The sequence below is a fragment of the Diabrotica virgifera genome, chromosome 6, assembly GCF_917563875.1.
Source record: "Diabrotica virgifera virgifera chromosome 6, PGI_DIABVI_V3a".
Lineage (NCBI taxonomy): Eukaryota > Metazoa > Arthropoda > Insecta > Coleoptera > Chrysomelidae > Diabrotica > Diabrotica virgifera.
Genome location: NC_065448.1, coordinates 79895239 through 80155320, shown reverse-complemented (window position 1 = coordinate 80155320; position 260082 = coordinate 79895239). Strand labels below are relative to the sequence as shown.

The 260082-nt window shown below is 32.9% G+C and overlaps 3 protein-coding genes across 5 annotated transcripts; 2 read left to right on the top strand and 1 right to left on the bottom strand.

Moving 5' to 3' along the window:
* Window positions 1-24682: 24682 nt before the first annotated feature.
* LOC126886468 (regulator of telomere elongation helicase 1 homolog) lies at window positions 24683-140333 on the bottom strand. Of its 3 annotated transcripts, none has more exons than XM_050653419.1 (11): window positions 139476-140333; window positions 108371-108611; window positions 98829-99157; window positions 84445-84630; window positions 81401-81519; window positions 72170-72376; window positions 66026-66188; window positions 62080-62337; window positions 47858-48097; window positions 43182-43442; window positions 24683-26351 (listed from the first exon to the last, which is right to left on the bottom strand). In XM_050653419.1, the coding sequence occupies exons 1-11, from the start codon at window positions 139953-139955 to the stop codon at window positions 26127-26129; spliced, it is 2709 nt and encodes a 902-aa protein (XP_050509376.1). In that variant the 5' UTR covers window positions 139956-140333; the 3' UTR covers window positions 24683-26126. The 3 variants fall into 3 exon arrangements, with proteins under 3 accessions (XP_050509376.1, XP_050509378.1, XP_050509377.1); XM_050653421.1 differs by having other exon boundaries at window positions 26192-26351; window positions 43130-43442; XM_050653420.1 differs by lacking the exon at window positions 24683-26351 and adding an exon at window positions 30488-30802.
* Window positions 55810-59158, top strand: LOC126886469 (uncharacterized). Its single transcript, XM_050653422.1, has 2 exons — window positions 55810-55918; window positions 58715-59158. The coding sequence occupies exon 2, from the start codon at window positions 58729-58731 to the stop codon at window positions 59122-59124; it is 396 nt and encodes a 131-aa protein (XP_050509379.1). The 5' UTR covers window positions 55810-55918; window positions 58715-58728; the 3' UTR covers window positions 59125-59158.
* A 7491-nt stretch (window positions 140334-147824) lies between the features above and the next one.
* On the top strand, window positions 147825-215944 carry LOC126886467 (zinc finger protein 271-like). The gene is made up of 2 exons (XM_050653418.1): window positions 147825-148167; window positions 214028-215944. The coding sequence occupies exons 1-2, from the start codon at window positions 147936-147938 to the stop codon at window positions 215923-215925; spliced, it is 2130 nt and encodes a 709-aa protein (XP_050509375.1). The 5' UTR covers window positions 147825-147935; the 3' UTR covers window positions 215926-215944.
* The last annotated feature ends 44138 nt before the right edge of the window (window positions 215945-260082 follow it).

Here is a 260082-nt window from a genome sequence, read left to right as displayed (position 1 = left end):
AAGAGCGTTCTTTAGACGTTCGACTAGATCAGCCTTTTTCCCAGTAGTGTCCATGTCTCTCTCTTCTAACTGGTTGCGGAGCTCCTTAACGATCAATTCAGTGATTTTCTTATGTTGTGAAGACATTGTCACACACTTTATTTATTACGATTTATATTTTATTTATTTTTAAAAGTTCCACACTCTATTTAAACCGAAAATTTACGTTAAATTTATGTATTTCAAGTATCCTCACTTCTGCACCATTTTGTTACGCGATTGACTCTACTATTTTATTTATTTATATCTTTAGTCACTAAGTTTAATTTAAATAAAGGAAGACTTACTTATATTCTTTTATTTACATCACTTATTTATTTTTAATGATTACAAATAACACCAACTAACACATCTAATTTATTTACAACTCAAATTTATGATTTAATTAACTAAACATAACGATAACTAATATATACATTTCATTAAATCCGAATCGAGTACAATTATATTACGCGTCGCGGCTCATTCGTTGACTGACTGGCCTGTGCTTGAATTTCAGTCCTATATATACTTCGGCAGCGTTCGCCCCGAACGCCGTGGAAAAGGAATAGCTGTTTCGCGCGTTCTCCAGTAACGACTAGATTGTTCAGTCAGGATAGGCCAATCTGTGAGCAGACTGTTATAAATAGCGTCACAATAGTATTGTATATGTAACTCAAATTTGGGGGAAAATTTTACAATAAAGATTAAAAAAATAAATTTATTTCTCTCTTCAGTCCTGACCCCCCCGGATGGAATGTAGTGATCATCGTGGTGTCGTGTATTGTCCCTCTCCAAAGATCTACTGTCTCTGGTTAGTTCTTTTAACTCATGTATAGGTCTTTTGCATAGTACAGTAGACTCTATAACGAACACGGGTATTACGAGGTTTCGTTTATAACGAGGTACACTAGATGTCCCATGAAATTCCTATTGAACTATAACACGTCTATAACGAGGCATATTTGGTTATAACGAGGAAAAATGAAATCGAAGAATATGTTTCTGTACCTGTTTTTTGCGTGGTGATGGCCATAAATAAATACCATCTGTCTGTATACAGGAATGCCCAACATGTGTGTGCTTATTGAGCCAGTGCTGTAATAAATTCCACCGCCGGTAATAAATTCTTCCTTCTTGTTTATCTATCGACCGATATTGAATATTGTATGAAATTTACGATGGCCAAATTTCATTGTTGAGGTCGACCATCGACACCTAATAAACTACGTAAGAGGCTTCAAAACATTTTAGTGGTGGTGGTATGCACAATATTGTTGTCTGATATAACGAGATCCGCTTACAACGAGGTAATTAGTCCGCCATTTCAGTTCTCGTTATAGACGGAGTCTACTGTAATATGGTCGATCCATCTTGTTGGGAATCGTCCTCGTAATCTTTGGCCTTTGGCCTTCTACCTTTCCGTGGATAATAAGTCTTTCCATGTTTTCTGTATTTGCTCTCATAACCTGTCAAAAGTATTTTATTTGTTGGAGATGGACTTTGCTGGAGAGCTGTTTGCTGGCCTTTATTATCTCATTAAATTATTTGTCCAGTGATTGGTCCACGGAATTCATAACATTCTTCTCCAACAGAACATTTCAGTGGCGTCTGTAGTTCTTTTTTCCGTTTGTTTTAGGGTCCATGATTCACATCTGTATGTCAATATTGGAAATATTAAGCAGTTGCTCAATCTTATTTTTAGAATTCGTGAAATTTGAGGTGCCAATTGGTGGTTTTCTTTTCTGTTATTAACGTGATCAGTCTTATTATTGGGGACTTTTTACTACTGGTCAACTGATATTTTGTGGTAGGTAACTACATTCGTAGTATTGAGCATTGATTTAATCAATTTGATGATGGACAGTGCTATTATTCATTACTCTCTTACGACAATGTTAAAGACTCCAATGATATATCGTAATAGTTGAATTGATATCTACCGTATGCGGCAAAATAAACAGTACTGAACATCGTTATAGCTTTTGTGAATGTGGTGTTAATGTTAGGTGCTTCAGGATTGTTCTTAGTTTTGTAGGAAAAATTTTTATTGTGGAGTACTATTTTCGGTCATATGGAAAAGGTGGCGTAAACGGTCCAAGCTTAAGCTTACTAATGGTTTCAGCAGGATGGCGCAACTTGTCACAAGGTCAGATAGTTTCTTCGAATACTGCTCGAAATATATAAATAATCATAAACATTTAAATATTCATAAATAAAACGGGATAATTCCCGAAGGTTAGCTGTATACCATCTAGTTAAATAAAATTTAACGTGAAGTAAAACACTCCCTGGTGTAGTTGGTATATTTTAATAAAAATTTAAATTTTTTTAATCCAAAAGGATTACGTTCAAAACGTTTTCGAACTTATCAGTCCATCAGCAGTGAACTCCCTGTCCTTGCAAAATAGCCGCAATGCCAAATACTGGTTAAGTTATATGTTCCAAGTACATAGTAAAAAGTATAAAATAGTTTGGTTTAAAGTGGATGCCAATGAATTACTTCCAGCAACATGATGCTCTACTGCTTTACGTTAAAATATTTTTTTTGTTATTAGGTCTTCATTGAGCTACGTTTAGTCTGTCAACAGTTTAGTCTGCTTAGACAGACTAAACGTAGCTCAATGAAGACCTAATAACAAAAAAAATATTTTAACGTAAAGCAGTAGAGCATCATGTTGCTGGAAGTAATACATTGGCGTCCACTTTAAGCCAAACTATTTTATACTTTTTACTATGTAGTTGGAACATATAACTTAACCAGTGTTTGGCATTGTGGCTATTTTGCAAGGACAGGGAGTTCACTGATGATGGACTGATAAGCCCAAAACGTTTTGAACGTAATCCTTTTGGATTTTTAAAATTTTTATTAAAATATACCAACTACACCAGGGAGTGTTTTACTTTAAGTTAAATTTTATTTAAATATTCATTTCAGTACTGTTTATTTTGCCCCATACTGTAGTACACAACGTATATTGTCCTTTTCATGATCATTTTTCAGTGCGTAACAAATGATAGGAAAAAGGGTAAGTCCGTGATAATACACATTTATGACATTTATTCTAACATGACATTTTGGTTAAATCTGACAGTTGTCACATTTTATTTTCAATTTGGAATAAAAACAAATCAAATGTGTTTCTTGCATTTATAAAATGGTATTTTCTTTGATTTGTATAGTCTTATAAATTATACAGATTATATTTGTAATATTATTATCTAATTAAAAAAAAATTATTTTTTTAATATGGCGCCATCTATCGACAACTAGAATAACTAGAATAAATGTTATAAAAATGTCACCGACGAAATGTAATCACCGACGTGCCTTTTTTTTTCTGTCACATACAATTTAATGCGTTAGAAAGAAATCGAAAAACTGTGACGTACTGAAAGATGAACATGAGAAATACTGTAATAATGTTTTCTTGTTTTTGTATGTCGTTTGGTGTTAATTTATAGATATGCACAATCCCCTGATATGTCCCTTTCTTGTCTTATATTCGATTAAATATGTCACAATACCTGTTTGTGTAAGAAAAAAATCTACAAACCTTTTTCTCCTTATCTACTATACTTGCCTTTTTGAATTAACTGGTGCGTTCATTCTTTCAGGTTCGATAGTTAGTATGGTATAACTAGACCCAAACCCAGACATCCAAAGTGAAAGTTATCCTTTAACACCAAATTGTTCTATATGGTCCACATAATGTTCAGAAAAAAGTCACACCATTTTGAGCGTCTGGTTTGGGGGGGAGAGGGGGGAGAAATCGGTAAATTCGTAGTTTTCTAAGTTTTTCGTAAATATTTCTAAAACTATGCGATTTAGCATAAAGAACCTTCCATACAAAAATGTTCTACATTAAATTTTAAATAAAAAAGGTCCTATGCATAATCCTTCTAAAATGAATGGTTTCAAAGTTACGGAGGTAGTATAGTATAAATTGGTCCAAAAAAAGGCCTAACCTAAACATCCAAAGTAAAAGTTTTATTCCAACACCAAATTATTCTATATGGTCCACATATTGTTCAGTAAAAAGTTACACCATTTTGAGCGTCCGGTTTGGGGGGGAGATGGGGGAGAAGTCGGTAAATTAGTAGTTTTTTTTAAGTTTTTCGTCAATATTTCTAAAACTATGCTTTAGCGTAAACAATTTTCTATACAAAAATGTTCTAAATAAAATTTAAAACAAAAAAGGTCCTACACATAATTGTTATAAAATCAATGGTTCCAGAGTTACGGAGGGTGAAAAGTTTAGGTTTTCGATACTTTTTATATTTTTTGGGCAATTTCCTACTGATTTTCTTCAACAGGATTGGGTTTTATAAATCAAATTTGCTATTTCAGTAGCCGATTGTATGTTAGTGATAAGCCCTTGAAGAAACGTCAACCTCACCACCCAAAATCATCATCAATTGCCCAAAAAATATAAAAAGTATCGAAAACCTCCACTTTTCACCCTCCGTAACTCTGGAACCGTTGATTTTATAACAATTATGTATCGGACCTTTTTTGTTTTAAATTTTATGTAGAACATTTTTGTATAGAATATTGTTTACGCTAAAGCATAGTTTTAGAAATATTGACGAAAAACGTAAAAAAACTTTTAATTTACCGACTTCTCCCCATCTCCCCCCCAAACCGGACGCTCAAAATGGTGTAACTTTTTACTGAACCATATGTGGACCATATAGAACAATTTGGTTGGAGGAAAACTTTTATTTTTGATGTCTGGGTTAGGCCTTTTTTGGACCAATTATACTATACTACCTCTGTAACCGTTCATTTTAGGACCTTTTTTTATTTCAAATTTAATGTAGAACATTTTTGTGTAGAAGGTTGATCCTGCTAAACCGCATAGTTTTAGAAATATTGACGAAAAACGCAAAAAACTACGAATTTACCGATTTCTCCCCCCTCTCCCCCAAACCCGACGCTCAAAATGGTGTGACTTTTTTCTGAAGATTATGTGGACCATATAGAACAATTTGGTGTTGGAGGAGAACTTTCACTTTGGATGTCTGGGTTATGCCATCTTTTGGATCAATCTTATCATACTAAGTTAAGACATTCTGGTCTTGTGTTTTCCCTCGTTTTAATGTCTCCATGTTCTATTATTTGGCCCTCTATTTAATTTTAAAGCGAAGTGAATATTTTGATCCCACGTTTATTTTTTTTCGTTTTATTTTTTCAGACAGAACACTCCATATTAATAATAATTGTTTTTCTTTTTAGGAACAAAGTACATATATTCTTACTATCATAGAGCCTACAATATACCTCATTATCTTATTCGAGAGCAAGAAGTCTGAAAAAGATACGTATATATCAAATTTTATTTTAGATTTATGCCAGAACCTGAGATGTACAAAAGTGTTTACTTCTTTAAAAAACACAAATAAATGATATTATATTATTTTAATAAAGTGAATATATTATGTTCCATTGACATGTTTATTTATTAATAACTGGGAAAATGGAAAATATTAATAGTTCCCGGAAAAATATTCAGATCCTGAAAAGAAAATAGTCAGGTTTATTAATTTCGGTTTCGTGATAAACTCAAATTTATGAAAAATTACAAGAAGAAAAAATACCAACATTACAAAGTGTGTGAGGTGAAGTACAAGTATTCACAGCTTTGGAAGGATGAGATCTACCCATTCCGCCCCCATCGTCATAAGTAATTGGAGTTTGTTCTGTGAAACGCGTTCATTGGATATTGATAATTATGATCCCTTTGGCGCTGACACCTCAGTGGATACAGGAAGTAGCAATAGGGTGTGAAAAGGGAAAACTAGTGCAGTCACTAGTGAATGGGTGAATGCCACCCCTTTTCGGGGTGAAAATTATTTTTTTTTAATAACCCTACAATCTACACCACGAACTGAACGCAGACCGACACATACAACAAATGTTCCCCTACACTACAATGTTCCCAAGAAACTGGCAAAGATCTAGAAACAACATAGATCAACATATATACAATAGACTACGTAGACAACTTGTAGTAGCCATCAAAGCTGCAAACAACAAAACCTTCGAACATTACATTACAAACCTTACAGCAAATGATCAGACGCTATGAAAGGCGACTAAGAAACTCAAAAAACCATACACAACTATTCCTCCCCTCCATAAACCAAATGGCGAATGGGCTTGTTCCAACAAAGAAAAAGCGGACGTCTTTGCTGAACATCTTACAAGTGTATTTCAAACCGAGCCACCAGACCTTGATGAAGAAGTGGAAGAACTAATTAGCGCAGCATGTCAAATGTCCCTTCCAATCAAAAGTTTTACTCCTATAGAAGTCAAGAAAGAAATAATCAAACTCAACTCACGAAAAGCTCCAGGTTATGACTTAATCTCGGCACAAGTACTAAATCAACTTCCTCGTAAGGCCATTATTATGCTAACAGTAATATTTAATCGCATGCTAAGTTTATCATACTTTCCAAAAATATGGAAATTTGCAGAAATTATAATGATCCTTAAGCCAGGCAAAGCTCCCAATCAAGTAACATCTTATCGGCCCATCAGCCTACTCCCAATCGTTAGCAAAGTTTTTGAAAGATTGCTGCTACAAAGAATATACGCAGATCATGAATTCCTAACATTACTACCAGAACATCAGTTTGGTTTTCGGGAAAATCACTCTACTACACAACAAGTCCATCGAATAGTAAATAAAATATCAAAAACTCTCGAAGAAAAGAAATACTGCAACGCTGTATTCCTAGATATCTCACAAGCGTTTGACAAAGTTTGACACAGAGGACTGCTTTACAAAGTAAAATTAGCACTATCTAGTAACTATTTCCTCCTAATCAAATCCTACTTATCAAATAGATATTTCCCAGTAAAATTCAAAGACCAACAATCCAGCCTCTGTCCTATTATCTCCGGAGTTCCGCAAGGTAGTGTTCTCGGACCTCTGCTTTTCTCACTCTACACAGCCGATATACCAGAGTCTCCTAATACTACGATCGCTTCCTTTGCTGATGACGTAGCAATACTAGCAGTAAATGAAGATCACATACAAGCCTCACAAGACCTGCAACACCATCTGGACATACTCAGTGAATGCCAGTGAATGGTACACAAAATGGCGAACTAAAGTAAATAAAACAAAATCATCTCAAATAACGTTTACAAACCGCCACAACACATGCCCACCTGTAAGAATGGAAAATGTACGAATACCAACAGTAACAGAAGCTAAATACCTTGGTCTCCATCTTGACCAACGTCTTACTTGGAAAAAACATATTCAGACTAAATGAAGACAACTAGACTTGAAATTTCGGCAAATGTATTGGCTCCTTGGACGCAGATCAAAACTCAACATCCAAAACAAAATTCTTCTGTATAAAGCAATAATCAAACCTATTTGGTACTACGGACTACACCTCTGGGGCTGTGCAAAGTCAACATCACTGAATATCATTTAAAGATTTCAGTCGAAAGTTCTAAGATCAATAGTGGATGCACCCTGGTATGTAACTAATCAAACACTTCACGAAGACTTAAATATACCTTTCATTAGAGAAGAAATCCATCGAGCCTCGGAATCACAAAACGAGCGTACCATTCACCATGACAACGAATTAGTAAGGGAATTATTTCATAATGGCCCTGTCACAAGGAGACTAGATAGAACCTGGCCTCAGGACCTATTTTAAAACTTTAAACATAAATAGAATAAGATGAGACATCATTGGAAGTCTCTTCTTCATGACCAAAAACATGGAAAAAAATTTACTTAATACTCTTTTAATGATGTAGATTGTAAATAAACATAATTACATGAAAAAAAAAATAACCCTACAAATCGATAGATGGACAAATTTTTAACAAAATTAATTATATCAAGTTATTAAAATAAATCAATACTGTTTGAGTTAGCGAACGGCTCCACGGGCGAGAAATTGACGCTGGCAGTAGCAGTGAAGTGAACTTGAGGATCCGCGGAACGGAATGGGAATGGCCGAACTGTACCGACTACAGGACTTGTGCGTAGTCGGTTCAGTTCGGCTGTTCCCATTCCGTTCCGCGGAACCTTAAGTCCATTTTGCTGCTACTGCTAGCGTCAATTTCTCGCCCGTGGAGCCGTAGGCTTATTAAACATCAAAATTATTGTATGTTGTTAAAGTCTTATGCATGGAACGCCTCAATTATGTCGGAAACGGCTTGCACGATTTTTTTAGATTGTGGGGGATAAGGGTCTTCTAGTGCGGCCGATATTAGAGTGGCATTTACATTGTTGTCAGATCTTCCGTTTTTCTTGAAATCTAATGAACTTTCTTATTTCAAATGGAACACCCTGAATATTTTTTGCGTTTTGAAGGCCATAAGAAATACTGATTATTTTTCATGTAATATTCCCTCTACCTAAATGCCGTAATTTTGGAGTTATTATTACATTCATTTATTATGAAAAAATATAAAACAAATTATAAAAAAAAACTTTTTTCGGCCCGAGCTCTTTTATCGCTTGCAGGTGGTTTTTGATGCCAAACTTTAATTGAAATCCCGAAACTTCCCCTCTGGTTTGGTACGGGTCTAGTTTTTTATCCAATCTCGTTTTTATGATTCTTGTGAAGAGTTTGTACATATGGCTTAATCCTTGCAGGACCAACCTTTTATTAGAGACAGCGAGGACCAAAAAGGGGGGGGGGTCAATAGGGCTTTTTAACGATTCTCATTTGTTTCGAACTTCTGTCGTATGTCGTATAATTGGTGTATAATATTAATATACGACATATGACAGAAGCTCGAAACAAATGAGAATCATTGAAAAGCCCTATAAATGTCCACACATAAATGAATCAAAAACGTGCTTCTTTATTTAAACTGATTTAAAAATAACATTTTTACAAATAGAAAAATTATTCCTAGACTTTAATGGGACAGTTAAAAGATAAAAATATATTATAATTTTAAAATATTTGACTTCTTGCTGTGCTTATCGCATACATGCTTCTGGCATTTTGAACAAACTATGATTGGTTTTGCCCACATATTGGTCTTTTTTCTTTTAATAATAATAGTCTCCCGTTTTATACCGCACGCGGCTTTGGGAGTATAGCAGGGTAGTCTGCTATATCTAGGGCCTACGGTACACAATGAAGGTAACAGGGCCAGTGCTACGCTTCAACCGCCTATTATTACCCCTGGTTTTACCAAAGGTACTCATTTTATTCAGGCTGAGTCGACCTGGGGCCTATAGACATTTAAAAATGTCTAGTTGTTCTTGCCGGCGGTAGGATTTGAACTCCGGACCACCGGCATGCGAGGTAAGCACACTACCACCTGCACTACGCCGGCCCTTTTTTCTTTTAGATTTTGCTAATTTGCAACATGAATGGTATCGTCCCTTTCCATTCTGGAATGGTGTTGAAGGTATTCAAGGGGTATTATTTATAGTCCACTGTCAAGTTTTTATAAAAGTATGAGGAAATAAAGTAAATTATAGAAATGCTAATTATGGCATCTAGTACAGCAGTGCTATGCCGACAACTACTATGGTATTGGAGCAAAGTATGCTAAATGTGCAGTCACTCGAGCGCGATGGAGACCTATTGGGTTGTGAAGAGTAGGTCCTAAAACCAAAAAAAGGTTAAGTAAAGTTTTCCATTTTAGTGGGGACTTTCCATTTTTAATTTAATTTTACATTTCCAACAATCGTTTTTTTAGATTACAGCGCCATCTATCCATAATTCGAAAAAAGGTCTCGAATGTTACTTATTTTTACGTAAGTAATCCAAATCTGCAATAAAAAATTGGGGCTCCTATTTAAGATTTTAAAGTAACCCCCACCCACCTCCGTGGGAGGGTCGTGTTTGGTGACATTCGATAGATTTTTCAAAAATATCGAATAAGTGTATTTTTCAGTTTTTCGATCTGATTTCATTTCGCGAAATATCGCGGAATTCGTATTTAAAATATTAAATTTACCCCCACCCATCTCAGTGGGAAGTCGTGTTTAGTATAATTCGATAGATTTTTGAAAAATATTGAGCACGTATTTTTTAGTTTTTCGATCTGTCATTCATTTCGCGAAATATTCGCTTTTTTCTTGTGAAACTTTTTTTTTTAAAGTTTCACAATTTTTTTTTTTTGAAACTCGCCATTTCCTAGCGCCCTCTGCTCAAATCGTCATTTTTGAAATATGTATATACTCTTTTGCATGTACTTAGCTTACCTTATCTTAATCTGACAATTTCGAGTATTTTTAAGGATAGATTTTATTTTTCGGGCCTCCAAGGGGGTCTGTAAACGCCACAGTCAAAATGGTTGGTGATCATAGGAACTAAACGTTTAACAATTCTTTCAGTAGATGGCAGCACGTATATATATTCGAACATTTTAATAACGACGAATTTTAATTCTATTAACGACGGCGTTGTTGCCACGTACTAAATAGAACTTATGATCGTTACCGATCGATCGGTACTGTTCGCTTTCAATCGGACTTGTATTGTATTTACAGTGATAAGGAGGTTTAATTATTCTTTACCTGGAAATGGTAAATTCTTACTATTAATAGATAGCATTGTATAACTAGACAAATTTTTATCTTTTTTAAACAATGCTAATAGATACAAAACGTTTCATTTGGAAATATTTTATCACTTATTGTATTTAGATTATATTTGTAATAATGTGATTTGTAATTTTGTGACAATTATTAATTCGCTGTACCTGGTCAAAAATTTTTATTTTAAACTGATAAAGAAATTTGCAATTGTTTGAAATACAAGTATGTAGTAAATATATACATTAAATCACACTTTTTGCTCTAAATTTTAAATAATCGCTTGGATTAACATGAAATTTGGCATACAGATAGGTAACATGTCAACCAAGAAAAGTGATAGTGTGCCGATGTAAGATTTTGCCCTGAGGGTGAGTTTTATTCCATCTCGGGGGTGAAAAAATATACGTTCAAAATAAGTCTGAAAATGGATAAACTGATTAATTCTAAGAAACTTTTGTTCTATAGGATTTTTTCACTAAATTAATATTCGAGTTATTTGCGAGTAAAAAACACGTTTTTAGGCGGAAAAAAACATTCTTAGCAAAAATATGTAGCTTCTAAAAAAGTATAAAAAAATGGTGTATTAGACCTGGATCCCGCGTACCAAAAAAACTTGATTAATAGCAAGCTGAAAATTTGTTAATAGTTTAACGGTGTCTAGTCGGACGAACACTGGAACAGGGGAACTTCGTAACAGGGGGTTACGAAAACGTCCCAGGTATTTTGTTGGACAGAACATCCAATTGATTTGTTACCCTTTCATTAAACTCTCATGCAAACATCAGACTGCTAAACAACCGACTTGATTACTGTCATTTGACATGTTCTTCGTGTTCCACTCATTAAAATGCACAGTTGGTGATAAACACCAGTCTGATTTTTACATGAAAGTTTAATGAAATGCTAACAAATCAATGCTAACAATCAAGTTCTGTCCGACAAAATACATGGAACGTTTTCGTAGTCCCACGTAGTTTTACGTTCCAAATTTTTAAGCTGTTCCACAAATAAAACTTCCCCTGTTCCAGTGTTACCATACATCAAAGTTTGTCCGACTAGACACCGTTAAGCTATTAACAAATTTTCAGCTTGCTATTAATCAACTTTTTTTAGGTACGCGGGATCCAGGTCTATATATTATGAACTCTATGGACCCAGTTGAAATAAAGTTGTAGCTAATAAAAAATAGTTTCATATCCGCCGAATTTCAAAGTGAATATTTCAACGTGAAATAACCAAAAATGATGCACTTTTTTGGGGAAAACTCAACTTTTTTAAAGTGTTTAAAAAATATTTATTTTTGTTTTTTTTTTAGTTTGTAGCATCAATAAACTAAGCAAATGCTCAAAATATAGTTGGTCCCTTTTTTTGGTCAAAAACCTCGGGAAAATCACCCCCAATTATCATCTTAAATCAAATCAATCGTAACCACTTCACAAGTTACTTTCTATCTATCTTTGAGCCTTAGGACCAGTATTTTATGTCCTGGTTAGCTAATCGGGGTTTAATCGTGACAGAAAACTATATACCTCTTAGGGTCTCTTGCGTTGTCCTCCTCCTCCTAAGTGCCTTCTCTATTGAGGTTGGCGATCAATATGGCAAATTTCTCTCTGTTCTGGGCTTGATGAATTAAGTCATTCCCTGTTGTGTGGGTCCAATCTCTGACGTTTCGGAGCCAAGATTTTTTCTTTCTTCCTATACCCCTTTTACCTTCGATTTTGCCTTCTAATATTACCTGAAGCTACTCAAATTCCCTATGGCGCATTATGATTTCTAGATATGACGTCTTTCTAATTTTGATTGTATTGACCAGATGAGGACGTGTGTTCATTATTTCCAGTACTTCTTCATTTGTAGTTTTGGTGGTCCAGCTTATTCTTAGCATTCGGCGGTACATCCACATTTCGAATGAATTCAGTTTGTTGACATCATACTGTTTTAATGTCCAGGTCTCACAGCCATATAGTAATAGAGACCACACATAACACTTTAGTGTTTCAATCTTATTGTGACTGATAGCTTGGGGTTACAGAGCATTTTAAGCATGTTTATGAAGCCAGATCTTGCTATTTCAATGCGTCTTCTAATTTTTTTGAGTGGTCTAGCTGACTGTTTAGCTCTGTGCCCAGGTATATGAAGCTTTGGGAGCTCTGAAGGGTGATATACCATTGATTTGTATGTTGTTCTGAAGCTATTTCCTTGTGGCATTTTTATAATCAACTATTTTCAATGGGAAATAAGCCACAATTTTACTAAAAAATGAATTTATTAACGTTTCGAAGCCCAAATCGGGTTTCGTTGTCAAAATACAAAATACTATTAAAATAAAATAAACATGTTGTTGCTAAGTAAAAAAATTCTTCTAATAATTTATTTAATCTGACTCATTTATATAAAAAATTCATCGAAACGTTAATAAATTCATTTTTTAGTAAAATTGTGGCTTATTTCCCATTGAAAATAGTTGATTGATTTGTATGTTGGAATGTCAACACGGGAAGTTTTTTTCCTCGGAAAATTTTACATTTTCATCTCATTTCTAATTCTTTTTCTTCCTGTGCCTTGTCCGTTGTGGAAGTTGGCTATCATCATAGCAATTTTAATTTTGTTTACAGCGTGTCTATAACTCGATCGATGTTAGTCCAAACCATTGGCGTAAGTTTTGAAGCCATGAGTGTCTTCTTCTTCCGGGTCCACGTTTACTCTCTATTTTACCCTATATTATCAGCTGCAGTATACGATATTTATCATGTCTCATAATATATGACCGAGGTGTTCACGTTTTCGTTTTTTAATTGTGAAAGATATTTCTTTTTGTTTTCCCATTCGTCGCAATACCTATTCGTTGGTGGTGTGAGTCGTCCAGAATATTTTGAGGATACGTCGGTACACCCACATTTCGAATACATCTAGCCTTTTCGATAATGTTTCCGTTATTGTCCAGCTCTGCTCCATACAACAAGACTGGAAATACATAGCATTTTAGCAGCCATATTTTTAGAGGGACAGATATGTCGCAATTATTGAATATATGTCTCATGTTAAATGTATCTCTGGTTCTGGTTATACTCTGAATATATTTCGGTTTTTTGATCCCATTTCGAGTTGACGACTGTTGCAAGGTATACATATAATTGTACGTGTTGAATTGGTTTTTTATTTTCAATTGTCTGGCAGGTTTTTGAGTTTTGCTCACCAGTGTCTATTTTTGTTTTATTTATGTTGAAGGTTAAATTCTCTTTTTTCACTCGCTCTTTGTAGGTACCCTGTCCATAAGATGCTGAAGTTCATCAATACTGCTAGCAACCACAACTGTATCGTCTGCATATCGGTTTATCTAATTATTACTCCAGTAAATTTCAATATTTTTTTTCACTTACGGAAATTTTTGACATAAATTAATCAATGATTATACAATATTGTTTTGTCTACAATTTTTTTATTAGGATAATGCCTCAACAAATACTAATGGCCATTGGCATATGTGTAATGTGTGTAAAAATGTCGATGTCATCGTCTTTACAAAAAGCTAATTGTATCCGAACAATGCATTATTTGCGTTATTATAAAAATTAAATTTGCTAGAAAGTGAATAAAACTGAAATTGTTTTTAGATACGCCCCACATAACATACTAGAGCATAGGTTATCTATGTATTATGTCAAAACTAGTATAATCCCCCAGTAAACACTTTAAGACATTTTGAGCCTCGTTTAACTTTCAACCATTTGTATAACGTCACGGTTTCAAGCATAAAATATGTATATTTGTATTGTTAAGGCACTGAGACGTTATACAATCATGACTGAAAGTCAAACAAGGCCCAAAATGTGTACTGAGAGGGGGTGCGGCCACTTTTCTAAACAAAACCGCGTGATTCATCGTATTTCCGTGGTTACAAAACTCGTTTTCAATTGTTTGCAGATTTTCTTAAAATCCTGCAAACGCGCATCTGTCGCCATTTAATACATCACTGCTGCCATCTACTAAATGACACGTGAACTCATCTTCTCATCTATTAAGTGACAGCGGAACTAATTTATCACTAGAAAAATGCCAACTTAATGCTGTAATATGAACAAAATCCCCAGATTGCAGCTTTTAACAATAATTTTTACCTTTAGGTACAGTTAATTTAAAAATTATGGCAGTACGGACAATGCAATTTTGTTTAAAATAAAGCTTTTTGCGTAGTTAATCGTTTCTGATAGTTATTTTCTACCGAAGTTCAAAAATTATTATGCAAAACGAATTTTTACAACAAGTTACTAAGTAAGTTATGACATGGACTCCTTTAAGTACAGTTATAAAAAATATGCTACGTTCTTTGGAAATTTTAACTAGATACTATTAAAATAGTAAGTCTACAGTTCACGTACATACCCCTAAGTTGAAGATTGGTTTTGAAATAGTGACGGTAACTGTACCTAAAAACTATATAAATTTTAACATTGTGTCATACCACCTTAACGAACTCTCCTGTGTTAAGAGCCAATAAATGGTAGAGGTACATCTGCAGGGTATCAGGTTTCTCCCCATATGATAATCCGACGCGCTCGAGTAACTGCAAAAATCCCCGCTTGGGCTCCCCTACCATAATTATTTCAGGTTTTTAGGAACATAGGTATTTCGAAAATCGTATGTAATTCAATGTTGTGAATACTTTTTAACCCTCCTTGGTCCGTCTAGGGTTAATAGGCTAATGGATCAAGACAGTTTTATCTCCCCTTTTATGTACCATAATCGTTACAACTTTATTTCATTTAGACGGCATCGACTTTTCTAGTAGGCATACATGAAAAAGTTCTTGTATTTTGAGGAACAGAGTCCCGCCCTCGTTCTTGAAGGATTAGATAATTAGTCCATAATCATGAGATAATGACATATAAGGATATACAAACTCGTTGTTGGTGTGTGAGCATGTTATTATTATTATTATTATACATAAACAAGGGCAGAGGGACAAGTCCCTATTATGCCCAAAAACAAAGAAATTACATAAGTAACCTACTAGTAAATACAATAAAAAAAAAACAACAACAACAAAAAAAAAGATACAATTTGGGTTTACATAAAAAATATTTTAACTATAATAGAAAACTGTCAAGTCTGTTTTTAAATGTGTTGGTAGAGGGGGCTGAGACAATGTTATCATCCAGGTTATTCCAAATATCGAAAACTCTATTTGGTAAAAAATTCTGTCTTGGTCTCGTACAAAAGTTCTCTTTTTTCAGTTTAAATTGGTGACCTCTAAGGCGTTCATCTTGATTGATTGTAAAAATTTCGTCGAGATTTCCGAAATTAAATTTTAATATTTTAAATGTGGTTATTAAGTCGCCGCGTTGTCGGCGAAGTCCAAAAGAAGTTAGGTGGGCCATACTGAGCCTTTCTTCATAGGAAGGTCTTCTCAGTCCCAATGGAATTCGAGTGGCTTTTCTTTGGACGTTTTCCAACAAAATTTTGTCTCGAACCAAATCAGGATACCACGTTGGGCCAGCATATTCAAGAATCGGTCTTATATAAATAGTGTAAAGTTTACAGAATGACTGCATTGAAGCTCTCGAAAAACACCTCCGAATAAGATATAGTCTGGAGTTCGCACGTTTACAAATAGACTGAATATGGTCGGACCACGTTAGGCTGCTGTTTACAATAACACCGAGGTCGTTATACGAGAACACTGAATCTAATGGTTGTCCGTTAACGAAGTACGGCACAAGTGGATTGTTTTTACCAATTCTAAGCACTACACATTTTTCTGTGTTTAAGGGTAGTAACCACTGGGAACACCAAGTAAAAATAGAGTCCAAGTCTCTTTGGAGGGCTAACTGGTTTGTGATAGGATTGGCATATATTTTTGTGTCATCAGCATATAACGATATTTTACTTGAAACATAGGAAGGAACATCGCTGGTATAAACCGTAAAAAGCAGAGGTCCAAGGACGGAACCCTGCGGCACTCCACTTTCCACTAACCTGTCCTGTGAGAAAGATTCGCCAACTCTAACTTTGTAATGTCGATCTGTCAGGAAATCATCAATCCAACATAATAAAGTACCGCGAACTCCGAAATGTTCTAGCTTATGTAGAAGTCTGCGTTTAGGAACACGGTCAAAGGCTTTAGAGAAATCTAGATAAACAACGTCGACCGGCTGTGAACTGTTAATAGATGACATTAATGTTGTAGAAGAAATGAAAAAAAGGCTGAATAGAATAAATATTTTAATCCAGTAAACGAAACAAAAATTTATTAAAAGAAATTTATAATACATATTAATGTTGGTGCCAACATAGGTTCCAAAAAAATATTGTTATTTGAAAAAAGAGTATATCGCCTTTTATTGCCAATAATGCAATAATTTAAAATAGCTATGCAAAAAGTACACCATTATTATCAAAGATCCCAATTTTTACTAATAAAAATATTAACGGAATTAGGCCAGGGTAATAAGACAAAAATATACCCTGTTCGTGACACTTCAGCAGCCAGGGTGCTGAAGCGTTTTTTGGACAGGTAATACCTATAGGAACAAATTATAACTATTTCCTGCGTAGGATCTGGCGGCCATTTTTATTTATAAACAATTAACTGTCAAAAAATGGCATTTTCCCCTTTTTTTCAAATCAACGGAAAACAGTGAAACTTATGATTTTTTAGTACAAATATCTTCGAGATTATGGAAAAAGCTTTAAAATGACGTATTACAAAGTTTGATATACTCATTTATTGTTAATATAATTGCGAAAAAAGGTCGGAATTGCAAAAAAAATATTTTCTCAATAACTGTTGTAAAAATCAGTGTACAGATTTAAAATTTTTGTCAAATGAGGGTTCTTTGGTGCTTAATATGTGATAAAAATTTCAAAGCGATTCATTCAATTGTTTAAATTTTATTCAAATTGTTTATCCCAGAGAGCATTTTTTTGCAATAACATAAGTAAGAAAAAAATGACCTTAGAACCATTCCACAGGTGTCAAATGAAAGAGCATGAGCTACATTTTCAACATGGTTTAAAAAAGTAAATAAAAAATGCATTTATTAGTAATAAATAATTATGCAAAAGTATCGTTAATTTTTCTTTATAAACTTTTTGAATAACTTTTTCCAAAAAATTAACTTTTTTTACCCTGTTTGAAGTGCACAACTACCAAGTAATGTTATCTATATCATTATTGATAAAAAATTGTAATAAATATGTATAATTTCTTATATAACAAAAAAAAAGTTTATAAGGAAAGATTTACGATACTTTTGCATAATTATTTATTACTAATAAATGCATTGTTTATTCACTTTTTTTAAACCGAGCTGAAAATGTAGCTCCTGCTCTTTCATTTGACACCTGTGGAATGGTTCTAACGTCATTTTCTTCTGACTTATGTTATTGCAAAAAAATGCTCTCTGAGATAAACAATTTGAATAAAATTTAAACAATTGAATGAATCGCTTTAAAATTTTTATCACATATTAAGCTCCAAAGAAACCTTTTTGACAATAATTTCAAAGCTGTACACTAATTTATACAACAGTTATTGCAAAAATATTTTTTTTGCAATTCCGACCTTTTTTGGCAATTATATTAACAATAGATGAGTGTATCAAACTTTGTAATACGCCATTTTAAAGCTTTTTCCATAATCTCGAAGATATTTGTACTAAAAAAACCCTAAGTTGTCCTGTTTTCCATTGATTTGAAAAAAAAGTGAAAAATGCCATTTTTTGACAGTTAATTGTTTATAAATAAAAATGGCCGCCAGATCCTACGCAGGAAATAGTTACAATTTGCTCTTATAGGTATTACCTGTCGAAAAAAACGCTTCAGTACCCTGGCTGTTCAAGTGTCATGGAAAAAACCTTATTACCCTGGACTAAATAAAGTATTAATAAAAATGAAATAACATTGATATTTGAGAGTTCAGTTTTATTTAAAATATTTATTTTATTTGTATCAGTAATTAATACTTATACAATGGAGAACAAAAAAGTGTCACTTTGAGAAGTTAATAAATGTTTTAGAACCGAGAATTGTGGATATATCAAGCAGTACTACACTGGGGTGCAAAATTAACCGGACACCTTAAAAATAGGTAATTTTTGATGTCTCGAATTTCCTAAACCTGTTGTCCGATATAAGTGATTTTTTTAATATATTATAGCCTTACTCTTTAACAGTATCGCTGTTGCTAAACAGTTAAATTTTCATTGTATACCGGGTGTATCAATCAAACTGTGTCAACGATATGTCTACAAATGCTTCGTTTCCGAGATAGGGAGTGTTGAAAGTTTTCCTACAAACTGACGATTTATTTATTGCTTTAAAACCGGTTGAGGTATGCAAATGAAATTTGGTGGGTTTTAAGAAGTAGTTATTGCACATTTTTCACATACAAGTAAGAATTTAATATTCACCATTGGCGCGCATACGGGTAATATGAGGGCTTATATTACCCGTATGCTTATATTACCCGTATGCGCGCCAATGGTGAATATTAAATTCTTACTTGTATGTCAACAAATGTACAATAACTATGTCTTAACACCCACCAAATTTAATTTGCATATCTCAACTGGTTTTTAAGCAATAAATAAATCGTCAGTTTGTAAGAAAAATTTCAACACCCTCTATCTCAGAAATGAAGCATTTGCGGACATAGGTTGATAAAGCAAACTGTCATTATTTTTTTAATGTAGTTAACCCCTTAAAGTTTGTCGCACTTATTTAGAAACACCCTGTATTGATAAAGAACATGGCTAGTTGTTAAACCTAACTTTTTTATGGTCCTACTTAAGCGAATGAATCAAAAAACAGAATGTTGAGAAACATAAGGCTATAGTTGGGTTTTAATTTGAGTATTTTATAAATGCTAGAATATTCCAAAGGGTGATGCGAAGTTTAAGAAAAAAACAGTTTCATTGGTACACCCGGTATGCAATGAAAATTTACCTGCTTAGCCACAATATTATTACAGCGATATTGATAAAGAATAAGGCTATAACATTAAGAAATCACTTAAATCGGACAACAGGTTTAGGAAATTCGAGACATCAAAAATGACCCATTTTTAAGGTGTCCGGTTAATTTTGCACCCCAGTGTACTTGTTAGAAAATGGTGTGATACTAAAAATGCTCTTTTATTGAACATTGAAGAGAAATTGATTCTCTTTTTAAAAAGCCCGTATTGAAAAAGATGTGGTTCCAAAAAGGAGGTGGTCCAATGATGAGACTCATCGGCGTCGTGGAGGGTCTGGACGTTCAAGAATATTGCAAGGCCGTGATTTATTCTTCTTGCTCTTAGCAATAGACGGGACAATGTACATAAACTAACATATAGATGATTTAGTTGCGGCTTCAGGAAAGGTAGCTTCAAGAAGAACAGTTAATCAAAAATTGCTTGGAATGGGACTGAGGGCTTACCGTTCGCTTTTGGTGTTACCTTTGACACCACAGCATAAGGCTCTGAGCTTAGAGTGGTGTAGAGCTCGGCAAAACTGGAATGGCCAATGGAATTTTGTCTGCTTCAGTGATGAATATAAGTTTTGTTTGGGTGGCTCTGATGGGCGCATAAGGGTAAGGACTTGGTTGTTGAACATCATACAACAAAACAACCAGGCATTATGGTACGGATGCTATATGTTTGGGAACCAGATCACCTCTAGTTCTTAATAACGACATTCTGACAACTCGACGATATATTGGTGAAGTACTGCAACCAGTTTTACGTCCATACCTATCAACCACTCCAAATGCGATCTTTCAACAAAAGAACGCAAGACCTCACATTGTCCGTAAAACTATGGAGTTCATACAATAATCTGGTATAATAGAGACTTTGAAGTGGCCATCAAAATAGCCTGATTGGTCACTCATCGAACATGTGTGGAATAAGGTAGGTCGAAGCCTAAATCGATTACCACGTCCTCCAGCAAACTTATAAGACCTGTGGCATGCCACAGGAAGAATCTGGATGAGTATGCCACAATATATTATAGACCACTTAATTCGATCAATGCCCCATAGAGTAACTGAGCGTATAAAAAATCAAAGAATAGCCACTCGTTATCAATTTTTTTTACGAAAATGACGTTGCAAATTTGTTTATAATAGGTTTGTTCTAGCATCAGTTTCAAACGGTTTGAAACCATCAGCGAATAGTGGACCAGCGCGAGTAGAGGCGATAGCACTGGTGACTGTATTATGTTCTCTCAGTGACCAACTGTTTGCTGACGGTTTCTGACTAGTTTGACTGTTTGCTAGAACAAACCTATTGTTATCGAATTTCTTTTTCTGGCCATCAGTATATTTCGAGCTACTGTGAATAGAAGTCAATATGGTCGCCAACATCACTAGAAGAGAAGCACCTTTAGAAGAAATAAAAATACTACAATGGACTTAACTTTTTGCCCTTAAGTGTACATTCTTACTGATTTTATTAGGAGCACATTTTTTTGTAATCTTACAATAAATAATAATGGGTAAAAATACTTATTAATTGTTATTAATAAATTAATCGATGTTTAAAAACTACACAATATTCTAGTTAGGCTAGGGCTCCACAAGCGACAGATTGACCTACGATTGATCAACGATCAGTGTTATTTTCTTGTACATGTATATAGCAAATAAAGTAAAAAAATAAATAAAATAAATTCATACCGATAATATAGTATGGATAATCTATTACAGTCCGCCTAATTTACTTACGGTTGCACGTCATTATTTACGTTAGAGATCTAAGTTGACATTGTTGCCCAATTACAAAAAATTCTTGAAATCATTTTAAATCAAATACATCACACAATTTTTGCGTAAGTGGATTATACAGCAAAACAAATTAATATTCAATGTAAATAAATAAAAACTTTGGAAATAGAAAACAAGAATTAAGTTATAATATTACGTTAAAGTACATAATAAAAACAGTAAATATAATGAAACAAATACTTGTGTCATCACCGCAACTGTCAAATAAATGTTACCAATTTATGCCAAAATATCACCTTCGTTCGATTATAGTTACAGTGTATTCCGAACAAATGTGCTTCATAAAAATGCTTTATAATCCATTTATACAAATTAAATGAAACATAATTATTGTGTATTTCTTTAAGTTAACATTAATAGAAATCTTTAAATATTATTTCTAAACGTATATGATAAAATATGCCTAGTGGCTGTAACGCCCGTGTACTCGGCAAAGTGATTCTAAAAAATAACACACCTACCGCCTAAATATTTCGTGTTGGTATCATGTGACGTCTCGGGCTATGGCGTGCAACGGTAAGTAAATTAGATGGAGTATATTTCAGCAAAAAGTTGCTTTAATTGCGCACTTCAATTTTTTGACTCTGTTTTTGTAGTCCTCTGTTTTAAAATCATACAAACAGACATTATTTTGCACTTCCAATATTAACACTCCGATGCACGACCGCGACGGTGGTCTATTAGGACACATCACTCTTAAAAATTGACATAACTCTAAATAAACATTTTGTATGATTGTAACCTTTTGTGTACCTTTCAGGATTTTAAAAAGAATAGTGTTTTCGAAATGTATTTGAAAATGTCCTAATAGACCACCCTCGAGCATTGGTGTGATTATTAAAATTATAATAATACTCCAGGGTAATAAGCTGGAAATAGACCATGTTCGGGACACTCAAAGATGCCTAAAGTTCGCGTCCGTTTTTTAATTAATAACAATTTAGTGCAAAAATCTCGATTTTTTCGATTTTTTGCACCCCATTCAAAAACTAAACAGTTGACATAAAACTACAAAATTTAATTTTTTAGAACATTGAAAAACCTTCAAAATGCCGATTTTTGAAAGTTAAAAAGTTAATTTGTTGCTACGCAAACTGCAAAATAAGTGAAAATCGTTATTTGTTAATAACTTTTACTAAAACTACCTCAGAACTTTAGTGTTTCACCCAAAGTTGTGCATTTGGGTACTTAACAAACCCTCAAAATTTGAGACCGATCCATTAATTAGTTTAAAAGTTATTCTGTTTGTTTATCCCATAGACCTTTATTTTGCAATAACATAAGACAGAAAATAATGAAGATAAGGCAATTCTGCGTATGTCAAATGAAAGTAGAAAAGTGATACTATTAAAATGTACTAAAAAAAGATAAAAAAATTATCTAATATAGTCAAAAATACTAATGCCAAATTTTTGAAATTTCGTAGTTTATAAACATTTAGAACAACTTTAAAGTATTGTCCGTAGAAAAAATCATTTTACATATTCGAAAAGTTGGTATTTTACACGAATTTTTAAAAATGTTGTTCAGTTGGTGACTAGTCGTGGTAAGTGAAGGGGGAGCTGGGAGCCGACAAATGCATGAGTTCAAAAACTAAAAAAGGCAACTTAAAACTACTATCATTTTCTATATCTCGGGATCTACTGAATATATTTTGATCTGATATACTGATATAAATATTTATAAACTACAAAATTTCAAAAATTTGGCTTTAGGATTTGTGAGATTAATTTTTTTATCTTTTTTTAATAGATTTTGATACTATCAGTCTTCTACTTTCGTTTGGCGTACTCAGAATTGCCCAATGTTCATTATTTTCTGTCTTATGTTATTGCAAAATAAATGTCTCTGGGATAAACAAATAGAATAACTTTTAAACTAATTAATGGATCGGTCTCAAATTTTGAGGGTTGGTTAAGTACCAAAATAGCCAACTTTGGGTGAAACCCTAAAATTTCTAAGTTAAATTTAGTAAAAGTTATTAACAAATATCGATTTTCATTTATTTTGCAATTTGCGAAGCAACAAATTAACTTTTTAACTTTCAAAAATTGGTATTTTGAAGGTTTTTCAATGTTCTAAAAAATTAAATTTTGTAGTTTTATGTCAATTGTTTAGCTTTTGAATAGGGTGCAAAAAATCGAAAAAATTGCGATTTTTTCAATAAATTGTTAATAATTAAAAACGGACGCGAACTCTAGGCAGGAAACAGGTAGGTTTTCTTCCTATAGGTCTACAATAATAAAAAAGTAGTCGGCTACCTGGATCTTTGAGTGTCCTGAGAAAATCCTTATTACCCTGGACTATAACATTTGGAGAAAAGAGGACTCTATATTTACTTTTGTTGAGGGGCTATGGTAGTGTCGTTTTACCAAAAAAAAAAGGAAAGAAGGTTTTAATTATGTCATCTTTACATGCCCACAGTATAAAGAGGGACAGTAGAAACACTCTCCGAAAAATTGGAAGTAAAATCTGTAGTCGCGCATGGCGACCGCGCAATGTTCTTAGTCGCTTTTGCCCCACTCTCGCATTGCTAGTCGCATAGAAACGTACGGATTTTAACAGGGAAAACCCGCATCCACCACTGATGAATTACGAATTGCGTACTGCTGGAATTACTTCTTGAGATCAAAGCGCCGACAGAGGAGTGGTTTTACTGTGGAACCTCTATATACTGTGACATGACACTGATAATGTTAATGAAGAATGCTCTAAACCCGAAGTTATCTTATTTTACAATGACACAAAATGTGATGTAAATGTGGCTGATGAAATGGTTTCATCACACAATGTTGCTAGAAATACTAAGCGCTGACCATTAACTATTGTTTATGGAATTCTCAATGTAGCTAGCCTTAATGCGTTTACTATTACTAGACAAAATAATCCAGATGTGGATTTTGGCAAAAACAGAAAATTATTTGTAAAAGCTTTGAGATTAGAGTTGGTCAAGGATTATAATATGACTTCTCGAGCAACAACATCAGGGTTAAATCCACACATCCGTAATGCCATAGGTAAATATTCTGGTCGGCCAATCCAACAACAACCAGATCCATCACCAAATAAAAGAGGTCACTGTAAGTATTGCAAAAAACGAAAAACTCGTTATTTTTGAAAATTTTACAAATGTTAGCTCTGCATAGAGCATATGACAGCAACTTGCGCAGTATGTTCAGGAAATCATACCGAAATAATAATATATCTTAAATTACATATTACATTTTCTGCGCAGGGGGTTAATATTTAGTTTTGAGTTTATAAGTAACTTGTTTCACATGGTCTTGATCCAAAAACATAATTTTTGTTATGCATTTAAATTTTCTTTATAGTTTTGTAAATTAGCAATAAAAAGATTACCAAAAATTAGTGTTTTTATTTGACGTCACATATCTATACAAAAACAGCAGTAATATCATTTTTAGTAAGACATATAGTATAAACGTAAACCAATAGGTTTTACAAAAAAAGAATCTAAATTTGTATGTGCCAAACGTTAGGAAAAAAAATTACACAATTTTTGGTCCTGACAGGCCACCGTCGTGTACTCATGTAATTCTAGAAGGGGTCGTACATCGGAGTGTTAATAGTTCACTATTAAACTCAATTTTTTCTATTATGAATACAATACAAAATACCACACATGCCAAAATAAACGTACAAGAACAAAAAAGTCTGATTGAATGGCAATTACATCTACGAGCGACACAATACTGGCAGTGGAGTCTGGACCTATCCATCTGCGACATGACCTTGACGACGCGCCTTTTCCCGATCTTGAGCGACAATTTACGGCTCCGTGGAGCCGCCCAATATTATCGCTGTTGTTTTCATTGATTACGTTTCATTTTACTGCTACTGCTAGCGTTAGGCTACGGCCAGACAAGGAACAATTTACAACGTTGTAAGAGTGTACAGGATTTATATTAGCATCCAAAAAATAAGAGTAATCCATTTCGATTTAATTTTTAAAAGTCTCAAACAAATATTATTTACATATACTGTTTACATTACGTAAATGGGTGACATTGCTTCGGCTTCGGCAATGTAGGCCACTCGTTTTGAAAACAACGGAGTCAGCAATTATGTAATATTAGTAATTCACGGTCACATTCAAGTATGAAATCATAACAAACAATTGGGATTTATTTATAGATACATAGACAGTAAAGAAAGGGATTATTCATTATTCAGAAACCGACGTGGTTAGAGTAGAGACATTATCCATCCCGAAACCAACTAGTTACTGTTCTACATAGTGTTGTAAATAAATATATTTCGGTAATTAGTGTTTCAACTAAATCAACCCCATCATCGGGGGTAACAACCCCCAGTACCAAGATAAGAGCAGTAAAATAAAGCGCTAAAAATGGGTCCTATCCTATGTTGCTGCGCGATATTTTACAGCTCAGTCTGGCCATCCACTACACTCACCGTGGGACCCATTTTTCGTGCTTCATTTTACTACTCTTACAGCGCTGTAAATTGTCGCTTGTCTGGCCGTGGCCTCAATCTGTCGCTCGTGGAGCCCTAGCCTTAAGCTATTAAGTTAATATATACTTACACCGTAATGCTTTGACAAATAGTGGATTAAATAAATAATTTGGCCTTTAATTTCATCGAGAATAAAAAATGAGTACCTATAAAATGGAAAAAGATCACGATTTCTTTAAAAAAATTTCGGAAAAAACTGTCTTTGTTAACTAAATCTAGAACAAAAAAAATTTAAACTATTACTCATAATATTGTTTCGTTTTTCACTGGACGGTCCAATTTGTACAAATCAAATTAATTTTAACCTCAAATATCAAGGAAACCATTTTTTCGACAATAGTTGCTGAAATCTGACTTATGATCTACTTTAATATATGATTCTAAACCCGGAATTAGATATTTTAAGTGGCTCTTTGTCTTAAATATAGCATCTAAACTAGACGTTAAGGAACCTAATTCACTCACAGCCTTATAATTCTGTATGGCCTCTACAAATGCCTTAAATGAAGTATCATCTAGATTTTTTCTCACCTAAAAATGAATACATGTATTAAAATATGACTATTAAAACAATTTAAACATAATATACCTACGCCAAAACTAAATAAAGCAGAATTAAGAAGCGCGTCTACTGGTATTGGCGATGTTAAGTCACAATGACAACCTCTCGTGGATTTCGGCGGAACTAAAATTAAAGCCGTTTTTCTTTTTATTGTCCTGCTATAATGGCGCGTTTTTAATGTCAAATCGTTGTTAAAATCGTTGTCAGTATTTTCGAAAATCAATAAAGTGAAAAATTTAGTAGTTCCATCGATTAACCTACCAGCATCAGTAGAATTAAAAATAAAAGGGGTTCCTCCTAAATTTACTCCAAATATTCTACAACACAACATACAAATAAGAACACTTTTGATAAAAGGTTTGTAAGCTTTTAAATAAATCTTTTGTATTAAAATTTATTAATTACATTGATTTTCAAAAATACTGACAACGATTTGACATTAAAAATCCACCATTATAGCAGGGCAATAAAAAGAAAAAGGGCCTCAATTTTAGTTTCGCCGAAATCCACGAGAGGTCGTCATTGTGACTTAACATCGCTAATTGTAGATTCGTTAAATAAAATATGTATTATATTTATACAGTGTGTCGTATTTAAGATGAAGACAGCCCTATACATATTTCGGCTATCAAAATAAATACAGATTTGAAGTTTTGCATAGTCATACAGGTTAAAGGTTTACATTTTTTAAGCTACCCAATAGTAGATGATCCAATATAAGGTCGATCTGCACCGGGATAAAAATCATTGGATATGTAATTTAGTAGGTTAACAATAAAAAAAAACAAGAGGTGCCCGATATAATTTTGTTCTGAATACAATTATTACATAATTGATGATTAAAAATTGACTTTTTTATAAAGTAAAAAAAAAATCGGCTGAGGCAGATATTTTAGATTTTTTGGTTCATTATAAACAAAAAAGGTCTTTTGTAATTTTCTCTTAAGTAGATCATTTTCGAGATATAAACAATTTAAAACTGAAAAAAGAATGAAAGGTGACGATTTTCAATGCTCAAAAATACAAGTAAAAAATATTATTTTTGTGATCATCATGTACCTAAATTCAAGATAAAACCTTCTTCTATGAGGTCCTGATAAGAATTTTGGCCATGTTTCATTCTGAAATATATTCTTTTAATTATTAATGAGGAAAGTTTCTTATGGGAAGACGGGCGATCGGGCTGCTTTAACAACTAAAAAACAATGGTTTAAAATGAAATAAGTTCAAAATACTTATGAAGAACTGATAGAATAGGGTTTGAACTTGAATTTAGGTACTTCGTAATTTCAAAAATGATATTTTTTACTTATGTTTTTGAGTCTTGAAAATCGTCATCTTTTATTCTTTATCAATTTTAAATTGTTTATAACTCAAGAACGAACAACTTACGAGAAAAATTACAAAAGACCTTTTTTGTTTAGAATGATCCAAAAAATCTGAAATAATATCTGCCCAGCTCAAATTTTTTTTATTTATGAAAAAAGTCATGTTTTAATTAATTATAGTAAGAACGAAATTAGATCGACCACCCCTTGTTTATTATAATTTTTAACATACTAAATTACATATCCAATAATTTTTATCCATTAAACAGATCGGTGCAAATCGACCTTATATTGTATTTAGACGACAACTGAAATTTAAATTTTAAATGCGGCCTACTACAAATCCACAAAGAGGGTAAGTTTTCAATACTTTGCTTCGCGTTAGAGATATCGGAACAAGTTATTTGCAAAAAAATTTGCTCCAATTATTATTCAGACCCCACATACCAAATTTAATGATAAAATTCACATGTTTAGTCTTTTTCATTATTTTTGCCAACAACTACACAAAATTATTATTTTTTTATTCGGTAAACTAGTGTGCCATGGAAATAATTTGATATGCGTAAAATCATTAACGTCAGTTAGATTAAACGTTCAGTTTATTACATTGAGTGCTATTTAGTGATCACCGAATTAATGTGCCGTTGACTTTAAACGAAAAAATCGAAATAATACGATTGCTTGGAGATTTTTGGATATACTATTGTCCTATGGAAAGTAAAATCTGTACAATATAATCAATTTAATAGTGAAATTCTTCTCTTCTTCTTTCTCGAAACTCCTTATGCCCCTCAGGAGCGTCGGAGGTTTTATTCATCCTCTATCCATATCTTGCGGTCCTTTGCTAACTCTTTCATTTGTTGATGTGTTTTTCCTGTCCAATTTCTATAATCTGATCGATCCATCTCTTCCTTGGCCTCCCTTTCCTTCTTTTACCATATCTTTTTGATTCCATCACCTGCTTTGGTAGTCTTCCTTGGTCCATTCTGTTAATGTGTCCATACCATTTTAATTTTCTTTTTTGGATCTTGGTTATTATCGATTCCTGTTTCAGTCTTTGTCTAAAATCTTCATTTCTTATTCTGTCCAATTTCGTTTTTCCTGCTATTTTTCTCAGCTGCTTCATCTCCGCTGCGTTTATTGTACTGTCTATTTTTGCATTGTTTACCCATGTCTCAGTTGCATATATTAAAGTTGGTACAGATATTGCATTGTATACCTTCAGTTTTATTTCTTTATCTATTTCTTTCTTTCCAAATATTGTTTTATTTAGTGTATAGTAGATCGTATTTGCTTTTCTCGCCCTGTATGAGATTTCTTGATCTAGCTTTCCATCCTCTGATATTATTACTCCCAGGTATTCAAACGTCGAGACTGTTTCTATTATTTCGTTTTTGCACCTAAATATCGTTTGGTTTATTTCTTCCCTTTTCTTTTGGGCTACTATCATGGTCTTAGTTTTCTTTACATTTACCTTCATTTTCAAATTTTCTATTTCTTCCACCCAGATATCGATTAATTTTTGCATTTTCTCTTTATTGTCTGCTATTATTACTAGGTCATCTGCATATAGTAATCCCTCCATTCTCACTGGTACTAAATTCCTGTACCCTATTGTTGACTGTAATTGCCTTGACCTTCTTTTAGCGCTCTTCATTACTCTATCCATTAAAAATATAAACAAAACTGGGCTGAGACTGTCCCCTTGTTTTATTCCTCTCCTTAGGTTTATTATTGGTAATCTGTTTCCGTTTATTTGTACTTTACGTTAGCAAGTACGTTTCTATACGTACTTTTTACCACGCTTACTATCTTTTGCGGGATTTGCAGGTCTTCCATTACTGACCATATTACTTCTCTATAGAATCAAAAGCAGCTTTAATATCTATAAACGTAATATATAAGTCTTCTCCTATTTCGTTTTTCCTTTCAATTATATTTCTCAGTATGTATATACTATCTGTTGTTCCTCTTTCCTTCCTAAAAGCAGCTTGCTATGGTTAGTATGTCCTGTATGTTTTTTTTTCAATTCATTTCGCTCATTTCTAATTCCTCTTATTTGTTTCCTTTTTGTTCCTTTCATGCTTCTTATTTTATTCCAAAACTGTTTATTGTTATTCCCAAAACCTTCGTTCAATTCTTCACCGAATTCCTTTCAGCTCTTCTTCTTCGCATCTTTTACTAGTTCTTTCACTATATTTCTCTGTCTTCTGTATTCGTCTTTGTCTTGCTCGTCATTTGTGTTTAATAGTGAAATTCATGTAATTTAAATTCTATAGTACTCCCTCTGTAGCTCAGTAGTAAGAGAGCCAAGCTTTCGATCCACCAGACATTGATTTTCTGGGAATATTAATATTTACAATTTATAACCCAGTAGGGATTATCACTGGCACAGTATCTAGAATTTTGAGATCATACAATCCCGTTAATGGTGAATGTAGCCTCATCGGTAAATATAATCTTATTCAGAAAATGCCTGTAATTTAAAAAATTGCCTTGAGCCCAATAGCAATAATTTAATGTTATATTCTTATCATCTTATTTTAACGTATGTAAGAACTTTGGTTTACAGGGCTTGATTTGGTGACGTACGAAACATTTTCTGATTTCATCCTTACTAATATTCAGCTGAGATGATAAATCTCGAAGACACATTAAAGGGAAAGTCTTAGAGGTTGTCTGTATACCATAATTATAAAACTTACATACAAGTAAAAACTTCGGTTTGTATAATGGTACAAAATTTATTAAAACTTTAAAAAAGTCATCCAAATGAAACAAAAACACATCAGAACGTCTTCGATCTAATCAGATCATCTTCAGTTACCTAGAATGAAGTATTCCCACGTTAAAAAGAATGCAAAAGGTAAAATTGTGAGTGTTATGAAAAAACATGTGGTAAATACTTACATTCTGTGTAGTAAATGAAACTAGCCCACTAGTTGAAATAAAGTCATCATAAATACATGGTTGTTGATTACAATATACATTTGTAAAACGACACTAGGTCGATGTGAACGGATTTTAATACTCAAAGAGCAACATGGCTTCCCTGCTCGAACAAACTGAAGTGGTACTTGCCAGAACAACTGATACAGACAGAATGGAATATATAAGGAAGTGAAGACCAAAAATGTCAAGGATGACATGACAAGGTAGTCAGTTTTTGGTTACGACTGAAAATTAATGTAGTTACTGAATTTTAAATTTATAATTGTACTGTATGAATTATTATTGGTTTAATTCATTTTTAATTTAAGTAACTGTGAATTTATATATAATTTTGTAATAAATCTATATTGATAAAAGAAAAGATTATTTATTTAATAAAATTACTGAAAAATTAAGAGTAAAACCTTTGCAATCGAAGCTATGATGTCATAAATAGGAGAAAATTGATATAAATTAACAACATTTGTATAATTACTAGTTTTGATGGGAAATAAGCCACAATTTTACTTAAAAAATGATTTTATTAACGTTTCGACGTCCAAATCGGATGCCGTTGTCAAAATACAAAAAATATTAATGAATTAAACAAAAATGTTGTTGCTTAGTAAAAAATTCTTCTAATAATTTATTTAATCTGACTCATTTATATCGGCAATTCAGACATATATTATACATTTTAAAGTAGAAGACTTTAAAATGATATTGCCAATATTAACGAGTTGCGTTCCTGGGACGACTTTACTGAAAGATAGTTCATTCGATTACATGAAATCAACCCCAGCTCAAGAATATCCGTCAAAAAAAATCATAACATGTGATCTGTCTTTAAAAAGACAACCACATGCAACGGTGACAGTAAAATTCTCGCGTTAGAGATTCCATAGTAAATCACGAGGGAAAACCCAGGAAAAAACCTCGTGATACTATCCCGACATCGTGAGTATTAGATCTTACTTTTGTTTACTCTCAAAACTAATACCAAATTCTGACCCTAATATTTATGTATGTACCTACATATCTAATTTTAAATTATAAATAATATTAATAATACATATATATATATATATATATATATATATATATATATATATATATATATATATATATATATATGAAAAACAAAAAAACAAAAGATGTAAATCTTTGAAACACACTCAGTGATCAAAAGATCTAAGTTATTGGTTTACCGACCAAACGTAACTAAATCAAACAAATGAAATAGAGAATGTGGAAAAATGGTGGATGTGTGAATTGTTCGTAAGGGGATTTTTCCACATTCTCTATTTCATTTGTTTGATATATATATATATATATATATGTGCATTTGCTACCCATACACCTCCGATTGCTACATCCTTAGTTCGAGTGTGCCTCCGATTTTACGAGTTCGCCTCCGAAATCGGAGGCGAACACGTACAGTCATGTTTCTTGTGCATTTATTTGCTAACTCGTCTGTATAAGGCGTTTGCCAATTTTTTAAGTAGAGGTAAAATCGAGTCATTAACGTCTATCGATATACATTTTAGTTCGCCGTATCTGGCGTCAGAGGCGCAGCTTGTTACACGCGTATATTCTGTCGTTAGCCGAAGGTAGTGGGCGCCTCCGATATATACGCTATGTGCACCGGTTCACTTCGCCTCTTAGTAGTGGCAACATCGCAATCATTTAATCGCATAATGTAGTCGGAACCTAATACACAATGATTATGAATAGCTAGATATAAGACACTGCAACGCTAATATTTGTATTTTCTCACCGTAATAGAAAATTTTATGCAAGTTTGCATTTGACTAAATTCGTATAATTTCGGGGTAATCTTAAATTTATCAGATCCTAAGTAGGTGTCTATCTTTATCTATTTATAAAATAGGGCCCGTGATTTAAATTAGAAAGTCTAAAAGGACAAAATTTAACTTTCTTTTTGCGTACATGGCTTTCAATAGTAATAGCACTTAATAGTGATGTAATTAATATGAGTCATACTTTTCTTGTACTAAACGTACCATACAATTGTTTTATGTTTTATTAACACTGTCCTTATTCTTATTCCTTTATTTTGATGTTAATCAAACTCGATACTGAAACACAGCTTTTAATGTAAATAATATGAAAAGAAATTAAGGCCGTTCCTCGCGATTCTGGGCATAGGAAATTCCAATGTTAAAGTTTAAACAAAATGACGCAAAAACTATGGCAGATATTGAGATAATTCTTTTTTTATATGAAAGGTCCTAAAAAATTCTAGCGCACTATTTGTGTATGAATTATGAAATTGTTTAAACAATACACTTTTTAAAAATATTTTTGTTTAAAATAACATAAAAAATAGTAAAATAAATATGGCGCTATAAAATTTTTCGCACTTTCCGAATCTGTTTTTATTTTTTAAATAAAGTGTAACACAAAACAGCTATTTTGTTTAAACTTTTTAAAAAATCCAAAGTGCTGGTAAAAATTGTCTCTGTTGATCCGGCACAGGCTCTCCTTGTCGATATCTAGCCGACAGGTAGATATCGACAACGATATAGGTACGCTCTCTCGCTTTGGGGTAGAGTCATAAATATTTTGAAAAGGTTTATTCAGACTTTTGACAAACCAGTGTGATAGTTTTTACAATGGGTAGTTCTCGAAGACGTTTATGTGCGCCACGCAAAAGTCGACGTCGATTGAGGAAATTTTATGCAAGCCATCAGTAAGTACCGATTATTTAATTTAATTTTTTGTTTGAATAGAAGTATTTTCTGTTGATTTTTGGCATTTTCCTTCTAAATTTTTATACTAACTGTTTTTATAACAACATTATGGTTCCGTTTTACTTATATAATAATAATAATTGTAGATTGCAGCCAGTATATTTTTTTGTATTTCAATCAGAATTCTTTTCTTTTCTTCTTTACATGAGCTTAGAGCATATATTTTGCAGTAAAATCAATGTAAGATCAGATCCTGGAGTTTTCTTGGGATTTATGTTTTCTCGTATTTCTTTTTTAATGTAACGGGAGTAATTTCTGAGCTAACTTGAATTGTTTTCATCCCTGCTAGGTCTACTATATTTTGTTCATTTGTTAAAAATTTTGTGCTAAGTAATTTGAAACCTCTCTGAATTTGCCTGACTATTTCTTGCCCAATTTCCATTTTCTATTCTAATTGAAGGGGTGGTTGAGTGACTGGTCATTTATTGGAAAAAATTTCATCTTTATTTATAATCTAGATTTAAAAAACTCGTAAAAAATTGGATTTCGGAGCATCATTTTATTTTCTGTATATACATGAATATGAAAATATAGTTAAAAAAATCATCAGAAAGTAATATATCTATAATTTTTTAGGAAAGCAAAGCTTACTGTGTGGATGAAATTCCGAACACGGCACTTGAAAGTGAAGTTCGTCCTTCAACGAGTGCGTAAGTGAACCATTTTTTCTCATTATCTAGTAATAATTTGCAATAACAAAATTGCGTTTTTTAGATATGGCCAAGTAGATTCTGGAATTCGAACAGAGGGCGTTTCTAAAGAGTTTCAGATTCTTGAAAAATCAGGGCAAATGGAAACTTTGTAAGTAAAATATATTTCTCAGAGAGTTGGACCATAAACACTTTATTTTCAGGTCACCTTCCAAAATTTGTGGAAGAACAATTGTAGACGTCATTTTTCCAAAGCTCTGCTAAGTTTTCCACACTGTGGTCTATTTTCTTGTGATGGTAGCACAGTAGAGTTGTTGAAAGAAACTAGGAAGGGATTGGAATCGACTTTTCTATTCCAGTGTAACACCTGTAAGTCAACTGTGGAAGTTTCCACTGATGATCCATATTCGAAACAGACTCCAGTCAATACTGCTGCTGTAACTGGAGTGATATCGATTGGATTGGGATATGCCAATTTAAAAGAATGGTGTTCTACCCTAAATATGCCAGTGATGTCAAAAATCTACAAGAAAATAGAAGGAAAGCTGATGGACAATTTCTATAATACAGCCACGGAATTGATGCTAGCTGCTGGAAAAGAGGAAGAAAGTCTAGCACAAGAATGGGGTGAAGTTGATCCAGAAGATGACAAAGCTGTCATTAGTGTAATAGCTGATGGTGCATGGGCAAGAAGATCTAATAAATCTATATTTTCGGCCAATTCGGGTGTGGCTTCTATCATAGGAAAAAGAACTGGCAAACTATTGTATTTAGGTGTAAAAAACAAGTATTGTTGTGTGTGCGTCAAAAAATTCTATCACTCCACACGTATGTTACAAAAATTATAACGGTACTTCGACTGCAATGGAAAGCGCAATTGTTGTAGAAGGTTTTAAACAGAGCATACAAATGCACAACTTGAAATATAAATATTTTATTGCTGATGGCGACAGCAGCACGTACAAAAAAATATGTGAAGCCAAACCGTACGGCAATAACTTTTTTATTGAGAAAATCGAGTGTAAAAACCAAGAAAGGTGGCTATCAGTTAAGGTGTTTGGCGGCAGCAGTGTCATATAATTCCCGTGGAAATTATTTAAATAATATATTGCAAAATATAAGCAAAAATGCAACTGGTCATTACCAAAATTTATTTTCTCAAAGAAAAATTAAAAAATGGATACAAGAAAAAAAACCAAAAAAAATATTTTAAAAAACAAAGTAATAATAAACCTGATAAAGACTATGGTCTAAATGCAGAAGAGTCAGTTCAGTTGTCGGATGAAGAATTCGAAGCAAAAAAACAGGAATTTTTAAAAAATCTGGTAAAAAATATCTCAGAAAGAACAGAGATTTTTAATAATACCACTGCTCAAGGTAGTAGTGATGCTTGGTATGTAGAACGTCAACAACGGTTAACGTCCAGCAATTTCGGAAAAATATGCAAATTGCGAGAGAAAACAGACAGAACTAAAACTATTGAAGCAATATTGAATCGAACGTTTTGTTGAAATAGATTTACGGAATATGGAATTGCGAACGAACCGAAAGCAAAAGAAATGTTAGAAACAATTTTAAATATAAATATTGAACTATCAGGACTTTTCATACATGATGAATATCCCTTTCTTGCAGCTAGTCCTGATGGCTTAATAGGTGACTCAGGCGTAGTCGAAATTAAATGTCCATATAAAGCTAGAGAACTTACGCCTGAAGAAGCTATTGAACAAAAAAAACTTCAATTTTGCCAATTAATTGACGGTCAATTGCATTTGAAAAGAACTGATTCCTACTACCAAGATTGTACTACCAAGTACAAGGACAGCTATTTATTTCGAACAGCGAATACTGTTACTTTGCAGTATGGACCCCAAAAGGAATTTTATACGAAAAGATTTATAAAGATATAGAACTGTGGGAAAATATGCTACCAAAATTGCAAGATTTTTATTATAATTTTTATTTGAAACAACTTATAAAGAAGTTTAGTTTTCCATCGTAACTATATCGTTTTGTTGATAAACTTTTAAAATTGTACTTACAGTACTTTCTTAGAAGATGGTTACGACATAAAATTTTTCTCAACAAAATTATTCACATATGTATTTTCTAACATTTTTGATGAACACTACTATCTCCATCGGCTATTAAAAGTTTGTACGTAATGCCATGCGTGTACTACATTTTAATCCATCTAGAATTATTTGACTTTCCATTGCAGTCGAAGCTTTTGTCCAATTTTTGTAACATACGTGTTCATTCTTACCTTCTCCGTATAATTTACAGTAGGAACAGTATTTGTTCCTAAAACTTAATCTTTTGTGTTCTGTAACCAATAATGGCTACAGCTCCAGAATTGGGGTTATACTTTGTTTTATATCATACACTTTATTCAAAATAACCACATTATGAATTTTCGTGATCCAAAAATATTAACACAGAAAAAAAACAACCCTAACCTGCTTTCCTTGAGATCGTTCTGAAATTGATAATCACACACTTTTTAAGTTTGCATTAAATTTTGAACATAATTAAATATGTATCACTAATATTCCAGACTCACTAGTTTGCTTTTTTTAAGAAAAACAACTTACTTATTTTTTGTTACCATAGATTTTCTCAATTTCTTATGTACCCATATACGCTATACCCATAGTTACATTTAGTCTGTGTCAGCCATTTATTTGTGATTTAAAAATTTTTAATAATCAATCAAAGTACAGCTCCCGGAACGAACCATGGCCGATGTGAAACGCTGTCGACGATCGTACGCCCACTTAAACTCTACAAGTCTACACAGACAGGATTTCTCTCAACGACCATGGTTCGCTCCGGGAGCTGTATTGTCATTTAGATCATTACTTGAAAATTAACTAATCTTCTTTTAATTTTTTTATATGATGTTTTTTGAAGAAGGATGATTTGATACCTCTATGTACCTTTGATTAGTTGTAAATAAATTATTAAAGTTAAATAAATTTTACTTCTAAGGTCTGTTATTCTAATTACCCCATGATCCCACTGAATAGAAGATCGTCCACTTAATTGCTAAAGACAACATCACTGCTAAATTGTCCGTAAAAAGTGACAAAAAACAAAAGAAAATATACATTACAAAAAAAAAGGAATTCAGTAATACCGTGACCTCAAAATATCTCTCTATATTTACATTAGTTTGTTAATTTTGTTCTATTTAAAAATTTTAAATCTTAATTATTATTGTTCTCGAAAACATCACTTTGCATGATTCTAAATACTATAATTTACAATTTTATGAAAGTCTGTTATTCCAAGTAACCATAATCTTATTGAAGAGAAGAATGACAACAAGTTTATCATTGTATTGTTACTCCAGGGGTCTGTCGCTTCACTAATCGCCTCTAGTAGCATTTTTGACCTGAGATTTTAACAGATTTGGTTTATGTGCAGAAAGAAATTTTTGAAATAGGGATAGGCAACTCATTTTTACCGTTACGTTTTAAATGGTTGGGCCTTAAACAAAAAGTAATTCCAGGGGGTAACACTTATTCCAGCGCACTGTATATAATAATGTAATATTTTTTGCAATAAACATATTTCAAACGAATGACCATATTTACCGTGAGCCACTGTATAAGTTGAACAATAATATATAAGTTAAAAAATATAAAAAGAAATTTTTTTAAGTAACGCTTTTCTTTAGTTACGAGTGACTAAAATTAAAAATCCTATAAAAAAATCAACTAAAAAGCAAAAAATAAACAAAAATTGAAAAAAATCTAACACATTCGTCAAAGAAAAGCGTGGAGCGTGTTCATCGAATAAACAGTTTTCGCCCAACGCTTATCTTTAAGGAATGTGTTAAGATTTTTTCAATTTTTGTTTATTTTTTGCTTTTTAGTTGATTTTTTTTATAAGATTTTTAATTTCAGTTACTCGATTAGCTTGCTAATCACCGAAAAAAGGTTGTACAACTCGGGAAACCACCGGGCGAAAGCAATTACGCATTAATAATCTTTATCAATACCAATACCATATAAAAATAACAGAGAAGGTAAAATACAACAAAAAGTTGCGAAGATTATAAAGAGAAACCGAAGAACTGTACAGTACCTAATAAAAAGGCGGAAAGACTAAAAGAGAGGGTGCAAATAAATTCCAAACTAGAAATACGAAAAAGTTAAGTATAAGTATGAATCATATGTAGCAATCACGATAATTGAACGATAAATTTGGCAACATCTACAGAGGTGGACCCGCACTTGCAACATCATAAAAAATATGCAAATGAGGCCATAGAGTACGTTCAGTGTGTGGAGGCAAACACGAACTACACAAATAAAATAACTGTATAAAATTAGGTTAATAAATGTTTACCCCTCTTTCTTTGCCTTTATATTATACATCAAAATAAGGTTAATGATGCATTATATGTGCACATACTACCTTTAGTTTTGGTGGAGCGATGGACGTCTGTTGTATGTGCGGAGGCAAAAAGGATACAAATGCACATATATATATATATATATATATATATATATATATATATAAATAATACCATAATATAAAATCTGTACTAGCTCGATATGTTATTGACTTACTAATCCTGGTATTTTTTCTATCGAATTCCTCTTTTAGTATGGGTAACCACATCCTACTGCATTCTACCGAGGAATTTGCGACACAATTGGTTTCATTTAGCATAATTAGAGCCGCTTCTTTGATTTTTCTCTTTTTACTATCTGTTTCTTTCAGGACTATACTTGAATCTCTCCACTGAACTATGTTCATTATCCCATGCGTGTTGACATATTTGAGATCTATCAAATTCTCTATTTTTAACATAACACTGATGTTCACTTATTCTAACGTTTAATGGTCGTGATGTTTCACCTAAATAAAATTGTTCGCATTCACAAGGTGTTTTATAAATACAACTCTTTGTTCTTTCTTGTTCACTGTTAGGTTTATTGGCAATATCATTTTAAAGTCTTCTACTTTAAAATGTATATATGTCTGAATTGCCGATATAAATGAGTCAGATTAAATAAATTATTAGAAGAATTTTTTACTAAGCAACAACATTTTTGTTTAATTCATTAATATTTTTTGTATTTTGACAACGGCATCCGATTTGGACGTTGAAACGTTAATAAAATCATTTTTTTAGTAAAATTGTGGCTTATTTCCCATCAAAACTAGTAATTAAATTAACAACAATCAAAGTGATATAATGTTTACGATTAGTGTACGATTGCAGCTTAATAGGCTATTGATTATATGTTTTAGAAAGGAACTACAACGTTAACGGGATTTTATTGTTTCATGTAGTCAATGGACCTCTAGATATGAAAAAAACGCGGAGTGCTACCATCTAAAGGGGTGCGTTTTTGAGAAAGGGGTGAATTAGTCCCTAGGCACAGGGCGAATTAGGGTGAGTTCTATGCACTTTTGGTGCAAACACGTCTACAGAAAAATTGTTCCAGGTTAAATATACTATCGAAATATCACATTTTAAAGTCAAGAATACTTTTTTTTACAAAAATATATTCAAAAGAAAAACAAGAAAAAAACACGAAAGATAGCAATTTCGTTTTTTGCCCCATAACTTCTTTCCACGGGGATATAGGTATAGGCATTGCTTCACAGAAAAAAAACTTCCATCCTTCCTCTTTAAAATGGCGTTTGGTAAAGTCCCTGTAATTTATAGTTTCCAAAATATGATTTTTCAAATTTCGCCACTCTCAGCGATTTTGGGACATTTACCTTCTTACTTCGCAAACGTTGTTCTGTAACTTTTTTCTACGCATCTCTAGGTATACGCAATGGTACATTTAGTAGAAAGAGAAGTCACTTACCTTTAAAGTGGTCTATTGTATAAGGTTGTATGATTATTTTTAAGCAAGATATAGTTTTTCAAAATTTTATACTTTTAATGATTTTTGATATATTTTACGATTATTTTTAAATTTCTTATTATAACTTTTTTTATTGTATATTTAGGTATATACAGGGTGTTTCATTAATAATTGTCCATATAGTAACTGGGGAAACCTTAGCACAAAATACGAAGATTTAACCTAAAACACTTAAATAAAATGTGGTTCCTTACTGAGTTACAGGGTGTTTTATCTAAAAATTTAAAAACTATTTTTGAACAGCATTTTAAAACTATTCGACGTATCCTTCTCATATTTGGCAGGAAGTATAGGTACTGTACAAACTACTAAATTATGTTAAACAAGCGTTTTTGGGTATTACCAGAGGCGTACGACGGGGGAAAGTGAATGGTTGACCCTTTCCAAATTCTACGTCACTGGCAGAACTATGTTAGTTCAATTTTTAGATTCACCAATACTTTCTATGAACATAATATACTCTTCATTTGTAAAGAACAAGTCGTTAGTTTTCGAGATATTTGAAGTTAAAAATGAAACGGCATAGCTATTTTGATTAATGTTTTGTAACTCTCCATTTTTAACTTCAAATATCTCGCAAACTAATTATTTTATCGTTACGAATGAAGAATATATTGTTACATGGAAAGTATTTGAGAATATAAAAAATTTTCCAAAATAGCAATTCTGTCAGTGGCGTAGAATTTAGGAAGGGTCAACCAGACACCATCCCCTGTCGTAAGCCTCTGGTAGTAGCTAGAAACGTATATTTATCTTAATTTAGTAGGGTGTACAGTACCTACACTTTCTGCCTAGTATGATAGGGATACCCCAAATAGTTTTAAAGTAATGGGTACAAATAATTTTTAAATTTTAATAATATGAATCATACATAAATTAATCAAAATAACTCTGTGCCGTTTCATATTTAACTTCAAATATCTCGAAAACTAATGATTTTATCGTTACCAATGAAGAGTATATTATTTACGTAGAAAGTATTGGAGAATCTAAAAATGGCACTAAAATAGTAATTCCTCCAGTAGCGTAGAATTTAAGAAGGGTCAATCATCCACTATACCCTGTCGTACATGAAAAGGATACGTCGAATGGTTTTAAAATGGTGAGCAAAAATAGTTTTAAAATTTCTAGATAAACACCCTGTAACTCAGTAAGGAACCACATTTTATTTAAGTGTTTTAGGTAAAATCTTCGTATTTTGTGCTAAGGTTTCTCCAGTTACTATATGGACAATTATTAATGAAACACCCTGTATATTGTACAGTAAAAAAGAAAGCTTATTTTCTTTAGTTTAAAATAGTGTATTGTAAAAAATTCTAGGACTATTTTTAAACCAGATATTCTTTTTCAAAATGTTACATATACACATGCAATAGGTCACACTAAGTTGGAACCATATATGGAAAACTTTTTTAGTATTAACTTTATGAAAAATAGGTATTCTTTATAAAATTCTTTGCATAGTCTAAGACCTAAGATGCAATCATCAGATATAAAATTTTATTAATAGTGTATGAGGTATGTTAAAAAATATGAATTTCGCTCAAGAGTAAAGTACCTTTATATTTCACAATATCGAAAAGTGTTAAGAAAAGTTATTTTAAATTAAAAATTATGTTATAATATGCAATTATATTCTTCTAATTGAAAAAAATAAAAAAATTTAAAATTTTTCTCAAATTACGGATACACTTGGATATCCTACGGATATCTTATTTAAAAATAGTCCTATAATTTTTTGCAATACACCATTTTGAAGTAAAGAAAATATGCTTTTTTATTTTACAATGTATATACCTAAATCTACAAGAAAAAAAGTCATAATGAGAAATTTAAAAAAGAATCATAAAAAATATCAAAAATCATTAAAAGTATAAAACCTTGAAAAAGCTTAACTTGCTTAAAAATAGTCATACAACCTTATACAACAGACCATTTTAAAGGTAATCGACTTCTCTTTCTACTGTATATACCATTGCATATACCTAGAAATACGTAGAAAAAAGTTACAGAACAATGTTTGCGAAATAATGGGCAAAATGGCCCAAAAATGCTGTGAGCGGCAAACTTTGAAAAATCCCATTTTGGAAACTATAAATCATAGATATTTTTACTAAACGTCATTTTAAAGTGTGAGGATGGAAGTTATTTTTCGCTGAAGCAATGCCTATACCTATATCCCTGTGGAAAAAAGTTATGGGGCAGAAAACAAAATTGCTTAATTTCATGTTTTTTTCTTGCTTTTCTTTTGGATATATTTTTGTGAAAAAAAAATAATTTTGACTTTAAAATGTGATATTTCGATAGTAAATTTAACCTGGAACAATTTTCCTGTAGACGTCTTTGTACCAAAAGTGCATAGAACTCACCCTAATTCACCCTGTGCCTAGGGATTAATTCATCCCTTTCTCAAAAATGCACCCATCTAAATGGTAGCACTCCGCGGTTTTCTCAAATTTGGAGGTTCATTGACCATATGAGATAATAAAATACCATTAACGTTGTAGTTCCTTTTAGCTTTCTTATTTTGAACATAATCAATAGCCTATAACGATATTTTTTAATTTTTAAAGTAATAAAAAATTTTGTAATATACAATTATAAAAAAATTATAATTATAAAAAATATCTTTATAAAAGTAGACACCAAAATGTTCATAATTATTGACATGTTAATAAATTTAGTTTTGGCGTATAACATACAGGGTATCTCAGAATTAATGCCCATACATTTAAGTCGACTCGTTAGTTTAAGGTACGTTTTTACTGGAGCGTCGATTACATTCATCGTTGATACATCATCAATACGACTTTTACTGTTACATCCAATTATAGCACATTTAAAATATTTAAATTTTTTAGCAAGTTAATTTTTTCATTGATACTTCGTTAGAAAACTACATTCTTGACAAAAAAACGTAAGTTTTCTATATCATACAACGTAAACTGCAGCAGAATAGAACTCGACGGCAGACATGACACTTTGGCAATGTGTAGGGAGTACGAGTACGGGTTAGCCCAATCGCAATAACTGTAAATGGGAATAAGTTAACGTAATAGAGTTAAATTTTAACCACTTTTAATATGTAGTGGTCTCCTGAACGAATTCTTAAAATGGACGTCAATTTGAGACACCCTGTTTACGAGAAATCTAATAATGCTAACCAGAAAGATAATACTTGTAGTAAAAATAATAACTAATCAGTGTTATAAGTACCATAATAATATACGCTTTGGTAACGTCGCCTTGCTCTTGCTTCGCTGACTTCGAAGAGTTTGGTACAACAGTCAATTTAATTTTTTTCGCAGGGTGCTTGCGGTCTTCTTTTGATGTTCGGTTATGAATGACAACTTCTCCTGTGCTATCCAAATTATCGGACGATGATGAGGCACTCAAACCGCCAGACTTATAATTCAAGTGAGTATTAAATTCGGCTGAAGGAGGTGCTAACGATTTTGCCTCAAGCACAGATTTATACTAAAAACAAAAATAATAATTATTCTTGATAATAGCATGGAATTTAAAAATAAAACAGCGGAAGAGGACGGTATATTGGAACTATTTTCTTGTGGGATTCCATACAATATCTTTAATGGTAATAAATAGAGTTCGGATTTAAAAGCATAAAGAAACGCAAAAAAAGCTCTTAAAAAGCATAACGATTTTATGTAAAAAAGCATTTTATTATACAAAAAGCATGAAAATAGGCATATAAGATTTGACAAACCATTTTTTTACGAAAATAAGAATAAAATATTTATAATTATTCCTAAGCTTAGCTTAAGAACTAGTAAAGACCTATTATAAATTTATAAATATAATATAATAAACAAAAAAAAAATAGATAACTGAAACAAAAATGCTTTAACCTAATTTTTATCGACACGCTTTACATGATGGAAAATATTTCATTTTTGTTTAAAGCATGAAATAACTATTAAATACTTATTTAAATGTTCCATCATAAAGTTTCGGCGCCTGTCACTCAAAACAGTTTTGTATATCGAAAAGCTTCTTTCAACGTCCACAATTATTGTTATCGGTGCATACTAATAATTTACCACTACTTCTTCTTCTTCTTCAAGTGCCATCTTCGTTCCGAAGGTTGGCGATCATCAGGACTATACGTATTTTCGAAACTGCTGACCGAAACAATTCGTTGTTGCTACAGCTATACCATTCCCGTAGATTCTTTAGCCAGGAGTTTCGTCTTCTTCCTATGGACCTTTTTCCTGCTATCTTCCCCTGCATAATTATTCAAAGCAGTTCATATCTTTCGCCTCTTGTAATGTGTCCCAAGTACCTATTGCAGTTTTCGTTTTTTGATGGTAAATATGACTTCCTTTTCTTTATTCATTCTTCTCAAGATCTCGACGTTTGTGACTCTCTCCGTTTATGATATTCTCAAGATTCTGCGATACATCCACAGTTCAAATGCCTCTAATTTTTTGGTATCAATCTTTTTCAGCGTCCATGACTCCATTCCGTGGAACAGCACAGAAAGTACGTAACATCTCATCAGACGAAGTTTCATTTCAAGGCTCAAATCTCTTCCACAGAACACTCTCTTCATTTTAGTGAATATGGATCTGGCTTTTTCTATTCTTATTTTGATTTCTGCTGAGCTATCGTTGTCTTCATTCATAAAAGTGCCTAAATATTTGTATTTGCTAACTCGATCGATAAGTTCATTGTGTAAATATAAATTTTGGACATTTCGTGTTGATTTCGATATTACCATAAATTTAGTTTTTTTTTTATCTTCAAAGATAGTCCATATTCTTCGCTGCAGTCTTCTATCTTATTCACCAATGCCTGTAGCTCTTCAAGTGTTTCTGCGATCAGAACGGTGTCGTCGGCAAATCTCAGATTGTTTAATCTAACACCATTTATTTTAATACCTATGGATTGCTCAGAGAGTGTTCTATTCATTACGTCTTCGGAATAGAGATTAAACAGGGTAGGTGACAGTATATGGGCCATTCCACGAACATACGCCTGTTTTGGATTACTTCGACAACGAATATTTTACTGTGCAACATAAGAAGTACGAAAGTAAATGGCGCTAATAATTATTCCAATAAACAACAATGTAATTTGCAATTTACTTTTCGTTCTTCTTATTTTGCACAGTAAAATATTCGTTGTCGAAGTAATCCAAAACAGGCGTATGTTCGTGGAATAGGGTATACACACCCTTGTCTCACACCTCGCTTTATTTCAATTTCTTCAGTGGTATTATTCTCTACTCTAACTACTGCTTTCTGATAGTAGTACATATTTGCTATTAGTCGGATGTCTCGTTTATCTAAATTCTTTTCTGCCAGGAGTCTGATTAGGCGATCATGCCTCACACCGATTACCACTACTGCCGGATCCATATTTATATCATAAACGTGTTCTCCATTTAAAACTAGAAATATTTTCTTTATCTTTGTAAATCCTTTGTTTTTTGTTAATACACTTTTGACTTTTGTCAATACTATCTGACCAATTTTTCCAGTGATACCTTCCATCTTTTTTCAAAACTCTTTATTTTTTGGATCGCCTCAACTGACATTTGCTGTTTCTCCAAATATTTTATTGTTTCACTCACAAAACAAAAGTTGATTTTAATAAAAGCAAGATTGTTTTGTAATTCTGTTTTACCTAAAACATCCTGACAATCTTTTATTGGTTTGCTAGCACTAACATTAAATTCCAATACGAAGCTTTTAAAATTTTCGAAATATTCAGCCTCGTATAAAGCTGCATCTAACCATGTACCCCATCTAGTTGACACTAGTTCCGGTGGTAATGGTGTGTTAGGGAATCTTTCTCTAAAAAGTTGCACCCTTAAGGGAGCTTTAATGAAAACTTTTTCCCATTTTTTATCAACTCATTAGCAAGTGAAAATTGCAGCCCTATAATCTCAGCAACGCAATTCAGGCCGTGTGCTAAACACGTACAGTGAATTAGATTTGTATAAAAATGATAATAATATATAAAAAAAAGCACCAAATAAGCACGAATTTTCAAAAAAGGCATACAAATTAAAAAAAAAAAGTAAAAAAGCATAAAAAAGTTCTGTCAAAATGACTTATTTTTACAATATTTCGTTCGTATTTAAAAAGAAAATAGTCCTGCTTGTATTATTTACCATAAGCATTATGCTTAGAAATCCGGACTCTAGTAATAAACCACAATTTTAATTGAAAATACGTTTATTTTGACGTTTCAATTTCCACATCGGAAATCGTATTCTGAGAGCAAAATCGAAAAGATAAGGGGATTTTTTGGGGGGGACAATAATGGAAGGTTTTAAGAAGTCATGGTAAATTAAATTTGCGAATATACGTAGAGCTGTATATTATACTCTCATATAATCGAAGACGATAGGACCTATGAATTATTTCCAGGGCTCTCTGTTGATAAGTAGTATAATTTTGGTTTACTGTTCTCTACATTTGAGTACTGATTTATTAAAATGCGGCAAAAATTTAAATTTGCGGGATTTAAGCTTCAATTTGAGGGAATTTCAGTTTCTAAGTGGGAAATTTATAAAAAAACATCTGGCAACTCTGGTGGTAGTTGTACCAAATTTTCCCTGGCATTCTGTCTTCCTCTAGATCCTCTCTCTTGTATGTTGGCCGCAATCTCGCTTCACTGTTTGAATGGGACGGGGCCATTCCATCCGTATTGACAGTTCGATGATCTTAAAGCGTATTTTGTAGAAAATTGAACAGTGTATTTTGAAGGATAAATACTTATTATTTACATACTGTCACTGCCAAATCTTAAAATTTGCCAAGTAACTTATTCTGTTCAACCTCAAAAAATGACTCCACATGCTAGCAAAGAACTAAAAGCAGGAATTGTAACGAAATTAGAAGACGGTTGGTCACTATCTGCAGTAGGGAACCATTTTAACGTAAGCAGAATAAGAGTTTTTAATATTAATAAAAGATCTAGAGAACAAGAAACTCTCGAAAGAAAACAAAGTTCTGGAAGACCAAAAATATCTACCGCTCATGAGGATCGTACGCTTTTGGAGAGATTAGAAGAGAATACTTTTGAAGATGCGAAAACTGCAAGAATTATGTCACAGTTTCCGGGAAGAACGACAACAACTTGGCGCAGAATTAGTTTAAAACAAACCTATTTTATGTAAAAACTATCATTTATATACTCTTTATAAAATGCAGGATTTCAAAATAATATCAAAATTTAGACCTTAATAATTATTACAATTTATTAATTAACATGTAATCAGTTGTTTGTTTATTTTTTTATTTGTCTGTCATAATAAATATAATATAATGTCAGACCAATCAAATACACTGCTCAAAATGATCAAATCTTACTACGAGTCGTATCAGTTTTTTTAGGAACCAGCTGTACATGGAATGAACCGAAATGTCACAATTAAAAATTAAGCTCATGGTCCGGTAAAAACAGTATCATTCGAACTTGTGACAAGAAGTTGCGCTAGTTTCCGGTGAAAAGTATTATTTCAAAAAGCGACCATATAACTCCAATGTGTTTTAACATTTATTTCGGGAAGAAGTGTCGTAAATCAAATTTTTGGAAGGAAAATTGATGTATTTCGAATCAAAATGTCGTTTTTTAGTTGATATTTTCTTTTAACAAACTTTTTCCTATCTGACCTTTCTTATTTTTCCTAGTTGTAAAAGGTAAAATATTGATAAGAAAATTAAGTATACTAACTAAAATATAAAATATATTAGAAAATAATCAAAGAAAATACATATTTTGTTTTGCTCTTCTGAAAAAATTTTAATATTTTGAATGTTTTGTGAAAGAACAGGATGTGCGATATGGGCTGGATAAAAACTAACAAAATTTTCTCTAATGTCTAAAACTAAGTAAATTAATATAAAAATAAATATTACCTTACTGTCGGCATTTCTGAAAAACTGCCGTAAGTCTCTTACTAGTTCACCAAAATTATTAGATACTCTGATATGATTTCGAACCCATAGAGACATTTGATCCTTTATAACTTTACTGTTAAACCTTGAATCGAGCAAAAGTATGGCGCCATAATCGTCCTTATGTCGTATTACTCTGCCAATCGCCTGATTTACCGCTCTAGATGCTTCCAAATTATACCACTCTTGTCCTCTAAGATACTACAAACATTAGAATATATAATTACTGCATGAAGATTTTTTATCACTGTAAAGGTGTGTATTCACTAAAGCAAAATACCAGAAATGAGGATTCAAGAAAATCCTGGTCAAGAATAAAGACAGACCGAGACAGAAATTAAGGAAATCAAGGTTAATTTGGGCTGTAATACCGTTGGAAAAAGATGAAATCAACTAAAAGTATGCTGGTGAGAAATAAGTAAAAAACTACAACTAAACATATACACACACCCAAACTTATATGGAATCATCTCATATTTCTTACTATTTCGTGTGAATTTAAAAAACGAACACATGAAGTCAAACAATATTTATTTTAAAGCAATTTAATAACAAATACACAACAATTAAATAAAACAATAAAGTATTTAACAAACAAATTGAAAGCAGTTGTTTTAAAGTCAATAGCATACAAAATTTCAATGTAAAAAGAATAATGTTTAAATTGTTTTTTAAATTTTTTTTTGTATTTTGTGGTAGTCAGTGTTATCACCTCTAGTCCTTATGCAAGCTTCAGTTTGCGTGGGCACGCTCCTAATCAAATTATCAACATTTTGTTGTGGTAGGTTGCTCCATCCTTTAAGAGCAGCTTGTACTAGCCGTGCGGTGTTTTGTGGATTATCCCGGCGAGCTCTAATTTTTCTTTTAAGCATAATAAGAGGAATTAGAAATGAGCGAAATGAATTGAAAACAAACATACAAGACATACTAACCATATGGAATAAGCACTATAAAGAAAAATTCGAGGCAAGTAACCAACAAAATGAGGAGAGAGGACAGCAGGCAAGAGAAGTGGATAGAGACAATCGAGTAGACGAAATTCATATCAAAGATATTGAAGAAGGATTGGCAATAATAAAGATTGGAGAAGCGGGAGGTCCCAATGACATAGATCCGGAGATGATGAAGTACGTGGGAGAACGAGGCAAGCTTTGGCTACTGGAAATAATGAGGGAAGCATGGAGAACAGAAAAGATACCGGAAGACTGGGAAGAAAATTTATTGATACCAATACACAAGAAAGGAGATGAAGCGGAATCTGATAACTATAGGGCTATATGCTTATCATCACTGGCGTATAAAGTCTACACCGGGATAATAGAAAGGAAGCTCAGGAAAGAACTGGAAGGAAAACTAGAAGAAGAGCAAGCTGCTTTTAGGAAAGAAAGAGGAACAACAGATAATATATACATACTGAGAAATATAATTGAAAGGAAAAACGAAATAGGAGAAGACTTATATATTACGTTTATAGATATTAAAGCTGCTTTTGATTCTATAAATAGAAGAAGTAATATGGTCAGTAACGGAAGATCTGCAAATCCCGCAAAAGATAGTAAGCGTGGTAAAAAGTACATATAGAAACGTACTTGCTAAAGTACAAATAAACGGAAACAGATCGCCAATAATAAACCTAAGGAGAGGAATAAAACAAGGGGACAGTCTTAGCCCAGTTTTGTTTATATTAGTAATGGATAGAGTAATGAAGAGCGCTAAAAGAAGGTCAAGGCAATTACAGTCAATAATAGGGTACAGGAATTTAGTACCAGTGAGAATGGAGGGATTACTATATGCAGATGACTTAGTAATAATAGCAGACAATAAAGAGAAAATGCAAAAATTAATCGATATCTGGGTGGAGGAAATAGAAAATTTGAAAATGGAGGTAAATGTAAAGAAAACGAAGACCATGATAGTAACCCAAAAGAAAAGGGAAGAAATAAACCAAAGGATATTTAGGTGCAAAAACGAAATAATATAAACAGTCTCGACGTTTGAATACCTTGGAGTAATAATACCAGAGGATGGAAAGATAGATCAAGAAATCTCATACAGAGCGAAAAAGCAAATAAGATCTACTATGCACTAAATAAAACAATATTTGGAAAGGAAGAAATAGATAAAGAAATAAAACTGAAGGTATACAACGCAATCTCTGTACCAACTTTAATATATGCAAGTGAGACATGGGTGAACAATGCAAAAATAAACAGTACAATAAACGCAGCGGAGATGAAGCAGCTAAGAAAAATAGCAGGAAAAACGAAATTGGACAGAATAAGAAATGAAGATATTAGACAAAGACTGAAACAGTAATCGATAATAACCAAGATACAAAAAAGAAAATTAAAATGGTATGGACACATTAACAGAATGGACCAGGGAAGACTACCAAAGCAGGTGATGGAATCTCGAAAAGATATGGTAAAAGAAGGAAAGGGAGGCCAAGGAAGAGATGGATCGATCAGATTATAGAAATTGGACAGGAAAAAGGAAAAACACATCAACAAATGAAAGAGTTAGCAAAGGACCGCAAGAAATGGAAGAGATGGATAGAAGATGAATAAAACCTCCGACGCCCCTGAGGGGCATAAGGAGTTTCGAGAAAGAAGAAGCATATCCCACAAATAATCTATAGGATTAAGCTCGGGTGAGTAAGCAGGCCACTCCAAACAAGGGATACCTTCTGCTTCAATGATGTCTGTAGTCACTCTAATGGTATGTAGTCAATGATGTCTCTAGTCACTCTAATGGCATGTAGATGTCCATTATCATGCAATAAAATTAAATTTTCTCCTGTTGCACCTCTCCAGAGCCTGACTACAGGTTATCAACATACCTGTGAGCAGTTAAAGTTGATTGGATGAAAATTAAAGGAGTTTTTTTACGGATCACAATTCCTCTCCAGAACATTACACTTCCCCTTGTATATTTGTGAACAGATCTGACAGTTTTCGTTCTTGCTTGTCTTCCTCGACCTCTAAGGACACGATTTCATGGGTCATATGTTCCCAATGTTCCAGTTTTGGTGGTGAAGACACCAATTTAGGCGATCAATCTTGTGCTGCCTGGATAACTCGGGAACCCATAACTGTCTCCTGCTGTGTACTTCTTGGTACGAACTCTTCTTCTTATCGTTTCAACTGAAACAGCTACACCTGTAGCTTCCAAAAGCTGCCTTTGGAACTGCGGGCGAGAAATGGTTGGATGTCTTCTAGCTGATTGGACAATTAAACTACCTTGGACAGCCGTTATTACTTTTGACGACTTTCCCTTGCTTTATTTTTGAGCTTTCCTAGTTCCTGTTACCTAGCATAGGTTTTGGACAGAACGCCCTGTATTACGCCTAGCTCTACAGCTATGTCTCTCTGAGAACATTACTTCCCAGATAGCATGCAATATTCCTGGGACATTCTCTCAATGTCCTGAAAAGAATATAAATATTCCGAATATTCCAGGAATATCTATATATATATATATATATATATATATATATATATATATATATATATAAGATCTGGTGTTTGGATCTTTGATTCTATTCAAAAAATTTTTCCCAACCCGAAGTGGTGGATGTGTGAATTGTTCGTAAGGGGATTTTTCCACATTCTCTATTTCATCTGTTTGATTTTATATATATATATATATATATATATATATATATATATATATAAATAAAATAGATGAAATAGAGAATGTGGAAAAATCCCCTTACGAACAATTCACACATCCACCATTTCGGGCTGGGAAAAATTTTTCGAATAGAATCAAAGATCCAAACACCAGTTCTTAGAAATGTGTTTCGCCCTCTTCAACCTCTCTGGGCTCGTCGGTAAAGACAAGAGGTTGAATATCTTTAGACACATTCTAATCAAAAAACAACATTCGAGACCTAGACATAGAAGGTGCGTAAGTCTACGGCAAATCCGACAATGACAGTCTCAAGTTTTAATTCCCTAATTACTTAAAGTAAGTAAAATATATGTTTAAAAACATAAGATGTAGATCTTTGAAACACACTCAGTGAACCAAAGATCCAAGGTTATTGGTTTAACGACCACTCGTACGAAATCAAATAGATGAAATAGAGAATGTGGAAAAATCCCCTTACGAACAATTCACACATCCACCATTTCGGGCTGGGAAAAATTTTTTGAATAGAATCAAAGATCCAAACACCAGTTCTTAGAAATGTGTTTCGCCCTCTTCAACCTCTCTGGGCTCGTCGGTAAAGACAAGAGGTTGAATATCTTTAGACACATTCTAATCAAAAAACAACATTCGAGACCTAGACATAGAAGGTGCGTAAGTCTACGGCAAATCCGACAATGACAGTCTCAAGTTTTAATTCCCTAATTACTTAAAGTAAGTAAAATATATGTTTAAAAACATAAGATGTAGATCTTTGAAACACACTCAGTGAACCAAAGATCCAAGGTTATTGGTTTAACGACCACTCGTACGAAATCAAATAGATGAAATAGAGAATGTGGAAAAATCCCCTTACGAACAATTCACACATCCACCATTTCGGGCTGGGAAAAATTTTTCGAATAGAATCAAAGATCCAAACACCAGTTCTTAGAAATGTGTTTCGCCCTCTTCAACCTCTCTGGGCTCGTCGGTAAAGACAAGAGGTTGAATATCTTTAGATATTCAACTATTAAATATCTTTACCGACGAGCCCAGAGAGGTTGAAGAGGGCGAAACACATTTCTAAGAACTGGTGTTTGGATCTTTGATTCTATTCGAAAAATTTTTCCCAGCCCGAAATGGTGGATGTGTGAATTGTTCGTAAGGGGATTTTTCCACATTCTCTATTTCATCTATTTGATTTCGTACGAGTGGTCGTTAAACCAATAACCTTGGATCTTTGGTTCACTGAGTGTGTTTCAAAGATCTACATCTTATGTTTTTAAACATATATTTTACTTACTTTAAGTAATTAGGGAATTAAAACTTGAGACTGTCATTGTCGGATTTGCCGTAGACTTACGCACCTTCTATGTCTAGGTCTCGAATGTTGTTTTTTGATTAGAATGTGTCTAAAGATATTCAACCTCTTGTCTTTACCGACGAGCCCAGAGAGGTTGAAGAGGGCGAAACACATTTCTAAGAACTGGTGTTTGGATCTTTGATTCTATTCGAAAAATTTTTCCCAGCCCGAAATGGTGGATGTGTGAATTGTTCGTAAGGGGATTTTTCCACATTCTCTATTTCATCTATTTGATTTCGTACGAGTGGTCGTTAAACCAATAACCTTGGATCTTTGGTTCACTGAGTGTGTTTCAAAGATCTACATCTTATGCTTTTAAACATATATTTTACTTACTTTAAGTAATTAGGGAATTAAAACTTGAGACTGTCATTGTCGGATTTGCCGTAGACTTACGCACCTTCTATGTCTAGGTCTCGAATGTTGTTTTTTGATTAGAATGTGTCTAAAGATATTCAACCTCTTGTCTTTACCGACGAGCCCAGAGAGGTTGAAGAGGGCGAAACACATTTCTAAGAACTGGTGTTTGGATCTTTGATTCTATTCGAAAAATTTTTCCCAGCCCGAAATGGTGGATGTGTGAATTGTTCGTAAGGGGATTTTTCCACATTCTCTATTTCATCTATTTGATTTCGTACGAGTAGTCGTTAAACCAATAACCTTGGATCTTTGGTTCACTGAGTGTGTTTCAAAGATCTACATCTTATGTTTTTAAACATATATATATATATATATATATATATATATATATATATATATATATATATATATATATATATATATATATATAAATATAAATAAGCAAAATCATTGGCTAATACTCGTAAAGTGAATGTGAATTTAGTTGGAAATATATAAAATGATGAAGGGTCATCATTCCATACATTTCTGTGCAACTATATACACCGGTGTTTCGGCCTATTTGGGCTTCGTCAGTATAGCGTAGCAAGTTAAAAAAGTTGTTTGTTAACTTGTAAAAGGATTACTACAGGAGCAAGGTTACCAATTTTGGTCAGGTTGTTAGAAGACCCGCAGTCGCAAGGCTACAACTAACATTGCCAAGGAGGTAAAGCTACCTGAGGAAATGAAAAGCCATAACATTATTAAATAAAATGATGTTGGATAATCGAGTACAAATATAAAAATAAATAAGCAAAATCATTGGCTAATACTCGTAAAGTGAATGTGAATTTAGTTGGAAATATATAAAATGATGAAGGGTCATCATTCCATACATTTCTGTGTAACTATATACACCGGTGTTTCGGCCTATTTGGGCTTCGTCAGTATAGTGTAGCAAGTTAAAAAAGTTGTTTGTTAACTTGTAAAAGGATTACTACAGGAGCAAGGTTACCAATTTTGGTCAGGTTGTTAGAAGACCCGCAGTCGCAAGGCTATAACTAACATTGCCAAGGAGGTAAAGCTACCTGAGGAAATGAAAAGCCATAACATTATTAAATAAAATGATGTTGGATAATCGAGTACAAATATAAAAATAAATAAGCAAAATCATTGGCTAATACTCGTAAAGTGAATGTGAATTTAGTTGGAAATATATAAAATGATGAAGGGTCATCATTCCATACATTTCTGTGCAACTATATACACCGGTGTTTCGGCCTATTTGGGCTTCGTCAGTATAGTGTAGCAAGTTAAAAAAGTTGTTTGTTAACTTGTAAAAGGATTACTACAGGAGCAAGTTGCACAGAAATGTATGGAATGATGACCCTTCATCATTTTATATATTTCCAACTAAATTCACATTCACTTTACGAGTATTAGCCAATGATTTTGCTTATTTATTTTTATATTTGTACTCGATTATCCAACATCATTTTATTTAATAATGTTATGGCTTTTCATTTCCTCAGGTAGCTTTACCTCCTTGGCAATGTTAGTTGTAGCCTTGCGACTGCGGGTCTTCTAACAACCTGACCAAAATTGGTAACCTTGCTCCTGTAGTAATCCTTTTACAAGTTAACAAACAACTTTTTTAACTTGCTACACTATACTGACGAAGCCCAAATAGGCCGAAACACCGGTGTATATAGTTGCACAGAAATGTATGGAATGATGACCCTTCATCATTTTATATATTTCCAACTAAATTCACATTCACTTTACGAGTATTAGCCAATGATTTTGCTTATTTATTTTTATATTTGTACTCGATTATCCAACATCATTTTATTTAATAATGTTATGGCTTTTCATTTCCTCAGGTAGCTTTACCTCCTTGGCAATGTTAGTTGTAGCCTTGCGACTGCGGGTCTTCTAACAACCTGACCAAAATTGGTAACCTTGCTCCTGTAGTAATCCTTTTACAAGTTAACAAACAACTTTTTTAACTTGCTACACTATACTGACGAAGCCCAAATAGGCCGAAACACCGGTGTATATAGTTGCACAGAAATGTATGGAATGATGACCCTTCATCATTTTATATATTTCCATATATTATATATATATATATATATATATATATATATATCTTGGACGAATATTCTGTGAATATTCCCAACAGAATATCCATAGAACAATACTATGGGTAAATTCTAAGAATATTTCTCGATGAATATTCTTCAGTAGCACATCCTTAGAATATCTCTCGAGGAATATTCTTTGGGAGCAGATCCCCAGAATATTCTTTTAAGACATTTCTAAAAAGCTAAATAGTAAAGGGCCATGTGTACATAGTGAAAAACCGAAGAAGAATTGACGGTCGTGCTGTCTGCTGTCAAACTTTTGTTTTTGTTCAATGGAATAGCACAAGTGTATAATGATGTTTATGAAAAAGAAGCAAGTTTAATAGTTGTAGCTTTGTTTTAATCACGTCAAAACATAAACAAGAGAACAAATCAAGTATCTATAATCACTCCATGGTGTATTCTTTGATGTAACACGTGTAACACCATTGTTCCATGATCATTTTGGCGGCATCGGCATTCTCCATTCTCGGCAAGCAAAGCAAGTAGCAATAGGCGACTTTTTAAACAAGCATCGGCCAAAATTTTGTGGATATTAATGTAAGTACAATTTTAAGTTACTTTATAAAATGCCACGAAAGCATACTATGTTAAAACGAAACCGTAATTTTTATCTAAGAACAAATAGGGAAATAGTTCAAGTTCTAAACTATGTTAAGGAAAATGCGCGAACACGTGAAAGTAAAACCACAGTAAAAACTAACTATGATCAAGGATCTTCTAATGAGTTTATTAATGTAGCCTCACAATCTGATATTTCCGATGAATGTATGGGTGATCCAATAATTAATTTAAGTAGTGAGGAGAGTGATTTAGATACAGTAATGTCCAGTAATGAAACAATTCATAATTTAGAAACTGTTCCAAACCAGATTTTAAACTCTGATACTACATTTTTTATTAAACCAACGAATTCAACAGGGTTCAATAAATTGCGAGACTGGGCCGTTTCATATAGTGTACCCCATTCATCACTCAGAGCTTTGTTAGATATTTTAAGATCCTTTTCCTCAGAAGAAAGTAATAATCTCTCTCAATTACCTCATGATCCAAGAACCTTCTTATACACTCCAAAGTGTACTATTATGAGAAATGTAACTCCCGGTCATTACTGTCATGTTGGTATAGAACAAGGTTTAGAAAATCATTATAAAAAGTTTAATATGAAACCCACAGCTCGAGATTGTATAGAAATAGGTATAAATATTGATGGCCTACCATTGTCAAAAAGCTCAGCTAGTCAAGTTTATCCGATTTTGGGAATAAATAATAAATGTAGTTTAAACAGTCCAGTATTTTTGATAGGGATTTATCACGGATATGAAAAACCTCATGATTTTAACAATTTTTTGTCTGAATTTGTGGATGAGGCAAATAATTTAATTCAAAATGGAGTTGTGGTGTTTGGACAATCCTATGCATTTAAAATTAGTATGTTTTTATTTGATGCAGTTGCAAAGGCTTCGATACTAAAAATTAAAGGACATTCCGGCTACAGTTCATGTACAAAATGTACTCAGGAAGGGGAATATATAAGTGATAGAGTGTGTTTTACAGATTTTAATTTTATTAAAAGAACACATGATAATTTTAGTAAGCAGGATGATTCAGATCATCATACAGGGACTACCATTCTAAGTGAAATTAAAAACATAAATCTAATAACTGATATACCATTAGACTACATGCACCTAATTGCATTAGGAGTTGTAAAAAAAAATTGTTTGTGGAATTTGGTGTAACGGGCGACCTCCACACAAACTATCCAGTAGACAAATTGAAAATATATCTGCAAAGTTGGTGGAAATGTCTGGTTATATTCCATCAGAATTTTCTCGTCAACCTCGAACTTTAAAAGAATCAAAACGCTGGAAAGCTACTGAATATAGACACTTTTTAATTTACACAGGTCCAGTTGTTTTGAAAGATATAATAGAAAAGCAAAAATATCAAAATTTTTTAATGCTTTCCGTTTCAATACATTTATTATTAAGTTTGACAGATAGCAACAATGTAGATGTAATAGATTATGCAGAGGCTTTATTAAGAAAATTTGTCGAAACCGTTCAGAGGTTATATGGTAAACAAATAATGTCACACAATTTTCATAATCTGCTGCATTTAGCTGATGACTGTCGAAAATTTGGTTCATTAGAGAATTTCAGTAATTTTTCTAGTGAAAATTTTTTGCAGAGTTTACTTAAGCAGGTTAGAAAGCATGACAAACCTCTTCAGCAAATTATTCGGCGTAATTATGAACTAAACACTAATAAAATTCAATTTACTCCACAAAATAGAAATAAGGAAATTCCTTTCCAATTTTGTTTAGAAAGAGAATATGTAGGGGGTGTTTTAATAGACGATACTACAGGGCCTGAATTTAAAAAAATATGCTTTGAGAAATTTGCATTATCTCTTTCTTTAAAAGATTCTTGTTGCATCCTAAAAGATAAGTCAATTATTGAAATTAAAAATATTGTATATTGCCCTAAATTACATCAGAATGTAGTAATAGGTTCAGAATATCAGAGTAAATCTGACTTTTTTAACATTCCTTGTAATTCATCAAACTTGGATATATTTTTAGTAGAAAATTTAAGTACTTTAAAATATTGGCCAATATCAGATATAGCATTAAAATGCTGTAGAATGCCTTACAATAACAAATTTGTGGTTGCACCTCTACTGCACTGAATAGTAATATATGTAACAATTAAGATGCTTCCTGCATGGTGATTCGGTATTTATTAAGATTGATCTTACCCTACTGAGAAATGTTCCTTGACCATTTTTTAAATACTTTTTAATTTTCTTTTAAAATTACTTTTAAATAGTCCCAGTTCCAGTTATTTAAAAGAGTTCCATCATATATATTGATTCAGTATAGGCTCGTAGTTAAAATTAGAATAAATTATTATACGTAAACCTTTTACACCAACTAACTCTCAATTACATAAAAAAGAAATTACAAAAAATTGTTAAAAAATGGTGAAGAAATGTTCGTCATTATAGTAAGATCAACCTTAAAGTTGGTTTATTTTTTATTATCAAGAAAGAGTTGTTATATTTGTAGCTTCTGTATTTGTGAAATAAAAAAAGTGGAGATATGCATGCATGTTAGGCTGATATTAAAAAAATTAAAACTGCACCTATGGTTATTTTGGGTATATGCAGCCTGTATTTTATTGTTTTTATTATTTTTATTACCTTATTTATTGAAGAGCACTACTGAACTATTATCAGGAAGCAATCTTATTGCACATAAAATCATAAAATTCTACAATATTTTAATAAGTTACATATCTTTTTTTTATGGAACACTGGAAACCTACAAAGAATTTGTTGAAGAAATGCCTTGGGTTGTTTTGAGATTTCCAGAAAGTGAAACAATTGAGGCAGTACCAGCTAAGTGGTATGACAAAGCAAACAAACTTTGTAAATTTCCTCCCGTGGACGATCATACTGAGAAGGAGTTATCCAACTTTATTATTGAAGAATATGACCCCTTAGAGGAATGGCCAATACATGAGGCAGTGTTAGAAAGCCAGACAGAATTTGTACTGTTTAACAAAGCTCACATTAGAGCTAGTAAAGCGTGCAATAGCCAGAATTACAAATCAGATAAAGAAACTGTGTTACCACAAAAGAGACCTCCTAAACCAAGGAAAATAGCGAGCAGTAGTAGTGAGCAGGACTCAGATGGGTCAGATCTGGTTTTTGAACATTCATTTCCTAGTAAGTTGTAAAATTAAAAAGGTGTTATTATAAATTTTAATTTTGTAATTCTATTTCTAATTCAGGTTATGTTTTAGTCACTAAAGAATATTTGAATGGTACTAGGTCACTTTAATTTTCAGTTATTAACTTATTTATATTATTTTCGATTAGGTTAGGTTTGCTCAGGTTATGTTTTAGTCATTTTAAAGGATATTTTAAAGATAATATATCACTAAAATGTTCAGTTATTAACTTTTTTATATTATTTTCGATGACGCTAGGTTAGGTTTGGTCAGGTTATGTTTTAGTCACTAAAAATATTTAGAACTTGAGAAATATTTAAAATTAGTATTTCACATTTTTCTATATTATTACTTCAAATATATATTTTTTTACATGTTCACTCCATAAAAAGCGGTTGTAGATGTGGCAACAATGTGAATGTATATAAAATTGCATATCTTAATCCGTGCGTTTAAAATAAAATTTTGATCTGAATTTTATAGTGAAGTATTCTATTTTTTACAGTCGAATCTGGGGGCAATACTTAATCTGTTTCAACAAAATGTTTATTGCAGATACGTGCATTTATTCTCGGCACATATTTATCCCTTCTTATTGCTACAATCCACTTTTTTCTCATCAGAATATCTTTGGGAAACCTGTGTCCTGATGTTCTCGATGAGCACAAATGCACAGCACAACATTGAGGGATTTTATTTTCTCAAGTTTAATTCACACAGCGAAACAAATATGCAATATTTACTTGGAAATAGATTGATTTGAAGTATTGACGTAAGTTGACATGACCTCCAACTACACGAGCGCCACCTACGTTGAGCTTTCCAGATTAGCTGCCATTAAAGATCACTGAAAACTCAAAATTGATATGTACCCTGCATTGATATGTATGTTTCTTATGCACCCTGCATAAGAAAGTTCCAATACACTATGACCGGCTTATTTGGGTAAACTGTATCAAGTTAAAATCGGAAATAATGTATAAACTTTTATCAATTTTATGTAGTATTATGGCCCTACTACATATAAAATTGCCAAATAAAAGTTCATGGAATAGGTAGTCAAAAATAGCCTGTCATGTACTACAAAACAGCTACAGTATTTTCGATTTTGATCATAGGGTGATAAAAATCAATAATTTTAAATTCTAGGAATTTTTTGTTTTATCAGTATTTTGATTATTGTTCAAAATAGCTTACATGTTCCTATCTTAACTTTTTATTTACTATCCATTGCCATTTAATTAAAACAAATACAGGATGGTCAAAAATTCGGAATTCTCGACTACCCTGTATTTGTTTCAATTAAATGTCAATGTATAGTAAATAAAAAGTTAGGATAGGAAAATGTAATCCGTTCTGACCAATAATCAATACTTTTAAAACAAAAAATTCCTAAAATTTAAAAATATCGATTTTTAACACCCTATATCTTCGGAACTATTCACCTTTGGACTTAAATGTGATAGATCAGTGAAATCAGCTCCTAAAGGACAATCTAAAAATGCCATAAAATTCAAGATGTCCCATTAAAAAAAACAAAGTTATAACCAACTTCCGGTGTAACCGGAAGTAGCAAAAGGATGCTGATTTGTACTAAATAGTTCACCCTTGAAAATCCCTACATGCCAATTCTTAGTTTTCAGTGCCTTTTAATTCTCGAGATCTTTCTAACCAATGGTTTATCTGCCGCACCCTGTATAGATAATCCAAATATGAAAACTAAAATAAATATTTTTTTTAGAATCTATATTGAAACTACATATAGATTGTACATCTAAGGAAGTCGAAGTAGCCATAAGCAAATGGCTGACAAAAGCCAAAGAGAGGATGAAGAAAAACGAAGAACACACAATTAATTTTAATTTGGAAATAAAGAGTTAATTAATATTAGTTAATATTTTAATATTCTCATTCATATATTTCCCCAAATTGTGCAAAGGTCGCGTGCATACTGATACAGCAAACGCAATTATAGAAAATGTTCAGCGCAGTTTTTCTTTCTTGGTTAATAGAGCGAGTACACATTGGTGAAGCAATACAACCTACAACGTTTTGCTTTACCAATGTGTGTCCTATTAATCGAGAAGAAAAAACCGCTTCTAATACCATTACTCAAAAGTTTTGTTATTAATTATGTTTTTACTTTATCTGTGTGCACTCGGCCTAATTTACATAAAATATTACTGCAGTGCAAAATGTGCATGCGAATATTCTTTAAATATGTTACTTGGAAAGCCCAGAGAATATTTAAGGAATATCTAGAATATTCCCGATGGCATTGCCCCTTGAATGTGCGAGCCTGGATATTCATGGATCATTCAAGGAATATCTGCAATATTCATGGTATATTTCCTTGGAGTGCTTCCCCGAATGTACCTATTTGAATGTCTTTAGGATATCCCGGTAATATCTGAAATATGCGTGGAATATCACTTGAAGATATTCTTTGAATGCGGAACGTTTATATGATATTCATAGAATATCTGGGATATTAGTGGAATATTCTCCAGAGATATCCGTCGGATATCGCTAGGACTGAACAAAATGCTGGTCCTAGGAATATTCTATAAAGAATATATATATCTAGGGGACATTCACTGAATATTCCATTATTCTTTTAGGACATTCTATGAATGTCCTATGAATCACATTTTGCTATCTGGGTTTCTCCACAAGACCAATAATATTTCCTCGTTGTAAGTTATATAACCCCACATGAGGCATATTTTCGTTTTTGGACGCAAAAGTTAGTTTATTTATTTTCGTTTAAATTGCAACTCAAGCAAATAACCTATACCGTACCAACCTGTACTATCCACTTGTCTTATAATATTTGTTTATTTTCAATAAAAACCTTTATTCTTCGCAACAATAACAAGTTTTTTCAAAAGAAATAAATATTACTTTGAAATACATGGTGATTCAATATAAGTTTGGGTGTGTGTATTTTTTGTTACTTACTCCCTTATCATCTGCATTACATCTATCTAGGTAGAGCTTCTTTAACGATACTTTTGGATCTTTGAAAGGAGGATAAGGCAGACCAGTGATCAACACTGCTCTACCGTTGGCATCAACAAAATCTAATCCTTCAGAAACCTTTCCTCTACAAACACCCATAAATATTGCTCCCTTATATGCTGGATCTTTTACTTTTGCATAATACTCAGTCATGGCTGTGTTAAATGAATTTTTATCTCTCGGTTCTACAAAAATTGCCTAAAACAAACTAGAGTTATACTCATACTAATGTAACTACACTCCTGGTCAAAAACATCCGGACACTTGTATTTTGTATGTTTTTTTTTTAATTCCGTAGGTGTTAAGTAAGGGCTGTTACACGTGTACCAAATGCTGACATTAATATTCGTATCTATAACAAACAGATAGAACCCGTAAAAGATTCCAAATATATTCGTTGCTGAATAACAAACGATCTTGACGACGAGGTCGAAATACGTGCTCGTATAGAGTATGCTAGGCGCACAAGAATGAACAAATTCCTAATAAACTCTACTTTATCGTTGGATATCCGATACCAATTGGTAAAAATATTCATTTACTCCACATTGTTATATGGAGTGGAAACATGGACTCTCGGAGTTACAAGTATCAGGCGTATTCGCGGTGTACAAGTACTTGGAGGGGATACGAGAAATGATCGTGCGAGAATAGCGGAGAAATATTGCAACTTTCTTAAATAATTCATATTGTCAAATTGACGTATATTTCATTCCTACTGTCATTGAAGAAGAAAAATTATATATTGCTCCACAATATTGATATGATATGCAATTATTATATAAAGGTAAATTTAATTAATTGTATTTTGCTTGCAGTACTGCATTTTAATAACTAATTTTATTTACTACATACAATTGTTTACGTTTTAATAACAACCTGAATCTTATTTTTTCTTCTTATTATTTTTTTGGACTATGGCCTTGACAATTATCCAGTAACCAGGACTAATATAATTGGCCAATATAATTAAAAGTGCGAATAATGTTGCTGAGCGTAGAAACCAGGTGTCGCTTTGCAGAACTTGCACGGTCCCAATAGAAGCCGTTGAAATGTGGGTTTTTTCGAAGGATGCTGACGATCTCTTGGACAAAGCACGTGACCAACAACGAGGTGATGAGAAGAATGAGGACTAAGAGAGAACTCCTAAATATTGTAAAAAAAAACAAAAAAACGAGTTATCTAGGACATATTCACAGAGGAGAAAGATATAGCTTTCTACGACTCATAATGGAAGGGAAAGTGGAAGGAAGAAGAGGCCCAGAAAGAAGAAAATGCTCCTGACTGAAGAAAGTAAGAGACTGGACAGGCATGGACACACATTCTATACTAAGAACAGCTCAAGATAGAGAGCAATTTATTGTAGTTATAGCCAACATTCAGTAAGGGAGAAGGTACCTTAAGAAAAAATTAAGTGGTTTAAATGGAGAGGAAGTAAACATTAATAATAGAAATTGTTTAAAAACTAAAAAATGGTAATAATGGGAAAATAATTACCCCATAAGAAAGTCATAAGTAACATAAAAAAATTAAGATTGTTCGAAAAATTAAATAAAAGAAAAAATAAAATTTTAATTCCCCACAGTTGGCTATTCTTTAGGTTTAGTATCGGATATTTCCTGACCTAAGATATGGACTGCTGCAACTAATCTTGCAACGAAAAGTAGAAGACCAGGAAGGCGAAGAATTTCCTGCCATTTACAACAACCACAAATCTTTTTTGAGCAGCAGTGTGCAAAGTACAGATTGCCATGATGGTCGCGAACATCCGAAACGAATAGGCACTACAAGAAGAATTGCCTGACCTACACATACGGAGGATTTAAATACTACTAGGCATACTTGCAATAAGTTGCTAAGTCTGTTTTTGAATGTTCCCATTCTTCATTCAACGCTATTTTCAGCTCTTGAATATTTTTGGTAATGCTTGCCTCTTTTTAATCTTATTTTCTAAAATGCCCCATAAATGTTCTACTAATGGATTCATATCAGGACTACAAGCGGGCCAATCCAAAACGGGAATTCCGAGAGTATTTAATCGGTCCATACGATCCGCGCAGTTTTGGACGCGCAGTCCATAACGATCCTCATTAGTTTTGGACCAGATAACAGCGAAACTACAGGGTAAGATTCCATGGTGCTTAATGTATGCTGATGATGTCGTGTTACTAGGAAATAGTGAAAGAGACTTAAAACAAAAACTGGAACAGTGGAGACAAGCTCTGGAGGAAAAAGGTTTAAAACTTAGTAGGACAAACACAGAGTATTTGCAATGTTCGTTTAAACATGGAGTTACTACAAATAAAATGGTATCTTTGGATGGTGAACTGATTGTAAAAAGCAATAGTTTTAAGTACCTGGGATCGGTATTACAGAGTAATGGAGAAATAGATGGAGATGCATGCAGTAGAATTAGGGCTGGATGGATGAAATGGAAGGAAGCGAGTGGTGTGCTGTGTGACAGGAAAATTCCAATGAAGCTGAAAGGAAGATTCTATAAAACAGCCATACAACTGGCAATGATGAAAAGAAACTGAATGTTGGGCAGTGAAAAAGAAAGAGGAACAACGAATGCATGTGGCGGAAATGAGAATGCTTAGATGGATGAGTGGAATGACAAAAAAGGATAAAATTAAAAATGAGTATATTAGGGGAAGTCTAGGTGTGGCACCAATTGATGCCAAAATGAGAGAGCATAGGTTGAAATGGTTTGGTCATGTTCAACGTCGAGACGCTAATCACCCAATATGAAGAATAGCTGAAGTGCAGATTCCTAGAAGGATTAGGAGAGGAAGACCAAAGAAGACGTAGGGGGAGACGATTAGGCAGGACATGTTGGTAAAGGGGATTAATATTGATATGACCCAAGATAGAATTGTATGGAGAAATGCAATTAGGGAAGCCGACCCCGCATAGGGATAAGGCAAAGAGAATGATGATGATGATACGATCCGCGCAGTGTGTGGATGCGCATTATTCTGCATAAATAAGAAATTACCCCCAACGAAAGAGCCGTAGGGGACAACATTGTCCTACAGACACGGTCGTATGTATTTGTCGACTGTTACGAGTTCCATGTTCGATGAAAATTAATTCGGTGAGTCCGTTGAAAGAAATCCCCGCTAATGCCATAACACCTTCGCCGCCAAACGGCGTTCTGGGTGAATACAGCAGGGTGCAAATTGTTCTCCGGGTCTCCTCCATACACGTTCGGTGAGAGTCCATCTAGAGATTGTAAGCAAATAGTGGACTCGCCAGAAAACATTATAACACTCCATTGCTGAACAGTCCAATCTCTGTGATCATTCATAAATCTTCCTGTTAGCTCGATGAGCTGATGTTAATGTTAATGGGGCATACTACTGACTTAAGAGAACGTAAACCACTTTCATACAGGACTGACTCTTCTTACAGTTCGTGCAGAAATACGAGTTCCACAATCTTCTAATCAACGACTAGCGAAAACATTTGAAAGAACGGTTCCGTAATGCGGAAATCTTAAAAAAACGTTCATCACGCTAATCTCTGTGCCTTGTTCTGCCTGATCCTGGTCTTTTAGTGTATTCTTCTTCTAGTGTATTCTCCAATCTGACAATACTTCGTAAGAGCCTCACGGAAGGTATTTTTGACAATATTTAAATGACTTACGACTTACAATATAACATAAAATCCGACCATCTTCATGTAATGCCAAAACTTTTTCATTATTTTCAGGGAGTCATATAACACGATTTTTAAAACACTAATGAACAGTAATATGAATTAACGTGAAATTTATCGTAAACGCAATAAAAAATATCACTATACACTTGAAAATTAAAAAGAACATACAAAATGCAAGTGTCCAAATTTTTTTGGCTAGAAGTGTATTTAACGTGTTTCATACCTTTTGGTTACATATGCTGTTCCAAACTCCGCTCTGTTGCCACATCTGTTGACATTTCAACATAATAGGATATGATGGGAAAAATATCAACATACCATCGGGGACTATTCTAGCTATATTCATTATTGTCATGCCAAGCGAATTAATATACTTAGGATTGTCTCTAAAAATCAAATGTTTCAATAATAAGAAAACAAAATCTTACGAAATAGTCTTTTACGTATTTATTATTTCAATTAAAATTATTTAAAGCTATTTAAATAATATACGAGCCTCTTCCCATGTCAGTTGGCCGGCCCACTTATGGAATTTGCCTTAACACATTTAATTTAAACAAATCATAACACAGGTCAACATGAATTTTGAGTCAGTTCTGTACCTCTGATTTTGATTACTTATGCCTAACTAAATAAATAAAAATATTTTTACCGCATAAAGTTTGATTTAGTACTTACAAGAACAAAATTTCAAATTTTAAATTATATAATATTTTTGTTAATTTTACTTATAGACGGCATAAATAAAACTCAAAAATACACAAAATAATACAAAAAAATGCACAGTTTTGGTATTTCTTTTGTATAAACAAGGACTGTCTCGTATAAGCCCCTAAACGTAGTCACCCATCATGTTATGATTATATTGTCTTTTTATTATCATATCGTTGTTGAAATTCATAATTCATTACATCTTGGTGAAAGCGTTCCTCTGGCTCTTCTGAATATGCACCCAAGTTGTTTTTAAATTGATTCAAGTAAGCATATAGCATGTGTACTTTAAAACACATCCTGCAACCCATGACTTCCCATATAGCACACAACGTCCGATGGACGTCCATATAACGTACATTTAAAGTCCAAACGTCCATGGACCAAAACTGGACGTACTATGTACGTCCATTACGCGACGTCCATTGGACGTTTGATTTCAACGTACATTGGACATCCATTTGTGGTCCATGGAGATTTTACACAAAATGCGACTATTATTATGAGTAATTATATATAGCTTCTTGTTTTAATCAAAGCAATATTATTAGTAGAATACAAGAAGCTTCTAATAAATGTAGTCACATATTTTTTCATCATCGAATTAAAACACTGAACCACTAAAATTATTTTAATTAAACCTATATAATATCAGATGATGATAAAACGATGGTAAACTTTTTCAGAATAACGGAGCTACATCGCGCATCGGTAATTATAGAACTTACAATAATTAGACACTACCAATTTAAATCTTAAATGTGCATTTTGTAACTGTTAAATTTCCCGCCAAACTAAATGAGAATCTTCTTGACAACGTTGTCGCTCTTCACGCTATAGGTTGTAAAAGGTAGTACGAGGCAGGTACTTTTAGGGGATTATCGCTGTAATTGTTGTGGAATACTGAAGGAGGATTTATTTATGATAATTCACAGAATGGCAAACCCGCTTGCAATATACAACCGTACTGACTCTAAGTTCTAAGAAATAATGGGTGCGTTCGGACGACCATAGTGGCTGGCTGTCAGCAGAAATCGGCTGAGTGGTTGTATCCAGTCGTGATAGGGAAAGCTTAGTAAATCTCTCAGCGGCTGACTTCCAGCGGTGACGTCTGACAGCTACTGCTGGCTCAGCTGTCCAGCCGCTGTGGTCGTCCAAACGCACCCAATGTTTGGAAGGAACAAAACAGAAATAAACCTCTTTTAATGTGCATGCATCATAGGGCGCCATTAGCTGAATTTTGTCTTTATTAAGTTATTACATACAATATAATACATCCTGTGATATCTTTGTGTTTGCTGTTTATCGTGCAAGTGCAGTCGTGCATTAATGAAGTTCCTATAATAAAGTATACATAATAAAGTTATAACAAAGAGAAATAAAAAAAGTATTCTGTGTAATATTTTAAAGTATAAGTTTAGTATTATAGGAACTATTTGCTATACCTAAAGGCTTTTTGCTATGTATGTATTCAAAAAATTATGGACACTAGATTGCTTTCTGAAAAGTGCCCTACAAAAATGTCCATAAGACGTACATTGAATGTACATCAGATGCACATTGAATGTACATAAAATGTACACTGAAAGCTTCAACAACGTCCACTGTACGTTTGTAGCGGACGTTCTATGGACGTCCAATTTTGTGAACTCTGGACGTTCGTTGGACGTCCATCGGATGTCCATTGTACCTTAGCGGGACGTCCATTGGACGTTCCAATGTACACAGATGTACGTCCATTGGATGTCCATAAAACGTACTTGTGCTATCTGGGTTTGAAGCTGTCAAGCATATTGACGAAGAGCCTTTATGAACAGCTTCATGGAACTTAATTTTATGTGCAATGGAGGCATTAAAGCAAGATGGTGCTCCACATTTGAAACTCGCTCCGATGACACCATTAGTGCTGCTGGTAGTGAAGTGCAAAGGTAAAGCGGATATTTAGTGTATCCGCCTTACATCCCCACCAGAAAATCAACCATTTTGAAATCCCCAATCACTGGCCAGGCGTACTCTTCATATATTAAAACATGAAGCACCATTTTAACGCTCTTGTAATTTTCTTTGAGCATTACAGAATGAGCCAGAGGAAGATATTGAAATTTATTTCCATTATGAAGAACTGCTTTTAAGCTTCTTGTAGAGCTGTCAAACAAAATTTGTTTGCTCCCAGTTTAATGAATTCGCCCCAAATACAGTAAAAAGTGTCCACGTCATTTTTACACTTTTTGGAAGACATTTTTAGGCCTCGTGCCACATAAAATACGTTATTTCATTGACCATTCTAGGTCACGTGACTTTGACAGCGTCGCTGAGGGGCAAATATTGTGTTTTCAGTGTTATCTTTGCTATTTTCTCGTTTTATTATAAAAATTCGGTGGTTTTAACTACAAAAAGGTCAAATATTGGATATTACGACACCCTCACAGGGGATGCAAAAACCCGGCATAATCAGAAAATCAGTATTCTTGACTCACAACTCCCGTCGTTCTGTTGACACTGTATTCTAAAAAAAACTCACTTTATCTCTTTTACCTTTACTGGAACACTTTACAACTGAACAAAACGCTGGTATTTTAATCATATTTTTAAATTAAACAATGGTTCTCTGCACGGTTCTTAGACATTACTACGGTTGCCTAGATCGACTAACCAATTAACATTAAGGGTGCGATTACATCACGAGAGTGTACTGTCATTTGAATCGTAATATGATTTTTTTCGAATCATGAGAAAACCAAGTATTTTAGAAAAATTTAAACGCAGGATGAAAGATCACATTATTACCGAGGGCGGAAAGCCCCTTATAGAAGTTTTCAGGGACTTTCGGCCCTCGGTAATAATGTAGTCTTTCATTCTGAGTTTAAATTTTTCAAAAATATTTATTAGTTTTCTCAGGATTCGAAAAAAATGAATATAATTAAAACACATTGAGAATTTGGACATGCGTCAAAATTTTGCATTAACTCAATGTAATATTCTAAACTATTGAATTCCAGCTTCCCTAATTATTTTACATCAAAAGACATTAGAAACTATTTGTAGAGGATTGCAATCTGTATTGAAAACAACTGTTAAAATTGGTCTACGTAATTAAACATATTCCAAAATTTTGTAAAAATGTAATACATTTTAGTTTTCAGCCCAAACTTAGGCCACACACAATGCAATAATGTTCACATTTTTGAACTGTCAATATTTTTATTTTATCATCTATTGTTTAAAAACAATACAGTTGATAAGATATCCTCAGTTGCGGAGAAAGTATTAATAATAAAGATTTTTTATTCAGTCAATGGTGTGAGCACTGTCAGTTAAATAGTAACGTGTGGCCTAACTTTTACACGCATACCTATTGTGGCAAATGTATCATATTTTTCAAAATTTTGGAATGCATTTAAATCATAGAACAATTTTAACTTTTGATTTTAATACAGATTTTAATTATCTACAAGTATTCTCTTATGACTTTTGATGTAAAATAATTAGGGAAGCAGGAATTCAACAATCTAGAATTTTACATTGAGTTTCCTATGGCCCTTTTTACGATTCACCACCCGGTATAAGATAAAATGTGTACTATTTGTCTTATTATTTCATAATAACACAAATAATACACATATATACACAATAACACACATTCAATGATCGAAAATCATTTAAAAATATGGGAATGTGTACTCTTGTGACGTAAAGTCAAAAATATAAGTCTCCCCACCACCGTCGGTCAAGGCAACCGTAATAAAGTCTAATAACCGTGGGTTCTCTGCACTAAACGTATTTTGTTTATAAGATGTTTGCCCCTCAGCCGCTGTCAAATGACGTCACTCTGGAATGGTCTATTGAAATGTTCACGCTCACATAACCATGTCAGTCTGCCACTTCCTGCTGCATACACACAGGCCCTCCCCCCTCTCTAGCATCTTAAATGCAACGGCTCCTCAAAAAATCTGCCAAAACACCGTGTATTTATTTTTCATTATCTAAAGGTACAAAAGCAAACTTTATTTATTCTTTATGGAGTTTTGCTTAATTTTCGATGTATACCAACAGAAAATATTTACTAAATAACAGACTCAAAAAATTTTTGTTGATCTGTGTAATCTACATGCTTTTATAATAGTATTAATTAATATGGCATTCTTATTAATGCTTATTAAAATTGTTATGGGTTTTTATTTATTTTTAACAAATAATAAAATTATTCTTCGGATTTTTAAAAAAACATTGGATTCTTGTCGCATCAATAAATTTAATATATAATCTAAGGGCAATAACAGAAAAAGTGGGTCGCGGTGGAGGTGGAGGTCGCGGTCGATGTCGATATTCATGTAAAACAAACACATTGTACTGAATGGAAGAGAACAGAGCAGGTAAGTCGCGGTGGAGGTTTAGCGCGATGCCATCCAGGAGGTTTACATCGATGCTTTTGAAAATAAAATGAGTTTGCTTTACACGGATGTCTACTGCGCGGCCTACAAGGATGCTTCCCTCTGATTGGTCCGTTCGAAGCCAAGTTGTCATTACCTGTGCTATCTGAGTTGATACTTTTTATATAATCCCTTTTTTCTATTCAGTTTATTTTTGAATTTCTAAAGTAATTAAATACAGTAAATTTTTGAAATATGAAGGAGGATCTGATTATTTACAGCTGTCATTTCATCACTATCCTCACTTGACTGACACAACATCGCAAAAGCACAGTCTTTTTGTCATTCAAATTTCATTAAACTACATCACTTGATAGTGGTTCTAGCTCGACTGACAGCGCAGGTGACCTCCTTGCTATGTCACGCTGTCGACATCGACCGCGAATTAACTAGTAGCATCCACCGCGACCTACACCTCCACCTCGACCCACTTGTTCTGTTCTTACCCTAAGGGTTATTACACCTTACTAAGTGGCTAAGTTATTACACCATACTTAGTTTTTGGATGGTTTGATAAGACCGAAAACGTTCTGAAGCTTTTAATCTGTTTGGATAGTTTAAATTTGTTTAAAATATACATACAGTGATGAGCGCGCTAGTAAACGCAAAAGATGGAAAACATAATATATTGTGAAATAAAAAGAGATGTAACTACTAGAGGTGAAAATTATCAATATATACGTATAAATTCTTTACATTACATAGTTTCCCACCTTTAGACGTCTGTGACAGGAGTATTTTATAAAATTCTACTGTCACGGTGACAGTTGACATACTCCTCCGATACGTCTAAAGGTGGGAAACTATATAATGTAATGTTAATTTATACGTTTACATCGATAATTTCCACTTCTACTAGTTTCATCGCTTTTTACTTCACAATGTATTATGTTTTCCATCTTTTGCGTTATTTTGCCGGTTATTAGCGTGCTCATTACTGCATACCATTTTACAAACAATTATTTATGTCATAAAATTCTACTGTCACGGTGACAGTTGTCATACTCCTCCGATACGTCTAAAGGTGGGAAACTATATAATGTAATGTTAATTTATATGTTTACATCGATAATTTCCACTTCTACTAGTTTCATCGCTTTTTACTTCACAATGTATTATGTTTTCCATCTTTTGCGCTATTTTGCCGGTTATTAGCGTGCTCATTACTGCATACCATTTTACAAACAATTATTTATGTCATAAAATTATAAAAAAATGTTTCTTACCTATTTTGAAAATTACTATTTAGATTTTCGGAATCTGGACCTGATGGTATAATTTTAACACAAAACTGATCATCGGATATCACATGCGGATTTTCTAATCTCACGTTAATTTGGAGTTCTAACTCAGATATGAGCGGCCTTAATGGTGCTAAAGTTCCACTGGTTAATATCAATGTTCTTAAACCGTGTCTCATTAGCATGTTCATACTAAAACACAACAAAATATTATTACATTGTTTCCCTTTTCTAAAAATACATACCTATCATTTAACTAGGTATATAAAAGATTGTTTAAAAAATGAATGTACTAGGATTATTCAATATCAATCATCGTTTTTCATCATATTGCTGAATTTGTTTAACGTATTCTCTTGTACACGGAAAAGAACTTCATTTTAAGATTTTAGGATCTGCGAATAGTAAAGAGACGTAACAAAAAATGTAATAATGCTAATCCAGACGCATATGCAATATGAATGCATATGAAAATAATCACCAGGGTCTCGATTTTTGACCCTTCGCTTCGTTATCGAACGTATTCGCTACGTATACTAAACAGATACGAAGCGAATACGTTCGATAACGAAGCGAAAGGTCAAAAATCGATGCCCAGACGCCATATAAACAACAGAATATGTTTTATGGAGCTATGCAGGTGTATTCTTTTAATATTGAACTTTTGCTTTGTATTTTGTTTAACATTGTATAATATTCTAAATATCTAGGCCACATAACGAGAGGGGAAAGTACTCCCTGCTAAAACTCATAATCCAAGGAAAACTCTCGGGAAAGAGAAATGTGGGACGTAGGTGGTACGGGTGCAGTTCAATACAATAGGGAACTTGCATAAATTTGAAAAAAAAATGGTATAAATCACAACAGAACATAATTTAGAACCTGTATCAAAGATAAAAAAGTTTCGTTTGTCTTTTGTTTGGCCCCTAAAGACGACTAAAAATTCAACTTATACCAGCCACCCCAAAACGCGTTGTGACGTCACGGGGTTGTATGTTTACATTCTACACCAATTGTATATATAATTTTAAATTAGACATTATAAACTTCAGTACAAAATAGAGTTATGTGACGTTAAAAGTGATTTTGATCGTTTGAACTATTCATAGAAAATTTGTACTTTTACAAAATGGTTTTATTTTCAATAGTAAACCTTCTTTCCTTTCCTTCAAAAACTGTATCAAACTCCAATCTCAACAAACTGGTATATATTATTACAACGACATACGATAAATGTCATTAGAATATAAATATTTTTCCTTTATTCCCCGACGATAAACTAAAGAAGAAGAAGAATATACGTAAATATAACCATAAACGGAACCACATAGTTAAACTCTGTGATGTCACGGGTCGTTTGAACTATTTTAAGATAAAAGAGACTTTAAATTTGTACTTCTAAGTTATTATGAGTTTTTGAAGCGTGAAATTTTGGAAATCTCATTTTTATACAAAACTGAACATTATGTTATTATGTAATAAAAAAATGTGCAAGTTCCCTATTGTTCAGAGCTGCAGCCAACAAAGTTAAGATTGCTGTGATGGTAGCCAACCTCCGATAGGAGACAGTACTGAAAGAAGAATATTCTAAACTATATAATATAAGAAAATAGTGGCAGTGTATGTTTGCTTATATGTTTTTCTTTGTGAACACTGTGCGGGCATTTAAATTAAAAGGTCTATGAACGACTAAATAAAAGACGACTAAATAAAAATTAACTACACTATATTATAAGGTTTTGTTAAATTTTTGTAGAATATATTCGAGATATAGGCATATACAGTGGAACCCCAATAACTCGGCCTCCAATAACCCGGAAGTCCGGCTAACCGGGACCGATTTTCACCAGACAAAGCAAACATTTTTTCGGTTTGACAGACTGTTTTACCAAGAAATGAACAATACTGTATACAACTTCACGTAATTTTGCAATTATAATGAAGTTTACCTGTAAGTATATATTATTCCATTAATTTTTACCATATTCTCCGGCTAACTCGGATTTTCGATAACCCGGATCGGCCGCGGTCCCGATTAATCCGACTTATCGAGGTTCCACTGTAATACATAATATACAGTATGGTGTAAATGAAAGGAATAAATTCGTTATTTCGTAAACCGGCGCCTTTACGAAAAAATCCCGAAATAGGTCGATTTTTATTTTTAAATTATGATATTTTGGCATATATATCACACAAGTGACGTCATACATCTGGGCGTGATGACGTAATCGATGATTTTTTTAAATAAGAATAGGGGTCGTGTGCTAAGGTTATTTATTTAATTCTCTATTCAGTAATATAAACATTAACATCGTTATTTATACAGCGTGTCCAAAAACAATTTTTTTATATTAAATTAATTGACAAAAAAAGAAGAATGTATGTAATTTATTTAATTCAAAATACATTTACTACTGTCAGAAAACAAAAAAAAATGTTTATTCGAAAAATTAATATTGATTTTCGTTTAAATTAATTGTTTAAACTTCCAAAAAGCAGGATCCTAGCGGGAGCTTACTTAAACATTGAATTTAACCGAAAAGCAATGTTTATTTTTCAAATAAACATTTTTTTTTCTGTTTTCTGATAACAGTAAAAAGTATTTTGTATTAACTAAATTACATACATTGTTCTTTTTTTGTCAATTAGTTTAATTTAAAAAATTGTTTTCGGACACCCTGTATAAATAATTATGTTAATGTTTACATTACTGAATAGAGAATTGAATAACCTTTCAAATGAGCTAGCACACGCCCCTATTCTCATTTAAAAAAAATTATCGATTACGTTATCACGCCCAGATAGATGACGTCACGCATGTGATATATATGCTAAAATATCATAATCTAAAAATGAAAATCGACCTGTTTCGGGATTTTTCCTTATTGTCGCTGGTTTACGAAATAACGAATTTATTCCTTTCATTTGTACCATACTGTATATGAAAATGCAACTATGACAGTACAACTAGACGAATATATTATTAATTGGCATTAACATTAATGGCAACAAGTTATATCACCTCAAATTTGCGGACGACATTGTAATTATAGCGAGCCCATTCGAGGAACTGCGAATTATGATGGAGGAACTCGCAGACAGCTCCCAAGTAATACGTCGGGCTAAAAATGAATATGAGAAAAACAAAAATAATGTCAAATACAGACTACCCCAGACGCAGACGTATAACTATAAACTGCAGTGAGATAGAAAAAGTCCGGGAATATATCTACCTAGGCCAAATCCAAAAGACTCAGTGATGTGTTGAAAAACAAAAAGATACCAATAAATCGAAAGAAAAGGGTATTTAACAGTTGTATTCTACCAATTATGACCTATGGAATGGAGACGATGACACTAACAGAGGTATCAGACAATATATTGAGAACGACACAGAGGGCGATCGAGTGAGCTATGTTAGGAATATCCCTGGGGGAACATATACGAAATGAGAACGTGCGAAGCAGGACAAAGGTGGAAGAATTGCGCAAATGAAATGGAACTGGATAGGACACGTGGCACGACAAAACATCGGAAGGTGGACGAGAAACATTGTACATTGGAGACCACGCGAACACAGTCTTAAAAGTAGTATGGTATAACTAGATCCAAACCCAGACATCCAAAGTGAAAGTTATCCTCCAACACCAAATTGTTCTATATGGTCCACATAATGTTCAGAAAAAAGTCACACCATTTTGAGCGTCGGGTTTTGGGGGGAGATGGGGGAGAAATCCGTAAATTAGTAGTTTTTTTGTTTTTCGTCAATATTTCTAAAAATATGCTTTAGCGTAAACAATGTTCTATACAAAAATGTTCTACATCAAATTTAAAACAAAAAAGGTCCTATACATAATTGTTATAAAATCGACGATTCCAGAGTTACGGAGGGTGAAAAGTGGAGGTTTTCGATACTTTTTATATTATTTGGGCAATTTATAATATTTTTACTGATTGAAAAAAATTTTCTTTGACAGAATTTGCTATTTCAGTGGCCGATGGTATGTTAGTGATAAGCCCTTAAAGAAACGTCAACCTCACCACCCAAAATCATCATCAATTGCCCAAACAATATAAAAAGTATGGAAAACCTCCACATTTCACCCTCCGTAACTCTGGAACCGTTGATTTTATAACAATTATGGATAGGACCATTTTTGTTTTAAATTTTATATAGAACGTTTTTTTGATTTTATAACAATTATGGATAGGACAATTTTTGTTTTAAATTTTATATAGAACGTTTTTGTATAGAACATTGTTTACGCTTAGACATAGTTTTAGAAATATTGACGAAAAACGTAAAGAAATTACTAATTTACTGAACTGTAACTTTGTAACTTTTTACTGAACAATATGTGGACCATATAGAACAATTTGGTGTTGGAGGTAAACTTTTACATTGGATGTCTGGGTTAGGCCTTTTTTGGACCAATTATACTATACTACCTCCGTAACTTTGGAACCGTTCATTTTAGAAGGATTGTGTATAGGGCCTTTTTTATTTCAAATTTAATGTAGAACATTTTTGTATAGAAGGTTGTTCATGCTAAACCTCATAGTTTTAGAAATATTGACGAAAAACGTAAAAAACTACGAATTTACCGACTTCTCCCCCCTCTCCCCCTACCCCCAAATCCGACGCTCAAAAAGGTGTGACTTTTTTCTGAACATTATATGGACCATATAGAACAATTTGGTGTTGGAGGATAACTTTCACTTTGGATGTCTGGGTTATGTCATTTTTGAATCATACTAAAGAGGAAGACCACAAAAACGATGGTTAGACGACATCAAAGCAAAAATAAGGAGAAACTGGCACCAAACAGCACAAAACAGAGAAGAATGGAGAACTCATGGGGAGGCTTTTGTCCAGGAGTGGATGCAAACAGGCTGAAAAAGAAGAAAAAGGCCAAATTCTGACTTGACAAAGAGAATCAAAGTGTGGAAAGTACTAGAAGGGCAAGACTACCATGGGCAGGATTTGGAAAACTTAGTAGGATACTTAAGAACCGCAAAATACCCCAATACTTAAGGAACAAAGTGTTCAACCAGTGCATCCTTCCTATCATGACATATGGATGTCAAACATAGACCCTAAGCAAGGCAAATATGAATAAACTAGCCACAACAGAAAGAGGAATGGAAAGAGCAACGTAAAATATACGACTGACAGATAAAAAGAGGAACAACTGGGTAAGATCAAAAACAAAGGTCGCGGACATAGCAACAAAAGTTGCCAAACTTAAATGAAGCTTCGCAGGCCACACTGCTAGACAAAAAGGCCAACGTTGGAACGCAACAATACAACACTGGAGACCTTCCGAAAGTAAACGACCAAGAGGAAGACCACAGATGAGATGGGTTGATGATATTAAACGAGTAGCTGTAACAAATTGGAAATATGTTGCTCAGGCTAGAAACCGATGGAAGGAGTTGGGAGAAGCCTATGTCCAAACGTGAACGATAGAAGGCTAAGAACAAGAAGAAGTTAAATTTTTGTAGGGTCCAGAATTGTCATGAAACTGTTTGTACCGTTTTTATGCGTGTGTTCATTATTTGCACCGACCGGTGATGGTAATTCGAAAACCGATCCTAGTGCGCAGGTCAGCCCAACTAGTATCTGATTGCATTTATCCGTGTACTGAAATGATTGTTACGAAACTGTCACTGGAAAATCACAATTTTTGTTGGAACACTCGGAAGGACGATGCGATGGACGATCATCTGTTTGTTGGAACGTATTTTGTTTATTGCGTAGGAGAGTGATCGATACATGACGATTTTTCGTTGTGTCGGAACAAACCTATAGTTATTGGACCGTAGTAATGCATTTATCCTTGCTGGAAAGAGTACGAACAGCATAATACAGTGAAATGAAAAAAGCAAAGATGTAGTCATATTAAAACGGCGTTAGAGCTGTTCTTCGATATTAAGATTTTTTTTATTTAAACAATATAAATACACCTAATTTACAAGATTAATCAGTATTTTTTCTTTAACCTAATTTCCCTAAAAATGTTTGTAAACTAGTTGTCACCTGGTCCATCCTATTCCTAGCTTTTTTTACATGAAATGCCCACTTCTTTGTTGTGGCTACCCAGCACAGCACTGACTCTGCTTTTCACTAATTGTTCACGTCTTTGTTGTGGCTACAATACAATACACAACACTAACTAAGCCCAGCACAACTTCACACATTACACGAGCTCGAACGGTTTAGTCCTCTTGAGCCTTCGCATCTGCGGTTCGTTGACAAGAAGCTGAAGTGCTTCATGGTTGGGATGCTTATGGAGCCTCTCTTCATGTCTCCTGGCGACTTTCTTAATTTCATTTGGAATAGATTCGATTTTAAGATCTCTACGCAAATCGTCATTCCGAACATACCAAGGAGCACATACAATATTCCTTAATATTCGGTTCTGGAGCGTTTCTAAATTTCGGTAATTGCTTTTTTTGGTACAGCTCCATAATTGTAGGCCATAGGTCCACACCGGTTTCAATATCTGTTGGTAAATTAGTACTTTGTTCTGGATGGAAAGTTGAGAGTACCTACCTATTAGCCAATACATATTTTTGTACTTTATCTTCAACTATTCAGTTTTCTTTTTAACGTGCTCCTTCCATTTTAGTTTGACGTCGAGATTTAAACCCAGGTATTTTGCTGTTTTTTTTATTAGGAACAACGTTGTTGTTTAGGATAATTGGAAGATTATTGATTTTCTTGTTAGTAAAGTTAATATGAACTGACTTATGTTCATTAAACTTTATACGCCATTTTTTGGACCAGCCTGCTATGCCATTAATTGCATTTTGTAAGTTAATCGTAGATTCCTCTATAGTTGCTCCTATTGTCAGGACTGCTGTATCATCAGCAAATGTGGCCAGTTGGATGTTTTCCCTCTCCGGAATGTCAGATGTGTACAAAAGGTATAGTTTTGGTCCAAGAACGCTACCTTGCGGAACCCCTGCATTTATTTGCTTTAACTCAGAGTACTCGTTTTCCAATTTAACTCTAAATGTTCCCTGGTGTAGGTATGACTGCAATATTTCAACAAGTTGCATAGGAAATATTTTCTTTAGCTTCATTAACAGACCGTCGTGCCACACTTTGCCAAATGCTTTTGCGATATCCAGGAATACTGCTGAACAAATTTTGTCCCCTTCTAATGCTTTCTCTATTTCAGTTATTATTCGATGGATCTGGTCAATTGTGGAGTGTTTATCACGAAATCCAAATTGGTGTGTTGGAATAATATTTTTTTGTTCAATTATATGGTTCATTCTTCGTAGTAGTAATTTTTCAAACACCTTTGCGATTATGGATAGTAAGGAGATTGGCCTGTATGATGTTAATTCATGGTTATCTTGTCCTACTTTGGGTATCATTATAACCTCTGCAGTTTTCCAAAGGATGGGAACATATCTAAGCCTAAAGGATGCATTTATTAGTGTAGTAAGCTTTACTATGGCTTTTCTAGGTAATTTTTTTAGTATCTCACCATTGATCAGGTCAAACCCAGGCGCTTTTTTTGTATTGATGTTCTTGATTAATTTTTGTATGGAACGGAGGCCTGGACACTCAACACAACACTGATGAACAAGTTAGAAGCCTTTGAACTCTGGCTTTATAGAAGAATCTTGAAAATACCTTGGACAACCCACACCACCAACGAAGATGTTCTGAGGAGAATAGGTACAGATAGGGAACTGCTAAAAATCATTAAAGTCAGAAAAGTTAGCTACCTGGGACACATAATGAGAAACGAAAAGTACCGCCTCGCGCAACTGATCATCCAGGGTAAGATTGAAGGAAAACGGGGTCCCGGTAGGCGCCAGATTTCATGGCTTAGAAATATCAGAGACTGGACCGGCCTTGATTCAACATCTTTGTTTAGAGCCGCATTGGACAGAGACAGATTTGCCAGTGTAGTCGCTAACCTCCACTAAAGGAGAAAGCACCACAAGAAGAAGAAGATTAATTTTTGAACTTCTTTTGTAGTAGTCAGTTGTATGTTAACAGAATCAATAGCTATTCGTTCATCGTCTACATAAGTTTCCCCAGGGTTTGGTTGAAATATGTTTTCTAAATAATAAGCGAACGCATCCACTTTCTCTTTGGGATTTCTTGCCCATGTTCTGTTTTCTTTTCGTAAAGGAGGTATATGCTGAACTGGCTTATTTATCTTTTTGGCTGCCTTCCAGAGGGAGTAATCGGTGCATTCATCATCAGTTAGTTCTCTCAGGTACTTATTGATTGATTCGTTTTTAATTTTCGAGATTTCTCTTTGCAGCTGTTGTGTGAGCCTATTTAGCTTATTTTTATTTTCTGTAATTCGAGTTCTTTGCCATACCTTCCGAGCCTTTCTTTTTTCCTGTATCAAGTCTCTAATTTCTTTGGGGTAATTGTTTCCTACTGTTTTTCTTTGGATTATAGGTGTGTTGTTCCACGCTGCCTGCTGGATGTTTATCATAAATAGCTCGGTTTCTTGTTCCAATTGTTCTATCGTTTGAATAAATCCGCTGAACTCAATTTTCTCATTCATTTCTGACTGGAAGTTTACCCAGTCCGTAAACTTATTGGTCAACGCGGGTTTCATTTCAGTGGTAACAATTTGCTCACTAATTGTTAGTAGAATTGGAGAGTGGTCAGATATAAGCTCCTCTACATCCTCTACTTTTATAAAATTTGTTGCTACACCTCTGGATATGAAAAAATCTAGGAGGTCCGGGATTCTGTTTGCATCACTTGGCCAGTAAGTGGGTTTCCCAGTAGAGTGCCATCTACAATTGTGTCCGGTCACAACATGCTGCAATTCTTTACCCTTAGGTGTTGAGAGTCTGGAGCCCCAACAGGTATTTTTTGCAATAAAGTCTGCGCCAATTATGTATTTTTCACCCAAGGTTGACAAGAAGTTAGCATAGTCTTCCCTTTTGAGGTTATGTCTTGGAGGGAAATATGCCGCTGCAATGTTAAGTGTGTATTTCTTAGTTTTAACACTGATAGAGGCACATTGTATTTCTTCAGTTTCAATTTTTTCACGTTCGATATTAATATTTAAGTACTTATTTAACAGTATTGCGGGTATTTTACTCTGATAGCTTTAAAGACACCACTTTTGATAACATTCTCCCGAAGAATTATCTTTTTTGCAATTTTTTTGTTTAAATTTTTAAATTAATTATGTTTATTAAAAAATACTGAATATTTACCCAAAACCTGGACTAAAGCACCAATAGTTAATTATTTTTCCTCCTGCTTTGGTAGATACCATTTTTGATAGCCAATTATCTGGAGTTTTCTTCTTCACTTCCTCTGGCTGTACATACAACTAAAAATACAATTTGTTTATATACACTCCTGGCCAAAAAAATCGGGACACCTTAAAAATGCGTCATTTTTAATGTCTCGAATCTCCTAAACTTGTTGTCCGATTTTAGTGATTTTTTTAATAGTTATAGCCTTAATCTTTAAAAATATGGATGTAGTAATAGTGTTGCTGAACATGTAAATGTCATTGTATACCGGGTGTAACAATAATACTGTGTTTTTTCCTGAAAGTTCGTAACACCCTGTGGAATATTCTAGCATTTAAAAAATATTGAAATTAAAACTCAATTGTATCCTTAACCTTTCTTAACATTCTGCTTTTTGACTCATTCACTTATGTTGGATAATGAAAAAGTTAGGGACTTTGAAAACTAGCCATGTTTTTTATCAATACAGGGTGTTTCTAAATAAGTGCGACAAACTTTAAGGATTAATTCTGCATGAAAAAATAATGACAGTTTGCTTTATAAACATATGTCCGCAAATGCTTCGTTTCCGAGATACGGGATGTTGAATTATTTCTTACAAACTGACGATTTATTTATTGCTCTAAACCCGGTTGAGATATGCAAATGAAATTTGGTAGGTTTTAAGAGATAGTTAATTCACATTTTTTGGCATACAACTAAAAATTTTATATTCGCCATTGGCGTGTTTACAGGTAATATGACCGTGTAATATGACCCGTATGCACGCCAATGGTGAATATAAAATACATAATTGTATGTCAAAAAATGCCTCTTAAAACCCACCAAATTTCATTTGCATATCTCAACCGGTTTTAGAACAATAAATAAATCGTCAGTGTGTAAGAAAAAATTCAAAATCCGGTATCTCGGAAACGAAGCCTTTGTAGACATATGTTTATAAATCAAACGGTCATTATTTTTTCATGCAGAGTTACCCCTTAAAGTTTGTCGCACTTACTTAGAAACACCCTGTATTGATGAAGAACATGGCTAGTTGTCAAAATCCCTAACTTTTTCATTATCCGACATAAGTGAATAAGTCAAAAAGCAAAATGTTAAGAAAGGCTAAGGTTACAATTGAGTTTTAATTTCAATATTTTTAAATGCTAGAATATTCCACAGGGTGTTACGAACTTTCAGGAAAAAACACAGTATTATTGTTACACCCGGTATACAATGGCATTTACCTGTTCAGCAACACTATTACTACATCCATATTCTTAGAGAATAAGACTATAACATATTAAAAAAATCACTAAAATCGGACAACAGTTTTAGGAGATTCGAGACATCAAAAATGACCTATTTTTAAGGTGTCTCGATTTTTTTGTTTAAATAGCTACATTTTTGAGAAATGTTATACCAACCTAGAAATTTTAGTTTTTTGAATTTCAAGCACTAATTAATTTTTTTCGCTGTAATGCAGAGCTCCTAACTTATAGGATACAGTTTCTATGATACATTCGATTAAAACTATGTCTGAAAGAGCAAGATTAAAAATAAACTATGAGAAAACTAAACTTATGACAAATTTCATAATTAGTGGAAACATAACTATTGACAATAATACCATACAACACAGACACTTACAAATATCTGGGACACGAGATCAAAATAAGCAGAGACAACCAAACACATGAAATACAGAGGCGAATAGGCCTTACATGGGCAATATTTGGCAAAGTAAGCCATGTGTCTAAAGCCAAAGGTTTATAACCAATGTGTTTTGCCTGTACAAACTTACGGATCAGAGACTTTAACACTGGCGCAAAAATCCGCGAATAAACTCAGATTTACACAACGAGCCATGGAATGTGCAATGCTGAACGTGAGACTTCGAGATCACATAACAAACCAACAAATCAGGCAAATATCAGGAGTTCAAGACGTCATCGAAAGAGCTACGACGTTTAAGTGGAACTGGGCAGGACACTTAGCTAGAACACAAGATGAACGGTAGACAAGACGAATCATGGAATAGAGGCCCAGAAACTACAAAAGAAGCTGAGGACGACCACTAACTAGATGGACCGACGATATAAAAAGAGTATCGGGAAACTGGCTACAAGCGGCCCAGTGTAGAGAACACTGGAAAGAACTGAGAGAGGCATATATCCAGCAGTGGACGCGATTGGCTGATTGATGATAATAATGAAGCAATAAATTGGTCAACGGGGTATGGAGTGACAAAAGAATGGAACGTATATGTGGTAGAAAAAAACATGCAGCCATACCAGCACAAAGAGCCTTGTAGACAACAATTAGTTCCAACAAGTAACGAATGGTTTGGTGATGGTCGCAAGGTCGTTATGCAGGATGAAACACCTCATACGCCTAAAGTTATTTAAACGCTTTTCGATAGAGCAAGAAATTCAATGAAACGGATACTCACCAGAAATTGGCCGATGAAGTAATAACAAACAAGGTTTAATTATTAGAAAGAATTATTTTTCATTGGAACCATAACGACCAGTGAATGCCAATGCCAATTAAAAAAAAGAGGAGCAAAATAAAACTGACTCCTGTTACAGCTCATACTTCTGGAATGAAAAGAAACTTTTACCTTTTTTTCAGAAAAGTAGTAGGTATTAAGTAGTAGGTTAAGTATCTTTAGGACTAACAAGGTCCGAAGAGGTTCTAGCGGCGAGCGAAGGAAAGGTTTAAGTATCTGTTGAAACTGGTTCTCGATTCAAGATTCTCGACAGTAGGCGCTGGTTATTCGAAAGCCACAGGCATAGATTTATTGTACGCATAAAAGATCTTTAATTTTTCAGGATTTCGATATGGAAAGGTCTAAGAGGCTAAAGGTATTATCATATACAATATACGTTGGTTTTCCTCGCAACATGTAATCAACGATTCAATACTTAATAAAGTAACAAAACTACTTCATTCATTCGTAATCTTTTATTACGACTATACTAAAACTAATATCTTTACCAATATATTAAAAATACCTTGTAACATTTCTTGACTTTAGCTTTAAATTCAGTTGAAGAATCCATAAACACAACCCCTAAAATTTCTTCAAAAATTTGTAGACTGTTTCCTCGTCTAGCAAATGGTCCATCGTTTACTGTTACTAAATATTGAACGATACTGTTAATTAATTTTTGAATAATAAAGAAATTATCTGCACGAATCTGAAACGAAAATATGTACCTATTAAAATATTTAGCTTTTAATTCGACAGCATTTCACATTTATCCTTCACGTAATTAATAATCATTTTATTTGTGTAGATAAGATTATGATAGAAATTATGTTATATTGGTGGCATTATTCTCCTTCAACATGCTGACACAGAGATGTCTGGATGTTAACCGTCCTCTTTAAGTCTCACATAGGTCGATTTAATGGATTTACGCGGCCAAAATTATTTTATAGTATATTTCTACTAAAATTGGAACAAATTAAAGGAAAATATTGTTTTTTAAATACTAGCGTATATTTTTCATAAAAAAAATCAAAATCAATGAATAAACAAATCAAAAACAATGAACAGAATGAATATACAATATACAGGTTTTATTATACCTCACACATCGGTGTCTGACATATCGGATTCATCATTCAGATCACCCGGTAAAAGCATTTGCATTGTTTCAGGGCAAAATGACCCTTGTTTGGCCCTTTTCTGTGCGCGTTTCTGGCTAATTAAAATGGTTAACAATGGGTCAGAAGTTAAAAGAAGTCTGCTGAATATATCTAGGTTGCATTCCTCCCGCGAGAACTTTCTTGCATAGTTCTAGCGGCATAATCTAAAATGCTTATTCTTAGCTTCTGCTGCCTCTTCCGACAGCTGCCCTATGGGTAATAAGGCATTTTCGATCATTTCTGCACCCTGAACTAATAGTTTATGCATGGTCGGTGTCATGGGATGCCATCCATACAGATCTACATATAGTTTCGCTGTTGCTTTGGAATAGTCATCAAATTTTTGGACATCTATTTTATGACCGCTTGAAATTGTTTCTAATATAATCTTTAATCTGTATATCAATTTAAAATCAACTTTTGTTATATCGGCAGCTAATTGAGGATTTTCAAAAAATTTTCGGCTAGTATTGCCGTCATTAGTATTCCCGAAATTGGCTTTTGGCATGTCGTTAACAATCCAGTTTATTTTCTAAATCTTTCCTGAATATGTTTTTTGGTAAGGACTTCCATCTTCTTTTCATCTTCAGTTCTCTTCTCTCCATACTTTTTTATTGGTAATTTGTATGCCAAATGTAAAACGCTTTCCAGCATTCGAATTCTGGCCGAGAGACCAAATTCAACAGCTTTAGGACTCACACTTAATTTTTTATTCAGATTGTTAAAATCTTTAGATGTTGCTCCGCATATATAACACCGACTTGTAGATTTTGTATTAGTCGCAGCATTACATACCTTACCATCAATCATGGTCATCTTAAAGACATGTTCAAACGTGAATGTGTTACCATGCAAAACAACTTATGTTAGGTTACACAGTTATGTTAGGCAAAACAACTTGTGTTAAGTTCTTGGCGGATTCTTCAACATAACTGATCTCTAAGTTCGTTACATCAACTGATTCTTTCAGAAATCTAAATCGTATAGGTCTACAATATCTAGGTGAGGACGGTGTTGGGTTTTGCCAAATTACTTTTTTACCTTCTCTGCCACTTATTATTCGAAGTGGAACAAAAGAAGATAGGAATATATGCGCATCCGAATTAGCATCATCGTCAAATTTCTGTTTGTATCTGGCTTGTTGAGATCCATCACACCCCCATTTGCAAATAATTTTTAAAGAATTCCTTTCATTTTCATGTAGAGAACAAAGGATTTCTTCTAACCCCACTGAATAGCGGTGAACGGTGTTGTCTATTAAACTTTGTGAACTGCTTTCTGCGCAAGTACTTGTAACCTTAAGGCAATCCGTTGGCGGGTAGCATTGTTTTTTTTCCTTTAACAATAAGTCATAGCACGGATAAAATGATTTATTTGTATTTCCAATGATTTCATATTGTCTCTTGCTTAAATCAGCTTCAACAAACATTGCTAGGTCTTGCAAAGCTGTAAGAGCGGTAATATTTTCTTTATCTAATTTTCTGTATGCATCTCTATACTTATCTGCACGAGTTGGAGAGTTTGTAATTTCTTTCAATGTTTTTGAAGCGTTTCGTTTTCCTTGGGCCTGTAATGTTGATTGCGCTGCATGAAAGATAACCTCACCGTCAAGAGAAGAACGTATTTCTTCTGTTTTTCGGTTTTTCGTCCTTTCACTGGAGTCATTAAAGGATTTAGTAGGCCGACCTGATCGATTTTTGTCATTTTCTACCAGTTTAAATGTTTCGTCTAACCAAACTTTGTTTGTTCGGAGAAATACTGCTTTTTTTCGGTGGGCCTTTATCCATTTCTCTTTCATCGCCGTTCTAAAATGCTTAAATCGTAGCTTTAAACTGGTTAAATTATCAGGTGTGTCACCGTAACAGGCCAATAAGTCATTTTCCAAATATTTCAGTTTGTCATCTATATTAGGCAAATCTTGCAGCTTCATTTGGTCGTAAAGATATCTACGAGTCACCATTTTTATACCAGATGCACCAGATGTACCTAAAACAAAGAAAATCGTAAATTATTACAATTAAGTATTTTTCTTTTTGTGGCGTCATCAACATAGCAAAATAAACAAAAAACCATAGTTCATCATTTAAAAAAAACCCTATATTTTGGGCATCCGCAGCTATCCGCAGCTAAATTTTACTTAATTAGCCAAATATATGTACTATACTATACAATAAACAGCAATGCTCGACCGGAGGCGCTAATATAACTAAATGTCTGCTAAACATAAAAATTAAAAAAAATGTCACTACAAAACAGCTTGCCTTTGATGCTGTATAAATAATGTAAGATAACAGTAAACATTCTTTAAATAGTTCAAGAAATATGCATTCTTACCTGAATTATTAGATTCCATCACAATCACTTTAAAAATAAGATGAATATTACAAAAATATCACGATTTTTAAAAAGTTTGTTATGGAGCGTAAAGCATCAAACGTTACTGTTAGCTAACTGTCATGCGCCGGCGACTGCTCACGCGATTGGTGAAGAGTTATAGAGTTGGGACAGTTAGTTTTTGTTAATACAAACCTTTATTTATCTCTAGGATTTTTTTCGAATTTTTAACGTCACTCTTAAAATTTGACTTTTGGCCGGCTAATTATTTAAAATCGACCTGCGTCTGTTTTATAGACTACAATAAAACGTTTGATAAAGTAAAACATGATCGACTCATGGAAATTCTAAAAACTAAAAACCTAGATGAAAGAGATTTAAGACTAATAACACACCTCTATTACAATCAGCGAGCAATAGTAAGAATTTAAAAAGAAACATCTGAAGAAATGGAAATAAAGAGAGGAGTCAGGCAAGGCTGCATACTATCACCTCTATTATTTAACGCTTATTCTGAAGAGGTAATGGTAATGCGAGAAACGGTGGAAGATGAAACGGTCGGCATAAGAGTAAATGGAGTCTTAGTTAACAACATCACATATGCAGATGATGCAGTAACAATAGCCGATAGTTTATAAGACCTGCAAAGACTCATAAGTAAAATAGTAAGTTGTAGTAGGGAGTAAGAACCCTCTCTCAATATCAAAAAGTTTATGAAAATTAGTAAAAACAACCATAATACTAACGAAATCTTGATAGTAGAGGGCCAGCAGATCGAAAGAGTAAAAAAAGTACACTTACCTAGGAACACTTAGAACAGAAAAATAATGACTGCACTGCTGAAATCAAAGTTAGAATCGAAAAAGCACGTTCTAATTTTATGAAAATGAAAAAGGACATATGTAGCAAAGATTTAACATTAGCTCTTAAAGTACGCCTAACAAAGTGTTACGTATAAAGTGTAGAATACTATGGAGTGGAATCATGGAGTTTAAATGTAGAGACAATGAGACGACTTAACGCCTTAGAAATGTGGACCTATAAAAGAATTATGAGGGTTTCCTGGGTAGATAGAGTTACGAACGATGAAGTACTGAGAAGAATAGGTAAAGAGAAGGAAGTTGAACTTACAATTAAAGAAAGAAAACTACAGTATCTCGGACATGTGATGCGGGGCGAGAAGTATGGCATCCTGCGACTCATAATGCAAGAAAGATAGATGGCAGAAGCATCGGAAGAAGACAATTTCATGGCTCACGAACCTGATAGAATGGTTTGGATGCAACTCAAAACAACTATTTAGAGCTACTGCCTCAAAAATTAAAATAGCTATGATGATTGCCAACCTCCGTAGCGGAGATGGCACCTGAAGAAGAAGAAGAAGAGATTAATTTGTACTTTAAGACCTTGTAGAATGTAAAATATTTGCTTCAGTTAGTAGTGTAGGAAACAGAGGTTGAACCTTGCAAAATGGACACAAGTCCGGTTTTATTTTTTTTTTGTGGTATATCAAGGGGTGCTTATTATGAGACTAACTTTTTCTTAAAGAATTTCGTCCCGTAACGCCCTTTTTCACCCCCTTTAAAGGAGATAATTTGTGGTTTTTGCGAAACGTAGTTAATCTAGACATATTGACAGATAAATTATACGCCATAGGAATTCCAGAAGGGGTTATTGCGAACTTAATGAAGTTATACCGTGATAGAAAAGTGTATTTAAATATAAATGGAGTGATAGGTACGCCCAAATCAACATCAATTGGATTGCCTCAAGGAAGTATTTTAAGTCCATTATTGTTTATTCTGTACACTGCTGATGTTACTAGTTCTATTACCGAAGAAACTAGAATACTTCAGTACGCAGACGACTTTTGCATTTATACGGAAAAGAAGTCGATCGAAGCTTCAATCAATGCATTAGAAAACGCCACAGAAAGAATTGCCGAATGGTCACAAAGAAATGGATTCAGCATCTCTCAAGATAAATCAGTCATGTGTTCATTTACGAGAAGACGTTATCAACCACCAAACCAAATTAATATAGGACCTTTCACATTCCCATATAAAACATCTGTTAAATACCTTGGCATAATTTTAAATCAAAAGCTCTCTTGGAAAGAACATATTCATCATTTGTCAAAAAAATGTGAAAACGCAATCAATGTACTAAGAGCTTTTAGCCACACAAAGTGGGGAGCCGATCCAAATATATCACTAATCTTCTATAGAGCACTAATACGTTTAGTGATTGACTATGGTTGTATTTTATATGGAAATGCAAATTTAACTCAATTGGAGATATTGGAAAAAATAAAAAATAAGTGTTTACGACTTTGTCTTGGATGTATACAAAGCACACCAACACATATTTTAGAAATTGAAGCAGCAGAGCCTCCTTTGCATCTTAGACGGCAATTTTTGTGTGATGTTTTTAAGTCAAAACTCCTAGCACAGAAAAGATCTGAGAAAATACAAAACCTCAATTCAAAAATAGATAGTCCCTTCTGGCGACGTAAAATTCATCCCAAAGTAATAAGCAGTTATCAGCTATTAATCCAATTTAATAGCGAGGTTTACAGAAATGACATCCTTCCCTTTTATAATTGTGATTATAACCTATTAGAACTACAAATTCCTTATTATTATCTTAATATTGAACCACATGTTAATCAATTTAACATAAATACGTTTGTTGAGAAAACAATTCTGCAAAGATGGCCGGAGTCCGATTGTATTTATACAGATGGATCCAAATTCGCTGAGTCAACTGGATGCACCTTTTACCATTCAAATGAAAATCTATCCAAAAAATTTAAACTTTCAAATCAAATGTCTAGTTATACTGCTGAGCTCATCGCAATTCTTCAAGCTTTGAGGTATATTAATATCCATCACAAGAATAAGTTTGTTATATTAACAGATAGCAAAAGTTCGGTAGACACAATAGTACAAACTAAATTATCAAGCACTTCATCAGTAGTAATTATAAAAATTTTAGAAACAATCCAGTTACTTACGAATACAGGTAAACAAATTTCTTTGGTTTGGATTAAGGCTCATTATGGAATTAACGGAAATGAAATAGTGGATAGACTTGCCAAGGATGCTACTACAACAGGGGAAACGATAGAAGAACCATTAATGCCAGTCACTGATCTACGACAATGGTTTAAGAAAAAACAAATGGAGCAATGGCAACTGGAATATGATATCTCTCTTAAAGGTGTACGATTTCATGATATCCAACCAAAAATTTATAGAAAACCGTGGTTTAACGACATTACAAATCGGCACTTCATTAAAACCTTAAATAGAGCAAGGAACAAACATGGTTTATATCCAGTTCACAAAAATAAACTAGGGTTGGCCACTTCTCAAAACTGCACATGCGGGGAGTTGGGTACTTTAGAGCATGTGATTTTCGATTGCGCAAACTTCCAGATGCTGAATGAACAATTATATAAGAATCTACAAACAGTAGGAGTTACTCTCCCCACCAATTTAAATTCCATTTTATGTACACGAAATATAAATTTGTATAAAATTGTTTATAACCACTTAAAAAATATGAAAATTGATATTTAAAAAAAAAATATATAAAAAAAATTAAAAATATATATATATATATATATATATATATATATATATATATATATAAAACAAAACAAAAAAAAAGAAAAAAAAATAAATAAATATTAAAAAACAATAAAAAAAAACAAAATAAAAAAAACAAAAAAAAAACAAAAAAAATAACAAAAAATCACAAAGAAGGCCTAAACCTCCGCGAGGATGAATCGGGTTTAGGTCTTAGCGCGAAAGAAAAAAAAAAGAAGAAAAAAAAAATTAATATCAATTAGTGGTTTAGTATAAGTATTTAGTAATAGTGTTTTATTAGTATGTATTTTTAATGCAATGTATGTAATATATGTTTGTGATTATTAAAATATAATGTATATCAGTTAAAATTAGGAAACTGTGTCTATGAAAATAAAAAAAAAAAAAATTGAGCTGGCCAATTGGTTCAAACCAAGGTCATAAATCTAAACACACACACACACACACACACACACACACACACACACACACACACACACACACACACACACACACACACACAAACGTAGCCCTTCCTGTACGAAAAAATAGGACTATAGCCCTTCCTGTACTTAATAGTAAAATTAACAGGACTATATTTCCTACTATTTATTTCCTCACAGAATATGTCTATCACCCACCGTTTAGCGGATGTGGCGCCCCAAAGTTGACAAATTTTCAAAAAAGATGTTTTTAAAAAAAATTATTTTTCCCTAACTGTAATGAAAATTAAGAAGAAACCCTGCGGCAATTAATCACAAATAACTGGCTGATTTTTTGGTATAGGTTTCATTTAAGGGCAATTGCAAATTTTTTAATTACAGGGTGTTACATTAAAAAAAAACCTTTTTATACCACCTGAACCTAGCATGTAAAAAAACTTTCAGGGATTGTCCATGTTGTCGAAAAATTGCAGTCAACTCTACAAAAATGAATATTTTTGGCTAAAAATTTTTTTGAGAATACCTTAAGTACTATACTTTTACATGTTCCAACCATAAATCAAAAATAATTTTTAATTTTCGAGATACAATTTTTTTTAAATGCCACTTTTTTTTACCTGCAAGACCTATGTAACCCCTTAAATCTTCATTAAGGTACTCGCGGCACAATATTGCGGTATGGCAATGGCATTGTCATGCATTAATCTAAAGTTTTCACCAATGAACAGAACGAAAGGCGTGACATGGTCTTGGAGAACTTATTCCACGTATCTTTGAGCATTCACATTGCCTCTATCGAGCACAACAAAATCCGTACGAGCTTCGTAAGAGATACCTCACCAAATCATTATTGACCCTCCTCGGTAAGCCACTGTTTCGGTTTAGTGCATGCATGTAGCAAACCTTTCATTTTGACGCCTGAAGACAAGCTGACGTCCGTCTGGACCTCTTAGGTCTATTTTGCTCTGATCTGAGAACTGTATGCTCTTCCATTCCGCCACAGTCCAGTTAGCATATTCTCGCGCAAAACCAAGTCTAGCTCTACGGTGTTGTGGGAGCTGCTGTGAGGCTCGTGCTGGACGGAAAGCCCTTAAATTTATTTCTGTCACTCTTCTTCTAATGGTACATTCACTCACTAACATTTCTCACCTCAAAAAGACGCATACCAGCTTGCTACTTAAAAGCAATTTCTCAACAAGTTGCTGACAATGAAGCGGTCATCTCAAATTGTTGAATCGATGTCGGCCTTGACTTGGCTTAAGAGCCGGACTTAAGGCAGTGGGGGCCCCTGGGCACAATTGGTGTGGGGGCCCTACCTCCTACCATTAAAAAATGTTGATCTACTTTTATAAATATAATTTTAAATAATAAAACGTACAAGAGCTGTAACTTGTTACAGTAAAATATTAAAAATGATAGTAAGATGTATTGTTTAAAATACGGGAACTTTTCGAGATATTTTAATTGAAAATTTCTTGATTATGTGGGACATATCTAGTTGAATTACGACATCGTGGCCAATGCTCATTGTAGAGAGATCATTCAAACACTCTTGGCCCATCATAGACGGAAGTCGATTTTTAATTAACTTAAATTTTGAGAATGATCTCTAACCACTGCAGTTAGTTAGCATCACAACTATGTAAATATAAACAAAGTGTCACCTCAACATTTGGAAAAGCATCATTCATATTCCTTTCTTTTAACAGTTGGTACATTTAAAGTTCTTTGCTTATATTTGATGAGCTGATTCCCTCTTTAAATGAATTGAAGAATCTTACAAACTGTACCAGATGGACACATAAGTTTTCATCTAAATCATTTCTATAAATGTTGGTAAGTTGATGATAATGTTGGTGAGTGAGCTTCAATTTCATTGAGAGGTAAATTTTCCAATTTTCCCAAATGATGTAAAAATCCAAAATTGGAATGAATGGATTCATATGCAGAAAGCCTATGACTTAAAGAGGTAATGAAGTGACTGAAATTTTCAGTTCTAAACTTCTCTGATGTTCACGTATCTTTCGAAATTGTCACGTCTTGACTGTATAATTTATTTAAGTGATCTAAGTGCTGCCACTCCTGAATTAAGGTCAATATTTGGATCTTGAAGAATACGACTTGTGCTGTTTGTCCTTCCTAATATCCTCTCTGTTTTCAGTAAATACATTCGATTATAATAGGTACAAACCATTTGCAATGCTTCGAGTTTTAAATTGTTGCTCATAGTCTTCCGAAATTTTGGATAGTAGTATTTGCTCTTTTAGAAACAATTTTAAAGACGCAGCTTTTAAACATTCTGTTAAGTTGTATCTATATGTAGAGGATGTGAAAAATACAAGAAATTCTAAGAAATTATTCTAAGAAATTGATTGTTAATTGATTGATATGAACTGAATAATATTTTGACTTCTTAATCCTTGAAACTATTTCATTTAATACGTTTTGACCCATAGAATGTACAATTTCCTCACATATAGTTGATAAAAGATAGTTGACATGTCCGCTTCCAAGATATGAATATTTATTAATATTATGGTGCTTCAAAAATTAATCATATTCAGCTAATAGGTAACAGGAGTATTCCCAAATAATTTTCATTTTGTGATGAATTCGACAACTCATTTTCGCAGCGAAATGCTAAATCTTGTTCACAAATAAACTTTATATCACTAAAATTAGTCTTTGAGTTGCCATTTTCCAATAATTCTTTATTTCTTCGGCCTGTTTTGCTATTTCAGTATCAATACGCCCAATTCTTTCGTGTACTTTAGACATTTCTTGATCTATAATCCTACTATCTGCATGTTTCCAATCACAAAATCCTCTGTGGCTAAAATGTGTACGAACACTAGATAAGAATTTACAAACGAAGCAATACACTCACCTGGTGGAAGGTGAAAAACATAACCATGAACAATGTATTATATTATCACTCCTACGCTCCTTCATTTTATACTTGTCATACATTGTCGAGTTCCTGTATCTCCTGCCAATATCTGTTTAAATGAACCTCTTCCTGCCACCCCTTAAATCCGGCCCTGCTTGGCTTGTGTGTGTATGCAGTTGTTCTCTGAAATCGTATGATAGCTTCCCGTACCATATTTCAGCCCCTATATCCTTCGGAAAGTCCAAGACCGCTGCGGTAGAGGAGTTGCCTAATATCCCCCAATCTAGTATCCAGGATATCATGAATGGATTCCCGAATCTGCTCCAAGAAGTCCTAAGGGCAAGAGGCGGCAACGCCCATTATTAATAGGTACTCATATTTTTTTAATTACACTATAATTTTCACAATTATGTTTAGATTTTCTTCGAAAATTTTTAAACATTGGATTTTTGCTAAACAAACCTTGATAAACGACATTTTTTTCAAAAATTTTACTGTTTTGTTTTCCTCAAAGGTGGTTTTCACTGTATCTTTCATAAAACGTGGTCCAAGATTAATAATTTCTGCAAATTGAAAGAAATACAAGGTGGGCGCTTAATTTTGCCGTTGAGTGTACTTTTCAAGGTCATAGCCATTGATGTCTACGCAGAAAATGTACCAATTTTCATTTATGGGGGAAATACACATGGCAGAAAACCTATTTTAATCATTTATAAAAGTAGTTTTCAAGTTTGCTTGAACAGCTCTGCCATCTGAAAATATGTGGCTGTTCTTTCTGGGTGATTCCCCAGCCGCTCTTGATTATGGTATGTGTTAAGTGGCTCAAAGAAACTGACGTCTAGCGGTAGAAGTTTATGTATGCATGAAAATTGGCTGAAATTGGCTTTTTTCGGCATTTTTAATTGATTAGATGCATGTTCCGCTTAAAGAAAGCATTTTACGAAAAAATCCCAATAATAACTTTCGTCTTAAAATAACCCATGTTATGAAGAGTGTAGGCGCAAATATTTTACGGAGCTATCCCTACTTTTTCTTTCTGTACACGCCAAATTACGTGTAGTAAACTTATCACTGGTATGGAAACTGCAGGTGTAAACATTAGTAGTTGACAATGCCATTGTCATTAGCATTATAGAGATTTTCGTTCAATTTTTGACTGTTCTTGGATAACGGTTACTTGTGTAATCGCTTAAATTATGATTATTTTTTCACTAACTATGTATTCAGTTATTACAATAATTTATAACATATAATAAAAACTAATACTCAATCGAGAAATGTTTTGGATGCAGCTCAAAACAACTATTTAGAGCTACTGCCTCAAAAATTAAAATAGCTATGAAGATTGCCAACCTCCGTAGCGGAGATGGCACCTGAAGAAGAAGAAGGATCGAGAAAAGAGGAAAGGTGATAAAGTGATTTTTTTAATAATATATTGATACTATGGAACGCTTATATAAATTTTGAATATCTTTAACAACAAAATACTTGGATCACAGAATATATCCTGGTGTATTCTCTGCTTGGATCTAAATAATAAACAATAAATAACTTTTTATTAATTTCACGTCAATTATTTTTGTCCAGTCGGGTTAGACGAATAACAGGCCTAACCTTGCATTAGGAGCTGCCACAAATTTTATTTTTTTAATCTTTAGGGAGGGTCAATAGTAGTCTAAATTTTAAATCTCGACTGAATTCCGCCATTGCGTTAGCCGCCATCTTGATTTTAAACGAGAACGGTTTTTGCTCAATATCTCCGCTATTTTCAACTTTTTGACAAAAAGTATAACAACCAAAATTGTTGAAAATGTAATTTTCTATCATTTATATTTTTTAAATTTTTTCGTGCCATCGATATTTTCCGAGTTATCGCGGAAAATAATGACAGTTATATATAAATAGAGCATATTTATTGAATTATCTCGATTATTGTTAGTTTTACGACAAAAATGTTCCTATACAAAAATAGAGAGAATTGATTTCTACACAATTTTAGTTTCTTTCATGTTTTTGCTAAAGTTATTATTTTTAAGGTAATATGTATGCGATAATGGCGCGAGTGTAGGACCTGATTGATTTTGTAGCAATTGTTTTTGTTCAATATCTACGCCATTTTCAACTTAAATTGTTCCAAATATGATTTCCTACAATTTCTTTTTAACAATTTTTTTCATGCGGCTGATATTTTCCGAGTTAAGTGGGAAAATGGTAAAAAGTGGTGAGGGGAGCATAATTACTGAATTGAATCTTTTTTCCGAGCTGCCCCAAATTTTATAATTCTATCCTTTAGGGGAGATCAATAGTAGTGTAAATTTAAAATCTCGACTGAATTCCGCGGTTGCATTAGCCGCCATATTGATTTTAAAGGAGAACCGTTGTTGCTTAATATCTCCGCCATTTTCAACTTTTCGACAAAAACGGTAGGAACTAAAATTGTTGGAAACGCAATTTCCTACAATTTCTTTTCCGCAATTTTTTTATGCGATCAATGTTCTCCGAGTTAAGGAGGAAAATAGTGGAAGCGGAGGGGAAGCATAATTATTGAATTGTCTCATTTATTATTAACTTTACGACATAATTGTACATAAACAAAAATAAAGAGAATTATATTTTATACAATTTTTGATGGCGGCTAACGCAACGGTCAAATTCAGTCGAGATTTTAAATTTATACTACTATTGACCCCCCTAAAGATTGGAAAAATAAAATTTGGGGCAGCTCCTAATGCAAGGTTAAATGGTATCCCGACTGGGCTATTTATCAAATACGCTATCAATGTTATTTAATAAACAACTCAAAATATTCCTGAAGCCGTGTCAAATATTTAAAATTGTCACTGTCTTGTTAGCACATTATATTCGACTGAGTGCGTTGTATGACAAAGATAGCGAATGTTCGATTTGGAAAATATCACCACGGTGTTCATTTTTGTTGAATCCTGAAAAAACTAATGAATATTTTTGGACAATTTAACGCAGAATGAAAAATTACATAATTACCGAGGACCGAAAGTCCCTTAGAATAAACAAGAAGTTTCGTTTTGATGAGATATTTGAAATTAAAAATCACACTCAATTGTCTATCCTTTTTCACCCCTGTAAATTATTAAAATTTCGCGCCTATACCCTTGAAAGAAGTTGTTTTGAAGCGAAAAAAGCCAATTTTTATATTCCGTTGAAATATTGGTGTAAAAATGTTGCCATGGAAAATTTTCGGTAAAAATTTTTGAATTTTTGGTTTTAAACGTAGCATATCGGCATCATAACCTATCAATTTAAATAAGTTTCAACTTTTGTGGGTACGAAACCGACCTTTTTCGACAAAAGCCAGCCATCTATTATGATTATGGATATATAAAACGATAGGGAACTTGCACATTTTTTTATTGCATAAGAATGTTCAGTTTTGTTTAAAAATGAGATTTTCAAAATTTCACGCTTCAAAAACTCGTGCAAAGTTAAAATCTTCTGTGTTTATAAAAATAGTTCAAACGGCCCGTGACGTCACATGGTTATATTTATATTTATATCCTCCTTCTTTAGTTTATTGGTCTCCACCTACTTGGATATTTGGCCAGCTCATCGTCGCGGAATAAGGGAAAAATATTTATATTTTAATGACATTTATCGTATGTCATTGTAATAATATATACCAGTTTGTTGAGATTGGAGTTTGATACAGTTTTTGAAGAGATAGTATTTATATTTTCTTAATCTTCTATGTAGTTACAATAGTTCAAACGATCAAAAACACTTGTGACATCACATAACTGTATTTTCTACTGACGTTTGTAATGTTTAATTTAAAATTACATATATACATTTTTGTTTACTTTGTTAGTGCAGAATGTAAACATATAACCATATGACGTCACGACACGTTTTGGGCTAGCTGCTATAATTTGAATTGAGAATCGTCTTTAGGGGCCAAACGGAAAACAAACACAACTTTTTTATATTTGATACATGTTTCAAATTATGTTCTGTTGTGATTTCTAACATTTTTTTCGAATTTAAAATTTTATGCAAGTTCCGTATTATAGTTATTAAGGTACTAAGGGTATTATAAGGATAATAACGCTTGAGGTCAATGGTGTATATACCGAGGGCCTTTGGCCCGAGGGATATACGTTGACCGAAAGCGTTATTATATATAATACCCGTGGTGCCTTCAACGTTTAATGTCCGACTAAAGCATTCCAGCAATAATTTACCAGCAATAGTCGTAACGTAATTGTGGTAACCATAGTTTTACCTAGGTTGTTATTTGTCAACTTGGCAGTATTTAACTAGTTATTTAAATTTAATGCACTAGGGCGTTATTTTTCAAATTAACGCTCTAGGGCATTATATCATACTTAACTGACTTCGAAATCATGTCGTTATTTGTCAAATAATATACCAGTCGGACGTTAAATATTTTATTAATACACTATTATTAATAAAACAAGCAAACATAAAACAATTTAAAATATACTTACTCCAGCCTCTGCTAATAACTCAAATATAAATGTACCATCAAGCGTCACCTCAGAATTTTGTCCACTCGATAAATCAATTTTATCTATAGCTTGTTCAAGATTTAAGAATACTTCTTTAAGGTTACATAGATCATTAGCGTCAAAGTCTTTAGGCGTATCTTCAAATTCCACTGTTTGGTCTGATGATAACATTTTCATAATAGCTGTCACTTCGTCAATCGCTAACGCAACATCTGACGACTTTATTTGAAGAGAAGCTGATTCTTCACAAAGTCTTTCGACATTATGAGCTTCATCAAGTATCACAACTGTATTTGATAAATTAATTCCTGTGTAAAGAAAAATTATAATATAATCGACATAAGATCATAGTGGTGCAAGTACAAGAAATAAAGATAGACCAGATACATCTTGCAATGTATCAAATGTTCATACAGTTCGTACAATATAGATACATACTGTTGCATGTCATCCGCATCATAGCACATGACGTCATATAATAACAACACGAAATATTTAAGTATGTAGTAGGTGTGTTTCTTTCTAGAATCGTTTAACTGAGTCAGGGCCCTCGTAAGAGGTACTGGCGCCTGTGTGCAAAAATGGATTTTGGCGCCCCTTAAGGCATTTTGGATCATGGTTTTATTTATTTTTTGAAGGTAGGTAGGTGCTTGAAATATACCAGAAAACTGAACTTTAGAATGTGAGTTTCACCCCTTCTCGGGGGTGAAAAAACATACGTTCAAAAAAGTCCGAAATTGGATAAAATGACTAATTTTAAATAATTTTTCTTCTATAAAGATTTTTCTCTGTCAATACTTTTCAATAGTTTTCAAGTTATTTGCGAGTCAATTTATGTTCATTTTTCAACAAAAACAAAGTTTTTAGACGGATTTTCGCAAATAACTCAAAAAGTAAGTATTTTATCAAAAAAATATAGCTTATAAAAAAATAAAACAAAAAAATGGTGTAAGTACCTATGTATGAAGTCTGCAGACCCAGTAGAAGCAGAGTTGTAGCTGGTGAAATGGAGGTCCTTATTCGTCAAATTACAAATAAAATATTTCAACGTAAAATAACCAAAAAATGCACTTATCAGGGAAAACGCATTACAACTTTTTTAAAGTGTTTAAAGAAGATATATTTTTTTAATATCAAAAATAAGTAAGTTAAAAATAATGTTGGTCCCTTTTTTTGGTAAAAAAATCATGAACACCACCCCCTAATTAGCATCCCAAATGAAATTAATCGTTACCGCTTCACCACAAGTTACTTGTTGTTTATTTGATCTGAAGTTTCATCGGTTCAAAGTGCTTATTTTTGAAAAGGCTGTAGTTAAAAGGGCGAAAGGGCTGAACGACTCACTAATCATGAGTGTATGCAAAATTTGAATAGCCATATCTTCCAATTTTTGTCTTACAGGAAAACAAAACGTCCAAAATATTCAGAAAAGCAAAATCTACATTTTTTTACTGCTTGAGATTTTTGGTATCACTAATTAATTTTAAAGTTATTTGGAAAGAAATTTTTTCAAGATTGAAAAAAAATTACTTTACAAATTTTTTTCAAAAATGAGCACTTTAAAGGCAAGCGTCCACAGACCCGCATCGGACGCATCGTACGCAACGGATTTTAGTTTGTCTTGTACAGAAACTTATGTAACCGCGTCCACTGATCCGCATCGTACGGATCGCATTATTGGCAATCATTCTAAGGCAAACTAAAATCCGTTGCGTACGATGCGTACGCGATGCGGGTCTGTGGACGCTTGACTTAAACCGATGAAACTTACAGATCATATAAATAAAGCTTTTCTTAAACATTTTAAAGATGTTGTAATGAGTTTTCCCCGAAAAGTGCTTAATTTTTGGTTATTTCACGTTGAAATATTCAATTTGGAATTTGACGAATAAGAACCTACTTTTCATTAGCTACAGTAGCTCTGCTTTCTACCGGGTTTTGCAGACTTTATATTATTATATAAATTATTTTTTTCACTTTCTTGTAATCTATATTTTTGGTAAGAGTATTTTTTCGATAAAATAATTAGTTTTTAATTGCGAAAACCCCTCTAAAAACAGGGTTTTTTGTTGAAAAATGAACATACTCGCAAATAACTCGAAAAGAATTGACTTAATGAAAATCTCTATACAACAAAAGTTGCTTAGAATTAGTCAGTTTATCCAATTCTGGACTTTTGAACGAATGTTTCGGGCGTATTCCCCTGAGAATACCCGTTTTACCCCCAGAATAAAAGCACACATCGGCAAAGTAGGTATCACTTCTTTTCTTGTTTGCTATGTGTATGACAAATTGTATGTCAATATAAGCGGTTCTTTAAAATTTATAACAAAAACCGTGAGTAAATGGACTATTATTAGTAGGCTAAAATATAAAAATGAAACAAACAGAATCAACGCCATAATAAAATAAATTAAAATGCCTGACTTCTGACATGTTCTAGCAAATAGGAATCGGCAGTAGCTGGATGATATACTAATAAAATTTCGTGTGTGTTTAAACTAAATCCTATTTAATTTCTCAACTTTTATTTTAAAATTAATTTTTGTTTTTTGTTTCTTTGCTTTTTTGCCATTTTTGACCCCGGGTTTTGGCGCCCCTAAAGGATGACGCCCGTGTGCATTGCACACTTTGCACATATGGTAGCGGGGGCCCTGAACTGAGTACACTGTAATAATTACAGCCACTAGACGTATTTTATTATACAGGGTGTCTGCGTAACTTGGAACCATATGGGAAACTTTTTTAATATCAATTTTACGAAAAAAAGTCATTCTTTATAAAGTGCTCTGCATAGTCTAAAACCTAATATGCAATCATTAGATATCAAATTTTGTCAACAGTATACGATGTATGTCAAAAAATATAAAAAAAAATCTGTGCATGGTCTAAACCTCAAAATGCAACCATCAATTATGTTAATTTTATACGAGGTGTGTCAAATAATAGGAATTTAGAAATTCTTTATAAATTCATATTATTTGACACACCTCAGAATTTAGAAATTCTTTCTAAATTCATATTTGACACACCTCGTATAAAATTAACAAACTTGGATAACTGATGGTTGCATCTTGAGGTTTAGACCATGCACAGATTTTTATGAAGAATAACTTTTTTTCCTAAAATTATTAATAAAAGAGTTATTACATGTCTAATAAATAAAAAATGATGTTCGGAATCGGTAATTTAGGAAAATTTCAGAATTTTTTTTCAAGTAGAAGGCTGTTATTGCATATTTGAATATGGTTTTTAATTACAAATAACTTTTCATAATAAAATTTTTAGATATTTTGAAATATAAAGGTAGTTTGCTCTTGAGCGAAATTCATATTTTTTGACATACCTCGTATACTGTTGACAAAATTTGATATCTGATGATTGCATCTTAGGTTTTAGACTATGCAGAGCACTTTATAAAGAATGACTTTTTTTCGTAAAATTGATATTAACAAAGTTTACCATATGGTTCCAAGTTACGCAGACACCCTGTATATGCGTAGAAATAATATTGGAAGATTTCTATTAATGTAAATTTAAAGAAACATATCCTAACTTATTTCATTTAGTTTGTATAAGTGGCATATAAAGCGTTTTTATAAAACACTTGTTCGGATTACACTCTAACTGTGATCGAACAAAGGTGACATGTTGGCATATATTGGTAACATTTATTTAACAGATGTGGTATTGATACTTCAGATTTGTTTTAATTCTTTACTATAAGTATTTGTTGAAGTGAAAACTTCTTTAGTGACGTTGTGCGATTTTTGGATAGGGGAAAAAGCATTGAATTCACGACCGTCATTGCGACCGTCATTGCGACCGTCATCGCGACCGTCATCGCTTATGCTATATATTATTTGTATGTATATATAAATTGTATAGAAATATTTAAATTCAGAATAAATGTAAAACCTACTTTAGGATGGGGAAAAAAGATTTATTTCGCGACCGTCATAGCGACCGTCATCTCTTCGATGAAATACATTTTGTACGTATCTATATTATGTGTATCTATACATATTAAATTTAAAATAAATGTAAAACCTATTTTTCGATAGGGAAAATGGATTTATTTCGCGACCGTCATCGCGACCGTCATCTCTTCGGCGAAATAAATTTTGTACGTATATGTATTGAAGTGAAAACTTCTTTGTGAAAGCTTGTCTTTAGAGACGTTGTGCACTTTTTGGATGGGAAAAAGTATTAAATTGGTAACCGTCATCGCTTCGAAGAAATAAATTTTTGAAGTGAAAACTTCTTGAGGGTCGTTGTGCACTTTTTGGATGGGGAAAAAGTATTAAATTAGCGACCGTCATCGTTTCGACGAAATAAATTTTTGAAGTGAAAATTTCTTTAGGGACGTTGTGCACTTTTTAGATAGGGAAAAAATATTGAATTAGCGAACGTCATCGCTTCGGCAAAATAAATTTTTAAAGTGAAAACTTCTTTTGGTGACGTTGTGCACTTTTTAGATGGGGAAGAAGTATTGAATTAGCGACCCTCATCGCTTCGATGAAATAAATATTTGAAGTGAAACTTCTTTAGGGACGTTGTGCACTTTTTCGATGGAAAAAAGCATTAAATTAGCGACCGTCATCGCTTCGATTAAATCAATTTTTGAAGTGGAAACTTCTTGAGGGCGTTGTGACCTCAATGGCTTAATCGCTCAATCGATAAATTAGTGACCTTTATCGCTTCGACGAAATAAATTTTTGAAGTGAAAACTTCTTTAGGGACGTTGTGCACTTTTTGGATGGGGGAAAAGTATTGAATTAGGGACCGTCATCGCTTCGACGAAATAAATATTTGAAGTGAAACTTATTTATGGACGATGTGCACTTTTTCGATGTAAAAAAGTATTAAATTAGCGACCGTCATCGCTTCGATGAAATCAATTTTTGAAGTGGAAACTTCTTGAGGGACGTTGTTCACTTTTTACATGGGGAACATATTATATTAGCGAACCTTCATCGCTTCGACGAAATAAATTTTTGAAGTAAAAACTTCTTCAGAAAAAATTATTAAATTAGCGACCGTCATCGCTTCGACGAAATAAATTTTTTAAGTGAAAACTTTTATAGGGACGTTGTGCACTTTTTGTATGGAGGAAAAGTATTGAATTGGGGCCGTAATCGCTTCGATGAAATAAATATTTGACGTGAAACTTATTTAGGGACGTTGTGCACTTTTTCGATGTAAAAAAGTATTAAATTAGCGACCATGATCGCTTCGACGAAATAAATATTTGAAGTGAAAACTTCTTGAGGGACGTTGTGCACTTTTTGGATGGGGAAATAGTAGTAAATTAGCGACCGTTATCGCTTCGACGAAATAAATTTTTGAATTGAAAATTTCTTTAGGGACGTTGTGCACTTCTTGGATGGGGAAAAAGTATTGAATTTACGACCGTCATCACTTCGCTGAAATAAATTTTGTACATATATAAATTATGTGTATGTACCTATACATAAATAGCATAGGGCATACGCATCGCGTATATCGTATATGATATAGGTATAGCACTTCTTTTAGGATTGGGTAAAAGCATTGAGCCCGCAATTTATATACTATAAGAAGTTTTCACTTCTGTCGGCACTCCACGAGTGCCCTTAATTTTTTTTTATTAAATTAATTGTTTTTTATTATTTACTTTAACGGAAGATTATAACTTAATTCTTGTTTTCTTTTTGAAGTTATACTTCTTTACGGGCGTAATGACGGTGAAATTTTATATGGGAAAACCTAGCGACCGGGCGCATGCGCATTATAACTTTGTTCTGATTGGATGTTCAAATGACATGACAAAAATTATCCAATATGGCAGCTGTGGCACAGCTGTGGGACTGTGTTTGATTATAATGTATGCTTGTTGCGTTTTAAAATTTGTAGGAAGAGAAACAACAAACAAAAAGTTAGTTAATGGTTATACTGCCTTTTTAAATAGTTTTCATATTATATTTTTGGACTTATTTACATAGAAGAGATGATTGTTGCATGCCAATGTGAAAGCTCATCAAACTGTGCCTAGTATGAGTGCCGCAGATCTCGCTTATTCAAAGCTAAAGAATCTTTCACTGGTAAGTGTTTTATAAATAGTTGATCAAATTTTGTTATGATATTTGAACATAGCCACTTTGCACGACGCAAGTGATTGCGAAATTTATTAGTCGTTATACGGGCTCCGATACCTACCTTGAACCTACCAAAATACATAAGTAGTATGTAATACTTTTTTTTACATAATTTGATTACCATCAAAATTTCTATCAATATTCACCTAATATATTGTCTTCTTACCCTATGTTTTGTTGTATTTTTTCAATTCTAAATCATTTCAATTCAAAATCAAAATAATTTGATTTACATAAGTTAAAAATGTCAAAAGGTTAATCTGTTTAGTTAGACGATCTTCGCACATAATGACAAGCTGCCTCTGTGGTGCAGTTTTAATGCGGGTGAATCCCAATACAACGCAAATACCAGCCGCGTGGTAAGTTGGTTCGAATCCCAATAGAAACTTTTATTTTTTTATTTTTTTTTTATACATTTTATGATTGTAAGTATATTTATTATATAATTTTATTTTCAGAAAATACGTATTTAGTTAAAAATTTTTCCGACAATTAATGTTCAGAAATCATTTGTGGCATTTTTAATGTGTTTGTGTGTGTTTTATTTTTTTATTATTTTAATTTTTGGCACTGTTTTAATAAAAATGTTTGAGAAGTATTAAGTATAAATTAATTTAATATTTAAATAAAATATAAATAAAAAGTATATTAATTTCGTTTATAATCATATAATCATATAATCATATAATAGAAGTATAACTTCTTACGTGCGTACAAAGTACACACACATTCTTTTTTTTTTGTGTTTATTGGCATTGGGAAGAACCCGTTTTGCCACGAAAATTTTTAACATTTGAAAGTCTATACATATAACTGAACACAATTTGGTACAAATACAATTTTTACAAATCTATACATATCAATACAGTAACTGAATACAATTATTTGGTACAAATACAGTTTTTACAAATCTATACATATATATTTAATACCTAACTGAATACAATTTGGATTGGTTGATACAGAAATTATAAGCGTCTCCTCGTACGACCTAAAAAGTTATAAAAAATAGCTCTTACTTCGGAATTATGGATGCACTCCAGCATAATCGAAAGATAATTTTGAGGAAAAGGGATTTTTAGTTTAGTTAGTTCCGTAATAAGATAAGAGGTGGCATTAGAATTATGACTGCATTGAAAAATCCAGTGATTAAAGTCATCAAAACTGTCACTGCAGTCATAGTTCTTGTTTTCTATTTCTAATGTTTTTATTTATTTACATTGAATATTAATTTGTTTTGTTGTATAATCGACTTTGCAATAATTATGTAATATATTTAATTTAAAATGAATTCATTAATTTTTTTGTAAATGGGCAAAAATGTCAACTTAGATCTCTGACATAGATAATGACGTGCAACAGTATCTATATTGTACGGAGTTTCCCTCTGTTTGCATTGTTATTAAAGAGCATTCTAAAAAGAATGATCTCCCGTACAATGCATTCATTTTAAAATTAGACATTGCCAATTAAAATTGCAACGCTGGTAGCTTCAATTCCAGCTTCATTTACACTTGGCAAGCTTACTGGCTGAAAGTACTTGCGGCAACTAAACTTGCTTATTATTGTCCATCTACTCTACATAGTCAGTGTCATGTCATACATGTCAGTGGACAAAAGCAGACAAGTCCAAATATGAGTTTTTTCAGGAAGTGAAGAAAACTATTTTAAAATTAAACGCATAACTAAATGTAGTTTTTCTTAATTCAAATTATGTAAATGAGATAAAGTCAAAACCTTATGTGACGTCCGATATATAGGGTGTCCCAAAAGTAGCGTAACAGTCGAATATTTCGCGAAATAAACATCGGATCGAAAAACTGAAAAATACGTATTCAATAATTTTCAAAAATCTATCCAATGACACCAAACACCAACCCCCACTACACCCCCTGGAGGTGGGGTGGGGGTAACTTTAAAACCACAAATGGAAACCCCCAGTTTTTCTTGCAGATTTGGATTCGTTACGTAAAAGTAAGTAACGTTTATTCAAGACATTTTTTCGAACTGTGGATAGATGACGCTATAATTGGGAAAAACGATTTATCCTGATACCATAGGTAAATTATAGAAACGGTCTAATATCTCGAGAAATACACTTCCAAAGGAGAAACCAAAAAACAGGTTTTTAATATTTTTCGAAAACCTATCGATAAACACCAAACATGACCCTCCAACCCACCCCCTGGAGGTGGGGTGGGGGTAACTTTAAAATCTTAAATAACAACCCCCACTTTTTATTGCAGATTCGAATTCGTCATAAAAAATTAAGCAACATTTATTCGAAACATTTTTTTAAATTGCTGATAGATGGAGCCAATAAATCGTATTTTTCCAATTAAAGCGCCATCTGTCAACAATTTTAAAAAATGTTTCGAATAAATATTGCTTAATTTTTCATGACGAATCCGAATATGCAATAAGAAGTGGGGGTTGCTATTTAAGATTTTAAAAGTGTCATGTTTGGTGTTATTCGATAGGTTTTCGAAAAGTATTAAAAACCTTTTTTTGGTTTCTCATTTGGAAGTATATTTCTCGAGATATTAGACCGTTTCTATAATTTACCTATGGTATCAGGATAAATAGTTTTTCACAATTATAGCGTCATCTATCCACAGTTCGAAAAAATGTGTTGAATAAAAGTTGCTTACTTTTACGAAACGGATCCAAATCTGCAAGAAAAACTGGGGGTTTCCATTTAAGATTTTAAAGTTACCCCCACCCCACCTCCAAGGGGTGTAGTGGGGGTTGGTGTTTGGTGTCATTGGATAGATTTTTGAAAATGATTGAACACGTATTTTTCAGTTTTTCGATCCGATGTTTAGTTCGCGAAATATTCAACCGTTCCGCTACTTTTGGGACACCTTGTATAATTAAGAGATGATGAGTGGGAATCACTCAGTGGGGTTTTAATTTAATTCAAATAGCTTGAAAAGTAAATTATTTAATTTCCTGTAATTTATGTTCAGTAAGAATATTGAATTTTGCTCTATTAAAGGCAAATAAAAGGAATATAACATTTAGATAAGGGCGTGTTAAAAGAAGCGGACCGGTAGAATATTTCACGAAATTTACAACAGATCGAAAAACACGAGTTTAATATTTTTTAATTTATTCAATGAAACCAAACACGATGCCCAACTCCACCCCCTGGAGATGGGGCGGAGTAACTTTAAAATCTTAAATAGGAACCTCCATTTTTTATTGTAGATTTGGATTCCTTATGTAAAGTAAATAGCTTTTATTCAAGTCATTTTTTTTGAATTGTTGATGGATGGCGCTATAATCGGACAAAATATTTGCGCATACGCTCTTAAAATACCAGGTTTATAAATATTCGAAGAGTATAATATAGACAGCTTGACCATAAAAATCATTCCTTACCTAACCGTGTTCTTATTGAAGGATCTATTAAGTAGTTATATGGCATAAATATTATATCAGCTTGATCTTTTAATTCCTTTGACATATAAAATGGGCAAAAACCATTACATTTGCCAAGTTTAATGAGATCTTCAATATCCATTACATTTATATCCAGTACGTTCTTATTTTGAGAATGTGCTTCTACTTTATTAAAAAATTTGCAAGATCTTGTTTTTCTTTTTAATTGGCACATCATAATCTGGAATTAAAAGATAAATTAATTAGCTATTTACAGGAATATAACATAGACCATTAGGTCTTCTGGTCAGTGGCGGATCACCGGGAAGGGGAAAGGGGGAAATCCCCCCTAACAAGGTCCAAAATTCAGGATGGACCGTTTTATCGCGCGGCTCTCTCTAGGACGGTGTCAGGAATCCAACGGGTGGGGACGGTTGCCGTACTATAACGGCAGGCGAGAATGATGGATTTTTAGAAAAACTATTTAAAAACTTTGCTATTATACTTTACTTCTTGCTGCTTACTTATTTACTTATTCAAGATTAAAACATATTAATTACAAATGCTTTTTATTTACAACCCCAAAAATAATAAATATCGTACCTGTACGTCGGCCATACTGAGACTAATGCGTTTTCAAACAGCCGCACCCGTGCGGCAGCAGTCTTTCAAAGATAATTTTACTGACGTACATTGACGACATTTGGCTAAGTCTGATGTATAATCAGAGGCGTGCGGTCCATGGAAGCGGGGGAAGCACCGCTTCCCTATACTTCCATATAAGAAAATACATATATTATTAATTAGTATTTAATTATCAACAATGTTTCCCTAATCTAAGTAATCTATTATGTAACTAATAGGCATTGAAACATTAAAATTTGATCGCATACGAACGGTCTCAAATAAGCACACAATTCAACGATTCAGTCCGGTCCTGACGGAAGCGCATCTCAAAATCGCTGCTTGTAGCAAGCAAGCAATTTGATTAAACCCGACCTGTGGGAGATGTCCACCCTATCGAAAAAGTACATTCGGGTGTAACAATTCATTGGGGCGAGGTGTTTTGACCCGAGTGTAAAACAGGGATCACCCCACCTCGCTCCAATGCCCCAGGCCATCCCTTTCACCCCCATAGCACGCTGATGCGCGATGGGGGCACAACTATCGTAGCCAAATGCTCTTCACAATGGAACCCTGGGTAATAAGATTCCATTGTGGTGCCCTAATCGAATGCAAAAACTAGGCCCAGCGTGATGCGCTCTATGCCTTTATCCTCTTATTTACTTATCCGCGGGAACTAAAATTGCTTGGTTGCTTGGGGCCCAAGCCATTGCACCAGGCCCAACTGGGCTCGGTACAATGGCTCGGAGCCCAAGATCTTTTTGGGTTTTTTTTTGTTTTTTGTGTGATTTTTTTGTTGGCTTACGCCTTTTTTGTTATTTTTTTTTGTGTTTTTTTGTTTGGCTTGCGCCTTTTCCTCTAATTTTCTACTGGTTTACTTACCTGATCGTGATGTTAAACCTACGCTTGGGTTTCGTGTTTTCTTCGGCACTTGGAGTTTCGAGCTACGAACTGACTACTATCACTTTTACTTTATTTTTCACTTTATCGCTTTAGTTCACTATTTGTTGTTTAGGACGTCTGTGTTTCCATCGGTGGAACGCGTCATACCCTAGCATCTCTCGCAGTATGTGGCTTGGGTGGTGCTCCAGATCCGCGAATTTGACCCTTGCCTTGTCTGTCATCACTTCGGTGACTCTCACCTGTTGCAGTTCTCTAAACAGGAATCGTTCTGCTACGTATCTTGGGACTCTGGCTGCTTCTCTTAGGCTGTTGTTATGGACTGCTTGTATCTTCTTTTTGTGGGTTTTACATACTTGTCCCCATGCGAGAGATGCGTATGTTAATACCGGTAATATTATGCTGTTTATTAGTCTTAACCTTGTTTTTAGTCTTAATTTACTTTTTCTGCCTGTGAGTCCTCTTAATGTTGCTCTCGCGAAGTTGGCCTTCTGGACTGTGGCTTCTACGTGTTTTTGGAAGGTTAATCCTTTGTCCATGATAACTCCTAGGTATTTTGCTTCATTTTTCCACTCGATGGGGGTGTCCTGTACCGTTAGCTGTTCTTCTGGCTGTTGTCTTCCCTTCTTGTATAGTACCGCTTGCGTCTTTTCTGAGTTGATGGCTATCTTCCATTTTATGCTCCATTCCTCGATGTCTTCCAGCGCTGTTTGCAGGTTGGTCACTGCTATGTCTACATTTCTGTGTTTGGCCGCTATCGCTGTATCGTCGGCGTAGAGGCTCATAAGGGTTCCTGGTGTTCTAGGTACATCGGCGGTGTATATTGTGTACAGCAGAGGTGACAGGACCGCTCCCTGGGGTACTCCAGCTTCCGGGCTTCCGAGATCGGACAGGACTTGTCCTATCCGAACCCTGAAGCACCGGTCGCCTAAGTACGACGAGATTAGCCTCGTCATCGCTCCGCTGTACCCATAATCCCGCATTTTGTATAATAGCCCCTTGTGCCATACTCTGTCGAAAGCCTTGCTTACGTCCAGGAATGCTGCTCCAGTGTACTGCTTGTCGTTGAATCCAGCTGCTATGTACTCAGTTAGTCTGAGTACTTGTAGCTCGCTGGAATGCTCTGCCCTGAATCCAAATTGAGCTTCTGGGATTATATCTAATCTGGTTGTTTCCGCTTTCAGTCTGCTGAGAATGATTCTTTCCACTATCTTGCTGATCGCTGGAAGTAAGCTGATTGGCCTGTAGTTCTGCGGGAATGTGTGGTTCTTGCCAGGCTTTGGGATCATGATGACATGGGCCTCTTTCCATCTGTTTGGGAATATTTTATATCTTAATATCGCGTTCACTATATTTGTAAAGTACACTATGGCTCTCCTGGGCAAATACTTTAGGGCTCTATTTGTTATTTTGTCTAGACCAGGCGCTTTTCTCGGTGAACAGTTTCTAATATGTTCGTTAATTTCTTCCGGTGATGTTGGTGGAATGATGTCTTCTGGGTCTTCTGGTCTTTCTTCTTGTTCTTCGACTTCTTCCAGGAAGTCTGCGTCTTCGTCTTGGTGGAAATTTAACCTGCATTCTCTTTCGAGCGTGGACCTCATCACCTCTGCTTTTTCCTCAATTTTATATACCATGCCGTTTTCTCCATGGAGTGGTGGGATGGGTTTTCTGTCGCTTCTCATCATTTTCTGGAGCTTCCAAACATTTTTCATGTTTGAGTCTAGTTCTTCCATCTCTTGTACGTAGTTGTCCCATTTTTCGCTGCGGTGGTGTTGCAGAGCCGTTTTGACCTCTCTGTTTAGTGTATTTGCCCAGGTTTTGTCTACTCGGTTTCTTGTTCTTCTGGCTATTTGCTTCGCTCTATTTTTTTCCCTTATCAGGTCTTGTATTTCTTGTGGTATGTCTTTGAACCTTCCCGTGTGGATCTCGACTTCTTCCTCTGTTGTGCTGTTTCTGATTGCTTCTTGGATGATGTTTTCTAGTTCTAGGACTTTTTCTTCTATTTGTTGCGGGTCATTTATAACTGGCACTATATTTATTCCTTCACTCACTAATCTTTTATAATTTGTCCACTTTATTTTCTTTTTTATTCTTTTCGGCGGGTTTGTTTCTTCCCATGTTCCTATTTCCAGTAGAATGGGGTTGTGATCTGTTGTACCTTCGTTCAGCGTGATTAGTTCTGCTTGTAGTCCTAGGTTTTTGGCCACAACGATGTCGATATGGGTGGGAAGTCCATTTCCTGGGAAGTGTGTTGGTTCTTCTGGGCCCATTGCCAGTGTATCTTCGTTATTTTCTATGTAGCTATTTAGTAGTCGTCCGTTTCTGTTCGTAGCTCTATCGTTCCAGTTGGGGGATCTTGCATTTAGGTCTCCTATTATTATGGATGTCTCAGCGATGTTTAGGAACGCATCGAGGTCGTCGTCCATTAGTGGGTCTTGCGGTCTTACATAGGCTGATGTTATTCTGACTGCGCCTTGCCTCATTTTCACTTCTATTGTTGTTGCCTCCATGTTTACCAGTGGTGGGGTCGTGAATCTGGTGTGTTTGATTCCCTTCTTGACTAGGATGGCCGTTCCTCCTGATCTTCTTGTGAGGTCGTTCCTATATACATCGTACCCAGGGAACTTTAGACTGAAGTTATTTGTCAGTTTGGTCTCCTGGATTGCTACGATGTCCATCTCGTATCTGTTGGCGAGTTCATCCATGATGTTTTGATTTGTTGCTATGCTGCCCGGGTTCCAGGAGCCTATCCGCAAGTATCCCTTGTCTGCCAGCATTACTTCTGTGCCTCCCTGGTGCCCAGTATCACTTCTTTGACTACCTTAGTCACTATGTTGGTGACCAAGTTGACTAGGTAGTCTTCGTCGTGGGGGATCGCTATGTTGTTCTGCGTACTCTGGGTGGCTTGGGCGTAGGAGACGCCGGTTGCTTGTGGTCGTCTTTGCTGTGTTGGTTGCTGTGGCCTCTTTGGTGGTGGTCTTCCCCATGTTGGGCACCTAGGGCATCCTCTGTAGCTGGCTGGATGGCTGCCTTTGCAGTTGGCGCATGTCGCTTTGTCTTTTCTGGCACGTTGGCACTGCTTTGTGGAATGGTCTTCGCCGCATTTGACGCACCTGGGATCCTTATGGCACGCGTTCTGGGCATGGTGGAATCCTTGGCAGTTGAAGCACTGCGTGGGTCCTGTTGCCTTGCGTAGGTCCTCTACCACGACCTTCATGTGGCACAGGTTGGTTATACGCCTCGCCGCCTCGACGTCCCCCTGGCTCAGAGTCACAACAAACATCGGCAATTGTCTTCTTGGTCCGGTTCTTGAGGACATATTTTTGGCTGCTTGGCAGTCAATGTTGTATTGAGCTGCCATTTCGTTCTTTATGTCTGCCTCTGTGGTATTTGTGGGTAGCCCTCTTATTACCACTTTGGGTTTTACTTCTTCCTCAAATGGGAAGGCTATCCACTGTAATCTTCTGTCTTTCATGGACTTCGCATATTCCTCTATTATGTGGGTCATTTTGCGGTAATCTTCCGGGCTTTTCGCCTGGATGAGGGTTTCCCTACCACTCTTGGAGATCCTGTTTACCGTGACCACATTTTGCTTTTGGGCTATATTTAGGATTGCCCCTGTCTCGCTTACGCTCTGTAATTTTATTACAGGCGGCTTACGTTGGTATGTTGCCTGTTTTTCAGGCAACACGGCAGCTTCTTCTTCTTGGTTTGTTACCATCTGTTCCGACTCTGAGACACTGGGACGTCTTGGCGGAGGCGCACCTCCACCTGCGCTCGTGGCTGGATGGATTGGTGGGATTTGACCTCGGGGCAGGTTGTAGGTATCTTGTGCTGGGGGGGAAGCAGCCCTCATGGCATTTTTTGCTAGGTTTTCCCATGACGTCGCATCTTCTTTTGAAATTTGGGATTTCAATTTTGGGAAATCTTCTTTGGTTTTTGGTTTTGCACCTCGAATGTTCGTCAGTCTCTCACCTGCGGATGGTTTTGGCTTTAATGCTTCAGGGAGTGGCTGTAGCTTTGGCTTAGTGGTTTCGGGGGCTGGCGTCGGTTGTTTTGACTGCTTCATGAGCTCCATCATGGCGTCCATCTTTTTTGACATTTCCATCATTTGGTATTTTAGTCTCTCGTTTTCGATTGTGAGTCGCTCGTTTTTTTCTTCTTGATCTGCCAACATCTTTTTCAGCATCTCTATCAAGGTTGAAGTGTCTTCATTGCCATTCTTCTTTTTTATCTTCTCTTTCTTGTCTTCTTTATCTTCGCTGTCACTCTCTTTGGCACGTTTGGTAGTGCCTCTGTTTGCCTGCACTGCCTCGTCTTCTACCATGGGCTCTACTTCTGGTTTTTTACCGTCTTTCTTGGGTTCTTCGCCGCCCTTCTTAGTCTCCTCTCTCTTCTTTTTGGATTTCTCCTTTTTCCTCTCGCTCCTGGGGAGTTTGAAGCCATCTTTCTCGCTTTTCGCATCATCCACGGATGAGTATCCCTCAGTGTCAGAGCTGATTTCCTGAAAAGGGTTTGGGCCCACTTTGCGTGAGCCCTCATATATTGGCATGGAATGTGCCATAGAACGGGGCAATGATTGAGACCTAGCTCTATCAATCTTGTGGGGTTGGGGGGCGAACTGTCCTAGTTTTGACGAAGCCTTTTTTTCTGCCGACTGGCCCGACGCCAGCTCGACTTCAGGGTTGGCTCCCTGCACCACGCGCGGTTGTTCACGTACCCAGACAGAACTAGGTACGGGTTCCACTTGCTGTTCTCAACCTACTGACCTAGGGGCCGGGGCTGCAACAGTGTTGATAAATAAACAACACCTATGCAGTGTCGAGGTGCAATGTTTTAAATTGCACCCATCCCTTACGGAGGCACAGTAGGTATCCCGTAGTGGGCTCACGTCGAGCCCACTATTTCTTCTTCTGCTGACCGAACTCTAGCTGTGGCGTCTCAGAGAATCCAATAAAATCAAATTCCCTAAGTTCACCACATCCAGTAGAACGGCCTTTGCCTCTGCTTCTAGCCTAGGGCTTAGAAGTGCACGATTTCGCTACCACGCTTACATTCGTGGTTGGAATGAAAATTCCTGCTAATCGTACACTTCGTCCACCGTTTGGCTCCTCGTACTCTTCTCGCCTCAGAGAGTAAGAAGCGCTCAACTGTTTACCCTGCTTACATTCAGGGCAGAACTAATAAGTCCCCAGTCAAGCCACTCCCACTTCTTTGGCGTTGTCGCTGCTCTGCTCCGCTCCGCTCGTACGTGTTGCTCCTTCGGTGGCTAGCACCGAACTAACTTCAAAGTAAATCGCTGCTTGTCATGCATTTGTCCCGTTCAAAAATTGGTCAGGGTTTAATAACCTCACTCGCTAGTCATGTTCCTTTCACGCGAATTTTGATACGCCTGGAAGCGCTCGTCCGACCGCTTCCGATTCGAAAACGAGATGCGGAGTCTGTTACTGCTGCTATAAGGGGTAGGTATTTAGGTACAAATGGCTCGATTTCAATTTTTTGCTTAATATTTTTACTAATATTTTATTTGACATTTTGAGATTTTTCATTTTACTGATATTTTATAGTACCTACGACATTTTACAGACGAAGTCAAGTGACATTGCATTTTGTGTAAGACAATTTGATGACTTATGATGATTAAAAAAATGAGCTGTTTAAAAATATTTGGGATAAAGCTGAAAATTGGCCAGCGCAAGTACATGTAATAAATATTATTACATGTACTTGCGCTGAGCAATTTTCTTTGTGACACGCTGACAGGAAAATACAGCGTGTTTTATATGTTCGTTCATGGGTATTCTTTAATTTTTCCGACTGTAGCTAATATAAAACGTAAACAGACAACGAAACAACTAATATCTATAAATATAAACACATAAATAAAATACAATTAGGTAGGTACCATATGTTAAATTATAATAGTACCGAAAATTTTATCAATTTAGTAGACACTCCTACTATTTCCAATAACTCTTCTTTTATTAATGAAAGAGTTTTACATACATATAAGGCACCATGGGGACTGATTGACCCCATATTTTATTATTATTAATTAGGTATAAAGATTTTATGCAAAAATGATACATTAAGGGCCGAGGCACAAAATTTCGGCTCCAATGCTTTTTAAATACATTCATTTTTTTCGAATCCTGAGAAAACTAATAAATATCTTTGAAAATTTTAAATGTACAGTGAAAGATTAGGTACATTATTACTGAGAACCAAAAGTCCCTTAGAATAAACAAAAAGTTTATTTTGAATGAGATATTTGAAATTAAAAATCACACTAAAGGTTCTCTTTTTTTCCCTGTAACTTACTAAAATAAACATAATAGAAGTGTTCAGGAACTTTCAGCCCTCGGTAATAATGTAATCTTTCATTATGCGTTTAAATTTTTCAAAAATACTTATTAGTTTTCTCAGGATTAAAAAAATGCATTTAAAAAGCATTAGAGCCGAATTTTTGCACCTATTCCCTTAAACTGAATTACATTAGTAAAGTATCTATAATAACCATTTTAATATAACAGATTTTTACAAAAATAAATATTGTTTATGTGGTAAAGCAAATAAAATAACATCAATAAAAATCAAACTTAAACATTATTAGGTGGAAATGTAAACTACTTCTGGGAAATATAAAGAAATGAACAATAAGATGTCAGACAAACATTTTATTGTGCATATTTAAAACATTTTGCTGCAAATATATCGTGGGCTTACAACCAAAAGGCACCAAGTCAAAATTTTAACTTTTGAGAAATGGATTTGAAAGTTTGAACACTAATGATAATCCATATATAAGCCATTTGAAATATTAAATATTTGAACATTATTTTAATAGTATTTCAAATAGCTTATTATGTCTGCAAGAATTATCATTAGTGTTCAAACTTTCAAATCCAATTTTGACTTAGTGCCTTTTGGTTGTAAGCCCACGATATATTGCACAAAAAATGTAACACGCAAGGCACCTTGGGGTCAGACCGACCCTGAACAGGTTGATTATAAAGTAAATTTGAACAAAACGCTAAGAGTTACTGGTCAAGGACATGCTAACTAAAATTTACATTGAGGCACATGAGCACGTCTTGTTAGATTTTCAAAATATCATGAGTTATACAGTAGATAAGGGGGTTCATATGACCTCACGGTTCCCTTAAAGGGCTAATAGTTTGATATCTTTAACACCAGCAATAATTATGAGTGGGAGTTTCTTGTGATGTTTTATTTGCCTCTTCAATTTCCATTTCTTGCCTCTCTTCATTAACTAATACATTAAATTTATTTGCTGTTGGTGTGTTCAGCCAGTAGTTATCTATTTTAGTTTGTTTAAGTTTTCCACATTTGTTTTAGTTGTGTTTGGTCGTTGATATTGCTGTAATGTACTTCTTTGGTACATTGGTAATGATGGTGATCAATTTGAGAAAATTTAATTTTTATTTATATACAGCGTGTCTACTTAAGTTGGAAACATATGGGAAACTTTTTTATTGTTAATTTTACGAAAAAAAGTTAGTCTTCATAAAAAGTTCTGCATGCTCTAAAACGTAAGATTCAATCATTAGATATCAAAGGTATGTCAAAAAATAGGAATTTCGTTCAAGGGTAAAACACCTTTATTTCTCTGAATATCGAAAATTCTTATTCTGAAAAGTTGTCTGGAATTAAAAACTAAGATCAAATATGCAATTACATGCTTCTAATTAAAAAAAAAATATTTTACATTTTTTCTCAAATTTATTAATACCAACATCGTTTTTATTGATTACAAATATGATAACTCTTTTATTACTCATTTTTCGAAAAAAGTTATTGTTTATAAAACGCTCAGCATGGTCGAAATTCTAAGATGCTATCATAATATATCAATTTTTATTAATTTTATACGAGGTGTGTCAAAAATATGAATTTCGCTCATGAGTATAGTACCTTTATATTTCACAATATTTCAATTAGAAGGATGTAATTGCATATTAAAACATAGTTTTTGATTCTAAACTTTTTGTAATAACAATTTTCAATATTGTGAAAAATAAAGGTGCTTTACTCCTTAGGAAATTCAAATTTTGTGACATACCTCGTATAAAATTAATAAAATGTGATATCTGATAGTTGACGACTTGACTGAAAGATATCTGGGACGACTTGACTGAAAGATAATTCATTCGATTACATGAAATCAACCCCAGCTCAAGAATATCCGTCACAAAAAAATCATAGCATGTGATCTGTCTTTCAAAAGACAACCAAATGCGACGATGACAGTAAAATTCTCGCGTTAGAGATTCCATAGTAAACCATAAAATTATTTTTTTTCAATTTAATTGTGGCTTATTTCCCATATAAATAGTTAATCATAAAAATGCCACAAGGAAATAGCTTCAAAACAACAAATTTGAGAAAAATTTAGAAAATATTTTTTTTTTAATTAGAAGCATGTAATTGCATATTTGATCTTAGTTTTTAATCCCAAACAAAGAATACGAATTTTCGATATTGAGAGAAATAAAGGTACGAACGAAATACAGTGAACGAAATTCACTATTTTGAAATACAGTAGAGCGTCGATAATCTAAACCCTGGTAATCCGAACGAAAAAAAAATTATAAAATTAAGAAATATGATCGCGGACCGAATTTTTGGATTTAATATGACAATATGGGCAAAATATGACCGCGGATTTTTGTTTTGTTTATGCAGAAATACATACAATATATTTGTTTATTATGCAGGTGTTTTATTCCTTGTAACTAAAACGCATGTATGTATGTACTATGTTTATGAGCTTTGTATGTATTTTGAACATGTGTTCGATATTCCGAACAATTTGATAATCCGAACTACCCCTGTACCAATTAGTTCGGATTATCGACGCTCTACTGTATCTCGTATAATATTGATAAAATTAGATATCTGATGATTGAATGATAGGTTCTAGACTAGAGTATGCAGAAGTTTTTATAAAAAATAACTTTTTTTCATAAAATTAATAATAAAAAAGTTTCCCATATGTTTCCAACTTAAGTAGACACGCTGTATATTTATTTACATATATTATTTTATTTATATTAATTATTTTCATCATGTATAAAAGAAATAATTAAAAGTTAATCAGATTAACAAAAATGACTATGGATGGATCTCGAGCTAAAGTAATGACAGCAGAAAGTAGCACAAAATCAGTTACAATGGAAGCAGGAGTGTGACAAGGCGATTCCCTATCACCCATACTCTTTAACATAGGAGTCATCATCATCATTGGGTCTACAACCCATGGTGGATCTTGGCCTGTTCCAAAATCAGCTTCAATGCCTTCCTATCTTTTATCTTGGTTTTCCAATTTCATACTCTTAATACTCATAAGTCATCTTCCACCTAGTCCTTAAGAAGCCTAGAGCCCAGAGCAACTGGTTGTGCTCTGGGCCTGTCTCTTCTCACTCCATCCAGTCTTTGGTTATAAATATGTTTTGATGGTTCCATCTCATTTATTCTCTCTAAGTGGCCTAGCCACCGCAGCCTGTTTATTTTGATAGATCTACCAATACTAGGCTCACTATAAAGGCGGTAAGGCTCAAAATTATAGTGTCTATGCCATAATTTGTTTTTCTGGATGCCTTTATAAATATTTCTGAGGATTTTACGTTAAAAACAGCCTAACTGTTCTTTATAACTGTTATAGTCCAACATAACAGTATAAGGAACAATTATTAAGACCACCAAAATTAAAGGTACCATAGTCCAGGTCCGTGAAGTTAGCCCGAAAAAGTCGAGAAAAAAAAATGTGACCGATGCCATTCGATTGTCCATTGATTGTCCACAGTTTTATTTCGTTAGTCCACCCATCAATTTTTTTATAAACAAATTTTTTTTTCGGGCTAACTTCACAAATCCACAAATTTTCGAAAATTCAAAAACTCTATTGCTATATTGTTTGTCCATGTTTGTCCTCCGCATAATTTTGTTTGTCCACCCACTGATATTATTAAAATAAAATATATATATATATATATATATATATATATATATATATATATGATTGTTAATATGTAATGACTGTTGGAATGTAATAAAAATGTTTATTGGGGAATGCAGTCAATAAATTTTTGGGCTATTCAGTGAAACACTTTGAACTTATTAGTCGAGCTTTCGAAAATTTTATTTTCTTTATCAAGACTATCTACAAATAAAAATGTTTAAATTTAGATAAAACTCAAAACAAAACTTAACTTACTGCTCGTGGTTACAAATTAATAATTATACAACTTATATAAAAACATGAAAATTTCTTAAAAGTAATATGTAAACGTAAAAATTTTGATAGTATGTCAATTCGACATCACTCAAAAAAATGTCGTTGGACTACTATAATAATTCGATAGGTTGGGAAAGAAATTAATGACATAATTTGTTGTAATTTATGATAGAAGAAATAAAAAAAAAAATATTTTAGGTAGAATTATTAGTAATATTTCAACAAATTTTAATAAGACAAAATGTTATTATAAATGATACTTAATTTATCAATGTCAGATCTCTTATTAATGCAATTTGATTTTTTTATCCAAACCATTTCTTTAAATTCTCTTTTACGTAAATTAATTTCCCTTTCTAAAATTGTGGTTTCTTGAAACATGAAAACATGATCATCATTAATCACATGTTCTGCCAAGGCACAAGATGGGACATTTCTCTTAATATCACTTTTGTGTGAAGTTAATCTAAGGGATAAATTCCTTGAGGTTTGACCAACGTAACATTTACCACTAGTGATACAAGGTATAGAGTAAATAAGATTAGAACTCTCCATAATTTGTAGTGGAGTCTTCGTTTTGGTGTAAAGACTGTTTAAAGTTTTAATATTTCTAGTGGATCTTAATTTTTGGATTTTGCCTAAATAACTTAACCAACTTGGGTGTTAAAGTTGGTATATATGGTAGAGAACAATAAGAAATGGTAGGTAAACTTTCTAATTTCCTTTCTTGTTGGTCAATATTGTCTTCCTGAAGTGTTCTATTATAATTAGTGCTAAAAATTAATTTATTTAATAAACCCCTGGGATAACCATTTTCTAATAAAATTTCTCTTAATTTGTTGAGGTCATTATTTACAAAATCCCTATGTGACAGTTTACATATTCTGTTCTTTAGTCCTAAAACTAAGTTAATTTTCATTTTGAAAGGATGTTGAGAAAGATAATGAATATACCTATTACTGCAAAAAGGTTTCTTGTACCATTGAGTTCGTAGGATATTATTAGATATATATATATATATATATATATATATATATATATATATATATAAGGAAGTAATATAATATATATATATATATATATATATATATATATATAATATTATATATATATATATATATATATATATATATATATATATATATATATATATATATTGATGCACGTTAAGTTGTGACTTCCGGTATACAGAAGAGGCTGTCCGACTTCCACCTTTTCTACTAGGAATTATTTTTTAAAAATTGTGTATTTGGTAAAAGGGGGGCTTATAAAATGGGTCTACCTATTGAGGGGAAAGGATTTACCAAAATAAATTTTGTATATATATACGTATATACCGAAGCGTACAGCATACGTTATGGCTTCCATATAAAGGGTAGTTCAAGGCGCGTTGTCACTTCCAGCGGTGTTGTCATATTTTGGAAGTCACAACGACTCGTCTGCTAGATTTACCTCCTATTTTGAGCGTAATGTGTGATCTTTTGAAACTTTTACTGTGAATACAGTTGTCTGTGTTTTAAAGTTGTCTATTTAAATTAAAATATTGATATTCTTTTGATTATACAGGTTTACAAAAAAATACATTTCGGACTATTTGACGAAACCATATGACTAGGGGGGTTTTTGGGGTCGCTGGTTACGAATCCGGGGTTCGCTAACCTCTATCACGTCAGGTAAAGGTTATTTCAAGGACAAACCAAGATAAATTGCCAAGCAGACATTCCGTTAACATTTTTAGTCACAACATAATACATAATATCAATGTTAAAGTATTATTAGAGCAACGCGTTATGGTTTCACATTTCTTTTAATGACCGACACACAAAATATTTTAATGACGGATCCCACACTAGAACCAGATTTTTATTACCTACTGCTGATAAGGTAAAGAGTTATTAAATATCACTCGTTGTCATCTCTGTGTTAATTTGAAATAATAAAATATAAATATTGTAGTTTTGTATTCTAAAATATTTGGAAAAAATATCTATGTATTTTTTTTTTCATTTAGGTACACATCATTTTAAGGGATTGTCCGGAAGAGTACAGGCTCAATATATCGGCAAATGAATTTTGTTTTAAATACCGTCCGTATAGAGGAGGTGCTCGTTGGGGATAGGCGCAAAATCTTAGTCCAGTGCTAATTAAATGCATTAATTTTTTTCGAATTCTGAGAAAACTAATAAGTATTTTTGAAAAATTTAAACGCAGAATGGAAGCTTACATTATTACCGAGGGCAGAAAGTCCCTGAAAACTTATATAATGTTTATTTTAATAACTTATATACCTAATATATGTTTATTTTAATAAAGATAATGGGATGAAAAAACAAGAGAAAAGTTAGTGTGATTTTTAATTTCGAATATTTCATTCAAAAGAAACTTTTTTTTATTCTAAGGGACTTTCGGTCCCCCGTAATAATGTTATCTTTCATTCTGGGTGTATGTTTTAAAAAATATTTATTAGTTTTCTCAGGATTCGAAAAAAATAAATGTATTTAAATAGCATTGGACAGAGATTTTGCGCCTACCCCCTTAAGAGAGAGTTTACTGCATTTTATATTATTACTAGAATTTATTACTTTAAACTTTTTATCGCTCTTGATTCATTTTATCGTGTATTTAATTCCATTCAATTGTAATTGTACATTCAATTTTTTTGTAATTTTTACACGTTTTATTACTTTCGAAATAACAATAACTATAAAATCGATTTTTCAGCCTACTTGGGTCAAAAAAATACAAAATTTTCGGAAATTTCGTTAAATGAGAACATTTACCTACATTAATATTACCTACATTATTAAAATTAATAAACTTTAATATTCCAAACCATAATCTGAGAAATAATAACTTGTTCCATGTACCTCATCATTCAACTAACTATGGTCTTAACTCACCAATAGATAGAACTTTAAGTCGCCTGAATGATTTGGACATCGATTTATTCTCTTCTTCCAGTCGAGTATTTAAAAACCAACTAAAATCAGTTTTTCCGGTCAGCACTTATGTTTAATATTTAATATTTAATATTATATTTTCAGTGGATTTGTTAATTTTTGCCATGGATAATGCTTTTGTATTATGTAATTTGTTAATTTTTTTATTGTCTGTAGTTAGTTGATTAATGTCAGTTTATATTATATTATTATGTATTGTCACTGCATAACGTGGATTGTGTGTATGTTAAATTTAGTTTTATTGTAATGTACTTACTACAGTTTTATGCTGTCACACTTTCATTTAATTCATTTTATTTTATTTTTAGTTTTTTTACTGTTTTACTGGACTTTACCAATACTACTTTTACTTCTACTTATTGTTTATATATGTATATTTTTTTTTTTAAATTGGGGAGACCCGTAAATAAATAAATAAATAAATAAATTTCTTGTATTTAAGCTTTTAATAAGATTTTTAAAAATAATTTAGATTATTTAATAGATACATTCACCGGCACGAAAAACGGGCACCCCAAAAAATGGGTCATTTTTGATGGCTCGTATCTCCTAAACCTATTCTCCGATTTAAGTATTTCTTTAATATGTTATAGCCTTATTCTTTAACTATATCGCTGTAATAATATTGTTTCTAGACAGGTAAATTATCATTGTATCCTGGGCGTACCAATCAAACTGGTTTTTTTTTCAATTTTCACAACACTCTGTGGAATATTCTAGCCTTTATACAATATTGAAATTAAAACCCAACTATAGCCCCAGGTTTTCTTAATGTTCTGTTTGTTATTCATTCGCTTATGTTGGATAATAAAAAAGTTAGGGACTTTAACAATTAAACATGTTCTTTATCAATACATGGTGTTTCTAAATAAGTGCGACAAACTTTAAGGGGTAATTCTGCATGAAAAAATAATGATCGTTTACTTGATAAAGCTATGTCCGCAAATGCTTGCAAATATAAAATTATTTTGCCACACGATCATTATTTTTTCATGCAGAAATTACCCCTTAAAATTTGTCGCACTTATATTTAGAAACACCTGTATCGATAAAGAACATGGCTAGTTGTTAAAGTCCTTAACTTTTTTATTATCCAACGTAAGCGAATGAATAAAAAAACAGAATGTTAATAAAACCTGGAGCTATAGTTAGGCTTTAATTTAAATATTTTATAAAGGCTAGAATATTCCACAGGGTGTTGTGAAAATTGAGAAAAAAACCCAGTTTGATTGGTACACCCGGTATACAATGAAAATTTACCTGTCTATCAACAATGTTATCATAGCTATATTGTTAAATAATAAGGCTATAACATATTAAAAACATTACTTAAATCGGACCAAAGGTTTGGGAGATACGAGACATCAAAAATTACCCATTTTTTTAGGGTGCCCGTTTTTCGTGCCGGTGAGTGTAGATTAAATTAGAAGTTCATTGTAAAAAAGGAAGTAAACAAAAACACGAGAAAAATGAATTTATATAAGTAAATAGGTAAGTAAATATTATAGATTGAAATAAGTACAGAAAATATATAATTATAGAGATATATAATCACTTATTGTACCTTCATTTAAGGCTAACTTTAAAAGTAAAGCAGATCTGCTATTATTCATGTTTAAAAACAAAAGGCACACAAAACACTAAGTACGATTAGGACCGCGAATCTACAACAGATAAATGTCTGGAAACCGTTACACAGGGTTGCCAAAAAACGGAAGTCACACCGAGCGGTGTGGTATACGGAAGACGCTACGCGTTGTGTACATAACCTGTATAGTAGCACGGGAGGGACACTAGCGCTGGTGATATACCGTCGAACTAAAATCTGATCTTATGAGTATGTTAGATACGATATGACTTCCAGCGAAATTTTTAATATAAGCCTTCTGATACCATCTAGTAGCCAAATTCGTAAAAATATAGGCAAAACGTTGTGACTTCCGAAATCGGAAGTCATAACGGTATATATGAAGTAACAACGTATTACGAGAATCTACTTTGGAAGTCACATGGATACATGTATCAATATATATATATATATATATATATACGTCTTCATATCAAGGCGAGATCCGACTAAATCGAGGACAACCCGAGATCCACCAATAGGAAATTAATTATTGGAGTATATTGTTCATAACTATCTTTATAATTAACATATTAATCATGGCACACTTAGAGGGGAAAAGATTTTTGTACTTAAATTTTTCTGATAAATTTACAGCGAAACGAGATCCGTAGCTGAAAAGTAAAGGGGAGGACTTATATACGAAATTTTAGATATTTACCGGTCAACGCGAGATCACACACTGATGCCAGCTCTAAAGAGTATTAGTCGAGCGATTGGAGCTCGTGTTGTATTGTATATTTCCCACGATATACAGATAGCGTTGTCTCGAATTCTTTATGTAACTTTTAGGTATCGCTTCTTTTGTGTCTTTAACGTCTACGGTTTTCTTTAAATATTTTGAATTTATTGTGTTTCAACCATATCTACTACCCACTTTAACTATAACTATTTAGATTTACCTTTCAGAAAGTCCCTTAGTTTTGTTACATACATAAGGGTGTGAAAAAAGAAAAAGAATACTTCACAAAAATAATAACCATTTAATAATGATAATTATTTGCAATACAATATTTTAAAACTATACATTAATATTCTTAAAAAACACTTACTACGAAACCAAAATGTAATTATTATATTAAAGAATACAAATTGTTACAAAATAATTATTTAAATGATTGCTTGTTTTAAAAATACATTACAAAAAAGTAAAAATTTTTATAATTATTATTAAAATTTAAAGAATAAAATACCTCAATATGTAATTATTATTTGATAGTTAAAAAATGATTTTAAGTAAAATGATTTAAAAGATAAAAAGAAACACACATAATTTTCAGGGTCAACTCCTAATTGCATGAAAAATTGGATTTAGGTTTTACCCATCCCCCACTTCAAAGTTGAAATTGTGCCGTTGATTGCTTTTACTTGGAGGGTGAAAAAATATACGTTCATAATAAGTCCGGAAACAGATCTGACTAACTTTAAGCAACTTTTGTTCTATAGAGTTTTTTTAACTTACGTACTAGGTTAATTCAGTAGTAGGTACTAGAGTCACTTGCGACTAAAAATGTTTACTTTTCAACAAAAAAAAACACGTTTTTCGGCGGTTTTTCGCAAATACTCAAAAGTAAGTATTTTATCGAAAAAATATTCTTGGAAAAAATGTAGCATATAAAAAAACGAAAAAATGGTATATTCTTAGTCTATAGAACCAGTAAAAGTAAATTTGTAGCTCATGAAAAAGACGATCTTATCCTTCAAATTCCAAATCAAATATTTTAACGTGATACATAGTACCAAAAAATGAAGCTCTTTTCGGGGAAAAACCCATTAAAATTTTTTTAAAGTGTACAAAAAGCTTGATTATATTTTATAAAAGTTATATACGGGTAGGAAAGACAACCGAAAGAATTTTCGAACGTTTAAACAGACGACATCCCAGATTTACCAATTTCTGGACAATTGATCCAAAGGCTGGATTCTAACAACGAAACAGTTGTGGATTTTCAAGTTTTCAATGAGAGTCAGAATGAAAAAACATTAGTGACCTCGAGTATGATGGTTTGGAGAATTTGGCTGGTTATATCTGCGATAAATTGAAGGACTCCAGTATTCAATCCGAAGATGTTTCAACGCACACGTGGGTTGATCATTTGAGTAAGTGTGGTTTATGTAAACCATCAGACACTCTCTTGTCATATATTAAGTAACTGGAGACAGTTTTTCCTTCCACATGAATGGTGATTCCATTTTGGTAACTAAAAATTATTTAGAAAACCGTATGTCCAAAATTGTAACTGCAGACTGTTCTAACAAAGCGAACAAGTTATTTTTTAGGTCTCGGATGTACTTCCGAATTAAAGAATTAAACAAGTCTCTTAACAGCCTGACATTGCGTAAAAGAAAAATTATGAAAACTGCTACATAGTTGCTGTATGTACGTCTATTTCACATGCACAAAATTTGAATAAAGTGCATGGCATGAAAACTGTAAAACTTATTTTTGTATTTTCCGAGCCTCTTACTTAAATCTGATGAAATACATTATTTAAAAAGTAAAAAAATTTGTTTTTTTATCAATCCATTAAATTTATGGTTTTATTTTGGGGCTTTTCTTCCCCTTGGTAAAAATTATATTTACTAATGTGTAGGCCACTAATCAATTTTTGCCAACTAACGAAATATAATAATTTTATTAGATATCGATTTTATGAATATTTTTATTTTCCGGATACCAATATAATCAAGAAACTGGGAACTTTACAAATAACTGAAAATCAATTTAAATAAAAGTAAATAGTTTAATAATTTTCCTCTAAATTATACAAATCACTTAGTTTCTTTTAGTCATAATTCATTCATTTGTACTATTCTCAAATTTCATTCGCGTTCGTATTACGAACGCATAGACGGGATTATGCTTTACTCTGTTGCTGACGTCATGCGCCAATCGGACGAGCTTACGTAACTAGAATATCAGGGTGTGCATATTTCCGGTCCCGGTGAATTCGTATCTATTTTAATCCCCCATTCTAATTACAGGCCAACTGGCAACTCTGGTGCGCAGGTAATTTTTAGATAACCCATTAACTACCGGTGAATTGGTAACTTTCATTTTTTAAGTATTGTTGATAATCTAATATCGGTATTCCAGGTATTTAGCGCTGCACTCCTAGAAAATGGAAAAAAAATGGCACAGGAAGTGAAACCGATGACGAAACAAAACGCAAAAGAGAAAACTTGGATGATTGTTTTAATAGAAGTAAAATTACAAAACGGTCACCAAGCAAAGCAGGCAACGAAAACAAGGAAGACATGGAAAATGTTATGATTACATGATGAAAGAGCTAATGAATAAAAACGATGAAATGCTTCAGGAAATAAAACAAATAAAGAAAGAACAACAACAAACCAATAAAGAGTTCATGGATGTAAAAGCAGAGAATCAAAAACTAAAAAAAGAAGTAAAACAGCTACATGAAAGAATGGAGCAACTGAAGAAATTTAGCAAAAAGAAAAGCTTGATCGTAACTGGGTTGAAAGTAGAAACAAATGATTATAAGAAATTAAAAGAAGAAATAGAAAATTTCATAGCCCAAGAGTTGCAAACACAAATAAAACTAAGAAGTGCAACAAAAATAGGAGAAACAGTATGCGCAATAGAAACAGAAACCCTCACGGATAAAATGGAAATCCTAAACAAGCAACGTAAACTAAAACAGCATAAAGATCGTGTCTATATAAACAACGATTGGACATCGAAAGAAAAAGAAATACAAAAGGAAATAACTAAAATAGCAAAGGAAGAAAGAAGCAAAGGTAAGCAAACGAAAATCGGCTACACGAAATTAATAGTGAATGGCAAAATCTGGATATGGGACGAAGAGAGAGAGAACAGCTGATAGAAAATTCAAAAAACTAATAAACGAAGAACAGCGGCTGAAATATGATATTGATATGGCAAAAAAGACTCGGCAAAGCAAACGGTTAACGAAAACAAAATAACGCACACAAAATAAAGAAAGAATCTCGATAAGAAGAAAAGAACAAAACCCATTAGAATGGGATCTTGGAATATTAGAACCATGCTGGCAGTAGGTAAGATGCAAGAAATAGCTCTTGAAATGAAAAAATACCAACTAGAAATCCTAGCCCTACAGAAAATACGATGGAAAAAAGAAGGAAAAATTGAGAAGAAAAACGTTAGCATGTATTATTCGGGAGAAAACAAACAGGGAACAAATAGTACGGCATTTATGGTGAACAAAAAAATGAGGGAAAAAGTGATACAATTCAAAGCAGTTAATGAAAGGATATCTTACATAAGAAAATAAACAAGCCAACATCTCGATAGTCAATTGCTATGCACCCACCGAAGAAGCAAACCAAGAAGATAAGGCAGAATTCTACGACATCCTGGAAGAAACCTGTGAAAATATTCCGAGGAATGACATATTAATAATATTGGGTGATTTCAATGCAAAGATAGGAAAGGAGGACTATAATCGTAGTGTAGCTGGCAAAGAAACCATTCATGAAACTACGAATGATAATTGAGGAGAAATCTGAAAGCTAGCAGCAGCAACAAACACATATGTAGTTAGTACTGGGCATAAACATAAAAAAGAACACAAAATAACATGGATGATACCAGGAAGAATGGATGGAAACCAAATAGATCATACTCTAATTTCGAAAAAGTGGACACAAATAGTACAAGACGTAAGGTCATATAGAGGGGCAAACGGAGGCACTGACCACATATTGTTGATAGCAAAACTTAAGATGAAAATAATCAAAGCAAATAATCATGCAAGCATAATAGCCAATCTGAAAACGCAAGAAACAAAGCAACAATATACAGAACAACTGGAACAGAAATTGGGTCAGTATGAGCACATAGAAATAGAAGGAGAATGGAAAAACATAAAGAACAGCATAATAGAGACAGCAGAACAAATAATAGGATTCCAAAAAAAAAACAAAGAATCGAAAGAATGGTTTGATGAGGAATGTCACCAAAAAAGTCAACTGAAGCACCTCGCAAGAAACAAATGGCTACAAAGTGCCGAACAGGAACAACTGGATTAACATAGAAAAGAAAAACAAGAAGCATTGAAACTCTATAGAAGAAAGAAGAACACATGGATCTCTGAACAAATGCAAGAATTAGAAACGAATAATAAAGACAACAAGAAACTGTTCGAATAGATAAAACAACAATACAGTACCAAAAAATCTGCCACAAAAATAAACAAAAAAGATTGGGAAAAACATTTCACGGACCTATACAAAAACGACAACAAGGCATATTCAGAGGATGAGGATATAAGAGATAACAGGGATGAAGAGGAAGGCGCACCTACTTATCAGGAATTCATGGAGGTATTAAAACAACTAAAAGTAAACAAAACGCCAGGGCCAGATGAAATCAACAACGAACTGATCATCAACGGAGGAGAGGAGCTCACGAAGCGAATGCACAAGTTAATGGTTACAATTTGGAAGGACGAAAGCATGCCCATAGAATGGAAAAACGGACACATCGCACCAATCTTTAAGAAAGGTGATCCAACTAAGTGCTGCAACTACAGACCAATTATGCTACTAAATACAACGTATAAGATATTGACCACAATTATAAGAAACCGACTAAATCAATACACAGAAAAAATTATATGACCATACCAACAGGGTTTTAGAAAAGGAAGATCAACAATAGATGCAATACACGTACTGACACAAACAATTGAAAAAAGCTATGAACATGACATAGAATTACACATACTATTCATCGACTTCCAACAGGCCTTCGACAGCATATACAGACAACAATTATTAAAAGAAATGAAAAAAATGGATATACCGGCAAAATTAATAAGACTAACTAGAATGACAATAAAAGACTCAACAGCAAAAGTTAAAACAAATGAGGGCGATACAAATGACATCAAAATAGAACTTGAAGTAAGACAAGGAGACAGTCTGTCAACGACACTATTTAATACCGCTCTAGAAGGAGTAATTAGGGACACAGGGCTGAAAAAGACAATTATTCAAAGCTCAACACAGATCATAGAATATGCAGATGACCTGGGACTGGAGCCCGAGATAAAAAAAAGACTAGAAGAGGCACTTTTAACCCTGATAAGAGAAGCAAAGACGAGAGGATTAATAATCAATCAGAATAAAACAAAATATCTTATAAGCACACGAGACAATGTCAACAGAATAACAGAAATAAAGATATGTGAAAATACATTCCAGAGAGTAGACTACTTCAAATACCTGGGGGTGATGGTGGACGGCAAAAACGGAAGGAGTATAGAGATAAACGAATGAATTAAAGCAGGTAATAGAGTATATTGGAAATATCACCGACTACTCAAGGACAAAAACCTAAGCAAAAAAACAAAATCAAAAATATACCCAGCAGCAATCAGATCAGTGATAGCCTATGGAGCAGAAGTATGTGCCTTACGAAAAAGACGAAGAAAAGTTAAGAATAATTGAGAGAAAACTTATGAGAAGAATACATGGCCCAGTAAAGACAGAAACAGGGGAATATAGAAAGCTGATGAACCATGAAATAATAAATATAAATAAAGGAGAAGATATAGTAAAATTCATTAAAGCACAAAGGCTCAGATGGTTTGGGCACACACAAAGAGGGATAGAAGAACTGATCAGGAAGATAATGAACTGGAAACCAGTAAAAAACAGACCAAGAGTAAGACCAAAAATAAGATGGGAAGATCAACTGCTAGACGATATATCAAAGATGGAAATTGCAAACTGGAGAGAAAAGATTCAGGACCGGAGAGAGTGGAAGAAGATAGTAGAGAAGGCAAAAAACATCACAACCTATGAACTACGACCTAAAGGAAAAGCGGACTAATTTACCGCGTGAAATGGGTGAAAAGAGCTCATATTTGAGCGAACTATACTCTAACAAGAGTCAACGGTCCATATAATAATTCCAGGTATGTACCTGTATAAATTACCCTCCTTAAAGGTGTTGTAAAAGGTACTTATCATTTATGTATTTTCTTTTGGAAGGATTACTAGAGAAAATCCAAATAAATTTTGAAAAAATGACTGAAATCGCTGAAATTCTTGTAACAGATTTCGTAATGAGTGAACATGGGTGTAAGTTATTGGTGGTAAATGATTTTAAATTTCACTTAAAGAAAGTTCTAAAAAGTGAAAAACATGTATGGTACTGTTCTGCATCTGGTTGCCAGGCAACCTGTTATACCGACGGTTAGTTTTTTTTAATATTCTGAGTAGTAACTATGTTGGTTATCAACAATTTGATGTCAAAAATGCACATTTTGCCATTTTTGTCTACCAGTAAGAAGAAAAACATTCAAAACAAAATTTAAGATAACCGCATTATAGAGCATGTAAAACAATTTAAACAAGGTTTTATAAATTTCGCTATACTTTATTGTTGCTTATAAAACTATAAATTAATTCAGTTTAACGTTAATATAACTTATGTAAAAATACAACTTATATCTCGATATTACGTGAAATAGCTCAAAGAAATGAGTAAAAATACACGGTTTTTATGACACTCAGTGTAACTGCGTAACAATTGTTTTAGTTTCTATATGGACGGAATAACAAAATTTATGTAAATCTGACCAATTTAATTATTTATTGACAATTTAAATGAAAAATAGCCGATTTTAAGAATTTTCGTCTATAAGTTACAATATTTTACCAAAAAACTGAAAAAAGAACCGATTAGTTTATTGAAATAGCCTTAAAATGAGTTGAAGTAAAATAGAATTGGAGCTTTGTTTATCAATAAACATTATACTCTGGGCTAATTAGCAAAATACAAGGAAAAGTTATTTACCAGCAATTTTATTAATGGAATCGAATCTTATTATTGTATGTATTAATAATATAGGTATGCAAAGTCCGCAGATAGTGTGCTACTTTTTTTATAAATAAAATATTAGCTCGAAAGCTAAATAGCCCGAAAATCGTGTTTTTTTTTTCAATTTTTGCTCTATAACTCCAAAGATTTTAACTTTACACCAAAAACATCCAAATAAAAATTCACCGCAATTAAATTCTACATAGAGACGTGTTTTTCCTGATTCACTTCGACGAAAACTTTCCTCGGAAAAAGCGGGTTTTTCCAACAAAATCTTTAATTTTCAACTAAAATTTTAGATAAGTAATTGTTAATCAATAATTAAATAACTTGGTAATTTAGAAGCCCTTTTCGTATAGATTATAATTCCAGAAGCGAATGGAAATTGAATGAACAGTTTAGCAACAATTGAATTGTTAATTAAAAATTTACGGTCGCTATAATAACGACAATAATTATGATGCATAATAATAACTATGATTTTTTCATAAAAAGACACTATACCTATGTAATGTACTTATCAGAATTGAAATTGGACTATTTAAGCGGCCTCAGGAATATTTTAAAATTATAAACAATTTTTTGGCTTAAAAACAAATAGAATATCTCGGTAAATAATAAACTGAATTAAATTCTGAAAACGGTATTCGAAAAACAGCGGCAGGATTGTTCTTTTAAAAGAAAAAACGTTTAATTATGACGAGTGGTTCCTGAGATACAATCGGTGAAAGTTGACCTAAATTCAAGGCAAAGATATAAACAATACTATCATAATTTTCAAACCATCACCTTTTTATTTTTATCCTCTTTCTCCACACCAATTTTCATATCTTTAAAATATGTACTCATAACATATATTATTATAATAAAAACTATCGATAATACGTGTGAAAATTGCCAAAAATAGCAAATTTCCAATCAAAAATTAGGTTGGAGAAAATGTAACCCTCAAAGTTCAAAACCGGTATACGTTAAAAAATGCATTTTCTCGGCTTCCCATGGAGCAATTTCCTTCATTCTTTTTTTGTTCTCCAATAACTCGAGTAGAGCCATCGAACTAACTCATTATTAAATGTCAAACTTGCTTTTGTTTTGTTATAATAGATTAATTTATTTATAAGAACAGAAAACTACATATTTTTTCCAGTTGTAGGCTTTTTTTTTAGATAAACTTACTACAAGTGTACCTTTTAAAGTTAAAAACATAAATATTTTTATTTGAAAGCTGTATAATTATTTAAACAATTTTTATTTAAACAAATTAAAATTTTGTGTTATAATAAATAAATTAATTTATTATAACAAAACAAAAGCCTTACATTTAATAATGCGTTAGTTCGATGGCTCTACTGAAGTTACTTGGGAACAAAAAAAGAATGAAGGAAATTGCTCCATGGAAAGCAGAGAAAATGCATTTTTTTAACGTATACCGATTTTGAACTTTGAGGGTTACATTTTCTCCAACCTAATTTTTGATTGGAATGTTGCTATTTTTGGCAATTTTCACACGTATTATCGATAGTTTTTATTATAATAATATATGTTATGAGTATTTTAGCGATATAAAAATTGGTGTGGAGAAAGAGGACAAAAATAAAAAGGTGATGGTTTGAAAATTATGATCCTATTGTTTATATCGTTGCCGTAAATTCCGGTCAACTTTGACCGGTTGTATCTCAGGAACTACTCATCATAATTAAACGTTTTTTCTTTTAAAAGAAGCGTCCTGCCGCTGTTTTTCGAATACCGTTTTTACAATTTAATTTAGTTTAATATTTTCCGAGATATTCTATTTGTTTATAAGCCAAAAAATTCTTTATAATTTTAAAATATTCCTGAGGCCGCATAAATAGTCCAATTTCAATTCTGTAAAGTACATTAGATAGGTATAGTATCTTTTTATGAAAAAATCATAATTGTTTTTATGCATCATAATTATTGTCGTTATTATAGCGACCGTAAATTTTTAATTAACAATTCAATTGTTGCTAAATTGTTCATTCAATTTTAATCGGCTTCTGGAATTATAATCTATACAAAAAGGGCTTTTACATTACCAAGTTATTCAATTATTGAATAACAATTACTTACCTAAAAGTTTAGTTGAAATTAAAGATTTTGTTGGAAAAACCCGCTTTTTCCGGGGAAAATTTTCGTCAAAGTAAATCGGAAAAAACACGTCTCTATGCAGAATTTAATTGCGGTGAATTTTTATTTGAGTGTTTTTGTTGTAAAGTTAAAATCTTCGGAGTTATAGAGCAATAATTGAAAAAAACACGATTTTCGGGCGCCATTTTGTTTATAAAAAAAGTAGCACACTATCTGCGGACTTTGCATACCTATATTATTAATATATATATATATATATATATATATATATATATATATATATATATATATATATATATATAATCATAAGCTTCGATTTCAGCAATAAAATTGCTGGTAAATAACTTTTCCCAAAAATGGCCTATTCTCCGATAATCAGCCCAGACTATTAATGAAAAGTATACATTTGCGATAGGCTCTGTGTTGGCTTAATCCGTTACTGTTCAAATTTATTTCTTACGTTTTAAGCTAACTACCTGAGGTACCCCTAAACCCTAAAAATGTCATCAAAACGACTATTTTGAAGCTCTTCCGACTGGATTAAAGAAGCTATTATCGATTCAAACAAAAGTTGTGTATTTTTAATTCTAAATTTCAAATATTTAATTAAAAATAAAGGGTTTCAGTTGAAAATTCAAAGTTGCTACACCCACCGCTTTCGCAGGCAGAATAAGAACCCTGCTATTGCATAAGTATATAGATTTTGAAAAACCATTAAAAAAGCATTCCAAAGTTTTTTTCGATATGACGTCTAGTTCTCGAGATATTTGACAATCGCCTTTCTGGACAGAGCCCTTAAATAATGTAAATATTCTTATTCAAGCTAGACATAAGCCGAGTGAGAGAGCTGACCGTGAAATTCATTTGCGATGTTTCCAAATTTACCGGATCTCGGGTTGTCTGGAAAATATATATTTAGCATATACACAACAGATCGCGCGCGCTGCCCTCTACAGCGGATTTAGTGGAACCACTGCAATATAAAATTCACCAAATGGGGTGCAAAATGAGGTCCAGACAAAAATCGATTTCCTCGTACCCCAACCATTGTTACATCAAGATGTCACTATATACACGTGAATACAAGGTGAGATCCAAAATCGGATCTCGCCTTGCAAAACGGATCTCATCTTGTATAGCTTATGATACAAACGGATCTCGCCTTGATATGAAGACATATATAAAATCTCCTTTTTACAATATAAAGATATATAAACATTTTTAACACTAACCTACTAACAAGTAAATATATCATAATAACATATTACCTACATAAAATACTTAAAATATATAAAATACAAAAATTACATAAATACTCCCTCAGTTGGTTCCTAACAAATATATCACAACATATTACATTAAATACTTCCTCAGTTGGTTCTTAAACCTGTTTGACTAACTCCCAGCAGATCGGTAGTTTTATTAATTTCACTACCCAGTCTATGAAATCTAGGTATAGGACTATTATATCCGTAGTTGGTATAATGAAAACTAATTGAGAATAATGGTTTATCTCTAATATTTATAGTGTTTAATTTAAAGTTGATTAGCTCCAACAAATCCGGGCAAGTTATATTACCCTCCAAGATTTTATGAAGAAATAAAAGATCATTAATAATTAAAGTTTTTTCAATATACAACAACTTTAAATGATTATTTATTCTCTGATAAGAACAAAATTGAGGCATATGTAATCTCCACCGACAAGTTCTCAAAAACCTATTCTGGACTGTTTCCAAAGATAAAATATGTGATCGATAATGAGGTGACCACACTGGTGAAACATACAATAGGATGCTGCGTACTAAAGATAAATACAAAGTCCTGAATGTAGAAACAGAAAATTCTCTAGAGTTTCTAGTTATAAATCCTAAAGTTTTCAAAGCTCTACTAATAGTAGATCTTAAGTGTGAGACAAATGTCAAAGAACTGTCAAAAATTACTCCTAGATCCTTGATTTCCCTAATTTTCTCTAAAGGAACAGAATTAATATTATAAACAAAATTTACAGGATTTGTTGATCTTGAGAAAGTTATTGTAAAACATTTGCGTGGATTTAAAGACATGGCATTATTGGTAGCCCAATTAATAAAGCAATTTAAATCATCTTGTAACTTAAAACAGTCAGATAATTCAGAAATTTCCATAAATAATTTCAGGTCATCAGCAAATAATAAAAACTTACAATATTTAAAACATGAAGCTACATCGTTAATGAAAATATTAAATAGTAAGGGTCCCAAATGTGATCCCTGTGGGACGCCAGAACTTGCGTTTATAGGAATCGAAGTAAAATTTTTTATTTTCACATACTGAATCCTGCATTGTAGGTAACTTTCCAACCAATTCACTAAATAGTCTGGAAATCCGATTTTAATGAGTTTTTGTAAGAGTAAATCGTGGTTCACTGTATCAAATGCCTTCGAAAAGTCAGTGTAAATCGAATCAACTTGGCACCTCTTTTCAAAGGCAGAAGTGATACAATGTTGATAAAGCAGTAAATTTGTGTTGGTAGACTTACCACTCGTAAAACCATGCTGTTGTTCGATCAGAATATTTTTACAATACCATGACAAGGGTTTACATAACAACAGTTCAAATAATTTAGGTATTGCAGAAAGTAATACTACGGGACGATAATTAGCAATATCATTTTTCAGACCATTTTTGAATACAGGGGTAATAAAACTATCCCGCCATTTAACAGAAAATTGTTGTAATTTTAACGAAGAATTAAATAAATAATTTAGTGGTTTGGAAAGACTACATTTACAATTTATCAAAAAATACACAGGGATACCATCCGGACCACTAACCAGTTTACCTTTTAAAGAGCTAATTCCTTCATAAACTTCGCTTAGGGAAAATTGTATAAATGGAATGTCAGGCTGCCTAAAAATATCGTATTGCATATTTGACACATCTATATTATCACTTTTATAAACACTAGAGAAATGAGTAGCAAATAAATTACTAATGTCTGTACCACTTTCAGCAATTGTACCATTATAATGCATTTTATTGGGGATACTGTGATCTTGTTTCAATGAGTTAATGTGATTCCAGAAGTATTTTGTATTTTCACTAACCTTCAGATCAGTACTAGAAATATAATTATCATAACATGTTCTTGTCAAAGTTTTACACTGAGCTCGAAGATTAGAAAAGTTTGAATAATCACCAGCTGAGTTAGTATTTTTAAACTTAGCATGAGCTGCCTTCTTACAAGATATCAACTTTTTAAGTTCAGATGAGAACCAACGAGGATATACAGATGGTTTGTATCTTCTAATAGGTACAAACAAATCTAATGCTAATTTTAGAATCTGATAAAAAATTTCAATGCTAATTATATTAATACATCGGATGCATTTGAACTGAACAAAACAAATAGGTACTCACAATCTTGTTTCGTTTATTTATGTTAAATAGTGGAGTCCCATTCTAGGTCAAAAAAGGTTTTATTGTTTGTTGTTAAAAACAAAACGATATCAGTCAAAAGGGGGTTGCAAGCTAACATGTTTTTCACTTTCACTCAGTTGTCAGGTTGTATCAAACTATTTTACGCCTGTAGGATACCAGATGTACTGGTTGATTTTTTATGTGCTTGTTTCTGTGATATAGCTGGTTTTTGTCTGGTTCTTCTTAATTCCATTTATGGAGTTTATGGGTATTTTTTCAAAAGAGTTGAAATTTTATAAAATATTTAAAACTATGGACATTACAAACACTGAATTTGACCAACACACTTTTTTAAAAATATATTAGCCGGCAAGTTTTTAATCATTTGATTAAACTTACTGTTTTTTCTCACCCATTACATTAAACGCCGCGCCCTTCCGAATGATCCACTTAGCAGTGTAGTCGCCAGCACTAGAAAATCTGTAGATCCACAGAGTAGTGCTGCAGAGTGGCCCGTCTGGTTTGGGCCTAACACTTGTGGCAAAGGAAGCACGGAAAAGAGGTCTAGAAATTAACGAAGGAAACACAAAATATCTACTCTGCTCTAGAAGAGAAGATAACAGAATGAGAGAAATCAAGATAGAAAACTACAGTTTTGAAAGAGTTCATCAATTTAAATATTTGGGAGTAATAGTGAATGGCCAAAATAAGAGAAGTGAAGAAGTAACGGAGCGAATACTAGCAGGCAACAAAACATACTGGAGATATCATAGGCTAATGAAGGATAAGAACTTATCCAAAAATGCCAACCTGAAAATATGCAGAGTTGCAATCAGACCAGTAGTTATGTATGCAGATGAGACAATGTGCCTCAGATAAAAGATGAAGGAAAATTGAGAATATTCAAAAGGAAGATCCTTAGATGGATTAAGGGCCTGATTAGAATCGAAAATAGAGAAATGAGAAAAAGAATGTACCATGACTAAGAGACATAATGAAGGAGAAGATAAAGTTAGATTTATTAAAGCAAAGAGCCTTAGATGGCTGGGATACATAGAGAAGGAAAAACAACCTACTGATTAAGATCACCAGATGGAACTCAGATACTGAAAGACCAAGAGGAAGACCCAGAAAGAGATGGGAGGACCATGTCATGAGAGATATCAAAATCCTGAAAGTGAGAAATTGGAGGGAACTATGCACATATTGAAAATAGTGTAAGAAAATTGTAATGAAAGCCAAGTCATACAACAAATTTTGACAACACACAAGTGGAATGCAGTGATTCACTATAACAAGCCAATCAGAGAGTTTTAAGTAAGAGTGGCCAACATTCCATCCGGAATGAAAAGCCTTGATGATGATGATAAAAGAAATAAGTATGAACTTACTTTAAAATTTCTATTTTCTTCCTTTTCAACTTCTGGATGAATACACAACTGATCTCTAGAGCCTAAAACAATAGCTTTCATATGACTGTAAGCTGTTTTCTTCATTTCCTGCATAGCTTGACTGAGCTGGGAATGTGTGCGAGAAGCGTAAATTACAGTAGGAATTCCAGAAAGAGCTCTTGAACTAATTTGTTTACCCGCAATGTCGTTTAGTTTACTGTTGATAGTTGCTAAAAACTCGTTTTCATTTTCTTGCATGGAGATTTGTCTTTGTGCTTGAACCTGAGCTTTTTTCAGCTGCAACCACGCTAAAGTTGAACATAATAATGATAAAGTTTTTCCAGTGCCTGTTGGCGATTCAAGCACTCCATTCGTTTCATTTTGTAAACATTCTAATACTTTATCCATGTATTCCTTTTGTATTTCGTATGGTTCAAATGGAAAAGAAATCGGAACACCTCGAATTGTAACTGTAGCCATGATTAAGTAAATGTAAAATAGGATACAATTTTCAAATATATTTCTTTATTTTGGTAGTTGTAAATTGAAATTGACGTTTTATTTAATAAAGTTGGGTTATGAATTAGGCGCCAAACATAGAGGTATATATTGACATAGAGAGAGTATCATTCAAAGCGAAGTGACGACACCATCTTTTTTCTTTGGATTAGTGCTGTTTCACTCTTACGCATATTAAGCTGAGACAGTTGTCCTCCTCTTCCGTGCCTATACTCACACCTTAATGTCATCTTAGTTTCTCGGTACGATGTGTTAGAAAGAGATAGCGCAAACCAGTCGAAGAGATCTTGTCGTCAGGACGCGCATAGTGAAGGCTCTCTCTATGCTAATATATAACTCTATGGCGCCAAAACAAAAATCATTAAAAATTTTCTTCTGTTTCTTTTGTATGGCATTTTAGAGCTAATATTCACAAAATTAGATTCCGACAGAGGGTGCTAAAAAATTTCAAAGATGGACGATAACTCTAGGAAAACAAAGGCGGCGCCAGATATGTGTTATTTGGCAAATACCGAGCAAAATGCTTGCTATTTGCCTATTAGTGTGGATGGGTTGCTTGCTATTTGGCATTGACCAATTTTAGTGCTTGTCCAATATTTTTCGTATTCCCGTACGTTGTCGGTCTTCTCAACACTTCAAAGTAAACAAATATTCGCCGTTTGAATATTTTTAGAGTCATCCACATATTTTTGCAAGAGCATACAGGCAAGTTTTTTAGGTTAGGTTAAAGTATATAACATGTTTATAACGTTTATTAAAGTAGTTTAGTTTTATGGTCACAGAATGTAGAAAATATTGAAAATAATAAATATGGAGTGGACCAATGAAAGTATTTTACAATTTTTGGATGCATATGAAAATGAACCCATAATATGGAATGCAAATTGCTTTTTTTTCTGCTATTTAATAATAAACTTCCACCAGACATAATGACAAAAGCAGCTGAATTTATAAGAAGCTCTGTATCACTATCCATTCTGTACCTTTTTTTGTTCGTTTAGAATATATTTGCTGTTCCCACATGCAGTGGCTCGATATACGAAAAATCTCGAATATGTGGTGCAAGGTGCTTACCGTTTAACGAACACCTTCATGAGCACTCAAATATTTGATATTTAGCAAGCACTTTTGTCATTTGACCTTACAGTTCAAAAACGGTAAATTAAAATCATTTTTACGAGAGTCTTGCCAAAGTAACCACTAAGTTTTGCCACTAAGACATCTTACATAGATAAATAATATATAGTATTACCGGACATCTTATTGGCTGTGAGTTTCGACGGTAGCGCTATCTCGCGGTTTGAAACTTATACTTTTCTGATAAAATTTATGTATGTGAAATATACAAAACGAGAAAAATAGATACTTATCTAGAAAGACACAAATTATGAACTGAAATATTATTGTAACCTGATTACTAAACGAATACACAGAATTAATAGTAAAATTAATTATGTTTTTTTATTTTATTCATTATAATTTTAATATTTAATATATAAGTTCGTGAGACTGGATGACTGCTTACGCAAGAGACCATTGAGAAAAAGAATAAGTTTATATGAATTATTTAACATTTTAAAGGTTACCTCTGTTTATTTTTGTGTGCTTACTGCTTTGATTATTAAAATTTGCAATTTGTATGAATTGTAATTTGTTTGAATTCTATCAAAATGGATATTAAACATTATACTGGATTCAGTCTTATTTCCCATGATATCCAATTTCAATCAGCAACACCAAAAAAGGAAAGGATTTAGTTGATACAGGACATGTACGCAATGTTTCCGAATATAATAACTGCATCCAGTACTGTTATATTCAATATTTTTACATGAATCAATACAACAGCTGCAATATCTTGTTTTCTTTTTTGAAAAATCCATATTACCCGCCATTTCAGTTTGTGAAGTTTATCAAATGCACAAAACAAAACTGCCAACTGCCACTAACACAGCGTTGCCACATTTTATTTAGAAAATCTACTGTAAGTTTAGCTTACTAAAATCTACTTATCAAAAACTAAAATATACTATAAAACTTTATTAATATATTTGTATATAATTTATGACTTTTTATAATAAAAATAACAGCTGACTAACTAGAAATTTTTTTTATTTAGCTAATGTCTCGACAACTAATGGGCATTGGCATGGTGATGGTACAGTGGATTTTACCAATTAGGTAGCTAGTGTTAAGTCGACTTTACATTACATGATTTATCATGTGATTTGTCATATGATTTGGTCATGGAGTAAAATTTACATGTTTACACTGTGTGATTTGTCATATGATTTTGCCATAAGCATTGTGTTTTATCATAAGCATTGTCATGCGGCTCGTCATGGGCAAAATCATATGATAAATCACGTGATAAATCATGTAGTGTAAAGTAGACTTTATGTGTAGTGTGTGTATTGAGTAAGTGTCTTGTTACTTTGGAAAGTCGATGTCATTGTCTTTGCAGAGACGCTAATTGTATCCGAACGTCTGCGGTCCCTCCGGTGGGTACCGATCCCCCAAGGATAGAAACTATTTTCATTTATTAATTTATAATAAACGAAAAATTCTCTACCCTGGTGAAATTCAAACTCACGACCATTCGGACCTTTCGATCCAAAAGTAGGCGCTCTTACTACTGAGCCACAGAGGGAGTTTAACTAGAAATTAATATGACTGTTTGTAAACAAAAACCAAACTTTTTTATATTTTAACTGGGGAACAAAATGACCAACTATAATTAATTTTTATCAGTTTCATATTTAATATTTATATATAATATTTTGTCATCCACTGATTTTAACATCTGCATATCTGGATCACATTCTTCAAACAATTATTTCGCATTTTACATTAGAAACACGCAAACACAACATTTGTTGTTTTGCAAAGTTACATATATTATAATTAGGCCCGGTCTTTTCACCTCCGAATAAATATTTATTAGGAAGTTTATCCGGCAGATTACATGTAAATCTGTCAAATAACCTCCGAATAACTTTTATTCGGAGGTGAAAAGACCGGGCCTTAGATATTTTAGTTTTCCATCGTTAGCTTCTAACAGGCTCACCGACCACCGAATACCAGAACTCTTCAATAACACCTGAAATAGGTACTGATTGCACTGCTACTTGAAATCTGCAAGTTTGTTACACCAGAATCCAGTTTCATTTCTGTTTAATATTCATCATCTACGTCCTGGGGCTAGATTCCGTGCACTGTAGATATCTACACTTCGCTTTCTATCGATGTCAATTGTCGTGAAAATATTTGAATTTTTAGTTTTAATTGAATTATTTTCTAGTTTTGCTAGTTGATGCTGAAGTGACACTTGTAAAACAAGAAAATATTTGAATTAAAACTAAAAATTCAAATATATTGACATTGATAGAAAGCGGTCGGCGGTAGGTTTGTTCCAACATGAACTTTTGGACGGCCCAAAAACCGTCACGAAACTGCTTGTACCGTTTGTTGTGCGCATGTTCGTAATTGTATCGCCCAGTTATCGTCCCATGACGGTAATCATATATTTGTCATTTTTGTTGGTGACAGCTTGTGTGCTTTTAGTCGATCAAAGGCTCAAAAAATTTAAAGAATTAAATCCTAGTGCTCAAGTCAGTCCAACCAGCACATTATGCATTTGCCCGATTACTGAAATGATCATCACGAAACCGTCACCGAAAGATCACAATTCTTGTTGGAACAGTGGGAAGGACGATCCGATGACGATCATATTTTTGTTGGAACGGATTTTCTTTACTGCGCAGGATCGTTACCGTTTCCTGACGGTTCTCGGTCGTGTTGGAACAAACCTGGTGTTAGCGATTGTACACAAAATCCCACCCCTGAATCTTATTTTCGGTAATGACATTGGGAAATTGTAACAAAATGTCTAAAAATTAATTTAGAAATGGGGTAAATATGTACTATTAAAAAGCAAATTTTATTTTAGTCATAAGAAAATGTTGAAATATACCAAAAATCTACTAAAAAATATTGCCTACCAGAATTTTTTAAAAAATATCAAAAATCTACCAAAAAAGTAGAAATCTACTAAATGTGGCAACGTTGCACTAACAGCTGTGGCGAAAACCGTCAAATCCCCTCTCCTCTACCCATGGCGCGCCATTTAAATTTATCAGATAAATGCACAAAACTGCCACTAACAGCGCTGGAGAAAGCTGTCAAATCCCCTCTACCCATCGGCTCATGGCCAATAGGTAAAATACGACTCAAAATTATGTTTCATCTGTATGCATTCAATAAAATTTGATTCTAACTACTGATTTGTTTTTACCTTTTTTTTTTATAAAAATATCTGCCCCCCCCCCCCCCCCCCGATAATCACACAGCGTTTTAAAAATTATTAATCTAACTTAGAATCTCTAATTTTGTTTTTAATTTAATTAGTCGCTGTGTCTAGGTACACGCTAACGTGTACGCAAATAAAAAAGTTAGATACATGCTTCAACGTCATCAAGTAAATTACGTCATTATTTAGCGTGTACAATGACTGGGTTTTTTGGTATACGCTAATTTAAGCCGCGTGTATGGTGTGGTATTAAGTATCTGTAAGTATCGCGAGTGTCAGAGTGTGGTTAGAATTTGTCTAATCACGTTATGTTTACACTTTAATATTGATTCGTAAAGAGTTTTTAAATTAACTATGAAGTGTGGACAATTATTTAGTTATTTTAATGATTTTAACAACATTCTAAAACAGTATGAAAAAGATAAGGGACAAAAATTCGGAAGTAGCAGAAGTAATAAGATAAAATATACAGGACAATTGATTAGTGTGATAAAGCTCAGTAGATCCGCTACAGTAATAGATAGCAATAAAAGTTAGTAACAAAAATTGTAGCAAACTTTGAGCTTCATATTATAAAATTAGTTAGAATATGGCGTTCGATAACATAGTGGCAGACCAAACTTATGTCTTTTAAATGGAACACACTATATTTTATTTTATGTTCGAAATCTTCTTAACTTCTCCATCACAAAAATATAAAGGTTTATTTATGTTATACAGGGTATTCACAAAGTTATAACCAATTTTCTATAAAAATCGTAACAAGATCAACTCCCTGTAGAAGGAAAAATAAATACAACAGCATTGGTTTATAAATTGGTACCTATAATTAACTTATGTATAAAAATTATTTTAACAGTGTTTTGTACATGTCATGTCAACTAAATATTTATTTTGGCCACCTGTATTTATATATACTTTTATATACACATTGATTTAATATTACAATAATTAAGTTTGAACATCTGAATAGTTCTGCTTTCCTTCCCCTAATAACAAATATTTTTCTATCAAACAAACACAAAACACATCAAAATAGCGTGTACCAAAATATACAGTCACTGCGCACGCTAAATAATGACGTCATCTGCTTGATTCGCGTGTACCTAACTTTTTTATTTGCGTACACGTTAACGTGTACCTAGACACAGCGTTAATTAATAGGAACACTACAATTTATTTTACACCAACAGATAACAATTTTTAATTAAATAAAAACTGGAAACTAAGTAGCTGAATTTATTTTATAATAATTGTGTTCTGGAAATTATGAGGCGGTCGGAATATTTTGCACAGCAATGTACATTCTATGTACAGAACATTTAAAAATACTACGTTAACCACAAACGTTAAATTAACAAAATATGTGATTTGGCATTGGTTAGTTTACGTCATTAAGTAGAGTACAATAGGAATGAATACTGAGGAACACTGCAATAGTCTTTTGAAGTCGAAATCATTGTTAATTACAACATAAACTGACCGCAAATATGTACACAAATTAATGACAAAGTCAATGTTTTCCTAGAGTTGATGCTTTTCAAATTCGTCACCAGGTGTCGCCCACTTCAATTCTAGATCCCGAACCACTACTTTGCGCCGTGTAATTTGGGTTGCCTACATAAACTTGAATCGCGAAATGAGCCTGTTTATTGTTTAAAAAATATTACAAATGCATATACAAATCAATGTAGCTACTACCTAATAATTATAATAACATTTAAAAAATATACATCACTTTATTTCATGTTTGAACTAGAATCATCTTAAAAACATAAAGGCCGCGTCCCAATATCAAATAATTTGATCAAACTGGTTTGAGCAAACTGAAAGTGACAAGAAAGTGACAGTTAGTGACGTCACATCCTGAGTGTTCATTGTGGATAATAATGAAAAATTTTAATTTTAAATAAAGTACAAACAAGTTAGACAACTCAATATAAAAAATTTGATCAAACTAGACTGATAGTGAGAGCACATATTTTTAGAATTTCAAAAAACTGCAATTGTGACGTCACTTTGACGTACTTCCTCAAGTACGTCAAGTTTGCTCAAACTGTTTGATCAAATTATTTGATGGTGAGACGCGGCCTTAACTTTTAAAGCTCTTTATAATTTGTAGCACGAAATATTGTAAAATTTTTCAGTTTCTCTGTAAATATGGTGAATATTTTATACAAACAAATGAGAACTGACAGACTTAACCGGTCTACCATTAGATGTTGCCAAGTTTCAACTTCATGACTTGTTAAGTAAAGGTGGCTATTGCAAGCTGCTTTAAAATGTTTGCCTCCCGCTGTCAGATTGATTTAAAATTGACAGCATGTTGGAATGGCCATAGCCACCTTTACTTAACAAGCCATGAAGTTGAAATTTGGCAACATCTATTGGTAGACCGATTAATTCTGACAGTTCTCATTTGTTTTTAAGTAATTTTCACTGTATTTACAGAGAAACTGAAATATTTTACAATATTTCGTGCTCCAAATTATAAAGAACATTAAAAGGTATGTTATTATAATCCGTCCACTTAAAAATTTTGTCATTTTTAATGTCTTATATTTCCTAAATCTGTTGGCAGATTTAAGTGATTTTTTTAATATGTTATAGCCTAATTCTTTTACAATATCGCTGTAATAATATTGTTGCTAACCAGCTAAATTTTTATGGTGTACCGGACATTTATAAAATACTGAAATTAAAACCCAACTATAGACTCCGGTTTTCTTAACATTCTGTTTTTTTGATTAATTCGCTTATGTTTAACAACTAGATTTTGTTCTTTATCAATTCAGGGTGTTTCTAAATAAGTGCGACAAACTTTAAGTGGAAAGGAACAAAATGTAAAATTTTGACGCCTGTATTTTAAATGTAATCATTTTTTTCGAATCCTGAGAAAACTAATAAATATTTTTGAAAAATTTAAACGCAGAATGAAAGATTACTTTATTATCGAGGGCAGAAAGTCCCGTAGAATGAATAAAATGTTTTTTTAATGACATATTTGAAACTAAAAGTCACACTAAATTTTCTTAATTTTTCACCCCTGTAACTTATTAAAATAAACATAGAAGTTTCCAGGGACTTTCGGCCCTCGGTCCTAACGTAATCTTTCATTCTGCGTTTAAATTTTTCAAAAATACTTATTAGTTTTCTTAGGATTCGAAAAAAATGAATCCCGTTTATATTCTTGTTATTGGTTTTTTTTTGTATAATAAACGTTACTTACAAGAAATTACATTTAATATTATTTTCCACAAACTTCTAATTAATAATATTTTCTTATTCAACTCAAAAAATACTATAAATTATACCAGAATTTGTACTTTAAAATCGTAGTTTCGAAAGCGGTAGTCCGAAAGTCGGACTACGGACGTCATCAATTGCGACGTTGCCTTTTTCTCTTCATGGCTTGTAAAGTAAAGGTGGCAGGAATGGCCTCTTAGACAAGGAAATTCCTTGTCAGAATGGCCTATATCCAATCCAATGACGTACGACGTATGTCACATGTCACACTTCAATATAAAAAAACAAAAACTTTTTGTCTTTTTATGTTTTTATTCTTGTTCGTAAATGTAAACCATTAATTAATAATTAATTTATTATTAATATTAATCAATAAAATCAATCAAATGGAAGTGAAACAAGAAATTATCGAGGAATCGTGTAAAATAGAAATAGATACTGACCTAGATGATGCCTTTTTGGATGGCTTTAAATGTGAAATTAAGGAGGAGTCCGATAGGCAAAGTACCCAGGACACATCTGATTATTTAGACTTAAAAAAATTTCTCATAAAAACTGAAATAAACCAATATGGAAATGAACTTAATCCATTTGAAGAAAACGGAAAAACTGAAAAAGGTTAGTAACCAAATATTTAATCATCCCATATTTGAATCGCTTACTGTATAAAGGGAATAACTAAACATCAGTACGAATTAAAAATAAAATATACATTTTGTTAAATAAAGTCGAGGGATCAATGAGCCTATAAGGGAAATTTGTATCTCTCACCATATTATGCAAGATATCGCAGGATAAAATTTTTGTTGAGCATATAAAGGGAACTAGTCCAGGAGTGTTTTGAGGGTTCTTCTGTAACTATTTCAATGATTTGCTGTTCATCATATATCTAGTGGCCATCATCATCAATTCGCACCTTCTTCTACATCATTGTTATTCTTGTACATCATTGTTATTCACCTCTTCATCATCATCATTTATTTATTTATTTATTTATTTTCAACGGGACACTGCCCAATAAGATTATAAGTTTATAAGTCCAATATACATAATACATGTGTCAATAATAATAAAACTACAGTAAAATAGTAATAATAAAACAATATTATTTATTTATTAAGCTCAACAGGCCGTGAAGGCCTAGGGCTGAAAGATTTAATTTTTCCTTACAATTACTATTACATATTTATATATAATGCTATATCCTATACTACTATAATATATACAATATTACATTTGTTTGTATAAAACACTTAATACTACACTTAACATTATAGTCTTTCCATACATTTCTTCACCACTTCCTTCCATTGTTTTCTGTCCAAAGCTTTTTCTTTCCAGTTTACAATATTACTTTGTTTTAAGTCTTCATATACGCTGTCCTTCCATCTCCTTCTTGGTCTTCCTATTCTTCTTTTTTGTATTGGCTTACGTAATAGAACCATTTTTGGCATTCTCGCCTTTCCCATTCTTTCTATGTGTCCTAAGTATCGGATTCTCTGTGCTTTGATTGCCGTCGTTATTTTTGGTTCATTATATAGTTCTTCAAGTTCCTTATTATTTCTTCTTCTCCATTGACCGTCTATTTTCACGCCTCCATATATTGCTCGTTGTATTTTCCTCTCCCATCTTTCTAAAAGGTCTATTTCTGATTTTTTAAGCACCCATGTTTCACATGCATATGTAGCTGTAGGTCTGATAACTGTTTTGTAGATTCTTATTTTTGTTTTTCTTGACACATCTTTGGATTTCATTAATGGACGCAATGCTCCATACTTTTTGTTTGCTTTTGCTATTCTTGCTTTTATTTCCCCTTCCCCATGTCCCTTTTCATCTACTTTTACACCCAGGTATGTAAATTCTGAAACTCTTTTAAATGCGCATACATTTTCTCCTTCTATCTCCAATGTGAAATTGTCTAATAAAACAATAATACAATAAAATATAAATATCACAAACTTAAACACATAAATCAGATTCATATATCACATTAATAAATATCCAACAACTACTCAAACAAACAAACGTCTGAGGCCAGAGATGAATTCAGACTTCGGTGCAAAGAAATCTAGATCAGGTTGAGTGTTTGCCCATCTTAGTGCTCGAGATAAAAAGTTGTTACAGTGGAACCTCGATTATCCGTCTCTCCATTAACCGTCACCTCTGTTAACCGTCAGGGTACATACAGAAGTTGTATTGACTACATAAGCAAAAATTTTAATGTAAAAAAATAAAAAAAATTAATTTGATTTGTGATAAGGACACAAACGGCTATCCATTGCTGACAGATAAATAAATCGTTGAAATAGCAACAAAGGCGGACCAAACAGATTCAGAAGCTGACACAGACTTGGAATTTGACTGTAGCTATGTTGATGAACCTATTGTAACTAACAAAGATTTGCGTAAATAATTTAGAGAAGCTGCATCGCATATGCAATAATTCATCGAGTGGTTTTCTCAACAAGAAGAAGCCAATAAAGTAGATTGCATGATCTTATGCCGATTAAGAAATTCAGCCGTCGCAAAATGTGAAGCAACAGTAAAACAAACACAGATTTCAGAATATTTTAAATTGATTCGATTATACGAACAAATCCCTCTTATATTGTCAAACAAACCATATAAATGAAATTTGAGAGTTGTAATATGAATTTTTAATTTTTTTTAATGTTCTGTTAACCGTCTTTTCAATTATCCGTCATACCCTTGGTCCGGTGCCCTGACGGATAATCGAGGTTCTACTGTATATGCATAGTTGGTTCTATGGATAGGAACATAGAATGTTTGATTTAATCGAGTTCTGCGGAGAGGTACATGGAGACCAACCTGCTCAAGTAGCTGAGGACACAAAACTGTTGAATTAATTATGCCATAGAGCATCCTTGCATCCTTAATTACTCGTCGGTCACACAATGAGAGAATACCCAATTGGGTTTCAATTTGATAATAATTTAACTGATTTAACTCAAAAGTTATACCCAGTTTATATGCTATGTACCTTAAGAACTTGTGTTGGACTGTCTCGATTTTTGTTATGTAAATATTGTAAGATGGAGACCAAACACAAGAACAATACTCTAGATGAGGTCTAACTAAAGAACAATATAGTAATTTAATTGCATCAATATTCTGAAAGTCTCTAGTGCATCTTTTTATAAAACCAAGCATTTGTAAAGATTTGGAAATTTTTGATGTATAATGTGATTCAAATAAAAGTTTACAGTCTAAATTAATTCCCAAATCACGAATTTCAGTAACCCAGTCAACAAGAATATTCTGTATATTATAATTATATTCTATTGGGTCTCTCGATCGTCCAAAAGAAATAGCATGACACTTAGATTCATTCAGGGCCATGGCATTCAACATACACCACTCACTCAACCGATCAAGATCATTTTGAAGATTAATACAGTCTTCTGTATTGTTGATAATTGTATAGAACTTTAGATCATCTGCAAAAAGCAGAGGTGAACTGTGTCGGAAGCAGTGGTGTATATCATTGATGAATATGTTAAATAACAGGGGCCCCAAATGTGAACCCTGAGGTACTCCTGAATGAACCTTAATCTCACTGGAAACAAAATCCCTGATACGCACCATCTGAACTCGGTCAATCAAGTATGTTCTCAGCAACTCAAGAAGTGGACCATTAACACCCATTTGTTTAAGTTTAAATATTAAAATATTATGGTTGACCCGATCAAAGGCCTTGGAGAAATCGGTGTATAGTGCATGTACCCTACAACCCCTCTCCAATGCCTTCCTCAGGAAGTCCACAAATACTAGTGTGTTACATTCGGTTGATCTGTTATTCCGAAATCCAAATTGTTGGTCTACTAGTTGTTTTTCAAGTGAAGCTTTAAGATAGTCACATACAAAACATTCAAATATCTTTGGTATTACACTAATTATACTAATGGGCCTGTAATTATTCACCAATGAATTATCTCCCGCTTTATAAATGGGTGTTAAAAAACTATTTTTCCAACATTCTGGAAATTCACCTGTATTTAAGGATAGATTAAAGATGTGAAAAAGAGGTCTGGATAATATAAAACAACAGTTCTTGAGAAAGCTAGGAGGCAATCCATCAGGACCAGGACCCTTATTCGCATCCAGTTCTGATAATTTTAGATAAATATCAGATATAGTTATGTTGAAACCAGTCAGATTAGTAAGACCAAATGTAGGTGAGTCACTGGGTATGACACATATTTGAGTGGAATATACTGTAGAAAAATATTCTGCAAAAAGATTTACAATATCTGGTCCATGACCGGATTCAACACCACCATACCTCAACACAGCGGGCATAGAGGGCTTTCCTCTCCGTGAATTCACAAACGACCAAAATCCCTTCAAATTATTTCTTATTGATAATTCTGTTAAGTAAATATGATTTCTGTAGCTTTCAGCTTTTAACAATTTACAATTAGCCCTCAGCTGTGAAAAAGTCTGATAATCCAGAACTGATTTAGATAAAAGATATTTTTTGTGAGCTTTCTTTTTCTCAACTATCTGGTTCTTTAACTCTAAAGAGAACCAAGGAGGGAATCTACGTTTTGAATACCTTTTTAGGGGGATGAATAATTCTATAGCTAAGTAAACTATATCATAGAAAATATTTACAATTTGATTCAGTGTTTTTCCTAAAAATAAATTATCCCAACAGAACTGTGACAAAAAATCAGTTATTTTCACATAGTCAGCCGACTTGAAGTCCCTATAAAAACCGTCACTAACCAAACCACCATCATTGGGGCGCCTTTTGGTCATCTTTATCTCAAATTCCAGGGGTGGGTGATGCATACCCTCCCTCAAAAGAGCTTCACTAGCTCTGGACACAGTTACATCAGCATCATTGACCAACACCAAGTCCAGAATATTACCAGTTGCATTCACAATAGTATTGGACTGAAACAAATTGTGGTATGCACACATACCAGTCACAACCTGCAGGGCTTCAACTTCAGAAGCTGTGGCACCTGGCAGAGGAATTGTTGAAGAGCACATATCATTTGAAAACCATTCGCAGTTTGGTAAATTGAAGTCAGCAGCCAGATAATAGTGTGCAGATGGATAATCTTCGGCTATTTAATCATCATATTGGTGCTACAGCCCTTAGAGGGCCTCAACCTTCTCAAGCTTTCTACGCCATTCTGTTCTGTCCCTTGCTTGCATTTTCCAGTTGCCGACTCCGATCTTCTCGGCATCCTGTGTTACCCCGTCCATCCACCTCAGCTTTGGTCTACCCCGTCTTCTCATTCCCACGGGTTCCGCTGTTAGAATCTTTTTTATCATGTTCGATTCAGGGGCCCGGGCTACATGTCCTGCCCACTGCAGGCGGTTTCGCTTAATAATAGTGATAATATCTTTTCCACCAAACGTATGTTTGTAGATATTCTACAGTTCAAAGTTATATTTACGCCTCCATATTCCGTTCTCACAGACCACTCCGAATATCTTACGTAGCACCTTTCTTTCAAAAATCGACAGAGCGGATTTATTTGTTTTAGTTAGTGTCCATGCCTCTGATCTATATGTGAGAACGGGGACTATCAATGTTCTACGCAGCCTTATACGAGTTTTTTGAGACAGACGTTTGTCAGCTAAGTACTTTGATGGACTATGGTAACACCTGTTTGCAATTATTATTCGTCTTTTTATTTATTTATTTATTTTTTTTTTTTTTTTTTTTTTTATTATTGGGGTTATTATGTGTTATTATTGGGGTTAACCGATGTCCCTAGATATATGAACTCTTTGACCGCTTCGAAGTTTTGGTCATTGATGATTAGATCTGCGTCAACATTTCCAGCTCTTGTGTTTGTGTTAGTCGCCATGAATTTTGTTTTATTTCGATTTATATGTAACCCCATTTGTTCTGCTGCTGCTACTAGCTCGGTTAGTACGACTTTTTCTAATGCTACATTAAAAAGTTGGCACGCCAACGCATCTCTATGCCTTAACCCCTATGTATTTCAAATGGTGTTGACGAGTCCTTTTGAATTTTTACTGCTGATATCATCTTCGCCATTGTCACTTTTATCATACATATGAGTTTTTTTGGAATTCCTAACTCATTCATAGCGTTGTAGAGACTTGGTCTTAATACACTGGTTAAGATCTGGTTAATGGTTGAACGTCCACGCCTGAATCCTGCCTGATATTCTCCTAGAAACGTTTCGGTATAAGGCTTCAATCTCTCGTGCACAATGTTTGACAATATCTTGTATGCTGTATTTAGGAGAGTTATTCCGCTATAATTATTGCATTCCAGTTGGTTTCCCTTTTTGTGTAACGGGCATATTAAGCCTAAGCTCCATTCTTCAGGCATTTGCTCCTCAGACCAAATTTTACAAACAATTTCTTGCATCACCTTGGTAAGCTGCTCTCCACCGTGCTTAAATAATTCTGCTGGGATGCCATCTCTGCCTGGGGATTTGTGGTTTCTTAGTTTTTCTATAGATATTTTTACTTCTTCTACCGAGGGGGGTTCCACGAGTTAATCATTTCGGTATTCCAGCTCTATATTGTTAGTAGGTTCCTCTTCCAGTAACTCTTGAAAGTGCTCTACCCATCGTAACAGGATATCCTCGTTGTTGGTAAGTAAGTTACCTTCCTTATCATTACAATAGTCAATTCTGTTTGAATTCTTTTCTAATAATATTTATTTTGCCTTCGCATTGCAACTGAATAAAAATGGTATACATTTTTATTTTTTAATAATAATAAACTATAATGTAATTTTTTATGTATCAAAAAAGCATATACATTGTTTACATTTGAGTTTGACAGATATGTCAGAGGCAAACTAAATTTGAAATTATTAATAAATATCATTTTTGATAGTGAATTTAATTATTAAAAAAAATAAATTTAATGTTTAAAAATACAATTTGAGTTTGAGTATAGTTTGAAAGGAATTTATTAACTTGGTTACGGTAAAAAGATGTTTTAACGTACTACTTATGTTTACATTTATAATGGCTTCCCCTCTTAACGGGAGTAATAGACTCGTCCATATGTAATTACCTAATGCCCGGTAGCACCAACAGATCTTAAGCTTAAGACGAGGATAAGATAAGAATGAATTTAATACAATTATAATATATTATAATAAGAATATTATAATACTTAATAATATAATAATAGATATAATTCATAATAAGGTAAGAATCGAAAATTATGGTGCAATATAAGTGATACTTAAGGATGCACTATCTATAAGTAGAGCTTAGCTAAGCTGGAGCTTAAGATGTGTTGGTGCAACCAGGCATAAGTCGTGACGTTTTCATAGACATAATAAGTCATTAACAACTAAAAAAAACTATGTTTTAAAATTAAATAAGCCCAAATTATTTATCGCGAACTGATAAAATAAGGTTTGAACTTGAATTTAAATACTTCTTAATTTCAAAATTATTTTTTACTTGTGTTTTGAGCCTTGAAAATCGTTGATTTTTGTTTTTTTCAGTTTTAAATTATTTATAACTCGAAATCGATCAACTTAGAGAAAAATTACCAAACAACTTTTTTGTTCCCAGTGATCCAAAGAACCTAAAATAGTATCTGCCCGGACCGAAAAAATTTGATTTTTATAATTTGTTTTATATTTTTTCATAAATAAATGTAGTAATAGCTTCGAAATTACGGCATTTAGGTATAGGGAATATTACATGAAAAATAATCAGTAATTCTTATGGATTTCAAAACGCAAAAAATATACACTGTAAATACCACTGTAATATCGGCCGCATTATAAGAGCCTCACCCACCACAATCTAAAAAAGTCGTGCAAGCCGTTTCCGGAATAATTGAAGTACATATAATATTAGATAAAATAAATTAAATGGGATCGAATCGAATTGAAGCGAATCCAATATAGTAGCATATAATAAATATATTATATTATAATAGCCAGGGAGGTAGTGTCAAATTTGACCGGAGCATTTTAGCATGGCTGCTTTCTTTTTATTTAGTTAGGTGTTCCAAAGCTTATTAACAAATGATGTGTCAGCTGGCCCTAAACCGGGGATTTTAGACAAGAAAAGGTAAAATATGAAACTTGATGGAAAAACGCTGCAACTTGTCACATATTTATCTACCTTACTTACAACTATTAATAGCCTTGCTGACTTCACTCCTAGCTTTCAATCAGTCTATCCGGGTTCAAATCCTGGCGTTGAATTTTTTTTTGTTTTTAAAATGGACATTTTATTTTGAAAAATATATATTTTTATAATATGTAAAAAAATCTGTATGTCTTTTATAGAATTATGCATAGAACTTATGAAATAGAACTATGCATTTGATCATAAATATTATGATTGACCTTAATAAGCAAAGTTGTTGTAAGTGAACCCCTGAAGCTTCCTGAGTTAGTACGACCAATCTAAGTAAAAAAGGGTGTTGCCCTCCCCACCCCCTCCCGACATTTTTTTTTTTTTTTTATTTTTTTGGACAAACTGTTTTTTCTTAATGTTATATGATGTAGAACCAAAAGATACATACAACCCTAATTTTTCACTTTTCTATCACCAACCCCCATTTTTTAATAGCAATCTAAATATTTCCCTGTTCTCTATAATATATAAAATTGGATGATTGGGGAGCGATCAATCAAAACGCAATAAATCCTGTTTTTTAGAATTTGAGTTAAATTAATACTAAATAGCTTTGTCATGAAAAAAAATTTACTTATTAACATCAATCATAATATGATCAAATACATAGTTTGCGATTCTATAAAAGACATACAGATTTTTTTTATATTGTCTCGTATAAATAATACAAACGTGGTATTATAAAAATAATTATTTTTCAAAATAAAATGTCAATTTTAAAAACAAAAAAAAATCAACGCCAGGATTTGAACCCGGATTGCCTGAGTGAAAGCTAGGAGCGAAGTGAGCACGGCTATTAATAGTTGTAAGTGAGGTAGATAAATATTTGACATAAGCTATAGCGTTTTTCCATTAAGTTTCATATTTTACCCTTTCTTGTCTAAAATCCCCGGTTTTGGGCCAGCTGACACATCATTTGTGAATAAGCTTTGGAACACCTAACTAAATAAAAAGAAAGCAGCCATGCTAAAATGCTCCGGTTAAATTAGACACTACCTCCCTGGCTATAAGTATTCACTTCTGTCGGCACTCCGTAAGTGCCACGCTCTCTTTTTTTGCATAAAAACGGTGCACCATATCAAAATACGACAAGAGAGGTTTTTTATCATAAATTAAACATGGAATTTAAAAATCATTTTTAATTTGAAAAAGCTCAGTGACGTATCTACTATTTTTTCTTGAAAAAAAATTTAGACCATTACCTGTATGTGCACCAATGCTTAGTGATGGAAAATTCTCGAGAATGAAAAATCGGAGAATATTCTCGATATGGAGAATTTTCTGAGAATGAACCTTATGACGCGCTTATGGATATTGTTAAAGATGAAATAGGGTATTAAAAATCATTAAATTATATACAAAATTATGAGACAAAACAACAGTGTTCTTTATTATAAGAAAATAGAAAAACAACAGAAAACAAAATTTATTTAACAAAAAAATGAAATTTTCTTAACAGCAAATCCTGGATGTGGTGAGCTAATCTGAAAAAGATGAGGCCTGAGATTCAGAATTTATTTCTATCATTAGCTCATCCTGGTCATCTACATTCTGCATTTCAATGTACTGATGAATAGTTGTGGGATTTTGTTTTTCACTAGTCGCCAGCTCAGTCATGGATTGGTCTACGTCTAACAATTTTAAATTGTGAGCAATAAAAGTTACCTTATCAGCCCGTTCACCAGTAAGCCGGTTTCTTTTAGACGAGTTGATAAAACCATAAGTAATACTGAAACTTCTTTCAGTCGATGCACTGGATGAAGGCATGCTTACCGTCATTGGACGAACCTAACAACTGTGTTGGCTGAAAAGCAGTTGATGAATGTTTCTGTTGATCCTTTTCAAATAATTGTCTCGCTCCCACCGGACATTTAACACATTTTACTAAATGTTTTGTCATTCTTGTTGCATTTTTCAAGTATTGACAAAATTTACAGAAGTACTTGTTTTACCTTGTACACTTTTAATTTTACAGTAATTCCATATATTCCTTTTAAAGCGAGCACCACACTCTCGTGAAGTTACTTCGGGAAAGTTCACCGAAGTCCGAAGTACCTGTCACTACACGCTCATTCTACTTCGCGAGGAACACATTCACGCCGGCCGATAAGGACTTCGGTTCCTTTGACTTGGTCTCAAAAACCGCCACAGAATGCAAGTAGGCCGAGACGCAGCAAAGTCGCATGAACAAACTGTCTGCACTCTCGTACTCGCTGAACTTCGATCGACTTCGCGACTAGTAAAGTGAGCGTTTTAGGTTTTTTAGTAAATTATGCTTTACTTCGATCCATTTCTAAAGATTTGCACGTTAATATAGCACCAAAACAATAAATACTGACACTGTAAACACCCTAGCTAGTGGTTCATGGGATTCCTCAGTCCCGGCTACTCAGATTTTCGGGGATTTGATCTAAAATCGCGTGAAACCTAAAAAGCATTTCATGAGCAGAGCGGCAGGTAGGTGTTTGAGCTTCAAGAATAATAATGTTTGGGATGCAAAAAATATACTAGGTGAATTGGCAAAAACAATATAGAAAATTGTTCTCGAGTAATTTTTTAATATGTTATAGCCTTATTCTTTAACAATATGGGTGTAATAATGTTGTTGATAAACAGGTAAATTTTTATTGTATACCGGATGTTTTTTCTCAAAGTTCGCAAACTTCCTGTGGAGTGGAGTATTCTAGCATTTATAAAATACTGAAATTAAAACCCAACTATAGCCTCAGGTTTTCTTAATATTCTGTTTTTGTGTTGGATAATACCAAAGTTAGGTATCTACTTTAACAACTAGCCATGTTCTTCATCAGTATAGGGTGTTTCTAAATAAGTACGACAAACTTTAAAAGGTAATTCTGCATTAAAAAATAATGACAGTTTGCATATCCGCAAATGTTTCGTTTCCGAGATACGGGATGTTGAGTTTTTTCTTACAACCTGACGATTTATTTATTGCTTTAAAATCGGTTGAGATATGCAAATGAAGTTTGGTAGGTTTTAAGGCGTAGTTATTTCACATTTTTGACATACAATTAAGAATTTTATATTCACCATTGGCGTGCATACGGCTAATATGATCGGGTATGATTACCCGTATGCGCGACTATGGTGAATATAAAATTCTTAATTGCATGTCAAAAATGCGCAATAATTATCTCGTAAAACCTATCAAATTTCATTTCCATAGCTCAACCGGTTTTAGGGCAATAAATAAATCGTCAGTTTGTAAGAAAAAATTCAACATCCCGTATCTCGGAGACGAAGCATTTGCGGACATATGTTTATAAAGCAACCGGTCATTCTTTTTTCATGCAGAATTATCCCTTGAAAGTTTGTCACACTTATTTAGAAACACCCTGTAATGATGAAGAACATGGCTAGTTGTTAAAGTACCTACCTTTTGTATTATCCAACATAAGCGAATGAATCAAAAAACCAAATATTAAGAAAACCTGTGGCTATAGTTGGGTTTTAATTTCAGTATTTTATAAATGCTAGAATATTCCACGGGGTGTTGCGAACTTTGAAAAAAAAAATACAGTTTGATTTGTACACCCGGTATACAATGAAAATTTACTTATTTAGCAACATTATTATTACAGCGATATTGTTAAAGAATAAGGCTATAATATATTGTAGCAAAGGAATGAATCACCGGCCGCAAGTAGCAGCTCCAAACGGTTCCATCTCGAGAACATTCTGGCGGAAGCACGATATACGTGGAATCGGTGGAGAAAGACGTGCGGTGGGTGGAAGGTCACACAGTGGCTAGAGGTGGCGAAGTCTGGAATGATCGAGAATAACGTTATTTGCTATTTAAGCGAAGCGCGCTTTTGTTTGAGTTAGTTTAAGCTAGAGATTTGTAAAGAAAACTTGTATAAATAAATTAATAAAGTCGTATATAAATACGAATGCTCGTTTGAATGTTACAGTGGTGTCGGTGTGGAGTGTAAATAAATTAAAAGACTTGAACTTTATTCGTCGGGAATAATTAAAGTGCGTTAATTGTTTGGTATTCGAAAAGACTTTTAAGACATTTTGAAAAGTACATGTGCGCCGACCAAACATGTTGCTAGAAGAACTTTCCGTAAAACAGCTCCGTAAACAATTAGAAGAGTACGAGTTAGATGCCAGTGGGTCCAAGAAAGACCTGAAAGCACGACTCGAGGAGGTCCTCAAGAAGAATGGAGATGACCCAAAGACGTTCCACTTCCAGTCATCAGAACAAGCAATCTTATCGAAATTCGAAAGTGTTTCTCAAAAGGTCGACGAGACTTCTCAAATAATTAAAGACGTTTCTCAAAAGATCGATGAAACTTCTATAAAGAACAACGAGAAACTTGAAGAAGTTTGTAGAAAAAGCGACGAGAAATTCGAAAACGTTGCTAAAAAATTTGACGAGACTTCTCAAGTAATTAAAGAGGTTTGTAGACAGAACAACGAAAAACTTGAAGAAGTTTGTAGACAGAACAACGAGAAATTCGAAGAAGTTTCTAGAACATTAGATAAGATCCAAAAAAGTGTAAACGACAATAAAGAAATGGTAGAAGAGAAGATCAAACAACTAGAGACTACGGTAACCAATACGAAAGTTCTACCCTCAAAATTCACAAGGAAAGGAAAAAGTTTTTCCTGTAGTTGGCTGTATACCATCAATCACAAAATTGGAAAAAACCCTTTGTAAAAGGTACTAAAATTTTATTAAAATCCCTTTAAAGGGTTACATCACAACAAAACGTTTTCGATTTTTATAAAAAATCATCATCAGTGTTAGATAAAACTGGATGCTAGCTGAGCCACAAAAGAAAATTATTCGGGTAAAAACCCTTCAAATATAGCATAGATGCGTTAAAAGGGCATACTTTAATAAAATGCCTTATGATGGTCACATGGCAACTAGGATAATGCCATAAGGCAACTGCCATTAAGTCATTGGAATGTAAACAACTCAATTTGGATCTCACGTGTTGGGAAATTCTTTACATTACCTTAGGGCATTATCCTAGTTGCCATGTGACCATCATAAGACATTTTATTAAAGTATGCACTTTAACGCATCTATGCTATATTCAAAGGGTTTTTACCCGAATATTTTTCTTTTGTGGCTCAGCTAGCATCCAGTTTATCTAACACTGATGATGATTTTTTATAAAAATCGAAAAGGTTTTGTTGTGATGTAGCCCTTTAAAGGGATTTTAATAAAAATTTTATACCTTTTACAAAGGGTTTTTTCCAATTTTCTAGCCTCAGTTAATGCAGTAGTTTTAGCCGTAGAAGAGAAGATCAAAGAATTAGAGAGCATGATAACCGATAGAAAAGTGCAACCGTCAGTTAATGCAGTAGCTTTAGATCCTGTAGTGAAAGATGAACTACCGAGAGATGAAACGTCGCATAATATGAGATTCAAATTACCACCATTTGATGGAAAGTCCTCTTGGTCCATATACCTTAGACAATTCGAAGCTATTGCGACCGCCAATCATTGGACCGAACAAGAAAAGGCTGTTTCCTTGACTGCTGCTCTACGAGCTGCAGACATATTAAGGTCAATTCCTAAGGGTCAAGAAAAATGTTACCAGACCTTGTTCACTCGTCTAGAAAATCGCTATGGAGATGCCCATCTACAACAAGTATACAAAGCACAACTGCGAAGTAGAAGTCAACGAGCACGTGAGAATCTGCAAGAATTTGAAGCAGATGTGGCTCGTGTGGTGCGGTTGGCTTATCCAGAGGTGCCAGACAGCGTTTTAGAAGAAATTGCGGTAGATACCTTCGTCAATGGGCTGAAAGATAGTGAACTACAGAAAGCTTTACGACTAGCAAGACCGAAAGTTTTAGATGAAGCACTTGCTATTGCATTGGAACACGAAACGGCTAGTCAAACTTCACGAAGCCATAGAGTAAGGACCGTTGAAGAAAGTGACGAACACAACGATGAACTTTGGAGGAAATGATACGGGGAGTATTTCGTAACGAGATGCCAAAGAGACGCGAGCCTAGATGTTGGAATTGCGGCGACGTAGGTCATATTCGTCGTAATTGTAAGAAGATCGTACAGCAGTCGGAAAACTAGAGCGGGTCGACACCAAGGGCAACTGCCGACCTCTAGAACTAGAGCCCCCATAGTAACTGTCAACCTTACGTCCTCTGGTGGAATTCACAACTTATACATCGAAGGTCGTATCAATAATGGATGTAGATCGTTTTTGGTGGATACAGGTGCAACGAGAACTATCGCACGTCCAGACGTAGTACGAGGCCATCATAAGTTATCACCTGCAACAGTAAAGCTTAGAACAGCGACTGGTGAGCTAATTAATACATATGGCGAGGCTAATATGTCAGTATCCATTGGCCAGACCACAGTTAAACACCAAGTATTAATTGCCGAGATCTCCGACGAGTTCATATTGGGGATGGACGTACTAAGAAAAGTGGGGGCAATATTGGATGTTAAAAATGGAGTTCTCAGGATCAATGGTGAAGAGTTGCCCTTTCACGACGACAAAGAAGATGTCATCCGCTTACTAACTACATGTGACGTAACCATACCCGGTAATAGTGAGAAAATTCTGATGACCATGCTTGATGGACACTGCCGAGATGGAAGTTTAATTATGATCGAAGATGTGGACAATGTCGAGTTATGAATTTAAGGGAAACTGCTATCAAGTTAAGTAGACGAGCTTTGATCGGACAGTGTGTTCCCGTGGCTTCAATTTGCTCTATGAATACCAATGAGAAATCATCGAAGTCGAAGTATCCAAAGGACCTTGTCGAGATGATCATTGAAAGATGCCAAGATCTTGATCATCAACGAACAGAAAAAGTGAGGTCTATGCTGATAGAGTATCAAGATGTTTTTGCTATTGATAAGAAGGATAAGGGCAAAAGAAGCATAGTAACGCATAAAACAAATACCGGAGACGCTCAGCCAATCAGACAACGGCCTAGACGACTTCCATTTGCGAAAAGAGATGAGGCCGAAGAGATTATCAAGGATATGGACAAACAAGGGGTAATTGAACCATCGAACAGTCCATGGACATCACCAGTAGTTCTGGTAAAGAAGAAAGAATAGTTCAACGCGTTTTTGTATCGACTACCGCCAGCTCAATGCGGTAACAAAAAAATATAGTTATCCTTTGCCAGAATAGACGATACATTGGATACTCTCTCCGGTTCTCGTTGGTTCTCCACACTCGATTTAAAAAGTAGATATTGGCAAGTAGACATGGAGCCAGCCAATCGGGATAAAACCGTATTTTCGATAGGATCGGGGCTTTGGCAGTTCACGGCTATGTCATTTGATTTATGTAATGCTCCTGCCACATTTGAAAGATTAATGGAGGCAGTTTTAAGAGGTCTAACCTGGAAAAAACAAAAACCTTGTTTCTCTGGACTAGCGGTACAACTGACCAAATTGTACCTACTTTATTATCAATAATAACAGGATAAGATAAGAGTAAGCCTCTGCCTTAATCCCTCAGAAAGATTTATGGACTAAGTGAATTATAAAACATGTTTTCTTTCTTTGACACACGTACATTCCCATTTGATTTTAGATTTCTTTTTATCAATTTACGATCTTACTATTCAAAATACAGAGTTGGGGCAATGATAAGAAATTATCGAAAATTCGGGACGAATCTAAGTAGATATTCTGTACCAAAGCTGGAGCAAAGTAGGGTGGGAGAAACCGGTTCCGGTCAAGGTTGAACAAGTTTCCGATTCCTGTCAAGGTCGGACAAGTTCAAGATTACGGAAAGTTACCTGAAGGTCACAGTAAAATCACTTGAACGTCACGATAAGGTCACCTGAAGGTTGAGTTCAAGGTAACCATAAAGTTACTTTCAAGATTACAAAAATTACCTAAAAGTCACAGTAAGAACACTTGAACGTCTTGTAAAGACAACCCCATATAGCTTATATTAGAATATTTTGAGTTGGTTTGGTTACATGGAATGGAGCAAAGAGGTTAATGAAGTTACTACAATCGAAAGATACTGGGTATAAGATACACAAAAAACTAATCATCAAACGCAAATAGTGCATCTCGACACCCTAGAAAGTACTAAGAGAAAGAAAAAGATTTTAGCACAATACTGTGAAACAGAAGAAGAGATCCTAATTTTGTCTAAGCCAACTCCATATAAATAATATATTAGAATCTTTTGAGTTGGTTTGATCACCCTATATAAATTTATATTCGCGTTACCACGTTTAGACTTGATGATCTGCAAGAGAATGCAATTTTTACCTCATGCGAACGAAAGCGAAAGCAAATGGTCAATAATTTTATAATACAGGTTTCGCGAGTAAGACGGCCAACATTTTTTACACACAGAGTTCATCATTCCTTAGCAGAGGAATGACTGCGTGTATACGTATATTTTTAGAGTTGCATAATATTGTTGTGCTTACGTTCAAGGTTACCAGAATGCAATTTTTACCTCATGCGAATAAAGACGAAAGCGAATGGTACATACAGGTCACGCAAAACGACGGCCAGCATTTTTTACACACAGCTCACGTTCAAGGTTGCCATGCGTATCTTCACAACATTGCAATCAGGTTATAGAGGGTTAATGATTTAAGTAAACGACCGCATATACCCGTTCATCTCTCTGTAACTTGTTTGTTGTTGAGGCAGGTTCTATACATTTTTTAAAGTATCTTCTATATAAATTCAGCATTTAGTAATTTCTAGCATCAGTTCTTCTACATTATTAGCAAGATGCCAAAACGTAACGGAGTACAAAACATAAAAGCGGAAAAACAAAAAGTAGAAAAAGTTTCGGTGCTGGAGCAACTTTTAATTAAACCACCAGCTGTAAGTATTGATTTTTATTGTTTTATTTTTATTGTTTTACTAATATTTAGGAACTTTATTAAATTATTTTAGTATTTTGTTGGTATGGATTTCAACCACAATTGTTGGTGAAAAACATAATTTTTTTAAGAGGAACTTCTCGTTTTAGTTTTTACCTTTCTTAATTACTTACTGATTGGATTTTCACCAACAATTGTAACCTAATTTCATATAAATATTATACTAAAATTAAACATATCACATGAAAACATTTCCAGAACATTGTAGAATTTGTTTTTATTTTATTGCAGGATTTAATTTTTTGTGTTCTAACCATTTTATTTAAATCTGTTTCACATTTTTATATTCTATATTAGGCTAGATTGACCTGATAGTTACATTACTTGATATAATCAAAGAAAATGATGGATATTATTCTGATAATTTTGTTTGATTGTCTAGTAATATACATATTAGGACTCTCATGGTCTCATATATCTTACTATTTTGAAATATAAATTCTTATACTGTAATTTTGTTTCAGGTTGACCTGACCCTGGAAAATCAGGAGCTGCTGGACTTTTTTAATACGCCATTTGACGTGGAGACATCCTCCTCCACGTCCCAGCATCAACCTCAAGCAAGGTCTATGCCGAATCTACAAATGCTCCAGTGTCAAACGCAGCTACCCCAACAAACCAACCAACCGCAGCTACCCCAACAAACCAACCAACCGCAGCTACCCCAACAAACCAACCAACCACATCTACCCCAACAAGTGCAGCTATCCCACCAACTCCAGCAACCTCAAGAAAACTATGAAGCTCGGTTTGCTTCAATAGTGAAAACTATGAAGCAAACCGACAAAAGAATTCAAGGAATATACCATGATACATTTTCCAATTTTCAAGCTTGGGGAATTCATTGTAATAAATTGAAAACGATGGAAAATGAAAGAGCTACAAGAGAAGGCAAAATAAAAGAAATTTTGAAAAAGCAACAAGACCTGGAGCAAGAGCTGAAAATATTAATGGAAGAAAATGAAAATTTTGATGAATGCCATAAAAATTTATTAAACATTAATTTTTACTTTCAATAAATTTATATTATATATTATTTTTTATTTCGTTTTATTAATTAGGAAGTAATACTCTGCATTCCACATATTGTTCAACATCGTATAATATCTGGAATGTAAAAATTTATTCAGTAAACAGTACAGAATAATACGTGACTGCATTCCAAATATTACATAAGATCGCATAATATCTTGAATGTAAAGATTTATTTATTAAAACAAGTTTTATAATTCAGTTGCCAGTAGCGGCGTTATCTAAAAAAACCAAGAGAAATGTTTGAGATTTGTATCTTTCAGATAATACAAAGTGAAATAGTTATATTTAAATTAAAATTTGTAGTTATTTAAAACTTTAAAAGAAATTATCTTAATAACTGTTTGAGGTATAGACAATTTCAAATTATATAAAATAGAATCGTCACAACCGGAATGTCTTATACATTTGAAAGACGATGATATGTTTGCACTTTGTGATTTATTTTGAATTCAAACAGATATTATAATGTACTTGTCATGCAAACACATTATTGAAAAATAATTCTGATGGGTTAAATTAAAATCTATTTGAGGAATAATTTATCCATTTTCAGATTATACAGGTAAAAATGAGTTTGTCACAAACATAGTACTAAATTAAACTTACAACAGATGTCATTAATCTAACTGAAATATCTGTAAGTAACTTTATGGTTACCTTGAACTCAACCTTCAGGTGCCCTTATCGTGACGTTCAATTGATCTTACTGTAACCTTCAGGTAATTTTTTGTAATCTTGAAAGTAACTTTAAGGTTACCTTGAACTCAACCTTCAGGTACCCTTATCGTGACGTTCAAGTGATCTTACTGTGACCTTCAGGTAATTTTTTTGTAATCTTGAAAGTAACTTTAAGGTTACCTTGAACTCAACTTTCAGGTGACCTTATTGTGATGTCTTTTCGCAAGGCAGACAACATTAAAACCTAATTGTCGATACATATGCAATTATTATATCCTTATAGTCATTTCTTTGTGTCCGTAAAACGAGTTAATCTGAAAACCTTTCATTACCGTGAAAACATCTTCTAGCTACCAATTAGCAATTAAAATGTATGCAATTTTAATATGTGTTGCTCCAGCAAACATAGGAAAACGCGATAAAATGAATTCATCTTCAGCTTTTAATATCATAGAATCCTATTGAAAAGAATCTAAATTACAAAAGTCGATCTTCTAGTAAAGGCTAGGTACTGTAAAAAAATTATTATCACAATAGTGACCATTCGCATTTTATCTTTGAATTCCGCTTCGTTTCATTCACCTGAGAAAGAATGTGGTTTTTGGCCGGGATACGCTCCGCAAAAAGATTATATCACGAAACAGTTCACAAACGCGATTAAGTATACGAGAATATTATTCTAAATATAGGGTGATTCAAATAATTAAAAATGAAAAAATTTGTATCAATACTAAATAATTAAAAATGATAAAATTTTTATCAATAATAAATAAATTAAAGGGTTTATGATTCAACCTTAAAAGTCCACTGCTGAACATAGACCTCCTCGTATTTCCAAACCCGTTTATTCTGCACCGCTTTCTACACTATGGAGTTGGTTTAAGTTTTGTTTATCTCTTCTATGTCGAATTATTATGTTGATTAAATATAGGGTGAATCAAATTTAGGAGATGATTTATATCAATTATAAAAATAGATAACAGGATTCCTAATCCAACCTCAAAAGTCCACTGCTGAACGTAAGTTTCTTCCTACTTACATATTCCGATTGTAGTTACTTCATTAGCCTTTTATGCTCCATTCCATGTGACCAAACTATCTCAAAATAATCTAATATAGGCTATATAGAGTTGTCTTATACAAAATGTAGGTTTTATTTTTATCTCTTCTTCTGCTTCAAATTATTGTGATAAAATCTTCTTCTTTTTCTCTTAGTAGTTTCAAGGACATCAAGATTCGCCATTTTTCGTTTAATAATTAGATTTTTGTGTATCTTATACCCAGTATTTTTCAATTGTGGTTACTTTATTAACCTCTTATGCTCCATTCCATGTGACCAAACCATCTCAAAATATTCTAATATAGGCTATATAGAGTTGTCTTATACAAAATTAGGTTCTATTTTTATCTCTTCTTCTATTTCAAATTATTGTGATGAAATCCTCTTCTTTCTCTTAGTAGTTTCTAGGGAGTCGAGATGCACTATTTTCGTTTAATGATTAAATTTTTTGTGTATCTTATACCCAGTATTTTTCAATTATTGTGGTTACTTTATTAACCTCTTATGCTCCATTCCATGTGACCAAACCATCTCAAAATATTCTAATATAGGCTATATAGAGTTGTCTTATACAAAATTAGGTTCTATTTTTATCTCTTCTTCTATTTCAAATTATTGTGATGAAATCTTCTTCTTTCTCTTAGTAGTTTCTAGGGCGTCGAGATGCACTATTTTCGTTTAATGATTAAATTTTTTGTGTATCATATACCCAGTATTTTTCAATTATTGTGGTTACTTTATTAACCTCTTATGCTCCATTCCATGTGACCAAACCATCTCAAAATATTCTAATATAGGCTATATAGAGTTGTCTTATACAAAATAAGATCTTTTCTTCTGTTTCAGAGGTCACTTCAATATCGAACAGTCACAGACAATACAAGGTTGGGGTTAAAGTTAAGGTTAAACTTAAAGTTTAAGTTAAAAGTAAAGTTAAGTTAAAGTTAAGGTCAAGGTCCAGGTCAAGGTAAAGGTCAAGCCTATGTGATTTGTCAAAGTGGAGGTGGTTAAAACCTTGAAAATGCTTGTAGAATTTCTATAAAAGGCTGCAAGCCGAAGAACGTTTCAAAGTAAGTTGAGAGTCTTCTCTAATAGTACACGTTAGTTATTCGAAGTGAATTTGGTGTTATTATTTGGTGAGTTAAGTGTTTTAGTGGTAGTTACAGTTGAGTAATTTGTGATACATTTTCAGAAAATGGATTTAGAAGCACTTAATGAGTTTCTTCTTTTAGAAGGACGACGAAAACCCATCATTAAGTTGAAAGAACTTCAATTAAACCTTCCTTACAAAATTTCTTCGGCCAATGTGACTGCTTCGAGATTCGGTGAATGTATTGTTTTGGAGCTGGAAGATAAGGTGGTATATTTACCACCTAGATCAACGGATTTGCTCAAAAATCATACTTTGGAACTGGGGAATGGAAGATACTCCCTAGTTTTTATTGGAGAAAAGGACACCAACAAAGGAAATCCAGCAACTTTATTCAAATTTGTAAAATCTTGAGGTGAGTGTTTAAAATGTCAGAAAGACTTGCTAATGATATTAACAAACTAGTTGAAAAGTTTTATGAAAAAAATTATGATTTTACTGTTGAGGAAATTGAATCTTGGCTTAAACATGTTGATATTGCCATTAGTTTATGTTTTAAGGCTTTAAAAACAAAAAATTTTGAAATAGGAAATGTACGCATGTGGCAAACAAAATTAAGTCATTTAACAGTTGTTTCTAATAAGCTTAAAGAATTAAAAGATAATAAATATACAATTAAATGGGAAGATTTGGCGACAGTTTATCATGGAAAGGTTCAAAGTGGTGTCATAATAAATATAAAACATAAAGATGTTTTACAGTTTTTAAATGATGCTATGTGTTTATTTAAAACTAAAATTTTAATAATTTTATCTAGATTTAACGTAATTAAGGTTAACAGTACCTTTTGTGGTAAGTTTATAAAAAAATTAGGAAATGAGGAAACGGTAGATTTTAAATATTTTCACACACCATATGCAACAATTGACAAATCTACTGATTTAAATAAATGGTTTTATGAGCACATAGTTGATTTTATTTTAAACAAATTATCAGAGTTTCAAGAACGTGATTCAGGTTGGGCATTAAGTAAAGTCATATCTTTAGAGATAAACATTAATAAGTATGAAATTGGAAATGGTTCAAGCTATATTCAATTACCTCAACAAATTGCTAATAAAAAAGCTTGTGTAAACGTTAAAAATTTTGATGAAGCTTGTTTTTACTGGAGCATAGTAAGTGCATTACATCCAGCAAATCATTCGGTCTGTCGCATTAGTTCATATCCACATTATAGTCAGGTTTTAAATTTGGAAGGAGTTGAAATTCCAATTAAATTTAACAAAATAGCAGTATTTGAAAAATTAAATAATATTTCAGTAAATGTTTATGGGCTAGAACTAATTGGAAAGAAATTTAATGTAATTCCGTTACGTCTGTCTAAGGGTAAATTGGAGCGACACGTTAATTTGCTAATGATTCAAAATTTATATTTTCCAAAGTTAAACGATTATGATGCACCTGATCCACTTGACAATAAACAAATAAATATTACTTATCATTATTGTTGGATTAAAAATTTATGTAAATTGTTAAGTAGTCAACTAAATAAGGATGGTCATAAAAAAATTATATGTGATAGGTGTTTAAATTATTTTACTAATCAAGAACGGCTTGACAAACATTTAAATTTATGTGAAAAAATGAATGACTATAAAATTTCTATTCCCGAAAACAAAATAATTAAATTTAAAAATTTTATTTATAAACAACGAACACCATTTATTATATATGCTGATTTTGAATCAATGCTTGAACCTCTTGAAATGAGTGTAAAAAGTAAAAAATATCAAAAACATATCGCATTTAGTTGTGGATATTTTGTGAAATGTGAATATCATTTTGTAAAAGTTATCGTGGAGTTGATTGCATGGATTGGTTTGCAAATGAAATGTCAAACGTTGCTCAAATAATTCAATCAAAAATAAAAAATATAGTTCCTCTGAAACTAAAACCTAATACAATATATGCACAAAAATGTCATATTTGTGAAAATGATTTTACATCTACAGATGTAGTTGTGCGAGACCATAATCATTTCACAGGTGGTTTTAGAGGTTTTGCACACGAAATTTGTAATTTGAATTTTAAAAAACTATTTGTAGTACCAGTAGGCTTTCATAACTTGTCCGGATACGATTCTCACTTTATAATAAGAGATCTTGCAAAAAGAGGAAAAATTACATTACTACCCATAAACAAAGAAAAATATATCTCGTTTACTCAACATTTATCATTTAATATTAAATTTCGATTTATTGATTCACTTAGATTTTTAGGTGCATCTCTTGATGAATTAGTATCGAGTAGATATTACATATTTAAAAAATTTAAAGTATGAATTTAAACACCTGCCTGACTCTCTATTTCAGTTACTTACACGAAAAGGTGTATTTTGTTATGATTACATTGATAACTGGGAAAAGCTCAATGAAACGCAATTACCATCACCAGAATAATTTTATAATAAATTAAATGACGAACCTTTACATAATGACAAATATGAACATGCACTTAATGTTTGGAAAGGATTCAATATACAAAATTTAGGAGAATATTCAGATTTGTATTTAAAAACGGATATACTTTTATTGGCAGATGTTTTTGAAAATTTTAGAGATATAGGTCACAGAACTAGTGGTCTAGATCCAGCATGGTACTATACCATCCCCGGGTATTCCTTTGACTGTATGCTCCTGTACACAAAATGTGAATTGGAGCTACTAAGTGATGTAGATATGATATTATTTATCGAAAAAGGAATTCGTGGTGGTATTAGTCAATGTTGTTCAAGATATTCAGAGGCTAACAATAAATATATGACAAATTATGACCCTAACAAACCGGATAAATATCTATTTTATGTTAATGTTAATAATTTATATGGTTGGGCAATGTCGCAACCGCTTCCAATTAGTAATTTCAAGTGGGTTGATACAAATATTGATGTAACTGGTATATCTGATGATTCATTATTTGGATACATATGTGAAGTGGATATAGAATATCCACAATATCTACATGATTTCCATAAGGATTTTCCATTCTGTTCAGAACATCAAATACCTCCCGGTTCAAAGTTACCAAAATTAATGACTACACTATCAGATAAAACAAATTATATTATTCACTATCGCGCTTTAAAACAAGCTATAGCTTACGGACTGGTTGTTACAAAAATTCATAGAGTTTTAGAATTTAAACAATCTGCTTGGCTTAAGCCTTACATCGATCTTAATACAGAGCTTCGAACTAAAGCTAAAACTAAGTTTGAACAGAATCCTTTTAAACTTAAAGTTAATAGTATTTACGTTAAAACTATGGAAAATATTCGCAAACATAGAATTGTGAAATTAACGAGACAATGGGAAGGTTGATATGGTGCAAAAAATTTAATAGCTAGTCCAAAATTTCACAGCAGAATAATATTTGATTCTGATTTAATGGCAATTGAAATGAAAAAACTGAAATATTGTTTAATAAACCTTTATATATTGGAATGTCTATTTTAGATATTTCAAAAACATGTATGTATGAATTTTACTATAATTATATGTTACCAAAGCTAGGAATGAACTGTAAAATTATGTACACTGATACTGACAGTTTTAGAAATTGTATGTACTGATATTCACAGATTTGATACAAGTAGCTATGCTTTAAATAATCGATATAATATACCTCTTTGTAATAAAAAAATTCCAGGTCTAATGAAAGATGAGACTAGCGGTACAATTATAACTCATTTTGTTGGTTTAAGATCTAAAATGTATAGTTATAAATGTGAAGATAATACTATTGTAAAAAAGTCAAAAGGAGTTAAATATTGTGTTATTAACAATAAAATTACTTTTAATGATTATGTAAAATGTCTTCAACAAAATTCGGAAAAATTTATTTCCCAATGTTTAATTGGGTTTAATTGTTTAATTAACAAAAATTGGTTTAAGTCCTTTTGATGATAAAAGATTTTTAATTAGTAATTCTTTTGATACCCTTCCTTGGGTCACTATAGTTTCTGACATTTTAAACATCAATAATTATGTAAATAAAAATAAATATTAATTTAACTATTCTTGTTGTTGTTATTTTATCCCCACCTCTGTAATCCTACATAAAAGAAACTAAAATGTAACACGTTGTTGTTGTCTTATCCCCACCTGTGTAATCCTACATAAAAGAAACTAAACTGTAACACGAACGCAGTAATCATGTGCAGTTCAAGTGTTTACTTGGGCGAGAGAAGATTTTACTTGAATAGTGCAAATCCTAGTGTATTTGTTGCTGTAAGTATACTTGGATCATCTTTGGAACCATGCATCAGAATATGTGGAATTACAAATGGTTCCATCATTTTTAACTATGAAGAGTGGAAACAATTTTTATCAAGTAAAGAATTAATTAACGTTTATTTTAACCATTCACAAAAACCAGAAAAAATAAAATATTGACAACATGAGGTTACTAAACATATTAAAGGATATAAATACAGTTTGGTTAGGAACAATTTCTATTTCGGAGCTGTGGAAGGTATCACCGTTATTAAATTGCATTTTGGATGCGTATAAAAATATAAACTTCATCAACTCTTAAAATTTTGCAGTTGGGAGTTAAAAATTGTAGTAATATTACAGATGCTGGTTTAAACGTACTTAAATATATAAAAGATATAAATCCACTTGTATACACTATAGCAGTCGAAATTATTTATAGATACCCTGAGCTACTTAAATGAAGAGTGTTACATTTAATAAGAATCATGAAATGTATATACTACGCACATGGAATTTTGCTTATCAAGAGGCTAGAAAAGGAAATTGGGAACAAGATGCAGTTGATAGGTATCGGTTTAATTGTCGGATTAAAGAAGTGGAAAAATGTATTTCACCAATTTTAAGTAATAGTCATAGAAATAAAATTTATAAAAATTATTATTGTAAATAAAACACTATATCAATAAATAAGTTTTTTATTTAAAAATTTAAATTATCATTATTTTTATTATTCCAAGATTGTTGATTCAATCCAAGCCATTTTACAAGAATCTTATTCCCTTTTCGTTTCACCACTTTTTCAATCAAATATACGTCTGGATATTTAACTTTCTGTAATTCTTCTCGATAAAATGATCCTTGAATTTCTTCATGTTGTTCATCTTCTAAAACATATGTTACCGGATTAGTTAAATTCATTTTAATAATTTTAAAAATTTCAGTCGTCCAGTTAGGTGTATATCCTTTGTTGAATGCATGACAATGCTTGCTAATACGCACATAATCTCCATTTTGAAATTTTAGTTTTCTAGAATCTACAATCTTTATGTGATTAAATGCATTAATATCTTTCGCATTTTTATCGTTTACCTTACTAGGTACAGCATTAGTAGTAGAGTGTTTCATATTATTATATTTTGATACAATTTCTGGTAAGATATCCAACCATTTGTAAGAACCTTGCATGCTAAATTGTTTCCAAAGCAACGATTTTAAAGTGCGAATTACTCGTTCAGCAATACTTGCTTTAAGGTTAGAAAAAGTGCTATAATGATTAATTCCAAATTTTTTCATTAAAGATTGAAAATCTTTATTATAAAATTCAGTTCCTTTATCAGTCTGCAGGTTTTTAAGTATTATTTTCATTTGGGATAACACATTTTTCATTGCGATTGAAATTTCTTTTCCTGTTTTAGTTTTAACGGGTACAGTCCAGACGTATTTACTAAATGCGTTAATTACTACTAAAATGTAATTGTATCCTCTGTTTTCTTTGGTAAATGCATTCATTATTGCCAAATCTGCTTGCCAAAGATCATGTAGTCCCTTAACGATAACATGTCTTCGAGGATAATTAATTCTAGCTGGAGCATGTAGTTCTCGAATAACTTGAGCTTTAGACATTTTTTTCTACAGGACACTGCAGTAATAGCTCAATGCATATACTATTCGTTTTTCCTAGTTTAAATAGTAGCACGTCATCTTTTTGAATGGTTACGCCAACGAGTTCATTAAATTTATATGTTTTGGAATTTATTTCAACATCTCCATCTGCCGCATAATAAGTAATACTTTCAATTTTAGCTGTTAGAGGGCTCTTAAATTTAGTATCACCATTGTCCAGTACATAATATTTTTTATTAGTTTTCTTTTCTGCCCTCAAACGAATTAGACATTTTACGTGAAAATCAAAGGAGTCACAGATATAAAATGCAGAGTTTAATTGTGGTAATGATGTTGAGACCATTTCATCAGAAGAACTCTCTGATGATGCAAGATAATGCTGATTAAATTTGTTAAAGGCATTTTAATGATTAAAGTTGACGAAACCTGTTTATATACTAATTAGGACGTTTCACAATCGTGAGTAGGACCGTGAACAAATATATGGGAGAGGATATTTTGCTGATGAAGAGTCATAAAAAAATTGTGTCTTTTATTTACGTTTTCACTAATGGACAACAAAGTGTCAATTCAACATAAATTTCATTAGATGACTTAAACTGTACAAGCGGAAATGGTAATACATCATTTTCCTTCAAAACATTGTTGTCAACCAACTCTTCTATGATGGCTGATGTACTATTATATTTAATTTTAAGCGGCTCTGGGAAACATTTAACATTTTTTACTTTTCCAGTTACAGGCATAGTATATTGAACACTTTTGTTATCCAATACAAAATAATTCTTATTAATAGTACTATCTTTTGTTCCACGAATAGTAATTATACATATACTACAATAATCTGCAGCTTGACAAATATAGAATTGTGATGGAGATTCTGAAACAATCTCATCGGAAACAGACTTTTTTGGAGTCAGATAATGTTGATTGAACTTGCTAAGAGGCATTATCATACTGATACAATAAACAAAGCACTTTTATATTTATGCAATTATTTTTCCTTCTCTCAATTCTTCTATGATAGATATAATTTCGTTGTCGTTTCCTGTGTTGCCTGCTTGTTCGGATGCTACAAGTATTTTTAATCTTTCAACTAATTCGTTGTAATTATCAAAATACTTATAATTACTCGGTTTGTCAGTATAAGTCATTAGCGTCATGTTTCCACCTTGTTTTGATTTCATTCCGCGTGTTATTACTCCTGTTAATAATGATGATGGCACGGAGCCAGATCTAGGACATGTAGGGCTATTCAGAACGGGTCTGACAATGTATAATCATTTGTCTAGTATATTGTTTGGAAATTTACGAACTGCTAAATCCCCTCTATTATCTCTACGGTAAGCATTGGTCTTCCTAATAATATCAACATAATTATTAACATCTTCTGTTTTATATGTTATGGGATTTTTTAAAAATAGTAATTCATAGAAACCCGGTGTTCCGGGGTACTTCACTCCTTTTATTTTTATATGGGCCCCATCAAAAACAACTTGTGAATCACCGATATAAAATTTTTCTTCTCGAGGATTATGAAAGATTCCCAAGACGTGGGGAATACAGTTCCCAAGACTTCAATATAATCTCTTGGAAGCGGTGATGCAAAGTGTTCCAAATACTCACGTAAAACATTAGGATTGTTAACTGACTGATAATATTCTGAAACAGTATCATCTATAAATTGATCTATAAATTGATCTTGAAGCGTCCTGTCAGGTAAATCACCTTCTCTATTTCTGGATTCATATGTTGTTTCATTTGTGATAAACTAAGTTGGCTCCAGACGGGTGCTATCTAGTTGAGATCTATCTTGTGGTGACAAAGATGTTAATCGTCTAAAAGTTGTTGGATCTCTTTTAATGGGAGTTAACTTAGAAGTGGGAACGGGACTGTCTGAGATTTCTTTTTTAATAGAAGGTTGCTTAAAGCAGTAACCAATTCTTTGACAGGCTTTGCAAGAGGAGCATAGCTTTTTTCCAATTCAATTTGAGAATTAGTAATACCACTTTTTAAACGTTTATATTTTTCTTTTAAGGCTTTTCTACCTTTAATTAGTTGTTTAGTTATTTGAGGATTCATTATAACTAAATAAAGTATAAGCAAACTATAAGCTTATATACTAATATATGCATCAAAGCCTTTCCTATACCGACCCGATGATAATGAACAATCTTTGTCAATGGTTAAAAAACCAAATTTATCTTATTAACAGTGAGAACACATATTTTTAAAATCTTGAAAGGACATGTCAATATTCACATGATCATCATATATGTTTTAAATTTGTCATATCTTGTTTAAAAACTATTAAAAAATTTGCATTATCTCTAATGAGCTGTTTTGGAATTGCTGAATAGGTTTGACATAAATAAAAAGAATCGTAGATTTATGACGACCAAAGCAGTAATAACTTTGAATAATTTTTTGATTGAATGAACCTACATCGTCAAATATGATAACAGAATTATTTTTTATATCTTCCGGAGCAATGATGTCTTCCACATTGTCATATTCCTCATACCCTATTTCTTTGATTGGGCTAATTAAATTTCGCAAATATGCATATTTTGGTTGATGTAAACTTTTAGAATACACATAGACATTTTCAAATCTTAATCCATTAGGATGATCAATTAAAGATAACATAGCATTGGTTTTCCCTGAGCCACTAGCCCCAACAATAAGCCCTCTCTTAGAATCCCCACCAAACAAACAACCATGCTTCCCTGCTTTAAATTCATCGTTATCATGACTTTCAATAGGTAAACGATTCTTTTGTTGAACGATCTTCATAACGTTCAGCTGATAACTGATAGTATAAATAGATTGCAATATATATATATATATATATATATATATATATATATATATATATATATATATATATATTGATACATGTATCCATGTGACTTCCAAAGTAGATTCTCGTAATACGTTGTTAGTTCATATATACCGTTATGACTTCCGATTTCGGAAGTCACAACGTTTTGCCTATATTTTTACGAATTTGGCTACTAGATGGTATCAGAAGGCTTATATTAAAAATTTCGCTGGAAGTCATATCGTATCTAATATACTCATAAGATCAGATTTTAGTTCGACGGTATATCACCAGCGCTAGTGTCCCTCCCGTGCTACTATACAGGTTATGTACACAACGCGTAGCGTCTTCCGTATACCACACCGCTCGGTGTGACTTCCGTTTTTTGGCAACCCTGTGTAACGGTTTCCAGACATTTATCTGTTGTAGATTCGCGGTCCTAATCGTACTTAGTGTTTTGTGTGCCTTTTGTTTTTAAACATGAATAATAGCAGATCTGCTTTACTTTTAAAGTTAGCCTTAAATGAAGGTACAATAAGTGATTATATATCTCTATAATTATATATTTTCTGTACTTATTTCAATCTATAATATTTACTTACCTATTTACTCATATAAATTCATTTTTCTCGTGTTTTTGTTTACTTCCTTTTTTACAATGAACTTCTAATTTAATCTACACTCATCGGCACGAAAAACGGGCACCCTAAAAAAATGGGTAATTTTTGATGTCTCGTATCTCCCAAACCTTTGGTCCGATTTAAGTAATGTTTTTAATATGTTATAGCCTTATTATTTAACAATATAGCTATGATAACATTGTTTATAGACAGGTAAATTTTCATTGTATACCGGGTGTACCAATCAAACTGGGTTTTTTTCTCAATTTTCACAACACCCTGTGGAATATTCTAGCCTTTATAAAATATTTAAATTAAAGCCTAACTATAGCTCCAGGTTTTATTAACATTCTGTTTTTTTATTCATTCGCTTACGTTGGATAATAAAAAAGTTAAGGACTTTAACAACTAGCCATGTTCTTTATCGATACAGGTGTTTCTAAATATAAGTGCGACAAATTTTAAGGGGTAATTTCTGCATGAAAAAATAATGATCGTGTGGCAAAATAATTTTATATTTGCAAGCATTTGCGGACATAGCTTTATCAAGTAAACGATCATTATTTTTTCATGCAGAATTACCCCTTAAAGTTTGTCGCACTTATTTAGAAACACCATGTATTGATAAAGAACATGTTTAATTGTTAAAGTCCCTAACTTTTTTATTATCCAACATAAGCGAATGAATAACAAACAGAACATTAAAAAAAACTTGGGGCTATAGTTGGGTTTTAATTTCAATATTGTATAAAGGCTAGAATATTCCACAGAGTGTTGTGAAAATTGAAAAAAAAACCAGTTTGATTGGTACGCCCAGTATACAATGATAATTTACCTGTTTAGAAACAATATTATTACAGCGATATAGGTAAAGAATAAGGCTATAACATATTAAAGAAATACTTAAATCGGAGAATAGGTTTAGGAGATACGAGCCATCAAAAATGACCCATTTTTGGGGTGCCCGTTTTTCGTGCCGGTGAATGTATCTATTAAATAATCTAAATTATTTTTAAAAATCTTATTAAAAGCTTAAATACAAGAAATGTAGGTAAATGTTCTCATTTAACGAAATTTCCGAAAATTGTGTATTTTTTTGACCCAAGTAGGCTGAAAAATCGATTTTATAGTTATTGTTATTTCGAAAGTAATAAAACGTGTAAAAATTACAAAAAAATTGAATGTACAATTACAATTGAATGGAATTAAATACACGATAAAATGAATCAAGAGCGATAAAAAGTTTAAAGTAATAAATTCTAGTAATAATATAAAATGCAGTAAACTCTCTCTTAAGGGGGTAGGCGCAAAATCTCTGTCCAATGCTATTGAAATACATTTATTTTTTTCGAATCCTGAGAAAACTAATAAATATTTTTTAAAACATACACCCAGAATGAAAGATAACATTATTACGGGGGACCGAAAGTCCCTTAGAATAAAAAAAAGTTTCTTTTGAATGAAATATTCGAAATTAAAAATCACACTAACTTTTCTCTTGTTTTTTCATCCCATTATCTTTATTAAAATAAACATATATTAGGTATATAAGTTATTAAAATAAACATTATATAAGTTTTCAGGGACTTTCTGCCCTCGGTAATAATGTAAGCTTCCATTCTGCGTTTAAATTTTTCAAAAATACTTATTAGTTTTCTCAGAATTCGAAAAAAATTAATACATTTAATTAGCACTGGACTAAGATTTTGCGCCTATCCCCAACGAGCACCTCCTCTATACGGACGGTATTTAAAACAAAATTCATTTGCCGATATATTGAGCCTGTACTCTTCCGGACAATCCCTTAAAATGATGTATGAAAAAAAAATACATAGATATTTTTTCCAAATATTTTAGAATACAAAACTACAATATTTATATTTTATTATTTCAAATTAACACAGAGATGACAACGAGTGATATTTAATAACTCTTTACCTTATCAGCAGTAGGTAATAAAAATCTGGTTCTAGTGTGGGATCCGACATTAAAATATTTTGTGTGTCGGTCATTAAAAGAAATGTGACACCATAACGCGTTGCTCTAATAATACTTTAACATTGATATTATGTTGTGACTAAAAATGTTAACGGAATGTCTGCTTGGCAAAAGAAAACATCGGCACAATATCAATTTTCTTCTTTGATATGTTACCTATGTGTATGCCAAATTTCATGTCAATCTTAAGTGGTTTTTTAAAATTTATGGGTTTTGCAATATTTTACCGTCAGCGAACGGACTAATAGAAGAGGATCCGATATAAGGCCGATCTGCATCGATCTATTTAATGGATAACAATAATTATTGGATATGTAATTTAGTATGTTAACAATTATAAAAAACAAGGGGTGCATGATCTAATTTTCTTCTGACTATAATCAATTAATAATTAATAAATGACTTTTATCTACTCTATGTCATATTATAATTGATAAATTTTTAGTTTGTGAAAACTGTCATTATAGATAGCAGTGCTTTAAAGTAAGCATGAAGTAACAATGTATTTTAAATGGGATTTACTTTTTCTCACTGTTTTTGACACACTTTCATATAATTAAATATTCTTTCTTAACTTTCGCGTTTCATGGTGATGACATCTTCTTTTTCTTCAAGTGCCATCTCTGCGAAGGAGGTCGGCAATCATCATAGCTATTCGGACCTTGGAGACGGCTGCTCTGAAAAGTTCGTTTGATGTACATCCGTACCATTCTCTCAGGTTGCGCAACCACGATATTCTGCGTCTCCCTATGCTTCTTTTTCCTTGAATCTTTCCCTGCATAATGAGTTGGAGCAAGTTGTATCTCTCTCCACGTGTAATATGTCCGAGATATTCCAATTTTCTGGTTTTAATTGTATTTAAGACTTCCATTTCTTTATTCACCTTTCGCAGAACCTCTTTGTTTGTGACGTGTTCTGTCCATGATATTTTTAGAATTCTTCTATATACCCACATCTCGAATGATTCCAGTTTTTTCATTGATGCCGCATTCAAGGTCCAAGCTTCCATTCCGTAAAACAGAGTCGAGAAAACGTAGCACCTAGCCAACCTTATTCTTAGCTCTAACCTTAGATCTCTTGTGCAGAGCACAAGAGAGGTGATGACATAATGAGCAATAAATTACAAAAAAAAATTTGACAGTTTTGTGGTTTGAAAGAAATTAGAATTTTTATATGTCACAGTTCTAAGAATTGTAGAATAGAAATGAATTCCAGTGACGAAGAGTTACAGTATTTTTATTTGTTTATCGTAGATAAAATATTGTATGAAATTGTGCGTGAAGTACTTTTTGCGAACTTACGCGATGTATAGCACTCACTCCGTTTCATAAATAACTATTTTCATATATTAAAAAAAAATGTTTCGACCCGGGTAGATATTATTCCAGATTTTCTGATTTGGGCAAAGAGTTGGATTGTTGGGGCATATAAGGAGAGCAGGTAGCGCAACAACTATAAACTCAATTTTACAATAGAGACCAGGAGTTAGAAGGAGACGCGGAGGAACTAGAATAAATGGTTACAGAAATTAAAGGAAGATTTATATAGGGCAGGAATTAGAGACTAGCAGAAAAACAAAAGAGGATAGAAAGAAATGGAGAAGCATAGTCAATAGTATCGAGTAGCAGATTGGGAAAAATCTGCTCGAAAAAGATGGATCTAGATAGCTTTTTAGCGGGTAATGCCCACCTGGAGGGTTTAGCCATTTAATTTTTTATTACATATTATTATTGGTACATCAAAAATTAAAAGGACGGTGCCTGTAATAAAATCTAAAATATTAAAATTTTCTATAAGTTCAAATTTATTTATTAACATTTTTGATATAATTTTCGTAAATAAATGACTTACTATTAACACTTTTTTAATTAATTCCAATAAATCCATTTTACAGCAATAATAATATATTAGTATTTTTGTAAAATAAATATCAATCATATTATCATAAATAACACAGGTTTACAAAAAAAACTAAATTTCGGACAATTTGACGAAATCATATGACAAGGGGGTTTTTGGAGTGGCTGATCACAAATCCGGGGTCTGCTCACCTCTATCGCGTCAGGTAAAGGTCATTTCAAGGTCAAATCAAGATAAATCGACAGTCGCTCTGAAAAAGTATATTAGGGGGTTCTTGGGGTCGCTGAAGATGAATCCGGAGTCCGCTGACCTCTATCTCGTCTAGTTCAACGTCATTTTAAGGTCAAATCAACATAAATTGACACAATTGCTCTGAAAGTATAGGGAGTTTTGCGGTCGCTGATCATGAAAACTGCGGTCCGTTGAGCTCTACTACGTCATGTAAAGGTCATTTCAAGTTCAAATCAGGAGGAGTTAACAAAATTGATTTGACCTTAAATGGCCTTTACCTGACATGGTTGAGCTCAACGGGCCCCAGTTTTGTGATCAGGGACCCCAAAAACACCCTAATATACTTTTTCACAGCGATTGTGTTGATTGATCTTGATTTGACCTCGAAATGACCTTCAGCTAGACGTGATAGAGGTCAGTGGATCCTGGATTCGTTATAAGCGACCCCAAAACCCTCCTAATATACTTTTTCATAGCGACTGTCGATTTATCTTGGTTTGTCCTTGAAATAACCTTTACCTGACGTGATAGAGGTTAGCGAACCCCGGATTCGTAACCAGCGGCCCCAAAAACCCCCCTAGTCATATGGTTTCGTCAAATAGTCCGAAATGTATTTTTTTGTAAACCTGTATAATCAAAAGAATATCAATATTTTAATTTAAATAGACAACTTTAAAACACAGACAACTGTATTCACAGTAAAAGTTTCAAAAGATCACACATTACGCTCAAAATAGGAGGTAAATCTAGCAGACGAGTCGTTGTGACTTCCAAAATATGACAACACCGCTGGAAGTGACAACGCGCCTTGAACTACCCTATATATGGAAGCCATAACGTATGCTGTACGCTTCGGTATATACGTATATATATACAAAATTTATTTTGGTAAATCCTTTCCCCTCAATAGGTAGACCCATTTTATAAGCCCCCCTTTTACCAAATACACAATTTTTAAAAAATAATTCCTAGTAGAAAAGGTGGAAGTCGGACAGCCTCTTCTGTATACCGGAAGTCACAACTTAACGTGCATCAATATATATATATATATATATATATATATATATATATATATATATATATATATATATATATATATATATATATATATATATATATATATATATATATATATCATAAAGGAGTACGACCGTCAATTCCAATATAACAAAGGAGCACTCGTAAGTGTAGGGTTTTATCGGTCAAGTGGGTGAAAAAAGAGACAAAGAATTCAGCTACTTCATCTATTTATTGAAGACGTTTCGTCTACTGCTCAGTAGACATCATCAGTTCATCTACAAAAAGAGTGGTATAAGAAACAACATCCAAAAGAGAGGTAAAAAAGCACTAGCGTTACCTTAAAAAGACATGTAGCAAAAGATAAGATGTACATAGTAAAAAAAACCTTATCCATGAACCAACGTAATGTAAAAGTATATAACATTTAAGTGTATAGTTAATATTTAAAAAACTTTAGTACAGCTAAAGACAAGACCATGTGGTAACAGTCACATATAAAAAACAAGTGTAAAAAAAGCCGGCTTGCTTTTTTAAAGTCAAGAATGAACCAAGAAAAAACCAGATTCACACTTCCAAAAACTTAGTAGTATTTAAGCATACTTCATTTTAACTTTAGGTAACATCATGAAATAAGTAGAATGCTAATATGCAACTTTGAAAATTTAAAGTTAAATAGTTACCAGCAGGTCATCCGAGCCCAACTGACACACAAAAGAAAATGGAGTTTGAATTATCAGGTGTAAACTGACATCTCGCCAAGAGGCAGGCAACCTTTAAAAGATTTATAACAAAGAGTGACTGACAACTGCAGTGCAGCGCGGTAAAATTTAAATTGATGTAATTAAAACAGTTATATAAGTGTTTAAAAAGTGAAAGTAATATCAAGAAGTAATCAAGGGATGTACCTTATACCTCGTAGACAAGAATCACAGTTTAATTTAAACAAGTGAGGGCACTTCACACAATTATATGGAAAAGTGCCTACGTTAGTACTGGTAATCCAGTTAACTAACTAATATATTAGATAGTACAACAGTTTAACTCCCATATATCGCAGCTCAAAAAGCAAGAAAAAATATATGCAATAATTTAAGAAAATTTATAAATCAGTTTAGCAATATGTAATTTATAATTAATATCAATAATGCAAAATTTTATCCTATGGAAAATTTTAAATTGTTCAATCTATTAAGTAAACTGTTATTATCAAAAAAAAAAGTGGGAAAAGCTTGAAAAAACCACCAAAAACTTTTTTACAATAAAATAATTTAAGTGTAATAACATCGACTGATTCCGCAAGATCAATATTAAAGAAGTGGGAAAAGCCTGAAAACCACAAAACTTTTTTACAATATAATAATTTGAGTGTAATAATACCAACTAATTCTGCAAAATCAATGCGTGGTATATTTGACTCAAGTTACTGATGTCAGTTCTCTTGTTAAGTACATTAGAGGTTTTTAATATGAAACACATCTCTAAGAACTGTCTTTTCGACAGGTTGCGTTCATTGCAAAGGATCTTGGCTTCATCAAAGTCCACCTTATGTTTTGTATCTATTGCATGTTGGGCTAAGGCACAAGTTGGTTTTTTCAAATTAATATCACTACGGTGTGAAATTAAACGTGATTTTAAAGCTCGCTTTGTCTGCCCTACATAACATGCGTCACATTCAGCACAAGGTATGTGGTAGACCACATTAACTTGTTCCAAAGGGGACAAGGGTGTTTTAGTCTTAGAGAACAAATTTCTGACTGTTCTTGCGTTCTTAATTGCAATCTTAACAGGAATATTATTATTTTTATATAGTTTAATAAGTTTATCAGTAACCACTCGACACCAATGGGTTCCTCGATTTCACCCATCCTAGTGAATTATGTTTTGGATGATTTAGTTTCTGACCGTCTGGGTTATTGAGATTTTCAAGTTCCTTTTGTTAAACGTTATGTGGACGACCTATTACTAGCCTTACCACCAGACAAGACTCAGGCCAGCTTGTCCATCTTTAATGGGTTTGATCCTCATTTGCAGTTCACATGTGAACTCGAGGACCCCAACAACCATAGTATCCCCTTCTTGGACATGCGTGTCACTAGAAGTGGAGATAACACACTTTGTACAAGTTGGTATAGGAAACCAATGGCCTCTAATAGGTTTCTCAACTACCATTCTTGTCATCCTTTTAAATATAAAATAAATCTTATTAAAGCTTTAAGCTGTAGGCTGCATAGGTTGACACATCCGGTTAATCGAAGGGAATCCCTTCTGCTACTCAGAAGTATATTGGTAGATAATTCCTACCCTTCCTCCCTTATCAATAAATTTCTTTTTTCCCAAAGCTACGGTTCTTCTCTGAACGACATACCCAATGGTGACCAACTTAGATCAATATCGAATAATACTGTTAACATCACAATTCTGCCTACTACTAATCTTGGGACTCCTGTTTCCCAGTTTTCTTCACTTCCTTATTTTCCTCAGGTTACTGATAAACTTATTAAACTATATAAAAATAATAATATTCCTGTTAAGATTGCAATTAAGAACGCAAGAACAGTCAGAAATTTGTTCTCTAAGACTAAAACACCCTTGTCGCCTTTGGAACAAGTTAATGTGGTCTACCACATACCTTGTGCTGAATGTGACGCATGTTATGTAGGGCAGACAAAGCGAGCTTTAAAATCACGTTTAATTTCACACCGTAGTGATATCAATTTGAAAAAACCAACTTGTGCCTTAGCCCAACATGCAATAGATACAAAACATAAGGTGGACTTTGATGAAGCCAAGATCCTTTGCAATGAACGCAACCTGTCGAAAAGACAGTTCTTAGAGATGTGTTTCATATTAAAAACCTCTAATGTACTTAACAAGAGAACTGACATCAGTAACTTGAGTCAAATATACCACGCATTGATTTTGCAGAATTAGTTGGTATTATTACACTCAAATTATTATATTGTAAAAAAGTTTTGTGGTTTTCAGGCTTTTCCCACTTCTTTAATATTGATCTTGCGGAATCAGTCGATGTTATTACACTTAAATTATTTTATTGTAAAAAAGTTTTTGGTGGTTTTTTCAAGCTTTTCCCACTTTTTTTTTTGATAATAACAGTTTACTTAATAGATTGAACAATTTAAAATTTTCCATAGGATAAAATTTTGCATTATTGATATTAATTATAAATTACATATTGCTAAACTGATTTATAAATTTTCTTAAATTATTGCATATATTTTTTCTTGCTTTTTGAGCTGCGATATATGGGAGTTAAACTGTTGTACTATCTAATATATTAGTTAGTTAACTGGATTACCAGTACTAACGTAGGCACTTTTCCATATAATTGTGTGAAGTGCCCTCAATTGTTTAAATTAAACTGTGATTCTTGTCTACGAGGTATAAGGTACATCCCTTGATTACTTCTTGATATTACTTTCACTTTTTAAACACTTATATAACTGTTTTAATTACATCAATTTAAATTTTACCGCGCTGCACTGCAGTTGTCAGTCACTCTTTGTTATAAATCTTTTAAAGGTTGCCTGCCTCTTGGCGAGATGTCAGTTTACACCTGATAATTCAAACTCCATTTTCTTTTGTGTGTCAGTTGGGCTCGGATGACCTGCTGGTAACTATTTAACTTTAAATTTTCAAAGTTGCATATTAGCATTCTACTTATTTCATGATGTTACCTAAAGTTAAAATGAAGTATGCTTAAATACTACTAAGTTTTTGGAAGTGTGAATCTGGTTTTTTCTTGGTTCATTCTTGACTTTAAAAAAGCAAGCCGGCTTTTTTTACACTTGTTTTTTATATGTGACTGTTACCACATGGTCTTGTCTTTGGCTGTACTAAAGTTTTTTAAATATTAACTATACACTTAAATGTTATATACTTTTACATTACGTTGGTTCATGGATAAGGTTTTTTTTACTATGTACATCTTATCTTTTGCTACATGTCTTTTTAAGGTAACGCTAGTGCTTTTTTACCTCTCTTTTGGATGTTGTTTCTTATACCACTCTTTTTGTAGATGAACTGATGATGTCTACTGAGCAGTAGACGAAACGTCTTCAATAAATAGATGAAGTAGCTGAATTCTTTGTCTCTTTTTTCACCCACTTGACCGATAAAACCCTACACTTACGAGTGCTCCTTTGTTATATATATATATATATATATATATATATATATATATATATATATATCATAATGGTAAAGCGTGCGAAAGTGAAAACACGTCTAGGAAAAGGGTTAGTCAACAGTCTCATCAACAAACTTCCATTCGAAGCACATATACCTGGATACCGATTTTGCGGGCCTGGGACTCGCTTACAGTAACGATTAGAGAGAGGGGACGAAGGAATTAATGCATTAGACGCTGCGTGTAAAGCACACGATATTGCATATTCGCAACATAAAAATTTAAGTGCAAGACACGAAGCAGATAAAATCTTGGAAAATAAAGCGTGGGAACGGGTAAAATCTAAAAACGCTAAACTAGGTGAAAAGATTGCAGCTTGGTTTGTAACGACAACAATGAAAGGTAAACGTAAATTGGGTATGGGGTTTTCTAAAAAATCAAAAAAAGGTGGCGCGTTGAAGAAAAAGAAACGCAATATTCGAGCTCCCAAGAAAGGTGGTTTTTTACCTTTGTTGTTACCATTGCTCGGAGCGTTAGGAGCTGTTGGGGGAGGTGCAGCTGGAATTGCCAAAGCAGTTAACGATGCCAAAGCTGACCGTGAAAAACTTGCTGAACAACAAAGACATAATCTGGCAATGGAACAAGCAGCAAAAAAGGGGTCGGGGTTTTATCTAAGACCGTACAAAGGTTACGGAATAAAACGTCGCGGCAAAGGTTTCCATTTAAAGCCGTATTCAAAAAACTCCCGTTAAAGCTACCTAGGCGAGCAATGGCTGATATAGATCTTGTTAAATATGCTGGTTTGTTAAATATTCCCCATTTTCGTGGAGTTTTTATGCGTGATTCTTTACCTAATGTAATACGAAAACATGAATCAGGTATAGTAAACCACGATACTGAAAGCGGAAATGGTACACATTGGACTGCATATGCTAAACAAGATACGTTAATTACTTATTTTGATAGTTATGGAAATTTACCACCTCCTACTGAGTTAGTACGATATTTTAAAAGTAATGGAAACGCTATTATAGTATATAACTATGATGTCATTCAAAATTTTAATTCTTTTAATTGTGGTCAAAACTGTTTAAGATTTTTATTTAATTACTATAATCAATCATTGAGCATCATTTATACTTGAACCATCATGTCAGTCACATTTACCCTTAGTGGAGAATCATCAATTCTCAGTGATGATTACAATCCTGCCATTTATCTTGATGAGAATTTCGATTATGAAATTGGTGTTGCAAATTTTGATACTTTTAACAGTATTCCAAATGTTGATGTTCATAATAATGTTTTTGTGTGGGGTAAAAACAGCGAGTTTACCTTCAAAATTCCTGTAGGTGCGTACGAAGTTGGTGATATAATTAAAATGATTAAAAATGAAATGATTCAAATAGCTAGAGCAATTCGTATAAGGCCAAATATAAATACAAACAGGATAAGTATTAAAAGTAGTGATTGGATTAATTTTGATGTTGATAATTCTATAGGAAGCTTACTAGGTTTCGAAAGAGTTAAACTTAAACCAAATACCCTTCATACATCCACGAATACAGTAAATATTTTAAAAGTTAATACAATCTGTATTGACTGTAATATTGCTGTTGGATCTTTTCTAAACGGAAAGGCTGTACATATTATTCATCAATTTTTTCCTCAAGTTCCTAATGGGTATAAAATAGTTGAGCAACCTTTGACCATCTTGTATTATCCTGTAAGCAATAAGACGATAAACAACATAACTGTATGAGTTTTAGAGCAACAAGGAAATTTAGTTAATTTTAATAAAGAAACAATTACTGTTCGACTACATCTTAGAAAAATTGAGTAAAAATGGTTTGGCAGTTTCATCAAAGTAATTATCCAAAATATTCCTATAAAAGACGTCACCGCAGTAAAAAAATTAGTAAAAGAATAACGTCTAAGCTGTTAACATCAGAGAATCGTAAATTTTTGAAATTACTTGGTTATCAAGTTTTAGTATAATGGAAATTTTGCACTTGTTGGGTCAACCCTTTAGTGATACAACTATTGAGGCTTATCAGTATCACACTTATCAACCATATACATCAAATTTAAACTATAATGATGAAATCAGAATAAATATTCAAGATCTAGATGCTTATACTTTACCATGTAACAGTTACATATACATAGAAGGAAAAATGTTAACTGATGATAATAAAGTTCCTACAAAATTTCAATTTATTAATAACGGTATTTCATATTTATTTAGAGAATTGAGGTATGAGTTAAATGGTGTTACAATTGATTCCGTACGAAATATTGGTTTAATTTCAACTTTGAAAAACTACTTGTCGCTTAATGAAAATCAGAGTAAACTCAAAAATTACAAAATGCTGGTTGGTGTCCAAAAGAAAATAAGTTGAAGATTGATACGCATGGTAATTTTAATGTATGCATATGCATACCATTAAAAATTTGGTCTGGCTTCTTTGAAGATTTTCAAAAAATTATCATTAATATGAGACAGGAATTAGTCTTAATACGAGAAAAAGATGATATTGATGCTATTATTGCTACAGATGAAACAGAAAAACCAAAAATTGAAATTAATAAACTTTATTGGAATGTACCTCATATTTTACCTAATATTAGCGAACAATTGCGGCTAAACAAAATAGTTCGTAGTAATACGGAACTACCTATAAAATTTAGAAGTTGGGAATTAATTGAATATCCCACTTTAAATAATTCGACACGTCATACTTGGCCAGTAAAAACAACTACAAAATTAGAAAGTCCTCGGCATATTGTAGTAGCTTTCCATGATGGTCGAAAAGGAAAAATGCTGAAAGATATGAGTAAATTTGATCACTGCAATTTAACAAATATTCGTATGTTCCTTAATTCTGAACGATATCCTTATCAAGATCTCAACTTAGACTTTGATAGTAACCGTTTTGCAACATTGTATGAGATGTTTGCTAATTTCCAAGAATCTTATTATCACCTTCAAACTAATCAACCAATATTTAATCCAGAGGAATTTAAAAATAATGCCCCCATAGTTCATACTGACTGTTCAAGACAAAAAGAAATTATTCAAAGTGGTTCTGTTGTTCTGAGAATAGAGTTTGAAACCAGTAAATCTGTGGGAAATAATGTTTCCGCATATTGTCTAATATTACATGAAAAAGAATTCTCTTACAATCCTTTAACTAAAATTGTAAGACAACAATAAAAGGGTTGCATCTTATTCAGGATGTCAGTTGTTACCATGAAGCTTGTAATAGACGTTCAAGGATTTAAAATAGAAAATAATAAATTTATAGTTAAAGAACTAGCTGCTTTCAATGGAACACAAATTTGCCATTACGTGTTTAAGTCTCCGTTTCCGATTAGAATGTTATCTCCCGATTTACAGAGACAGGCAACTTGGTTAACAAGAAATCATCACTGTATTGATTGGAATTTTGGTTCGACACCCCTTTATCATTTTGCAAATATAAAAGATATTACAAGAAACGCCGATGCAGTTTACGTCAAAGGTTTGGAAAAGAAAAATTATTTAAAAAAATACATTGCTGTTCCTTTATACGAATTGGATGAACAACCAGCATTAGAAGTTAAGGAACCTGCTTGTTTTTATCATAATAGTGAAAAATGTATTTGTGCTTTATCTAATGTATTTTGGTTGTATGATATTTTTTAATGCAAAAATAAAAATATATTATTTTTTGTTTTATTTCTAAATTATAAATAAAACAGTCAATTAGTATTACAATAATTTATTAAAACAACAATTACATAGTGTATGGTTTACTTAAGTCCAGTTTACTAAAAGACTTAAACATTATTTGTTTATCTTCAAATTGTTTTATTTTTTCCTTTAATTCCTCGATTTTTTTCATAAATTCCTCCAATTTTAATGATATGTTGTTTTGAAATGAAAACTACAAAATAAAATATATTATTTATTAATTATATCTACATGTATTTACAGTATCTACCCCTTCATCTTCAGTAGGTAGGACATCTTTTAGGTCATTTAAGAAATCAGTCAGCCCTAGATTTTTTATTTGTTTTTTAAAGCAACACATGCATATCACGTCAGAGAGATAGTCTTCACATATTCTTGCTCCCTTGTGGTATTTGGTAGCTTCTTCGTTACACTCTTCTACCGTGTACCTTCTTGTTCTTATAACAGCTCGCTCGGCTTCGTACTCAAAATTATCCGCATTGTCAATAAAAACCCATTTCAAGTTTCTAATTGCTTCAACGACATCGAGTACTTTTCTACCACACGCATCCATGACTAAAATTAATAAAGTTAGCAACAATATTGACTAAAAATATTTATTACCTTTTTGACTTCTCACGACGAATTTACTAAATGACTGGATACGAAGAACAAAATTTACTAAAGATCCCTACAACTATCCGCAATTTATGTAGTCTACGTTTGAATTACTGCGCATGTCTCAGAGGTGACCTTGATTTACAATATAAAAGTAGATACGTTTGATGTTTACAGACATTAACCTTCAATAGCAATGGAGTGTTGTTACAAAGTTTTCATAATGGGTCAACACCCGCAAAAACCGTTGTACAAGTTTACAGCAGAAGAATTAGAAAACTTTACCCTGCAATACTTTAGAAAATATGTGCATCCGTGGGAATTACTTCAATCTTGGTCTAAATTACCCAAGAAAGCAGTTCAAAATTTTGAGGTTCAGACTCTTCTTCCATGTTATGTACATTTTAATCGTCCCGAGTGGAGAACAGAGCTCGAAGGTTCAGCACCGGCGCAATCCAGTTGTCATTTATGCAAGTCTGCGCTTGAAAATTTAAAACATATGTCTAACAGTGTAATGAATAGTTAATAAAGTATTATTTTTGATAAAAGTTTTATTACAATAATAACCTTGATTGTGACCTTCAAATGATCTTGAATTGACTGTGACCTTGGCCGTGACCTTGGCCGGAACCGGTTTCCCCACCCTACTTTGCTCCAGCTTTGGTACAGAATATCTACTAATCTATTCATGTAAATTTTATTTCATTTGAGTGACATTATACAGTGAGGACGTTTGAGTTAAAATCAATTAATTATCTCGAGAATGGGCGAATTTGGAGAAAAATCCAGACAGGTCGATTTTTGTTTTTAAATTATGACTTTTTGGCATATACAGTATGTCTCTGTAAGTTGTATCGATATGGAAAACTTTTTTATTATTAATTTTTCGAAAAAAGGTTATTCTTCATAAAAAGCTCTGCATGGTCCAAAACCTAAGATTTAACCATCAAATATAAAAATTTTTGAATATTATACGAGGTATGTCAAAAAGTTTGAATTTCACTCAAGAGTAAAGTAGCTTTATTTTTCACAATATTGAAAATTGCTATTATCAAAAGTTGTTTGGAATTAAAAACTATATTCTAATATGCAATTATATCCTTCTAATTGAAAAAAATTGTTTTTGATAAATTATGGATAACTAGCATTATTTTCAGTTATTTCAATTTAGATAACTCTTTTATTATTAATTTTACGAAAAAAAGTGATTCTTAATAATAAGTTTTGCATGGTCTAAAACCTAAAATACAACCATCTTATATCAAATTTTATCACTTTTATACGAGGTATGTCAAAAAATATGAATTTCGCTCAATAGTAACATACATTATTTTTCACAATATCGAAAATTCCTATTATGAAAAGTTATTTAGAATTACAAACTATGTTTTAGTATGTAATTACATCCTTCTAATTGAAATATTCTGAACTATAAAGGTACTTTACTTTTGATCTAAATTTATCTTTTTTGACAACCCTCGTATAAAATTGATAAAATTTGATAAAAGATGGTTGTATTTTAGGTTTTAGACCATCCAGAACTTTTTATTAAGAATCACTTTTTTTCGTAAAATTAATAATAAAAATTTTCGATATTGTGAAAAATAACGTATGTTACTATTGAGCGAAATTCATATTTTTTGACATACCTCGTATAAAATTGATAAAATTTGATATAAGATGGTTGTATTTTAGGTTTTAGACCAAGCAAAACTTATTATTAAGAATCACTTTTTTTCGTAAAATTAACAATAAAAGAGTTATCTAAATTGAAATAACTGAAAATAATGTTAGTTATTATAGTTATCCATAATTTATCAAAAACATTTTTTTTTTCAATTAGAAGGATATAATTGCATATTAGAATATAGTTTTTAATTCCAAACAACTTTTCATAATAGCATTTTTCAATATTGTGAAAAATAAAGCTACTTTACTCTTGATTGAAATTCAAACTTTTTGACATACCTCGTATAATATTCAAAAAATTTGATATTTGATGGTTAAATCTTAGGTTATGGACCATGCGGAGCTTTTTATGAAGAATAACTTTTTTTCGTAAAATTAATAATAAAAAAGTTTTCCATATGGATACAACTTACAGGGACATACTGTATATCATAATCATACTCGTCTATCAGACGAGTCTATTCGATTGTAGAGGAAGGATAATTACGAGACTAGAAGGAACTACAGCATGTATCATTTACCAGGGGAAAAAGTTGTGTGCAATATTCTGAAACCGTGAGACAAAATCTCATATAGCGACTAATGCCGAGTAACCTATAATTTAATTATTACATTTCTTTGTTTTTACATTCATTTTACCTTGTACTCAAATGTTTATATTACAGTCAGTTTGATTTTTAGATTGTGACCAAGAGAAGAAGATGGAAATTATGGAGACACTAATTGAACATTCATCTTACGAAGAAAATTATATGAATCCACATGCCGAAGGACAAACACTAAATAAAAGTATGACAGTTGTGACTGGAAAAAAACCTCACAAGTGTGAAATTTGTTTTAAGCAATTTAGTCAAGCAAGTACTTTAAAAAGGCATTTCAGAGTGCATACTGGAGAAAAACCTCTCAAGTGTGAAATTTGTTTTAAGCAATTTAATCATGCAAGTAATTTAAAAGTACATTTGAGAGTGCACATTGGAGAAATACCTCTCAAGTGTGAAATTTGTTTTAAACAATTTAATCACGCAAGTAATTTGAAAAAACATTTGAGAGTGCACACTGGAGAAAAATTTTACAAGTGTGAAATTTGTTTTAAACAGTTTAGTGAAGCAAGTAATTTAAAAGCACATTTGAGAGTGCACACTGGAGAAAAACGTCACAAGTGTGAAATTTGTTTTAAGCAGTTTACTAGATCAAGTTCTTTGAAAACACATTTGAGAATACACACTGGAGAAAAATCTTACAAGTGTGAAATTTGTTTTAAGCAGTTTAGTGAAGCACGTAACTTAAAAGTTCATTTGAGAATACACACTGGAGAAAAACCTCACAAGTGTGAAATTTGTTTTAAGCAATTTAATCAAGCAAGTAATTTGGAAACACATTTGAGAGTACACACTGGGGAAAAGCCATACAAGTGTGAAATTTTTTTGAAACAGTTTTCTCAACTAGGTCATATGAAACAACATTTGAGAGTGCACACTGGTGAAAAACTGTACCAGTGTTAAATTTGTTATAAGCAGTTTTGTGTGAAAAGTAGTTTAAAACTACATATTATAGTGCACACTGGAGAAAAACCTTACAAGTGTGAAATTTGTTTTAAGCAATTTAATCAAGCAAGTAATTTGAAAACACATTTGAGGGTACACACTAGAAAAAAATCTTAGTGTGAGATTTGTTTGAAACATTTTTCTCAAAAATGTATTTTAAAAAATCATTTGAGAACACACGCTAGAGAAAACTTTACTGATCACGATACACGTACAGACGGTATGCCGCTATTGGCTCACGACGTTTCGCGCACGACGTAGCTTCTAGGACCCATACACTTGCCACTTGACTTGCAGATGCATTTTTACTTGCATTTGTGAAATTCTTTACACATGATAGTTTTACGGAGCGGAGAATATATTTGGTTACTTTTAATTATTAGATATTGTTGAACGTGTTGATATCTAATTTATTATTTGTATTGTTTTTGGTATCGTGTAAGTCTGGCATAAATTTACAATGCCGAATTGTGCCGTATGTAATTGCAGAAACTGTAATCAAAGTACAAAAGTACAAAAATAATATACTGCAGCTTTCCAAAGACATAATTTGTCGAAACAATGGAAACCTACTGGATCAAACGGTGGTATGAGAGTCGGCAAGCACAAGAAAATGATTCCCTTTCAAATAGGAATTTTACTAGCAAGTAGATCAATGTCAGTTACGATGTAGAATATATATTAATTTCTAGGCTAAACCAAGATGTTCTTGAAAACTTTTTTGCGTATACTCGAGGCATGCTAGTAATGATCACCCTTCTCCTCTCGACTTTCGAAACAGACTTCGATGGTACTCCATAATCGAATACAGGCAAAGATAAATGGAAAACTAACACAGTTTATACCAGTACAAAACGAAGTCAGACAAGATGTGACTCGTTAAGCCTACTTCTCTTTAATATAATAATGGACGAAATAATAGGAGCAGTACGTAAAAGGTCATGGTTACAGAATGGGGAACAAAGAAATCCAAATATCATGTTATGCAGACGATGCCGCATTAATCGCCGAGACAGAAGACGATCTCCAAAGATTATTAACACACATCTTCAATACAACAGCCAAGAAATACAATATGATAATATCAGCAGAACCAAATGTATGACAACGACTTAAATACCCACTACGATGTAAAATCGAAATTGATGGGAAAATAATAAAGCAGGAAGCAAGGTTTAGATATGTAGGAATAGATATAACTACCCAGGCAACCAAGTGACGTCAATAACGTCGAGAAAACGTCAGCTTTTGGTTGAATATATACACGTGTTTGAACATTACGTCGTATAAACGCCTTTTGTAGGTGATTTTAATTACGTAACATTCTAATGACGTTAAAATACTTTAAAAACACGTGTTCATTTCAGACAGCCCAAATCTGACGTCACAAAAATGGGATGAGCTTCACAAAAAATGGGAAAAAATTCTATAATGTTGCATTGAGCGTACCTATTGTAATTCTATGGATTTTATAGTCTCCCATTTGGTTTTACTTTTAGCCTATAAGCTAAATTTAAAACAGTTAAATGAAAAATTGCAATACCAACAATGCCCATACGGATAATTATTATTGTGTAATTTTAAAACCATAAAATGAAAAATAATCTAAAAAAACGACATAAAAACTACGTTTTTCATATCACGTATTTAAAACGTGATAAAAATGACGTCAGTTATGGTGGCACATATTCACGTGACTTTCTACGTCGAAAAAACGTGACGATCTGACGGGGTTTGGTGATAATTATGACGTCTTTTCAACGTTTTGTAAACGTTATTTGGTTGCCTGGGACATTCTGGACAAAAATTCGGCAGCAATTTTCACAAAAAAATCTAAATACAACAGATTCTAATTAGGAGTGTTTGTTGGATATTCTCAAAGCCTCTCAAGCCGTAACATCTGATCCAGAATCAGAAGAAGTTTGGAAGTTTGTGTGACGCAGAAAATGTTGCACCTTGTAAAAATTGACAAACCGCTCGAAACCAAAGAATATGCGGAAAGAGAAATTGTGGCAGATTATTTTGTAGAACCAGATTATTTGCAAGAAGAATTTATCGATAACGAAATAGGGCAGCTAATCCGAGATTTAGAGGTGAAAGAAAAAGTGACTCAGGAATCACTGAAATATGTAGCATGATTTGTAGCATACAAATTTAAAAATAAATACTCGTTGGAAAACCCTGCTGCAGGTATGGACATGAATAGAAGCTGTCTCTAGAAGTTCTCTTTTACATCCAAATGATGATTTGTGGGAAGTTGCTGTGAAACTGGAGACTGAGTTCCATAAACTATTAGTAACTCTTAATCTAAAGAAGAGAACATTTTTCACAAATTAGCTGATAAAACAATGTCACAAATAACAACCACATCAGTGCCTTACGAAGTTGTCCTTTACTTCGCTAAAACTCGATCTTATATTAGGCTAAGAGAGTTAAATAGAAAAATTAGTTTTAAAAATGCTTAAATGAGCCTAGAGATGAAAATGGCAAAATTTACCAATTCTAAAAAATAATACATAGTATTTTATTTATTTTTTTTTTGTTCTATTGCAATAAATTATTCTATGAAATGTCGGCATTTTTTCTTTCCTTTTTGGTAGGACGATATACAGAGTGTCCCGAAAAGATTGGTCATAAATTATACCACAAATTCTGGGGTCAAAAATATGTTGATTGAACCTAATTTACCTTAGTACAAATGTACACATAAAAAAAGTTATAGCCCTTTGAAGTTACAAAATGAAAACCATCTTGTTTTCAATATTTCGAAAACTATTAGAGATTTTTTATTGAAAATAGACGTGTGGCATTCTTATGGCAGGAACATCTTAACAAAAAATTATAGTTAAGTTTGTTCACCCCATAAAAATTTTATGGGGGTTTTGTTCCCTTAAACCGCCCTAAACTTTTGTGTATGTTCGTATTAAATTATTGTTACACAGTGATTTTGAAACTTTTTTGCCTCTTAGTACTTTCTCGAAAAGCCAGTTTTTATCGAGATATTTTGAATATTTGTCAAATCCACTACCTATTTGTATATGGTTAAGTACGTTTATAGAGACCTGGTAATAATATGAAAAATCTATAATTTACATTTTTATAATATGAAAATATACTAAGAGGCACAAAAGTTTTTAAAACACTGTGTTTAACTAATGGTACCGCAATAAAAGTTTAATTAGAACGTACACAAACATTTGGGTGGTTTAAAGGAACGAAACCCCCATCTCCCCCGAAAGCCGCATCTCGATAAAAACTGGTTTATCGAAAAAAGACTAGGAGGCAAAAAAGTTTTATAAATACTGTGTCTAACTATTGGTACCATAATAATAATTTAATTGGAACGTAGATAAAAGTTTAGGACGGGTTTAAGGGAACAAAACCCCATAAAATTTTTATGGGGTGCACAAATGTCACTATAATTTTTTGTTAAGATGCTCCTGACATAAGAATGTTACATGCCTATTTTCAATAAAAAATCTTTAATAATTTTCGAAATATTGGAAAAAAATGATTTTCATTTTGTAACTTTAAAGGGCTATAACTTTTTTTATGTGCACATTTGTACTAAGGTAAGTTAGGTTCAGTCAACATATTTTTGACCCCAGAATCTATGGTATAATTTATGACCATTCTTTTCGGGACACCCTGTATAATTACATAATAGTATTATTTATAACAACAATGTTTTCTTTTCTTGAAAATATTTTTTAATTACCTGGCAATTTAAAAGAGAAAACATCTCAACAGGTTATTAAGACAATACTTAAAAAAAGTATTTATATTATTCTTGAATTAATAACAGCAAAGTAATAAATTAATAACACAAATGCCATTTTCGCGTGTTTCAAATTTTAAATCGGGTATAACTCGACAGCAATCAATTTTAGGGAAAAATCACAACAGACCTTTTTTTGCTCATAATGGCACAAAGAATCTAAAAAAAATGTACGAAGTGAAAAAATTGATTTTTTGTTTAATGATTTTTTGTTTAAACAATTTTCCGAGTGAATTTTAAGGACCTCTTTTTGAGTAAGTTTGTGCAAAAAAAATGAATCGGAATAATTTACCTAATGGGGGCTCGATACAACCTAGACTAATCTGATTAATCAATATAGGAATATAGGCGTGAGAATATCAGAATTCTTTTTGTGTTTCAAATACACAGCTCAATCTCGTCCAGTAAGAAATCGACTGAAGTATCATGATCATCATAACTGGCCACACAATCATTTCTTTCTACCTTAATTCCCTTGTTTTGATTGCTTCCTAATATTGTTCGGTGCATAGACTCCCTGTATTTGTGTTATTTATATCTTATAGTTCTGTTTGACATGTTGTTTCAATTTTTGCTAGTAGTTATTCTGTTATTTGTTTGTTTGTCCCCCCTGTTGCTCTGCATTGCCTTGCAATTCAATAATTTAATTCGATTATTACATTTCTTTGTTTTTACATCTATTTTCCCTTGCACTCAAATGTAGTCACTTTGATTTTTAGATTGTGTCCAAGAGAACGATGAGATGTAAATTATGGAGACACTAACTCCTGGACATTCATCTCACGAAGAAAATTATATTAATGTCGAAGGAAAACATTAAATAAAAATAGGAAAGTTGTGACTGGAAAAAACTTTACAAGTGCGAAATTTGTTTTGAGCATTTGTTTTGAAATTTAATCAAGCAAATACTTTAAAAGACATTTGAGAGTGCATACTGGAGAAAAACCTCTTAAGTGTGAAATTTGTTTTAAGCAATTTAATCACGCAAGTAATTTGAGAGTACACACTGGAGAAAAATTTTACAAGTGTTGTGCACAACAGGAGCTAAAAGTTGGGCCTCGTCCATTTACGGGATATGGACGGCTCTGCAGGATCGCTGCTACGCCTCAGCCCTGTAGGGCTAAGGCAATGGGTTTGCTCTGTGTGCCTTGAGAAAGGCACAGTGCAGGGGTTTCTTGCATTAAGGTATACCTAAAAGTAAAAGAAAACTGCTTCGCTGCTACTGAGACTTATGCTGCTACTATGAGAGTGCACCTTGGAGAAATACCTCTCAAGTGTGAAATTTGTTTTAAGCAGTTTACTACAGTAAATAATTTGAAACAACATTCCCTAATAACACAAAACATTCCATGAATGTTCCTAGAATGTACACACAGGACATTGAAAACATTCCTGGAATGTCCCCAAATGCACACGAATGTCCCTGGAAAGTCCCAGGAAAGTGCTGTGTCAGCATTTTAAATATTCTTAGAATGTTCTGTTGGAACATTCCATGAATGTCTACGAATGTTCTTTGGACATTCACAGTCTATTTTTTAGACTGAATGTCTTGTTGGAACATTCCATGAATGTTCTTTGGACATTCACAGTATATTTTTAGACTGAATGTCTTGTTAGAACATTCCATGAATGTCTACGAACGTTCTTTGAACATTCACAGTATATTTTTTAGACATTCACTGAAATATATCGTCAGTAATGTGACAATACCTCCTATATGTTTTTTCATGAGGTTTGCAGGAGACGAAAAACATTTTTTAAGGTCACTTTCTGTTTTCGTACGTATTCTGACTTTTTTTGTAGTAAATAGATAGTTGAATTTACTGCAAAACAAGTCAAAAAATATATGAAAACAGGAGGTGGCCGAAACAAGTTTTTAGTCTATCTTACAAATCTCTTGAAAAAACAGATAGGAGGTATTGTCACATCACTGACGATATGTGGCCATACCAAATAATACATCCTTGATAAATATAAACATTTTTATTGCAAAAAATCTTTACATACATTTTTTAATGTAATTTACTGACATTCCTAAATATTATAAAAAAATGTGTCACATTTGCTTTGTAAACCTTTCTTTTGCTTTTCGTAGCCACATATTCCGTTTCCTTTCTGGTTTTTTGTAGACCACTTCTCTCAGCTGATTCTAAAAGAAAATAAAATAAAAAGTAATTTAGAAAAAAAGAAAATAAAAAGAAATATTATTTACAGGTAATAATACGCATAAATAATAATAATAAAAAAATAAATATTAAATAATATTTAAATAAATAATAAATAATATTTAATAAATAAAATAATAATAATGAACATCTTGTATTTTGACAACGACATCCGATGTGGAAGTAGAAACCTTAATAAAATTATTTTTTCAAGTAAATTGTGGCTTATTTCCTCATTAGAATAGTTAATTACAAAAAAGCCACCAAGAAATAGATTTTTCACAAACAAATAAGTATTTAGTATTCATTATATTTATTGTTTTTATTATTTACTTTAATGTCCTACTGGTACATTATTTGACAAATAATGACATTTCGAAGTCTGTTAAGTACGATATAATGCCCTTGGGCATTAAATTTAAATAACGACTTAGATACTGTCAAGTTGACAAATATCAACCTAAGTAAAACTATGGTTACCACAATTACGTTACTACTGTTACTGGTAAATGTACTTATTTAAAAACTAATCAATTCAAAATTCATTCAAATTTTTCATATAAAGAATAATTTAGTCGGACATTAAACGTTGAAGGCACCACAGGTATTATAATAATAACGCTTTCGGTCAACGTATATCCCTCAGGCCGAAGGCCCTTGTTAAAAACACCATTGACCTCAAGCGTTATTATCCTTATAATACCCTTGGTACCTTAATAACTGTAACATAAGATTATACCTTAATTCTTGTTTTCTATTTCTGATGTTTTTATTTATTTACATTGAATATTAATCTGTTTTGTTGTATAATCTACTTCGCAATAATTATGTGATATATTTGACTTAAAATGAATTCAAAAATTTTTTGTAGTTGGGCAACAATGTCAACTTAGATCTCCGGTGTAGATAATGAATTACAACAGTATCTATATTGTACGGACTGTATTATTAATTAGGTTATGCATATACCTGTGTGACATAAGCTATTGGAACAGCACAGTCTCTCAAACGAACAGATGAAAGTGAAGTTCTGTCAATATCTTTTTCTAAAAAGTGTTTTGAACATACTCCTCTATTAACAAATCTGATCTATACTTCATATCTTCTTCGCAGGATCTTCTGGAAAGCTAAAAATACAAAATATATGCATTACTAAGCATTATTAACAAATTTTAGTTTTAAATAAAAAATATGATTAATGAACTCACAAAAAACTGGCTAGTGATTTTAGTAGGTAATTTTTTTTGTTTTTGGCCAATTTTGCCAAAATTACAGTAATTATTAACTATTTAGTTATTATTTTTTTTGCAAAATTATTTACTAAAATCACTAGCCAGTTGTGTCTAAGACTCAGTAGTACTGAGACTGAGTTTAGCAAATCGACTATAATATTCTGTGTATTCATTAGTTGGTACTGCATATTATAGTGTGTGGTCTACCATCCTATTTATAAACGCATACATTAGCAAAAACGCAAAAAGAATTATTTTAGTTTTACAAATCCTTTTGTTATTATCTCTATTTACTGTTTTAGTTAGGAATAAGTGAAGTTTGTGGCTTATTCACAATTATTATTAAAATAATAAATGGATATGACCAATTATTAACTTATAAAATAAAATAATAATTCTTCTGATTTATGCCTTTTATTCACTTTGTTATATCTACGTTAGGTACTTAAAAGATTTTTTATGAATAGTATTATTAGGGTATTAATAGTATTAATTTATTTTCTGAAATACAGGACATGCCTTCGTTTACATATTTGCATACTAACCTTTTAATAGGGCTTTTCATTCAGTCATTTGTTTCGAGCTTCTGTCATAATTGAAACGTTATTCCTGCAGATTTTTTTATCTACATTTGTTTCTGCTACTCCAACTGCGTTTAAAACAGGACACCATTTTATGCACTATGTTAATAATACTATTAAAGCTATTATAAAAGTATCCGAATTAAAAAAATATTCTTAAAAAGCACAAATAATACAAACAACGATCCACGGCAAGGCAAGGGCAAGGTGGCCAAGATGAAGATGCCAAGATGGCCGAAGCGAGGTCGTTGGTTGGTCGTTTTTAGTCACGTGATGCCGTCTCAAGCGCCATGCACAAAAATATATCCACGGCGAATTTGAAAATGAACCAAAAGAAATAAATATAAATGCCTCTCTTGGGTTTTGCATAAGTTATAAGTATTTTTTTTATTAACAAAATCGCATTCCAAATTGAATATTCGCGAACAATAATTTTTATTACATTTGTATGTTTATATTGTATTAATTGAACTTGGGAAACTCTTTAAATTTGACATATTATTGCAGTGTAGGCCTAAAATGTCACTTAGTTTGTCTGGTATGTTATAAGTAATGTTGTATCTGTTACGCGTATGTATTATTTCGCAACTTAAAATATAGGAACATCCCTAGTATGTTCACAGAATGTCTTATGGTAACATTCCAGGAATAATTTAAACAGATGTTCACCGAATGTTCCCTAAATGTCCAGGACATTCAAATATTGATAGAACTTTGGTAGTACATTCCTGGAATGTTGTGTGTTGTTAGGGTTTGAGTGTACACACTGGAGAAACACCTCTCAAGTGTGAAATTTGTTTTAAGCAATTTAATCAAGCAAGTACATTTGAGAGTACACATTGGAGAAATACCTCTCTAGTGTGAAATTTGTTTTAAGCAATTTAATCAAGCAGGTACTTTAAAAGTACGTTTGAGAGTGCATGCTAGAGAATAACCTTATCAGTGTGCGATTTGTTTAAAACAGTTTTCTCAAGTAGGTATTTGAGAGTGCACACTGGAGAAAAACCTCACAAGTGTAAAATTTGTTTTAAGCAATTTAATCAAGCAAGTATGTAATTTGAAAACACATTTGAGGGTACACACTAGAGAAAAATCTTACAAGTGTGAAATTTGTTTTAAGCAATTTAGTGAAGCAGGTACTTTAAAAGTACATTTGAGAGTGCATGCTAGAGAAAAACCTTATCAGTGTGAGATTTGTTTAAAACAGTTTTCTCAAAAATTTATTTTAAAAAATCATTTGAGAATACACGCTAGAGAAAAACTTAAATGACGTAAAATTTATTTGAAGCAGTTTACTGAACCACATAATTTAAAAACACATTTTTGACAGTCCGCATCATTACGGGTATACAGTGCCGTATCTGTCGTATTTTAGTTATCGTTTTGTATTTGTGTTTTGTTATGATAAATGGGATTGTTAAAATTATTTTTTAATGGGGTACCAGTGTACCCCAGGGGAATGTAAGTGTAATTTTAAATATGGGTAGGGTTTAAAGGTTAAAATTTATAAGTCAAGGAGACGACGCATAAAGAAGACAAAAGGGACTCTACAATATGCAGTCATTAGTTCATTTTTACTCATATTTTGAGAACACGGAATCAACTTGCGTTGGAATTTTTTCCTAGACGAGCAGACAAAATGTGACTGCATATTGTAGAGTCTCTTTCGTCGTCTCCTTGCCTTATACATTTTAAAAGACTCTGCCTACTCCATCTATTCTACCGCCGTCTACTCGTCTAGGAAAAAATTCCAACTAAAGTTGATTCCGTGTACTCAAAATATGAGTAAAATGAACTGAATGGCTGCATATTGTAGAGTCCCTTTCGTTTTCTTTATTCGTCGTCTCCTTTCCTTATAAATTTTAAAAGGCAGATATTAAGGATGTTAACTGGAAGTGGTTCCGAGAGAACTTTCAGATTTATTGTTTTAGATCTGGGAATTCTCATTTCTCTGTAATAGATGTCGCTACCGCTAGTGTGTCCGATGCGCAGAATTATTTTTACTTTTCTATTTGAATAGTCAGCTGAGTTGAGTTTCGTTTCGATTCAAAGGTGTTCATGTAGCCCCACTCAAGACGTCTGGAGAGAGAAACGTAGGTATTGGGATGGTGGATTAGTGATGTAACGAATGTCGTTTTTTGAATATTCGCGAATACGAATGCGAATATCTAATAACGACATTCGCGAATGCGAATGTTCAGTTTTTTTAATTTGTTTCTATTTTTGAAAGGTTTTGTTAAGGTTGATATGAACCCTTAATTAATTTGTTTCTGATCCTAGAGATGGCTCTACTGTAGCATAACATTGTGGTAACATTTTCAACTTAATTGTAGATTTCTACATGATGACTCAGTAATATGTAGAAACCTGAACACTTTTTTATCGTTACACCCATCGGCTCAATTGGCTATGTTGCCAAATTGTTTAAACACTAATTTTATCAACGCCTAATAACAATGTTAATAGCAAGACACATTTAGTCCATATTGTGAGGCCGCTCCCGTCTGAAAGAAAATTATGTTTCGGTTTCTTTGCGGATTCCTATTCAAAAATGTCCCCTTTAAGGAAATCTGAGGGCGAAATTTTTCGCCAGAAATTGTTTAAACAATTTTTTTAAAGAAATTTAAAAGGTTTCTTGCTCCGGAAAATGTTTTTTAGGTTTTTTGGGTCATTCTAAACAAGAAAGGTATCTTGTAATTTTTCTCAAAAGTTGATAGTTTTCGAGTTAGGGGCGATTTAAAATCTGAAAAATGCGATAATACGCATTTTCGAAGCTTAAAAGCTCAGATTTATGTTAATATATCGCACATCCCATTCAATACCGATACAGCTGCGGTTTTCTTCTTCTACAAAATAGATATTTTAAGACAAGTAATTGAATATTATAATATTAGTAATTCAATAGCACACGAATGGATATCTTTTTTAAAAACAAGCAATATTTAACCGTTATAAATATTTGTAAGATATGGCGGTATTGGCAATACCGTATTGCATTATCTTTTTAAATAACTCATCAACCATAACTGCTACGATTATACAGATTAAAAATGAAAAACCAGACAAAGTTATAAATGGTAGTTTATTAGATAAATTTAATAATCATAATTGTATATTATAAATCACTTACAAGAAATTAACTCAACAAATTGAAATAAAATGATTAGTGTATATTTGCAATAAGATTTTTTGCATAATTCCAGTAAATGCTCTTTTGTTTTCTCTCTTACAGTAGGAGGCTTTTCGTAGGCTGGTTTTGAGTTATATTGCTCTAAAATATTATTATTATCAGAAAAACGACGAGTAGAAAGGTCAATAGTTTTATAGGTTACATAGTCAAAGTTAGTTTTGTAAAAAACTTTTGTAGGATAACACTTTTCTACTTTAAGAATTTGTATATTATTCCATATTACTTTCTCGTTATCCGAATTTTTGGTGAATTTTTGCCCAACAATTTTTGAAAGGTACTTGAAGTCAAAAAAGTCTTCAGCGTCATTTTATTCACGATAGCTAGGAGGCATGTTGCAATTTAATTTTCTCCTCGCATAGCAATGGCTTCGTGCCAAAAAAAGCAGGAACCGTTTGGGATGCTACTTCGAAAATCGTAAAATTAAAGCAATTGAGGCAGGACTTACAAAAAAATGTACAAATATCTCCGCAATGTGTAGGTATTGCTGTTACAAAATCTCGTGAACCTAAATCATTCATTTGGTGACGTCAATATACGAACGAAACGAGTGAATTCGACATTACTGAAAATATCAGGGTGCAGATGGGACCCTGTCGCGCAATTCACAGCAAATAAAATAGTCGTATGTTTTTAGGCTTCATTTTATTTCGGTTATACATACGCATTTTCAAGGTTCACGAGGTTTTGCGCCAACTCTAATACTGCTTGCAAATCGAAGCAAGCTACTATGAGTTTATTATTTTTTATGTAGGCTTTGTAATATCTTTTGCTTTTTCTTCTCGGCTTCTTCCTTTACTACGAAAGTGACGTGTGTATTGTTCTTGGCCTTTGTATTTTTCTTCTTGATTGCATTGTTTATACACCTCATAAGTTGCGCACTGATCTTTCGTCGGTTTAAAAAAAGAGATATTACATTCTGTGTTAAAAAATGTTTCATATGTACATCTTTTGACAGATGGCAACTGTTTTCTTCTCGTTACTCTTTGTAGTATCTACACATCTGAGCTAAGGTTAATGATCCATCAAGATCAATTCTCTACGAGTTTGAGCTCTTAAATAGTGAGACTCTACGCGCTCAAAGCTATTTATGTGTTTTCTTACGACGGTTTGCTTAAGTTTCTCGTCTATATTATTTGTGCGTTTTTGATGATTTCCTCTATTATCTTTCTGAACGATGTTATAATCTTTTGACTTAGCCCAACTTGTTCGAATAAATCGATCTCCAATAATAAGGGTATTCATAAAAATATTTTGCATGCTCTTCTCCTTAATTTGTTTATAGTTAAATAAAAACATAAATTGTTTGTCCTATTACTTCCTTCTACAACTCTCCCATACTTCGGAATATTGTGCAAACGTTTCTGTAAAAGACCCCTAGAACTCGCAACATGTGGCGGTATTACATTTAAACATAATATTATATTCTCCGTGCAATATCCATACATGAAATAGTTACGGCGCTACAAACTACGTTTTTGAAGTTACGTCACTAATGTTCTCAGCAAGCGATGTGTATTCTCGCAATTTTCAGATTTTAAATCCCTTGTAACTCAAAAACTGTTAACTTCACAGAAAAATGAGAAGATATCTTTTTTTTTTAGAAGGATCCAAAAAACCTAAAAAATTACAGGGCAAAATAGGAGATTGTTGAAATGGAGCCTGCCGCATTGGCATTAAAATCGGATGGACGCGCATAATTAACAATTAAAAAACAACGGTCTAAATTGAAGTTAGACCCGATTACTACTCAGAATTTCAAAAATGAATGTTTAAACTTCACTTTAAGGACTTGCCAACCTTAAATATAATAATTTAAATATGAGTTTTTACGCCTCGAAAATGTGTATTTTCGCATTTTTCAGATTTTAATTCACCTCTAACTCGAAAACTATCAACTTTTGAGAAAAATGACAAATATCTTTCTTGCTTAGAATGACCCAAAAACAAGAAAAAATATTTTCCTGGACAAAAAATGGTAATCTTGTGAATTTGTTTAGAAACATTTTTTAAACAATTTCTGTCCAAAAATTTCGCCGGCACCCTTGTGATTTATTTAAAGGGGACATTTTTGAATAGGAATTCGCAAAGAAACCAAATCAGAATTTTTTTTCAGACGGGAGCGGCCTCACAACATAGACTAATTACATATTATGTTTCTTTGTAAATAAATATTAAATATTCCAGTTTGTCAGGCATTCATCTTATCTCATACTGAACTGAAAGATGGTAATAAAATTTTACGACCTCTTCCATTCACTGTCGACAAATCATGTAAAAATGTATTGCATTGCACAAATTTTGTTTATACACATAAACCTTTTAACACGTTGACGGACAGTGCGTCAAAAGTATAATCAAGTGTTGTGACACTATTATGAATTTTGCAAAGTAGAATAGGGAAATTGCTAAATTTGTTTTAGCGCTTATAGTTTATGGAAACAATATGTTTTTTGTAAACATGGGACGACGACCATGGATGTAGTATCATATTTCATATGCATCTGTAGATGTAATAATAGGATTTTGTTTTAAATTCAGCAAAAATGTTTAAGCAAGGCGAAAACCTCGCGTTTCTTGGGAAAAAATCTCATTCCCATGAGATCTTTTTGCGTAAGGGACCGTTCAAGTATGTATTACGTAACGCAGGTTAGGGGGGGTAAAAAATCTTCAAAAATTGCGTTACGCAATAGATAAACTCCCATAAGAGTGCGTTACGTAGGGGGGGGGGGGTTAAAATCTTCAAAAATCGCGTTACGTAATACTTGAACGCACCCTAATCAGTTTCATGAGATACCGCAGAATAAGACCCAAAAGGTTATAATAAAGATATTAAAAATGTCTGTTAACAGAAAAAAATACTCAAAACTATTTCACTATTTCACCAAAACTAGTTCGTCTCTGTCTTGCTAAGAGAACCGTCGATTTATTGCATTTTGATTTAATGTCCATGATTCAGCTCCATAGTAAAGCACACTGTGTACATAACATTTAATTAGCCTTATTCTGAGGGCCAGTATCAGATCTTTGCTGCATAAAATCTTTTTTATTTTCACGAAGTTGGCACGTGCTTTTTCAATTCTCTCTCTTATTTCTGCAGTCTAATCGTTATTTTCTGTGATTATCGTTCCCAAGTAAGTATATTTTTTTACTCTCTCAGACTGCTGGCCGCCTACCGTTAATATTTCATTTGTATTGTTGTTCTTGCTATTTTTCATAAATTTGGGTTTTTTGATGTTAAGAGAGAGTCCGTATTCTCCACCACATATATCTTAATATTTTGTTCATTGTTCTTTCTAAGTCTTCCAAGTTGTCTGATATTATGACTGTATCGTCGGCATGCCTAATGTTAATAATTAAATTTTCATTCACCTTTATGCCGACTGTCTCGTTTACCAAAGCTTCTTGTGTGATTTCTTCAGAATAAGCACTAAACAATAACGGCGACAGTATGTAACCTTGCCTGGCCCCTCTCCTTATCTCCATTTCTTCTGACACTTCTCTTCCAAATTACACATTTGATCGTTGGCTGTAGTATAAATGGTATAGTTTATTACTAATGTTATTATTATGGTATGGTTTATTACTAACGAGGAAGTTATAAATGCCTTAAATCAAATGAAAAATGGAAAATATAGAGACGACGGAATAACAAAAGAGATGGTTAGAGCTGGAGGTCAAACTACCTTGAAGGCAGTTAAAATCCTAATGAAGAAGTGCCTCTTTGATATTGCTATTCCAACCACTTGGCAAAATGCGCAGCTACTTCTACTACAAAATAAAGGAGGCAAACACAAACTCGAAAATTACAGACCAATAAGTTAGAATATTAAGATAATAGAATATAGAATTATTTACTCTTGCATTAGAAGATGCCTTATGTCTTAAAAGAAAAAGTTAAATTGTCACTTAAATTTTACTAATCTACAGAAGAACTAATCTACATACTAAAGATGCTTAAACAGGAATCTGAGAAAGGCGGTTTAAAAATAAATTAAAATAAAACAAAAGTGATGACAAATCAAAATATCAGAATGGACTTAGATGCAAGTGAGATCGAAACTGTCGAAGAGTCACACGATCAAGCTAGGCAAACAGAATCAAACGGCAGAGATAACTAGAAAAATCCAAATTACTTGGGCAACAGTTGCAAGACTCAGTGATGTGTTGAAAAACAAAAAGTTACCAATAAATCTAGAAAAAGGGTATTCAACAGTTGTATTCTACCAGTTATGACTGATGGAGTGGATACCGTGACACTTACAGGGTTATCAGCCAATAGATTAAGAACACAGAGGGCCATCGAACGAGCTATGTTAGGAGTATCTCTGAGAGAACATATTCGAAATGGGACGTACGAAACAGAACGAAGGTGGAATATGTAATTGGAAGAATTGCGCAAATGAAATGGAACTGGATAGGACACGTGGCACGGCAAAACAACGAAAGGTGGACGAGAACATTGTATATTGGAGACCACGCGAGCATAGTAGTAGCAGAGGAAGACCACAAAAACGATGGCTACGATGGTACCAAATAACACAAAACAGAGAAGAGTGGAGAACTCATGGGAGGCCTTTGTCGAGGAGTGGATGCAAACAGGCTAAAGAAGAAATTATTGTTTTCTTTAGGGACATTCACTTGACAAGCTACATGTTTTTATGGATTTGGCTGTTTCTAGAGGTGTATATTCTCGGGCTGAATACAGTCACTTAACTTCCACAATCTTATTATCACCTACTAACCCGTCCGGGGAAGCTCATAAAAACCGATAACCTTTTTCCAAGCACACAAACAATCCACACTGCTTTACTATATTTTTTGTTTTGATAGCAATTTCTGGCTTTTCTTCGTGTCTTATCAGATAAAACAATTGTTCTAGATATCGTTATCGCGTTTCCTTTTTTACTTCTTTATCGATGATTATTCTGCCGCGCCGTTTTCATTTTCTAATATTCCATACTCTTTCTCTTCCTGGTCTCAAAGAAACTGTTTATTAGATTTTTTTCTTTCTCATCTAATTTATACCGATCCAGATTAGCACAATAACATAACAGTTTTAGTTCTACTTGCATCAGACTAATCAATACGTTTATTTAACATATTATTAAGTGTCAACACATTTTTTCTTTTGTCTTCGCTAATATTTATTTATTTCTGTTGTTTTTGTACATATGTAGAAGAAATCGATATAGATGTAAGATTTTTAAAATTGATTGTTATTATTCCTTTTATATTGATCCTTTTTTTATTTTTAATATGAAGGTGACTATTTCACTAGACTGTTTCCTACTGACAAAACTCATTAACGACGTGAAATCTCAGCGAAAAAATTATGACAGATAATAAATAAAGATAAATAAATAAATAAAGATTATATTTCGTTGATATGGTGCATTAATTGTCTCGTGAAATAGTCTTGTCGAATATCATTCGAGAGAAAATTATTTCCGGCAAAATTTTCTCTGGTTTCATTCAAGTTCGTTGCCTTTTGGTAATTTTCTAAGTGGTTATTTATTTACTCTTACTCCATATCTATTTAATTATCGTCCAATTGTTTTCCTTTAAATTTAGCTCACCACAAATGCAAAAAGTAATGAACAAGGAAAATTTTAAAGATAAAATAATGGTTTAAATTAAAATCTTTAATAAACATAAGTGCGACAAAAGAGAAACACCATGGATGGTAGTTATTAGAAAAACTATTTGACAAAAGAAGACTATTTATGCTCCAATTCAAAATATAGTCAAATACAAAGCTTCAGAGATACATGAAAAAATACAAATAAAAAAGACAACTTATGTTACTTAAAAACATTAAAAAGCCAACTCGGGTTTAATCGAGACAGAAAGTACCGGCCCCAAATATATCAAAATCTAATACGGCCAAGGGGAAAGGGGACTGACAATATTTCAGGAACAGTAGTTAAATTAATTTCAGAAGGTCACGTTGATGCGTTATAAATAGACGTTATAGTAGGCTTATATCTATATTATATTACCTACTAACTATAATACAATAAAACATTTTGTTGTACAAAGTAATTGATATGGCAACGCTGCTAGGATAAAGTTCTGTTTGACGCGATTCTAGCAGAAGGTACTGCTATCTATCGAAAATAAATATTACCGATGGTGTAGGTGGAGCCACGTCATGGCGGCCCAAATTCACAGCGGCAATTCAAGATATAATTCTTGTTTAACGAGATTTTTCATATGTTTAGGAAAAGATATTGAACATTTTATTGCAAATATTTTCCACTCTTACAGTTTTATATATGTTGTTATTAAAATTTTGTCCGATTTCTTACCGGTAGCTTTATTATAAGCCAAAACATATTATTTTTTCCTATTGTGGCAAAACTGTAAGATCAAAAATTTTCAAAAAATTCATAAGTATTTCTTAGGATTATATCTTTATCCTGTAAGAAAATGAACAAAATTGTATGTTTGGTTTTCCCGTTTTATACTTGGAAAAAAAGAGTATTTTTGAGTTTTTTCGAAAACGAAAACATGAAGTTTGCTCAAAATTTGTCAAAATACTTCTAGTAATCACATACACCTTCTCAAATTTTTTCAAAATTTTTGAACTTCAAAGTTTTTTTTGGGGGGGTTCAGATCAACCTTAATTGATATTTAGTGTAAATCAATCTGAATCTTAAGCTTTATTACATTATACCAAATAATAAAACAACGTGAAGGCTGATAATCTGATTATACGAGGTTAGGTTACCTTTTTTTAATAAAAAAAGATGTGAAAGAGAATAGGTTTTAATTTTATTAATCTAATTATTTTTTTCTGATATTCATATTCGCAAAACATTCGCACAAATTTTGCAAATGCGAATATACGAAAACATGCGTATATTCGCGAATGCGAATACGAATATTCGTTACATCACTATGGTGGATCACCTCGGAACTGAAATGAAACATAAGCTGTTATTTAATTTTTCATCATCCTGGAAGGTTTATTTTAGTTAGCGTAGTTTAAGGAAGTAGACGATTTTCCTTGTAATATGTAATAGAGTTTCAAAGTGTTTTCGAAAAATAGTACAAGCCCGCGCATATTTGTATTATAAAAACAAAAAAATGTTCATTATATATTTTATAACTATTGTATTTTTTGGTTCACTTTGTACATAAATAAAAATTTCATAAGGTTTTTGTCCTTTTATTTCTTTCGCGTTTCCTCGTTCATCTAACATAGAGTTAAAATAACTATCTAGTCCAGCTGTATCGTCGATCCCGTTAGGTAAATTATTTCGATTCGTTTTTTTTTGCACAAACTTACTCAAAAAGAGGTCCTTACAACAAATCCACAAGGTGCCGCGGTCGGAAAATTTTTTAAACAAATTCAAAAAATAAATTTTTTTAATTCGTACAAATATTTTTTAAATTCTTTGGGTCATTATGAGCAAAAAAGGTTTCTTGTGATTTTTGTCTAAAATTGATTGTTGTCGAGTTATACATCATTTAAAATTAGAAAAACGCGAAAATGACCATTTTCAAGGAACTCACGTTTAAAAATATTATTATGAAAGTCAGAAAGTGACTAAATCAAAATTTAAAAGTTATAAGGACCTCTTTTTGAGTAAGTTTGTGCAAAAAAACGAATCGGAATAATTTACCTAACGGGACGACGATACAGCCTGGTCTAATCTCTTTCGCACTAACATTAACGGCCGCCTCAATACGCTGTTAGCGCTCATTGTTAATAATTAAAAATAACAGGTTAGTAATAAATTAATGACACAAATTTCTTCAGGATAATATAGGGGGGTTTTAAATTTTGATTTAGTCACTTTCTGACTTTCATAATAATATTTTTAAACGTGAGTTCCTTGAAAATGGTCATTTTCCCGTTTTTGTAATTTTAAATCGCGTATAAGTTAACAATCAATTTTAGACAAAAATCACAAGAAACCTTTTTTGCTCATAATAGTGATAATGACCCAAAGAATTTAAAAAATATTTGTACGAATTGAAAAAATTTATTTTTTGAATGTTTAAAAAAATTTAAACAATTTTCCGACCGCGGCATCCTGTGGATTTGTTATAAGGACCTCTTTTTGAGTAAGTTTGATCAAAATAAACGAATCTGAGTAATTTACCTACAGGGGTGACGATACAGCCTGCACTAATCTGATTAATCAATATGGGAATATAGTCGTGAGAAGTCTTTTTGTGTTTCAAATACAAAGCAATCAAATCGTCCAGTAAGGAATCGAGTGAAGTATTATGGTCATCATCACTAGACTGCCTGCATTTTTCGGTGTTTGTGTTATTTCTCTCTCATAGTTATGTTTTACATATTGCTTCAATTCTTGCTAGTAGTTCTGTTGTTTGTTTCTGTTTGCCCCCCCTGTTGCTCTGCATTGCCTTGCAATTTAATAACTGTTAATTTGATTATTACATTTATTTGTTTTTACATCTATTTTCCCTTGTGCTCAAATGTTTATATTATAGTCACTTTGATTTTTAGATTGTCTGCAAGAGAACAAGATGGAAATTACAGAGACACTAATTGAACATTCATCTTACGAAGAAAATTATATGAATCCACATGCTGAAGGAAAAACACTAAATAAAAATAGGAAAGTTCTGACTGGCGAAAAAGCTAATAAGTGTGAAATTTGTTTTGAGCGATTTAATCAGCCAGGTACTTTCAAAGCCCATTTGACAACACACACTGAAGAAAAACCTCACAAGTGTAAATTTTGTTTTAAGCAGTTTATTACAGCAAATGAGATGAAAGTACATTTGAGAGTGCACAATGGAGAAAAAACTCACAAATGTGAAATTTGTTTTAAGCAATTTAATCAAGCATGTAAGTTGAAAACACATTTGAGAGTACACACTGGAGAAAAATCTTACAAGTGTGAAATTTGTTTTAAGCAATTTAGTGAAGAATGTAATTTGAAAAGACATTTGAGGGTGCACAATGGAGAAACACCTCACAAGTGTGAAATTTGTTTTAAGCAATTTAGAGACGCAAGTAATTTTAAAGTACATTTGAGATTGCATACAGGAGAAAGACCTCACAAGTGTAAAATTTGTTTTAAGCAGTTTATTACATCAAGTAAGTTGAAACGACATTTGATAGTGCACAGTGGAGAAAAACCTCACAAGTGTGAAATTTGTTTGAAACAGTTTTCTCAACTAGGTCATATGAAACAACATTTGAGAGTGCACACTGGAGAAAAACTTCACAAGTGTGAAATTTGTTTTAAGCAATTTAGTGAAACACATCTTTTCAAATCTCATTTAAGAACACACACTGGAGAAAAGCCTCACGAGTGTGAAATTTGTTTTAAGCAATTTAGTCAAGCGAGTAATTTAAAAGTTCATTTACGAGTGCATACTGGAGAAAAACCTCACAAGTGTGAAATTTGTTTTAAGCAGTTTTCTCAACTAGGTCATATGAAACAACATATGAGGTTGCACACTGGAGAAAAACTTCACAAGTGTGAAATTTGTTTTAAGCAATTTAGTGAAACACATCTTTTCAAAGCTCATTTAAGAACACACACTGGAGAAAAGCCTCACGAGTGTGAAATTTGTTTTAAGCAATTTAGTCAAGCGAGTAATTTAAAAGTTCATTTACGAGTGCATACTGGAGAAAAACCTCACAAGTGTGAAATTTGTTTTAAGCAATTTAGACGCTTAAGTGATATTAAAGTACATTTAAGAGTGCATACCGGAGAAAAACCTCACAAGTGTCAAATTTGTTTTAAGCAGTTTTCTGTAACAAGTAATTTGAAAAAACATTTGATAGTGCACACTGGAGAAAAATCTCTCAAGTGTGAAATTTGTTTTAAACAATTTAGACGCTTAAGTGATATTAAAGTACATTTACGAGTGCATACTGGAGAAAAACCTCACAAGTGTGAAATTTGTTTTAAGCAGTTTTCTCAACTAGGTCATATGAAACAACACATGAGGTTGCACACTGGAGAAAAACTTCACAAGTGTGAAATTTGTTTTAAGCAATTTAGTGAAACACATCTTTTCAAAGCTCATTTAAGAACACACACTGGAGAAAAGCCTCACGAGTGTGAAATTTGTTTTAAGCAATTTAGTCAAGCGAGTAATTTAAAAGTTCATTTACGAGAGCATACTGGAGAAAAACCTCACAAGTGTGAAATTTGTTTTAAGCAATTTAGACGCTCAAGTGATATTAAAGTACATTTAAGAGTGCATACCGGAGAAAAACCTCACAAGTGTCAAATTTGTTTTAAGCAGTTTTCTGTAACAAGTAATTTGAAAAAACATTTGATAGTGCACACTGGAGAAAATCCTCTCAAGTGTGAAATTTGTTTTAAGCAATTTAGTGTAGCACGTTCTTTAAAAAGGCATTTTTTAAAAGTGCACACTGAATAAAAACCTCACAATTGTGTAATTTGTTCTAAGCAATTTAATATAGCAAGTAATTTGAAAGTACATTTTGAGAGTTAACACTGGATAAACACCTTATTAGTCTAACCCAGTGTTTCCAAACGTGTGGCCCACGCCCCACAGGGAGGCAATTCGAAAATGGACTCGACACGAGTTTATTCCTTTCGCTACTGGCCATTTAAAGTCAATGCTAGTTTCGGCGCCAAAAACGAAAATATATTAAGGCTATGGGTACATAATTCGCAAATATTTTAAGGCTATCCCTACTTTTTCTGTCTTTACACGGCAAATTACATGTAAAATTCTCACTGGTATGTAAACTGCAGATGTAAACATTAGGTTGACAGTGACATTGTCATTAGAAAGGTAGAGATGGCCATTTCGGTTTCGTTCAGTTTTTGAATGTTCTTGGATAACCTTTACTTGTATAAATGATAGGATTATTTTTTCACTAATTATGTATTCAGTGGTTACCATTATTTATATACTATACAAATAGTTGAAAAAGAAAAAAAGTTGTAAAGTTATTTTAATAATGTACTGTTACCATTTAAAGCTTAGATAAGGTTTGAACTTGTGAAGAACTGCGTTGTATAAATGTAGTATTACTCAATTAATTCATAAAGACTTTATTTATTTCTTTATTTGCGTAACTTAAAATATGGGACGTTGTTACAAGAAATGTGTTAATAAAAAGCGAATAGAATAGAAATAGGCGAAGAATAGAAAAATGAACAATTGTTATTTGTTAATCTTCTTCACAATTATTAAATTTTATTTAATAAAAGAGTGACCCCAAAAATTAAGAATCTTCTTCTTAGTTTGTAAATTTTTCTATGACACACATTTATAAATGCTGCCATATTGTAACAAAAAAATACCTACGCCGAAGACGTCCACCCACCAACTTCACTTAAACTGAAGCAAAATACTACTAAACAAGCACATATACTTCATAAGCGTAGTACATTCTTCTATGTAGGCTGGTAAATAGTAGCAAATACTACGGAGAAAGCAAATGCTTTTTAAGTGTAGTGAAATCTTCAAAAATGTAGTACGTACTTGAAGCATTAGCATTTACTACATTTTATGCCACCATGGGCACTTTACTTTATAGCTAAACTCGTACCTATTTACGGTTACTATCGGAACAAACTCTTATAAAATAATTTCCTTTATTTGAACTTTAATGACTTAAAATACTTGGATTTTTCATAAATAATATATAAACAATAAATAACTTTTTATTAATTGTACGCCTTAAATCAATTATTATTTTTCAAATACACTATCAATACTATTTAATAAACAACTCTTTGATTGATTTTATTATCATCGTAAAAGCGTTAAAAAGCAGTAGCAGAATGAACTGCTATATCAAAATAGCGGGTCGGGCACATCTCTACTTGTCACTGTCTTGAGTCTTGTCATAACATTATATTCGAATGAGTGCGTTGTATGACAAAGATAGCGAATGTTCGATTTCCACGGACATGGTGTCCATTTTTTTCGAATCCTGAAAAAACTAATACATATTTTTAAAAAATTTAAACACAAAATGAAAGACTAAATTATTATCGAGGGCCGAAAGTCCCTTAGAATATATAAGAAGTTTCTTTCGAATGAGATCTTTGAAATTAAAATCACACTACATTTTTTTTTTTAATTTTTCACCCCTGTAACTTATTAAAATAAACTTGAGTCTGAAACGAAACGTTAATAAAAATCATTTTTAATAATATTGTGGCTTATTTCCCATTATAAATAGTTAAAATTAAAATAAACATTACAGAAGTTCTCAGGGACTTTTGGCCCTCGCTAATAACGTAATCTTTCATTCTGCGTTTAAATTTTTCGAAAATACGTATTAGTTTCTTCAGGATCCGAAAAAAATGAATCCCCATTTGAATAGCATTGCAGCCGAAAATACGTACCGATCCTCTTAATATGATATTGTAATTTTTAAATTAGATACAGTCCTTCTAATTTACTTACCGTTGCACGTCATTATCTACGCCAGAGATCTAAGTTGGCATAGTTGCCAAAGTATAAAAAAAAATGAAGGCACTCCTGGGAGTGCAGACAGGAGTGAAAACTTCTTATAGTATATAAATTACGAGCTCAATGGTTTTTCCCCATCCAAAAAGAAGTGCTATACCTATATCATATACTCAATGCGTATGCCCCATGCTATTATTTATGTATACATACACATAATTTATATACGTACAAAATGTATTACAGCGAAGTGATGACGGTCGCAAATTCAATACTTTTTCCCCATCCAAGAAGTGTACAACCTCCCTAAAGAAATTTTTAATTCAAAAATTTATTTCGTCGAAGCGATGACGGTCGCTAATTTAATGCCTTTTCCCCATCCAAAAAACGAACAACGTCCCTCAAAAAGTTTTCAGTTTAAATATTTATTTCGTCGAAGCGATGACGGTCGCTAATTTAATACTTTCTCCCATCCAAAAAGTGCACAACGTCCCTAAAGAAGTTTTCACTTCAAAAATTTATTTCGTCGAAGCAATGACAGTCGCTATTTCAACACTTTTTCCCCATCTAAAAAGTACACAACGCCCCTAAAGAAGTTTTCACTTCAAACATTTATTTTGTCGAAGCAATGGCGGTCGCTAATTTAATTATTTTTCCCCATCTAAAAAGTGCACGTCCCTAAAAACTTTTCACTTCAAAAATTTATTTCGCCAAGGCGATGACGGTCGCTAATTCAATACTTTTCCCCATCTAAAAAGTGCACAACGTCCTTAAAGAAGTGTTCACTTCAAAAATTTATTTCGTAGAAGCAATGACGGTCGCTACTTCAATACTTTTTCCCCATCCAAAAAGTGCACAAAGTCCCTAAAGACTTCACTTCAATAATATTACTATTATTATACGTACATTATAATCATATACGTACAAAATTTATTTAGTCGAAGCGATGACGGTCGCGAAATCAATCCTTTTTCCCAGTCCCAAAATAGATTTTATATTTATTTTAAATTTAAATACTTCTACACAATTTATATATACATACACATAATTAATAAATATACCTACAAAATTTATTTCGCCGAAGAGATGACGGTCGCGAAATAAATCCTTTTTCCCCTATCCAAAAATAGGATTTCCATTTATTTTAAATTTAAATACTTCTATACAATTTATGTATACATACACATAATATAGATGCGTACAAAATTTATTTCGACGAAGAGATGACGGTCGCGATGACAGTCGCGAAATAAATCCTTTTTCCCCATCCTAAAATAGGTTTTACATTTTATTTTAAATTTAAATATATACATTGGCTACAAAATTAAGCAGGATTTAAAAAACTTGAATTTTATTTTGTTTTATGGGGTTTTAGAACAAGCAAAACTTTTTATCAAGAATGACATTTTTCGCTAAAATTGAAAATAAAAAAGTTTTTCCTCTTGGGCACCCCAACCGTGGACACCTCTTCTTCTTAATGTTCCCTCTCCTATCGGAGGTTGGATATCATAATAGCTATGGTCACTTTGTTGGCTGCTGCTCTGAATAGTTGTAATTGACTACAGTTAAACCATTCTCTAAGGTTCCTCAGCCAGGAGATGCGTCTTCTTCCGATGCCTCTTCTTCCTTGGATCCTTCCTTGCATAATAATTCTCAGCAACTCATATTTTTCTCCTCTGGTAATGTGACCCAAATATTCCAGTTTCCTAGTTTTTATACTTTTCATAATTTCTAACTCCTTATTTAAACGTCGTAGCACTTCAACATTGGTAATCCTTTGAACCCACTGAATTTTCAATATTCTTCTGTAACACCACATTTCGAACGCTTCTATTCTTCTTATGTGTTGTCTCTTCAATGTCCAAGCTTCCATTCCGTATAGCAATATAGAAAATATGTAGCATCTTAGAGCCCTCAATCTGAGAGGCAACTGAAGGTCTTTGTTTGTAAGCAGTGTCTTCATTTTTATAAATGCTTGCCTTGCAGTTTCAATTCGGACTTTAATTTCTTTGCTTTGGTCATTTGTGTCATCAACCCAGGTTCCCAGATATTTGTATGTCTTAACTTTTTCTATTTGACCTTCTATTTTCTATTAACCTTCTATCATTAACCTTTCATTTCCATGTTCTGTTTTTGAGACAATCATAAATTTAGTTTTTTTCTTGTTTATTTTTAGTCCGTAGCAATTCTTGTAGTGATTCCAGGGTGTCTACCATTATAACGGTGTCATCAGCGAATCTTATGTTATTTACTATTCTTCCGTTTATAGAGATTCCATCACTTAGCTCCGCTATCGCTTCCTGAAATATGGTTTCACTGTACAGGTTAAACAGTAGCGGCGACAGAACACAACCCTGTCTTACTCCTCTCTTTATATCAATATTCTCGGACTCCTGTTCTTCTATCTTTATATTGGCCTTTTGATTCCAATACAGATTGATGATAATTCGTAAATCTCGTCTGTCTATATCTCTGTTTTTCAATAATTCTATTAGTTTTTCATGTCGGACCCTGTCGAACGCTTTTTCGAAGTCGATGAAACAGGAATAAATATCCAGGTTCATATCTAAACATCTTTGAGAGAGGACATTAAACGCAAACAATGCCTCTCTTGTTCCAAGTCCTTTGCGGAACCCAAATTGGGTATCATCCATATCATATTCTAGCTTTCTGTATAATCTTCCATGAATCACCTTTAGAAATATTTTGAGGGTATGGCTTATTAGTGATATTGTCCTATAGTCCGAACAATCTTTGGTGTATATTGTTTTTGGTATTGTTACAAAGGTGGACACCAACCATTTCTGAGGGATTTTTCCGGTTTTATATACTTCATTAAACAGATCCAGTAGTACCGGTAGAGTTTCATCGTCTAGACATTTCAGTAATTCTGCAGGTATTTCGTCTGGACCTACAGTTTTTCCGTTTTTTGCGTTTCGTATTGCTTGTTCGATTTCATCCATTATGATCTCTGGTCCCGTTTCGCTGTCGATTTCTTCCGGTTCTTGTCTATTATCCTCAAACAGATCTGTTATGTATGTCTTCCACTTTTTTAATTTCTCTTTGACTTCTATAATAATTTTTCCATTTATGTCTTTAAGAAGGCTATCTCTCTTTTTTCGCTGTGTATTTGTGATTTCCTTTATTTTCTTGTGCATTTTCTGTACCGTGGACACACTGTATATATACACATAATATACCTATAATATGTACAAAATTTATTTCGCCGAAGCAATGACGGTCGCGAAATCAATCCTTTTTCCCCATCCTAAAATAGGTCTTACATTTATTTTAAATTTAAATACCTCTACAAAATTTATACATACATACACATAATATATAGTATAAGCGATGACGGTCGCGAATTCAATGCTTTTTCCCCTCTCCAAAAATCGCACAACGTCCCTAAAGAAGTTTTCACTTCAAAAAATCCTGAATCCATTTTAAATTAAATAGATCACATAATTATTGTAAACGTGGATTATACAACAAAACAAATTAATATTCAATGTACTTAAATAAATAAAAACTTAAGAAACAGAGAACAAGAATTAACTTATAATCTTACGTTAAAGTAAATAATAAATACAGTAAAACCTGCCATATCCGGATCAATGTGGCGACAGACCGATCCGGATATGAAAAAATCAGGATATCAAGACCACTACTTCTTTTACAGTCTCTGAAACGTTTTCTCCTTCATAAATTCCAGTAATCAACGCCGTCAATAACTTTCGTCGATAGACACGTTTTATAGATTCTATAATACATTATTTCGCCATCTTTTAGTTCTTCTTTTAGTGCGTTGTCCAACAGCAGGACTGCCTTTCTCGGTAGATTTCGGTAGATCTGGACGGCGCAGAACCGTCCGGATATCGAGAGGTCCGGATATGATAGTTCCGGATATGACAGGTTGTACTGTATAATAAAACAGATACTTATAGTAAAGAATATAAACAAATATAGAATATATAGGAAAAATAAATAGAAGTGGCGACCCCCGATTTTAGGGTTCGTATAAAATTAAAGGGCAGGCGATACTCTTAAGCTGCAGTGAAAGCAAACCGTCTAGGAGAAGGAACACTCCAAAATCAAACCCTGGCCCTCCAAGTTGGGGGGTTGAGGCATTGGGCTAACCCCTCGGTACTCGTCAAAAATCTTAAAGGTTAAAAAATCCGGCCTCGGAACAGGACTGATATACGACGACGAAAAATGCTACGGAAAAGGAAAATGATTTTTGCGACATGGAACGTCCAAGGGATCTCAAAGAAAACTCGAGAAGTCTTAGAAGAACTGAACAATATGAAGATAGACATAGCTGTTATTACGGAAACCAAACTGAAAGGTCAAGGATCGGAAAATCTAGGTAAATACGACCATTTCTACATCGGAGTAACAAAAGAACGTAGAGCTCAACAAGGAGTCTCAATTATGGTACACCGTCGCTTCAGAAAATACATAACATCATGGGAAGGCATCAATGAAAGAATGATAAAAATGAATATGTGTATAAAAGGATACAGAATGACGATTCTGGGAGTATATGCAATCAACGACGATGCTATTGTAAATGTGAAAGATAACTTTTTCGAACACCTGAGTGAAGAAATCACAAAGGTGGGAAACACGAGAGAAATAATAATCCTAGGAGACCTCAACAGCAGAGTCGGGAAAAAGAACAACGACAAAGTAGTTGGCAGACACAACGACAAAGTAGTTGGCAGTAGATAACACAAACAATAACGTAGAAAGGTTAATAGATATCTGCGACCAGAATGGACTTAGAATAATGAATGGATATTTCCAGCATAGAAATATTCATAAATATACGTGGACTCGGGAAACACGCAACTTAAAATCAGTTATAGACTATATCATTCTTAAACAAAAAAGTCGACTGAAAACAAAAGATGTGAGAGCATGTAGAGGACCAATTTGCGGCAGTGACTACTATCTCCTACGTTCAGATATTTCATTTCCACTGAAAATAGAAAAATAAACGCAGCAAGGTAATCATTCAAATGAACAGCTCCAAGAAGTACGATACAATTTGAATAGTTTACACCAAGAAAGTGTTAAAAACCTATATAAACGTAGACTGGAAGAAAAACTAATTGAAACGGAAGATAATACCAGACAGTCATACGAAAACATCAAAGAATGTATACACGCCGCTGCCTTAGAAGCACTAGGGCGATATGAAAAAACCGTACATCGAAAAACGTATTGGTGGGATCAAGATATTTCGAAGGAAATAACAAAGACAAGAGAATTGTATCAAAAATATCTGAACACAAAAAACGTGGAAGACAGAATACATTATAAAAGAATGCAAGCGAGGGTCAGGAGAAAAATATGTCAAAAGAAAAACGAATCCTGGACAAAAAAGTGTACATGCTACATACATACATAGGTGGAAGCCAAAGTTCAGAAAGTTGGAAACTATTAAAAAATTTAAGAAACGACAAAAAGAAAGACATTATTCAGTCCATATCACCACAAACTTGGGAAGGATACTTTGAAGATTTACTAACAGAGACAAGAGAGCCCTTCAAACAGATACAATCCAACGGTATACAAAGCGTCAGGTTGATAGGATCACCAATCAGAGTAAATTAAAGAGAAGTCGAAACCATATGTAAACAGTTGAAGAATGGCAAATCACCGGGCCCAGGAAATATAGCTCCGGAACTCATCACATATGGATCTAAAGTTCTAATTAAGCGGCTAAGACAACTTTTCCAGCAAGGCTTGAATAACCATGAAATACCTGAAGAATGGAAAGAGTCACATCTGAGCACTATCCACAAAAAGCCACTAAATCAAAACCTGAAAACTATAGAGGAATTGCAGTCACTAGTAGTATCAGCAGAATATATGGAAAACTAAAAATCGAATAGAAGAAGAATACCAAAATATGGAAGCCGAAGAACAAGCTGGTTTTCGCGCAGGTCGATCTATAATAGATCATGTTTTCTCCATTATTCAGATAATTGAAAAGAAAGTTGCTCGTGGCCAAGAAGTCCATCTGATGTTTGTAGACCTTAGAAAAGCGTATGATAGTGTCCCGCTGGTTAAATTATGGGAGGCACTGGAGAAAACAAATGTAAATGTAGAATTGGCTGAAGCCGTAAAAACGTTGCACTACCAACAAACAACAAGAATTAAAACGGGAAATCTCATAACACCTGGATTCACAGTAACTAAAGGACTAAGGCAAGGATGCTGTATCTCACCAACACTATTCAAAATATACCTCGAAGCAGCACTCAACAAATGGAAGAAAAAATGTACGAATATAGACATACCACTAACGGACTCGACTTTGTACACGCTGTGCTTTGCGGATGACCAGGTGATCATCGCACAGGACTCTGAAGATCTTAGTTACATGATGCGAAAACTATTAGAAGAGTTTACAGAGTGGGGCCTAGAAGTGAATATGGAAAAAACTGAATACATGAGTATCGGAGGAGACCAACATAGCCTCCGAGTAGAGGAAAATCAAGAAATAAAATTATGTGAAGACTACAAATACCTGGGAGTAAAGATCACTCAAGACGGAAAATTAGATGCAGCTATTAAGGAACGAAATATACAGGGGAGGAAAGGCATATCCTTACTGAACAGCGTTCTGTGGGATAAAAATATTTCTAAGGATAATAAAAAAGAATATATAACACTATAATAAAAAGCATCACAACATATGGATGCGAAGTTTGGCCCCTAAAAGACAGAACAGAGAAAATGCTTAGAGCAACAGAAATGGACTTCTGGCGCCGTTCAGCGGGAATATCTAGACGCGACAGAATAACAAACGAGAGAGTCAGAGAAATCATGGGGGTTACACATACTATTGTTGACGACATCAGGACGAAACAACTCAGCTGGTACGGACACGTAAGGAGAATGCCGGAGAATAGAATACCAAGACAAATCCTCGAATGGCAACCAAGAGGAAGGCGAAGACCAGGAAGACCTAGAAGTTGGAGAGAAGGAGTTGATAGAGAAATCAGGGACAGAGAACTCGAGGACGATCTATGGAATGACAGAACGAGATGGAGATTGGAAATCGGAAGACGTCGAAGAACGTTGTAAACCGATATTATATATCTGTACCTCAGAACCAGACAAACGTAAGTCACGTTCAGCCAACTTTTCAGGAGGGAGCAAAAACTAAAAAAGTTACCTAATTGCTTAATTACAAAAGCTGTCACTTTAATTTACCTTTAAACTATTGTTTGTTTTATTAACAAATAAGTATCCTTTATTTATTGTTTGATTTTTTTTTACTAAATTATATCCCATTTTGTAAAAAGTTGACTTATGTTATTGTGGCTCCACACAAAACTCCACTGTTGGACTTACTCCTGGACATGCGTTATTTTGGCTCTACAAAAATCCCTCATAGGACTTACTTATCTAGGAAAAGGTGTTTAGAAATAAACTTCATGTGCTACTATTAAAAACATGTAATTATTATAAACAAACATAGATGAAAAACTAGCATTTAGTCAATGTTTTTCAATTAATTTTGAACATTATTGTCAAAGAGGTAAGGAGAAAAAAATTATTCAAGAGCAGTCGAGTCATCCTCAGGGAAGTTGCCTTCGTGTTCACCATGTGGAAGGTTTTCAAAGAAAGATTTGTATTCTTCAGGGATCCATTGCATCAGGTCCATGAGGTCGTTGTACTTTTCATTGCTTATTTTCTTTTTGTGTGCCCCTATTTGTGGAATTGCCAATGGCATATTCATCGTTTTTTGCCTCCGATTTCTTTTCAGTTCAACACTTTTGAATGAATCTTCCTCAAAACTGGTTTTGTAGTATAGCTTACTGTCCCCTTTTCGAAGCTGTAACCAACTGTCATTGGATATTAGAAATGGTTCGTTGTTTGTGTTCTTCTTCCTTGATATAAATGGGGCGTCTTTGCTCCTCAAGAAGAGAAAATCAAAGAAGTCTTTAATGCACATCTGTCTGACAACAAATGGATTTTTTTTGAGCATGTATAATATACAAATAGTCTGTATATCAGTAGGCTGATTATTAGTAATTTCTTCACTTGCCCATGTAAATAAGCAAGACGCCATTTCATTTCCTCCTCGACCCGCTGTAACTTCATTCCAGATCATGCACCAAGTTTTATCAGTTGTTGCATCATAAGTAGTACTATTTAACGTTCAGAGTTTTCCTGAGTAAAAACTTTTGGTGTTTTTTAAGTCTGGTGTTGGAAGGCACTTTTGGAGATCTGACATAATCACTCTTGATCCTATGTTAGCACTTCTTTCAAGGTTGTCTTTTTTCTTTAACTCATATCTTAATGAGGCATCTTCGAGGTGTTTATTTTTTTTAATTTCAGTTCATTGAGTAGTGCATCATTTTTCATTTCACAATCTAGTCTATCACAAACATCACATGTACCGTTGTCTGGTGAATGAAAAGACAAGTTGAAATTTTCATTAAAAATTTTAGAATAAATCCACTTTTTTTCTGGTTTAACTTATTCTTTTTTACACTCTTCCTCATACAATGCGTACATTGTAGAAATGTTCAAGTGATTTCCCAAATATTTTGGTTGAGACCTTTCCCTGCTGTAGTGGCTTTCATATACAGGGAACTTTAAAATATGATTTTTGATTCGTTGTAGTCTATCTATAGGTCTTTTATTACCTGGCATATGTTTTCCCCTAAGGTCTGTAGTTACCAATCCAGATGCACTGGCCTTTTTTATTGCTAGTCTCATGAAAGTTTCTGAAATTGAAAGTGTATTTAAGAAGAACATTTTGCAAATTACTTCCTCTTTTTTACGTAATTTAAAAAAACGAACTTTCAGATTTGTTCTTTCTTGTCCCGTCTCTCTGACGTTGCCTATTAACTGGCTTAGTTCTTATACAAGACAATACAAACTGCCGAGTCCCAGTTTCTTTCAGCATTCCAATATTCAGAGTGTATTTTTAATCTGTCTTCTTCTGTAAACCTCTGGTTACATTTTAGGCGACACTTATCATAATAAGGGGGGCTTATTGATATTGTTTTAATAACCATAATGTATTAAGTGGAGTTACGTTTGTCTGGCTCTGATATGGGTAAGAACTTACGCTCTTATAACCTTGGCGAATTTGGAAAGTATGATTTTTAAAGGAGTTACGTTATTATGGCTCGATGTAGAATTAAATTTTACAAAACATCAAAAACCCGAAAATCACAATTTTTGGACTTACGTTCGTCTGACTCTGAGGTGCAGATATATGAACAAATATGAAGTATCATCACCGCAACTGTCAAATAAATGTTACCAATTTATTCTAAAATGTCACCTTCGTTCGATTACAGTTACAGTGTGTTCCGAACAAATGTGCTTTATAAAGCCGCTTTATAATCCATTTATACAAATTAAATGAAACATATTATTCTGTATTTCTTTAGGTTAACATTAATAGAAATCTTAAAATATTATTTCTACGCGTATATAATAAAATATGTCTAGTGGCTGTAATTTCAGTGTACTCAGCAAAATGATTCTAAAAAAGAACACACCTACCGCCTAAATATTTCGTGTTGGTATCATGTGACGTCACAGACTATGACGCGGATGACGTGCAACGGTAAGTAAATTAGACGAAGTATAAAACAATAAACAAAATAAATATGATCCAATTAGCAAATTAAACAAACAGATTATTTAATAAATTTTATTTTAGACGCCAGATTAATAAATATATTTTTTTCTTATCTCAGGGTTCTTAATTGAGTGCAAAAAAATTACCTTTCCTTTTAATAGTGTTTAAAAAACAGAGGAGTTGAAGGTAATAAATAAAAAAAATAAATTGGTGCAATAAAATTAAAATATAATGACCAAATACCTTGTAGATTTTCATACATGAAATAAATACCTTATAAATAAATGTGCCCTTAAAGCAATCTGTTGCATATACAATTAACAAAAAAAATTTAAATAATATTAGTTCATCAATGTCTATTTTCCACAATTTTTCTCTGTACCTTTTGAAACCAATGTGCTGTAATTAGTTCCCTATCAAACAAACTCCTTCACTGGTTCTGCTTATAAAAACAAAAACTGTAGACGGTTCCCTATCAAACAAACTCCTTCTCTGGTTCTGCTTAATAAAACCAAACTCTAGACAAACTCATAATCGATGTTTATTGCTCCTGTTGGGCTAAAATTCTTCTCATCTATGCTTCGCTCCAAGAATAGTAAATGATTTCTACTTACAAATACTGCAACTTTTCATACTGCAACTCATAGCTTTTAACACTTTTATTTTCACTACTTATCACAATACAATTTTCTTTTCTTACTTGAAGTCAAACAGTAACTGCCCATTTTCCTTTCCTTCAAAATCATTTCCGCCTCCTCATCCCTTCCATAATTTTTGATTCACCAATTAAATCATTCTTTCACATTCAAACAAAATCCAAAACTTTCCAAATTCCCAAAATTCGACTACTTTCTACTTTCCAAAATAAAACAAAGGCCTTATATTTTCTACTAATACCCATTACATGATAACAGAGGTTAATCCTTGAAAAAGGTATCTTTCAATGCACCATATTCTTTACTTAATCTATTCTTAAAATCCACTGTTTTACATAATTTGGAAATCCCATTTCAAAAATAAATCTAAAGTCTCTTTTACACTACACCAACACAATAAATTTAAACCGTAAATCTAGACCTAATAAAACAATAACAATTTTACAATTTTCTTTTCTTCTTTTTCTCTATCAATTTTTCTGTATATACCATTTCATACTCTTTTTTTTTTATTGACTCCAACCCACAGAAACTTAAAATTGTTTTTTAAATAAGTCAACATAGTACTTCTTTTTCTGTATATATATATATATATATATATATATATATATATATATTGCTATGATCTGCTTCTTATTAATTTTATATTAATTATTATTTATTTGATTAATTATTTAATTGTCACAAATCATACATAAAAATTGAATAAAAATCTCAGGGTGCCTTTTTATACTATTAAGAAAAATCCAAATTATCTCGCGTTATACTTATCTTCTCTCGTGGGTTCAGTATCTCTTAGTTGATCCTAATCGGGATAAAATAGGGAAAAGAAATAAAGCAAAATATTAAAATAAAAATACAGAATTGTCTTTTATTTATCAAAATCAATACTCTGAAATCTATCGAATCTAAAAACCTGTGGACACAGATGTCCGAATGAAATTTTCACCACTTAAATTTATTATAGTTAAAAAAATAACAATTTATCGGTTTGTTCCCGATGACTTTGGTAAAACAAACTAAACAAAACAAATTTATGTATTCGCAAGATTACCTATATTTACTATTTACTTTTTGAAATATTGGAATTTTAATTCATTCATTCTAACTCAAAAAATTTAGTTTCCGAACATAAAAATCTCTTTCACATAAATTGACTGACCTTTTGCTTCACTCACTCTGATGTCTTCTCGTGACCCAAAACAGCTCTCCCTCGTTGACTATGTTAAAGGCTACTCCTCAAAGCCTTCTCCGTTGTCCAGCTTCAAAACTATCAGCATACCAGCACCAATTCTCCAACCAGCCGGGTCTCTTTTGACACGTACTCGATTCAAACAAAACTCCAAAAATTCTCTGCTTTCCTTCTCACAATAATACAGAATCAAAGAGGTATTTCGTCTCAATTTGATCTGTCTCTCGTTCCACTTTTCAACACTATTCTCCACTATCAAACAGCCACTGGTATCTGCTAACTATCTATCCACTTAACACGTCGAACCGCTCCTCATCGATGCCAAAAACATAATAAATCTTTTTCAAACTCTCTCAATCATCCAATCCATTTTTCCCCTTCCACATTCTAAGAATCAGAAACATCCACTTTTCCATTCGACAAACAAAACAGTCACCCTCAAAATTATTCCGATCATCCTAATTACTTTCTGAGAACTATCTAATATTTACTCGTGTTGAAACACAGATACTAAAATTCCAAACTTTCTCCATAAAACCACTTTTCTAGAAATTGATAATTACCTCTAAACTAAACAATCTTTTTCCATTTTAAATCTAAATACATCGTTATTTTCACTTTAATTATTCACAAAAGTCTTTAATGGTTCATCGGAAAGCTCATTAAAAGAGAAATCTACTTACATCCAAACTACATTCTAATAAATATCTACAGCTCAATATACAGGGTGTATCAAATTTATGTACCCGCGTTATTTTAAAAAAAAAATTAATTTAATTTTCATTTTGCTTTTGATTGATAAAATTGAAAACCCAATAATATATATATATATATATATATATATATATATATATATATATATATATATATATATTGATGTGATCTTGATTATTGATATGAGATAATAATTTTATATGTCATTTAATTTAATCCATGCTTTAATAATAATCTAATTAATTTATCAGATCATATATCAATATGTTTTCAATCTCAGGGCTTTTTATAAAATTAAGTACTTACATACGTGGCTTCTAAGTATTTCTTAATGGTTCCTAATCGGGATAGGAAAGAAAAGAGTAAAATAATAACACATATGGGTTACAATTGTAATCAAAATATTGTTTATTTTATTTAAATGGCAATCACTGCTTAATATTTGCTATATCTTATTATTCTTAAACATAACATTTACACATGGGAATCTTATTTCCTTTTGATTTCCAATTGAAAGTTTTTATTAACATTTAACTATTATGATTTATCAGCAACAATTCTATTTAAGTTTGATGAAGCTTTTCTGATATTATTGATTATGTTTTTTCAATTTTAAATGTGGTATTTACTACGAAAAACCCATACATTCATGTCCAAACAAATGAGACTGACCTTTTTCTGGTGCACTGAGAATGTCTTCACACAAGACCCGTTTCCTGCTATCCTTGGCTGCAATCAAAACCTCGTCCTGGCTTCCAGTAATGTTCTCCTCTGAAACTAGCTCGTATAGCTCTCGTTTCCTGCTTCTGTCGTGATGCTGTGTTCTACCTTTTTCGAAACTGCAATCAGCTACCGGGAACTCTTGGCCCAAGGAGGTTCTTTTACTCTCAACCTGGCCTACCTCTCGTTCCACGATAGATACTCCACACTCACGGAACTACACCGGCTATCTCACTCCTCGAACACTACCGTCTACTACTCGACTTCACTTCTCGACAGCTCTAAACATTCTGATCTCCATTTGTCATTCATTCCCCTACTTTCTAAATATCCCTTCCAGATTCACAAATCAAACTTCCACCACCAACTCTCATTCGCAGTATTCCTCAAAACCAATTTTTAAACTTTCTAAATATGCTTAATGGATTTCAAAGAAAATAGTTAATTCCCATTCTAAAATTACTTTCTACTATATACAAATTTTAATGACCTATTCTCTATTTCCACTTAGTCTTATTTAGCATCGGCTAATGACCGATCCTTCCGCGAACAAACGATAATGACCTATTAACGATTTCACTTGAGTCTTATTTAATCACTTCTTAAAATTAAATATAACAATTTGTTGTATACAGGTTGTTCTAAATTTATATGCCCGTGGTTGAGAAAATTGAAAATATTTTATATTAAATTGAATTTGTCTATAATTATCAAATTTTAATTTTCATATCAAATAGAAATATAACAAATCCCCGCCTTGTATTCGATAAAATTTATCTGCATTTTTAAATAAATTTTCTCGAGGCAAAACCAACTCCCTGTATATTTCCTTACTTTAATCTACGTCTGATACCCCTTCTTCTTGTATTACTCTAATTAGTCCCACCTGTAGAGTAATTGTTTCCTTATTTTCAGTGTCCTCATCCTGTGTTAGAGTGTCGGCTATTATGTTGTCTTTCGCTTTTTCCCATATCAATCTTCTGTCTTTTTCCTCAGATTCTTCACATACTTTTACCGTGCATTCTGCATCCTCGTTTTCATATGCCTCCTCTTCAAATGCCACTGTTTCGATCATATCTTTTTCGCTTTCATTTGTTAGCTTTATTTCTTCTTCTCCTGAGCTCATCTCTTCTTTTGAGGAATCCCAGTTTTCTTTTGCTTTTGATACTCTCAATTTTTCTTCTTCTGGGCTCAACTCTTCTTTTGAGGAGCCACAGATTTCATTTTCTTTTGTCTTTTTCTGACTTCTTCTCCCTTTTCTTCTTTGTCCTTGCTTCGTTGCCAAATTCATTTCCACTGTTTGTTCTTTACCTGATTCGTCCGTATTTTGTTTCTCCTGTTCCTTGTTCTGTTCTTCTTCTTTTTCTTCTGTTAGATTCATCGTATTATTTTTAAAATCTATCACTCCATGTTTTTCTGCCAATTCGTCAACTCCTACTATCATGTCATGTGACATGTTTGGCATTATTACACATTGTAGTGCATACATCTTCTTACCCAGTCGTACCATTACTCGTATGCCTTCATTTATAGTTGCCAATGTCCGTTTGTTTGCGCCCACTAAATTTACCCTAGGTATTTTGTAAATTAAATTTGTTAAGTTAACTTCTTCTATTAGTTTTCTGTTGACCAATGTTATTTCAGATCCAGTGTCTATCATAATTTTAATTGGTTTCTCGTTGATAAATCCATCCACAAATTTTAAATTAACTCCATTTTTCTTTTCGTTGTTTCTTGCCAATTTAATAAACTCCTTGGGGTTACAAAAGATTCCTGTTTGATTTTTGGTTTTTAGTGAGCGCCGTCGTGAAAAAACGCCGGTTGCTCATCGTAGTTTATATTTTCGTCATAATGTCTCTCTCCGTCATATTCATCTGTCTGGGTATTATTTACTTCTCTTCTATTTTCTCTTGGTCTGTCGGATCTGTTTCGGTTTTCTCGATATCCCTGTTCATTATGTCTATCATTATTTCTGTTTTCTTGATTTGAGCGTGTGGTGTTTCTATTCTGGTATTCTCGATTTCTATCCTCATTCCATTGCCTATTTCTTTGTTCATAATTTCCTCTTCCGTTGTCTCTATTTTCGTTTTCCCTTCTGGGATTAAAATCTCGTCTTGTATAGTCCCTCCTATTTTGATTTCTATCTCTGTAATCTTGTGTTTCTCGGGGCCTGTAATCTTTTCGCGACCTTCTTGATTTTCTTTCTCTTAGACGTGATTCTCTTATTTGTAGGAATTGGCATAAACTATCTATGTCTTTGTAATTTTGCAATGTGATATGGTCTTCCAGCGTTTCCTCGAAATGTCTTGCAATCAGTTCGACTAATTGTTCCGATGAGTAATTATATTGTAAATGCTTTGCATTATTGTAAATTTGTAAAGCATATGTCCTTTCTGATACCCCCATCCTATCATTGTATTTCCCATTTTGCAATTCCTTGTTAATTTCCAATTGTTGGACTTTTCCCCAGAAATAATTCAAAAATTTTTGTTCAAATTGTTGCCAATTGCCGAATTCTTCTTCTTTGCTATCGAACCATAGGCTTGCTTCATATTTGAGATGGTTTCTGATAGTTTCTTTTGCTGTTTCGAAATTTCCGATGTGCTGTATTTTCTTTTTCAGGCTATTTATGAACGGCACTGGGTGTAATCTTCTTACATCCCCGCCAAACCTTATCTTCACGTCATCTGTGCTATGTATAACCATTTCTCTTCTTTCTCCGACATTCTGTTGCGTCCTGTTTTCGGTGACTTGTTTTTCTATTTCTGTGATTCTTTTTTCCACTTCTTCTCTGTCTACTTGAATAGCATTTTCTAACTTATTTTCCAAATTTTCTAGTTCCTTTTTCTGGCCATTCGTTAACTCCTCCATTTTGTTTTGAATTATCATTTCTTGTTCTTTCATGTGGTCCTTCATTCTAATTTCTTGTTCTTGCATGTGATCTTTAATTTTCATTTCTTGCTGTTCTATCTCGTTTTTCATTGTTGTCAAACATCCTTTTATTTCCTTTTCATACTTTTCTATGCGTTCCTCTATTTTCTTATTGTTCTCTTCTATTGCTTGTTTTGTTTCCTTTTGATTGTCATCCATTTTTTGCTGTGTTTCATCCATTTTTTGATCCACTTTATCCATTTTCTTTGATGTTTCTTCCTGATTTTTTTCCATTGTTAGTTTTGTTTCTCTTTGATTGTCATCCAGTTTTTGTGACTGGAGTTGCATCAGTTGTAATAGTTTATCAATTCCTGATAATTCTTGCTGTTCTGATGCCATGATTGTCGTGTCTAAAATATCTTCTTGGTCTGAATGTTCTTTTTGTTTTTTGTTGTCCTTGCTTTGGCTTCTTGTCACTGACATTTGTTTTCAAGAAGTACTGTCCCCGCCAAATATGAAATTTTACTAGTATGTTACCAAGACGACTTTTTCTCACCCAAATATTATAAATTGTCAATAAATATATCAAATGTAAATATCGTAAAAATAAAATATTAAATCAGTTATGTAAAATTTGTACCTAAAGAGATCTAAAATTTTATGTTATCAAATGTAAGTATCTCACTTTTTACCACAGGCATATAAATTTTCAAATACCGGCTTTACTCTTTCTATCCTTCAAATTTGCCACTAGAAATACTTTACAATGCCCTCCACGTTGGACGACAGTTGATGTGATCTTGATTATTGATATGAGATAATAATTTTATGTCATTTAATTTAATCCATGCTTTAATAATAATCTAATTAATTTATCAGATCATATATCAATATGTTTTCAATCTCAGGGCTTTTTATAAAATTAAGTACTTACATACGTGGCTTCTAAGTATTTCTTAATGGTTCCTAATCGGGATAGGAAAGAAAAGAGTAAAATAATAACACATATGGGTTACAATTGTAATCAAAATATTGTTTATTTTATTTAAATGGCAATCACTGCTTAATATTTGCTATATCTTATTATTCTTAAACATAACATTTACACATGGGAATCTTATTTCCTTTTGATTTCCAATTGAAAGTTTTTATTAACATTTAACTATTATGATTTATCAGCAACAATTCTATTTAAGTTTGATGAAGCTTTTCTGATATTATTGATTATGTTTTTTCAATTTTAAATGTGGTATTTACTACGAAAAACCCATACATTCATGTCCAAACAAATGAGACTGACCTTTTTCTGGTGCACTGAGAATGTCTTCACACAAGACCCGTTTCCTGCTATCCTTGGCTGCAATCAAAACCTCGTCCTGGCTTCCAGTAATGTTCTCCTCTGAAACTAGCTCGTATAGCTCTCGTTTCCTGCTTCTGTCGTGATGCTGTGTTCTACCTTTTTCGAAACTGCAATCAGCTACCGGGAACTCTTGGCCCAAGGAGGTTCTTTTACTCTCAACCTGGCGTACCTCTCGTTCCACGATAGATACTCCACACTCACGGAACTACACCGGCTATCTCACTCCTCGAACACTACCGTCTACTACTCGACTTCACTTCTCGACAGCTCTAAACATTCTGATCTCCATTTGTCATTCATTCCCCTACTTTCTAAATATCCCTTCCAGATTCACAAATCAAACTTCCACCACCAACTCTCATTCGCAGTATTCCTCAAAACCAATTTTTAAACTTTCTAAATATGCTTAATGGATTTCAAAGAAAATAGTTAATTCCCATTCTAAAATTACTTTCTACTATATACATATTTTAATGACCTATTCTCTATTTCCACTTAGTCTTATTTAGTATCGGCTAATGACCGATCCTTCCGCGAACAAACGATAATGACCTATTAACGATTTCACTTGAGTCTTATTTAATCACTTCTTAAAATTAAATATAACAATTTGTTGTATACAGGTTGTTCTAAATTTATATGCCCGTGGTTGAGAAAATTGAAAATATTTTATATTAAATTGAATTTGTCTATAATTATCAAATTTTAATTTTCATATCAAATAGAAATATAACAATATATATATATATATATATATATATATATATATATATATATATATATATATATATATATATATATATATATATATATATATATATATATATATATCGGGTCTTCTACAGCATTCGCCGTTTCCCGCATCCTATTCGCCATGCTTTTCGATCACGAATATCTTCCTCGTTGAGTTGTCTACTGTTTATTGCTTTCTCTACATCTTGTATCCATGTTCTCTTCGGTCTGCCTCTTTTTCTTCTCTCGGGTGGTGCATACTGGATCATTTTCTTGGACCATCTTGTTGGTCCCATTCTCTGGACATGTCCGTACCATATTCATTTTTTTTGTTCTATTCTGTCTATAATATCCTTTTCTACTTGCATTCTTTCTTTTATTTCATCGTTCGGGATATGCTGTAGTTTAGATATTCTGCAGCTTCTTCTAAGCGCGTCCATTTCTAAAGCTTGAAGTCTTTTATTTTGTCGGTCTTTTACTTCCCACACTTCCGAGTTATACAGGACAATTCCTTCCACGATAATTTGGTAGTTTCTTTTCTTTGTCTGATTTTGCAGTTCTTTACTCAACCAAATGCCATTCAGCTGTTTTATGGCTTTTCTTCCTTGGCTTATTCGATATTCTATATCTTGATCGCATGTGGAGTTTTTGTCAAAAATAGAACCTAGATACAGTCGGAAAAATGAAAGAATACCCATGAACGATCACATCAATCACATATTATTCAGATTATTAATAATATATCTCTCTCGTTAGTTATTTACGGAACAAAAACGGCAAATACAAAATATGTGATTGATGTGATCGTTCATGGGTATTCTTTCATTTTTCCGACTATTTAAATTCATTACATCCTTTTATGTATTCCCCTTCTAGTCTTCAGTATCACTTCCGACTACAAGGTGTTCAGTTTTCTCCATGCTCATTTCCAAACCCCATAAGAGAACAACTTAAAGTCTCTATTTACTGTCCATACTTCAACTAATAATCGTGTTCTTGAGGCTAGTTATTAAAATTTTTTTATTACTCGCCTAAACTGAAAAAAATCATACTATAGGAGAGAATTTAATAACACCATCAATAGAAGAATTTCTTAATGGTTCTTGAAACAGATGACGAATATGTAAAAGCTGTGCAACTCAGTAACAGTACTGTCTTCGTTCAAGCCTCTTTCTCTGATTTCCCTATGAATTCCTTCTATCCAGCTTTTCCTAGGTCTTCTTCTTTTCCGCCGTCCTTTTGGTGCCCATCGTAGCACTTGCTTGGGTAATCTGTCGTCTTCCATACGTTGTACGTGGCCAAACCATCTATGTTTGATACTTTTTAAAAAAATTTGAACAGTTTCAGTTACTCCAAACATGTTAAGTAACTAATACCGCTTCACTTGTTATTGCCTATCATCTGAATATTCTATCGGCTGATTTAAAGGAAAAATTGTCTGATATAAAACAAATTGATTTTGAACATGGATGATGCAGCCAATGTTAGAGGATTTGCCTGATATATCAAATGTGCAGTATCAAGAAGAACTCGCAGAATTGCAAAATAATGATACAGGTAAAAGTGCATTTAATAAAAAAAGCGTGGAAACAGAAATCAAATCTCCAAATTCAACCAAATGTACAAGAAAACTATTGCTACCATTTCCATCTTCATATTTAGGGTAGTCAATGAGGGTATTTGGCTCCGAATTCCTTCCTACTACATCGATTTTCTTGATATTTTCGCAGTAAATAGGCAATAGCTCAAGAAACAAAATCTACCCTATATCTTTTTATCTTGGGGGCGGTTCCCACCGCTTCAAGGGGGTGGAAAATTTTTTGGTCAAAATAACCACGGAAGTGGCTAGAGAACATAATTCTAAGCAAAAACTGTTCTATAACTTTTTTTGAAAACTCAATACTTCTTGAGTTATTCGTGGTTGACAATTGGCCATTTTCATTGAAAAATTACACCTTTTCGGACGGCTTCTTGCGAATATCTTAAAAACTATGCATCTAACTAAAAAAAAAACGTTTTTTGACTTATAAAAGAATAAAGAGATCTGTTCCTTCATTAATCTTCTAGTTATAATACAAAAAGAGATGTGGTCGGTGAAAAGAGTTTGTTTTTTGGTGCATGCTCAAATCGGTGTATTCAACTTGAAATAACAGAGAAACGGTCGATTTTAGGTTTATAATGCTACCAATACTTTTTGTAGCGCTTGAAAAGACCTTTAAAATGAGACATTAAATTAATGTCGATTATATTCAAACTAAGCGAGATATGCTATAAAAAAATTAATGACTAATGTATTTTAAGAACAAAATGATAAGTATATAACCCCTCATCCACCAGATTTTAAGTGCATCGATTTTCTTCTGCAATACCTTTTACTATAGTGTTATTTCTATGTTCAAAAAGTTGGACGGGTTTAAAATGAATGGTTTTTGAAAAAAAATAAGATCAAATTATAGAGTGCATTTTTAAATTTTCTTAAAATTTTTCCTTTTTCTCCATGTACTTAATTTGAAAATGATACGAGATGTGAAAAAAAGACGCTGTACAAAAATGTAGGGTTTTTATAGGTAAAGATTTTGTTTTTATTATTCATTACTGTATCTCTGACCATTTTCAAGTTACATGGAGAAAAAGGAAGATTTTTAAGAAAATTTAAAAATCCGCCCTATAATTTGATCTTATTTTAAACCCGTCCAATTTTTTGAGCAAAGAAATAAAAAAAACACACTCCATTGTTGTTACATCATTTCTAATTTTAACAATCTGCATACCTTATTTTTAAATATGACAGGTTAATTTTAACTACCTGTGGAACTGTCGTTTATCTTGTCATCGTTCCGAGGTTCCCAACCATTTCATTGTCACTTGCCGTCTCACTTCCAACATATGAACAAGTCATATGTACATCTCAGATGTTACCTAGGGCAAATTAGAAAATATTTTAAACATCCAGGCTTAAGGTAGCATTTTAAACCAATGTTTACTTGACGGACTACTTTTACTAGGCTTTGACCCACATATTTTTGTATAATACTATCTTGGTGGTTAGCAGGTACATTGCACGTGAGTATAACCGACTATTTTTTAACCCTAGTCAAAATTTCAACATCTTTGCCTTTTTTATCAGGTTATATTCATTTTAGGTAAGCACTGATGATGACTGGTAAACCAGTCGAAAACTAGTTATGTAATTGATGTGGCCCTTTTGAGGGTTTTTTAAATATACCTTTTATACAGGATTTTACTGTTTTTTTTGTATTACATGGTATACAGCCAACTACAGGAAAACTTTTTCCTTGTGAAAGAAATAACACTATAATAAAAGGTATTATAGAAGAAAAGCGATACATTTAAAATATGGTGGATGGGATGAGGTATTAAATATACAACTCATTTTTTCTTAAAATACATTAGTCATCAAATTTTTTGCAGCATATCTCGCTTAGTGTGAACGTAATGGAAATGGAGATTTATTATAGCTAATTTTAAAGGTCTTTTCAAGCACTATAGAAGGTATTGGAAGCATTTTACACCTAAAATCGACTGTTTCTCTGTTATTTCAAGTCGAATACACCGATTTCAGCATGCACCAAAAAACAAACTCTTTCACCTACCATATTTCTTTTTGTATTATAACTAAAAAATTTATAAAGAGACGAGCCTCTTTATTTTTTTATAAGCTACAAAAATGTTTTATATAGATTTTTTAGTTTAATGCATAGTTTTTAAGGTATTCGCAAAAAATCGTCCGAAAAGATGTCATTTTCAATGAAAATAGCCAAATCAACCACGAATAACTCAAACAATATTGAGTTTTCGAAAAAAAAAATCAAACAGTTTTTGCTTAGAATTAGGGTCTCTAGCCACTTCCGTGGTTATTTTGACCAAAAAATTTACCACCCACTTGAAGGGGTGGGAACTGCCCCCAAGATAAAAGCGCAAATCGGCACAGTGTAGACTTTGAATCAAGAGATAAGTAGAGGCTATTCCCAAAATTTCATTAAAATCCATGCAGTAGGATAGAATTCGGTAATATCCTGTTCTTGCTCTCATTGACTGGCGTACTTTAGCTAAATCTGAATTTAGTAGGTATTGTAAATAATTTTCTGGTAAAAAAAAAGGAAATTGGCTGGATATAACACAATGTGAAGACTTGAGACTGAAGCTAACCAAATTGGAATGTAATATGAAATCTCTTTGCAGCAAGCATCAAGTACAAGAATCTAATTAAATTAAGATAATAAATAATAATATAGAAAAGTCCATGAACAATTAAATTTATTAATAACGTGGAATGAAGTAAACACTTCTGTTGTATGTAGGCATATGAATTTATTAAAATTCTTAAAATTTATCCATAAGGGAGTGGAAGTACAAAAAGTTTTCGGTCAAACTGACCATCATCAGTGTAAACGGCCAGTGTACAAGTAATTGTAACTATCCACTTAAATAGGTGTAAAAACCTCTAAATTACATTATTGTTACATTCTATATTAAAAAGTAGTCGACATTAAGTCGATGTCTTAAGATTTCAAAGATCACATATGTGATCTGTGATGTCTTGCAGATGTGCAATCTTGTCAGATCCGTAAAAGACCAAATCCCCAATGAAGACCATGGTGTCTACGAGATACCTTGTTCCAGTTGCCCACGGACATACATAGGACAGACAAACCGACGAATCCAAAACCGTATCTACGAACATTCCATATCTGTAAAACATTCCGACACTACTTCAGCCCTTGCCCAACATCATATTCAGACAGGTCACCAAATAGATTTCGAGAAAGCAAAAACCATCGCCCCTGTCCGCTCCTTAAAATCGAGAATCATCCGTGAAGCCATCGAAATTGAAAAACGCCCTCACAGCCTAAACACACGCGATGACGCCAAAAGACTGCCGGCAACATGGCGACCGCTGCTTCGGCGAATCCCCACGTCAGTCGATCCCACTCAGGCCTCTCCCGCGCATACAGTTCCCGCGCGCACTGAGAGTATAAAAGGAGCTACACAGGCGAAGACAGGTCGTCACTCGACACTGAGGAGTAGGCAGATTGAGACCTCAGTGCCGCTTGACCGTTCTCCTAGAGAACAAGACACTACTGGTACGTCACGAGTGAGGGGAGTAGGCAGATTGAGACCCCGAACTCGAACGGAACCATACCCCTCTTGATAATGGCTCCAAAAAGGGTGCCGAAACGTCGAGTTATAAATTCTCAACGCGGTTCTTCCCGAGAACTTAGTAATTTTCATATATATATATATAAGATTATGGTATTCTTGACTGTATATTCAAATATCAAGCAGTGATTCTTGAGGATGCAGTCTATTTTGGTTTTCTTTATATGCAGTTTTCTTTGTCTTGTGGGCCAAAATAGACTGCATCCTCAAGAATCACTGCTTGATATATATATATATATATATATATATATATATATATATATATATATATATATATATATATATATATATATATGTATATATATATATATATATATATATATATATACAGAGTGTTTCATTAATAATTGTCCATATAGTAACTGGAGAAACCTTAGCACAAAATACAAAGATTTAACCTAAAACACTTAAATAAACTGTGGTTTCTTACTGAGTTACAGGGTGTTTTATCTAAAAATTTAAAAACTATTTTTGCTCAGCATTTTAAAACTATTCGACGTATCCTTTTCATACTTGGCAGGAAGTATAGGTACTATAAAACTACTAAATTAAGTTAAAAAAACGTTTCTGGCTATTACCAGAGGCGTACGACGGGGGAAAGTGAATGGTTGGCCCTTTCCAAATTCTACGCCACTGGCGGAATTGCTATTTTAGTTCAATTTTTGGATTCTCCAATACTTTCTATGAAAATAATGTACTCTTCAGTCGTAACGATGAAGTCATTAGTTTTCGTGATCTTTGAAGTTAAAAATGAAACGACGCGGTTATTTTGATTAATGTATTGTCTCGCTTCATTTTTAATTTCAAATATCTCGAAACCTAATCATTTTATCGTTACGAATGAAGAATACATTATTTACATAAAAGGTATTGGAAAATAAAAAAATACACTAAAATAGCAATTTCATCAGTGACGTAGAATTTGGGAAGGGTCTACCCCACACTATCACCTGTCGTACGCCTCTAGTAGTAGCTGGAAACGTTTATTTATCTTAATTTAGTAGGATGTACAGTACTTACACTTTCTGCCAAGTATGATAAGGATACGCCAAATAGTTTTAAAGTACTGAGTACAAATAATTTTTAAATTTTAATAATATGAATCATACCATAAATTAATCAAAATAACTGTGCCGTTTCGTATTTAACTTCAAATATCTCGAAAACTAATGACTTTATCGTTACCAATGCAGAGTATATCATTTACGTAGAAAGTATTGGAAAGTCCAAAAATGGCACTAAAATAGTAATTCCTCCAGTGGCGTAGAATTTGAGAAGGGTTAACCATTCACTATCCCCTGTCGCACGCCTCTGGTAGTAGCTAGAAACGTTTGTTTATCATAAGTTAGTAGGGTGTATAGTAGTCGCACTTTCTGCCAAGTATGAAAAGGATACGTCAAACAGTTTTAAAATGCTGAGCAAAAATAGTTTTTAAATTTTTAGATAAAACACCCTGTAACTCAGTAAGGGACCACATTTTATTTAAGTGTTTTAGGTTAAATCTTCGTATTTTGTGCTAAGGTTTCTCCAGTTACTATATGGACAATTATTAATGAAACACCCTGTATAATCCGGTTCTCTTCTACCGTGAGGTGTCGAGAAATCTGCTTTTACTTCCTAATCATCTCTCTCCAAAGTTTTCTGTTGGATGTCCTTCTCTTGGCTTCCTCCCATGTGAAGTTTCTGCTTTGTAATGATTTTCCAACAGCATCGTTCCATTGTTGACACGGTCTTCCTTTTCTCCTTGTACCAATTGCCTTTGCTTCCCAAACTACCTTGACTTGCCTATGTGGATCTAACCTATTTAAATGACCGAACCATCTTAGTTGCGATCTTTCTATTGCTTTGTTGGCACTCTCAACATCTAGGCTGTTTCTTATCGTTTCATTTTTTACTTTGTCCACTAGCGTTCTCCCGTTCAGTTAGTGTCCATGTTTCACTTCCATATAACAAAGTAGGGAGCTATATTGTCTTATATACTGACACTTTTGTCTTCTTGCTAATTTCTCTTTTGCTAATGAAACCTGAATTCAGGGAGTGATATAGTCGTGATGTTTTAGCAATTCTGTTGTTCAGCTCTTTTTGCATTTTTTCCTTTTCCATCTACTATAGTTCCTAAATATTCAAAATCCTCCACTTGTTCTACTAAATTTCCGTCTAGGTTTATATAGATTTCTCTCGGTGTCTTGGATATAAGTAGAGTTTTGGTCTTTGCTAAATTTATTTTCATTCCTTTGTCTGCAAGTTCTCCTGTCCATAAATTTAGGTTATTTTGCAAAGATTTCTCTGAACTTGCTATTAATGCAATGTCATCTGCAAATACACATTCACTTATAGTTATACTTTTTAATCGATGGTAACCTAAATCTAATTTTCGGGACTCTCTACTGCATTTTTCTATTACTTCATTCATATATATATAATGAATAGCAGTGGGCTCAAAACTCCAACTTGCCTTACTCCTTGTGTAGTAGCAAATTTGTTGGATTCACAGTTTAATGCTCGGACAATGTTCCAACTCTTCCAGTACATAGATTTTACTGCATCAATTAGTTCTCCTCCAACATCGATCTGTTCAAGTGCTTTCCAAATGTGATGTCTGGGTACCTTGTCAAAGGCTTTTTCCATGTCTATGAAACACATGTATATATCTTTGTCAAAATTAAAGAATTTTTCTGTTATTTGTCTTATAGTAAAGATATGATCTTGGACACTGTGCCCCGGTCGGAAACCACTTTGTGCATCGTGTAGTTGATGTTCCACTTTCTTTCTCAGTCTCATCTCCAGTATTCGTTCATAAACCTTAGCCGGGACTCTAAGCATGGAAATACCTCGAACATTCCTTTTTATCTCCCTTCTTAAATAAAGCAGCCATTACTGCTGTTGCCCAATCTTCTGGAATGCGTTTCTGTTTCCAAATTGCTATCAGTAATTTGTGTAAGTAGTGTAATGCAGATTCTCCCATATATTTCAACCATTCTGCCTTGATATTATCTATTCCTGCCGCTTTACCATTTTTCATTTTTGCGATGGCTTCGGTTAATTCTTCCAATGCCATTTCATTACTCTCGTTTCTTGTCGTCCTATATATGATCTCTTCTTCTTGTTCTTCTTCATCATCTGTTTCATCTGCTTCCAGTAACTCTTTGAAATATTCACTCCATCTGTTAACTATATCTTGTGGTTGGGTAAGTATTTCACCATTTTTATTTTTTATTTGCACGACAGTACTACCTGATTTACCTCTCATTTTTTTCAGACCTTTATAAAACAATTTTTGGTTTGTCCTACTGTCTTGCTCCATCTTTTCTCCAAATCTCTCCCACTCTTCCGATTTAGCTTTTTTAACTTTTTCTTTCACAAGCTTTCTTGCGTGTTTGTATTTCTGATACATATGTGAACTGTTATTTTCTAGATAGGCTCTCCATGCTACTTTCTTTTCTTTTACAGCTATTTTTATCTCTTCGCTCTACCAACTAGTCCTTTTTTTGACCCGCCAGTAATTGTATATCCGCAAATTTCACCAGCAACATTGGAAATAGTATCTTTGAAGAATTTCCACTGTTGTTCAATGATTTTTCTTTGTATCAATTTTTCTTTGAAATTTTCGTCAGTGGTTTTGTTGAACTTGTTTCTCACTTAAATATTGGCTAATTTATGTGTTCTTACAGATCTTTTTTCTTGTATATTTGTATTTCTAGTACTATTTGTGTTCTGCTCTTTTCCTTTTATTTTTCCAACAACTAGAAAATGGTCGCTTCCTAATTCTGAATTTCTAGTCACTTTCACATCTTGAATTTTATTTTTGTGAATTTTCTCTATTATGATATAATCGATAGTAGATTTTTCATTCCGGCTTGGAACTACTCGGGTATATTTGTGTATATCTTTATGCTGAAAGAAAGTATTCATTATAACTAGACAGTTTAATCTGCAAAAATCCATTAGTATATTATTAGTTAATATTTTTGTAGTCTCTCCAAATTTACCTATGACGCCATTGCTTTTTTGTGCTTCCTTACCAACCCTTGCATTTAAATCACCTACTATTAGGATTGGACTAGCACTGTTTTCATATAATTCTTGCTATTCTTCTTCTTCTTCCTTCTTGTATGTAGACTTTAAAGCTTGTTTCTTCTTCAATATTATCCTCCTAAATTGTTTAGGTTATCGCACCACCTTTTTCTTGGTCTGCCAATACTTCTTCGTCCATTTGGTGACTTATCTCGTGCTATTCGTACTATCCTATCCTCTGCCATTCTACTAATGTGTTCGTTCCACTCCTGTTTCCGTTTTGTCACCCATCCATTTATGTGTTCTATATTGCATGATCTTCTTATGTTTTCGCTCCTCTCCCTATCCAACAGACTTTTCCTGATATTGCTATCCTGATATAGGTCTAATTGCTGCTTTATAGATTCTTGCTTTTGTGTCTTGTCTTAAGTGTTTGTTCTTCCAGATTGTGTCATTAAGAGATCCCGCCGCTTTACTTGCTTTTAAGCTTTGTTGTCATACTTCCTCTTCAACATTTCCGTAACTGGTTATATCTATTGCCAGATATCTAAACCTTGCTTCCTGCTTTATTATTTTCCCATCAATTTCGATTTTACATCGTAGTGGGTATTTAGATGTTGTCATACATTTGGTTTTTTCTGCTGATATTATCATATTGTATTGTTTGGCTGTTGTATTAAAGATGTGTGTTAATCTTTGGAGATCGTCTTCTGTCTCGGCGATTAATGCGGCGTCGTCTGCATAACACAATACTTTGATTTCTTTATTCCCCATTCTGTAACCATGACCTTTACGTACTGCTTCTATTATTTCGTCCATTATTATATTAAAGAGCAGTGGGCTTAATGAGTCACCTTGTCTGACTCCACTTTGTACTGGTATAAACTGCGTTAGTTTTCCATTTATCTTTGCCTGTATTCGATTATGAAAGTAGATGTTTTCGATGGTTTGTATAATATTGATTGGTATGTTTCTTCCATACAGTAAATGTAAGACGTCTTCGACTTGGATGCGATCGATAGCCTTTGTCAGGTCTATAAAACAGATATGCTGGTTTATTGTACTCAATGGCCTTTTCTGTGATTTGTCTCAGTACAAATACGGCGTCTACGCAGGATCTTCCGGATCTGAATCCTTGTTGTTCATCTGATAAAGTTGTTAGTTTATTGATTTTGTTGGTTAGGACTTTTGTGGTTAGCTTAAGTGCGGTGTTTAGTAGATTTATACCTCTATAATTGTTGGGGTCTTCTTTGTCTCCTTTTTTGAACATTGGTATCATTATGCTGTTTCTCCATGCGTCTGGTATCTTGCAGTGCAATATTAGTTTTTGTATAAGTTTTGTCATCTCTAGGGTTATACTTTCTCCTCCGTATTTTAGAAGCTCGTTGGTTATTCCGTCTGGTCTTGGTGACTTCCTATTTTTGAGTGAATTTATGGCTACCCCTACTTCCTGAAAACTGATTTCAATTTCGTGTCTTAATTCAGGTAGGTTATTATTTTGATTATGATTTTCCTTTCCTTTAAACAGTTCCGTCAAGTATCTTTCCCATTCGTTTGCTGGTATGTTATTGTATTCCTTCAATTCTGCCATTTCTTTCCGTTGGTTTCTTATGAATCTCCATATTTGTTTTTGTGTTCCGTAGAAGTCGCTTTCCATCCTTTTTGTAAACTGAGTGTTCATTTTTTGTTCTTCTTACCAATTGCTTTGTTTCATTTCGTATTCTTCTATAGGTGTCTCTGGATTCTGGAGTGTTTGATGTTTTATACTTCATGTAGGCGTCTCTCTTCTCTTTACATTTGTCTTTTATTTCTTTTCTGAACCATGGTGTATTGTTGTTGTTTCTTTTGTTCAGTATGACTTTGCGTTTTCCTAGAGCTTCTGTTGCTGCCTCTTCAATATTGTTTTTAATTTTCTCCCAGCTCGCGTTTATATCTTCGATGTCGTCTATCTGCTTCAGCTGTATCTTCTGTGCTAGCCTCCTTTGGTACATTTCTTTGGTAGAATCGTTCCACAGTGATTCTACATTGAATTTTTCCTCGGTGATTTCCTGTGGAAAATGTTTTGATGTTAGTTTCATTCTTATTTTTGCTAGGACTAATTTGTGTTCACTCCCTGCGTCTGCCGAGTTTAAAGTTCGAATATCTAGAATCTGCTCTGGGTGGATTTTTCTATTAGTGACTATAAAGTCAATCATAGATTTGTGCCCCCTGGAGTTTTCAAACGTATATTTATACTGAAGCTTATGGTCGAAAAATGTATTATTGATTCGCAGTTCGTTAAAAGCACAGAGATTAGCCATGAGTTCTCCATTTGAGTTGACATGGTTTTCATTGAATCTTTGTTTTACTCCTGGAACTATTTCATTGCCGATTCGTGCATTAAAATCCCCATAAGTAGTAAGTGTTCTTCATGAGGTATGTCGTCCAGGATGGTTTGCAACTGTTCGTAGAATGCCTCTCGTTCCTTCTTAGGTTTGCAGTCCTCGGGGCTATAGATAGATATAACATTTAATTTTTGGTAGTCTATTGTGATGTTCATATGTATTATTCTTTCGGAGATGTAACGACAGTTACTTATGTTGTCTTTAAATTTTTTATGGACAAGTATACCTACGCCTGCTCGTGCTCGTTCTTCTTTCTTCACTCCACTATATGCTAAAATATATTGGTTATAGTCTCTTTGACCTTTACCTTTCTTCTTGCTTTCTTGGATTGCACAAATGTCTATGTTTTTGTTTATCAGTTCTTCGATTATCATTTGGTCTTTGTTGTTGAATGAAGTTATGTTCCATGTTGCTAATCTGATTGTTGGCTTCTTTTTCCTTCTCGTTTTCCTTTTCTTTGCGTGGTTCGTCATCTTAGGTTCCGTCGGGTTCCGAGGCTTTATATCGGTTCTTTGAGCCTTGATTTCTTTTATAATGGGTAGGATGCTAACCTGGCCCATCAACCCTCCTCTTTTTTCCGGGCTTGGGACCGGCTGTGAGTGTGAACGTGACTTCTGAGCTACTCAATCCACTCAGTCTTCGCGCTCACAACCCCCAGGCAGAGCTATTCTTGCGATAATAGTAAAATAAATACACAACATAGAAACTTTAAACAGCCATAACTAAAAATGGCACCTGAGGCAGTTAGAACTTTGTTATTCCAATGCAACGACTGGACGTTTACACTGATGATGGTCAGTTTGACCGAAAACGTTTTGTACTTCCACTCCCTTGTGGATAAATTTTTAAAAATTCATATGCCTACATACAACAGAAGTGTTTACTTCATTCCACGTTGTTTTTGGTTGGTCGTTAACCTCTCACTAGAGCACAAGTACCTTGTGCAATTTTCGAGCAAGGATGAAATACATTCACACATGTGATCTTTAAAATCTTAAGACATCGACTTAATGTCGACTATTTTTTAATATAGAATGTAACAATAATGTAATTTAAAGGTTTTTACACCTATTGAAGTGGCTAGTTACAATTACTTGTACACTGGACGTTTACACTGATGATGGTCAGTTTGACCGAAAACGTTTTGTACTTCCACTCCCTTGTGGATAAATTTTAAGAATTTTAATAAATTCATATGCCTACATACAACAGAAGTGTTTAGTTCATTCCACGTTGTTATATTGAAGGTATACAGCCAATTGCAGGGTTTACCCCTTTTTAAAGTTTTAAATTTTTTAATATTTAAAATTATCTGTATAATATGTTACACAGGGGGTGCATAAAATTTTTAGAAAGGCTAAGGGGGCATGACCCAAAAAAGGTTGGGAAACTAACTTTTGACTGCAACCCACAATAAGAGGTTTTTCTCCATATGCCAGCAAAATATTAGACCCATAAGATGAATCATATTAAGGACGCGAGAGTTATATTGCTGGCAGTCAATAGGCTAAATAAGGTACGTTTTCACGCTCATGCAACTTGCGCAAATTGACTTATACATGCAAATTGGTGCGTGCAAACGAAAATTGTTGACTTAATAATTAACTTCGAAAATTTTTTAAAGGAATTTTAACGCTAACAATGTCAGTATATTTTTTACGTTTATATCTTTTTTACTAAAAATTTTGACGTTTATCATTTATTTTAGTGACAAAACATTTGCTCATTTTGTTTATGTTAATTGGAATTTATAACTGATATTGTGTTTATTTTTCAAGTTATATTGTGTTAAATGTGTTATAACATATTATGTATAGTTATATTTATTATATTATATATAGTTAAATGTAAATATACAATATAACTATTGAAATACCGACAACAGCTATTTCCTATTTATTAGATTAATTGACAGTAGGTACAAATTTAAGCTTATAATTTTTCGGAAACGAATAGAACTTATATTGACTATTTCTAGTTGTATTTTTACAATAAATAATAATTTGGTAATAGTAGGCAACCAATTATTCAGCCACGTACTAGGGGTAAATAGCATTTAGGTATTCTTGTAAATTATTATAATTTAAATCTCGAGTAGTCGATAATTAAATTTTTTACTAATTAAAATAAAAAAAAGGTCGTAGAAAAAGTATAGTATTCTACTCGCATGTAATGGCTATTACTCACTTTGATGAATTACGACACTCGCCTACGGCTCGTGTCGCTAACTTCATCATCGTGAGTAATAGCCATCATTACATGCTCGTTGAGTAATATACTATTTAAGTACATGCTTATAATTTTAAATTTTGTACTTTTGTTTGTCTTCTCCTTATGTAATCAGGTTTAGCATAATTTTACATATTTATATTTATTACATAATTTTCTTCTCTGTACTGACTCGAATACTATACAAATTCTCTTTGTCAATAAGGAAATATAGTTATTTTCCTAACAAGTGCAGAAAGTCATACTTTTCCGCACGCGACTGCAGTTTGCCGGACGACGCGAAGCGGGAGTTCGGAAAGCAGTCGAGTGTGGAAAAGAGACTTTCTCCAAGCGTTAGGAACGATATTTTTTCTACGAGTCTTTAAAAAATTACCAAATCTTAATCAATTAATTTAATTAATATGAAAATACATACACAAATTAATTCTTTGACAAAGTTGTCAAAACCAAAGTTTCAGCATAATTGGTTAGCATAACGACGATCTTGGTTTCCATGACGACGATTAAAAACCACTGTTATTGTCTACTGATTTAACTTTCAAATATTATGTCAAAATTATTTTATTTCATCGAATTCTCGCGTTAATTTCATTAAAACATGAACACAATGAGATATATTTGAAATAAATTAGTAAATAATATCTAAATATTAGTTTATTGCATGTATTATAATTATTTTAAGGCCATATTAACATATCTAAATTAACACGCGTGCGGAAAAGTAAAACGCGTGCGGAAAAGTAACACGCGTGCGGAAAAGTAAAACTTTCTAAACTAAAATGCGTGCGCGAAAGTAGACATTTTTGCATGCTCGTAGAAAAAAGTATTATCATTATGGATAGACTGTGTTCTACGTAATTTTGCGTTTTTTGTTTGTGATGTAATGAATCGAACCTATTAAGCTATGCCTAAGTTTTTACTAACTACGCAGATTGTATACAAGGTGATTGATTAGTGCGGTGAAGCTCCGTAGATCCGTTATAGTAATAGATAGCGATAAAAGTTAATAACTAAATTGAAGAAAACTTTGGGCTTCACATTACAAAATAACTTAGGCTGTTCGATAACATAGTGGCAGAACAAAGTTATGTTTTTTTTTTAATGGAACACCCTCTATTTTATTTTATATTCGAGATCATATTAACTTCTTCATCACAAAAATATAAAGGTTTGGTATGTTCTACAGGGTATTTACAAAATTATAACCAATTTTATATGAAAATCGTAACAAGATTAACTCGCTGTATAAATAAAAATAGCACAACGGCAATGGTTTATTGATGCCATATTTTTTTTATTTACTATCAAAACTTTTAAAAATGATTGATATTTCTAATTTTCTTTATATCTGATACTGAGTGAGTTAAAACGCAAGTACAATAATTTCTTAGTAATTTTAAATGGAACATCCTGTATTACTGTATTTTATATCACTATTGTAAAGTACCATTACCGTACTTTAATTTGTAGACAACAGTCCCTATGTCTAAATTTATTAGTTTTCGAGATATTTTCATTTTTCAATGGACCAGTAGCGTGGCCACCCAGATTACCAGAATTTAATAAAATGGACTGATTTTTTTGGGGTTACTTTAAGAATAAAGATTATAAAATGCCCCCAACAGGGCCCAACAACAAGAGATGAGATGAAAAATAGAATGCAAAGTGTATTTCGAACTGTTAGTTTACAAATGCTTAAATAGTTAAAATTGCTTCTTAGTGTAAGTAACTCATTCAATGACCGTTTTTAGACATGCATAAATGTGTTAAGAGGTCATTTTATACAACTTATGTAATTAAATATTTAATAGTTATTTATGATATAAGTGTTAAAAGTACACGTTTAAGGCGCATGTGAAAGTTTGCAGAATGAGCGAAGCGAGTTCTGCAATTCACATGAGTGCCTTAAAAATGTACTTTTTAACACGTATCATACAATATTTTTTCTACAAACGTAATTACAGGACAATATCTACAAAAACTTTTACTTGAACTTGACTGACATTCCATTTTTATATTTTTTTGACATTACATCAAAATTGCCTATATGGTCAATACGAACTGCAGTGCCATAAAAATTTTAAAGCACTAGTGCCATAAAGTAGCATTTTTAACGCTCGTATGGAGTGCTAAAAATTGCATTTTTAACACGGTTGTAGAAAAAATATTTTATTAACAGTAGCTTTTAATTTTTTCAAAAATATTGTATTTATACTAAATTTACAATCAAGATGCAGTAGAAATAATCAAACCAAGACACGTTAAATGCAACTAGGAGCATTCCCGAATCATAATTCACAATGTATATATACATTGTAAATCCCAAATCATGATTTTCAAAGTTTATACATTGTAAATTATGATTAGGGAGTGCTTCTAGTAGCATTTAACGCGTCTTCGTTTATTTCTACTGAATATTGATTTTTACTGATAAATTATTTTTCGTTCTTTATTTGTTACACTATTACATTTACATGCAAAAGTAGTTTTTAATTGTTTTCACAAAATTTTGTATCATGTGTTTTTTTTTTTGTAAAAGTTATAACTAATAAATTATTTTTCTTTCTTTATTTGTTACACTTAAATACAAAACTAGTTTTTAACTGTTTCAAAAATGTTGTATGTTGTGGTTGTGTTTTTTGGTAAAATTTGTTACTAATAAATTATTTGTCTTTCTTTATTTGCTACATTGTTACATTTATTACCAGATTGATAATCAGTAATCGAAAATTGTCAGTTTTAGACAATTCAGTCATGGCTGACTTAAAATTTGTAAAGATTTAGACCCGTAATTAATAATTCTCTGAAAAATTAAAATATCTCGAAAACTAATAAATTTAGTCATAGGGAATGTTATATAAAAATTAAAGTACGGTAATGGTACTTTTCGATAGTGATATAAAATAAAGGGTGTGTCATTTAAAATGACTGAGAAAATAATGTACTTGCGTTTTGACTCACCCTGTAGTCAATATAAAGAAAATTAGCAATATCAATCACAAACCATACATACTCATAGACGTTTCACGTAAATTGTCAAGGTCAAGACAGCAAATTAGTTACCATTCCAATCCAGAGATGTCGCTGTCAGTCAATTCTCTTGTCATATTTAACAACTGACAGTTGACAATTAAATTAATTTGTTATTTACTTTCTATTTTACAGTTTGTGGCTTAAATATTTTATTATAGTGGTGTTACGTTTTTAATTAGATTTAATCACAATTTTGATCATTGTATTAACCTCCTCTCCGTTTTTGTGAGTAGAATTTTTAGTTTACATTGATCATCCCGTGTTGTGTTTCTCCACATTTAAAAAACAACATAATAGATCCTGAAACAGTTTATTCCAATAGACAAGTGTGTCATCAACATTTCGAGCCTATATATTTGGCCTTTGGAAGTTTGTAAAAGATTATAAGGTATTTATCTAAACAATCATCCTACAAGATTATTTCAAAGATTTTCATTCAACTCAATATTACACATCAGTGCTTTCACGTGACACATGGCAGTAGGCAGTAGTGTTTATAGCATTTTGAAAACAAATTGGAACATTTGAAGTTTTCAGTAAAACATTGAATAAAACATTGACTTGTCTTTCTGTTGTTTTAATTTCCTGCGAAATTTCATCAAAAATCCCGCAAAATTTATAATTTGAAATTCCTACATAACTAAAATTTGTCAATTTAATTCCCATTCCAATCAAGAGATGGCGTTAATTCGATCCGAAAAATTAATATGGTCGTGAAACGTCTATGAGTATGTATGGTTTGTGATATCAATCGTTTATGAAAATTTTGACCATAAATAAAAAAACATGGCATGTATAATCCATCGCTTTTCTCTTATTTTTTTTATACCGTAAGTTGAACTTGTTACAATTTTCATATAAAATTAGTTATAATTTTGTAAATATCATGTGTAAACCTTTATATTTTTGTAATGGAGAGGTTAAAAATATTTCGAATATAAAATACAGCGTGGTTCATTTAAATAAAATATAAGTTTGGTCTGCCAATATGTTATCGAACACCCTGTAACATTATAATTCATTTTGAAATGTGAAGCTCAAAGTTGTCTACAATTTTTGTTATTAACTTTCATCGCTATCGTTTAGTACCCTCGCTATTACCTCACTAATCAATCACCCTGTATACATAACTGAACTTCGAAAATCATACAAAAAAAAAACAATCAATATAAATTTAGGGAACAAACAATATTAATTTTTATAGTAATATTAATTTCATCTTTAATAGTAATTTTCATCAACACAAATAAAATCATCTTAGAATACACGCTAGAGAAAAACTATTCTAATGTAAAATTTTCTTGAAGAGTTTAGTGAACCACGTAATTTGAAAATGCATTTAACACTTAACATTAGAGAAAAACCATACAAGAAATAGCATTAGAGTGTGAAATTTGTTTAGAGGTTTTCCCTTAAATGGAATTTATTTTCATTTATGCAAATTCATCCTGGACTGGAGGGTTTGGTTTAGTTAGCTTAGTTTAAGGAAATAGACGATTTTCCTTGCAAAAATGGAGTTTCAAAGTGCTTTGAAAACATAGTACAATCCTGCGCATATTTGTATTGTGAAAACAACAAAGTGTTCATTGTATATTTTAAAACTATTGTAGTATTTTTTGTCTACCTTCTATGTAAATAAAAATGTCATAAGGCTTTTGTTTAACATTTCGAATTGCGTTTTAGATTTTTATCCTTTCGCTTTTTCCCTATCATTTTATTGATTTCCCATTTCCTAGTTCCTCTTACATATAGATAAAATAAGCATATGGTCAACCAATATAGGCGAGAGAATGTCGAAGCCTTTTGCATTTCAGATAAATAGCTCTTAGGCGCAAAGAAACAAAGAATCTTATGGATAAAAAAGGAAGCTCAACGAAGAAGGCAAAAGGAAATCTATAGAATATGTAGAAATCAATAAAACAATAAGCAAAATAATAAAAGAAAATAAGAGAAAAGAGCCAGAAATAAAAATAGAAGAAGTAATACAGTCTCAATCAAGTCTAAAATAGTCTAAAATAAAAAATGCCACCTCAGAGCTACAGCCAAGGTATTAAAAGAAATGAAAAACAACCAGTCGCCTGGAAAAGACGGAATAACTGCAGAGATGCTGAAATATGGTGGAAAAATGGTACTTAATACTCTCCATTCCCTTTTTAACATAATATTAAAAGAAAAAAGAATACCAAACAACTAGAAGGAATCCGTAACATTATCCTACACAAGAAAGGGGACAAAGCAGATATAAAAAAACTACCGTTCTATAATACTCCTCATTGTAATCTACGAACTGCTAACAAAAATTTTAACCAATAGACAAAATTCGACGGATACCAGTCGAAAGAACAAGCTGATTTTAGAAAGGGATTCAGCACAAGTGACCATTTATTAAGTATGAAAATCCGTATAGAACGAGCAAATGAATGCCACATTCCTCTATATACCTATAGCGTTCATAGATTTCGACAGTGTCGAACATTGGGCAGTGAAAAGTTCTTTAATTAACAGCAGAATTGACCACAGATATACAAACCTAATAGCTACTATAGGTATATAAGGAAGCCATGACAACAAGTAAGGTTGAAGCAAGCAAACTCGAACTCGATTTAGAATTGATTTAGGATTATTTAGTGTTGTGAATGTTGTTTGTGTACAAAGGACACAGAAGGATTTTGATTTAACGTTTTGCGAGCGGTAAGTGATTTTCAATTAGTATTGGTTTTATAAATTTGACCTAGTTGAAATCGGTGTCAAATTCCTCGTGTCTAAACAATTTTAATTAAACCTTTACTGTAAATAAGTAGTTGGATTGCAAAACATTTATTTATTTTATAAATAAAAATAAACAACATTCAGATAGAAATAAAATACAGTCAAACAATTAAATATAATAGTAATTGAAATTAAGATGACGGACAGCGGCAGCGACACTTATGTATCAGAGGATGGTAAAAGGAAAGGAAATGAATTTGAGGAAATCTTTAGTAAGAGCAGAAAAGTATATCGATCTCCCGATAAAAAGAATGCTGGAGATAGAGAGAATGAAATTACGGAACTGATGAAAACGTTAATAATTGATAATAAAAAGAAAGATAAGGAACTAGAGGATATAAAAAACATGGTAGGTGAGTTGGTAGGAGAAATGAAAGAACTCAGAAAAGAGAATAGCGAGTACAAAGAAAAGCTTAAACAAATAATTCAAGAAAATGAAAATTTAAAAAAGGAAATGATGAGTATGAAAAAAAATGGATAAATTAGAGCTAACTTTAGAAATCTGTCAAAAAGAAAGAAAGAAATAGTATATTAAGTATGGAGAACGGTAAGGGTTTTATACCGATCGAAGACAATTGTTTGGAGGAGGAGCGGAGCGACGACACGACTCCAATTATTGTCTGAGATCGGTTACCCTTAACGTTCGACATGCTTATAACGTTTTTTGCACGATTGATACCATTATAAATTATAAAATTAAACATTTTCGTCATATTGACTAGTTTCATTCATTTTATCAAGATAGATACTTTGGTTGTTAGGTAGTAACTAGGGTGCATAACAACAATGGAGAATTGAGTTTTGATTTAGTTGTCAATAATTTTAAGTACAATTTTGATTATTATAAATTCAAATATAAGCGAAAGTGAATTTGAAGAAATTGAAGAGAAAAATCCAAAATCCGTTATCAAAATACCTACCAAAGTTTTAAAAAATGGTGCGAAGGCAAGAATTTAAGAATCGAAGAAAAGATTCTATTGGCATATTTCGTTCAAAGACATATGCAGTTGAAAACTCCTGAAAGCCTCTGGGCAGAATATTCAATGATTAAATCCACCGTTTTTCTTTATGATGGCATTGATATTTCCAAGTTTTCAACTTTGATCGCGTATTGGGATTTCATTAAATAATTTAACAAATTGTACCATAAGTTTCAATATTAATAAATAATTCGCTAGTTTTCTTTATTCTTTCAAAAAATAAATTAAAATTAAGAGATTTTTTAACTCGACGGTAAGTGAATTACTTACCGTCGAGTTGGAGTACTTACCGTCGAGTTGGATTACTTACCGTCGAGTTGCTAGTAAATGTTACCTACTGACGTAAAATCTGTCACGGTAAACAGTCAAAAATGATCAATCGTGCAAAAAATAATTTAATAATGAAGGGTTTGCCAATAAGTACGTCTGATATGGAACAGCTTAAGAATGAAATAGGAAACTTTTTAAATAAAGAGCTACGAATAATGGCAGAGTTAAATAAGGTACGAAAGATCAACGACAATATGTGCATTATTGAGTTTAGTAAGTTTGAAGACAAACTAAGAGTACTAAAAGCAAAAAGTAATCTTGAAGTTATAGACAACACGGCGTATACATTAAATGCGATTTAACACTTAAAGAGATTGATATGCAGAAAAATCTTGGACATATAGCAGCAAAAGAAAAGGCAAATGGCAAAAGAATAAAAATGGGTTATGGTTTTATCGTTATTGAAGACACCAAATGGAGATGGAACCATAGTACGAATAATACAGGGTGTCCAGAAACTCTACCGACAAACGAAGACAGGAGATTCCTCAGATAATTTTAAGACAATTTAACCCAATTCACCTAGTCCGAAAATGCTTCTTAAGGGAGCTAGAGCTCTTTGAAGATGGCGTCATGAAATTAGTTTTTCTTAAATACCTCCAGAAGGCTTCTATTTAGAAAAACGAAAATTGGTATGCCTATTTACTTTTCAGAGATGAATCGATTCCATCCATTGCAAATTTCTAGTACCGGTCATAGGCGTCCGTTTTGGGTACAGCAACGGGTATTTTATCGCATAACTTTTTTGTCCTTAACTTTTATGCATTTTTGACACCGGATTATTAAATTGTGAGGTATTCTAGTACTAAAAGGTACTCTTGCTTTAGGTCGGTAGGACACACCGTTTTCTAGAAAAATCGATTTGAAAGTTTTTCGTTTTTGGAATTTGAAAAAAAATTGAAAGAACTTTTCAACAAAAGACGAAGTATTTTACCAACATAAAGTAAGAGTAACTTTTAGTACTCGAATACCTCATAATTTAATAATCTAGTGTCAAAAATGCTCGAAAATTCAAGACAAAAAGTTTTGCTATAAAATAACTGTTGACCTACCCAAAACATACGCCTATGACCAGTACTAGAAATTCGCAATTAATGAAATCGATTTATCTCTGGAATATAAATAAATGTACCAGTTTTCGTCTTTCTAAACAGATTTTTTTTGAAATTTTTTTTTAATTCAGAAAGCGAAAAATTTTTAAATCGATTTTTCTAGAAAACGGTGTGTCCTACCGATTTAAAACAAGAGTACCTTTTAGTACTGGAATACTTCACAATTTAATAATCCAGTGTCAGAAATGCATAAAATTTAAAGATAAAAAAATTATGTGATAAAATAACCGTTGCCCTACCCAAAACGGACGCCTATGATCGGTACTAGAAATTTACAATGGATGGATTAGATTTATATTTTGAAGATAAATACGCGTACCAAATTTTGTTTTTCTGAATAGAAGCGTTCTGGAGGTATTTAAGAAAAACTAATTACAAGACGCCATTTTCAAAGAGCTCTAGCTCCCTTAGGAAGCATTTTCGGACTAAGTGAATTGGGTTAAATTATCTTAAAATTATCTGAAGAATCTCCTGTCTTCGTTTGTCGGTAGAGTTTCTGGACACCCTGTATAGAAATAGTCAGAGATAATGTAGCAGCAACTGGTTTAAAAAACTACTAGTTAATGCAAATTTGAGGATGGATATGGATACGAACGTGGCACATATTATGGACATGAGAGAATATAACAAAATCGATACGAGTCTTGACAAAAATATGCAAAAACTAAACCGTAAAAATACAGACAATGAAAGAACTATGAATGCAAAAAATGAAAAACAAAATAAGTATTGGAAAATTGGGTTGTGGAATATACAAAGTCTAAATGGTAAAAAAGAGGAACTTATTGATGAGTTTGAAAACACAAAAATGGATTTTTTAGCATTAACTGAAACAAAGAGAAAAGGTAGTGGATGTATTAACATGAGAAATGAGCACTACATGATTTTTGGAGGTGTTAATGAGTCAGAACGTGCGAGGGCAGGAGTTGCCCTAATGGTTCACAGAAATGAGCATAAAAATATCACTAGATGGAAAAATATTTCGGAAAGACTCCTTAGAATAGATATCAGTAAAAACGAGAAGACAACAATTATTTTTGGGTATGGACCATCGGAAAATGAAGCCAAGGAACTCAAAGATAGCTTCTGGGAACAATTGCAGGACGAAATAGACCAAATAAATCATAAGGTCATAATAGTAGGCGATTTTAATGGGCCAGTAGGGTCAAGCAATGAATATGACTACCCTATAGTATAGGACAATATGGAGAAATGGCCAGGAATAATAATGGACAAAGAGTCATCGAGTTTTGCATCATGAATGATATGCAAGTTAGTAACACATTTTTTCAACACAAGGAGATTCATAAATACACACGAGTAATGGATTCGCGGATCGAAAAATCCGTTATTGACCTAGTATTAGTACAGAACAGATATAAAAAATGAAATAGCGGACGTTCGTGTTAAAAGAGCCTATGAGATCAGCTCGGATCATTTTCTCGTTGAAACTAAAATAAAGACGAGGAGAGAACAGACATTTAATATTAAAAATGAAGAAAATCGCTACGAACAACCAAGTATTAAAGTATACAAACTTCAGTCTGAAAATATTAGGAAAGAATACAGTCGTAAATTAAATGAAGAAATACGAAAAACAAATTGGAAAAATGAGGAGGATATAGAAATATTATGGAATATTTTTAAGGAACTGGTGTATGCAACTGGAATTAAAGTATGTGGTGTAACGAAAGGAAGATATCTGAAAGGTACAGCTGCTACAGCTTGGTGGAATAATGACATAAAATTGGAAGTTTCGAAGAAGAAAAAATTGTGGAAAAAGTGTATAAGCAATAAAAGTGAAAGTAATTATCAAGAATATAAGGAACAGAGAATTCTGGTTAAAAATAAAATTAAAGAAGCTAAGAATCGTCAATGGGAAGAATTTGGAAATAAAATGGAAAGTGATAGTAAGGGTAATGCGAAGTTGCTTTATAGGACTTTAAAAAATCTAAGACAAAAGAAATCAAACGGAATAACAGGTTTAGAGGACAAAGATGGTAACATATTATTAAAAAATGAAGAGATTACCGAAAGATGGCGAGAACATTTTATGGAGTTATTAATGGGAGACAACAACGAAATAGAGAATGACAGGGAGGAGCACAATTTAAATGAACAAGATGATGATGACATAACATACGAAGAATACAGGGAAGCAATTTTAAAATTAAAAAATGGCAAGGCTGCAGGACACGATAATATTAAGGCTGAGCTAATTAAATTTATGGAAGGAGAAGGATTACAA

Excerpts from the sequence above, each read along its gene's own strand:
- LOC126886467 (XM_050653418.1), top strand. The coding sequence starts at position 147,936 with ATGGAAGTGAAACAAGAAATTATCGAGGAATCGTGTAAAATAGAAATA. Across the intron at positions 148,168-214,027 it reads AAACGGAAAAACTGAAAAAG|ATTGTCTGCAAGAGAACAAG; the intron begins GTTAGTAACCAA and ends TTTGATTTTTAG.
- LOC126886469 (XM_050653422.1), top strand. The coding sequence starts at position 58,729 with ATGCCTTGGGTTGTTTTGAGATTTCCAGAAAGTGAAACAATTGAGGCA.
- LOC126886468 (XM_050653419.1), bottom strand. The coding sequence starts at position 139,955 with ATGGCTACAGTTACAATTCGAGGTGTTCCGATTTCTTTTCCATTTGAA. Across the intron at positions 72,377-81,400 it reads TGCTTTAGTCCAGGTTTTGG|TATGAACATGCTAATGAGAC; the intron begins GTAAATATTCAG and ends GTTGTGTTTTAG. Across the intron at positions 43,443-47,857 it reads TCAGAAATGCCGACAGTAAG|TATAAATCTGTGCTTGAGGC; the intron begins GTAATATTTATT and ends TTTTGTTTTTAG.